The sequence below is a fragment of the Lineus longissimus genome, chromosome 1, assembly GCF_910592395.1.
Source record: "Lineus longissimus chromosome 1, tnLinLong1.2, whole genome shotgun sequence".
NCBI classification, from domain to species: Eukaryota; Metazoa; Nemertea; class Pilidiophora; order Heteronemertea; family Lineidae; genus Lineus; species Lineus longissimus.
The window spans coordinates 27,132,217-27,380,293 of record NC_088308.1 but is presented as its reverse complement, the minus strand read 5'-3'; the positions used below and the strand labels follow the sequence as shown (position 1 = coordinate 27,380,293).

The 248,077-nt window shown below is 40.7% G+C and overlaps 12 protein-coding genes and 2 long non-coding RNA genes across 23 annotated transcripts; 7 read left to right on the top strand and 7 right to left on the bottom strand.

Moving 5' to 3' along the window:
• Nucleotides 1-39,499: 39,499 nt before the first annotated feature.
• LOC135495238 (glutamate receptor ionotropic, NMDA 2B-like) lies at nucleotides 39,500-98,850 on the top strand. Of its 5 annotated transcripts, none has more exons than XM_064783706.1 (18): nucleotides 39,500-39,582; nucleotides 44,527-45,242; nucleotides 79,180-79,358; nucleotides 79,629-79,742; nucleotides 79,916-80,109; nucleotides 80,488-80,674; nucleotides 80,917-81,031; nucleotides 81,231-81,451; nucleotides 81,760-81,904; nucleotides 82,261-82,444; nucleotides 85,086-85,211; nucleotides 87,885-88,105; nucleotides 88,385-88,545; nucleotides 88,904-89,085; nucleotides 89,451-89,686; nucleotides 91,032-91,195; nucleotides 91,449-91,481; nucleotides 91,667-98,850. In XM_064783706.1, the coding sequence occupies exons 2-18, from the start codon at nucleotides 44,796-44,798 to the stop codon at nucleotides 92,181-92,183; spliced, it is 3,426 nt and encodes a 1,141-aa protein (XP_064639776.1). In that variant the 5' UTR covers nucleotides 39,500-39,582; nucleotides 44,527-44,795; the 3' UTR covers nucleotides 92,184-98,850. The 5 variants fall into 5 exon arrangements, with proteins under 5 accessions (XP_064639776.1, XP_064639770.1, XP_064639795.1 ...); XM_064783700.1 differs by having other exon boundaries at nucleotides 39,505-39,718; XM_064783712.1 differs by lacking the exon at nucleotides 39,500-39,582 and adding an exon at nucleotides 44,252-44,331.
• Nucleotides 98,851-99,394: 544 nt separating this feature from the next.
• Nucleotides 99,395-101,105, top strand: LOC135482607 (ankyrin-3-like). Its single transcript, XM_064762796.1, has 2 exons — nucleotides 99,395-99,533; nucleotides 99,672-101,105. Exons 1-2 carry the CDS (start codon nucleotides 99,465-99,467, stop codon nucleotides 101,085-101,087), a joined length of 1,485 nt encoding a protein of 494 aa, XP_064618866.1. The 5' UTR covers nucleotides 99,395-99,464; the 3' UTR covers nucleotides 101,088-101,105.
• A 6,067-nt stretch (nucleotides 101,106-107,172) lies between these two features.
• Nucleotides 107,173-124,841, bottom strand: LOC135495210 (G protein-activated inward rectifier potassium channel 3-like). 3 transcript variants are annotated; one of them, XM_064783683.1, is made up of 5 exons: nucleotides 124,742-124,841; nucleotides 122,949-123,003; nucleotides 122,554-122,614; nucleotides 109,746-111,269; nucleotides 107,173-109,246 (listed from the first exon to the last, which is right to left on the bottom strand). In XM_064783683.1, the coding sequence occupies exon 4, from the start codon at nucleotides 111,200-111,202 to the stop codon at nucleotides 109,754-109,756; it is 1,449 nt and encodes a 482-aa protein (XP_064639753.1). In that variant the 5' UTR covers nucleotides 111,203-111,269; nucleotides 122,554-122,614; nucleotides 122,949-123,003; nucleotides 124,742-124,841; the 3' UTR covers nucleotides 107,173-109,246; nucleotides 109,746-109,753. The 3 variants fall into 3 exon arrangements, with proteins under 3 accessions (XP_064639753.1, XP_064639756.1, XP_064639752.1); XM_064783686.1 differs by lacking the exons at nucleotides 122,554-122,614; nucleotides 122,949-123,003; nucleotides 124,742-124,841 and adding an exon at nucleotides 117,834-118,142; XM_064783682.1 differs by lacking the exons at nucleotides 122,554-122,614; nucleotides 122,949-123,003; nucleotides 124,742-124,841 and adding an exon at nucleotides 113,370-113,538.
• A 454-nt stretch (nucleotides 124,842-125,295) lies between these two features.
• On the top strand, nucleotides 125,296-130,295 carry LOC135482604 (uncharacterized). The gene is made up of 10 exons (XR_010446239.1): nucleotides 125,296-125,338; nucleotides 125,926-125,978; nucleotides 126,236-126,279; nucleotides 126,529-126,580; nucleotides 127,514-127,584; nucleotides 128,354-128,412; nucleotides 128,995-129,056; nucleotides 129,261-129,302; nucleotides 129,733-129,790; nucleotides 130,130-130,295. It is a non-coding gene; the product is annotated as an uncharacterized LOC135482604 (long non-coding RNA).
• A 7,732-nt stretch (nucleotides 130,296-138,027) lies between these two features.
• On the bottom strand, nucleotides 138,028-140,462 carry LOC135495194 (uncharacterized). Its single transcript, XM_064783681.1, has 2 exons — nucleotides 140,323-140,462; nucleotides 138,028-139,685 (listed from the first exon to the last, which is right to left on the bottom strand). The coding sequence occupies exon 2, from the start codon at nucleotides 139,653-139,655 to the stop codon at nucleotides 139,110-139,112; it is 546 nt and encodes a 181-aa protein (XP_064639751.1). The 5' UTR covers nucleotides 139,656-139,685; nucleotides 140,323-140,462; the 3' UTR covers nucleotides 138,028-139,109.
• A 36-nt stretch (nucleotides 140,463-140,498) lies between these two features.
• LOC135482596 (modulator of smoothened protein-like) lies at nucleotides 140,499-141,976 on the top strand. The gene is made up of 3 exons (XM_064762774.1): nucleotides 140,499-140,735; nucleotides 140,999-141,214; nucleotides 141,301-141,976. The coding sequence occupies exons 1-3, from the start codon at nucleotides 140,633-140,635 to the stop codon at nucleotides 141,486-141,488; spliced, it is 507 nt and encodes a 168-aa protein (XP_064618844.1). The 5' UTR covers nucleotides 140,499-140,632; the 3' UTR covers nucleotides 141,489-141,976.
• Nucleotides 141,977-143,148: 1,172 nt separating this feature from the next.
• LOC135495183 (aconitate hydratase, mitochondrial-like) lies at nucleotides 143,149-153,063 on the bottom strand. Of its 2 annotated transcripts, XM_064783665.1 has the most exons (18): nucleotides 153,003-153,063; nucleotides 152,177-152,260; nucleotides 151,648-151,686; nucleotides 150,462-150,541; nucleotides 149,718-149,856; nucleotides 149,493-149,612; nucleotides 149,153-149,245; nucleotides 148,680-148,749; nucleotides 148,149-148,493; nucleotides 147,721-147,921; nucleotides 147,205-147,436; nucleotides 146,720-146,904; nucleotides 146,296-146,501; nucleotides 145,863-145,960; nucleotides 145,513-145,606; nucleotides 145,056-145,188; nucleotides 144,767-144,888; nucleotides 143,149-144,574 (listed from the first exon to the last, which is right to left on the bottom strand). In XM_064783665.1, exons 1-18 carry the CDS (start codon nucleotides 153,033-153,035, stop codon nucleotides 144,440-144,442), a joined length of 2,409 nt encoding a protein of 802 aa, XP_064639735.1. In that variant the 5' UTR covers nucleotides 153,036-153,063; the 3' UTR covers nucleotides 143,149-144,439. The 2 variants fall into 2 exon arrangements, with proteins under 2 accessions (XP_064639735.1, XP_064639746.1); XM_064783676.1 differs by lacking the exon at nucleotides 151,648-151,686.
• Nucleotides 153,064-153,295: 232 nt separating this feature from the next.
• Nucleotides 153,296-168,117, bottom strand: LOC135495172 (TATA element modulatory factor-like). 2 transcript variants are annotated; one of them, XM_064783646.1, is made up of 22 exons: nucleotides 168,026-168,117; nucleotides 167,208-167,351; nucleotides 164,863-167,103; nucleotides 164,569-164,627; nucleotides 164,124-164,156; nucleotides 162,238-162,341; nucleotides 161,843-161,960; nucleotides 161,636-161,691; nucleotides 160,748-160,818; nucleotides 160,391-160,487; nucleotides 160,010-160,157; nucleotides 159,766-159,830; nucleotides 159,406-159,562; nucleotides 159,058-159,150; nucleotides 158,784-158,838; nucleotides 158,431-158,532; nucleotides 157,946-158,138; nucleotides 156,450-156,612; nucleotides 156,054-156,167; nucleotides 155,528-155,803; nucleotides 155,206-155,316; nucleotides 153,296-154,985 (listed from the first exon to the last, which is right to left on the bottom strand). In XM_064783646.1, exons 2-22 carry the CDS (start codon nucleotides 167,332-167,334, stop codon nucleotides 154,959-154,961), a joined length of 4,410 nt encoding a protein of 1,469 aa, XP_064639716.1. In that variant the 5' UTR covers nucleotides 167,335-167,351; nucleotides 168,026-168,117; the 3' UTR covers nucleotides 153,296-154,958. The 2 variants fall into 2 exon arrangements, with proteins under 2 accessions (XP_064639716.1, XP_064639723.1); XM_064783653.1 differs by lacking the exon at nucleotides 164,124-164,156.
• Nucleotides 168,118-168,681: 564 nt separating this feature from the next.
• LOC135495168 (transmembrane protein 72-like) lies at nucleotides 168,682-176,963 on the bottom strand. The gene is made up of 6 exons (XM_064783630.1): nucleotides 176,808-176,963; nucleotides 175,596-175,656; nucleotides 174,436-174,507; nucleotides 172,704-172,840; nucleotides 170,666-170,771; nucleotides 168,682-170,486 (listed from the first exon to the last, which is right to left on the bottom strand). The coding sequence occupies exons 1-6, from the start codon at nucleotides 176,890-176,892 to the stop codon at nucleotides 170,336-170,338; spliced, it is 612 nt and encodes a 203-aa protein (XP_064639700.1). The 5' UTR covers nucleotides 176,893-176,963; the 3' UTR covers nucleotides 168,682-170,335.
• Nucleotides 176,964-178,206: 1,243 nt separating this feature from the next.
• Nucleotides 178,207-181,103, top strand: LOC135482591 (trypsin-like). The gene is made up of 6 exons (XM_064762761.1): nucleotides 178,207-178,315; nucleotides 178,796-178,887; nucleotides 179,423-179,511; nucleotides 179,612-179,895; nucleotides 180,317-180,471; nucleotides 180,870-181,103. Exons 1-6 carry the CDS (start codon nucleotides 178,264-178,266, stop codon nucleotides 181,026-181,028), a joined length of 831 nt encoding a protein of 276 aa, XP_064618831.1. The 5' UTR covers nucleotides 178,207-178,263; the 3' UTR covers nucleotides 181,029-181,103.
• A 6,082-nt stretch (nucleotides 181,104-187,185) lies between these two features.
• LOC135495158 (rho GDP-dissociation inhibitor 1-like) lies at nucleotides 187,186-192,649 on the top strand. Its single transcript, XM_064783612.1, has 5 exons — nucleotides 187,186-187,289; nucleotides 188,145-188,331; nucleotides 188,493-188,576; nucleotides 189,136-189,273; nucleotides 189,374-192,649. The coding sequence occupies exons 2-5, from the start codon at nucleotides 188,151-188,153 to the stop codon at nucleotides 189,568-189,570; spliced, it is 600 nt and encodes a 199-aa protein (XP_064639682.1). The 5' UTR covers nucleotides 187,186-187,289; nucleotides 188,145-188,150; the 3' UTR covers nucleotides 189,571-192,649.
• Nucleotides 192,650-193,183: 534 nt separating this feature from the next.
• LOC135495163 (uncharacterized) lies at nucleotides 193,184-198,487 on the bottom strand. Its single transcript, XR_010448532.1, has 5 exons — nucleotides 198,304-198,487; nucleotides 197,756-198,051; nucleotides 195,740-197,183; nucleotides 195,055-195,353; nucleotides 193,184-194,509 (listed from the first exon to the last, which is right to left on the bottom strand). It is a non-coding gene; the product is annotated as an uncharacterized LOC135495163 (long non-coding RNA).
• A 1,767-nt stretch (nucleotides 198,488-200,254) lies between these two features.
• Nucleotides 200,255-234,135, top strand: LOC135495151 (xylosyltransferase oxt-like). Its single transcript, XM_064783598.1, has 12 exons — nucleotides 200,255-200,441; nucleotides 200,873-201,197; nucleotides 201,618-201,746; nucleotides 226,939-227,106; nucleotides 227,364-227,533; nucleotides 228,683-228,885; nucleotides 229,079-229,159; nucleotides 229,315-229,531; nucleotides 229,699-229,875; nucleotides 230,204-230,309; nucleotides 230,563-230,906; nucleotides 231,206-234,135. Exons 1-12 carry the CDS (start codon nucleotides 200,256-200,258, stop codon nucleotides 231,869-231,871), a joined length of 2,772 nt encoding a protein of 923 aa, XP_064639668.1. The 5' UTR covers nucleotide 200,255; the 3' UTR covers nucleotides 231,872-234,135.
• Nucleotides 234,136-235,019: 884 nt separating this feature from the next.
• Nucleotides 235,020-243,269, bottom strand: LOC135495138 (general vesicular transport factor p115-like). Of its 2 annotated transcripts, none has more exons than XM_064783578.1 (19): nucleotides 243,173-243,269; nucleotides 242,606-242,692; nucleotides 242,162-242,306; nucleotides 241,791-241,894; nucleotides 241,501-241,659; nucleotides 241,104-241,224; nucleotides 240,694-240,884; nucleotides 240,378-240,453; nucleotides 240,006-240,159; nucleotides 239,642-239,796; nucleotides 239,079-239,395; nucleotides 238,695-238,816; nucleotides 238,162-238,343; nucleotides 237,901-238,013; nucleotides 237,427-237,687; nucleotides 236,996-237,211; nucleotides 236,638-236,826; nucleotides 236,383-236,544; nucleotides 235,020-236,185 (listed from the first exon to the last, which is right to left on the bottom strand). In XM_064783578.1, the coding sequence occupies exons 1-19, from the start codon at nucleotides 243,236-243,238 to the stop codon at nucleotides 236,105-236,107; spliced, it is 2,901 nt and encodes a 966-aa protein (XP_064639648.1). In that variant the 5' UTR covers nucleotides 243,239-243,269; the 3' UTR covers nucleotides 235,020-236,104. The 2 variants fall into 2 exon arrangements, with proteins under 2 accessions (XP_064639648.1, XP_064639656.1); XM_064783586.1 differs by having other exon boundaries at nucleotides 241,791-241,891.
• Nucleotides 243,270-248,077: the final 4,808 nt, after the last annotated feature.

Below are 248,077 nucleotides of genomic sequence, written 5' to 3'. Positions count from 1 at the left end.
AGAGCCATACACCTAGAATTAAGTCACAGTTACTCATCTTTTAAGTAAAATGTGACTTTTTATCTAGTGCTTTTAATTTCATCATCGGTTCTCTCCAGCGGGACAAATGTGGCAGAAGCCTCCAGCCAACAAGCCCGAGCATTGAATTATGTCGCATGGTCACGAGGGAGAGCGAAGGCCAGGTTTAAAATCATAATATTGAAGTATGCCCAACAGTACACTGCCAGTAGCTATAAGGCTCATCCAGAAATCTGATTCGAATTCGAAGCTGAAATAGCGTGGGTGGTGAAACTGCAGGCAGCCATATCACCGTCAAAGTATTAGCAGCTTCTTTTCGCATTCTTAACTACGAAAGGATAAGAAACATGTTCTGTTGAGAAGCAGAACAACATGTATGGCCTTAGTTCAATGAAATTGATTCTTAGCAGTCTACTCGTGTTTTGTAGAAACAAACTAGATATCCATTTCTGCAGCTATGCCGATAGTTGTTGAATGAGATATCGAACGCTGCGTATAATTAACATCGAAATCCTTCCATCTTAGTGCGAGAGCGATTCTACTCTCAATATGATGAGTTTAGTAGAGATTTCCTTATGCAATCTGATCTGCAAGGAAGAAGATCAAAGGAAATCCCCAATGGTCGTGAAGGGCTTTATTCCCGAGCAGTTGTGCCCGACGCCTCCGGACATAAATTAGGACCGGGAAAGTTCCCCAATGCATAACCTCAATATCTTGCACGGTATCATGAGACGACCATCCCTTGATAACTGAGCTTCCTCAATTATCGTGCGACGCACATCACACGGTCGCAAGTGGTCTGACGGACACGGAATGGACTGCATTGGAATGGGCTTGGACGTCCTACTTATGGGTTGGTTGACGATGTGTGGTCGGTCTTACTGACATGCAGTAGATCTGCTTACGCCTATTTGTTGATGAACTGGCAATGCTATGGTTGATGTGTAACATGGTACCCTCATCACGTCAGGGTGACTTTTATGTACATTTCGGCTGTCCGGTCAAACCCGCGTTACAAGAACATTCATAATCTGACCTGGTCTCATTGGTCAAGGAAATTGCATCTTCTTAGTGGCACGAATTGGCCTCGCAGCCTTACCACGCTAATGTAACCGTTGCCTCCTCTACCATAAAACAACGCTTACCATACGGAAATGTAAAGCAATGTGATAAATTTCACAGCCATGCATTCAAATTAAGAATTAATGGCTGATCGTAAAGATTTGGATACGGGCGCGGAATCTTGCAGCCCGTTGCTAGCCGTCACCCCTTAGCAACGCGTCTGAAGACCCATCAATTTGTTCCGCGATGCCGGAGAGTGACTTTGGCGGTTTCGCCACGAGGGAACTATCTTATCGTAGCACAGTACTTTATTGTTACCATACTTGTGAAGCCCCGTATCTACTTTTACCGTTCCCTGGTCGGCCATATGTATTCTGATAGTAGATAGAAGTTTCTTGGGCAGACATCTTCCCACCAACTCTTCTCTAGAAGTCGTTCTCGGCGACATTGACTACTTGGAGTGGTTCCGAACATGGACTAGGAATACAAATTGTCATCTAATAGCTCTGGCCGAGGAATAATAGCTGGCACGGTTCCGTAGAGGTTTTTGGTCTCGTTGAAGCGAGGAATACACCGGATACGGTGGAGAAGAGGATTGGAGTGTCCATGCAAGATAAGAGGAGCGACCGGGATAACAACTAGATTGGTGCTCCGTCTAAGGTAGGTTTCTTTTTCTGCTATATTCACCAGGAAGATAATGATGATTGCTATCTATTACAGTTACGTCTCGTAACCAAGAAGAAAAAACAACACCCTACACAAAATGGCGGCATTTATATTTTTTTGATGAATGTTGCTGCTATCCCTTTTTACATGTCACCAGGGACTTAAAAAAGTTTGCATTTTTCCCCCGATTATCAATTTTTGCTTTGTTTTTAGTACGGATGCCGTGTTCCCACAGACGTTATGTGTTTCGAATATATATAGTTTATTATCTCGCAACATTACCGACGCCGAGACCAGCCACTTGGCCATATGTGGTTCTTTATTTGCCCCATTCGAATACATTATTAACTAGTGTTACGAATAGTCTGTCTGATGCATCCCTTGTGATGTGAGGGAAGACATTATAACATTATCATACACATTGAAAGTTTTGTAAAGAACACGTTTGAGTCACTCGTCGGATTTTTACACAAAAAGTATAACATTTCATGACCGTCCTATCACTTCTACAGTTTGTGTGCAGGGCCATCGAAGTGAACATTACCTGCTGATTTCCTAAGGATGATGTGTAATCACGCAAGTAGTGGGAATCGAACCCGCATTCGGCAGGTACTGCTGAAAACGGTTATCATAATCATCCTCAGTGACACACAAACCCAACTCCAATACCTTTTCATGCTCAATAGAGATTTAAACGGTTTAGGTAACTTCCTAACATGGCATTACATCACGACCCTACACTACTCGTTCTACCCATTTGTCACAACAGTATCAAGTCAATGGATTCAATTCAGAAGGAATTTCTACTTGCCTGAAGATATCAAACTTGATGCGTTGACTTAATTGCGAGATGTGGTTTCCGTGTGGTGTAAGATGCACGACAAGTTTTTCAATCGATTAAATGAATCTTCAGTGAGATTATTTACTCGTATATTTTATCGCTCTTGTGTTAAATTAGGAGATGGATGTTTAATTAGTTTTATTCTGCTCAGGGAAGTAATGGTGAATCTATTCTTTGGTTGAATCGTACACTTTGCTAATTCGAAGCCAACTGATCTAACCATAGCCTTCACACGAGAGGAGATCTAACTTTATTGCATCCACTGTTAAGTTGTGTTTGTAACGTCCGTCGAGCTTCTGCCAACAACTTATCCATGTAGGCCTACCATCTGCGCATGTACCCAAGCAGTCCAACAGACGCCGTACTAAGAACAATTTCACATGTACCATATTACATTCGTAGATGTAGGCCTACATGTATGCATACACACCTAATGTGCCACCATTTGATGTATAGACCAGCCATCAGCTACCCTGACCTTGGCACACGATCACCTCATGACTTCAATCCTGAATATCAATGTCAGAGGACTGTCACACCAAATGTTTGATGCACAGTTTCATCTGTCCTTCAACATAATAAACCATACCTATCAAAGAGCACTGAGAATCATCAAGATTCACCAGTGCAGCTGTGCAATGCAACATGTTCAATATATCACTAAGATTTACGAGGAAAATCCAACGTATCCAACATTTGACCACAGGATTCACCGAAGCAATCAACATTATTTACAAAATATATCATACTCCTTAACGGCCACGCCAAACCGTGCTCCATAAGAAGATCGAACCACAGTATTCAACATATCACAAGAAATTCGGAAAGTTATGCATGCACTTGAAAACTGTTTAGCCTGCTATGTATACACAGGAGCGACCACACGAAACGTGTGTTCGGCTTGCTCTCAAGCAGGGAACAGACTTTGAATACATACATTATACATATGTATGTATCTTACGTCATCACCTCTAGTGTGAACGGGTCGTTTTCTATTGTGAGTCAGAAGAAAAGATTTGCTAATTCGTGCTGAATGGCGTATTTTGGGTGCCTGAATTTGCACATTTCACGTATCATTGCACCTTCATAAATATCACTTGCCACTCGAAATAAACAAGGTGTGAAATCTGCTTTCCGGGCCTTGTCATTACTTCAAATCTCACGCCTCCGTAGCGCCCTGATTTTCTAATCAAAGCTATCACTTATTGTGTTTATTGATCCGTGATCGGCGATGAAATCGAAGAAGCGATGGAATAAGAATGCGGTTTGGTTGCGAGGCAGGCTCTATCAAAGGTCCATGAGATGTTTCTCCTTGTTCCTCTTAATAGTCATCAGTATTTGGTCAGATTTGAAATAAGAGGCAGTAGTGGCATTGACGTGGGGTGATTATTCATCAACTGTACTTTGCCTTCTCTGATGCATAACTGTGTCGTAAACCTAGGCCAACCTTAAATGGTGTAGAATATTTACACTTGACGTTGAGCAAGAGCAATCGAAAACGATCTCAGTTACCTAAGAAATCATAGTGCAGAGAAGATTTCTCTGCCGGGGAAATACTGTCGTCCATGTTATTGGGGCTACTCTAGGTGCTGTATAATGTATTCCTAGTTATCTTCCCTGTCAGTACACCCCATGGATCAGTTGGTGCGTCTCTGGAGGCTTTTAATATTCATTGGCTCATGATTAGTCCAGCGGAGTACGAGATCTGAGATGGGGTAGTGTACAGGCTGTATTTAGTAGCCCGCCTCACCGCATCACTGTCCCACTTCCTGACACTCACAGTGAGAAACCGGGTACATATAAAATACTAGAAACAGCAGTGGCCATGACAACGCCATCCCCCAGAGATTGGTACAACAATACAGACAAGTATTCAATGTTTTCATGCAATTTCGAATTGGAGTTAGTTCCTGTAGTGATATGAACTTTATGATATTGGAATATCTGATACAAGGCGTTCGTTTTACTCTTAAGCACCGCTGACCTTTTAGTTTGTGGTATCAAGTTGTGCATTTGTGATTTCATTTTACGACCTGCAAAAGGTCCGGATCACACTCTGCCTTCTGCTCTTTTCCTCCCGCAGGGTTGGGACCGCAACGAAATATGACGAGAACCCCCACCTGCCACAGTCCCTGGCACAAGCGACAGTCTTCCGCATGGATGATGATGATAAAAAGACGGGAAAAAGTCTGTCGAATTATCAATCATTTTATTTAGTTTTAGAATGTTCTTAGGTTTACAGTGAATCGGTTCTTGCTCGCTGTGTGCGGCATTGTGGTACCGGGAGAGTTGATTTGACCCCACTCGGACCACACCAGAAAGCCGCCATACATTTTTTGACAACTCTTTAAATGCATTGAATAGCAATGGTGGGATTATTGTACCTGTTACGTGTCGTGTTGTTTTCATGCATGACATCTAACCATGACAATGATGTGGTGCATGTGACGATCCGGAAAATGCATTATCCCTCAAGGGTGGTCAGAGAGCGATAATTGGGGTCACTAGAGCTAGGCAGCTAACATCCCATTTCCTTTCTCCATTTCCGAAGAGATATGACCCAAGCTTTGAAAGCGGCATGTCATGCATGCGGCTCAGCACGGGTGATTTTGTAACATCAAACGTGAAGTGGTCGATGGTCGATCGGGTTAACAATATGTGACCTAAAGTCACAAAAATACCAAAAGAACATTTGCGTTCCCAAAAATAAACTACGGAGAAAATCGTTAAAACCTTCTGATATTTTGTTACGACTGATTAAATGTGCCTCTTGTTGGTATTTCAACCTCAAAATATCACCCTCTAAAATCTACTTCGTCCGTGTATGGCAAACATTAAGCTTCTTTTCGCCATTTATCTCAATCTCCTCTGTCAGATCCCACTTTCTATTCTAGTCCGGGTTGTTCATTACCCCTAGAACGAAGCATTATAGCCAAGTAGCTTGATATTCCCTAATGACACCATAATTTCTACTGGCCTCATTAATATGTGATGTTCATCTTCGCTTGTATAATTCCACAGACAGTCGGAAGAGTGATTTTATTCCCGTCGTAAAGCATAGAAAATTTGGTTAATTTCCCTAGGCCATAATTCGAGGAACCCGTGCCAAAACAGAACATTAGAAAGAAAATCTATGGGGTCATGTGGGGAGAATTTTATCCAAGTTAGAAGATCAAGTGTCGCGTTTTATTCGTCTGGCCAATTTTCTTGAGGATTGAATAAAATGTTGTGTTGCATGTTCTTTCGTCGAGATGATGTGAAGCATGCTGCTCATTGCTTTCATTCAAAATCATATTCTAATCCAATCAATTTCACGGAGAATTCTTCTGTCAGACAACTAAAGATGACAGTCAAGGTATGAGATTTGGTGCACTCATTGCTCTTATTACGTATACGAGTAATCAAGCTGGAATGAGATAAACATTAATCCACAAATCCGTAGTTGCAGATCATTCGTACTAAACTGCTCGCTGTGACTTCGCATTCTTTACGTTATTATGTCCCTACAATACATGTATCTCGCGGTTATAAGAATTCATGCCTAGCCTAATACACGGTCTATTGTCTTCAAACAAAGCCCGCTCACACCTCGGCCTATTCCTATTGTTCTTCTGTCTAAACAGCTCACATGGGTTGTCGATAGGCTTGAAGCAGCAAAGGCACATACACGTAATGGTTGACGGAACACCATTCGCAATATATAAACTAACGAAGCCACTCACAGCCATAACTAGCCTCATGTTCTCGGCATGAAATCCAATACAAATCGTATGTAGATTTACAGAAAATGACATTATAAAGACACTATGTTGAAGCTATCTCCAAATTTCATTCGACCCCGTGCGTGATGTGGACTCCTTGTTTCTCACGAATTCCGTGTTTGATTTTAGAATGTGCTATTCTATTCATGTCTCCGCTGTTGACATACGTCCACTTTTTTCCGATGGGCCACTCTAGTTACCAGCGGTAATAAAGTCAGGAAATATTGGGTGAAAGTAATACGCTGCCAACCTTGATATTGATTCTTAACAGAAACACATTCCTATTCTTAGTGCATATTGTACGTACGAAGACACGAACATCACCATATCATATTTTCATATCGTACGCGTCTTGGTGTTGACTGCTACATTTTATAAGTGTTTGCTAACGGAACCAACGGGCCAATTACCTGCAAACATCTTTACATTTATGATGTACTGTACAGTTCTAAGTAGCATGCATGCCATTTACCACTGGCGTGCAAAAAGACAGTCTTAGTGAAATTGCTGCATCGTCGCGGGATCAATGTTGTCTCTCCATCAAACTTGTGACATCGAAATTTTCATTTAATATGTGACATTTAGAAATGGAAGATTATCTCTAAAATAGATGATCCAGCTTAAAACAACAGTCTTGATGGGTCGATGAGTTCAGTGATTTTCTTTGAGTCGAACAGAGTTACAGCTAAGTTTCGAGAGAGAGTGAAATGTTTTAAAGTGCATGTTACTGTTCCTTCAAAGCAGTTTGAGAGGGAGTCATTTTTACTCTTTTCCGATTAGCTCTACTTGAAAGTGGGTCTCAATGAAGCAGGTTTCTCAGTGGAGCAGGCTTCTCATAGGCAAGTTCGAAAGGAAGCTCAATGTTCTGTTGAATACGAAAATACTGAGAAATGTTGTGTTGTCTTTATGACTCTTTTGCTATGCGTTGCCAGTTGAAATAATTGTTTCTACATTTGAAGAACAATTATTAAATCTTAAGGTAAACGAAGAACACCTTGTACGCCCTAACCCGGAAATGATGTGCATGATACCTCTTTCTCTGCGGAAGTCATCCGGTGGCCGTGCTCAACTTCACCATCACAGAAGAAGTACTATCGTACAGTTACAGTCGTATTTGTGTTGCCATGGACTATTTCGGTCACGGATCTATCTCCTCGTTAACAGGTTCCCTTTGCAATAGAACATCGGCTAATGGCCATCACTTCCTGACTGGAATTTATGTGAGAAACAATTTACTTTAAAATCACTCTTAAGAGGTCAGTGATAAGGCCTACGACTCACATGGCCTTGTCAATGACCACTTATTTACACTACATCTTTCTTTAGAATATTTTTGAAAGTACTTTTTTCGACATATTCTATGTCTGCAAGATGTACCGTACTAGAAGACTTAGACACACATGGATGACTGTGTATCTATGTCCACCCACGATCTCCATGAATTAGCTGTGTCATAGGCAATGGAACCCACACTGTATTCCCAACGGATGCACAGGTGATAGCATGAATAACTATGTTCGCACTTCTGTAGCCATTAATAGATTTGTATTACCATGAAGACGGCAGTGAGAAGACCAAGGTCCCCTCATCTAATGTTTATACAGAGAAGCTGAATGTCTCAGCAGGACCAAGTATACCCGGTCATCTAGCCGAAGCATTCGTTCCGATATAGCCCTTCACCATCTTCGTCTCTATTTTGGGCAATAAAGGCCATCGATTATTTCACATCTAATTGATTTGGTGTGACATCATATCTCAAATTCGCCAACCACGAATATAAAAACTGTACTAGTGTCAGAAAAAAACGTCTTGCGTTGAATAGATGGGTACTCTGGAGTCTTATCGGATCAGATCGGATTGCCATCACTGTCAGAGCGATGGAGGCAAGACACTGATATCGGAAAAATGAATTTTACTTATTTTGCTGACCTTACAAAATAGATTCTAAGGGAAAACATACATGATGACGTGCTTGGTCTAACTGAAAGTGGACATCATCTGAATCATTCCCTCTGACAAAGTAAACTCGTTCGTCATCACACAGATCAGCGATGAAGGTGACGCTATAAGTCTATGACGGTAAACATGGTAAAGCGAAAACAAAACGAGATGACTTCTTTGGTCAATCGCGTCGCTGCAGGCCTATATGCTTTTTTTGCAGCAATCCTGATGTGCACTCCACAAGTTGTCAAAGTAGCCATAGCCTTCCTACACATAATCTTTTGGGATGCGCATATATAAATGGAAATACCAATAGAATTATATGATATCTTTCGGCCACAACAGTCACGTACATGTACTTGGTCAAGTAGCCAGCTAAGTCGTTTAGCTCCGTATCGACCTAATAGGATGGGCTAAGCAGCGTTGGTTGTACACCACCATTGACACTATTGTCGCGAATAGTGGTCTGGATAGAATGTCAAGCATCAGAGTGCCCGAGCATATGGCTCTTCTTGGCTCATTCCCCACACCGTATTGTTGATAACCCCGCGTCTTCACATGGCATAACTACACAACAAGATCCTTATGAAATGTCCTTCCCAAGTGTCCATTAGCTGTGTGATATACGCTTTATGGCTTCGTGCTCAGGTTCTTGACAATAGCGATAAATCTCTGGTAAGACGAGGTAGGGAACATCCATAATGGTCATAACGTCTACCAGTGAAGAGATGGAGAGTTGTGTGTCTAATTCTAGTGCAAGGGCTACAGTGTACGTTAATGGCTTTGTAATTTCGAGCTGCAGCCGGAATCGCCTTAATCGCATGAAGATTTCCGTATCAGCCTCAGAGAGTAGGTTACGGTTTATCGAGAAAAACGAGATTTCCGTGGTTCCTTTGTTGCAAAAACACGTCTTGACATCCAGGCAAGGCTACAGATATTGGTCGGATCGACTTATCAATGCATCTGAGTAATCCTGGATCTTTATTGCTAACCCGCTTTCAGGAGAGTCAATGTATGGAAAGACCTGGCCTCAAAGAAAATTGTGTTTGCTGGAGTGGTGATTGCTGTCCTGGCCACATCATTCAAATATACAACCGTTTAAAGTACCAACTGGCGCGTTTCTGATTTATTTCGACTGGGAACCAAACTCAAACAACACCTGTTTGATTGCCGGATGCTACGGAGCAAATGTATAGCTGTCCTCTTATTGGGAGATTTTAACGTACCATTATGTCTCTTGAGGTGCACTTTTTCATGTCTGGGCTGGTCGCCGCTAGTCCTTACATAGCAAATGTACAACCATGCTAAACTCGATGTGTATCCTTGACTGTGACAAATTGTATTCACAGCGCACTCACACATCCCTTTACTATTCTTACCCAATTGGCATGCACACTAAATACACCAATGTAGATGGTTCCCTGGGAATTGGAAATCAAATTAATTCTGAGAAAGGCTTCCAATTCTTCAGCGGCAATGTTTCAAACCTATCGCGCTCATGATTAATGTTAGATAGCACTGCGTAATGTGTTACAGGATAGAACCTACTCAAGAACATTTATCAAAATTTATGTTGAGAATACACAGTGAAATCCTCTTATATTTTACAGAATTGTCTACTGGAATGCTCGGCACTGAGGGAAAGTACTGAATCCTTTAAGTAATACATTTACTAATTGGCAACTGAATCAGATGGAAGCGTCATAATACTAGTAATCGCCTGGATTCGTTCACCAACTGCGTGGAGGGAATTTGTTTGCATGAGTTCTCAATGAATGTCTTGAACGGTTGCTTAAGTACGTTACGCCATTTTAGTTTAAGGAAGAAGTATGTATTGGTGTGCACAGAAAGCTTTTTAGAAATACGAGCTCATTCTCAGAACTCCGTGCTGTGCGTTTTGTGAGCCCCATATATGTGGATACAACTTTCAATTTGGAAAACTGCTCTCCTCTATTCTGTGACTGTGTTGACTAGCCACGCTACGCTACGCTAGATGTAACCTCTATCTCCTGGTGTTTTAAATTGATTCGTTAACATGGCGTTTTCAAAACGTTCTCTGTCGATAAGAATGCAATTTGTTTCGTTCAGTGCGGAATTTCATGCTGCCTCTTCATGGCAAGATTCTTACCCCATGATGCGACAAAGATGATGATGCAATCAAGTCTTTCAAAAATGAAAGCGAAGCGGCTTTCGTTATTGCGTTAAACTGGAACGGCAGGAGTGTTTTCTTTGTGAGATGTGAACATTAAGCTAATGAAGTAGAGATATCCAAACAGGAACAGCCATGCCACAACCATCAATAAGAAAGCACGAAGTTACGACATCCCTCGTATTAACCGGTTTCAGCGCCAATTCTCCATTTTTAGGTAGAATTGAATAGCAGCAGCTTTTTGTCGATATGGATATAAAAAAGAAAATCCTCTCAACGTTGAGTAATAACATGCTATTAAAACATCACAACTCCAGTTTGCTGCTGTATTATTTTCGACCAAAAGCACTCTTGGCTTCCGGTACCATATCATCCATGGTAAGGAGAACTAGACAACAACCCTAATTGTCGTCTTAGGTGCCATTACAACATAACAATTATTACCTTGCCGGCATATCTTTCGACCAAAAGCACTCCGGTTTTGTTCCGTATCCAAGCAATATCATGGTTGATTTATTATGCATAGAACTCCAGGTACTACCAGTCACATTCTTGAGGACAAAAACCCCTGATCACGTATATTTCCCAAACAAGTATATTCATCAGTTGTCAGAATCATGTGCCAATCGTATCGTGCCCACAGCATTATCTCTGATGTGGTGTTGTTGTTTGATTGCAGTACGTCGTTTACCTGATGAATGCCGATATAGTTATTGTTCTTGATTACAGTCCACTTTGATGTCATCACCCAAACGGCATTTTCTGGCCAGTAATGATGCTCACAGTAAAAGTCCTGCTGATCAGGGAATATAGATTCTCTTTACTTTGCTCAACTGTGATTGTAACCAGTAATGGATATTCCAGGTGATTGGCACGATCTCGCCCACGCCTGTCAGTTGTTCATCGGACTCTGGTGCACAAACAGAATCTATTACGAATCAATCTGGCCTTACATACCCTCCATGACATTTGTTACCATCATATTTGATTTATAAGTGACATGTTGTTGGCAGGTGTTACAAGAGATCCTCTTCTGAAAGGTATCATACTCATGCGTTAGAAGTTTAGAAAGACATGTTAAACGAAGATTGCTCCATGACATGAGCACCTGCTAATCTTTCCCCGTAACCCGTCTAACCTTTGTTTGCCATTTCCTTTATCAACCTTCACGAAGAAACAATATGATTCTCATGATGTGGGGAAATGGGTGGTGGATGAGATGACTTAACCCGTGCCGAGGGAGGTTTACTTTGATGGATCGTTGCAATCCATTTCAAGTAATGAAGGCTTACAGATATCTAGTACGAATAAGACATCAGCCCTTATACCGAATCTCAGGCTCAAAATCAAGATTGATCTTTGATTCTGTCAGTACAATTGGGATTGAGAAGGCCGAAACCTTAATCTCGTTTTTTAAGGATCTCATTCGTTTCGAAGTCTCTATTTTCCAAACCCTCTCTTCATCATGGCCACTTTCATTTCCTCGATCACTGAGCCCCTGCACAATCAACCGCATACTACCGCCATGAAACCCCAAGGAACGTTATTGACATGAATTCAACCTCGTAGATATCGGTTAATGTAAGGTTTACCTCACGGCGGGTGTTTCTGTTACCAAAGCAATCGAGTCAATGACCCTCACAGTAGTGGTCTATGGACATTCTCCGGTTGTCAAATAGATTTCGTTGACTGAAGAACGATTGTAATTACGGTGTGGACTATTGGAGTGTGTGATAAAACGGGAGAGGTCGAAGTGAGTTATCCTCATTCAGTCACTTCTTGGTTTGATATTCATCAGAAGATTGGTGCTCTAATCGAGTACTTTCAGGTGCAACTCCTCACGAAGGGTACACATCCATTTAGACCCCTTTTTGTGGCCCTTCCCAATTAAACGTATCCGAGACACACATGCGAAGTCTAGTTCGGTATGGATTTAAAATTGCTGGGTACGGCATTCCATAATTGCATCCCCAAAACTGACCCACTCCCTATTGGATAAGACCCTGGGCAAGCCAAAACAGTAGGGTCTAAAAGCTGCAAAATAGGATCGCCGATAGTTCAACTTTTACATCAATCCTCCAAGGTGGCTCTGTCTTTATTTAGTGTGTATAAACCGAAGGCCGCATCCATGCTTTATATTGAGCCTTTGCCTTTGTCATTTCTTACCTCTACGTCAGAGGCAGATCAGAAAAGTGTAGGGGGACGTCATGTCAACCTATACGAACCACTTCACTTCACCATCTCAAGCACACTCAATTGCCTCTCTTTACAAAACGGGTTGGTCGCCAGCCATATGAGTTAATTGGCCCAATAACTGAACCAGGATGTATCTGAAGCGATCATTCTCTCTGGTCGATTTGTACCGTGAAAACAGTGAAGCCATTTAAAGGCAAGCCATTTCCAATTGATTTCAACTCGAGAATTTAATGAAGGGTATCGTAGTTTGAAAGAAGACACGCGTACCTAACACGCGATACTATAATGGATAGTAAGATAGGAGCACTTTCGTGGATACTGAATTGTTACTAAGCTCTCTCTTGTGCTCTCATGGTGTGGCTCATACAAGAAGTGTTTAGATGCAGAAATGAACATATGAGTGCTTCCCCGTCAGTCAGTGTCCCGTCTTCCTGAAGCTTTCCGGTTTAATGTTTTTCCATCCTTCATCAACCACGGCTTTAAGTGATTATTTCATCGTCAGATAACTTAATGACTATAGCTGACTTGTAACACATACCGGCAGTACTCTCCGTGTTGCCCATCCCAACCATTGCTACGCCTGATACTCATGACATCAGTAGTCAGTACACTCCTGCATGTGTCTAGAGTTCCTGTGATAAACTGTCCCGTGCCTCCATCAATAGTCTGTGACACGACAGGTGGTGTGCATTTGAATCTTGGGCCAGATCAGTTACAGGGAACCTGCGAGTATCATTGATCTTTGGCTTTGTCGGTTGTGCATGACGAGGAAACCGATAGCGCAGACAAGTGCCGAGGCAAACACATTGTGACGTTTAATAATGAGGGCATTGATAACAGCTGAACCCTTTGCTGCTGAGACAGTGTTGGTGAGAAGTGTGTTAAGTCCATTTCAGGAGTCGTTAGTTGAATTTGGACTAAGAGATAGTTTGAATATAACATGAGCAGTCATGCTTTAAATCACTCATTCATAGTCATGCGTTTCCCGATTCTGACAAAGTGGGTGACTTTACACAATCTGCTCGAGACTTTGGAAAGGTAACAGTCTAGACCTCGTGCCTTGCACCAGTTATTGATGAGGCTGATTCTCGATAAAAGCTTTCATGAACGTCATCCTTTCTTTGAAATGATTTAGGTTAAAATGTTTCATGTGCCCAATAAAGTGAGGAACTCGTCGCCGTCATTTTGACATCTCTCTCTTCTGATTATCGAAGAGACCAAACACACATGTATAACCTGTGAGTGTAAGGTATTTAGGAGTACATTAGTGGTCTTCCTCAAGAATTAAGGATTTTTTACCGATGACTCGAGAGATTGCTAATCTTAGAATCCAGCTTTCATTTGCAAGTGACCTTAACCTTTTATCTTGAAAAGACAAGTACAACAACCACTAATGTGAAGGTAGCTGCCTTAACTCTAACGTGTTAGTTTCAAACACTCGAAATGTGAGGTGGTGTTGTCGAGATGAGCAAATCCTCGCGGGATACAGGCAACGGGAATTTACAAGTTGCAAATAAACAACATTCACAGTTTTCGTAATAACTTGAGAAGTACACTGTACTCTCAAGTTTTGTCTGGTATTTCAATAGCGGTTGACGTCAATGTCCTTGACCTTTCCATTTGACCTTGACTTGGCTCCATTCCTGTACGTTTGCTTTCATCAGATTCTGCACACTTTAAAGAAATAATACACATGCGGCCACTGCACAACCTTTTCCAAAGAGGAGTGATTCAATTTTGCTGTCCAAGAAGAAAATTTGGCAATAAATAGGAGATTGCTTTCCCGATGGGTATTTTCATGCCAAGACCACATTAGTCTCCAATAGGATGTGGTAGACCACCCACGAACGAACTACACCCACGAACTATAAAAGGTAATGATTTCATCTTTTCTTCAACGTCTTTTGGTGTGACAACAATTTATTCATTGCTTCGCGGAACTTGAATCTTTCGAACCTTGTTCAAATATTAGTTCAACGTTGAAGCGTATAAAATTGATTTCCAATGTAATGTAGCAGTCCTTGACTTTTATTGATCGAGTGTTTCATAGCCGGAACCAAATTCAGCCAAGCTGTTCTTGACATCTCGCTGTTTTTTAAATATGCACTATACAATATTGCATTCATAAAAGTACACTTATAACATGAGGAATAATGCTATTTACGGAAAAACAACTCTCACAGAGTCCATTTACGACTGTATTATAAGAGTGTGCGGACAGCAATGGGACTCAAATGACACTCATTCTTAAGTTCCTATCTCAAACCATGAATAATAAAGATCATTTAATTCAGTTTTTGGTGCAAATCGATCTTAATTGCGATACTGAATACGCTTGCTAAGAACACCCCATTTAGCGGACATCAAATGAGTTAGTTCCAAAAGGAAACGTTCTATTTGCTCTAGTATAGCAGGAAAGATTGCCCCCTTGTGCCATAACAATGCTGACTACATGCACATGTATAACAGCTTTTAATTATCGGTACATTTAAAATCTCCTTTGGTATCGTACCAGCCGTTAGCGCAATATCCCATGGTAATGAAATCCCGGATTGGTAGGATATCTCGCCGATATAAGAAATTGATCAGCTCTAATCAGCTCAGGCAAGATTGGAGAAATACATCAGAATGCAAACAAAAAACACTGCTACAGAATCCATTGAATTAACTGCATCAAAAAAAAGATGCGATTACTTATTTGAAAAGCATATGACGAGACTGGATTGTCTGGGTTTTTGCTGTGTAACGTCTCATGAAATGTCTAAACGGCGTATGTATTAGATACAAATCTTTACTGATGGCCATGGATAATTTCTAAAGTGATGAATTGTGTTGTATTGTTAAGTATTAACTTGAGAGATACGAGTAGATCTACCTGCCAAGAAGTTTTTAAGAACCACATAAAATCTGTCACCATTAGAAAATAAAATCCAGCACTATGACAAACCATGAATATTTCCACCATCTGGCCAGTTTAGAGCTCGCATCGTGAATAATCACATCAAATCCGCATTATACCACCGATTTATCCCATCAACTAAACCTATTTTATTGGGATGAAAATGAAGATCCAATTTGAATCGACTAATACCTTCAGGGTATTGATTTGGCTAGCCTATATAGAATTAGAAAGACAAATTTGTAATAGTTGCCACTTGGCGATAATGCAGTCAGTTGTGGCTGCCTCTGGGCCCAAGCAACGGATCCGCTATCCAAAGATGATCTCCGGCCATTTCCCTTGGTGTAATTCTATTTCTCTTGTCGTTGTTGCTGGTCAATGGTAACCAGGATGCTGCCAGTGAACGCATGCTGTCTAAGGGTAATCGCTGACGATGCACTCCATTTCTCATAAAATGTATTCGTTTGCTCGTTTGAAAATTCATAGATCGGCTGTACTATGCTGTCATCGGCAGTTTGCACTTTATGTTTGATGTTCTTAAGTTGCTTGCTCATCTTTCAAGATGACCAATCGAGTGGTCTACTAAGAGATGCTTTTCATGTTCATCCAAGCACAATGAGGAGTTGAGTGTAATCGATAGACTGATCTGGCAAGCGGAATTGAATTTCCTTTACTGATTCACACATACATAACATTGATAAAAGCTGGTCAGTCGGCATCATTGGTTATTGGATGGGTTTGCCATCGCAGAAACGGGTAATCGTTAGTATTGGTCATAAGGTTGCGCGACACAACGATGGATAAAGGTATCGTGATAGACTTTTTGAAGACAATATAGTGATACAGGGACTCTCGTATTGTAGTCATGGCGGTAAAGTGGTTCCGGGCCATTCAGCGCCCGTCAAAAGTTAGTAGGGTTTTGTCAGTCTACTGCGTGGTCCATTTCTTACGATGGAGCATTCCCATGTTGAGGGGAAACCAATACTTGTATCCGTCATGGTATCTGATGATCTGCAAATTATTTACTAATGTTATGATCTTTGCCATGATTTTGAACATCTTATAAGAAAACGGAAAGTTGTATTACTAGAAGATCATAAACACATTCCTTCCTCGATTAAAATATCTTATTCTTAATATCCACCACCGAGGCTACCATAGGCAACGTATGCAAAGATTTGAAATCCGATGTTCGTTATTGCCATGTCTCTCAATAGCCCAAGGTTGTCCAATATCAATATACAACAACAACAATCATTCTTTGAATTGTTCCTGTACTACACTTTAGGACGTACGACATCACCATATTGTATATTGGAGAAATACTCGATGGACTCTTGAACTATACCTGTTCAGTCTGATCACAACAGTCTGAGTTGCACTCATTTCTGATCAATCATGAAGACAGATCACAAAAATACCAAAAAATACTTTTAGGGATGCTCCTGTTTTACGTCTGTAGTTTGAAAGGATGAAATGTTAAGATTTTATAAGGCATTGATCGTTTCTTATGTACGATTACATACCGAGCTGAGCTTGGACAAGGATTGGGAATTTGGTGGATTTGATGAGTGTGTTTCCAGTGTAGTCGTCTGCATTCCAATAAATGGCATAATCCACTCCGTCTGTAGCCCATGAAATGATCATCAAAAACATGATCCACTAATTTCAAGATGAAATTACTTTCGCAACTTAAATTACATCTGGATATCTTAATCTCCGACGGGTGAAATGATATCCTGACATTATAACACAGCGGGTCGATTAAAGCCGTTACTCTCGGGCATGACTTGGTATCGCTGTTGCCCCAAGGCTGACTTCGCACTGTTCTAACAGATCATAGCAACAACAACATCCCGGTGTTAACATCGCTTTGACGCGATCGTTATCAATCAGAGGTGTTAAATATTTAATCACTCCAGTCAGGATCAAGGATTGTAGGATATGTCATGATAATAAGTGTCTTGAAGTCGCATATGACACAGGGCATTCTCTCATCAAAACGAATAATCCGATACTCACATGGCGTGTCCTTGAATACTAGGACTGCGATTCGATTGTACAGACGGCGCTATACATGTACCCCTGCGGCTGTGAGAACATAGAATGTACCATTCTGATAATGTAGGTCACTGTAAAGATCTTTTAAAAAGACCGAGTGATTGCCAAACTGTGGGCTTTACAACGCATTATCCGTTGGCGCTAGCCTGGTGTTTGATGTGATGGAGCCAATGCATGAAAGCTCTCTGATGGCTCTTAGTGATGCTGTGGAAGTTAGTTCGTCCTACTTAGAAAAGCAGACTTCAATGTGTGATTTGTACTTCTATTTGTTGACTAGGTGCAACATTTGAATGAAGAAACATCGCCATCATTTATGACGTCACAATCACCATGACTACAACCAAAGCACTGGTTGCTTTCGAAACGATCAACATTCAGTCATTTTCATTTCATCTGATTCAAGATTCATACATTGCTTTGGATCACGTCTGATAGATGAATTAATTACAGAATGAAATCCACCATGGAACACATGAGGTAGACTAGACGAAACGACCCAGACTCAGACTTAGAAGTAGGTCAATTTATCACCCAATAAGGGTGTATGGAAGCACATCAGTAACCCTTTGGCGTGAATTCATGGAGGTATGTTGCCAATCCATTGTTTAATACCCCCATTAATTTCCCAATCCCAAGTTTCTTCCATCCAGTCCCTTGATAAACCTGGCCATCAATATTAAACACCCCATTTCCTCTCATGAATGAAGAGATTGCGGTGTACACAAAGAGCAGTCAGGAAATATCGATACCCTTCCTTTGAACGAGGTAGATACAAGATAAGATCGTCTATAAGAACCTGGATTATCGGAAACCATTAGGTAGGATGTGAGACCATGTGTTCGTTCGACCTTTTAACCAGTATCACTCGATGTAATCTGGATGGAAATGCCAAGTACTTGGCCATCAGAGTTAGAGGTTATAGCTTTACTCCTAAGATCATAAGTCAGCCGCCTCATCATATTAGGCACTTGTCAGAAAGCAACCTCACAGACGCTGGTCCTGATTTTGAACACTGCTCTACTCTGGTAACGGAAGAAAAACAATCCGAGGAACATAGCTTTCGGTTATTGCTCTTAAAAGAGCTAAAAATACTGGGAACATTTTTTCTGTATGTATTCTTATCACCCTACTCCCGTTGGTGGACACAAGTAAGTATCAAGCACGACAACGGGGAGGACCAAAAAGCAAGCACGTCGTAAGTCAATACGTTACATCACTGTAAAAGAAGCATAATATTTCTGTATTAAATCTCATCGCATGGCTTCCTACCATCGTTATGTTCTGTCTTAACATCCATACTAATGTCAATCTCAGGTTGTTAATGTTGAAGGCTTTGGGAGGCGGTTGAAACCTTACACTAGTATAATGGGCTTTTTTCTGTCACCTTTGCCTAGCTTTGTAACATAACACGTTTTGTATTCAGCGGAGAGGTGAGATGGAGAAATAAAATGTATTTCGTCTGCTACGCCGATGGCGTTTGCTAATGTGGCTCCTGGGATCCCAAAGCTGTTTTCTTAATGATAAATGTTTTAACTGAGGCAACCATATCGCTGTAACTTGCACCTCATTTACCAATAGATTGCTTTGCCCACAACCTATCAGGAGCGGTATCGTCCATTAGACAACGATTTCCCTACCGTACATTAAAGCATTGCTTCGAGCACACCCGGTCAACACAGGTCTTTTACCCATGCTTCCTCAACGGTCAATGTTAGTTGCTTGAACAGCAAAGGAAAGCTCTCTTCTACACGAAATAATTGGCATCCCTAAATATCTCTATAAAGTCATCACCTATTACCAATAAGATGCTTTGGCGTTGATTATTAGTCATTACCGATACCAATGCCACTTTGAACACTGCGGGACGTCTTTGACCCCAATAATAAACTTGGTCAGCAAAGCTTTACCTCACACTTGCAAGGGCCGCTACAGCCAACAAAGCACGTTTTAAGTTAAAGGACGACAAGCGACATAATATTTTGTTTGTTTGTTGCTACAAAGTATAGAAATTGGAGCAGTTATCTTCATTTTCCTGAAACGCGTTTCTTTGTCAAAATCAGATCTTTGCCGTTTTCTTGTGGTTCCATATCTCAAGGAGGAATTCTGGCATTGTGCCTAAAGAGTCACAAACTTGATAACTACGAAAATAGAGAGTGGAAATATGGATTTGGGCGAGGAGATTTGTCTATTAGTAAATGGCTTCTATAGTTCAAGATAACACGCCACCAGAAAATTGGAGTGCCCAGTATTTGTTGCAGTTTCTGATGTGTTTGTTTGCAGGTCATCTCCCGAAAAAACAACAACATTTATGTAGTCAAGATGGTGAATGTTTAATCTTATTATTATTCTCAAAAAGCCCGGAAGGCAATATATGGGCAGAGATATGGGACACTAAATCAATTCAACCTGCTCCGACCTTTTATCTACGCGGTAAGAGCTTTTCTTCTCTCTCTCTGTGGATTAATCAATAGCAAAACTATCTTCCAAGTCTACCATTACAAAATCACCATCACCATATCACCGGAGGCTGAGTTGAGATGTGGCACAATCCCTTGATTGATTAACACGTATTGAGCCATTATGAATATTCTATCAGAATAGGCAGGTGTTAGTTCATCATGTAATTTATTTCCCCGTGTTATATAGTCTGATCTCATTCATCTTGTATATAGATGTTAACTTGCAAGTTTTATAGACATAGGACTTCTAATCTATCAGAGTGTTTTTTTTAAATAGTGTAAATTAGTTCAAAGCGGTATAAGTTTGCCTGAAAGAGGTCACTCGTGTCGCTGGCCCACTGTCCCTGAATGATGTTGTCAATGGTGACAACGAAATTTCGTCTGATTAGCATTAACAACAAGATTCCAGCATCGGCGTCAACACGAAATTACTCGTGCCAACAAATGACACAAAAAACTGTCCTAAATGCATTCCAATGATCGGCGGAACCAAAGAATTTCTTGTCAGCAAGCAAGACAAATCGATTTAACCCGAGAAAAACTGTTAGTTGCTGATGGCTACCAGAGGAATTTAGTCTGGTATTCTTTTATTGAAATGTTAGAGCATGCTATTTGCGAGTTGGGATTACGAAATCAGGATGAAATCTTTAGTAGTTGTACCTTTGTGGCTGTGGTATCGCCAATGCTTTTATATTCAGCCATTATCGTTACCAAGGGAGAGATTTACCACCGTGAAATATCATGCCGGACTCGCGAGACTCTATTTTTAGGTCGCAGTCCAATCTCCTCAGATGTAAGGCGCAGTAACGTGAATCGTCCGCCAACAAAATTCGTAAACAACACCGCAGGTTCTTGGTCAAGCAACCCGTCTTGATATAAGAACTGAAGGCTTTTCATGACTATTAAATGTCTATACTTCCTTTTCGGGAAACTCCTGAGCCGATTTCGTCAAGAGGTTTTTTTCTCGTAATAAATCAGATTTCGGGACCTACCAGGACTTTTATATGTCGGTAACCATGGTTACAAAAACAAAAGTTTCAAAAAATTGGCAAAGAAGTTTTTGCGAGGCGGCCCGAAAAGACGGGGACATTATAGCCTACTTCAGCAAAAGCCTAAGGACACTTAGGCAAAAGGGAATCATGAGAGCACGTTCCCTTTCCGTTGATGACGTCGTTCACGCGAAATCTAGACAACAAAGTGCTTAAGGGCGTCCCAGGGGAAATGGCCGAGTTGGGGCAATATGGCCGCTGGGATACCTCTACTACACATGATAATTAAAAATGTATTGTTTTCGGTATTAGCGTCTTAGGAGATATTGATGTTCGTAGACTAATTACGTTCTTACTTCTTATTCATTGGTTTGGCAGGCTGAGAGCGCATACTAACGGTGTAGCCAATGGTCCAATGATGGCCGAGGAACAAGCATTGCAGTGAAGTACCGTCCGTCATTGCAAGGAAGATATCGGAAATGTGTGTTATTCGTCATGTTGCTTGTCTAATAGACTGAGTTCATTGCACCAGTGGTGTTTATTGGATATTTTTGAATTTGTTTGATAGATCATTATTATCAATGACATTTTTGATCTTGAAAAGCCCTGAGCCCGAACTTTACAAACTCAAGTACACACTGATTTCAGACTGCAACGAAGATCTCACTAAAACTGAATGTACATGTAATAACAATGTTAAAAAAATATACACACTAACTGAAACATGCATCATCATTACGATTTTCCAGTTAACGCGGATCGTTACCATAGGTCGTTATAAATCCATTTGGTAGAAAGAAGACTAATGTGGTCATAACGCCCTTTACCCCTTGGCTTATAGTCACCTTGTTATATAGCCAGACACTGGAACTCCCTGAGCGAGAAAAACAATAAGGGGAGGGATGGTAAAAGCTAATGGATTCTGACATGATATACCACAACCTGGCGCTTTCGGAAGATTCCTTCGTCAAGCGCAACCGATAAGCACAGTAAATGAAAGGATCAATGGTAGTAAAACAATGGTGATACTAGACAGGATGGCATTATTGGTGGGGCCTAGGCCCGATGAGGCGCATTCATGGCCCTCCTGGTTAATAGCTGCCAATAACCAATCTGACTTAGTATTTTACATTTTAAGGTAGCTCTGGAGAAGATAAAGGGGTTACATGTGCGATTACTCACTTCCACCATCTGCAACCTTGTCATGGTGTCAAATCATCTGGACATGATCACAGCAAGAACTAGACACTTTTGTGTAATGGGCTCCAAAATATTGATGTGCAGAAATAAACTCCATTCTAGACCCCTGACCAAGTGTATGAATTTGGCAAACAGTTGAAATGTAAAAGTCAGTTTATACAAACAGTTTTTGGATTCATGGAGTAAACTATCATTATAAAAAACGATTACCGCTTGGCTAGCACCTTTAATGCAGCCAAGTACGTGTAACCAACCTTGTATGCACACTGTCGCCATGGACACATTGAGGCCTTTCGGCTTCACTCGATTCACTCAGCATCACCAAGCGCCTAGAATGGTCGTTGATCGGCAGTCGTGATGGGGTACTGTAACAAATACCATGACTGATACGTTACCTTTTCCCAGTTGCCTTAGTTACGTATACCTTACATTTTGACCAAAGAAGTAACATGATAATAATTGCCTTCCATTTACTATGTGGATATGGGTATACATGTAACTGCTATATGAAACCATTAGTTTCCGATAAAACTTAACCTTACTGCGCTCCGCTGCTGTGCATGTTTTCATTATTACATTAGATATGATATTAGTAAGGACCTGAAGGTTAATATCTGTGCAGCCTTAATTAAACACCTCCTTTCGTTCCAATCATTGGTATTGCAAGGCTTAAACGCAACCTGATCATTTATGAACAGATATTCAATCACAGGAATATGGATCATTTTCTAAAGATGCGCAACCCGGGGAAAAACTATCTCTCATTACATTTATGTTGGGAGCGTCAATCATTTAGCCTCTGGCATGTGGTGCGGTATTTACGTTGATTAGTGGTTGCAGGATACATTGTTTTTTTTGCTTTTAGTTTATTACAGTACAGTTACATTTATTTCTGTATGCCTTCTATGAATTGCAAGCTCGTTGTCGTTTAGGAGTATTAATTATTTGAGTTTGATGGTTAATTTTATATTCTAAATGATTCAATCAGGAAATAATGTTCAAAAGAGGCAGTTTCACGCAAGTGCTCGGAACCGATATCCATCGGATATACGATTTATATGATAACTACAATCAGTAAAGGTGCAGATCACCTAAAAAAATTCATTCAAGATCATCAGGACTTGTCGGAAAAATATCTCGTTGGACTCTAAACACACATACATAAAAAGTTAGAATATGACCATCTCAGATTAGTTTGCTCGAAGTGTGGTATCAAAAGGAGACCTACTTACCATTTTAGTCGTTATCTCTTGGAGTACCATACTCCGTAATGTTTCGCCACTTCATCATTACAACTTCTTGACTGGTCTCTCCAGGGCAGTTTAAGATCACAGACAAAATATGTCACCAAATGTCATAGTGCATCCATCAATTCACATTGCTTCAAGGTAGATTCGATACAGTTTTATATATGGTTGTTCGTTTCACCTCCTTGCTTCAGGACCAACGATTACTCTTTGATGGTTCTACAACATGATGTACTAAAAGCGGCCATCATATTGCCTGAGACAACTGTTTTCAGTGTGTACGGTTACCCTTAACAAAAAAAACTTGACTCTACAAGTATTTGGTACGAGCTGCCATAGACATTTCTTGGGTCATTACACTTCGTCACCCTCATGAAATAAAAGCCCAGGTAGTCTATTTGCCGAATTGATTTACCATGGGCATAAGAGTCACCTGTAAAAGTGCTTAACTCAATGTCTCATCTCCTGGTGTTGAGGAAGGTCAATGGAATAACTGCCTAAGTCAAGCTTGGGACTTTGAAAATCTAAATAGTTAGGAAATGAATAAGTTTTTTCCATTTTTCTTAAAAGTTGAAAACATGACTTGGGCAATTATTTCACGAGGGTGACCATTTGCTACTACAATGTATAGTATAGTATATATTTTATTCAAGTGTCATCTGTTTCACGAGACAGCCAGCCTTATTTAGGCTTATAAGACACATGTATATTGAAGGGTTACGCTTTGTTGTAGTCGACCTGAGGCAAATTCATCTTTCTATAAAAGTACTAGGATTCTCTCTCGATCAACCAGTGTAGTAGTTACGGCGTAGACAGCCAATTCCTAACCAAAATGCAATCAGGTTAGCCAGACAATTACAAAGCGGTTGTCTTCCGTTGTAATCCATTCCTTGTCTCCAGCGAAAGAAAAAAATGGAAAAGTGGAAAATCGATTTTTAACATGTTTCGGTTTGGCTAATGTCGTTTCCCTGCTGTTTAGATGAACTAGTTTTCAGCTAACAACAATTGAAAATGCATTATTTAACCGTTAGGAGATAAGCTTTGCATTACATGGAACATTGAAATGCACTTTTGTCGGAAAGATATCGGGACAAGATATTGTAATAAAAGGAAAGTTGCAATACAGAGTTGTTGAAATCCAAAATTATATCGCTTTAAAAGCTGTTGTCTGTGATGAGAGTTTCTGCAACTGATTGTACTCAACTATGAATTAAGTGACTTGATTGGAATCATGGTGATAAGGGAATAACAGGACCTCAGTGATAAGAAGTTAGATATGGCCTCCTTCATTGGTCGTATATTGTACCTTTAGACTGTTTTTCTTCGTTACAAACTAGATCTTCAGAATTGACCTACTACATGTCGTTGATATTGGTTATCGTGGCTTGAAGCTGAGCCAACGTATTTCACAACATTGGGCGTTCAAACTGCTGTACTGTCATCCTATCATGGGCTGATTAATGGATTGGTATCTTGATTAACAATCTCAGTGGGTAAGCTGAGAGCAATGCATTGGTTCAACTTATTTAAACTGCTGCATTGGAAATCCAGCCATTGTTCTGGAGGTGGCTATAGAGTTCCGCCGGGACGACCAATCAATTTCACACGATTAGGACGAACTAACTTCCCCCTCTGGCTCATTCCGAGTCCAACAATCCCTCCTGGTCCTTTGGGGTCTGTGGCTCAACTGGTGGCTTGATTACTGTGATGTATAGCTCCCTGAAGAGACAAGTTGCCATACCATTTGCTTTTATATGTGTCTGCGCCATTTCTATAGATTTCAGAAACGATACCTTGGTGGTTACTGATCTAGCCTTAGAAAGATGAACAAAGCTTTGAATGCGATAATGAAGCTTCGCGTGACTTTGAAGATGCTTGCATGGTTTCAAATACAGAGATGGCCTTGGGGTTATGATATTGTCCAGCTTGATTATATACTTCTTTGCGAGATGTATTGCTTATTGTCTTAATGGCAAATAGCACCCACTCATAACATAAAGATGTTCTGGATATACGGCCCAGTACCCCAAAGCTTGATGATGGTACCAAGGATTAGTGCCTGGTCATCACCTGTGGCATTCCAAACCACAAGAAATATGTTGCTAAAGAAGCATTTGCCTGACGCAAGAAAAGCTATTCTGATCTCTGGTCCGGCTCTCTTCTAATTACTCCGTCTTCTTTAAATGTCTTCATTTTCGTCCACAAATTGCAGGTTGAATTTGTTCCAGAAGAACTAGGATCCGAATCCGAAATGGTTTATCCTCGGCTGTCACAACCAACCAACACTTCTCATAAAATCCCTCACGGAATAGACAAATCAGATAAAAATCTCAGCCTAACAAGTCATTTTTCTTCCGTGAAAAACTCAGAGATGCCTCAGTCGATTCGCCATCTGAATTAATGAAGACGTGTTACCTGTCTCAGTGGAGGCTTCTGATGGCAGCTGCCACCATTTAAAGAGATCAATTCATTTCAGACAACAACTTAATTTGTGTGGCCGGACGTTTTTGCATTCCGTAAACGCAACTTATGATATTAGCCTTAAAGTTGAGAGCAGGATATTTGTGTGAATTACATTCGCACCAATCAGCTGCAGGTCACACTGGAGATTGGTCAGATTAAGGGTTGGTCCAGGTTTGATGCACGAGGCAAGAATGAAATGGGAGACGGCGGGAGGACTGTCTTTCTTTATCCCACATATGAAAAACTGGTGAGCCTTGCTGACAGTGACTTTAGGATCCAGGGCTAAGAGTCCTACAAATGAGACTCATTGTATTTTTAAAGCCATCACGGAATTTTACTTATTTACCAGAGGAGATTAATCTCCCGGTGGACATAAGGGAATGAGAAGAAGAAATCCCCGCATCACCTTATTCCGCTTCTCATAAATAAGATATGGTGTCGGGTGTTTTTAGGTGACTCGAAGTAACAGAATTGATGTGATTGTGGATGATAAAAGTTCCAGACAGTAGCAGCGAATGTGAATGTGCTAAAAGAGAGAGCGAGACTGTCTGATTATGTTTTGGCCGTGTGGGAGCTACTCTCGTGTCATTTTAAGTCTCCTCAGACTTAAAGAGCTTTTACAACCCGCCTCCTGACTGTTTCCTGCTTCAAGGTACCAAACAGGTCTTCCTCTCCGTCCTCGCCGTTATGACCTCAAGTCAGGCTACGTAATTGCCCCCATTAAACCAGGATACTAGAATTCCATAATACTACTGGTTACTAACGGTTGGGGCATTCATATTTTCAGAGTTACTTCACTAATGAATTATCAAGTGAATTCCGGGATGATGATGTGAGGAGTTCAAGCAACCAGACAAGCTGTGAGTACATAGTCTTTTATTTCGAAGAAATACCGCACATACACCTTCCTTACATATCTACCCGTAGGTCCTATGAGTCCTTATAGCTACACCTTGATTGTAGTGAATACATTCTGCTCTTTATGCAGTCCCAGCAACACACCGGTACTGTAGATATGACGGTTCAATGTCACATAAAGTAAATATCAACATCATCAAATAATTCACATGGACGTCAACATATGGGATTTTTTTATTTATTTCTGAAGCAATAACGTATCCGAGTCGAACCCAATGATCACCTGGCGAATGAATAAACACGCATGCAACATGTTCAGCAAATACAGACTGTTTGCTTTCAACCTGAAATGCCAAAGAAAGAACAAAATGCAACGTATAAGGTAACGTTCCGTCAATTGATTATTTGTGACTCATTACTTAACCATATTGTCTCAACCTTACATGTAGTTCATGCAGGAATCGTCAGAGTGATGCGCGCTTTCTGCCACGTAAAGAACATTTCAATATGAACTGCTATTTAAATGACATGTAGGGAAATGTATTTAACGGGATGCATTTTTTTATTTTTTTTGTTATTATCAATTTTAATGTCATCGTAATCATCAAGTGAAACAAACTATTGTACTTAAAGACGAGGAGCAGATGTTGCCAAAATTAAAACATGAACATTATTTTAATTTTTTTAAATTCATTAAAATGTCTAATAATATTGATATGCGGCAGTTCCACTGAACGACACATGTCCCCCAATAGATCAACGCAAAGTGATTTACATGGATTTAGATGCCGTCTTAAACGATGCGAATGCCTGCGTCAGAGGAGAGAAATGATAAACGCCGCTGTCACAACCTTATATCCGGTCACGAAATACCATGGACAGAATATAGTCTCGTAAATCATCGTCATCCGAGTTCTTAACTGGCCTAGCAGACACATTGCTGCGTGTTCCTATTCTCAACAGACGGCATTGGATATTTTTTCAGAAAGAATCATTTTGTAAATAACAGGCTGTTGATTTCAAAGCCTTGTCTGGTGTAGAGTAACACGAAGCCACATTCCATCCGTGTAATCATAGATTTACAAAGAACATGCTCATATATTCTGGTTTCTTCATCCCGATACAAGATAGTCAGTATGAGAGATATCTTCAAGTATGAGGATGTTTTGCAAATGACGCTATCTAAATATCAGAGTCTGGTCTTGGCAGGATGGTACGCGAAGCCAAATCTATGATCTGGTGGCACTGTTATCTTAATTCGCGACGTAATAGACAAACGTGTTACGCTTCTGATCGTTCTGTTCCTATTACTCGATAGTCTGTGTAGGATATTATCATCATGTGGGATGTTTTTAGATAGCTCGATAGTATCGGAGACCAGGTAAAAAGCTCGTTGCTCCCTGTTACACGAAACCAAATCCTGACCTTTTCTCAGTCATATGCGGGTTGGCGATTCCTTCATATCATTCTATATTGCTGTAACTTCAGCCCACTTCCCCTGCGTTGTAGTCGGGATAAAGCCGACTTTCCGCTAGGGGGATACAAATGGCTTTATACACGAAGTAATCCTCGTATAATTAGATTCATTACTTTCAGTATTTAAAAGCATTCTTCCTGTTTCATCTATAACCAAATGTCACTGAGATGTTTCCATAAATTCATTGAAGAATTCAACGGGACCGATGATGGTTCCTGACTGGAATGTTGAACACATTCAGGCGAACATTCGATTGCTGTGCTCTGGTCCATCGTTTGAAGTAGCTGTTGTCTGAAACGGAATAGGTCTTTAAGCCAAAAACAATGATATCATCGAGAACGCAAAGTTCACCAGCGTAAGTGTAAAGTTCACTTTTATCTGACCTCCAATCATCACTCGCTTGATATCAGAAATCTCAACTGAAATAGACGACAGTAAAAGAACACAACGAATGCATCTCGTCTTTGCAGGAGGGCATGGGGTCAAAGACAACTGCTATGGCACGTATGCTGTGTCCTAAACCATGGCCAGGTCTACCTCATCGCTGTTTCTCTGACCTTTGTCAGAGGAGAGCGGCAACGGTCCAAACTGATGAGGTCCAATGGGACCACTGTGGTCTGATTATATTTTCTAGACAAAATGAAGTTTCGGCTAATCTTCTGTGCGGTCGTTAACTATGCTGAACTATTATTGGCGGGCGAGTTCCGAGGTGGCAACCTCTCAGAAATGCCTCCCACGGGGCTCCTTGGCCTGATGGCAATTCCGCTGTTAACCATCCAACGGTTCGATCAATGACCAACAGGACGGCGATGACGTTGTTAATCTTTGGAGCCAAATTACAGCAACACGGGGAATTAGGTTAGAGTATACGCGTGGAATATAAAAACCATTTAATCGAAGCCACGAGAGGATTCAAGCCATGGTTCGAGTCTGCGAAATGTTAACAAAGACCGGCCCCTGCTCTGGGAGTTATTTCCGTGATAAAATGATGTATGATAATTCTTAGTCGCGGAGGTGACATGGCATTGATCCAATGGATACCTTTAATGTCCCCTAGCGGCCATCTTGTCATGGTATGATGACTGGAGGTGGAATAGTGCCCGGAACGCGGTATGAGTATGGATAAGTCTATTCTGTTTGTGAATTGCATTCGTATTTAAAACGATTTGACGCCAACAAAACTAACTGGTCGTCGCTGGAGTTGGTACCCATTCTTTCATTCACATATTCTAACTTGGTGTGGAACCTTTCTCCCAGTATTCTGAGGGATATCCCCGAAATAGTTTCCCCTGAAGCACTGCCACTTATATACTATTTTGTCAATTTGCCAGACCACTTTGTACATCACACTGAAGGTATACTCTCCCCAGCAGTATCGCTGGAAACCTCCAAAAGCTAACAGTCTTATACAGTCTGGTTTTGTGCTACAAGCCAACCAGCCATGATTTGATATCACCCTGCCTCACATCTTCACCTCCCGTTTCTTGCCTAAGCTACATATTACCGCACAAGTAAGCACATTCCAAAACTAATTGCCACAATAAATCTAACCAAAGCTGATCGCTTATGAGATAAGCTTTGCTCGTGTCGCCTACACCCGGTGGATCTCTTCGTAACATCTGCAGTACAAACCGCTGTCTTCCAACGTGGTTGAGGCATCTCTAAATACCACCTTGTTGATTCTAAGTCCACAAGGTAGTATTTAGAGATGCATCAACCACGATTATAGCACTATAATCAATAGGATTTTATGATGAGGCTCTACGTCCACATCGATAAAAAAACGCGATCCCCATTCTGCAATAATTTGTCATAGATCGCTTTTCCGATTGTAATCGACCCATCGTATCTGTCATAGGGTTATCTAGGGCAGGATCGTCCATATTTAAGAGGACTTGTATATATATATATACCGTTAAGTGGTCATCTCTGACGGGAGCGCTTGGTCGTTTGGAAGAGGTTGTTTGTGGCTCACTGGTGAAATAACCATAGGGCTTTGAACCGTTTGTTAACAGTGGAGAAAATGGTAAAACCCGTTAGTACAGTCGTCGTATATCCTCAAATCCTGATAGTGTGCTTTAACTTGTTAGTGAAATGCTCACCGATCAGTGTTGTTGTCCTACAGATAAGCGTTCAGCTGCTGCCACGTCATCAGAAAAAATCACTCTTGAGCTGCCGGGTCTTTTAAAACGTTCCAGTTTTCAACCACGGATTCTTGAACAAGGTTCATCAATTCAGTATTCTCTTGCCGTATCCATGTTATCAACTATATAGAAGTAGTTGGTTTAGGCTGTATTCTGAGCGCCAAGAGAGTGATTTAGATACAGCTGATATCATCTATAAGTTCCTCTTGAACAGAGTCTATAGAGCATTGCACATTATTCTCGGACAAGCCACGCACACATCATCCTTTCTGAGAGGGTTCCGCAGCCAATAACATCATAAAGCTCACTAGACAGCAGACTTAGCCATCCGGACTTGATGGCGACTCTGTGAGACAGCATTGAACTTGGCTTTGCGGGATCAAAATGAAGAACAGTAGTCATAGCAGGGCATGATACCAAGGATACACGACTCGTACCCAGATTAGTTAGCAAACCATTAATCAATATCTCTTCAAAAAGCATTCCGAAGAAATATGAAACTTGCAAGACTGTCACTTTTCCCAAACCTATTAATGATAACGACAGCGTTTTCCATTACGTTTTCCAACTATCTGGACATCTTTAGTAAACCCGAGAAACCTGCTCCTCGCTTTCCACAAACACTTTCCGACTCAGATCAAAAGCAGAATCATTAAAGTAACAGCCAATAGTAGATAACCATAAACGTATGAAATATGACTCCCTTCGCACCTTGTTTAGAATGAAGATTAAATGAATGGATCTTCAGAAGAAATTTGTGGAAGCTTTTAAAGTGTCGACGCATCTTGGGGGTTTCCTATATGTGACGAACTGAAGTTTTGAGTTCAAAGATATCAGATTTATAAAAATAATTTACTGCCTTAGCTTGGTTTCTCCCTCAAAGCTGCTTTTCAATGGTGTCACAATGATAAAATGTATCCGTGTTGGTATGCAGTAACGGATCTCGCGACTGGACACACATTTTTGTATAGCGATTGGGTTAATGACATCTTTGGAAATACATTTGAATATTTATTTACCACTCAAATCAATTTATTTTCTAGAACTGCTAAACCTCAGTTCTATTTCTTGAATATATTATTATTTTTCCTTCTCTGAAAACTAATTAAAACATGACTTTGAGTGATATCGTGTTTACGATAATGATAAAGAATTCAGTAGTTATGTGGCAGTGATCTTTTTATTCTTTATAAAATTGGTGAGTCATTCCAGGTCCTTGAGTCGTGTTCAGTATCAATTTCAAGTGGATGATTCAGAACCAGTGCAAATCCCAAATTGCATGGATGTGTTTGCCTCTGGGAAAGATATACTAGTGCTAACTCTCGCCTTTATCTACCGAACCAATGTATCTTCATTATTCCAAAGCAAAAATGTGATATCAGTGTATCACATACAAAGTGTAAAGAGCGGAAACGAAGTAACAGTGGAAGCATATGATCGTGAGCGTGCATGGATGTAATCAAGGACGGGGATGAACTCCGCCAATAACATGCCAGTAAGTAGGCTTGTTATCTCATTGCATTCAGGACCAAACATGTGCTGGGAAGTCAATCACTCCGAATCATGTTACCAAATACATAATGCTCTCTTGTAATTGGGTTTATATCCAGAAGACATGACAGGGATGATTTACACACTGCTGGTAAAATATACTAGGATTTGTGGGTTGATCGAGTATGATTCCATCATCCATTTATGAGAGTTATCATGTATTTGCGCAAGTCCAGTCGAACTGCCCAGTCAGAATCACTGAGTTATGCGCTCGTGCAGCCAAAGTAGCGAATCAAACAGGAGACCAATAACTGTGTGAGGTTTCCTGTTTTATTCGGGAAAAACCGCTGCGCGTGGTGGTGAGCTGTTGGCCGAGTATTGCGTGTATTTCCACTAGCATGAAATATGGCTTTTAGGTTACAACTTTGTTCAACTAGAAATCGTGGGAAAACAAAAATTACCTAATTAGATGGTGTATTTGCTTTCTCAAAGTCAAAAGATGCCCCTTCGGGATTATAAACCAAGGACGAACCAGGATACTAGCCCGTCTCAAGGGAATATCGTTCCGATTTCCGACCCTCATTTCCCCTGTCAAAAGGAAGTGATCTTTCTCTTGTTGTTTACAAGAACAAACACGTCTGGCGAATTTTCAACCCACATCTTTCCGGCCTTGGTTCCTGTATCTGTTCGTTACTTTGTTAGATCTACCACTATGGTATCAAACACACAGAACGAAGAGATGGAAAGGAATCGCCATGGTGGGGGCTACTGCAAATACAATTCAAGTGTTCTTTCTTTAGAGTCAGGGTATATAGGTTGTAAGGCAGGAAATGCTGACCTTTGACAACAACATTTTGTTGAGCAATGAAACTTTCCTGCAAGAAACCATCATTGTTCCTGCGTTCTCAAGAGGCTCGACCTGGTAATTAAACGAGAAGACGGTATGAAAGAGTGTGGGTAAGAGGACAGAATGTCCCTACCTTTTACGATCAGTGATAAAGCTTCCTTTAGTCTTGAGTTAGAATGTCCCCCAGAGATGGGGTACGAGATATGAGCATGGTGATAAAAACGTCCTTTCTGTCGGAACATTACAGATCTGAATTTTAAAGTGGGTGAGGGGAAAACGAGATTTGCATATCTTATTGAATCAAAAAACATATCAACCCTTATTTAATACAAGTACATGTAGTTTCTTCTGTTATAACAAAAGTATTCCCTTGCAAATTGAGTAAAACAGAAAGGCTTCCGATAAAAGGCATAATCGCCTGTGTTTTGGCCAATGACTCGGCCCATGGTATAACCTAGATTAAGCAACATGCACACTCTCCAATAGGAAATTCTTTTAAAACTTCCATTATGAAACACGATAGATGTAAAGCTTGGGAAATTGCATTCTCTAGTTTCAGTTGAATGCCCTTTTAGATGATTTCTTTGGTTACAGTGCGTATGAACTACATGAAGTGACCTGGTAAGACTTTGCAGGTCTATAAAAAAAGTTGACTTCTTTGCTTACTTTCAAGATTAATGTGTGTTTTAGACCTTTCCGTTCTGTCCGCGCCGTACAAATGTACATAAAAGCTTGTAAATGCTCACTGCCCATACGTTTATCAAGGAAAATGCATTCCAATAACAAACTTTCATTCATCCAAGCCGATTCACATTCCATTCCATATCATAAAAACCCAACCCACTTCACGACATAACTCTTCCCTTAATACTTCCAGTATGTCTGTTATTTATCATCTCATATCGCAAATTGATTTTATGTCACGGCCCTAACTACCATCAGATTGATCTCCCCTGAGCAAAATCCTAGTGAAAGTGTTCAAATTTATCACATGATGTTTTATTGTCACTCCCTAAATGAGTTATGTACGTGCGGGTCGGGGATGAAGCGATCAGCACGTAATTATCTATCAGTGCGCTTAAACTAATTGGTGGATTCAAGTTGTCATAATTCACTGGATCGTTACTAGAATATGCAACAGTCTGTGACAAGGAATGTTTGGAATAAAATATTGAACTATCATATGAACATGAAAGAAGGTACAGCGGGAAACACAAAATGATTAGCTTATTAGAAAGAATCACACGGTAAAACCTGTTTCATCACAGAGCCGTGCTCTATTACCCTAAACACGCTGTGGATGAACCTTTTTTTTAAAACTTGGACACCAGACGATGTTTCCAGTATTTTTCACAATCCAGTCAGCATGGTTAAACCCGATTCCAACGATGTGTACTTTTACGTTTGATTTAATTTAACGGCGGATTTGATCAATACAGTTCGTTTAGAAATAGATAGGGATCTTGAGAGAATTATTCTGAACCGGGTATTCTATTCAGCGACGTTTTAAGAATACATCTGCAATTCTAGTGAACACTGCAACTCTTGTTCAAAGCAATGCCAAACCGTAATCTGCTGCGGTTTTGCCTTACTGGTTCGATATTCAGTGCATTGTACATTTAATTTACTTGCTTGTCGCGATGAAGAATAAACAAACTGGTATATTATTTTGAACTAAGAATTTCGCTATGAATTATCACTTTGCTATTCATTTATATCACGAGAATCCGAAATGAACACTTCATCAACTCAGGATCGATGCCCCATCAGTGCACAATGTTCCAAAAGTGGTCGTCTTTGAAATCAAACCATCAGAAAATACTGGTGGAAAAAAGTTGTGGCGTCAATTTCATCTGCCATTACATGTACATGTTCGTAAATGCATTCATTCTAGCTCGACTTTATTAAGGTATCTTTGATCTGGCTACTTCTTATGTTGTTTTACACTTCAAAGTCATTACAGTCTCTAACAAAGGTAACATCAAGACTTTCATTTTATTCCTTTCGTTATTTTATGAAGTCGAAGCCATCCCATTACAATAGAGTTAAAAGTGTTAAGAAGAGCCAGTTAGCAGCATCCTCATGGATGTCGGTTCTCGACAACCGCTCGGGCGACCGAGCGTAAATACAGTTAGAGAGTTCCCTTCTACCATTAACTACAAAGTTCAGTCAATTAGAAATAAGCATTCAGTTACTTGGAAAAAACTTTTCTACTGCTATATAGTGTGTTACCTCATGTCAATGCAGTTTTTTTCGGGGTGACGGACGTCATTTTTGGATTTGATGAATGTCGCTGAATTTCAAGAATGTCACAGCAAATCCTATTAAAAAAAAATCCTCCTCCATCATTGTCGCCCAAGTGATCGATCACCCTGCTTTATCCAATTGATTTAGCCCATTTAACTATGCTCTCTCCTATTAATAGTAGTCTCCTGATCGCTTTCAACCAAATCAGATATCAAAATTATTTACATCTGGCTCCTGTGACGTTTCACGAAAAACAGACAGGGTGCTTTAAGGGTTTGTCGATTCTTCCGTGAAAATATTGTAATTGTAAATTGCAGTTTTAATTTTGTTTGTCAGATGTCTCTGGGCTTCCGAGATTGATAGCTTTGAACTGGATAGCGCGATCTTACGTAAAGCATGAAGCTTAAGCTGGCATGACTGGCGACCTGTAAAAGTAACCATTAGCCAGGTCGTCAAGCCGACAACCTGAAGCAGATCCGGGTTATTGGGCGATACGAATAAAGACTAGCAAATGCTTTTATCTAAAACTCCATGTATAATTACACTAGGCCTTTCTGTACAAAATTGAAGTAAAAGCATTTCCTAGACTTTATTCATATTAGCCACTCTCTCGACTGATTCGGTGTATACTTGAGCAAGAGAATAAACCCCTGTGTCTTCAAGGCTTCAAGGATTGTGTATTAGTGCAAAGAGCGTAACAACACGATGTAAAACATCGTAAACTGCCTTACTTGGTGACTGTTCTTAGTCCTCATCAATGCGACATTGGTTGGATGGCCAGACAGCCGTTCTTGCCACCTTATCCTGATGAGATTTAAAAACTGTTGACTTTTATATCGTTGCGAAGCCTAGCAACCATTGTTGCCAAATCGGTAAAGAATCCAGTTACCATAGCCACATGTTGCATTTGAATACCATCACCAAGGAAAAAGCCAATTGCACGTCATGTCGTAGGCCTTAGTGTCTTCAGCTTACTGCTAAGCTCAATACTAACATAACACGGTCGTTGACGTATCACACTAGCGGGAGGATTTTCCGAGTTCTTAACGCTTTCAATTACTTTTCCTGATTTATCCGACACTGTCCGACCTTTCCATCAAATGTCGGATTTCTAAAAAAAAAACGGTGAAAAATACCAGGGATTCCAGTAATAGGGAAATAAAGATCAAAAGCCTATGTTGAATGTGGTTTTTGCGATTTTTTCGTGAATCGAGGTCTTTTGCTTAATCCACGAAAAACTTCCTGAAATATTTGATGGTTTACCAGTATACATGTATATATATTGCTTTGTGTTTCACCAACAACCCTTCGTATCTTTACATACCATCCCAATAACCATGTTTTTCAGCCATCATCCAACACATCATGGTCTGTCTTCCCAACTTAACCCTGATGTGATTTATAGCCCTTGCTGGACGATTTTTGATTGGACCCAACACGCATTCGCCGCCTCACTCACCAAAACTGTTGTGATTTACTTTCTTCTCCGCCTTTTTTCGAAGTTTTCGTAATCGATGGCCGTACTTTAGGAAATCTTACCATAAACTTCGATTACCGCTTGGATTGATTCAGCCCCAAACTGGATAAAGCTATTAGTGCCGGTCCGGAGTCAGAGACAAATTAGACTGGGTCAGGTTAACACAATCTGGCGATAGCAAAGTAGTGAATATTCAAAAGGTCATGAGTGTACATGTAGGCTTACGGGACACGTAAGCTTACGAAGAATCGAGAAGCAAGAGCAGCGTCAAACCAATATTTTGTGATTCATTATCGCCCAAAACCATGTGGATAGTGATTTTCACTGGTTATAAATGGCACTTCGAGGTGTCAGGTCTCCACAACCCCTTCTAGCTTCACTGCAAGGCCAGATAAGGCTTATGGGGTTAAACAACTTAATCGACATTATTACCTTGTCTATATATTGTTTACTACAGATGATCTCTTCAGCATATACTGACGCTATATGATTGAAAAGTGCTGGTTCGCAACATCGTCAAGTGTATTTTATACGAAACCCGTACATTTTTACCTTGGCTTAGATAGTGTGTTTCACAATCGTTCTTAAACGAAGACGTATTTAAAGTCATGAGATGTTTCTCAAACATGACCCTTTCAATTTCACTGCTCATCAATTACCATCGGTAATAAATCTTTGATTGATATTGAAGATATTGTAAAGTATAAGGCATTTGCTATTTAAGTGCATATAACCGGATCATAGATCAGATACTGATTAAACTTGCAAACTTCGCAGTCAAACTAGCAATAAGATAGATAGGCTGTGTCTCTCGTTCAAACAGTTCATATAAATAAAACCTATAACATGGGTTCGGCGTAATAAAACTAGTGATTTGAATGCTGTGCTGATCCTTATATGACCACCATGATTAGAGATACCAGAAGTGAACGCGAGAACAAATTTGTAGATTGATAAATGGAGGAATAGCACGTGTGGTTGCGCAATAAAATATGGTACGACAGCTTTTGTGTAATCCAAGCGACAACAAATTTGTATATACTGTTAAGTTGCATGCTGTGTATACATTCACGTATGGTCGGCAAACATTTATAGTGATATTGGTCGTATTGAAGATCGTTTGCACCCGAAAGCAAACAAATCTCATTCTCCTGACGAATCCATGATCAGTTGCTTTCTTTCCCACTTGCCTTTGTCCCACATTGAAGACGTGTAAACATCGGCCGTCAGCAACTCCTACGATTTCTCCAGTGAGACACAGATCTTACCAATCACGGTAATAGCTGCTGATTAAATCATGGCAGTTTATAGCATAAAGAATCACATCTGAAGCTATCATTACCATGGCTTCGTGGTCTATACCTCTGTTGAAATTGATTCCTAGCTATTCAACAGATTACCTTTTTTCGGGAGTTCTCGGTTCCGGCACTCACGGTGATGGGTGAATCAAACCATATTTTTGGCAGAGACATGGGGTTTTAATTCTAATGAATGATTGATTAACGTGGGAATACTTAAAATTTCCGTATGATTTCGGTTTTAATGGAAGAAATCATGAACTCTTGAGATGATTACAACGGCGTATTACGATGAAATTGCAGAAAATTACGTCCTCTACAAAAGCGGCACGCGGACTCAAGTGCTACGCGAGATATTAGAGTGTCATGACTCCGCCACTGTTTTCGAAATCTGGATTACATTGATGATAACATAATTCCTTAGTCGTGTGGAGAGTAATGGCAGGCGGTGAATGTTGTATGTGTGGGCGTACGTCGTTCAGTAAGCTCCCAGTGTTTGAAGGTTACGGGGTGGATCATGGTGGAATCGGGCAACTTTCATTAAAACGTTTGGATGGGTGTCCAAAAGAAGCTATAGTAGGATCAGGCGATTTGGCCCTAATTACTCAAGACCCAACATGGATGCTGCATTGACCATTTAGAGTACATGCGTTTGGTCAAACAATTATTTCAAACCTTAGATATACAGCTTCTCTTCAGATTACCTGCTGATAGTTTTTAAAACCGAGATAAATGTGAATCATTGATGTCACGAGCCGCTGTAATGAAAACTCGCCAGCATCCCTTCGTACGGTTCGAGATATTAATCAGTGTTGAAACGACCCGACAGGAAAGTAAAAGTGAGCTTGATGAACACATCAAATTAAGGAATTGAACGACCGTGGATCAAAGCAGTGATTAGCGTGTGGGCTAAAAGGACTTAAAGGTGAAGACGGATTTGGGAGCCGCCAGTGCCGGCAATTTGGCGGCTGATCATTCTTCCTGAGGCAAACCTGCAACAACCACAGTCTTTGAGCATTCATCCGGCGATACACCGCAAATAAATAGTGCGGATGTGCAAAGCTGAACAAAAAGTCAAGAAAAGACGTTCATTAAGGCAATTTTTCAAGCATTCGCTGTCAACAACAATTTACTCAAAGCTTCCTATGAATGTAAACATAATGTAAAAATACGTTTGAAAATAGAAGTCCACCAGGTGAACTCTTCAGTGAAATCGATAACTCAAAGTAAAATGATGATAGATAAGAACCGAAAACAAATTACAACATGATATGAGATTCTTGGTACAGTCTTGTTCTGCCAGATTCCTAAACACATGCCTTCGCAAACCAAACACACCTCCGATATAAACCTTGACAGTGCTGATAAAGGTACAAGACTGTAACCAAATCCGCTTTATATAGGGGTCATCCATGGCAACCATCCATGTAAAGCGTTTCCTATTGTTAATCTTATAGGCATAGATGAATCACGGAACATTAGACCACGCCATAGAGAAGAGACTTGTTGTGACAATGGTTCTGTAACAATACCCGGCTTCTTGCTTGCCAAAGCGATAGCGACAAAGCGCGATGAGAATCAGCACGCTCAGACTAGCGGATCTACTGCTGCTCACCCAGCATCTGTTCTGGTTCAAAGCATCATCTGTGGCGGCGCTGCAGCATATTATTCTTTAGCAAATGGTAAAGGCTGTGCCCAGCCAGCAGTGAGTCGCTCCGTGGATCAGACGGGTTATACGTGTGATGTCAAACCACGGATAGTTCTAGTGTTATGGGTTAGGTTTAGGACGAGGTACGATTCTTTGGAATAGATTAGTCGTTTTCGGACAGTTTTTTTCACTTTTGATTGGAAGTTGTACAGGAAGGATAATTTGGATGATAAAATTGGATTTTGATGTTAGATAAGTTTGCGGATATCCCGTCAAGAGGTTGGTATATATATGAAATGTCTGTGTCTGTGAAATGTCTCTACCTGGCTATTCGATCCATTACATTATACCGTTATTCACGTTTGGAAATGTTAATTTGGTACCTTTCGATGTATCTCAGGAATAAAGAGACTGGATATTTAGTTTTTCTGATTACAAAGGTTCCTGTAAATACCGGTAGGCTTTTTACCAAGTGTACCTTTTTTCAGTACTTTTGCTCACTATCCGCGACTGTTAATTCTACCCTATTCATTACGTCGTGCTTTTTGCCCGGATTTTTTCGTATTTTTGCTGTTGTGTCTGGGCTTAACATTATAAACCTAAACCCATAAGAATGGGATAATTTCGTGTGGTCTATAGATCTTTTAACTTTTTCCAGATTTATCCGGACTCGGACTGTTGTCGGATAAATCAGGAAAAGTTAGAGAAACCATTAAGAAGTCGGAAAAAGCCTCCTCCTAGTGATATCAAATTGGAAGATGGCGTCAGTTTGTATAATATGGATATAGAAAAACACATTTCTGTCCCGTAAAAAGTACAGTCAAAGATTTTCGAGAGCACATTGTAGGTTCAGATGGTTCGGATTCACTAACCAAACAGTATAGAAATTTCACCGCTTGCCTGTAGAACATCGCAAAACAATCATTTTTCTACCTGTTTGCTCTTAGATTGTCTTTTCGGTTCACTTGTTCAATAATTCTCTGAGTACACGTTTGATATGTGAAATAGCAAAAAGGTGAAATATTCTAATCTTGAAAGCGTTTATTTTTCATTCAGTAGGGAATGAAAAGTAGCTATGAATACAATGATTTTCATCATTAGTGTACGATGCACGACCAGACATTACTATGTTGATTGCCCATCATTTGAAGCATCAGCTCTGCTATAACTATCATGATAAATGCATATTCCTATTCATGGAGTACTGAGTGAACTGAAGCAGCTGCATCATCATGCTACATAATAATGTTAGTCGCATTTACAATCAACCATTATTTTCGTCCGAAATCACTTGGTCTTGCGGAGGACAACATGTAGAAATGCGGTCAGGTTATTCACGGTCACCAAGTAAACTTCAATTAACAATGGATACAGAATGGCCGTAAATTTTCCTTCCATCTACATCAATATATAATTCAGCTCAATTGGTGAGGTTAAATTTGAATTATACACCAATTCAGCTATTATAGATATCGCTATTTTTTCAAAATTACCAATAAGCACGAAGCCTCTTTATACTATTCAATTACGTGTAAACACGTCTGCCTCTCGATTACCCTCAATTGGAGGTTCCTTATTGGGGAATGTCCATTATAGTACCATTAATCCATTTGATGCTGTTTGATAGTGTTATATTATTGATCAAATCATAATCTTCAAATGAACCAAATAATACGCTGATTTGCTTCATTCCTGATGTGATACCTTGATAACTATGTAATTTGGTTGCATCAGTAATTCATCATATTTTCGGCGTTTATCTTCTTCACCACATCTATTACCAGTAAATCCTTTTTATCATTTTTATCTGTGATAGTGATTCCGCCTAACCGATGATCACCTATATCCAAAATCAAATTCCAATGAAATAAGCGTTGGTTTTTATCTCTACTCTTGAACAATGTAGCCGATGGTTATTTTGCGACGTCTCGATATATATTGGTATCGTACATATGATGCCTTTATCGCCAATTTCATCCGATAAAGCCAACGTAATTCTGAGCTGAGGTTAAACCCTAGTCATACATAAAGATTGAGTTTAAAATGCTATCAGAATGGCTTAATTCAAATAATTTCTCTGCTGAAAGAGCACAGTTGGTGTTGGGCGTGACCATAATCAGGCCTAGTTATCCAGATTCAATCGGTAGCAGGTTGTTTATGTACTAACCTCATTTAGGTGAACTTGACAAAAACCTCATCATGTGTGTATTGTTGATTTGATTCTGGTTGATCATACGCACTCTGTGTCCGATATATCCCTTAGTAATGAAATAATAAAACTCTCGCAAAAGAGGAAGCTGCTGCTGTGAAATATAACAGTGTTTTGTTTGAATTGTCCGATTTGAGAGCACGTGTTCATGATCTCAATGCCACAGAATCGCTTTGTTTCATAGACACTGATAATATACACACATCTGGGTTTATTGAACCAATGGCATATTGACGGCAGCAACAGTTGTTCAGTAACAGCATCGTCTGAAGTGGCGAAAAAATCAATGAGTTATACTTTAATACGTTAAATTTCCCAAATCAATAAGTTATACTTTAGTACATAATCAGTTATACATACATGCGTGGTACACCAACGATGAACTGAACGCGCTTAACTTCTTCATATTATTTACATGTAAGCAAAACATAATCTGTCAATGCGTTTGTAATTTGAATTCTACACCTTTTAGGCGACAAAACTGGATCGAAATGATATACGGTGAGGGAAAACCTGCTGCCGCCTCAGAAATAGCTGATTATAATCACGTTCAGAAAAAAAGATCAATTTCCTAAGACATGGCATCTCTGATTACCTAATAGAAGGGAGGTTCCTGCCAAACATGACAGTGACACTGACGGCGGAGAGTAACAAGTTTCTTCGCTCTATTTATTTAGTCGTCCAACACAATTTGCTGAGAGCTCTCATGAAATTACAATTAAAGCATACGGACCAACTGTTGGATGAATCAGCGTGAAGAAAGTTTCTTTGCTTTCTATGTGGAGCAACTTCTATATGTACATTTTTGTACAAACGAGTTCGAAGGCGGAGTGGGGATTTATTATCTTAACGATATCTCACAAAAAGATCGAGGCATAAAAATGCTTATCGGCATTAAGTTCATCTCTTCATAAGAAATTCTCATTAACTGCAGGTTTTCTTTCTTTAGGATGTGGTATTTGTAAAGGTCTTTGTGATTGGTAGATTTTGTGCATCATTCATGACATTGGTCAGTCAGAGTTCTCTTCACATTTACTTTGGTCAGCTCCGGCCGTTTTTGAGTTTTTTCATCTCAGACTGTTTCCCCGCATTGTTTGATATTGCTAAAAGCAAGATTGACACGTCTTTCTCTGTTATCCCCCATCGAAAAGGTATGGTCTCTCTTGCTGTCTATTTCACCGAATTACTGAAATACTGGGAACAACCGAAAACGTTACATGTAGACTGAATTTTCACAACGTCGTTTTACTGTATTCATTTGATCTCATACAGCAGTACTCATCCCGCAAGCGCCCTAATACCATTTGGTGATGTTCTTTAAGGTATTCGTGTATATAATGTACGTATCCTGGTGTACATTGTTTCTATGATGTATGATGATTTCATTTCTGCCAGAAACATCTGCCTGCGTTGAAACAAAATGCTAATAATTTTCCCCAGTTTCATTGCAAGCGATTAAGCACTTATACGTGATGCATGTTTGCGGTAATTCATTCAAGTGTATTCAGTTTCAACATGCAACGTTCAAGAATACTTCTCTTTGCCTACATATCATGTAAATTAGACGACATAATCTCATTAAGGATGCTAGAAAAAACATTGGCTGAAGTGTACCCTGCATCACCGTGCATCACCGTGTATTCGTGTTTCCATCGACTTCATTGCAAGTCGCTTTCGCTTAAAAATCAAGGGCGGAAATGGAATAGAGAAATTTCTATTGAAAAAGGAAAGTAAATATTGACTGGACTGATTTTATTGGAAGTAGCTCTCAAGCGAACGGAATATACATAAATTAATCAACCAAAAAGCAAACAGATTTGCAAGGGATATTTCCCGTTTAAGTTTTATAAAGCTCTTTCGATTTGCTCAGCCATTTATCATCAGTGGTAAGGGCGGCTCGCTTCCTGTGTCGAGAAACAATCTGATTTCATAAAACAGACATACATGTATTTGTCCAAACTGCAAACTACTCACGGAGGACCAGTTTCCTTCACAGAACGACTTCAAATTTATTATTTCCACAGTGTAAATGGAATGGTAACATTTCTCAGTGTTCAGCCATATTCGGTGCAACTGCTAAGGACTAAATTAGCACCAGTCTTACATTTTGCCTTATATTTCCAAAGTCTCCTTAAAATCATATATTTTACGACAAATTACGATACGATACGATATGTTACAATCATAAAAAAAACTATCCCTCAAATCTATTTGATTTAAACTCTCGAATACCAGCTGGTCAAAGTTGCACTGTCATTTCTTGAGTTCGAGCGTATAAGTCTTTTGGGCACAAAGTGTCAAATGATGTATTTTTCGGAGCCGTTAGTTAACAACTCAACCTTACTTCCTGAAATTCGCCGAGATAAAAAAGGAATAAATAACCATTTTGCTATGGCATTGCCAAGTGCAAAGGGGAATTATAGCACTAATGTACATGTATATGCACACGAACTGTTGTAGACCATTCTGTATACGAAACACCTGTGAATATGCTAATTGTCCGACTTCGCTAGTTCGCTTTATAAAATGATATCTATTTTATAGACCATTAAGACCAGATGTCACGATAAATTTGCACAGCCGCAGAATACCGCGGGGATGCAGAATTACAGTGGATTATTTTTCTGTTTAAATCATATCATGAGAATCTTTTTTTTGATATGCCAACCTTTGTTTAATAAAGGTACTGAACGTATTTGAAACTCGACTTCATTCAGATAAGTGCTCAGTTACTGCCCACTGTATGCATATTTTCGTTATTTTATGCATTTCCGTTATTTTCCGGCTGCGAGCGACTGCGATGCATGACGGTCGCTTTACTGGATAAGCCTAGTGAACTTGTCTTTCAACTAACTCTCTTTCTATCCATTTATTCCAGAAAGCAGGCCGTGATAGAGAGACTCGGGGTATAAGACACAGCATCGGCCAACAAACAGATTGTATCCAGATGAGGATTAACCACACAACACGTTTCCTTAGATGACAAACACGGTGACACTTAACATGAAGCTCTGCCGACCACATCTGCCTGTGACTTCTGAGATCATATTCGAATAGTATAAGTATGAGCTCATGTAAGTTCACGACGGCTATTCTTGAGAGAGCTGTTGCTCGCGGACTTGTAGCCGAATCACCCATGCTTCCAAAATGAAGAAAAGTTTCACGTTTTTATGCCTGAATGCCTGCCTTTTTCTTCTCTGCCTCCCAATGATCGCAGACTCAGGATGGCCTGACGAGGATTACGATGAACCCACACAGAAGCCTATGAAAATCTTAATGGGTCTCGAAAAAAATCAGTTTGAAAACCGGGATTACATTAGGAAACTAAACAAAGGCCTCAAATCCTACTACAATAGATACTATGAATTTAAACAGGTGAATCCGCCCATCGCTTTCCGTAAGTACAGCCCCGACGAGATACAGGGTGGCCTTTGTAGAGCTCTGAACGAAAAGGTGGCCGCGATGCTTTATATCAGCAGGGATGACTTCAAGGGAGAAAAGATTGCAGCTGGAAAATATTTTGCGCAGGTGGCGACTTCTCTTGGAATACCGGTTCTCATGTGGACACCCGACAACCCAGGATTGGGAGCACCGGTAAGTTATCATTGACTCTCTTTACCTTCGTGAAAGCAGGTTGATGTTAAGACGAATTATGCTTACTCTACGATATGAAAAAGAATATGAATTTGTGCTTATTCTAATGTATATGAATACGAATATGTATTTGTGCGGCATGTATTCTACGATAAGAATATGAATATGAAGTTATGCTTAAGAACTGAATACGAATATGAATGTGTGCTTATTCTTCTATGAGAATATGGATATAGATTTGTGATTATTATACGATTAGAAAAGGTATGAAAGAATATGTGCTTCTCTATGATCACGTTTGTCTAAATCACCATCTTGTAAATGAGCCTCCAAACGGGATGACGACATGGCAAACACAGCTTCATACTTCGAGAAAAGATCTTAAAGTTAAGGCTCTTACCATGCTTACATCACATGTCAACTCAACAGATACCCTGTACTACTTATGAATCCATCATTTTTTCTCTTGGTATCTGTATTATAAGCAATCATTTTTCACTAGTTAGCTATTATTTATAATATGCCTACTCTATAAGCTGTCGCCATTTCCATGATAAATCGGCATGAATCTAAAAAAAGGTTATTTCAAAATAAATGAAATCAAGTTGCAGCAGTCGGCTGATGTCGTATGAAAGTATTCCGTTTCATATGAAGTTGTTCCATTTCAGTGATATTATATATTACATACAAACTAACCATGGATTGTATGCCGCAACGTTCATCTTCTGCCTATTTCTCGAGCTGACAGATGTTTCTACACAATTGTCCATGAAATGCATACGTACAGTATGTGCAGTTCTATTCAAATGCATATTCCATATAGATGTGCACTTTTTTGTGTGTATTGCGATTGATGTTCACAGCAATGAACAGGATGCAATGAAATAAAAAAGTGGCAAAGAAAATCCTGGAAACAAATGGTTTCCAGTTGTAGGGGCCTACAGTTATGTACAACAGTGTTTGATAGAAATGTTGTGGACGATATTTAAAGCCCCCAACCTCGAAGTATCAGCAAATCGCTGATTTGCTAAAAATCACACACGTTTCTTATTGAACTCCTCGCCCTGTAGCTTGAACGATACCTGTTCTACGGTAACCTTTTCCTTTTCATGTAATGCTTTTCTTGTAGGCTGTCAAATCAGAAAACATTGAGTGGGCATTTACCTTGAACGGTGTCATTTCCCTATCCATCATTTTTAAAAGTTAGTTCTTGCTTCCACACCACACAATCTTCATTTGATTCAAATATCCGCCACATGAAGAAAGAATTGGTTTGGCGTGATTCGAGATGTCAGATAGTTAAGCCGGCCGTCACAGCGGCATACTAACTTGACGAAGACACGTAGCCGAGATTATTGTATTTTGGTCCAATCTGCCGGTTGATAACGACCAAACTTGTTTGTGGCTGTCAACGACACTGGCACCACATCGCAGAACCCCATCAATTTGGATTCAAAGTAAATGACAGATCGGCCTCCACGGGGTCAACTTTAGTTAGAAAGAGACAATTTGATTGCTGCGCAACTTCTGTGATGCGAGTGGCATTTTCCTGTTCCCTTGCGAATCCAACGCAAAACACAGCAGTATCAAACCAGGTTGGTTACATTTAAGACAGATTGTCAGGAAAGACCACCAAGCGATGTGACGGGGGACCTTTTTATGAGAAAATCTTAGGGTCAGTATTTATTGAATTGTGCCTTTGAGGCCAACCAAACTGATGAGAGAACAAGCTTTTTCCGACTTCTTAATGGTTTCTCAAACTATTTCCCGATTTATCCCTATAAAAATCCGACATTGTCCGACTTTTCCCTGAATGGTCCGATATCTAAAATAACCCGTGTAAAAACCAGGGTTCCCCAAAATAGGGCAATAAATAGCAGATCAAAGACTTATGTTGAATGGAGTCAACGAGGTGTGAACCAAACACTCATATCCACCCCAAATGTGAATACTAATCAACTCACTCGATTACACACCACCTACTGGTCATAATGTACACTAGTGTAGGAGACCCATTGGCGTCGAAAGAAAGTTCATTGCGGTCAAAATATTAGAATTCCAGTGCGAGAAGGCGACTGCGTGACCGGTGTGGGGATTTGGACTGCGTCTTCAAATGCAAATCTGTATAATTCGGCAGTCTCATGGGTATCAGCGTATTCGTCGCCCGGTTGTTTAAACAAAGGGAGTGTTATCTAAAATATCACTCACTGTACATGTGCCATGAAATGCATTGTGGATGAATTATGATGGATGTAATGTTTCGTTTTTGCAGACTCACGCGGGGACTGCCTTATTAAATTATTCAAAACGTTATCATAGAGCATTTGAATCCAAACACAGTATCGTACTGGTATACATATGAGGGTAATTTTTGTCTCCAGATCTGACTCATGGCTCCAAAAGAAGGTTACCATGCAGTGTCTGTATCATATAGTATCATTGCGATATGGTTTCGCGTACTCTAGTGAGAAATAAGCGTTTAACACTCACTTCGCCGACATCATGACTAGTGTATTACTAGTGTATGGTACATGACACTGTTCAACTATCGACATGAACTAGACGTGGAATGGACCATTTTTTTCTGCGTGAGTTGAGATATTAAAATGATACTTTACATTGAATCCAATACGTTTTACTAAACAGACATCATATACACATTTGTGTAACCTTCATGTTCAGATGAAATATTTACATTCTTATTCCCAACAGTCCAATTAAACAAATAAGTTTCATTTTTACGTGGTTAGAAGTTTTATTAGCACAAGAAAGCATTTTAGTACACTCTGTACGAATGAGTCTTGTATGCCTTTCTTTCCTTAGCCATGTCTGTCTAGACCTTGACTAGCTTTCTCAGTAGACAGGCTAGCCCTTAGTGCAGCCATTTAATGTCACTGAACACGTTTACGTCATAACCTCTCCTGTCTCTTTCATCATAGAGTTTGAGTTCCTGTTCAATTTAAAGCTTTTTTCAGTAGGTAGTCTGTTTCGTAACATGAACCTTGCATTTGTGATTTATGTAAAAGGTGTTTGTTTATATGATGAGCCTAGCTTCCTGACAATATCATTAACTAGCAAAACGAACCTTGTGTGCAGACAAACGGAAAATTGGGTGCTCTAAATAGACATGATATCACACGGTGTGTCAATTCTCAAGTTGTTTGTGCACAGTATAAGGAGGTATGAAATATGGAAAAGGTATGAAAAAATACGAAAAATAGAAATGATAAAAAATTATCCAGGGCCGTCTCATAGCCGAGTGATTAACATGTTTGCCTCCCCACGATACGGCCCGGATATGTTGTGCTAATAAAAATTACATCACAGACAATTCTGCATTTCTGGAGGGGAAAATGGGCGCTGGGATATTGAAATATTTTATGTCGAACAAGCATTGTTATCTCTGTTATCGTAAATAATAGTTTTTACCCTTGATTGCTTCACGTTTTCTGCTTTTGCTAATAAGAGCGATTTTGTGGTGGTTTTCAAGAGATTACTACCCGGTATATAGAAGAAGCCAGCAAGGTGCGGTGCTTTCCGTACGACGATGAACCTGTGCTATTCAAGGCCATCAAAGAAATGAAAGACACGGTAAAAATTTGAGACATGCGAAAGGAATTCGATGTATGAAATCAGCTTGTGGTAAAAACTTTTAACAAGGTTATGTTGAAAGGCTTCCTTCTTCTCGTCTTCATGTTCGATGTTTTTGAAGAGGGGATTGGTCTATTGGATTCTCACGTTGGAAGAAGAAAGCAACATCTGCAATGGACGTGATCTTGACTCGGTCAACTGCTATTACTACTCTTGGCATTCATTTACCACAAGGAGGATAATGTGCCTATTCTCCTCCATGTGCCTCCTCCTGTAGCAACAGATTAAATGCTGATCACTAATAATGATTTTTGCAAGAGTTTTGAAGTGGTTTTGTTCACGTTTTTCAAATGTTAGATAGGCCAACAGCTACATTCAGTTTTGGTGAGATATTCATTGCAGTCTGAAATCACTGTGTGCACGGATGTAGAACAAAGGGAGTGTGGAAAGTGTACGTGTACATCACTGTACGTTTTCTCAACGTCCTCTCATGACACATTAACACACTCATCGTACACACGTACATGTATGCTTCAGCGTTGGTCCCAGTCACCAACCGTGTTAGCTAAAGAAGTGTGATCAATAGCTGCTGACACAGGGATGCCTCATGGTGAGGCAACAATCCTCTTATGGCACCGCCGACCTTGCTATTGTTGCCAATACACGAACATCAAGACTCGTGTCTCGTACCACAGAGCGGGTACATTATTGACACTAGCATATCGGAGGAGAATGATTGGTTGATGCTGCCTCTCTCAGAGGTAACATCTCGACTGTAGGGTCCTGAGAGCCGTGACGATGTGGCTGTAATTAGGCTTGGTTATGCCTATACCGAATAACCAACACTTTGGTGTCTTCTCCGGTCGTTTTACAGCACAATATATGTGGCTTAGTACTGTTTTTTCAACAGGAATTTACCAATAAACAACGCTCACATTATTTGACACCTCAATTGCTTCCTTAAGGCGCGAGTGTCTCCGCTTATTTCCCCCGAGTTTGGGGATGAAGAATTGATTGCGATACTGCGCATAGGTTTCTTGGCATCGGATCGTATTCAAAGCATAGGGCTGTCTTCATATCGATGTTAACTCCCGAATGTTGACATCTTGGAGATCCGTATCATAGTGGTGCTATGTCTCATGGTATTTCATAACATCTTAACGACATTCTTCCCCTTTTTTGTTTCCTCGTTTATCAGGGAATGGTCAGAACCTAGTCTGCCATCAGACATATAAAAAACGATGAAATTAATCCTAGAGCAATTTCAGCGCGGTAACCAAGGACATAACGGCTAATGAAAATATGGCAAGTCGGTGGATTCTGTGGCCAGTTGCATGTTCTGTATTGGGCCTAAAATTCAGAATGCAGCGAAAGCGTACTAGGCACAAAACCCAGAGATCCGTAAATTGAAACTACGCTCTGCTACCATATAACAGTCGAATATACTGGATGCCGTTATATTTTGCCATGCCCAATGTCGATGGCATCTATGGGCCAGCACGCCATGTGATGAGAGCTTTAAAGGTATAAGTAGAAGTAACGATTATAACGCAAGAGTTCCTTTGATAAAGCCTATATTCAAAACTGTTGTATGGCGTGGAACCTTTTCTTTGCTACGCATTTCTCACGATCACGTGAAATGTACTTTATTCGCTGCTGCAGATGATGTTACAGCATGTAAACTACTAGTCAAGCCCTGTTACCTACGATTGATCCGGCGTTATCTTCCTTCTACGTTTTAGTGTTGACGTGAATCGCGATACGACTCACATGGGACTATTCGAGGTGAATGACCTCTGCTTGTGGTGCAGCCAAGAAGGCAGTTCGTCGATGTCTAGTTAGACTATCTAGTTGTCTTGCTTTTACCTTCGACCCCATACCAATTTCATCCTAGCATCATGTAACAGGGATGCCTGGCATACCAACACACAGACGTGACATCGCATAAATAAGTACTGACAGGCCAATGCATACGAAATTAGTTTGCTCTACAACAGCGATGCTATATCTTTAGCCTTGCCAGGGAACTGCTGTTCATCTTTACCGGCCAGCGAACACTGCCAACTTCCCTTCAGGCAGTAGCACTACTGCTGCTTCAAGGTAACTAACTGTGAAGTCGTCCGAGACACGTATGGTTTTGTTGTGTAACAAATCCTATATTTGGCCAGGTATCATAATTCAACAGGCACTGCAAGACTTCCCTGCATGACATACACACCGGACTTCAGTTACTTAGTATCATTTAAAAGCGGTTTTCATATTTTCAAGGAAGTCCATCCGCTCAACTCCCTGTCACCCATTCAATGCGTGTCGTATCCCAGTCGGTCGCAATTAACAACATCTACCTTCTACAGAACCGCCAGACCGTGCCAAACAATAGGATCACACTTGTGAAACTAATCCCCCCTAACACCTTAAGACTCTTCACAGCCCACCAGTATCGGCTATTGCTTGCCTTTCGACGTAGACGCCGTGCGAGAAATATTAGGCTCCGGAGGCGCAAACTTCCAAAATATCTGTGTTTCTATAGCAACCTGTTTTGTTCTACTCGGGATCGTTGGAGGTGCTTTTTCCTACTGTAACAGCATCCTATCGTAATTTCTATATTGTAGTTTCAAGGCCCGACAATTGGCCGGGGAAATCACTTGGGCCATGCATTCGGGACGTTTGTACTAGTATTTGTTATCGATAAACAAGGCGAAAATATTGAAATCCCAACGGTGGTATAAGTTGAGTTCTATAAATTCATTCAAAAGCATGTTTTTTCTTCTCTATCTCTGGCTCTCTGACTGCGCCAACGGGTTTTATCACAAGGATGGCTATTTTCAGTTTTGTTACCATACTTTACATCATAATCTTCTAAATGTGACGATTACCCGTAGGTCAACCAAAACATCGGCATAAAAGCCTTACCAAAAGACCTATCTGACCATTTGACGTCACGCAGTAACCATCCATCTTCGCAGAAGGTCCGCCAGTACGACATTCGTGCTCTTCCCTTGCCTCCGCCTATATGACAAAACACTGGACGGCCATAGAACTTATAGAGACTCATCTCGGACACTATGTATTACACATGATAAATAAGACATGGCCGTTAACGTCTCGTTCATCAGTTATTTAGCCATGCTGGGTACATACAGAGTTAGTTAGAGATATACTAATCTATATTTCAGACAAGGTGGCAGAGATCTTTCGATGTTCAATGTCGAATTAATGTGCGGATTCTTTTATTGGAAGTAGCAATGTAACATCGAACGTACGACAAGTTTTAACACGGTTCAAGTATACACTTATCCCCAGGCCTACTAACTGCAGAAAGGATTCAATAAAATCCTCAGCCTGTTTCATACCATGCCAGTAGTTCACAACCCATCTTGTTCTAGTGATGTCGTCCATAAGTGGATTCCTCTGCCCTACCATGCTATACACACTCGCCTGAACCGTCCAGCACAATCGCAAATTCGATCACCAATATGAGACGGCCGCATCATTTCGATAATATACAGTCTAATTTCCTGCGTATCAACATGGGCTGCACGGCCAGCTTTGCTCAATTCGCACCGTCATTACTGCGATAAAGTGCCATCGTTGAGTATGCGGTGGTATTCAGATGGAATACCAGAGAGTTTCTGGTCCATCTCCGGTGTTTTAGGAAAGAGTGGGCCATGCAGGCTGCGGTATTCATTCACGGTTCGGAGGGTCGGCTAATTTGATGTGAAGGGATGATAGTGTTGCCCGAACATGTCTTAGTACACGCGCTGATGGTGACACAGAATACAATTCAGACACCACTCTTGAAGGGGCGATGAGAAGGTTAATTCAGAACAAAAAAGTACAAATAATATCATAGCTGCCCTTACTTGGCTTTCGTGCCATACATGTAGGTCGTATCACCCAAATTGTTATATTGTTTTGTATTCCAATTGTCTGCAGCAATTATCACTGATAGCAATCATACAATTGTGTAGTTACAATCATATGACAGTATTAATCATCATATTGGAAATAATCGCCGGGACATTAGGGCCATTTAGACGGCAGGCGAAAAAAACACATTCGGATCGCATCCGGATGCGATTCGATCGAACCACATTCAGTTCACAAAAATTACGCGCATTTAGACTATCAGCGCAATCCGGTCTCATGCGGACGCATTTCTGTAGATGTGGAACTCTCCAATACCTGTTGCTTGTGGAGGTGTATTGTGTTATAACAATATCTTTTCTCAGTGCATGCATGGATTGAAAATAATTAGAATTTTTGGAATATTCTCTACTCTTTTCCCACGACTTTCTGTCTTCAACATTGGACGGTAATCTTAAACCAAGAGCCAAACACAACTTCAAGCAAATATCAAGAACATCAGGTTGACATCCATGTTAAAGTTCATGTCATAGAAATTTATATCATGTGAAATGATTGCACTGCACAGAATCCAATCTGATTAAATGCAACAACATCTGTCATTTCAATCTCTAGCCTCTACAGACGTAGGCTAAGCCATGGATCAATATCAAAAGATTGTTGGGAGCGTAACATGGCTAGTACACTTTGGAGTGCCAATGGATTCGACCAGTACTTTCCACCAAGGTACCGTGTACGCCATACAGTGTCTTCAGTGTCAATGTCGTTGTTGTTGCAAAAAATGTAACTGTAGCAAAGCTTCATCGAGTTACCAATATAAAGCCATGGAAACATTGGTAACCATGGCTTCCCCCATATACGAAAGCAACATAAAGCTAGAGATTGATACCATTCTGACAATTTGCCTTTTATTCGTCTTGTTATTTGTCTTTCGCCAAGCTTTGTTTTCAAGGAACTGCCATGACTGCAGGCCTAGTCTTCTTTTCACTTCAGATCATACATATAGATTCAGCCACTATGATATTATGATTTCTGTAACGAGGAAAGTTAATTTGAATAAAGTCATGTAGATTGTTTCGAGTTGGAGTCTACGAAACTCAGGTTCCTTTAGGATACCCATTTGCACTGCTAGCGATACACATGGTGAATTTGGCTCCGAGCCAGATAATGCCTTGTCCTGTAAATGACGCCCTGGTCATCCCAAACTCGTTACGTTGACTCGTCCTCGCCATGGCACATACTAGTCTATCGTATAATCGACAAGTCGATCACTGGCGATGTCCTTCCCATCCTCATTGTCAATTCCCGCTCCAGAGCATCTGCAACACCCCTAGTGGTACCGACAAATTAGCTCACGAATACCTTTTGATATGCGCCAGTCTAGCACGAAAAGCCATTAAGCTAGTAAAAAGCCCCGTCCGGTGCGATGATGCCGGCTGATTGAGCATATTGTGCATAAGCCATGGGCAGTCAGATAGACTTGCAGCTAAGAAGAGTCGGCCAGGTCTACGGCTTCCAGTATTCAAAGGTCAGACCATCCCCCACAGGATACAAATGCTGCGGACACTGCTGGGTCACTTGTCTTATCGTTCTCAGCAGAAAATTATCAGAACCTGGAAAGATGATGCGTTGTCAAATTAATAACCATATTCAGCACTGTATTTCTGCTGTGTTACTTTGCACTAGGCAAGTTTGAATAGCTATTGATGGTGTGACATGTCAGGGAATGCCTTGGATTCTTCTTGACTTATAGTGAAAGTAGTCATCTGATCGGCTACATTGGCACACTATGAGCTAATTTGGGTACCCGTTCTTTGATAATCACACACGTCCTTATATCGAGCCCAGACAATCAGGATTACCTATCAAGGGAGAACGAATTGGGGCAATCCAACGAGTTTCCGAAAGTCCTCAATTAAATGCTCCAGGGAGTCATAATGCCAACGTAGTATCGTATAAGGAAGGATCCCAAAATTGAAACAATTACAAGCACGATATATACAACATCGTCGACGGATAGTCGTTTAATTAAAGTAAACCAGCGTTCGATACCATCCGATATTCCCTATCACACCCCGCCGTCAAATTACTCTAGAATTGACCTTCGGGCAAAGTGATTGGGAGAATAGATAAACCATTTGCATCCAGTCAGGATATCATTGTGTCATTAAAGGAAATTGTCCTGGCAATCCTATCTGTTCGACTTATTGATCAATAGATTGACATGGGATGGGATTGACCAGGGACAGGGGCCGCATAACCTGATAAGGTGGTGGATCGCCTGGGTTTAGTTTAGAAGTAACACTGAAACAATTTCTTTCGATCGTACCGACCAAACTGTATTAAGAAAATCGAATTGTTTTGCCTTGATTCCTAACTGAACTTGGTTTGACCTTGGTGGCCGTGTGCGAACAATTGATTTGCATTAACATGGAGAAGGGGATTGCTTTGGTGTCATACTGATGGGTTTGAGCTCTCATTCTTGCCAGGTTCTTGAAATTCCATTTGCTGAAACGTATTCTTGAAACCGAATATTATCTTAGTGCACAACACATTGAGATCCATCCAATCAGAATGTTCGCATTGGCACTGAAGCAACTTGTATCCTATGTTGTCGTCTAATTTGATATGTTTGTACAACCTGTTTCAATTCTGCTGTTGATGACTACCAGGGTCAACCTGTGTTTAAAAGGGCAATCAAATTCAATGAACATAATAATTCATTACATAATTTGAATTGCAGATTGATTGCTGCTGTCCCGCGGTGATGAAGCCCTGGGGTCGTTAGAATTGACTTCTAAGTAGGGCTTATTACACTCTCACTGAATTTTATGCCTTTTACATTTGTATGCTGCATCACGAACTATATATATGCGCATAACTGTACGAATCAGTAACACTAGTTGGCGCGACATCAAGATTGGCTGAGCCGCCAGTGCGCGACATCAATATGATTGACTTCATTTAGTAATATCGTTGAGGTTTGTGTAACTATGAATAGTTGGAAAGCAAAGATATCAATGTACACAGATGAATGACCAAGTCAGATTTCAATGGATCGAAAATGCAGTTGTAGGTAAATGACCTTTCTTAAAAATATAGAACATACTAAATTCCTAATCATTTGAAAACTCCACTTTACAGGCAATTCATTGTGAATCCGCACCGGAAAGGCCACTGGGGTGTTTCTAATTCAAAGTTATCAGCCTACGTTTACTCGCAACTTCGTTTTATATTTTCCCATTCACCGTACATATTTGAAGCTCGTCTGCGTGGTTGGTCAGTTCTTACTTATCTTGTTCATCAGAAAGTCGATGGTAAGATATTAACACCGTCCATGCGTAGTTCCGTATGGTACTTGACATTTCGACTTTGGCGTCAACGCTATAGAAATGTCGGTCTTGATATTTGAAGTGTTATGTTGTTGGTGTACGAAGGATATTGCTATATTTTAGGACACGTCGATCATTTCATCAAGGTTTTGTTAGTTAAGATTAAGATAGACACTGGCATGACTGACAAATGACATATTTTCATCAAGATTATTGTTCAATGAATACTATCAGGGACCACCTTCAGACGTCAGAGTCAACTGTCAACCCATAACATGGTAGATCATGACCAAAGATCATGTTACTAACTGATGGAGCACTTCTCCTCAAAGCTAACATCAGCTGACAGCAGTGAGAACTAGTGCCATAGTAAATGTGTCAAAGTGATGGCACCAGTAATATGGGATCCGTCGTGACCAGTGTACAAGCTGATGGATTATTACTACGATCAACAGTATATTCAATGACATTTGAGTGTGAGTGAAATGTCATGAATGATAAAATACGAAAACACGAGAGATCACGCTTTCATGCTCAGTTACCGTCCGTGATTCTGTCAGTTAAGGTCGGGCCGATGGAGTACTCACTCCGATCAACAGTAACGTTGAATGACACTGCATGTGAAATTGTGATTGGTCTGGTATGATTCAACACTACATTAGCGCACTGTAGCCTACATCTTTCAATGCATGACACTGTGTACACAGCATCCACTGAATAATCGTCACATCTTTCATTTAATCGGACCAACGAAAGGGTAATCAACGCCACAGCAATTGCAGTGCAAATCGATTTATGGATAATGGAAAAAATGCGGTGGCTTTGAAGATGCACTGGAGGAATGGGCAAATTGTTTAAAAGACTTATCAACATTGTTATCATTGTGCCATGTGTTTCATTTATTCCAGTGAAATGATATGTTTGTATCTATATGGCTCTGGGTGATAAATTGCTCATACTAACTTATTTGTCTCTATAAAACGTTGCTCTGCGGTGATAAACGCAATGTATTTCATGTTCATCTTGGTACGTTATAATGCCATATGAGAGAAGTGCATCATAAAGTACATTTTATAGACAGTATATCATCATCTCTCTTTTAGCAAGCCAGGTCTATTCCGTGCGTCCATTTATCCTAACTGAAAACTCTGTCAACATACTAAAAGTATTCGCTGGCCAGCTTTCAGTTTTACTAGAATCCTTGTCCTTTGTCAGTCGTTCACTGGTACAGTTTTGATGAAATACGTCGCGTTGTTCGCAAACGACCGTTATAAAAGCCAGAGCTGCCCCTGACTGTTTTATATTCCATCATCATGCCTTAGGCAATAAGTTCTGCTTCACCTCCCGCCAGAAGAGGCGATGTTGCAGGCCGCTCTGGTCATGATGTATGCATATTCAATCTGTAGCGAAAGTTAAATGTGATGAAGCATATATACCTCAACATGTAGCTAACCTTAACAGTTGAAACATCGGACAAATCGCATCTTTTCATAATATTGACAGAAATACCTGAGCTATTTGACCAACTGAGATTACGATACCGGCTACAAATCCGTTTTTTCAACATCTTGTCTCATGTTTTCACTTTCACTGTCACTATCAGGCAGTAAATGCATCTACAATGTATTTAGGAAGCTGTCGAGATTGACGAAGATATAGCATGGCCTCCCCTTACGATCGCCAGAGCCATTTATTTGAATGGCAGAATGGCATATAAAGCTAATCATGCTATAACATTCTATGGCGATTGCTTTCTGAGGATTATTCTAGAGAGTTTTCGATTTGTTGTTAACCATGATGTTAGCGTTATTGATCAAGAGTCCATGCTGTCGAGCGATTTTAATGGACTATCTGACGACTCAGTCTCTCAAAGTGAACTTTAAACAACCATTTTAAAAACTTTTAATGGGCTAATCACTGACAGATAACTATACGCCAATTTCTATCATGCCCCGTCATAGCGACCTCCCCAAACGCGTTAGGAAGATCCCGGGACACGAGACCATAACTTGGAATAGCTCCCAAATCACAAATAATATACTAAATGAATAGTTTAGCATACCTGTCATGGCTCCATGTCCCATCGACAGAAGACAGATCAGCCCTTGGAGACGACTTCGCATTTCAAATTAAGGTTTAAAGGTTAAGAGAGAATTGCAAATCCGGCGGTGCACACGAGGGTTATGGGTCGAATGATTATCTAGCCTAATACGTCATATGTAATGATTACTAAGTACTGGTTTGTTGGTGGTATATCTTCTGGTGGTTTATCTTCGTCACCCGTATGAATAATGAATAACCAATATGATGGATACTTCCTTTTCGAATGTTTGAAGTAGGAAAAGCAAAAAGAGAAATAACGCAGAAAATCATGAACTATCAGCATTTTATACAACGATTAAACCAATTTAGGTAATATTGCCTCTTGGGAGATGATCAACAAGAATACCATTTTTCTTACTAAATTACCTCTGGTACATATCTAATGGCATCCAATGATTGATTATTTATCAGCAGCCGTGGGTTGCAAATTTATATCAGTAGTAAATAAATAAGTAAATAGTGTTAGTTCAGTTCTAAAATCGATAGTAAAATAAGTAGTGAGTAGTAAAATAACGTAAGTCAAGAAGTAGTAAAATTTGGTAAAGATATTGAGGCAACTTCAATATTACGATGAGCATCAACTGTCATCACATGTTAAAATTAATTGCGATGTTATGAGAGAAACGAAGAAAGGTTGAATAACTCCCGGCCAGATCTAATTTGTGCCTTCTCATTGCCTCGTTTTTCTCTCAGTCATGAAGGCTTTGATTTCCTGTGAGGATTGCCAAGAAGATTGAAATCCTGTGTGATTTTAAGATTCTAAGGGGATGACTGATGTTTCGCCTTGATACCGATTGGAGCAATCAGGCCATGATCACGTCTACATTTATCCGAGTGCCTTGCGTCAAGGAGTCAGAGATCCAAACTGTTTAATTGGTTTGAAATGAAACTTTAATTCCACTTATAGGAGCGGATTGATTTTACTCGCAAGGAAATTGTTTGAGATGTTTTCACGTAATTTCAAATGAGGGTGTGAAGATCTTTGTTATAGCTTGGGGAGCAATAACAGCCATCAATGTTGCCTCTCACAATAGTCAGTGGGCATCCAAGACTCAATTTCCAAGATCTAGTATTCAGAGTTCCCGTTCTCATTGACATAGTCTTACAACCGCACTGCTGTTACATATCTTTTTCTGATAAATCTTTCGTGTTTCTCTCTGGACCATGTCTCAAAGACAAAAGCCTTCATGTAATAAATCCTGATACTATCTACCATAATCAATTACTAAAGTACAGAATTGACGTGTAACACATTGTGGCTATTATGTTCTTCATATCTCATAGTTCATCTGTCCATAATCCGCAAGCATGCCTTGAGACTGGCATATTAATTTCGAACATTATCCGTTTTTAATCAATTACACACAACGTGAGCTTATTATCGGGAGGGAGACAAATCAGTTGAATGTACGGAATACGGTGATGTTTGATGTTAAACATGGTTGTGTTGGAGATGTATGATCTTTTTTATGTGTTGTACACAATTGTGTTTTGTTGCTTAATGTTATATCTAGTTATAACAGGAGGGGCGATTTGTTTAGCTTTAATAATACTAGCCTACTTTGTAGACTTCAAAACTCCAATATCCAATACCAGGTAGCTTCGAGTAAATTCAAAACTCTAAAAGAAAATTTCCCGAGATATGACATAACAAAACAATTATTTAGACACAAAATCCGATTCAACTACATGTATGTAGAATTATTTGGTTTTGTGGCAAATTGCTCAAGCTTTTCATACTCTGGTGCAGTAGCCAGTTAAAAACATTGATGAAATTGTGATGCTCAACTCGCACTCCAGAACTACATGTACATGGTCATATGATTTTGCCTGAGGGGCCAGATGCACACTTTGGAAGCCATTTAAAATAATATCGAAATTGATTTTCTTAAAATTCCAAAACAAGTTATTGCCATTGCCATAAATACCTCAACAATCCACGATTTTTTTCTGTACAACAGTCGAATGCACTGTGTGATATAACAGTTGACATTGCATAAAAATCAGAAAAAGCCCACAGCCACATGTCATGCTCAATTGTGTAGTCTACTGATTTTTCTAATGTCTAGCCTTCAGTGTGTAGAAACCATGCAGCGTAGTTATGAAACTCCATCCGCTTTTCGTCAGCTGCCCGCGACAGCATTATTGAACACCTCCTGGGCATGTGTAATTGTCAACAAGTTCGGTACTTTCAGGCACACTCTGAGATTTAAAATGCGACGTTAACCATATTTACTCCACGGCTGTTGCTAGTTTGGTTGAAGTGGTGTAGGTCTTTAATTTCGGAGGCAGATATACCGTTAAAATATATCTTATATTTTACCCAATCAGTTCGCTAGCAGAAGCCCTACGCGTCCCTGGTGAGAGCCACTACATCAAACTGAATTGCTTCAGAATCGTATCTCTCTGATAGTTGGGCAATTCTTGGTTCTCCAGGGCGTTATGAAGATCGTAGTCTTTTGTGATTATCCTGGAAGCAATCAATTGCAATAGAATATCGCTCCCTAAGTCGTTTGTTGGACATCTAAATGAAGTTTATCTTGAACTCCAACACAAATTATATTGATGTGAGTGGTTGGTGGTGTTGGAGAAATTGTCCTGGGAGTGATGAATTGGTATTCCAAGGGGTAACGACCCGTACGGTTGAGTGCAGACACTGCAAGTTAGAATGTATACTTGGCAATTCAACTATCGAATTATATGTGCTGTCGTATTTTCTGACATGAACGAATTAGTTTTGGTCAGCGCATCAATATCAAAGTGTTCTTAACAATAATTCAGTGGGAATAATATTGTACATGGTAATTCGAAAGCGGGATGTTCTGTAACTTTTTGGTATTTGCTCGTCATGGTATTCATCCTAAGCCCACGTGAAATAAGTCAGGTGTAGAAAGCAACAACACCGATTTTGGACCATGTGATTTCTGCAGATGTTGGCCGAATATGTTGGATTGAAACTTCGCATTTGGGATTTTCCAATAAGAACCCAAGGCTGATTCATTCCATGTCTCCTATATGAATAAACACCATCTATCGTGCACGTTGGAAGCGACATAACGCACATGGCTTGATTTGTTGACGGATCTAGTATATTTGAAGAGAGTAGGTTTTTATCCAAGTATTCAGTGTATACAGCGGCAGAACTACTTAGAACAGATGATGATCACCACTTGAATGACATTATTTCACCATAGCCTTCGTGGTCGACGTCAATGTGAATAGAATGCATATTCATGTGTTTACTATTACCAAGGTTTCATATCAGTATTTGCATAATCGAAAGGAAGCGACTTATAGACAGGAAATTAGTGTGAATCCGAAACCCGAGAAACCTTCCAAATTCAGATTTAACTCTTGAATAGCCCGCTTCGTCATCATTTATTTTTTGTCTACTCGGTAAAGCAGCGTCAAAGTCAGACTTTTATTTGCTCCTTGTGGCAAAGACAATTCGACTCGATCCATTCTTAGGAAGCAACTACTAGACTGCGACATGGCTTCATTTCGAGATGATCGAAGGTCTAAGCGAGTACCTATTGTAAATTGTCAAGGCATGATTTCAACGGATTTGACTGCTGATAGCAGCATGAACCTGGTGAAGAATGTCTTAAGTGGAGCCTTCCCTTCGAGCAGCTAGTGATTGACACAAGCCCAAAATGCGGAATAATCTTTATTAAAGCATCATGCTCGATCAGACATCACCTAATACCTTTTGAGTTTACCTTTCCACGTATCAGCGAGTAGCTCAAGGGCGCGCTCTTCACTAATTGGCTCTTCTAATTTCCAGTGTCTTGCCTTTGAGATTGAACGTGGATTCCATTCAAGGTGTTATTGATAAATTGTTGCCTCCGGATATTGTGCAGGTTTCACGTATCAAGAGGAATCGTTACAAGCTCGCTTTTGAAAACAAGATTACGTTCATCGTAATTGATTGTGGTGTATTTTTTAGAAGAATAATGTTCAAAACCTAAAAAACATTTAAAAGCTGCTGCATACCATTTTGGCACTGACTCCCAGTAGAGTATACGAAAACGGACTTTAACATTCTTTTATAAAAAGGAAAAAATCTATGTCTTATCACATGTATAGCAAGCAAATATTAAATCAATCACCTCGTGCAATTTTGCCCAAGTTCGCTGGCTGTCTAGACGATGTTGATGATTGATTAATCGATTGACGTCGAGGTTGCCGATTCCATGGCTTGGGTACTTCAATGAAGTGAAAAACACTTGAGTGAAAGTGATCAATGACTTGATTGATAGAAACATTACCCTAATGAATCCAGAGGTTGACTATATTTATCTATTCAAAAGAATATCTTTTTTTCAAGAGAACATCTTTTTAGTATTAAAATTCTCGTCTTGTTGAAAACGATCAGATATTATTTCTCGATTTCTTTTTACATTTCCTTTCGTATCTCATATAGGATTAGATGAGTTCTTCGCCTTCTTCACGATCTGTGGCTGTAACCTTCTGATATAAAACACAAAACAAGATCAACAGAATTCTGGTTACTTGAGGGATTCAATGAATTTGACAGACATCTGAACGCGTTTTCAGCGTATTCAGCGAATATACTACACAATAGGTGAGGTCACAGCCAGTATTACACCCAATGTTGGGTGTCAGTGTTGGGGGTTACTCCTAATCCGACCCCTCTAATCCTGGGGTCAGTTTGGTGTTAGGTGTTGGGTGTTCCGTGTTAGGTGTCAGACATGGTGTTGGTGTTGAGGTTGAGGTGCTGAGTGTCACACCAACTATAGTTGTCAACTATCGACTGGCAGGGTAACACTTACTGCTGCCGATCGTTCATGTCTTGGACCTTTTTCTTGTTGCATATTCGCCACAAATTGAACATTTGGGATGAAAAACATCTTGAGTGTGTAAATGACAACATAGGCAAAGATGGCTACCACTGATCTGAAGTTGTGACCTCTGGCTCTCACTAATCCCTAAGAGGTTTAGTGTTACACCGCATGTAAAATGTACAGGCAATTCCTGATCTTCAACACCAAGCTGGGTTTACGGTGTGACACCTGGTGTGATCCTAAAGACCAACACGGGTTGTGACCTAGGATTACACCAAGATCAAGTGTTATCTAGAGGATCACACTTGATCCTGTCGATAGGTCACAACTTGGGTGATAGGTGTTACGATCAGGCGTTGATGTGATCCTAACACTGGCTGTGACCTCACCTATTGTGAGCTTACAGCGTTTTCTTTTGTTCACTAATGCGAGGCTACATTGTATATGTTGGCATTGTCAGCTGGTTTATATTCTTTTGACTCTGATACACCTACTGCCGACTGTCGGCTGTTGTTATTTGTAACGACTGAAGCGAGATGTCTACTGATTGCTTGGTCAGGGGATCAAACACAAAGAGTGACCTAATTTAGTGGGCTAATTAGTGATCACATTTGTGGTAACTCTGAGTGTTAGGTTTATACCTCATTAACCCCATTCAACATAGGGCTTTGATCTTCACTGTCCTATTTTGACAGTGCTCTATAATTTTTCACAGGTTTTCTAGAAATCCGATCTTTCAGGGAAAAGTCGGACTTTTGTGGGATAAATTAGGAAAATGTTAGAGAACCGTTAAGAAGCCGGAAAAACCTCGATCCTACTTGTGCTGGGAATCAACTGTTGAGAGTCATTTCTACTAACATTAGGTCTTCCTCTCGTTAGTAATCTACACTCCAACATGTTCAAAGCTTTCCGGCGCCAATCATTCATGAGCCCTGCGCCTAAATCCCTCCAAACATGTCTTCCGGCTCCTTGGCCCCAATAAAAGGTTGACACTAATCACAGTGCACGCATCGTGTGAGCTGCCAAACCCATCTATATCGCTTCCTCAAAGAGAAACGAACTAGATGTAATCTGGAGTTAATTGCGATTCTTGAAGTAGGTTTTGTCTACGTCATGGAGAGGTCCGATACACACAGTAATGGATATCATTCAACTTCTAAAGGTTCATTTTGATCGTCATCGTATTGATCGAAGTAAAATTTGAAACCATTTCTTGACTAAAGTGCATGATATCACTGCAGTAATAGTGTTTGTATAGTGAAGTACATGTATTTCCAAAAATGAGTACTCTCAATCTGTAATTGTGGTTCTTTCACTAGAATAGATCATATCATTCAACAGCACTGACATCATTTCGACTCCAAGTGCTGTGTACAACTTCACTTTCTTTCGCTGGTGCCTGGTTTATCACATCTTTTTTGTCTATTTTCTGCTCTTCGTTTCGAGTTTGTTGTTATGCTTGCTGCTGTAGTGTAGTATCGAATTCGTGTGTACAGCTGCAAAGTATGATTGTATTACCAAGGAACGAGAAATGAAATCATTCTCCTTAGACTGCAGTGTTTATGTTAAGAGCCCCGTGATATACACTGCCTTAAAAATAAAGGTGATTGAAAAACCTCTGGGGTTGCTCAGCAAACAAATGTGCACCCTATGACGTTTTTAGATGTCGAGTGAAAAACCCCTAAAGGCGATACACAGACTAAGTTGAGGATAATACTCAATACATGTATTATAGGACCTGTACTTCGACTTACATATGATTACCGCCTCACTGACTCATCTCATGTCGTAGATTAATGGATCATTTTGAAATGTTGCTTGATATTGAATTTGATTCAGGGCGTAGAAGCATCTTTCCAGATTGAATATTTCATGTCATGCCATGGAATAAAGAAAAAACCTGTCATGTAAAAATATCATTTTGCGAGGGAATAATGTCCGTTTGTGGTAGAATTTGAAGTGTGTATGGAATGGTTCACCGAGTATCTCTTTTGACTAATATTATCATCATCGCTTTCATGTCATCCAGACATTCTCGTCATTTTGACCGAGATCATGCCCTAATTTCCAGACTCGAAACCGGTTTTCTAATAAAGGCTGTATGTGTGTTCGCCGACGGGGCTAAATCTATACGAAACAGGCCAGGCTGCATTGCCAGCTAATAAAATTCTCACCACTTGACAGCGTTAATATTAGCAGTTAGATACGGTGAGCAAGCAACCTGGGTAAATATGAGCCGTCTTTAGCCGTCTAAGTGTAAATAGAGCCAATTCAATATTGAAGATAAACGAGGGCGAAAATGTCCTTGTATTTGTAAAGGGGAGGAGAGGAGCGGTCATGATAAGAGGAAGCTGTTGATATTTTTCTTGAAGGCGAGGCAGTTGACAAGTCGTGTTTTTGGTTCTGTTGCGCTCAGGTGATATCCACTGCTCCAGGTAGCATACGAAAGAATGTGGTGAAGACCAATGCACACATCGTATGGCGGACATGCCGCTGAATAGACCCATAAATCACATCGTCGCCGCAACCGCCGGGTCCTACGAGTACCCCGATGGCAAATGCAATAAATCATCATGAATATTAATAGTGTTTATACCGCAGTCTCTTCCTTTCTGTCTAGCAGGAATGGACTAACTAACATCGTGTCCAGCAACAACCTACAATTACCATTACCAAGATTAAAACGGTGAAATATATGTCATTTATATTCGTTCCGTTACCATATCGCCAATATCAAAAGCTTTATACATGTTTGCCAATTACACGGCAATAACTGACAGAAATCAACGTGGAAGAAAGATGTTTCAAAGAGTCCTCTAAGGTTCCAGCATGTCCAATATTTATTCTATCTTTATGAAAACCGATGCCGAGTTGCAGCAAGATCTTTTCAAGCATAAACTATTGAAAAGCTTGTTGAACGCTGTCACGTACAGTGTACCTCTACATGAGTCGAGAAAGAAAACGATTTTAAAAATGCACGAAGCATCAAGTGCGGCTCTTGCTATAATAGGCACCTGCGATGTTTGCCTCAACCCCTCCCTGTTGTAATTGATGCCCTGCAGTGTTTGCTCTCGGGGCCATAATCATAGACTCACCTGCATGATTTGATCGGGCTTCCTCTTAATCATCCCACCGCCAGCATCTTAATGCTTACCTTAGCTTTTTATGAACGTGGTAGATGTTGGTGCCATGTAGAAGGTGAATGGCCAGTTATGTACCCAATTTCATCAAAAAAACGAGTTCAGCAGGTCAGTATGCAAGAAAGCGCTGCTGCATATCCGTCCTGTATGCATTGAGGGCTTACATTATAATACACTAGTAGGAGGCTCTCTCCACCTTCATAACGTTTTCCGTAACCATTTCCTGATTTATCCGACAAAAGTCCGACATCGTCCGACTTTTCCCTGAAAGGTCGGATTTCTAGAAAACATGTGAAAAAAACCAGGGTTTCCCAAAATAGGGCAATAAAGATCAAAATCCTGTGTTGAATGGGGTTAATGAGGTGTGAACCAAACACTGAGAACCTTCAACCGAACTACCAGTTACCTTCTGAAAACCAACTTGAGTTGTTTCCCGTTGTAACTGAGTTCACCTACTGATACAGTGTGCAGGTGAATGTTGTCGTGTATCTTCTCCTCCACAGATAATTCATCTTTTGCCGACAAGCAACGTAAGGCATGCCAAAATACTTGCACATCCTGAGTCGTGTATTTACAGTTTAGCAAGGCTAATCGGTATTACATGCTAAGTTATATGTCTGGGCCTACACAGCACATCACAACACCTGTTAGGTTATTGGCCTGTACTTTGCTTTGCTATTTGATAGCGTTGATCATGTTTCTAGTCATGGGTTCACAATGAAAGCCAGGTACCGTTCACCCAACAAACAGAACACGTAGATTTCGGGTCATTTAAGATTTCTCTCACATTATGAATGCTCAACAATGTAAATTATCTTCTGCTTGTTAGGCATTTGTTCAATTTCTGCATGAAATCTATCATCTGGGTTAACACTCCAAACACCTGTCGTGACATTCACGCTGGTATTTATCAACTGCTTCTTGGAACAACCGATGTACACAGAATGCATTCCTGGAACAACCGATGTACACAGAATGCATTCCTGGAACAACCGATGTACACAGAATGCATTCCTGGAACAACCGATGTACACAGAATGCATTCCTGGAACAACCGATGTACACAGAATGCATTCCTGGAACAACCGATGTACACAGAATGCATTCCAACGTCTTTTTGCATAACATCGATAATGCATTAGGAGTAGACCATGTTCGTGCGATGCCACACTGCGGTGTGTAGTGGCCTACGTGTGGCATTACGGTGAAGAACCTCTCCATTGACACATCCCTTTACTTCATCCATCGACCTTGTCTGTTGTATCCGTCAACTCGATCACCAACCATTAACGGAAACCATCCCTAACCTACACACGGCAAACAGAAGGCAATGATATGGACCAGCAAAGGTGATTCATCATTTAGCCTTTCTTATTGACGTATGGACGACATCATATTTATTCTACAATCACCGCGTCAAGATCCCATTCCTTTATCATGCGTTCCAGTTTGAACTTGACAGAAAGAGATTGAGCAGATCCAATTGGAAGGAGAAAGGTTTCAGGCTTATCTGTGATACATCTGTCAGTTCATTTATACTTCACTTTGAGGTTGATGGTGTAAGCTTGTAATGATTTGGGTGAGTGCTAAAGAACTAAGTGATCCCTTTTAGAATGATGAAGATTTTGGGGCGAGTTAAGGCTATTGTTAAGGCTATGGTAGAATGGTGCATCCATGGAAACGAAGTTGTGGGGATCAAGGGAGGAACCTGAAACGACGACCAGGGTTATGAGGGACATAGTCATGTCTGAATGAGCTGCAAAGAACATGTAGGAGGAATGTTAAAAGGACATAACGGATTCAGCTGTGGTCTCCAGACAACTTCTGAGTAAAGCTCGGTCTAGTTTTACTCGATATTCATCGTGCAAGCGTGAATAGTGCCGGCGTTCCAGATATATATCGTCAGCGACTCCGTGACACTCGATAATCTAAAACCCAACTGCCTCCTGCCCATTGCCTCTGTATGACATGCAGTAATATTGGCTATAACAATGTTAGATTTTGATAATATATATGTGTATGACATCTTTGCTTTAAAATTTTCATGTCCTCTCCTGCATCAACATTAACTATAATGGTTCGAACTTATAAATCATCATGACTTGTTGTATAAGGACGGGTGCCATCGAGAGTTGTTTGCCAGTTCTTGTTCGAGGATGCTTTACTAGTAGCTCAGGAATGCAGGTGATGAAAAAGAGGTAATTGGTCCATACATCACATCTAACTGATGTCCTCATCATTCAGCACAGAGGCTAAAACAATAATGTACACACACGTATGTGTGAAGTATTGCTTGCAGAATCTGGCCTAATCAGCGGGAGAACGAGGGGAAGGTCTGGTAGGAAATTGGTGAAATTACCTCTGTGTTCCTGTTAGTAGCCTGATGCTTTTTTACGGCTCAAATCAGTGAACCTCTTGAAATAATCTAAACGTACTTGATTACATTTATGCCGTTGGAGCAAAACTCGAAAGAGTATTTGTTGTGAATAAAATGTCCGAAAAAATGGCCAATAAGGACATTATGTGCTTTGGGGATGATAGGAGTAAAGACAATTTCCTGCGTATATATATTGTTGAATTGGCGATTTGTGATTCCTTCTACATTGTTAGTGTTTGAGATGAATTTTCGGGCGAACGTGATTCAGAAACAACTTCGCATTATCAAATCGAACTGGAGAATTCGAATTCGAGAAATCAACCTAAATTCTCTGAGAACGAACTAGGATTGCTTTGTGGTTGAGTAGTAAAAGTGAGAGTAACAGCAGTCTTACTGCCGACAAAAACATGGGTAGTCAAGTGATAACATTACTTTTTCATAAAAGGTGCGTTGCTGTCGCTGTAGAATCGTTGGCAAAACACATTTTCATCATGGATTCCTACACGAAATTTCCTCCAAGCTAATAAGGTGAGCACAAGTTAGTATCCATGGTAATATGGTGGTACAGCAGTAACAAACGATTAAAGACTGGCCAACCTTTTGTAGATATGCATGTAAGATAAATTGGTGTATTTGCCGTCACTGTTTCATTGCTAAGCAACACTTGCTATTCCAAAGCTATAACTTGATGTCTCACATCCTCTCGAACATCTTTACCTTAAGGCGGTTGGTTTTACTAAATGGTTGGTTTTCAAGAAATACCGACCCAAGGACTGGTATTCTTTGTCTTGACATACTGTTGTCCACGAAGCTTCAACCCGAAACTCTCCTGTTGGGGTGAACTATTACTTCTCGTTCTCATTTCCTTAAGGGTTCTTGTGCTGTCTCCTTTTTACAGAAATGTGTAAAACGATATCGCATCTCATCATATATTGACCTACATATAAGTGTCTTGGGTCACTTGCCAACTGAGTTGCCTAAGTATCATTGCTGGCCTGAACGTCGTTAAAAAACTTAGATTGTTGAGGGTGATAATCTATTATTTTGAATTTTCGGCCAATCAATATGCACCTTTTCAAATATTTTGTCACCGGAGTATGATATAAAGTGGTCTATGTTTTGAAGTGATGCCATAATTGGACGTCTTCAGCTTCCCCGTTGCACTGCTTATTATGTGATAACATAAGTCTCATTGGAATACTTTGAGAAGACATACTGAGAAGCACTTAACCCGATATCAACTAGTTTACAGCAACTTGAACTGACGTTTATCCTATGCCGAATATTTCCTTTCGGTGTGATGGTCCTCAAAACTTCGTATCGCCTTGTTGATGTCGTGTAGAAGAATTGTTGGGGTCTCTACAACGCCGCAAACACATCTTAATCTTGGTTGCAGTCTCCTGAAGTTTAATTCTCCGAAATTTGTTGAACTACATGTAGATGCTATGTAACAAGTTTGTTTCTTCTCTCACGGGTGTTGGCCATGTAAATTTAGCTTTTAAACCGGCACTAAACTAATTACTAATTCGATATGTTTAGTAATTACTGCTCATATTTATGACATATGTTGGCGTCCATTCGACCGTCAGCAAGAATATTGCCAAGGAGCTCTTATGTTTACTGGTCGCCAACCTATAAGTGCAAAACTATTTGCTCAGTTTCAGATATGGCCATAATGATATACCATGTATGGTATGCCATGGTTTATTCGCATGATTTGGCCATTATGTTGGTACAGTCATGACCGCTAAGTAACATATCAGCAAACAAACATCAGATCAGAGTTGTCCGTCACAATGAGAATAATGTATAGTTGCACGCGAACTGCCAGTAATCTGTGTTACTGATGTGTCACTAATGCCTTGAATAATGCCATTGGTGTATTTATAGACTAAAACACCAATCTGTCTAATTCTGGGTACATGATGATGTGTCTAGACATGCTTTTGTACCTCCAAATGGATCCTGGATAAAATATCATCTCATTGGAAGCAATGTAACTTAGTAAGCCGTTGAAAGGACACATGAGACCGAAGTCAAATAACTCGACGGTGCACTTAGAGATGGTATTCAGATACACCAGCGGTAATACATCGTTCCACAGCACAAACGGCTCTGGGGTGTCAACTTATTAAAACCATATTCCCATTTGTCACGCTTTACTTTAATCTGAAACTGTTGTGCTATCATTTCATTTAGCAATTATGTCATGAACAAAAACACAAGGCTAACGGCTGACTCTGACTTTTCACCTATTGGCGATATTACCTCTTTTTTCACTGGTAATCCGCTCTCGCCACTCCATGCTACCACTATCGACTAGTTACTTTATAATGCTGTTCAATTCCCACCAGACACTTTGCCAGAAAGACACCTGATATCTCTACAAAGGACAAACATCAAGTGCGACGTTTTTCAATCACGTCTTCGGTATATCATGCCTTTGCCTTAAAAAATAAAGGCATGGAGACAATATATATCAATGTACATGAACCTGATATACCCACAAGAAACACACGACATTGATAACCCCAGAGGGGGTGAGTTGCTACACTGAAGAGGCGTGTGATGGTATTTTCAAACAAGCAGAGCAAAGTTTTTTAATAAGTAAAGCTGTTTTAAAGCCAACAGCAGATGGTTCAGACATTCTGGTTCGGTTTGGGTGTAAAAATATTACATCGTGTCGACTTGACTTACCTTCCAATCGGGGTTTGCGCTGATGATGAATAGAATTTTCTTGTCAAAATACGAAAATTTACGTTAAGTGAGACATTTTCCGACTTTTCCCTGAAAGGTCAGATTTCTAAAAACCCTGTGAAAAACACTAGGGCTTCCTAAAAAAGGCAAAAAAAATCAAAGGCTGGATGGGTTTAATGATGTTTGAACCAACCACTCAGAGTGACCCTTTTGTGAATACTACATTTAGTTCACTAATTAAATAGAGTTCACTCACTGAAGTATATACATGTACATGTATCACATTTTACTTCTCATGAAATATATACATGTACCAGAAAATCACCCTGATGAAAATATGACAGTGATGCTGCGATTTTTGATCAGGGTGATTGCACATTCGACAACGCACTTTACAGCTGGTTTGGAGATATTTCTTGGTAATTCAACCATGTGGATGCACATCTCTGAAGACGAACATGCCGTAATATGTGGTTGTCAAACTCGGTTCATGGCATTTTGATAGACGTGGCATTTTCATCTTTTCTTTTTTTTCAACTGCAAATCTGAAGAGTCTTGCCTAATTCCATTACGTTTGTTATTGCGTCTACTTGCTGGTGGGAGTTCAGGAAAAGGACCCAAAAAATGAGAAAAATGTCGCTACTACATAACCGTATATCGTCTCATAGAATGAGTTTTTTGCGAGTGATCGACACTCCAAGTGCTAACATGGTGCGTACTTAGCATGTGGGGTTTATTTTTCCACAATTACTTTACGGTCATAGCCGCGAGTTGCAGTTATCTTCAGCTTAATGGTGGTGAAATGAGTGCTTCGTGATTTAATCTGCATTAATCATCGCTGATTCTGCTAATTACATCTGAGTAAGAGAGGCGGTTGTACTGCGTTCATGGCAGGGATAGTGAGACTCTGTAGGGGAAACAAGATAAGTAAATGCAAACACATCGTGATATGCATTTTGTGATAACTTATGATTCTATAAGTTACAAAGACGACGATAAACACAGTGACGGAATACGCGAAAACATATTTTAGTTTGTTTACCTTGTCTTCGCGTGATGTATACACTGCCATCAGGAAAAATAGCGATAAATGAAAGTTTTGGCTCATTTCTTATTGAGAAGTCGCTTAAAGTCAGCAATGTTTGCTGAACCCTCAGACTTCATCACCACAGCGCAGTATTGGAGGCGACGGGTTCTGACAACCAAGTCGCCTCGGAAGCCTCTAACCTGATTATGCCGGTAATGACGTGTTGTCTAATGAACTAACGTGGAGTTAATCTCACCCACAGCCGGTAGCTTGTGGCGTTAGGGAATAGACAGACTTGCACGTCCCATCAGCGTAGTCCAGCTGCAATGATCAGAGACAATGTTTGTGTGATTGATGATTAGCACAGGTCGGTGGATAGGCCTACTGATATGCAATGTCTTTGTTACCTGACCATGTTGGGCTAGCCGTTATTTTATTTTGATGCAGAATTCAAATGATCTTCACCTCGTCCTGACCACTATTAGAATGTCAAAAGGAACTTTCCTCGTCCTGAACACTACAAGAACATCAGGAGGAGCCAAGTGGCCCTCACTCATTCATTGGCTTTATGACATTGAACAGTGATCAGATAAGACGCTGGCCTACATAGCATCCATCAGTCCTCGGCTATCGTCCTGATTAGAATATTGGTCTCTTAGAGCCTTCTCACAAATGGCCCGTCGATAACATGGGAATAATCTTGCTGATTTCCACTGATTGCAGTATGCTGATCGTACCAGATTGCCCTGGGCGGGAACTAGCCGTCCGTGCTAGTGATTGCCCAGTCCGGCAAGTTCTATCAAGGGATGGATTCGGTTCTATTGCCAAGCTTCTTCGACACTAAACATAGCCTGTTATTACACTACTATGGCTTCTATTTACTTCAATCGCCAAGGGCGTAGACACATTCATTATACCTGGCTTGTTACTTTGCTCTAGCATCACATTTCCCTGCCTAGACTTGACTGCTTGTGGGTTCCTTTTTTTCCTTATCGGTCGGAAATCAACTGAGCAGGTATGCTTTTTAAGGTAATAAACGGCATACATTGCAGATGCAGTATATTTAATTCATACACATAATATACTTTTTCCACAATCTTCTTTCTTGTCATTCTCAGAAAGTACCATTACCTCGATGCTGGTACGTTCGTAGTAATCATCTAAATACTAAATGAACATTGAGTTGGGAAAGCAATTACCCAAATTACTTTCACTGCTTCTTCTCCATGTTAATTCGTGTATAAATAACAAGAGGACAATGCAGCTGCCAAGCCATATCGTGAGCACAAATTGAACAATTGAACTTCAGGCTAAGGAAGACGATTATTCGTGTAACAAGCTGCTGTGGTGTACCCTTCATAAGACACTGTATATTTCACCAGAAAAAGGCATTCGAACTATTCAGGCTTTCTCACAGCAAACGCAGCAGTTGAACGAAATGTTTTCATCGAAGTCCAAAATTATCTTCAATTAATACTTGCTTTGCATGATTCGGAAAATACATCGCAGATCCATTTGAAGTGAAATAGTGACACGTTTTCGCCTTCCACCAGTGATATGTAAGCTATATCGTACCATAGCAATTCCCCAGGTTACTGGGTGCTTTTAAAGTAACTGTAACAGAAAATCATTCGATTAGGGTCGAAGATAAAAGGAGCAACGTTAAACGTAAATCGATAACCGCTTATTCAAACCCATCAGAAAACGATCTCTTTCATAGATACCAGATAAATATTCGGCATCTCTCGAGGACAAATCAATAAGACGTCGCTATTGACATCTGATTAATTTGTTCTTTCGTATGCCATTCAATTTGGGACGGTTGATCAGATGGTCTTGGACAAGGCAGCATTTGGTGTCGGTCAAGTTTCGATTTTGCCAAGTCGTAGTGATGATCATAGTCTGCCGTAAGCGCCCAAGTGTCATGAACAATAACAACGTGTAATATTCCGAATCGCTTCCGGGGGCATTTTGCACCCGGTTCCACAATATTTATCGAGAAGTTTGTTTTTTTATACATGGGCTGAACTGTTTTCGATCATCCTGCTACGATAAGTTTATCGTTGCCAAGTATAGGGGATGTGAAGCCCCCCGTTCAGCCTGGCACTTTCTCAAAAGAAAATATGCCGAGGTGAACAAAAGGATACCTTCTCATTCGTTCTAATAGCAAGTGTTGTTACAGGTGGATGTTAGACAGATACATTTCAATAGAAATCAAGGTCTAATTAAATTTTGATAACTGTAAGATGAACTGCACTTATCTGGTAACCAGGTGGTGCAGGGATCGTTATCTTCTCCTTTGGAACATTGTTAGATATGTTCCCTGCATCCACAGACAGGCAAGAACATTGCGATGAACATGCTGTATGGCTGTATACATAGCCGAAAGGCCATCAGTTATGCCAGTCATGTCAGTGCCAACTCGGATCACAAGAAACCGATAATGCTGTCGTCGTTCGGTGATCCAGCAAGTTGAAAGGATAAAGGTTTCGGTTCTTTTTACACTGCAACCTTCGACACAAAATCCTGCCAAATAACCATAGCCTACACCTACTGCACCTACAGCATCGCTCATGAATGGCATCTGGCGTGTCCCCAGTGTTATCGACAACCTCATAAACTTCATTCACAGTTCAGATGATTGCAAGGGGCAACCATCCGCGAAGAAATGTTATCCGTCAATGAGTGGCTGGCTCACAACCATCACGGTCAGTCGATCCGTTCGGAGTTTCTTCACTCGGCCTCGTTCATAGCGTCGCCAGCAATTTCCATACAACATGACCTACAGGGTATCTGATAACTGAGATGGATGGGAACACAACTCGCATTTTTATTTTGTGTACGTCTACCTGTGATGCCAAAAAACCTAATCGTTTTATTTGGTTTCCAGTTTAATACATTTGCCCCGACTCTTGCCTTGGGCATGACCTTTATGCTAACGGTCTCGTGTCATTTCGATTGCGTATTTTTTTAAGACGAGCATTCCAAAAAAGGAGACTCAAGAAAAACGGGATTACGCATGCATAATGTACTTTAACGGGTGATTTTGAGAGAAATCGCCATTGCGTTTCTTGCGGGAAGTACATGACTACTTGGTACACATCTCGACAAAAAGTCATGATATGTGATTACATCCAGCATTTTTTTACACTTGCTGAACCTGCACGCACCGATAACTCAAATCGTGTTACACTTTGGAGATGTGACATTTTGAGTTGGGAATTGAATAAAAGTATCTCAAGCGAATGACTTGCGAATTCCCAATCGGGAAGCGATACTGTTTTGGAATTGCAGGGAAAATGAGAAATCCTGTTCAGATTTCTGATACAGCAATCAGGTCTCCCCAAGGACATGAGTAGTAGCGGAAAGACGGTCTTCATCAGGCTGAAAATCAGATTAATTTCGCGGGCTTAAGTTGATAAGATTATACAGTTTTTACTTCAAAGAAATTGGTAAATTTTCTGTAAAACGAACAGGAATAGCTGATTTATTGGGTATAAAATGTGCTTAAGTGGTCAGGATTTGTGTTAAACCGTATGGATTGAGTTTCCATGCGAATACAATCTGTTATGATGAAATGCTATTTATTCTGTGCTGGGTGAGCTTTCCTTTTGTTGACACTGCGGTCACCCGTGTCTTTCCCATTTCACATAATCCTGGCTCATTCTAGAGATTTCCCAGAATCACGATCTCTAATTGATTCTTCGCGTGTTTTGATGACGAGTTTTATCAACTATCTGCTGAAGCATCATGTAAGGGTATAATCACAGTATAATTATTGTGTAGTCTCCCACTTAGGAGTAGATTATTTTACGCTCGATTATTTTCTTGCAGTCTGATATTATCTGTGATACCACTCAATTCGTCCTTCGAGGAAACTTCTGGAGAAAACCTGTGAGAAATACTAGGGCTTCCCAAAATAGGGTAGGCTTCAGTTGATTAGGTAAAATGAGGTGTGAGTCAAACACTTAGGAGCCTTAATTGAGTGAGCTAATTAGGATTCACACTTAGAGTCACTCTGAGTGTTTGGTTCACACCTGATTGATCTTTATTGCCCTATTTTGGGAAGCCCTGGTATTTTTCACAGGTTTTTTAGAAATCCGACCTTTCCGGGAAAAGTCGAACAATGTCGGACTTCTGTCGGATTAATCAGGGAAAGGTTAGATAAAAACGTTAAGAAGTTGGAAAAAGCTTTCTCCTAGTGTGTGTTACACGCTGAAACTTAACGCAAATGCCTTCAGTCATTTACAAAGATTCACCGGCTAATCGGATCAAGGACGTGGTTCTTCTCAAGGCGGAGGATCATGACATGTAACGGTTAAGGTCTTAATAAGAAAATAAAGATGACCTTGCGGCCAAGTCTTAAAAGTTCTTCATATCTATATTGTAATGTTTGGATCACAGGTGGCTATCCTTTTTTTCCAAGCCAGGCAGTTGACAGGCTTTGCATAATTTGATAGAAGTTCATCTTCCTGGGTGAGCGAACTTACCAAGCGAATGCATTCGCTGTGAAGTGCCTCTTATCAAGACGGGTCAGGTTTTAAGCATTCAATGTTTTTAAAGCTGGAGATGCCACCTCGAAAATATTAAGTTCAGGCCCAGCTCAGTATTTGGTAATGCAGATTACCCGCCAGCGCGGTTGGTTGCAAGCCACCGCGTCATCAAAAGTCACCAACTGCTGCAGTGGGTAATTTTGAATAATTTAACTTAATATTGCATGATAAAACCATGACTCTTCCTCAGGCAAATTGAGAAATGGTGATTAAGGTCATTGCTTCGATATTTCAAACTGTTGTCCGATTTGTAAATGCAAAACTTGATTATATCGATTTCAGAAGCTGAAATTATCTTTAAAACGTTAAACTTCAAAGGCTGAGTTGAGTTTTATTTTGTAATCTTTCAGAGAGTCGAGGATGCTTCTAATTCAACGTTAAAACGACATAATGCAACTAGTCAGATCTCATTAGGCTTAACCAAGGTTATGTTTGAGATGTCAATGAAATTTTCATTCATGTCTCAAGCGGTACTTCACATTGAATTTGTCACAATTAATCATATTTCTGGATTGGAATGGGGAACGACAGTGAAAGTCGGTATTTGATTGGCGATGGAATGGCTCGATCGATGCGTATGGGTGCTTTGAAATTGGCAACGAATTAAAGGGAGATTTTAGGGTAGAGCGTGGGGAAGTTGGCAAGAGTAACTCGAAGTATAAGACAACTATCCACGCTTGTACGAAGAATATTTCTATCACTCACAAGGCCAACTTTCTTGATTGTGCATGCCTACCGACCACCGATTGGATCACCAGCTACCTGACCAAAGTCCTCCTGGCTGTTTAACGAAACGCTGTCTGTCTTTTCTGGATTTGGATTTCGTCTTCTTCTGTAGACATCTATGCCCTGGCATTACTGGCCCGTTTGGAAAATTTGTTACAAAAGTGCTTGATGACATCTATGCCATTGGCTCCTTGCGAGTTGTTGGTTCTGAACAGGAAAGCTGTACAACTCAAGCCAATACTTCTGTTCTGTACTCACAAACTACGTGGTCTTGGTGTGGAAGCTTCAAAATATCACATGCTCTTCGAGATGCAAATACTTTAAGGTAGATAAACCATCTGTTATCACAGGAGAAAGTATGTTTTAAGCATACGCTGCTTATCGCCACAAAGATACCGGTGACGAATTTCTGAACTGCAACTACTCGTACCTCTTACATGCAGTGTTGTGTCCAAGTCAGCCCGTCTTAACATGACTTGCTCATGATGCGAGCTATGTCTAGTCTAAAGAATATGGAACCATAGGTAGGTCAACAGATCGTGAAGCAGTAGTAGCATTTCCTTTGACTTCAAGACGTGATATGCCATATATTGTCAGTGCGTTACACTCTCAGGAGAAATTCATACCCACAGTTGACCAAATGGAATCACCAAAACGTGCTAATGATGTCTTAATTTGCAGACAGCCTAAAACAAGTGGCCGATGACCGAACAACTCGAGGTGTCATCAAGTATAAACTGGAGAACAACGTGGAAGCCTAATTAATAATTCAGTGATTCTGTCAATTCTTGGGCGAAAATCCTGACTTTGACCGCTTATAACCCCTTCATCGGGGTTTGGGGGACAGCTTCTTTTAGGAAAGTTGTAGTTTCCTGATGACAACCGAACTTTTACACTCCTCGGTTAAGTCTCAACTTATCATGGTAAAACCTTGACATCTTCGAGAACATCATCATGTCCTGAATGGTCTGTACTAGGGTATTCTGGCGTCTGGAAACGACTGAGAACAATCCTGCCGTAACCCACGATTTCAAAACAGCAACAAATCTGTAGCTAATTTCAAACAATGACTTTTAACATCTTGTTGAAGAGTGTTAATAATAGGTACCTGCGCTTGGTGCATTCCTTCTTGATTGATCATTCACCTATGCTCAGACTCCCAGCGTTCTTCTTTCCAGTAAGTTAGCGGTGATTTACCACCAAGTGACAGGTATGGCTTCATTGGTGAGACATGCAGCGTCGCCATTGCTAAAACTCCTAAACCATTGCTCTGCATTCTCAGCAGAAGAAATAGAGCATCAGCTACGATATGGGCAGCTTTACAGAATTGTATCCGTTGGTCTCCCTTCAACGAATGAGGCTTTGGTGGCGTTTGTTGGCTTTAGTAGTCAAGGACTTGTGTACTATGAACGTCTTTTACGCCAATTTATTATATATTTTCGGGGCCATTTCAATTCCCTGCATGGCGTCACAGAGCATTCGTGCATTCCGGATTCTGTACATACGTAGTACGCTGGTGATGGGCGCCATGTCTTCTACAAGTTCGTGAGATTTTCTAGATGAGGGAAAAGGATCATGGCACTATTTTCTTGGTGATTAAGGCAATATTTCGATGGTATGATACATAAGTTCTTCTCCATTCTTATTTAAGCATGAAAAATGGTCTCTTACTCTCATTTGACACAATAATTAACGCCAAAATCCCCTCTGTATTTGCAGGATGATGAGGATTCCTTGGTAGTCGAGATCTCTCCGTCCATGAGTCATCAAGCGCTGGCTATGCTGAGTATTTTCCAACGATACAAATGGAAGGCCTTCTCTATCATTGTAACCAACCGCGTCGGCCACGACCAATTCATCAACACCATGCGGACAAGGGTAGAGGACTCCACAGACATGTAAGCAGGATTCTAATGATACAGATATATACATTCGAACCTCGTTAAAGGCACTGAATTTCGTCAGGGATTCAATCAAAATGCTTGGATATGGGTGGGATACACCTACAGAAAGTATCCTTATGATTTACGTGTAGATGTCACTCTCCAGATTCCGTCACCCTTCGTTTTAGGTCTTCCGCTTTCTCTCGTTCTCTTACTGCAAGCCCTACCCATGCAACTCAAGCATCGTTTACTTGTAGTAACCATATTCCACCGTCTTTGTTGCAGAAACGAAATCCTAGAAGTGGTCACGCTGATGAATACAGACCCCTCGAACATAAAAAAAAACCTCATGAAGATAAAAGCTAGTGATACAAGAATCATATCTATGTTTGCGTCGCAGTAAGTCGTGCACTTCGCAATTTCGTCTTTCTATATATCTTTGGCAATTAATCAATATTTGTAAATTCAGTGCTGTTGTAGACTTCCAGCTCGTTCGGCACTTGAAATAAGTAGAATCGTCTCGCTTACATTAAGTGTTAGAACCAAACAGTGCAATTGATTGCTTATTCCAGTGATGAAGCCGACAAAATCTTCGTGGTGGCGACTGAATTAGGCCTGACAACCAAGGAATACATGTGGATTGTAACTAAATCCGTGGTGGCTGTGACTGCAGACAAGGAGACTGACGAGGATTGCAGTGCGGGTGACACGACTGATATCAAGGAATACCAAGGCCAACAGACGCACTACCCTCTAGGCATTTTAGGTGAGTCACGATGCTCAAATATAGACCTAAGTCTTGTGATTCTCTCAGTTAACTAATTACATGTATGGTCATAAGCAGTTGGCACCGCACGGTTTCAATGATAATCGATTACCTAGATGTAAAGCTCTAGTGCTCTCCTCCTTTGTGTTATAAAGAACGTCGTCATCAACGTTATTGCCATCATCGTTCGAATCATCGCCTTTTTCATCGTCGTCATTATCACCGTCGTAATCGTCAGCATAAACATCGTCACGATCGACATCTGCTGCTTCATCGTCATCATCATCATCAACATTATCATCGTTATCAGCAGTAGTATCTGGAAACAGCTGTTAGTTCGCCAGGAACGCTATATTAGTCTGTATTCATTTATTCCAGGCATCAGTTTTGGCACGAGTTTATGCGTTGGGATGAAGATGGCTGAATTGGCTGGCGAAGTCTTCACGAGGGGTGTCGCTCTCTACACTAAGGACTTCGACTTCGATCCGAGTGCTGAGTTCGGTCCAAATATCACATGTAACATGACAGCTATAAAACCTTGGCAAAATGGACGAGTGCTCTATGAGTACGTATCAAAGTCTCATTTTTCTAGATTTGATATATAAAAGTATTAGAAAGTAACAGTAAAAGAACCATGACTTTGTATTCCTACGTTTCTACATACAAATGGACGGAAAAAGAAATAATTCTCCGGAAATGACTTCAGATACCTACGTGCAAATCGATGAAACACATTTCATAATTCTGTGAAGAGATTTCACAAAACAAAGTCCTTTCGGTAATAGATATCGATGTTGGTATTTTCAGAAATATGATGAATGCGACCACCCCGGGAACACAAACACCATTCTTTAAAGATGGCATGTTACGCAACGTCAAGTTAGATATTGTCAACCTTAAGTCGGGACACAATTGGGGGCTAGTAAGTGATGCGATACTGATACGTATACCTTCAAAGTTCTCGTCCCAGCTGTGTCGGATGCTACACAGTTCGAAGTAAAAACGCCCCAGACACGCGCATTGACATATACGATAAAAAACGTGAACAATATACATGAATTTGCCGGACACTTATGTGAGGTTATGGTTTTGCTTAGAAATATTACGTCTACCGTTTGCAGGTTGGTCACTGGTCGGAGGATGATGGTCTCGATATGCAAGATGTGACGTGGCCAGGTCAGTTGACCAAGCCCCCTGACTGGATGCCCGCCAAATATCATCTGAAGGTGTTGACGCTAGAAGAAACACCGTACGTTGTTTATGATAATCCTGACAACGTGACGGGGAAGTGTGCCCTAAGAGCTAAACTGTGTAGAGTAGCACCACAAAATGCCACAATAGGGTAGGTATCCATCTCATTTTCTTTCCTTGGCGTAAAGTTCAGTTTACATAGCCATTCCCGTATGTCTTCGGCAGATCATGGTGTAAAGGCACAGTCACACATTCAATGCAGACCTCAGAGTTAATAGAAAAAAGAAAGAGGTTGAGTATTTCGCTTTTATGGCTTGGTCTTGGTCATGCTTCGTCCAAAGTAACCATTTTGAGATGCTTCGGAATCTCAAGTTTAAATACAAGAAAAGCTCTGTCGTTAAACGTTGGCAGATGAAAAAAATGTTCTCAAATAATGAAACTGTTGACTGTTTTTTGCAGTGTTGCCAACGCCACATCCAATTCTTCCTTATACAAATGTTGCTCCGGTTTCTGTATCGATCTACTGAGACACCTAAGTGAGGAGATGGGCTTCGAGTATCAGCTGTCGGAGGTCGAGGACGAGATATGGGGTGCCCCTGACAAGGTGAGAAAAGAAACTCCACACACTAGTAGGAGGCTTTTTCCGACTTCTTTACGGTTTCTCTAACTTAATTTATCCGACAAAAGTCCGACATTGTCCGACTTCCCTGAAAGATCGGATTTCTAGAAAACTTATGAAAAATACCAGGGCTTCCCAAAATAGGGCAATAAAGATCAAAGGCCTATGTTGAATGGGGTTAATGAGGTGGCCGAATTGATTGAGCTAATTAGTATTGACACTCAGAGTCACTCTGAGTGTTTTGTTCACGTCTCATTATTAACACCATTCAACAAAGGCTTTTGACTTTGATTCAAACGGACAATGCATTTTTTACGACACCATTCCTTCATTTTATCCAGGACGGTAATTGGAATGGTCTTCCCAGAGCCTTGATGGATGGGAAGGGTGACATGGTGATGACGTCACTCAAAATCAACCCGGAGAGGAGCGAAGTGGTCGATTTTAGCGTCCCCTTTCTTGAAACTGGTATAACTATTATAGTAGCAATAAGAGATGGTGCTATATCACCGACAGCTTTCCTAGGTAGGTTGAATATCTCATGTTTTGGTTTTTTAGGGGTCCGCTTCTTCCGGATTTAGATACTAGAGGAAAACAGGGTGATAACTGTCAAAAATGGTCACTAATTGTAAGCTTGAAATGTGCTTGATAGAGCATCATTTACAACAAAGAGACTTTGCTGCCATTTTGCACTGATTTGTCCCGTAGTTAGATGTGTTTAAAGGGACACATTGTTTATTCAGCCTGGCTAGTCGTAGTAAATACTATTAGTTCAGTGATAACCTTATTCTCAACTCATTGATATAGTGGAAATGTGCCGTAATCTGGCCTGGACGCCAGCTTACATGCAAAGCAATTTCAAGGATCCCACCGATGGTATATGATTTATCAAGAAGAGGTATTCCACCGGCTTATTTAAAACTGCCTATAAGCATTCCTGGATTGTTTCCTTCAGAAAGGGCAACAGTTGCACAGTCGACAGTGCCTCCTTGTGAAATCCAGCTATTTTGACAAATAGATTTCTTAAATGGTCTTGATTTGCTCAACCCGACATAGAATGGTTTTGATACACTCAGGCAGCGGGGTAGTTCGGGAAGTTAGCAATTCTTAGTAGGTGTTGTAACCTTCGATTACAGAGAGATCTATTTTAATCACTGGAGAGAACTGAAGGGCCCAGGCAGAGTGGAGATGAATCTCAGCTTTTGTTTAGTTCATCCTGTGCCCTCTAATTTCAGAGCCATTTGATTTAGGAACTTGGCTTTTAATCTTGGTGATGTATATGTGTGTAATGTCCGCAGCAGTGTATATATCAGAACTGATCAGTGCCAGTTGGGCCACTCAGGCCGAGGTTAGAATTAGGGAAAATAAAGGTAACCAGACACAATGACTGTGCGATTTCGTATACAGCTTTTGCAAAGAAAGATGTGACGTCATGCATATTTGGATAGTCTGTCATCAGCTCTGATGAATGACGTCACTATGACTGTGACAGAGCTACGTATTGCCTTCACTTTGGCAAATATGTCAACCCTTTATAATGAAAATTGAATCACCAGTGAGTTTGAACTGATTCATAAACTATTTCCATTTCCAATGCACAATGTACCAGTAGTTTTCGATAAAAAGTGCGATTTACTTAATTCGTAATTTGTACCGAATAAAGTAAATGGTAGCAAATAGTTTTAAATTGAAATTTATAGGAATACGTAGCTCACTACATTTTCTTTGAGTTCGGCATGACCTTGACCTCGAGGGCAAGTGCATCTTTGCACGTTTCTGTATACGATCACTGCACCATGTGTATGTAGGACTAGTTGTACGTGTCTGCCTGGGTGTTTTGCCATTTTTTGCTGAGCGACGAACAGTCGTTTTGACTTGGAGGTCATGGTGTCATCAACGTGTCGGTCGAAACCGGAGAAAAGGATAATACATAGAGATGCATTTGGGTCGAGGAAATTACATTCTACGAAAGTTTAGTTCGAAATCCTAGTTACGTGACGTAGAAGAGTCTTCCCGATACTATATATATACGTCTAACTGTTTGGCTAAGGCACGATCAAATCTGTTAACATTCTTTAACTATATTCACTTTCCTGATTTTTACCGATTTTCCTATCAATTTTTACTGAAGCGCCACCATACTGCCACTGATTAAAGCATAGACGTTGTAATTTATACTTAACATACTTAGCATCCTCATTTCGCACCGTCTTCTTTTCCTGTCGCCTTAATGCACTGAAATAATCATTCTATAATCTTCGTCTTCAAACTTAAGCTTTGCCCAAGTATATCAAGTGAAAAACCAAGAATGTATATACACTGTACTAACACCAAACTATCGGAAGATTACCACTTACATGTAGTATTAGTCGCGTTTCATGTCGACGTAAAATTTCGGATCAATTTGTTGCCGGAAAATATTCCACTCATTTGTGTATTCTTTTTTTCGAAAAGGTTGATACCATTGGCAATGTTGATGACATCATGCCTCATGGGGTTTATTTGCACGTATTTCGTAGCAGGTAACGCCATCCTGCCTTATTCATTATTATCAGTATATATTATGCCTAATCCGTGGCCAACACGGGAGCAGCCAAACGTTTGAATCACAGCATTCCAGAAGTGGTTTCAATGTGCTTATTTATACAAAGTTTGGGAAATGTAGCCGTGCACTAACCGGGGCATTACCTCAGAATGTGGCAACTGTTTAATGTTTTTTGCTTGCAATGGCACGCATCTTACACGGTAATGCATTCTTCATGTTCATGTGTGTCCTGCACCGAGCACTATCCAACCATTCGAGAGAATATGACGTCAGCTGTCATGTTTCTCAGTGTAAACCGAGATATTGTATTGTATCTGACAATGCTCATGTCCAGTAACGACTGTCCACATCTGCTATGCAAGTGTACATACGTGACAGCTAGCAGGCGAATGTGATGTCCTGATAGAACATGCTGGTGGCAAATCTTCTGTTTGCCTAAATCCGACAATCGAAATCTTTCGAAATGTTTCCGGACAAGACTTTATCTTAATCCGACAATCGATTGAATCTGAATTCGGACGGCTCTGGTCAAACGTCTAGTTGTTCCGCGGCCACAATTACATTTTCGGTCATGCAGAACTTCGATTTATTTCCTCTATCTGGCTGCTTCCTATCTTTCAGAGCCTTACGATTACCCGTCATGGTGTTTAATTCTTGTGTTTAGTGTGCATGCTACCGGAGCGGCCATCTTCATCTTTGACTGGCTGAGTCCAGATGCCATGGACCAGGGCAGAACCCCTATTAGAGGTAAAAAGAGGTAAATTTTTCGTGTTCAGAAATAGAAAAGGAAGGATAATGTAAAACTGCAAATGGAAATTTAAAAGTTGAAATTACCCGATTTCGGAATCCAAATCAAAAAATTTGCTATGCTTTTTGATACTATTTTGAAAATTCAATGCCACTAATGTCAATTAAATAACTGTTTGAAATAATAAGGAACGAATCAGGACTTAATAGTTTTAAAAGCGGCAGAATATCGTTAGTATTTTTCTAACATTCTCGAGCAAAGCAAAGCTTAGAGAAACACCATTATTGTCATGAACTCTTTCTGAACAAATTAAATACATTTTGTAATACGGGAAACCTTTGGTGTTGGTAACGTTTGAAATGTACTCATGGTGAAGGGCACATTGATATTTTGGGTCCAGTTGAGGAATACCGTTAACCTGATGATGGACTAATCACTCAAGACTATGACCGATTCATGGGCGCGGGGTTGTCCTTTTTACAAAATGGCTGCCGCATCAGAATGTGTGCCTTTCTGTGTCTGCGTCATACGTCTATGTTTCGCATGCCGAGATGGATAAAAATAGTAAATTATGGATTCTTTTGCCTGTTAACAACTAATGTGATTCACTGTTTCATAGCATACGTGATAACATGACATAAAATTGGGTTGAAGGCATATACATTACAAAATATATAAAGATTCCGGTAACATATCAGAACAACAGAAATTCAATGATTTTCTCTATCCAAATTAAGAATTAAATTTTTACTTACTTTAGACCATAATTCAAATAATGTTGAACAATGAACGGCATTTAACTGTAGACTGTTAAAAAATTGAAGTGGTCGCAGAGACTGGTGCATACACACATGTAGTAGCATATATGGATTTTAAAATTAGTCAAATGCGATTAATCTTTTCTAATTTTACTTTTAAATTTAAATATCGCCTTATATGTCATCTTTGGTAAATATTTATTTCAAAACAGATGCACTCTGGGTATATTTATTTTGCGGTGTAATGCATGAAGAAATCTATATTATAATGTGATATATTTGCATGCATTATGAATATATTCCAAAATTTAAATTATCTTTTTTCTCTTTGAGTATGATATTTAGCCTTCAGGTAAAATACCATAATGACGGCAATGTTTGAAACAGGGTTTAAGTACATTTTAGTGGCAACCAAAATTACATCTGGTGCTCCTTCCTTGCATGGGGAATAGGGTGGATTTACTGGGTATCTCGTGAATAAGGTGCAAGAATTACTAAAATCCGTACATTTTGTGATAGTTGTGCAAACACAGTTTTTGTGCCTTATTTGCCCTTATTCGCATGAATCCCCAGTATTTTAATCCTTAATTGGTGATGGTCAAGTTGTTTACTGTTATTCAATATGCTACAAGGAGAGTATTTCATGGGATTTTATCGCCGCATAACATTACAATCACATACGGTATGTTATGTGATTTTGAATTTGAAATTTACCATTCCCGACTTTTAGACATGATCTATGAAATGACACTGGCGTTTCATAACCACGAAGATAATTCATCGCCCTGCCTAAGGAATACTCTCCTTTTTGTTCTGGTAAGACAGGTTGGATAATTTACACTAAAAACCGATAGCATTCAAATGGAGTCTGTAAAAGCGTACTTGTAATTACAAAAATGGCTGCCGTGGTTGTTTGTACACTCATTCAACGGGCCCCTCGAAAGTCCACATTTGTATGTTGTGATCGCTGACAAAATCATGATGGATCGTATCACTGCGTTAATTTCGTAAGTAATACATGAATATTTCTTTCTGTGGTGACTTTCCGCTGGAATATAGGCCAATTATTAGGGCACTTGTCGCACTGACACAGACTTCCATCTTGGTCACAAAAAATAAAACAGGAGCTACGACTGCAATAAGGGCGACGGCCTGAGCGACAGGAAAAATAATTTCTCCAAGTAGGCAGATGATCGTATTGCTGATGTCGCCATCAATTGTGTTGTTCGCGTGTGTCGTCCGTCAGATATGATTTTAGATTATGGATAATATGTTATTCAACATGATAAGTTGCCAGCCGGGCTTACCAGGAACTGTTGCATTCGGCAGCAGCGTGTGTACCATGTTGAACAGAAACATTGTGTACAATGTTTTTCGTGATCATCCCCGACACTTAACACTGACTTGAACTTGAAAACGTTCAATGTTAATCCTTTGATGAATGCCGCCAACAACCTCTTTACCTGTCTAAGTTCTATTGCATCTTATAGTGGCGAAATGTGACACCTTACCTCAAAGGTGCCAACAATTGATCAATAAAAAACTAATCTTTTGCAATCTCCCTGTATATCACGTAATGTTTGAAATTTGTTCATTTCTCTGCTTACAACGTTAACTATGAAGTGGCTTAGAAGCTAGAAACTAGTTCACATTAAGTTCAACCTTGGTATATTTTTTCTTAATGTCAAGATACAAAATCACTTGAGGTCAAGCTTCACGTAATCAAAGTAGACTCAGTTTTAACTGAGTCTTACGTGCAGTGACCAGTATCCTGTCCAGAGGAGTGATACTCCTGGTCACTTACAGCTACAGAAACTAGGACTTGTTGTAACATTGTGTCACAGAGACAATGCAGAGAAATGATCAAATTCGATGTCTTCCTTCGGAAAAAGCGTTATGCGTTTCTTGCTTCAGACCATCGGTTCTCCTTATTCCGAGCCTTCTGGTTGATTTGGGCGATGCTGTTTGCCGCGTCGGTGAATACGGATAACCCTCGTGGAGTGTCCGGCCGGTTCATGGCCAGCGTCTGGGCCTTGTTTGCAGTAGTCTTTCTCGCCAGCTACACGGCTAACCTAGCAGCATTCATGATAGCCAAAGAGGTATATTATGACCTTAGTGGTATTCAGGACATTAGGGTGAGTGCAATCAGCAAAAAATATGAAAGACTATCTCCAATATGTCGGTTTATTTGAAGTGGAGATTCAACACGTATCATGATATCTTTATGTTCGGTCACCGTATAGCAAATAATGTGCCAATGTGCAGATTTTCCAAACCGAAATGCAGCTATATGCCAAAGTGTATTCTTAAAATCGCTGTGGAAGGCCTGTCAACAGAGGATATGTACAGTAAGAGTGTTTGTTTTTTAACGTCAAGGACACACCATTAGCCATAATTTTACAATTATGTTTCAGCTCAAAAATCCATATTCTTTCAAACCTCCATTCAAATTTGCCACAGTTCCAAATGGTAGCACAGAAATCAACCTCAAGAAAAATTACCCTGATATGTACAGTTATATGAAGCAGTATAATAAGTCAAAAGTAGATGAAGGGATCCTGGCGACAAAAAGAGGGTAAGTGTCAAAGAGGATTTTGCCATTTGTTTCAAAGCTTAGCGTCAACTATGCCATTGACTCCATTATCAAACAATATTCGGCAGTACCGGGATTTCATATTTGCGGTTTATCAAATATTGAGAGATCGTGTCATATTCATGTCATTAATGTCATGTGTTACGATTTTGAAAAAGTTCCTTTATTTGCTTTCGGTTTACAGTACGATGCCTAAATCTGTTGCGCATGCTCTCCATCACAATATCGTAGCTACATATAAGTATGTTAATACTTAACTACGATACTTTCCAGTGAACAAAACCTTCAGTTTATCATACCTTCCAGTAAGATAGCTAAATCTGTCGATCATACTTTCCAGTACGATAGATGCCTTTATATACGATGCCAGCGTGCTCCAATACAAGGCTTCCCACGACGAGAAATGCAAACTTCGAACTGTTGGCAAATGGTATGCAATGACGGGTTACGGTGTAGCATTCCCAAAGGGCTCAAAATGGATAAACAAAGTCAATTCTATACTTACGAAATTACAACACGACGGTAAGTAGAGTTTACATGTATCTTAACCAATAAAACATAACACGGACAGTTGATGAGATTCGTTTGGCACTGATTACTGTTAAAAAAACCTGAGAGGTGGATATTAGTTTGATCAAACCTAATGTGTTCTTATCATTGTCATGTGAGACAGGTTTTATGCCAATGCCTCAACACTTGACACTCTGAAGTGGTTGCGTGCATCTGCTGAAGTCCCTCACGTACGATGCACACAAGTGATTAAATAGAGGGCGACTGGTAGTCACTCACTCTTATTGACAAACCAGCAATGCTTTTTTGTCACTCTGACTGTGGCTTTCAAATTCGTTGCTCATTCTTTATGCTTAACCAGCTTGCCTCTCTTCCAGGGACGTTAGAACGATTGCGGAAGTTCTGGTTGCGAGGAGCGTGCAAGGGAAATGATGAAAAGGGTGACAAATCTCATCCGCTGGAAATAAAAAACTTTACCAGTGCATTCATATTGTTGGCTGGAGGAATGTTACTCGGTGTCTTGTTATTGTTACTCGAACACTTATATTTCAAATTTGTCCGACCACGATTAAGAAAGTGGGACAAAGGCGGGTACTGCGGATTAATTAGTTTGGTAAGTTTTCTTGAATTGTGTGAACAGAATCAAAGCTTAATTTTGTAATTTCTTGCAAGTAGTATACAGGCATACTTATGTAATTTCGCTAGGTAGGATAGATGCTTGGTTCAGAAGTAGCCATTCGCTGATAAGGAGGAACCATACGCATGTAGAACTGCTCTATAGTAACCATAGCTTTTCTCATCGTTGCTTTTAGGTTCCTAGTTGCAAATTGCATACCGATATGGTTTTTCACCTTTTCTTTAGCCTTGAGCATTACATTTCAGGGTTGTTGCGGAAGCCCAGATAATGATAATCATGATAATAGAGAGGTGACTCAAGAACAGCGTTCAAAACCTGTCGTGAAGCTCTGTCGATATTGGTGAAGAGAATCACATATTCAAACTTGCATGCAATAAGGTATTCTGTTGCAGAATACCTTATCAACATGCAAATGACATACAAGTTGTGTAGTAGATATTGACATTTGATTTGTCCTCTATTACTGTAACCAATTGACACAGAGCTTCTTGAATACTAATGATTTGCCTGTTATTTAAAGCTTGGTGCAAAGGTTCCATTTTTCCTTGTATTTATCTGCATTATATAAAGTTAGAATTCGGTGGGTTTAGAGCTAGTGTCATAGGTAGAACAGGTTTGGAACAAAATATACATCTTCCAAGGCTTTTATATGGTACCCTTACATTCTCTTCCCAATCTCTGACCCTTGCTCGCCATTTTGTTCACCACCGTAAATGGTACACCTTTTTTCATGTGATTCCTCCGATAATAATTCTCTGACAAGTTTTTGATTGTCGTGGTTATCCTCTATTTTTCATCTTGAGCGATTTTCTCGACTAAGATGGCACTGTTTGGGTCCATCCGAAATCTGTACCTTATGATTGCCACGTCCTTTTCCATACATGTCCCCCTCTTTTCGTTCATCTCTCAAACAGAATGCTAACATAAAGAGTATAACCTTTCAGTTGGCTAGTCGTACACTTGCGTAAAAGAAAGAATTGGTTTGAGATCGTGCTGAATAGCTTCACTCTGATGTTGCGCCAGCTTGCGTAGTGATGAGAATCATGGTGACTGAGTGGCTAGGTTGCAAAAACTGGATACAAGTCGAAAAGATCAGAAGACAGAATCACTGAAATGTACAACTGGTTGCTATTGTTCTCTATCCTTTTACGGGTTTCGTCTACAGTAAAGACGCCCAGACCGCCTGTTACACTGAAGTCAGTGCAATAGCCAATGTTACATGTACGTCTACTACTTCTTTTGATCGAACAGTACACCTGGTAAACAAATATAGGAAGGATTCTGTTGCTGTAATTATCAAATTACTTCCTTCTCTTTTCAGAGTATGGGGAAATCTCTGACGTTCCAGGAGTCAGTCCTGGAGACGACGGAGTTGATACGACACCACAGGTGTAAAAACCCTATTTGTGAAACACAGCTTTGGAAGGCAAAGCACGAGTTAGATTTAGCACTTATGAAGATTGACAAGTTGAAGGACGCATTAGTGTAAGTTACCAACATTTGATAACGTCCGGACTTCATGAGGCTGACCTTTTTCATCAAGCTTTACACGGGCACATTCGCTTGAAACATGTTAAATTCACTTTGCACAATCATCACGAGATTATGTCTGCATGATCATCATTCGATGTCCACCAATTGTGTCACATTGTTGCGAGGCTAGACCCAGAGAAATGACTAGCACCAACTTAATCTAGATTTTTGTGTAGTGCTGAATATAATTTACCTCTTTCTTCAGAATGGGGAAGCCTGGTAAAGGCCTACGCCGGATGTAAGTTTGATGTCGGCCATTTTATGTTTTTCCCATTGGTTCCGGTTATGGTGTTGGTGAATGGACAGCACCATTGGCGATCTGGCTGCTGGGTTGGGTATATGGTTTAACATGTCTCGTTCCTAGGGATACCTCCAAGTAATGCATAACTAAGAATAACTAAAATGTTCTCCTTTCTCTTGCAGCGATCATGGAGTAGAACCGCCAGCGATAACGTGGTCAGAACAAGACTCCAAAAGTAAAGATAAGAGGGGCAAACCTCCAGAACCAGGTTTCAATGTTGGCGGAGAGACTAGCATACCTCCGTACCCTTTAACCGACCCTCTACCCTTGCCCGAGCCACCGGATAGCTGGCTACGGGCCCGGCTTCCAGACACTGATGGGGGGAGAAGGTCGGCCGACGTTATAGTATCAGAACCGTCTGTAGATATTGATATTGTTCCAGATTCTGTTTATAATAAAAAACAAAAAATGCATACTTCGCCTAAGAAGCCGCCATCGTCTATGCCAGCGTGGAAGGGTGAACAGTCCGATGACCTTTTGATTCAGAGGAGCAATAGCTTGAAAAATACGGCCGCATCATCCAGGGACTCGAGTGAGGATCCTCTCGGGTCAAAAAAGCTCACCAAAAGACACAAAGGCAATTTATATATGGGTATAAAAGACGATAGTTTTTCTCTGGAAAAGGAGACAGTATTATGAAACTAGATGGTCATAGTAAAAGGTCAGAAAACCCTTTTTGAAACATCCTGTGACATCTTCTCAAATATTCACATTGTTTACCTACCAGGGATGTTCTTGAAATTAAACAGAGAACGTGGAGTATAATATACTGCAGTGGCTAAAGTGCAGGAATTCCGTCATCAATCCTTATATCACGTCACCTATATTCTGAGACCTGAAAACACGTGCTCTCCTCAATTAACATGATATACCATAAAATACATACCATTGTAATACGTTATATATATGCAAATGTCACTTCATTGGAATGTGTTTCAAAGCACGTGGATTCCTCTTATAATTCCACTTTATTAACTGGTGTTTAAAGAAAATAGTGCTCGCTCAGGTAGTTTTAACCACAAAATCATAATATTACTGGTAGGACGCTCTGTAGTTGGATAGATGAGGTTCAGCTGCACTTATTAAGAATTCAAATGAAATGTAATGAATAACTCTTGATTCAGACCAGCTGACCATTGATGCTCAGCTCCTCGTGCGCTGAGGAATGAACGAAGAAATTCTAGTAGCTCTTAGTAGGCATTTCGCATGAGGTTCAGCTAGGCAGTATGAATTTTACTGATAGTTCTACTAAACAGCAAGGCCTTTCGTGGAGGTTGTTGAGCTGCTCAGTAAAACAGCTCCAGTGAAAAGAATTTCATTATATGTACATTTTCGATAAATCCGACATATAAAAATGTACAAAAATTGAATGGGAGTGCATGTGGATGAGGTTGATATGCATTTTGTGATTCGGGAACTTTCATAATAAGCGGTCTCCTTTATTTTTGGTACATGGAAATGTTTAATTGACTCTGTTCTGTCTGAGGATTTATGTGCATGGCTAGATCGCGGAAGCCACTTTTGTTTCAGAATGCAACGACGCCAGTCCAGAAAGGATACTTACTGCTATTAGGTTCGCTTCTACTAAAGAGGAGTCTTCAACGAACCTCTGCCTACTCATATTTTGTGATCCAAGCAACATCCGGAGGGTTTCTTCTCCCAGTTCGGTGATCGTCGTAGCTGAGCTAGATTCATCATTGTTTTAGATCCTGAGTAATTCGCGCAGTGGACAACTCAAGTGAAACAACAGACTTAATGAAAGTGATAAAATTTGGATGCTCTCTCAGTGGTTCCCAATATTGCCCATGGGGATCACTGGAGGCTAGCCAAATTTGGCCAGATTGCACAGCTGATTAGAAACAAAAGAAAAGGATCATCATAGTCTTCAGTGTGGCTTATTATTCCCGAGTGGCCGCGTGTGATGCGCTGGTCATGCTCTCATCTTGCTTGTTGTGAGCCGTTCAAAGCATCTCAAGACCGAAAATACGGATATGATACTTTGGTCACGTGTTACAGCCAAGGAATATTGTGATCATGCCTCGTTCATTTTCTTTCATCACATTATGCAGTAAACTAGCGTAAATATCAATTGAAACTAATACGATCTTTCAGCTTTATGGGGATAACACTTTGATACGTGTTGGACAAACATCGAATGCTGTCTGAAGTTGTCTGAATAGAAACCGATTATCTTTAGTTAGAAATGCAGTATCATTGATATCGAAAAGATTCAATGTTAAAAATTCTGGATTACACATCCTCATCCTTGACAACGCATTATAAGGTTTATATAGGAGGTTTGTATGAGATAAAACATCCTTCGTCCGATTCTTGTTGAACTGGATGCATTTTGGACATTTTAGTGAAACCTTCTGTTGCATTGCCCCATCAGAGGGCTTCAGTTCTGCTCCGCCAATCATGATATTTTTATTGCTTTCGGCTTTTTCTTAGGAAGGTAGCGTTCCATTTGAAATTCAGTGCGAAATGCAGAAATCGTGGTGACTTCAGGACCACTTGGTTGTCGCATTGGTTTTGAGTCGGATGCGCCGGTCTGATGGTTGCCAACCTATTCATATTTTGGTGTAAGATGAGAAATGTCTCTGGGGGTTACAGAGGATACATATAGTAGCCAAATGATTCAAGCAGTAGTTCAGCCGAAGCCTTTTACTTTTCTTCTGTGGCGAAGATAGTGCCTTTAGTAGATAACGGCTATACAGCCCATGTCGTAGCTTTCAAAAGGTCGATAGATTAAATTACCAGGTTAAAGTGACATGGAAGTTAATTATGGCGAATGTTTCATTCGATAGTGCATGTGATTTTAAACCATTCTTTCAGCATGCGCACTTATAATGTGTGGCAAGCATATGACTACGCGTGAATGCAATGACTGCTGAAACTGTATTATATGATACCATATGTACATAACCCCGCCACATACTCTACTTTAGATATACACTGTGGGGATTCGGACAATATCAGCAAGGCACTGTCCACTATGGTTACCACAGCGCTAGCACACGACAGTAACAAATTTGAAAACTCGGGCAGATTCAACAGCGAAAACTTCTGTTTTGTGGTACTCGACGTGGATTTGCTTTTAGTTATTTCTAGATGATAACTTGGACACATCCGTTAGTCGGTTGATATTGGTGTAGGTGTCCTGAATAAATAGAGAAAGCAGTGTTTTTGTAGCCCTATGTGTAACCATAGTGGACAGTGCCTTGCCGACACTGTCCGAATCCCTACAATGATATAGTTACATTAGACTCAACATGTCATGCATGTTCGTTTGTATAGTTCATGTCATTTGATTGTAGAGTTTGTCACTTTGTCATTTTTCTATAATGGCGTCCCATGACCTTCCTCCGCAGTGCGTCTATTCCAGAGGTTGCTGCTAGTGCTATCAACAACACACATCAGCAAAAAACGGTGCCGTGAAACCATTTTGGATGATCAAAGCATCAAACATTTTCTGAACATTTTAGCACATAACTTATGACACGCGGGTGTGAATCGTCTTTAATAGCCCGAGACTTAACTCGCACAATGAAATCTCCTGTAGTTTCTTCGGAACGACCCAAAACGTTACACAGCGACGAACCCCCAAAATATTGTCTCCTGATTGGCCCATTTCTGTTAGGCACGCCGATAACGCCAAATTAGATATCTTTGATTGGATACTTTGTACATGTGGTACGACAGGAATGCTCCCTAAACTTTCCCTTCGGAAAATCCTGAATGGGATGCAAGAGCATATACTTAGGAACAGACATTTGTTTTTCATATGTGGAAGAGGGTGATGGGCGCCGTACAGATCAGTTCCATCATCTTGAAGAAGACTGCTCAATGTCTGTTTCCAGGCAGACGACTCCATGTAACCAGACACACTACTAAAATGACTTGTGAGAAACTATCCTATATTTCCGTACTGCTGTCAGTGCCTCCGAAATCGAGGAGAAAGACTGAAAAAAGTACGTCTTACAATGTTTGGAGACATTGTCTCTACTTTTTTGTTAATGCTCAGAATGGATGAAAAGTTTCGTTCGTCTAGTCGGTAAACTCCATTTTCAAAAGGAGCCAGCTACACCGCGGAAAACATGTAGAAGTCCATTCTACCATCTGGTTACCTTTCCTATGGTGTTGGGCGTGGAATATTTGGATTCTCATCGACATCGGGCGTACTTTCCTGCTTTCCTGGACATGCAATAAAGCCCGAAATGCAGGTCCCCGAAAGCGGTTATGCAGCAACAAATGGGGCGAGAAAATTATCATCATCTTTACCTTTTGGAAGTAAAAAATCCCTTTAATCGATTATACATGTAATTCAAAATAAGAGTTGCTAATGGATTCGTAGTCTGCGGTGTATAAGCTGATTTCACAAGCCGTTTTGGCATTTTTTTAACGAATCATACGAGGAAGAGAATTCTCAATTGGAAACATTTTTCTATTCAGGTAAAAACTTCGAAGCATTTTGTGGCGAGCCTTTCAACACTGATGCCGCCACTTGTGTTCTCATTCATTTCAAGAAGCACAACTCAGTTTGCCTTGTATTGATATTGAAGTTGCTCATAATAAGTCTGGGATATCATCCGCTCTTTGACCCGGATTAGCCCGATATCTGGATCAGGGTTGGTGCTTCTAAAAGGTGACGTTTATACCTTACTGTCTTTAACATTGTCCTTCGATTTTTTTTCGCTCACACCACTTATAGAGTTTCGAACTTTCCAGTCTTTTTTGTCGCCCATGGAATACCGGCTGGACGATTTGCCCGATCGAGCTGGCATCCATGGCGTATTTTCAAATGTGGGGCGGAAATGTTGAAAAGCTCAATCCTCATTTGCTTCTGTACATAAACTGTAGATACAAGTGAACAATATTGAAAGATTAGGATGAGTAGATTGAAATAGTAATTAATAGATCCTTTCATTTTTTCACTATTGGTAACCTTGTGGTCATTTGATTGCTGTAAACTATCAATTCCGTTACTTAGTATTATTGAATTAGGCTTACTGCTTCATATGCTAATCATCTTGTATTGTTTCTCTTTTAAAGTGAGGCTATAGGCAGGAGCTAGGTGGACGTATACTACCTCACAGTGCATAAGAACTATTCTTGCTTTTACCACAAAGGTTTTGATCACAAAGTCAAAACACAGTTGAACCAGTTTCTGTACATGTTGGTGACCTGGAGACCCTAATCAGATACTCTAATTCTGCCTATGGTCTCCTTTAAGACTATTTTTGTATGCTTTTCGTTGGTATACATAGCAGCTGCACCTTAATGCAGTTTCCTTTGGCGCGGGGTTAGGTTCAAAAGAGCGTAATAAACTTCATATTGCATCGCCTTTTAAAATCATTACATACATTTCTCATCATCCATCCATCATATTCAGTCAGTCCATTCGTATGCACGTTTATTGTTCATTTTCGTCGATCATCACTCACCGTGCATCACTCTCACTACCTAGACTCGTTTCAGTCTTACGCTGAATGGTCTCGTGGTGGTGGCGAGATAGCGAGCGTATCGAAGATGTAGGTAGGACCAGGCTTCTCCTCGGCGTTTCCGAGCTAACTATTTCATTCTGGGGGCACAGAACATGTACCATCTTCGAGATTGTTGCGGAATATGATTTAGTAGGTTTCTACATTACACGAGATAAAAACGTCAGATTATCAGCTCTCGGCGTTGGCTAATATAACCAATACAATGCAAGTGTTGCCCGGCACTGATGATTTGGTTAAACTGACAAGCCGTATATACCTCTTATAAAGTCGAAAAACCACGCCTTCGAATAGAAATATGCCCGACAAACACGTGTTAAGTATGCAACTTCGATGTGAGAAGTTTCCTATTGGGGACTTTGAGATAGTTGCTTTCCTCATTGTCTTGTCATCATCTTTCGTTCATGCATTTTTTCATCTCATTGTAACTCATTTCCATTTCCATTTATCCATAGTCCAGTCAAAATAAGAAAAAGCCAAGGTTGCTTTGTGGTTTCTTGTATTTTGGGCGTGTGAGAAACAAGGGCGTCCTTCAATGTTCTGCTGTCAGTTTTATACATAATGAAGAACTTTTCTTGCAATATGAACACATTTTCCCTGGCTCAGGTTGACGTTAGCCAGCTCGGTAAGTTGGGAGGCTGCCTGAATACACTTCATCATTCTCGTCAAGTTGGGAAACTGATTCTATATCAGCACTACTATCCCCACTATGGTTATCATTACCATGACAACGTTTCATCATCAACCCTCAATAGCCCTTTTTGTCATTCTCGTTAACGCCAATATCATTTTATCATCATTTTCTTCACAGCGCTATTACTATCGTGAGCATTATCATTCATCATCGTCACTGTTTCATAGTTAGGCATACCATTACCGTTACCATTCCCTTTACCATTATCAATACCATTACCACTTCCATCCTCATCATTTTCATGGAAATCACTGCCCGATCATCAAACTTGATCATTGGTCCTTCTTACACTTTCGAATGAAGTCCATTGCCCAATCATTCCCCGTAACATATTACTGGTAATTCAAAAATTACTTTGCAAACGCTCAAGCTGTTCTTCGTACTTTTGTTTACTTTACAGCAATATTGCACCACTTCATTGTATAAATCCTCTTCCAGGATGAAATGATGTTGGTACAGCATCATAGAAAATGAGTTCATTCTATTCTGGCCCTGGGGTGTTCTTTTACGGTAACACTTCCTTTTAGTATTTCTTATTGAGTAATTAAGACTTATTCGTAAGAATTTATCGAATGATTATTGGAAGGTGATGATGCTCGGATTGGTTAAGGGTAAAGGATACAGCCTTTGAACAGAAAAATATAGTTTAAATTCGACCGGAGTTTTCCTAAGACCCCGAAACGCCAACAATAACGCCCGTCCCAGTGTTTCACATCGGGACCTGGATGTCAGGTTGTCCAACAATGAGATGAGCTTTCGCGTTGGCTCCCTAGTTTCTTTATCAATTCTTGCTAGAATGAACTTTCCTTCTCGTTTTCCCCTTCATGAATACGTACTACCCTGCGTGTAATTCAGAAATGTGACAAGTAATGAGAAGCAAATTATCAGTAGATGAACCCACTCATTACTTTTTGTTATTAGTTCAACCCATGCTACCAACTTAAGTCCTTATTAATTCCATTTATCATCTTTTGTCTCAATGTGCTTCCATTGATGATGGTTCTTTCGATTTATATTCAATTCACCTACTGTTCATACCATTGTTTATATGAGACGAACGAATGCTGAATAAACGTAACTTTTGCAATAAAATTGTTGCGGTTGAGAGAAATTGTGTTCATTTTGTTTCATCAATCACTTTAGTTTATGAATACCAAAAAGAATATTGAAGTAGAACCGGGCGTTCGGGGGGGAGGCATTGGGGTATCAGTTCCGGCTTCTCTGACACCTGCCTGATATGCCGTATTATCTGATCGATAATTGAACAATTGACATTGTGACCAGTAAGATTGACCTCGAGCTCGATTGACTAACGCCAGTACTTGTGTTAGGGGTTAAATGAAAGATTGATGTCCCCTATCATGATACCTCTGGGTGGGGGATAATTTGGCCTGATTCAGAATGAGGATCGATACAGCATTTGTGCTATTTATAAAGAATGACACTGATAAGAACTGCGTATTTTCCATGATGTCAAACAGAACACTCCAAATAAAGAAGTCCATTTTTCTCCGATATCAAAAATCGATTGAAAAAACTTGAAAATTGGGACTCTATTGGCTGGAGCGTATTATTATAGATAAAACAAAAATGCAACTTTTAGACGTCCAAAGTCCTGAATTCTTTATACGCCCGATGCAAAACAGGAAGAAAGACAGTCGCAGATCTCGGGTCTGCTAATACTGGGGAGTTTTCTAGTGGTACATATACGTTGGCCTGTGGGCGATGACTTCGACCAGTGACAATCGCGTCAGCAGATTGGGAATGGCAAGAGATGCAGGAAGCCTCGAAGAGGTAAGATTCCATCACCTACACACTCGCTCCCGTGGCTAATTGTTGCCCGGCATACATGTGGATGACATTGAGTGTCGACTATCAAACCACTATCAATTTTACACATAAGTATGTAGAATAACTCGGAATATCTTTCAGGTAAAGAGTTACATGTACGCTGATGCTGTCCATTCTCTGGACTTGTTCCGCGACGAAGGAACGAAGTATTCCTCAACGGCCCTCTCGGTGGCGATTGACAAGAACCGACCGGATATGGTGCGGATCTTATTAGAAAAGGGAACTTCACCGGAAACGTACCACGACGAAGTATACGGGAAACCAATCCTTGCTGCTGCACGAGTCCGGAGTGCTGTGATAACTCGGTTGCTTCTGGATGCAGGAGCGAACGTGGACGTCACCGACAAATATGGCTTCACGCCATTGATCGTTGCGACGAGGAATGGAGATCTCGGACTCGTCAAGTTGCTCCTTGAGCGAGGTGCCAATCTAGAGCATGTGACTCGTACGGAACCTCTACCTGAGCGCCAGAATATCGAGACCAACTCATCACCAAGTGATTGGTTTGAGAAGGAGATGGAATCATGGGATTCAAGTAACCCCCTCATCGAAGCATGCCGGTACAGACACTTGGATGTCGTCAGGGAATTGTTAAAACGAGGTGCGGATATTTCGAAGATGACATCCTTGGCCAACACTGCTTTGCATGTCGCCGCCGTGGGCGAGAGGAAGGAAAGGTATATTCCAAGCGAACATGCTCAAGCAGTGGGTAATCTAGAGCAGACGTCACTGCCACCATGTCCAGAGATTGTTTACATTTTGCTGCAACATGGCGCCGATGTTGGTGCGAGGAATCGGTTTCAGGAAACTCCTGTCATTGCGCTTCTTGCCGAAATTGACAGGATTACAGGTAAAAAAGTGACAGAGACTTCAAAAGAGTGTCTTGATTTCTATTACCTTACTTTCTGCCTGCTGGTTCAGGCAGGTTCGCTTATCAGTTCAGATTGCCTGACAAACATCCCGGCTACCTACAAACCTAGAGTTAGGGAGCGAAGTAGTAATAGGCCTACACCAGATGTGAGCTCGAAGCTCAGCCTGTCTATTCTCACAAGAGCTCACGCCACGTTTAAGTACCTCAAAGATCGGACTTGTCTGCTAAAGAAACCATCAAGTGCAACATACACTCGCATTGGTAACTCAAATAACGAACCTCAATTACAAAGTGAAGATCAGTCTGGTCCTGAAAGAACACAGTTGAACGATCCTTTTACTAAAGCAGTGGAACTCACGGTTGTCTCTGGACTCGATTTGCCGGTCGCGGAATTGGATGGCGTATCGAAGATATTGGGATATGCCATCTCGAGGCCCTCTTGTCTTCGTCAGTTATGTCAAATCAAAGTCAGGGAAGAAATCATGAAACCACAAGTGGGTAACATAATCTCAAAGGTGTCAAAGGAACGCAGCCTACCCTTGTACTTGAAACAGTGCATTATGCTGGAACGCGATGTACCAGTAGTTAGTTTGGTGGACCCAGATGATGCGCATTGTGCTCCATGAATAATTGACTAAACCTTTTATTCGAACTTCTTCTGAACCACCAGAATGTCGTTGCTGAGTGTTGCTATGAAGAAGGTCGTGCATCAGTTGATTGATCAACCACCTCCCGGAGTAGATCACCTGGCGCTTAGCCCTCTCTCGAGTCTAAACACGTGTAGCCCTATGTTCTCGAGGCTTTGTCTTGCTATTTGGGCATCTTCCAAACGTTGACTGGTAAAGTGCCGGTGTAACATCTGTGGTTGTTCCCCATGTGTCAGTGTTTCCACACAATAGGCAGCTAGAGAGACCACGACTTTTCAATAGGGGGGATACACAGAAAAACTTGTCAATCTATTTTTGAGCGTTCCCAAACAATGAGGGGAAACACTCAAAAACAGAAACACTCAAAAACATTACACCGGTCATTACGGGAGGCGTCAGAATACCAGCACTGTCAAAAATAAGTTTACAGTATTTCGATGTAGATAGTTGTATTGTTTGAGTAACTTGTTACTGCAATGATAATGTAAATGAGCTTAGAATAATGAAAAGACTAACATGTATTGAGATCGATACGCCTTTGAAAGTACCCATTGCCACCTTCGAACAAACACTGTTTTCAAGGTCTAAGGACAATGCAATATATCAATTGGATTTCACTTTTTTGTGTTCGTGTGATGCTAAAAAAATCGAAACACCTCGCTCACAAGCACGGTGTTCACTGACTACTAAGCGAGGACTCTAAAAGACAAGTTTAAAACATATTGCGTGCATCAAAGTTGGAATTTCGGACTCCGGCAAGATGACGAAGCAAGGCAACAGAGAAACGGTTTGATAAGCACACTTCTGTACTATGGTGTTTCCAAACTCCCTCACTCACACCTTTAATGGGGTGTCTTTCTAATGGACGCCAGTCCACGCAGGTCAACTGATGATCAACGCAGACTTCCAGAAGTACGTATATAGTCCATAAACAATAGGCCTAAACTGGTCTCACCACAAGGCCGAGCCGCGGCGGTGCGGGACAGGGTCTGGTACGAAACTCTTTGCTCTAGCCTCCACCGTCCAATGAATTTGGGAGAGTATCGGATGACGTAGGAGACGTTACACAGGTGCATCTGGTCAGTGTAGTGTCCCGGCGTCACTCGAAGCTCAGAGGGGCAGGAGCGAGTCCTTTGCCCAGGCAGTGTGAATAGGATATTGTGAGACGAGAAAAACGTGTCCGGGAAACAAAATATGCTGTTGCAATATTTTACTCGACAGTCATTGGTTTCTGTCGCCATGCAGGTATTATATTCCTTCATCGAACAAAAGATAGGATTGTCCTCTGTCTCATACTGGTGCAGACGCATCCCAGTTTCATGTCAGGACAAGAGAATGCCCAGTACACCTGTATCTCTACTTGTGTAACCTTCCCCGTCAATCTCTTAACAATTTGGGAAGTACAAACAGCGGTAACGACAACCCGTCACGATGAAGACGTGTTGATCACGTGTTAAAAGTGTCGTACAACAGAAACAAGTCTTGCCTGTATATGTTCAATATTAACCTCCGAGGGCGTATTTGCTGAAGTGAATGTTGTACGACACTTCATTTAAAGGTTGGTTGCGAGAGTTCAAAAAGGAAATGCAATGCTGCCTTTAAAAGGAGTTTGGTACACTTGATACATTTGCATTTGCTGTTTTCCGACTCAAACGAAGTCGCAGCCATGGTGAGACAGGTTCTTTTCTGTCTGCTTCAATGTCCCATTCGGCATGCAGGTTTTGATTTTCACATGGTTGTGACTGAGCAGTGGATATTGGTGTGCGTCATCTCAGCGATTTAGGACGATGTGTTGCTTTGGCAAAATATGATGGGTGTTGTCGAATATTCACCATACGCCCTTTCAAAATGAGGATCCGTGAAGAGAACACGTACATATCGTAGTCTAGTCCTGACCAATCCTTAACTCGCTCATCACCTACGTGTCCGATAGCCTCAATATGTTTGCCAAAAAAAAGTCTTCATTTGATAGCTTAGTTGCGACGATTGCCCTTGAATTGCATACGAAGAGGTTCTAAATAAAGATTATTTGCCTCTCACTCTGTAATCACCGCTATGTTTCACCACGTAGATAGTATGATGCGAAGACCGGATATCTATTTCGAAAAACTGATAATTGACAAATCTTTCGCGGAGCAGACTGATTTATGGAGTGCGCACTGCACGTCCTTCGTGGGCTGTACCATTCTCTGTATCCTCTGTCAGGGGTGTACAACAATAAGCCTGTCCAAGGAGAGCAGTGATAAGTATCTTTGTCAAATGAGTAAAAGAGAGGCGACCTGCATGGAACGCGATGAATTCCAGTATAAAAGGGGAGAATACGTCTTTCAAAAGGTAAAATTGATAATCGAAATATATAACGCCAGCATCTAGACAATGCTCCTTGGCTTTGATCGAAAATGGGTAACAAAAATGACTTCATTACCTTGGGACTTCTCAGCATGTTACATTCCTTTGCAGAGAGACGACACCTGTCTGGAGAACTTAGAACTAAACGTCTAAAGACATCTGATTGTACTTGTCTTTACTACCATATTCAAAACCTTCCATATAGGCGGTGGGGACAATTGAAACTATCATCGTATGTTCAATGACTATAAACTCATATTATTTGGTGCCCGTACTTTTATATGCAAGATGCAAGGAGACACATATCCAGTTGCCAACCAATGTTCTGTGTTTTTAAAGTTTGTGGACTCCGGCATTTCGACCCCAACTTAACGCCCCATGGCTTCAAATCTGCCGTGAAAGTGGACGTATTGTTTTGTCGCAAGAAAGTGAAAATCCCTTTCAATGGTTGTTGTTCTCTTTCTCTTTATTAGCGACACTTTCGGCACAGATACAGGTACCGATTATCCCTGCAAGCCACCTTCATTCCTCCCGTCAAGCTCGGACGCCGCGATCATTGGATGCATGATAAAGATGGTGGTAAAATCTTGGTGTTTAAGGTTCCTTCGGTCTCTCGAGAAACGACACTCTTAGTCTACGAGCTACACAAGACAGACCATGTCTACCGGGCCAAGATGCTTAAATACAATTTGTACGAAATGGGGTGCTTCAAGGTGGTAGGAACGGGTAGGTTGTACATGAAACAATTGTTGATATTTTATTGTGAGCACTCTGGAAAACTGCAAATGTCTCTTTTCGACATATCAAGCGGAGAAATAGTTGGCAGAATCTTGCTTCCATCCGACATTGGCAACAATACAGACACGTCCATGGAAAATTATATGGGAAAGTTCATTTTGTGGTTTACTCATTTAGGTAAGATTTCGACAACGGCAAAAATATGTGATGGTATCTTACTGCCACAAAACCGACCTTTACTAGTTGAACTAAATTGTACAGAAATATATCTATGGGTCAGTCCAAAATTAGGCATACATTTCGGTGTTGACGGTGATTTCTATCAGTATAAACAGACAAGAGAGGGATTCGTGTTGTTCCATTATCGCAGACGACAGCGGTACGAAGCCTCGCGAGAATCCACACGCGTGCCATCATCAATTATCTCCATGAGTATCCGGGCTTGTTTTCACCACGTCCTGCTTGTGTTCCTCTTCTACCCAGGGCCGCAGTTGATGGGTTATAGAATGCACTGCAAGCCCAGCAGACCACTTGTTCGTAATAAACCCGTAACCGCGAAACTTATCAAGTCTAATATCAACACGTTAGAAATCCGCATGGAGGAGAAACAATACCTTCGAATTATCGATGACGGCACGTTGATCTACTTCATGACGACCGCTAGATACTCATACGAGTCGGTTGAATGGAAAAAAGCGTATATCTATAGCATAGTTGCCAATTAATTTCGACAATAAAGAACCAACATAGATTTGGCTCATTCTCAAAATTTCCTGAACAGTGAGGAAACTGAGTTAACGCTTCCGTATGTTGGCCACAGACAATGTCACAAGGCCAATAAACGGTTTTGACGCCCAGTCAAGGCATGGCACACAAAGACTCTCTGATGCTGTGATACCCCTTGAAGAATAAATCCTCCATACAAGCAAACACACGGATGAAGAATAAGAACATGATACGATGGCGAATGCCTCAATGCAAACTTGGTCTTCATATTGCCATGTGATTGTGACAATGTCCACTGCACGGAACCGCCCAGAGAATCTCTCTTTGACTCGGCAGTAATTATATCTTTTAATGACGCTGTCCTCCTCCAGATGTTGGAAAGACTTGCTTAATTTTCAGTGGTGAGTAATCTTATTTCTTCAATGAAATGACAGAGACAGGGGTTGTTTTTATCACATTATCACTTGAAATATAACTGATTTACGCGTACGAAGACAAGGAAAATAAGGACCTTTATCGCTGTGTCTCCTGTCTCCAAGTACAATGGCAAATGGCGTAATAACGATTTTTGATTCCCTCTGGTCCTCGGCGGCAATCGAACAAAATGTACTTTTCAGAAGAAATGATGGTTTACACTTACAATCTTGGGCCTTCCGACAGTCGGCATAAACCCTTTAGTGATTATTACTCCGCCTTGGTCGACATTGCCAACGAATGTATCCCCAGATTGAGACCGTACTCAAGCTGAAAATGGCCTCATCAACAATGGAATAATGCTGACAGTTTGATAACTGGTTGAAAATGCTCCCGAGGTCAGTATGTAATTTCAGATTTTGACATAGCACTTTCCCTGCCCCATGCTCAGTACAGGGACGTTGTGCCATTGTCTCTTGTCGGCGACACGGTGGAGCTGACCGGCCAGATTCGGTCTGATCTCTGTTTCACCTTGTCAACGGAGGTGCTGCCAGACCCATATCTCTCTCGTTCTGATTGTCTCCCCTTGCCAGCAACACTTTGGAGCTGGAAGGCCGGATTCGGTCTAGTAGTTACTGTCTCATCTCTGTCCCACCTTGTCGGTGACAGGATGAAGCAGCTAGTTCCTGTTTGGTCTGCTTGTGACTGTCTCCTCTCTCAAACCATGTCGACGTGCGGTAGAGCTGCCAGGTCCGATTCGGTCTGGTTGTAACTGGCCAGATTCTGTTTGTTGTGACGGTCTCATCTGTCTAACACTGACGGCGACACAGTGGCGCTGGTAGGCCCAATTTGGTCTGGCAGCGATTGTCTCGCTTTGTCAGCGATACAGTGGATGCAGGCTCGATTCGGTCTGGTTCTGACAGTCACATCTGTCTCACCTTGTCGGTGACACGGTGGAGCTGCCTGACCCAGTTCGGACTGGCTGTGACCGTCTCCTGTCTTTTACCCCTTTGGCAATGATGGGGCTGCCAGGCCTGATGTGGTCTGATTGTGTCTGTCTCACCTCTTTCACCTTGTCGCGAGACCGTTGGCAGAAACCTTTAAAGTGAATGTTACTGCGTCGTAATCGTTGGTACAGTCCCTACTTTGCCGATGAATGTGTACCAAGATTGAGGTATAACTGACATGGATGTTGTTGTGAATGCTGCAGTTGTCAGTATGTAATAGAAGAGTGTGAACAGTCACCTCTACAGCTTTGTGGGATGATGGTGCCTGGACGACTGCAATCAGTACGGACACATTTTGTCATTGTCTCTTGTCGGCGACCGGGTGGAGCCAACAGGCCTAATTCGGTCTGGTTGTGACCGTCTCACCTCTGTCAGTTTCGCCTTGCAGCTGCAAGGCTGATTTCTGTCTCATCGTGACTGTCCTGGTGCAATCAGGTGCAGCCAGTTCCGATCGATCTGCTTGTGATTGACTCATCTCTCTCATTATTTTGTCAATTAACTTGATGGAGCTACCAGGCCAAATGTGGTCTTGCTGTGTCCTTGCCCATTTGACAACACGGTGGAGACACCAGGCCCATTTCAGTCTGGTTGTGACTGGTAGGCCAGATTCTCTTTTGTTGTGACTGTCTCTGTCTCTCATACACTAACAGCGACACAGTGGGGCTGTCTGGCCCGATGTGATATTCTTGTGTCTGTCTCAACCTTTTGGCAACAAGGTGACGCTGCCAGCTAGGCCCCATTGGTCTGGTTGTGACCGCCTCACCATGTGGCAAAACGATGGAGCTGGGTGTCTCCATTATATAGTGTACAAAGCAACTCAGAACAACACATCTTTTTAGAAATGAAAACTTTATTTACATATTTTATCATTCCCTATTATTTACATACATGTTTACAATACCTTATACACTTAAGATGATGAAAGAAAGACACAGCCTTCAATGTTCTACCACTACACAGTAGACCATATTGCAGATGTGTAAAATATCATTTTTGTTAATAAAATTCAAAGTCTCTGATTCATTCAAAAAATACTAGAAAACTTCTCAACCACATGGCATCATGATAAAAGAATAATTATCCAGAAACCTGCTAATCAGTAATGTAATGCATGATTTGATTGGCGTGTACAGATAACCAAGAAACCAAGTAAATTTACACCTTGGCATGCAGAAATAGAAATCCTACCAGATTTTCAAAGTTTAAATAACCGTTTGTCTTCCTGTTGATACATTGCGATAAAACATCTAGTGTTTTGTTGAACTGCCAAGACCATGATATAAAATCAGTATTTCAACAAGACAAAACTGCAAATGATACCATGATCAATCATAAAACTCATTAAAACATTTTATTTTAAATAATCGCGAGTGCTCCTATTGCACAGTGATTTAGGGATACAAGAACTCTCTTTCCATTCATCTAGACATCAACTTCTGACTTTCTGTCTGAGTTGCCTTAAAAAAACTAAAGGACTGATGGGGACTACATGTAGATGAGCAAACAGCCGAGAGTGAAATCACCCTTTCAAGGCTGAGAAAATTACATTGAAAATGTCACCTCGAAATGTATCTGTCGTATTGAGGGGTCAAGCATATCTATAGCTAACAGCAATACAAACTTTCCCTGGCCAATATGGGCAGAATACTGTGATATTCTATGGAATGGTTGGACAATTAGAAGAAAACCAATGGTGCATAGATATAACTTTATACATCCTTCCGAAATGTGCACAAATTTCATACAATCAAATAAGTGAAGTATTGTATTGTAAAGGCACACAAAGAAATGAGATCAAATGCTATTGACCTGACCATAGAATGGAAATCTCTCACAATGATTAGGAAAACATCATGCCTATTCTAAAACCTCTGACCAGAAACCTTGAGGCACTGATCCGAAATAAAACATGTATTAGGCATTTACATAGAGGGTCAAACAGGGCCGAGGCACCCTCACAAGAAAAGTCTTAATGCGATATAATGAACACTTCTGTGAAATTGAAAAAATACTGATGGTTATTAAACAGTGTGCATAATGTTTTATTGTACAACAATCACAGACAACTTACAGAATCACAAGTATGAGTGAAAATGGAAGTAAATGAAATATTTGTGGGTTGCTGTCCCAATCTGGGTGAAATGGTTGCAGTGCTATATTACGGGTAAACAGGAAAAGGACATTTATGTTGAACACTCATGAGTTATAGAGTTGACAACAAATATGGTGCTCAACTAATAGGTCTTTCCAGCAGCTAAGCTCCTGCAGATCAACTTTTATCAGGGCAGACCTTGTCCCAAATATTGATATCTGAACAAAACTACAGCAGGTTCAATACAAAGAGGTGAAAAGTGTCCTAACAGCCACATGTATATCTGCCAGGTCTCCCAGAAGAAACCGAATAGCTGCAAGAAGGTTCAGTTAGTCTTTTGTCTGATAGATGACACCACTTGCGTGTAGGCATCCCAAGGTTCTATCCCAATGCCATCTTGAATCTTTTTCAAAATAATTTCAGAATATCCATGATTAAAGCATTTCTATACCTTGAGGATTATAGAATAAACATTAAAATATTAATCAATAAAATAACTGCAATATTATTGTTTAAAAGGCAGTTAATTGTCGTCAATCATTCCCAATGGATTTTATCAGTGTTTTCAACTTTATTATCTTGTTATGTGACCTACGCAAGTGAACACTGTAGACATGAGAAAAAATGCAAGTCCAATACATTCCCAATGTACGAAACTGCAGTGATCCGCAAGCAATCCAAGGTCTGGCAGTTAGTCCTAGCGCTGATCATAGGTGGCACCACTTGTTTGACCGAAATCCTGAGCATTGTCATATCTCCTTGATTTTGGTTTGTTGAGCAAATCTGGTGCTGAAGAATCCGCCTAGACCATTCTGAAAGGAAGACAATGCAATATATGTTACGGTATACTGTTACTCTTTAGATTAGATATATTTTATCCTTGTGTACGGCACTTGACCTTCTTGATTTATTAACAGGTATCAATGACTCACTTGTTCAAGCACACGTCAGATTTGGTTATCTACCTTGCATTATGATACATGTAACTGTGATGGGTCGGTTCTTAACGCGAGGTGAAAAGTTACTTCAAAGAAAAGAGGATTACATCTTGGTTACACTTGCACTTCACCATAGATTAACAATAACAAAACAACAGAGAAATCCATCAGAACCTATCTGGATTCCTTGGGGTGCAGCGCTATATCGAGTAACACTTTCTGACTTCAGGTAGAACCTTGTAAAGTGGTTTCCCCAACTGTTTGTTTCGGCACAACACTGTTTTTTTGTTCGGGGATGAAAACAAGTGAAATGGAAAAGCAATGAAGTGGCTTCTTTTCACCTAAATTTACGTGTGTACAGGGCGATACCTACCACGTGTGTCATGTGACCTGCTTAGCATCTTTCTCCTTCTCTTCCTCATTGTCAGCATCGCCCTTAGCGCCCATCTTCCTCTGCTGCACACGATCGGAGTCGTTGATACCAATATTGGCCTGAGTGGCGCCGTTACGCTTCAACACATACGGACTCTTCTGCCCTGGTCGAGAAGCTATCGATGACGAATCATCATCCATCACGACCGTTTCACCCTCCACAAAATGATCGCCCTCGAGTTCCAGCTCTTTTGCCGAACACTGTGGCATATCCACTTGCTTTGCTGAGTGAAATCGGGAATAGTCTATTTGATACTCGCCATTTTCTTTCTGGAATGTGACCAATCGTTCAAAGCGATGACCCCAGAGGATCTCCCCAGGGAGATACGAGCTTCTAGCCTGGGTGGTCATCCCAGTCGACTCTACAATACCCTCTAGAATTACGATCACCTCAAATTGTTCCCTTTGGAAGTCCTCCATGGACATCTCATAGAAGGGACTCTCGTCTGTAATTCTGTGCTCCACAATAACAGGCCAAACCAAGAACAGGCGGTCACGCCCCTCGTTGAACCCGAAGTCGACATCTACCTGTTCCAAAGGTAGGACCTCACCTTCTCGTGTGATTTTCTTCCGTATCAATACCCCTCTGGTGTGAGCCTCAATGATATGAGACTTCCTCATGTCACCGACACGGAATAAAAGGCACATGACACCGTCACGTTTACATACGACGGCATTCTTGCTAAACATCAAGGTCTCGGCACGTTTCTTTGGTCGTGAAAGCTTTGCAAAGACGAGGCCAGTCATCAAGGCTTGGATGATGACACCACAGCACGACTGCATCATCATGACCAGGATTGCCTCCGGGCAGTTCGGCGTTGTATGACGTGAGCCGTAACCAATCGTATGTTGCGTCTCAATAGAGAATAACAATGCAGTCGTAAAATCAAATACGTCATTTACGCACGGTTCCCAGTTCGGTTTGCCAGCGTTCTCAAAGTCTCCATGTGAGAAACATATAAGCCACCAGATCATAGCAAAGATCAGCCAGCTCAGAATGAAAGCTGCAATAAACAGTAACAAGTTCCATCTCCACTTGATATCAACAAGAGTCGTGAAGATATCCGCGAGGTATCGTCTCTTACGTTTTTTAATGTTTGAATGTGAGATATTCACCTCACCATTCTTGTAAACTAAGCGCCTACGCATTCGTTTCGAATACTGTCGATCACGGTGATGAAGTGGTCCGTTTGGAGACATAACAGGGTAGTTGGCAAACTCGTTGAAAGAGTCCTCTGACCCGAACCCTTGGGTAGACCCCTGTGACATGAGTTCAAGTTTGGAGCCCTGACTCGACTTGAGGGTCCCTGACATCAGATTGGGGGTACCGGTGCTGGCACGGGCAGTTCTGCAGTCGCCAACTCTAATGGGATGGTGAAAGACTGGGAACCATGGCATGCGCCCGGAGATAGACTCGTACTTGCTTTTGGAAGTAATGGTGGCGGCTCAGTCTTAACGGGGTAATCTGCAAGTAAAGAAGGTAAGGAAACAGGAATGAAAATGACCTCAATCACTGTCAAAATCAACTGACTTAGATGTCGAAGATGCTAGCATAGACCTTGCACTTGGAACACAAACATCTTCTTCTGCATAAGTTCTTGTCTGGAAGAGCGATTCTCAATGACATTGTCAGGACCTGAGCTGTTGTTGCATGCTACTGAGCTGGACCCCAAATTCAGTTCATTCAATTCAAACAGGTCTTGTGACTCCATCCTGAGCCATCTGAAACGCAAATACATGAAAAAGAAGTTTTGGATCTCAATTATGAAAGTTGCTCCAAGCAAGATGTATCCTGGGTTGAGTAGTCACTGATTAGAAAGGCAATCAAAAGATGAAGAGCAGGTCTGGCACTACTAATCAGTGATTCATTAGCTCTGACGTTGGTTAGGTGCAATCATGAGCATATGTTTCCACAGGAATGTAACCATATTGAAGATAATATCAATAAATCGTAAGGTAAAGTGTGAAAGTTATCACTAGACCAAGTTTCAGCTTGGCATACCTGGAAATATTTGCGGTCATCTCTTCCAGGGTTTCATGAAATTTCAACTATTGCGTACATTAACTAGTGTTTGGCAACACAGTAACAGTAATGAGATGATTTTTTGGCCATCAATTTTCGCTATTACATATATGTGTAACTTGTTTTGCCAAATCATTTTACTCATTTCAATACACCACGAACCCACCAAAGAATTAGGTCGAAATCTGACAAGTACTGGAATGATATCTGGAGAATAATATCCAAGCATATTGAAATGAAGTTTATGTCACATAATTGCCTCAAAATGTCAGGGTTTATGGACGTGCCTTTAATTGATTATTTCATTTTTTTGTAGGAAATGTCATCAACCACACCCAACTGCATGGTGACAGGTCTGACAGATCTGATGACCAGGAAAATAATGACAAATCACAGAAAAACTGTATTTGAGCACCTAGAATGATGATTATCTTCTTTGTGTCTTCAGTCAATCCTGATATATTGGAATTGAGATGAAGATCTATGACTCGTACAACACCAATAAGCGAATCTAATTTCATGCATGTGAAGCCCATTTTACATTTGTAGGCAACTTGTGAATCTCATCCTCACTAACAAGACAGAAATGACACCTTAGGAAACCTCCAAGACCATGTTGAGAGCTTTGACTTCACCCCAGAATAAAAATTTTGATTTTCACTGCCTACTTTCCAATGATAGATCGACCCTATGCACGTCCTGATATGAATATTCCATGTACGACTATGCCGGCTGACCTGGCGGATTGTAAAGTTCAGTCTGTCCTGGGTATTATCTGCCAGGCCAGGGGTTAAATCCCTTGGTTTGAAGACCCAGATGGCCTTAGCATGAACCCCCATACTATTCCTTTGGCTTGATGAACGACTCCGGGCTTGTGGGAACAGACAATGACTGGCATTGAAAAGTTTGTGTTCTGTTTTTCTACCAGTACCAGAACATGCAATTCTACCACCAAATCTAATGAAAGTGCTCTTTAAAGTGACCCACAACCCATCAGTGTCATATCAAACCCACCTGTCTGTCACTGAATGCATCCAAAATCACATCCACTAAAAAATTTCCTGGACACTTTTGTAGTTGAGGAGAAGCATGCACTGTTGGAAATGTCCTGTGTCAGTGTGAAGTCAAGAGGCGTTTGGTAAATGTCTTTAAAAACTTTACACAGTCAAGTTCACATGAATAAGCAGATTATGCCTTCAAGTTGTTTGCAATATGTTTACGGCTATGTCCCCCTGTACACACATAGTCTTAGGCCTATCTAAGTAAAAATACCATGCCCAAGTTTCAACAGCCTATCGAAACAGTTCAGGTTTTTGGTCAGCTGAGGGTGTCATGGTGCTACAGGTTCATCACAATTCCCCCATACAACTGTGCCGTAGAAAGGCACTACTCGGCCAGCTTTGAGCTCAGCAGTTTGGAACAGGTCTAAACCAATGGTACCTTAGTTAGCATGTTGGAACCAGTGATTCAAAGTAGGCCTTAAAACAAATGGTACCTTGGTGGTAGGTCTAAAAAAGATTGTATTTCTGACAATCTGCTTACCCAAGTTTCCATTTCAGCTTCTCTCTTGATAAAATCCCCACAATCGCCACAATCCTACAGGACACAAATTCTCCGCAGATGAACTAAGCATTTAAGAGATCATGCCTGGTGATCATATGATACAAAGTGGCTTTTATGACCTCTCAAGTATAGGCCTGCATGCATATGAACGTAAATCAATGCCTTCATGAACTGAAGTAGGCCTATTATAATCATTTCATGAAAGTAGGCCAGCAGGATTATTGTTGTCAAATCATGACAGGGAAATGCAAACCTGTCTTTCCTGTCAAAGGCCGATCTGGCCTGGATACTTCAATTTTCAATGGAAGATACTGTGATGAGGTCCTTGTTTAAAACAAGCCAATTCAAAGATTGCATGCATATGGTTGAGTATTTTTTCTGACCGCCCTGTATGTAGAGCACCGACATTCCAGTTTGCATGAAGCTCTTTGAGGATTAGATGAAATGATTTATTAGTAACCTATCTTACTTGGATAACCAATTTGTAATGTAACACATAGCTGCGAGACTGTTATGTTCTGTTTTCAACAGTCGAGCTCAAGCACCTTTTTTTAAGAGAACTGGATGGTAAATACGAGGGGAAAGCAACTGGCTTTCTTTGGAAGGGAACATAAACACCAGTGACGACTGCCTCCCCTCTTCTGCTGATTACGACCATGAGCTAATCGTCATGTTGGAGAAGCTTGTCAATAAAATAACAGCAATATCCCTGATCATGTTTGAATGAAACTCAACTCAAAGGTCTACACAAGTATCATGCAATCCCCCGACCCCCCACTCCACGACTAAGGTGAGCAAACAGGAATGACCCAATCATCTAGTTGATATCATCATCATCTTTTTACTGGTAGCATTGATTTTTGTCTCAATCCCCATTTGTCTCAATCCTGTAGGGCTCGATGGACATAATGAGAATGACAGAGGTCAAGCAGATGTTACAGCACGCAAATGAAGAACACAAAATCATTACCTAATAGGTACAAAGGAGCAGATAAACACAAAATGGTATATATAGGACAGTGTCAATAGCAACTACAGGTTCACATTTCCTGGACACTAGAGACAATCAATAATCACTTTTTTCATGAAGAGTCCCTTTGATAGGATAGGAGCAACTAGAGAAGGGCGGGTCCTGATTACCAGAAAATTGAAAGGTATTCTAGAACAGGAGCAAATTGGCCAACTTTTGACATAGCAAACATTTCCTGCAAATCATCAGACTTCTTCTGATGAAATGGCTTCAGAAGCCATGAAACGTCAAGATTGGTTAAAAGATACTGCTTTCTGCAAAGATTAATCAAATACTTCACATTGATTGTTGAACAGATGGACATCAGAAAACCAAAAATAACATGACAAGTCCAAGGATGGGCAGAGCATAATAATAGATGGTCATAACTGACACCACCAGGCTATAACTTACCGGGTAGCCTAATTTGGGCATCCTAGCTACCAAACATGACAGCCACTCTCTATATCAGCAATATCAATGTCCCTGCGTAGCAATAAATCACCGACCCTGATTTGATTGAGCGTGACGTAAGAGGGTCATATTTGATAGGAAATCGAATAATCAAATGAAAAGTGTGGCACCTTCCCAGGGGTATAATACAACGAGAAATAATGTGATTACTTTAATACTTGTGTACTTCCAATTCATCATGAGTTGATGTCTCACTTGGGAACCATGCAGTTAACTGGCAGTAGGACCCCCTGTATGTGGCTACAAAATGTCACTGAAAATATGTTTTCATGCTAAATTTTTCCTCAAAGAATGGCAAATAAGACTAAGAGAGACTTTAAAACATGTTTTGGACAACTAGCGAGAAGAGTTATAATGTTTTTAAAAGTGCACCTCACTTTATCAACTTTTCAAATTGGTAATATTATAAATAGAAACCTAATCATAATTGGCTCATTATTTGACTACATGTAATAGGTTTTCTGACACAAGAATAGCTGACAATATTTGTTTCAGAAAACATATTATCGAAGTCAATGAATGCATAATTCAGAATAATAAAACATCTAATGACCAGAATAGAAAACTACCCGTTGACAAATAACCAAACAACATAAGTTATGCAATTATATCCACACTGTATAGAATATCATGATTAATAAGTAAAATAATAAGTCGGTTTTGTGTGGCAGTTATGTCAGAATGTCTATTATGAGAATAAGAGAATTCATCTGTTGCAAACGCTATTTTCTAACCTCTGTAGGGTTTTTTTTCTCGATTAGAGTAAAGTTGTCCTATATCTCACGTGTGCACAGTTTCTGCATTGTCTTCATCCTGGGTGAGAGTGAAATTGACATCATGGTGAGGTGGTCCAACCTCAGACATGTCAACCTTAGATAGCATCTATATCAGGACATTTCCAACTGTTATTTCAACACATTACAGAACAATGTGATATCAGACGATAGGGTGTGATTAATGCAAGTATCAATTCGTTTCTTGTACCCCCCCCCCCCCCCTCCTCAAGGGTAGTTAAGCTATCACCACTAATCTTTGCCGATGCTTGAGTAGTATTTATTTTTCCTTTAGTGAAAATTTGGCGAAGCTGGAAAGAATAAGGATGCTAATGTGTCGATGTCTTGTCGAACATACAGCCTTACCCAGTAAAATTAGTCCGGTTACTTTATATGATGGTGATAACTGATATATTGTTGATGGTGATGTCTTGACGAAAGAAAAAGTAGCATTGGTGAAAAAAGGGTGATGCTTGAGCCTTAAGATGTCGTTGAAGGGTGATAAGGTGTCGTACCCTTGAGGAGGGGGGGTACAAGACACGAATTGATACTTGCATAAGTGAATCTGAAATTAATTGTCTCAAGTCTGATTGTCACTGATTTGCAATCTTCTATGTCATTACTGCCACTGATCAGCTTGACATTTGAAAACTGACTGGTTCATCCATTCTTGTTTTGTCATGTAAGCAGGAAATAAGGGTGTGACTTTCGTTTCACAACTGTACTGATCCCTAATAGTCATACCGGACAGCAGAAGTTATTTGGAAATGTTATATACTTATGCACTAGAGAACACAAGTTCAAACAAAACAGTGGACAGAAAAGAATAATCGCATATGTTGACATGGCAGTGACATGGCTGAAGCACAGATGAATAGGCTGTTTTGAATAGGCTGAAGTATCGAATTCTTGATTGTGATTTATCAGCAAAGTGTCGCCTTTTGCTTGATGTTTCAAAGGTACATTATATCATTAATACAAAGTTACAGATGGCACCAGCACCTTTGTTGTGGAGTGACCTACTGATTTGATAGGATCATGCACTCACTATTCAAGCAGAATTGATCTGCTCTTGTTGTCAGCGTCGAGTTCAAAGAAGAAATAGGCTGAGAAAATCTCCATTCTTAACTGACCTGACTGAAGGATTCAGTGCCATTGTTTACTGAAATGATAAATGCCTCTTTATTTCCTCCATTACACGGCCAAGGAGGGACTGGCAGTGAATTGTCAAGTCAAGGAAAACATCAATTGAAACAGCACATATTGACGCCCAGAGTGATATCAACCACACCATTCGTGAGCAGATCAATTTGATATGTTGAGGCCATTGACAAATAAAGACTGATTGGGAAAATATTGCAAGTGGAATATGGATCTAGAAATGATGTTTTCTTTTCACAAGATTTGATATGCAGACAGATTTAATATTTCCTGCGGTATTGGGAACTTGTTTCTCTCAAATAGATATGAGGCATCATATCGTCCCTATTCCTGAGATTCATCACAGCTGTTGTCAATGTCATGACTGAGAAGCGATAGCCAATGTAGAGAATATCAAGCCACAGAAGATACATGTAGTATACATGTATTGCCAAGTATCAAGAGCCTTGATATTGGCTATTACATAGTGTTTTCATAGCAAGTGGAAAATAAAGCCATAGATAATGGAAGATATAAGTAGCACATTGCCAAGTATTACACTACAGTCTTGATATTGCCTATACAAACCTGGCAAGCCTAATTATACCTAAACCTGAGTGAAGAAATCAAACCACAGGCCTACGTACATATTACCAAAGTATAAGAACTACATAGACTTTCTCCTGGACCTGGTTTTCTAATAGACCCAGGCCAAAACACAGGAAATCGCTATCGGGTGGCAACATGTCTCACCCAGATTAGCCATCCCGAACCTCATGGTCTACATGTATACTCCCTTTAAACGTTGCCGGGTAAATCTTAAATTTTGATGAGATGCTAAAACCTTGGTGGTCGGGATTTGGATACATGTAGCAGGTTAAGCTTACCAATGCATAAGGCTGGTGCACTATGAGGATCTTCACCTGTCCCTAGGTCAGGGGTGGAAAAAAGCCGGCCGAGAAACATGCAGATCCTCATTCTGATGTAAATGAGCACACTAAAGTTTGTAAATTTCAAAGAGGAGAAGTAGAGAATAAAAATACATACTTGCGTCATGATATCAACTATCCTCTTGAGTTTAAATACAAATGTATGTTAGAATGTTGCAATAGGAATCCATAAAAATATATCACAATCCTTACGACAACACTATACTTCCCACTTAATACTAAGAGGGTATCCCATATTGTGTATTTTGTCTCTATTAACTAAGAAAACCTCTATTTCCTCGAACTGTTTGACTAAGGTAGCAGATCCGCTACTGATACACACAGCGAAGCATCCTCGTCGAGCGCCGATTCATCACTGAGTCAGAGATCGTAATGTGAGTGTATCTAACCCAACGGGACCAGCACCGTCTGGGTACTTTGTCAAGGAAAGCAGGCCGTGGGTTACACACAATAGACAAGTCCGATTATGAGGATGTGTGTCATAAAGGTTTCTCACGGTTCTGTTCCATTCAATAGATACAACTTCACTCGTCAACATTTCTTAAATTTCCATTACTGATTTTATTCCGCTGGTTACATTTGATAGTTGAAACATCAATAAGAGATTTCTTTCATCCATTTGATTGATTTACAATGATTCCCTGACATCTGGTAATTGGTTTCATGGCGTTAAGCTTTAATAATTGATTCAATTTACAGCTGTCAAGTGTTTTATCATGGGTGCAAAAGAGCACCAGCATAACTGATCTGGGGTGCCTCTTTAACGAGAACTCAGAGCTACATACATAGTTCTTATAACTGCATATATCCATGTGATGCAGACTTTATGGGTACAATACAAGAGGGTCATTTGGTCACCCTGTTGCAGACATCATCAGATGCAAACAAATCCAGATTCATGACACTTGACCTAGTTTACCAAAAGTGGGACAAATTGACCTAGTTTTAGCCTGCAACTTTTTACTGAAAGCTCTATCAAAATGGTCAGGTAACAACAGACAAGCTTCAAAGCCTTTGTTATATACAACAGACTGTGGTTCAACTCAGTAAAAGATGCAGCAGGGAAGGTCAAGTTACCGCAAGTATCACTGAAAAGCTCAGCAATTCAGCTGTCTGGTCTCTACAGAATTTTCTGAGTTCATATGACCTTAAATTAGACTCTCGCTCAAACCTACTTCTAACAAAGCAAGACTCTCAATGTTTCATTTTCATATCAACAACAGTATTGACTCCGTCCCCTCGGCACTCCGAAAATCAACAAACATTGTATTCATGACTTTTATTGATCAGTGTGGAAAGAAGGCGTCCTCAAGGACCATTTGACTCTGACGGATTATAAATCACAAGGACATACAATCAAACTTGAGCAGCAAACCATGTACTATTTCAGCAGCATAAGACCTTCTGGGAGTCTTTTAGGGCTGTTGGTTGGTGACACAGGACTTCCATTTACATCTTGCTTTTCTTGGTTCAGTTCCAAAGATAGCCGTGGCAGGCATCTTAGCAATCGTCTGGAACAGTTACAGATGAACTGTAAGAATAATACTCTGTGCATTATAGAGCCAGAACTGATTTGAGAGAAATTTCGTTACACTTTTGGTCATACTGTTAACTCTGTTAACCACACTGGTGCTTTTCCTTTGCGCAGGTGTTAGCCTTGGTTAATGGTACATCGGCTGCTCTGGGATGCAGATCAACGCACTAGCAGCCCCTGCTAACTTGTAGGCTTCGTTCTATCCATAGTTAACCAAGCCCCTGCTAACTTGTAGGCTTTGTTCTATCCATAGTTAACCAAGCCCCTGCTAACTTGTAGGCTTTGTTCTATCCATAGTTAACCAAGCCCCTGCTAACTTGTAGGCTTTGTTCTACCCATAGTTAACCAAGCCCCTGCTAACTTGTAGGCTTTGTTCTATCCATAGTTAACCTTATAATAAGGAAAGCCGAAATTCGCGAAAGACCTTGCGCTGTCTCTTTAAACCTGAATGTGAGGGGATATGCCTCGAGACACAAAGTCTGCAGAATGGATGCACTATTCCTTCTGACGAGAACATTCAGTCAGACCCCCTTCAATATTAGTCTTAGAGTATAACCGGCCTAAAAGTTGGTTACTCTAAGATTTAGTGTACGACAACAGACTTTCTTTCAGCAAGATATGATAGTCTAGCTGTTCTACCACAGGGACGCTATATTTATTGATAGAAAGCTCATGATCAATTTAGATTATTTGAACATTTCTGTCTGCTTCCCTCAGTAAATACACTCAATGTAAAAGCAATATTTCGTAGGAAATGATGTGATGGGCACATGAAAGTCCATTAGTATACATTAGCTGTGAGTGTGATCACACTGAAGCATAACTCCAGCACTTTGAAACAATGACTAATAATTTATTGCACAGAAATTGAGAAGCCAAAAAAAGGAGAAATATGAAGGTTATTTATTCTCTAGTACTCTAGTCTCAATTTCATGTGCTTTATTGTAGATGTATATTCACCCAACAAAAACCTGCTCAGCAGCCTGTCTGTGCAGTATTCACAAGAGGAGATGGAGTTTACAGTTTTTCATGCATGCCCAGAGCTGGGAGGAATGAGTGTCCCAAGACATCTAATGAGCTCTTTAGCACAATTGTGCCTCAAGCAGCCCACCACCCAGGAGACCAAAGCAAGCTGTCAGATTTTGATAGAAAAGACACTGAGACCTTTTCGAACCGAGGCAGTTTACAAGTACAACCTCAAATTTTAATCATCAGACGCCACCTGTGGCGAACAGAAAAACAGTTTGAATAGAGGGCAATATCAAAAAGTGATCGATTGATCAGCAGGATGCCTTTGAGGCTCGACATTTCAAAAGGCCGACTCTGTCCAGTCCTTTCTTTCTCTGACTTTTAGGTCTAAGGAATTAACACTGCACTGGCAGGTCTCAGCACTACAGTTGAAGCTACAACGGGTCTCAACCTCCTCAGGCATTATGTAACAATCCACCAAATTTTATTTCGAGACCTAAAAATGTCATTTAAGTTGACGCTCAGCTCCCAACTCAATATCAATACTTTTTTTCTATGAGCAGAAACGGATCAGATCACTTGTTTCACTAAAATCATGCGAGCATAAACAACAGTGACACAGGAATTGAAAGAGAATCGATAAATGCAATATATTCACCAATATTCCCCGGGAATCACAAGCGAGACAACAAAATTATTACATTTCACAATAAATCAGAAGTTGAACATGAAAGTAATACATATTGATATTACAAACAGCTGAGACCCAACAACCCTAAAAAGGACCCAAATAGACGACAAGATACTTCGATCATTTGGCTCTAACGATGAGAATGGGTGTGGGCGTGAATCGGAGACGAATTAGATATTTGATGTCCGGGTAGGAGTGAGGCACCTGTGATAACCAGAAAATTACAGGCCGTGCAATCTATCAAGAGTCTTTTGTTTGTAAATGATTGAATGACTTCCAGTTCAGCGGATAATACCCCGAGGATGAACTTCATTTAGATCAAATCAATGTTGATAATCGTTTTTCTGTAAAGACTGTAAAGAAATTTCCGTCGCAAAGCGACAGAAAAGTACTGTCACGTCGTCATGTTCTATTCTAATCAACAAGGGCTCAATATGCCATCAGTGGATATTTGATATCAACGATTTTAGACGACTGTCATAGACCGGTTAACGCCCGTATAATATGAATTCACTAACTTACCAAACATGCAACAGGGCTCAATATGAAATCCTGATCAGCGTTTTTGCATCCTTTTCAAAAGAATATGTCATTTTTGATTTATGCAACCTGCAACAGGGCTCAATATGAAATCTTGTTCAGTGTTTTTGCATCCTTTCCAAAAGAATACGTCATTTTTGATTTACGCAACCAAGTACAAATGGTACAAAAAGCACAACAGAATAACGAGGGAGGAGTAGTGAAGATCTTCATAAAGTACAACTGACAGCATCATGCATCTCATAAATTCTGTAAGAAAACAGCTGACATCCTGCACGGAAATTCAGCTAATTAACTCAACATGAATGATTTCGTCTTTCCAGCCGAGTTAATATTCAGTTCATAAAAGTCAATCGAGAAGAAGAAGCAAGGTGTTTATCGGCATAAAGTGATAAACTGACTTTAAATTCTGGCTTCATTTGCAGCTGCAAAGTCTTATTCACGCGTTGAGAATTCCACTGCGCATATCCAGTGATAAAATATCTCTATTTGATCCAGACTGACGTATATTGCAATAAATCTTTTATATAGACAGTCCAATTTAAAGGATATTATTCTTTGCCTACTTTTCCATTCCTGACATCACCTGAGCACAAAAGTTACAGGGGAAGTCATCTTGACATGATCATCGTTGATCACCTACACTTATTCAGTGAAATTTTCCTTTCAAATTATTTGAAGGTTGATACAAACCCCTCTGCCTTGCCTTTAAAAAATGCCACTGAGTTCCGTGTTTACGTTTGTGTGACCTTGAATCAGTTGGAAATGGCAATTACCTATGATACTGTGTGATGAGAATTTATCAGAACTATTTGCATTCACAAAATTCATAATGAACAAGAAAACCTAATGGAAAATTCTGATTCTTCTAAGGTTTATATCATGGAATTGAAAGTTAGCACGGCATAATTTGATCGGCAGATCTATGTACAAGAGTTAGAAACATAACACATATTTCAAATAGGAATTGTGCTGTATGGTAGCAACAACCATGACAAAAGAAACACAATCATATTCAATCACAGAAAGGTAACATTTTTCATACCTTAATTGGAAAGGACAATATAAAAGATTTAAACTTACCAGAGAAAGGTCAACCTTTTTGGTTGAAAAACAGCACAATCACCAATGCTATGCTAGTAAACTGAAGTAAAAGAAGAGAAAATTATAAAACTGTATGCATTTCAATGCAGCAATAAAACTAAGCATCTTTCTGAGCTAGCCAAATTGTTACACCAATCCTAATATGCAAGGTAAATAAAGGAGGACAACAAAAGTAAATGAGAATATCCTATATCCAAAAAGCGGAAATATTTCCATACAATGTCAACGTGATACTGTAAATGGCAAAGCAGTATTAGTCGCAGTATCACCATACACATGATTTCATAAACAGCTGTGCAAAAATGTATTATGAATATTTAATGGTATGCATTCATCCCAGTCTTACAATACAAATTACAATCAACAATGCTTACCAAGTGAGATACTTGTTGGGCCAGGCTTGCAGTGCTCCAGGGAAACACTTCAAAGCTGAAGTAACAAGGATATTGATTCAGTACAAGTATCATTTCACAATGAATACAACTGGGTTCCTGCACGAATTGTATTGTACCATCTGGGAAACATACAAGTGTAGTAGAGTACAGTGAAACCTCAGTACAGCCAAAATTAATTATAGACCTAAACCAATACACAAGAGTAAATTCCTAAAATTTTATAGTTGAACTAGAAAGATTATTACAATGAGATGACAATACATTATACAATTACAACCCCTAAAGTGGGTGACCCATAAGAGAATGGATAATTTTCCACATTTCTTCAAAAAGGTTATCTTCAGGATTAATAGTTACTTAATCTTCTGTTTCGAAAACAACAATAGTTTTAATAGTAGATTTAGAAGAAGAAAAAAAACTGTTTCAAAGGCAATTTTCAATTAAATGAACTGAACATATGTTTTGCTTTTTCTTGCACAACTTCAAAGACTGCTAAACTTAGAAGTTTGATGTCTTACATAGTGTTATCAGGATGTAAAGATCATCCTTAAAAATGAATGGGTTGAAACAACCCAATATCAAACAAAGTGAAAACATTGAGAATGAGATGCAAAAAAGACCGAGGCAAATCCAAATATATGTAAGATGGTAACCCACTTACCACAAAATTAACCAACACACGCACACTAGGATTGTGCAAATAGGAGCTGGTATATCAAGGGAAATGGGATTCTGACTTTAAACAGTTTGTTATATCACCATGTGTGTATTCACAAGTACATTTAAACGTTCCGATACTGACGCACAATACACACTTCAAGACCCATGGCATGTTGCAACACAGACAACTCGCTATCTAAAATTTGGCAACAAAAAATCAATAGATGTGTGGGAAACTAGGCTGACAAGTGTTAAATAATTGGGCAAGGCTGTGAATAATGCAAAACTCATCACATGCATGAACATCTGCATTTTTTCGTGTCTGTCATGTACATTTATCGTGCACCTCAAGTACATCTGAAGTAGTATCTATTATCATCTGGAACCAGCAATATACAGTAGACTCATGTAATATCTGGCAATAGGCTTTGTGTTTGTGCTTGTGAGGATGCATGGGGCTGTAGCAGAAGGTACAGATGAATACCCCCTCTAATTTACAACTGCTAAAATGACTACTGATGATAATCATCATCTAATATTGATAATACTCCAAAAAGTAAATAACTAAACTTGATTATCAGAAGAAGCTTGGAAGTCAGTCAGATGGCAGAATCCAGCAACTAAGATTAGATGATTGATATTAATTTTGTCAAGTAGGCCCAACATTAGATGGTGTAGCCTATGCCGCTATGCGACTCTTGAAAACTTCATATATTGATTTTTTAATGTTAAAACAAAATATTTATATATCCTGTAATTGTAAACCCGATGTCATGATGTCAGTGATTTGCCTCTTGACTCAGTCATGAGCTTTGTCCGAGCTAACTCCACAAAACACTTTTATAAACAGCACAGCCACAAGTGACATCTCTTGGCAAAGTCATGAGGCAAATAACTGATATCGGGCTTACAATTACAGGCAATGGCATTATAGCAGGTGACGACGAATGCGCCAATTGAAGGGTAGAGCTAATTTCTAGGGATTTTTTTGTGAAACACCCTGTGCTGTGGTGGTCAGTTTTCCAGATTTTCCCATTTCCTTTCTTTTTTCATGTCAAATAACAAAAAGCAAACGTACTAAAACCAGCAAAACTAGTAAAGGATATAAATACCTTCCTTCAGCCATGAAAACTAGTAGAATAGCGCTTTAGTTTAGCAGAAAAATAACTTTTATTCACTACAAAAAAGTTTTCTCAACACTTTCCTTTGGGGTCAGAGGTCATGGAGAGTGATTTCTTTCATCCTCGATGTACACATTGAGGGATGTCGGAGTTCTTCTCGTTACAATAGGTGACGCCATCATTAGCTCATGAGTTCCCTTTTCGCCAGAAATTCGAATGCGCATGTGTGGACTTGGTTAGTTTATTGTTGGTGTAAGCGGATCGTGGCTAATTCGCATGTCCCACGATATGAACTTCTTGCACAACTCCGACATCCCTCGAAGGTAACAAAATGCGGTCAGACATGTCAGAGGTCACCAAAAAGTGACCTTGACCCAATCATTTTTCTAAGTTTTTTTCAAGCAATTTTTAAATATGCAAAATCATGAGCACAAGAATATATGATAAATATTACGGAGGCTACGTGTCATCTATCTAAAAATTTCCGCTATTTTACATTTCATTCGAAAATCAAATTCGACCTTGACACTTGGCACGTGGGTGGAAGAGACGGCATTTGCGGCTGCGGCACGGTTCATGGCGGTTGTGGTGGGTGTTCTCTGATTTTTCAGTATTTTATCCCAACATTCCGACGTTCTTTTTATGTAATTTGTTAAATAAAACAGTTAGTTATGACTATGGCATTGCTGAATTTAATTCGAATGTCCATCGTGAAGGAATTTTCAAGTTCTTTGACTGGCCACGTGGGAATTTGTGTAGCCTACTGTATTATGTCCATGCCCGCGCTCGTGCACTGCATGCACTGATTGAGATCGGCAATGCATGCAGCCGTTTGAAACCATGTGCGTAAAATTAGCCGACTCCATTAACTCGGACAATTCCTTGCCCAAACAACCTTCTTCAAAAAAAAAGTCTATTATAGAAAGTCCAGGCAATGTCTTTGACATGACAATATTGAAATTAGCCTCCCATCTCCCCCTCCTAGTTTCGGCAAGCTAATGATTAAATCCTGCAATGCTTAATCTACAAATGTAGATAAAATCACCTAGAATATGACTGCTTGCCTTGTTGCATCTAAGAAAAAGACCCGCAGGTAAACCTGTATGGAAATGCTGGGCCAACTCGTGGACGATCTTCAGGTAACATTTTTCCCTACATTTTGCATTTTCTTTCAGAAAATCAAAAGTCGCAAAGATGATAAACTCTGGACTGTATTCCCTAGAAATCGGTAAGCTATTGCAGTACTATAATATTAAAGTATTGTTTTCCTTGCAGAATACTTGACTCTGGCAAAGTCATGAAAGTAGACATGCTGCAGCACTGCACAGCCACATGGGGTATAGTGATGAAAAGATAACATTAAGTGGACTGACTTCGGTCAGGATGAATCTGGATCAACCACCTGAATGCCCCAGTATTTCTCTGTTGACGTATTGAGCATTTGTTAACTTCAGGATCTTCTAATGCTCCTCTTTCATGTTTCAGGGAACGGGCAGTCTTGTAGTTGTAAGATGGTCAATAGTTGACAGGTAAGATTCATTAGGAGATACTTGAACATGCTGTGGTCTTGAATGTCTAGAACTTTATTCCCTAGCTGATCGCATCTGTCTTTGATGCTGAATTGTTTGAACTGGTCAATGATTATTACCCTTACCTACACTGTAGTCCAATGATGATAACCCCCGCTAATATGAGACCAGTGCATCAATTATGAAAGAGACCGCTCCTGTCACTTCTGGCTGCAATTTGGCCTTTCATCTCTGTACTTGCGGTTTCAGGTATCTGGTGGTGTTATGGTCCAACTCGACCCTCCTTGACAAGATGCTTAAGGTGAGTAAAACATGCAAATTGGAAGTGTTGAAGAAATGAGTTAGTGTAGTATTTCTGATATTTGTGCACAAGGCGGAGCAAGCTTGTGCAGAGGATGATTACCGTATTTTCCGGCGTATGACCCGCGGCTTTTTGCCCTCAAACAGGCCCAAAAAGTGGGGGTGCGGGTAATACAAAGGTGCGGGTCTTGCGTGGATTCTGAGAGGGATAAGCCCCAACCCCAAAGAAAAAAAAGGGGACCAAACTGGTTACTTGATAAGGATTTATGTCCATCGTTTTCGCATTGTTTTCAACCAATATTTCCGCCATGATCGCATAGTTTGTGATGTCTCCGCTAGGGAAAATAGTTACGGCCATGCTGGAATTGATCCACTTTGGTTAACAATTAAAAAAAACATGGCGGTTCTAGGATGTCAACATCAATGAATGGCTTACTATTTTTGGAGAATGCGGGTCTTGGAGCAGTGCGGGTCATAATCAGGTGCGGGTCTTGCGTGGCTTTAGGTAATGGTCAAAGGGGGTGCGGGTCATAGGGCAGTGCGGGGGATAATCCGGAAAATACGGTAATTCTGGTCCTGATTTTGAGTAAGAGTTTGTCATGAGATGGCCAGAGCAAAACAAGCATTGGCCAAGATCCTCTGGATATCACCATTTCGAGCTTTCTGAAGGCTGCCATGTCTTTTCTGGTTACATACAAGTTCGAATGAAATGTGGGATGATGATGAACAAGGATTGGTTTCGCGACTAAACCTGAATACTCCATGTAGTTACATCCTTGGCTGTCTGACCTCATGATATCATCTGTGATACTGTGGGTATTAGCCTTTTGCTGGCTTAAAATGAGTACCCATGCAGTTTATTCTCGAGTGCTCTCTTCTCAACATATCCTGAGGATTTGTAAATCTTTACTTTACCCATGCAACTTTTTTTCAGGTCCTGTTCAATAGCTGGCGAATTGAACTCTGATTCGTGACATCTTTGCAAAAATGCAAGGCACATAGTCGGTAAGCATTTACCATTATAATGAGGGTAGAAAACGATTGATCCAAGCTTATCTGTCCTTTTCCTTTACAACGCTACTGCTATGAATGGTATAACGGTATTCAATTAAAGGAGATATAAACGGCATCCGTTTTAAAACCCTTGGTTGTGATAAATACATTGCCATGGGCCTGTCGACGGACATGATTCTTTCTCATCTGAAATAATTTCTTATAACTCTAACCCTCATCAACGCTACTGCCCTAAATAACTATATTTGGGTAGTATTTCATAATGAGGGCAGATAAATAATCCATTTTAAAACCCATTGTTATGATGAAACCATTGCTATGGGCCTGTCGATGGATACAAAAGTAAATTTTGTACGTGCCACTTGACTATTGTCATTTACAATATGAATAACAGAAACTAGTGCAAAATGGTGTTTAATTTGATGCGAGTCTAGAGTCACCGTTGTGTCTTCATCATAACACATTGGTGCTAATAGGCTCGGACAGTAAATTCCAACTCTATGCTCAGATTATCTTTATCATAGGATACTCTGTTACCGAAGTCTGGAACATTAGCTTATCTTGTGAATTGAATAGTTATTTAAAATGGACATATTGTATATTTGACCTGCTGTGATGAATAAAAGGTAAATCGGACTAGAGTCTCTGAGAATTCTTGACTGAGATATGCCTTATTTTCTGAGCAAGGACTAATCTATTGTATTATGTCAATTTTGTCATCTCTGATTCATGAAATTGACTTCTTCCTTTGTATTGGCAGGTCCTCGGACTGAACTGTGAATTCTGCCTATACAGTGGTTGCCAAGTACAGGAGTATTGGTAAGTGAAAATACACAGATCTTGGAAGTTCAAAAAGCGAGTCTAGAGTCACCGTTGTGTCTTCATCATAACACATTGGTGCTAATAGGCTCGGACAGTATATTTCTGACCCTATGCTCAGGTGGTCTTTATTGTAGGATACCCTGTTACCGAAGTCAGGAACATGTGCTTATTGCTTGTCTTTATCTATTCATGAAAGGCTTTCAAATTGTTGCAGCTAGAACTGTTCTCTGAAAGTTAGTGATACAGTTATGGATGTAGTCAATTTAGTTGTTGTGGTTGTCTGTACTAGTAGTGTGTATGCTGATGATGACACCGATGACGAGCCTGATGTGGATTTGTACCTTGCCCAGTTGTAGTCTTGTTCTGGTGTGTTTTATGCCGTAACTTGATGTCTGGGTGATGCTACTCTCCAATACTGTGATGCGACTCGAGGCATTTGTCTGAGGCAAACTGTACACTACTATTTCTTAGTTTGAACTGACAAACATGAAATTCAAATGTCAGACGTTTGAATAACTGTACCTGTGAACCTGATAGAGTATTATCTGTATAAGTACATATTTTGTTCACATGTTTCAGGCTCAACATTTCCTTCACGCGACGGAGAGATTAGGCAGTTGGCTTGTTCGGTTCTGCCTCATGTGAGTAGTTAAACCTTTCTTGTTCAAAATGATGTACATGTAGTTCATGTGGTGCAAGGATGACAACATATACTTCTGGACCAACATTTATGTTGGAATGACTCTGGATCAACCAACTGAGTACCGCTTGAACTTGTTATTTCAAGTCCTGTGATGTTGTGCAAGTCATCTCAAGATTTACTGAGTTGTGTTTGTTACTTTTAGGTCTCTGCACCCAGTTGATCCTTCAATGAAGCTGTCTCGTTGGTAAGTTACCTCTTCATAGTTGAAAATTTCAAGGCCTAAATACAACGAGATATTACAGAGTTGTGATGGTTTGTAACTTGTCAACATAACCTGTTGCTTCTGTGGTCACAAATCACTTCGGACGAGTTGAGAGTGTCGTCTCTAATGTTCCATTTCACATGTCCCTGCTGATGATGATTTTGATGACGAGTCTGAGGTGAAACAGAGCTTGTAGCAGCAACCTCCTGTGGTGTGTTTTATGCCTGGGAAATGTTGTCTTCTGCTTGTTTCTGTCTGTACCTGCCATGAAGCACATGGAACGAGGCATTTGTCTGAGGCAGTAAGACTATCATTCACACTGTGTTGAGAGATTGGGTCATAGGTACTTGGTTTCAGTAGCTAATGTGTGCTGTTCAGTCATTCAATTCATTACAAGTCTTCTTTATTTCAGCCAGTTTAAAGACTGGAGCAGGACTCGTTAGCTGTGATGAAAGAGCCCAGAACATGCTGTAAGTGATGTGTTTCTTTCTTATTGCTGTTCATAATGGATTGCACTAGTGTTGCTACATGGAGGCAAGGAATCCAAAATCATTTATCAATGTAGGGTGTTAAAACCTGTCTGCCAAGATGTGATGATTCTAATGGTCCGTGTTTATGAAATTGATGATTTTGAACCTTACCAACTCTGATCTTGGCAGTAACAGAAAACACTAAGAGAAAATGCCTTCTTGTTGCTTTCATGCTGGTGTAGTATTGAGCCTTTGTGCTTTGGTATGATTAGTACATGTTTGAGGTTTCGGTTCTATTTTTGTCCTTTGTGTCTCATCAATGTTGTTGTTTCATTCCAGATGTCCAAGGAACAGAGATGGGTTCACATCATGAAGGAATTATTTCAAGTCGAATTCAGTCTGCAAGGCAGTTTTGTAAGATTCGAATACGTTTAAACGATATAAAGGAATTTTGTGCAGTTGTAAAGTTCTGTTAATATGCTTTCAATAAAATATGGGTTTTGTATATCTGTAGTTCATTTGATATTTGCTGTTCCATCTTAACCGATAAGGGGTTAACATTCACCAATTGATTCCATCAGAATCTTGTGATTATTAACCTTTTAAGCTTGAGGTGTACTGTCCCGAATATAAGGCAGAGGGAGGTATATCGGGGATCGAGAAAAACCTTGAGATGCCCAAATAACCAGTCCATCTTGTCCTGTTGGAGGCAGCAAACTGCCTTATGGGACAAATGTACATCTTGGCCTCGGGAGTCTCCAACAAGGAATAACCTACATGTATTTGTCTTCAGAGACACCCAATGGGGTGTTCCGGTACATCATGCCCTTGTAAGAGAACGATCTGTTGCCTGTTGATACCTTGAATAGGGAGCAGCTTGTCCTTGGAGGACACCTTATTAACACTGTTGAGGCCCCTATATTACAAAGCTGTAGGGGCGTCCTCGGGCTGCACCATTTCACAGCAATAAAATAAAGTCGAAATCGGGCCAGCTCCAGATGTATCCTGTAGCTGCAACTGACATCAGTCAGGTTGTCCTTCCACAAGAGGTCAAGATATTTTGGAGCCTCCCAATATAAATGCAAAAGCTACCCCAGACACTTGACTGGCAGTGTCTTCGTTAATCTTTCCTTATTGTTGGGATAAAGGACATATGGACACAACTACAGACGGTGTAAAAGTATCTGGTGTGGATGTTACAATCCCCCAGCCACACTGGACCGACTACACTTGGTTCTCCACATGAATAATGGTCTTTGCTTGTTGTCAGGATGCCTAAAGGATATCTGGACATAACTGCAGATTTATCTGATTTTGTTGTAACAATCACCCAGCGACACTGGACTGGTTGTGCCTTGGTTCTCTGCCTGAAAGCTTTTGCTTTTTGTCAGGATGTCAAGGCTGCCAACTGCACCTGTATATGGTTTTGATTTGACAATCACCCAGCGACACTGGCCGGCCTTGGACTGGTTGTGACTTTGTTTTTCTACCTTAATGGCCTTTGTATAATGTCAGGCAGGATGCCAAGGACACCTAGACATGGCTTCAGACTATACATGTATTTGGTTTGGTCGTGACACTGGACTGGTTGTGCCTTTCTTTTCGACCTGAATGGTCTTCCCTATTCTCAGAATCTGGACAAGAATGCAGACTGTACATGAATCTGGTTTGGTTGTGACAATCACGACACTGGACTGGTTGTGCTTTGGTTATCTGCCTAAAAGCTCTTGCTTATTGTCAAGGCTGCCAACTGCACCTGATGGTTTTGTTTTGACAATCACCCAGCGACACAGGCCGGCCTTGGACTGGTTGTGCCTTGGTTCTCGACCTGAATGGTCTTGTCTATTCTCAGGATCTGGACAAGGCTGCAGGTTGTGAACGTGTCTTGTTTGGTTGTGACAATCACCCAGTAACAGTTAGTACTCGACTTGAATGGTCTTGCCTATTCTCAGGATCTGGACAAGGCTGCAGGTTGTGAACGTATCTTCTTTGGTTGTGACAATCACCCAGTAACAATTTGTTCTCGACCTGAATGGTCTTGCCTATTCTCAGGATCTGGACAAGGCTGCAGGTCGTGAACGTGTCTTCTTTGGTTGTGACAATCACCCAGTAACAATTTGTTCTCGACCTGAATGGTCTTGCCTATTCTCAGGATCTGGACAAGAATGCAGACTGTCCATGGATCTGGTTTGGGTGTGACAATCACGACACTGGACTGGTTGTGCCTTTGTTCTTGACCTGAATGGTTTTGCCTATTCTCAGGATCTGGACAAGAATGCAGACTGTCCATGTATCTGGTTTGGGTGTGACAATCACAACACTGGACTGGTTGTGCCTTTGTTCTTGACCTGAATGGTTTTGCCTATTCTCAGGATCACGACACTAGACTGGTTAGGCCTTTGTTCTTGACCTGAATGGTTTTGCCTATTCTCAGGATCACGACACTAGACTGGTTAGGCCTTTGTTCTTGACCTGAATGGTTTTGCCTATTCTCAGGATCTGGACAAGAATGCAGACTGTATGTATCTGGTTTGGGTGTGACAATCACAACACTGGACTGGTTGTGCCTTTGTTCTTGACCTGAATGGTTTTGCCTATTCTTAGGATCTGGACAAGAATGCAGACTGTCCATGGATCTGGTTTGGGTGTGACAATCACAGCACTGGACTGGTTGTGCCTTTGTTCTTGACCTGAATGGTTTTGCCTATTCTCAGGATCTGGACAAGAATGCAGACTGTCCATGTATCTGGTTTGGGTGTGACAATCACAACACTGGACTGGTTGTGCCTTTGTTCTTGACCTGAATGGTTTTGCCTATTCTGAGGATCACGACACTAGACTGGTTAGGCCTTTGTTCTTGACCTGAATGGTTTTGCCTATTCTCAGGATCTGGACAAGAATGCAGACTGTATGTATCTGGTTTGGTTGTGACAATCACGACACTGGACTGGTTGTGCTTTGGTTATCTGCCTAAAAGCTCTTGCTTATTGTCAAGGCTGCCAACTGCACCTGATGGTTTTGTTTTGACAATCACCCAGCGACACAGGCCGGCCTTGGACTGGTTGTGCCTTTGTTCTTGACCTGAATGGTTTTGCCTATTCTGAGGATCACGACACTAGACTGGTTAGGCCTTTGTTCTTGACCTGAATGGTTTTGCCTATTCTCAGGATCTGGACAAGAATGCAGACTGTATGTATCTGGTTTGGTTGTGACAATCAGGACACTGGACTGGTTGTGCTTTGGTTATCTGCCTAAAAGCTCTTGCTTATTGTCAAGGCTGCCAACTGCACCTGATGGTTTTGTTTTGACAATCACCCAGCGACACAGGCCGGCCTTGGACTGGTTGTGCCTTGGTTCTCGACCTGAATGGTCTTGTCTATTCTCAGGATCTGGACAAGGCTGCAGGTTGTGAACGTGTCTTGTTTGGTTGTGACAATCACCCAGTAACAGTTAGTACTCGACTTGAATGGTCTTGCCTATTCTCAGGATCTGGACAAGGCTGCAGGTTGTGAACGTATCTTCTTTGGTTGTGACAATCACCCAGTAACAATTTGTTCTCGACCTGAATGGTCTTGCCTATTCTCAGGATCTGGACAAGGCTGCAGGTCGTGAACGTGTCTTCTTTGGTTGTGACAATCACCCAGTAACAATTTGTTCTCGACCTGAATGGTCTTGCCTATTCTCAGGATCTGGACAAGAATGCAGACTGTCCATGGATCTGGTTTGGGTGTGACAATCACGACACTGGACTGGTTGTGCCTTTGTTCTTGACCTGAATGGTTTTGCCTATTCTCAGGATCTGGACAAGAATGCAGACTGTCCATGTATCTGGTTTGGGTGTGACAATCACAACACTGGACTGGTTGTGCCTTTGTTCTTGACCTGAATGGTTTTGCCTATTCTCAGGATCACGACACTAGACTGGTTAGGCCTTTGTTCTTGACCTGAATGGTTTTGCCTATTCTCAGGATCACGACACTAGACTGGTTAGGCCTTTGTTCTTGACCTGAATGGTTTTGCCTATTCTCAGGATCTGGACAAGAATGCAGACTGTATGTATCTGGTTTGGGTGTGACAATCACAACACTGGACTGGTTGTGCCTTTGTTCTTGACCTGAATGGTTTTGCCTATTCTTAGGATCTGGACAAGAATGCAGACTGTCCATGGATCTGGTTTGGGTGTGACAATCACAGCACTGGACTGGTTGTGCCTTTGTTCTTGACCTGAATGGTTTTGCCTATTCTCAGGATCTGGACAAGAATGCAGACTGTCCATGTATCTGGTTTGGGTGTGACAATCACAACACTGGACTGGTTGTGCCTTTGTTCTTGACCTGAATGGTTTTGCCTATTCTGAGGATCACGACACTAGACTGGTTAGGCCTTTGTTCTTGACCTGAATGGTTTTGCCTATTCTCAGGATCTGGACAAGAATGCAGACTGTATGTATCTGGTTTGGGTGTGACAATCACAACACTGGACTGGTTGTGCCTTTGTTCTTGACCTGAATGGTCTTGCCTATTCTCAGAATCTGGACAAGAATGCAGACTGTACATGTATCTGGATTGGGTGTGACAATCACCCAGCGACACTGGACTGGTTATACCTTGGTTTTCTGCCTAAAAGCTCTTGCTTATTGTCAAGGCTGCCAACTGCACATGATGGTTTTGTTTTGACAATCACCCAGCAACACAGGCCGGCCTTGGACTGGTTGTGCCTTGGTTCTCGACCTGAATGGTCTTGCCTATTCTCAGAATCTTGACAAGGCTGCAGGTTGTGAATGTTTCTTCTTCGGTTGTGACAATCACCCAGTAACAGTTAGTACTCGACTTGAATGGTCTTGCCTATTCTCAGGATCTGGACAAGGCTGCAGGTTGTGAACGTGTCTTCTTCGGTTGTGACAATCACCCAGTAACAGTTAGTACTCGACTTGAATGGTCTTGCCTATTGTCAGGATCTGGACAAGGCTGCAGGTTGTGAACGTGTCTTCTTTGGTTGTGACAATCACCCAGTAACAGTTAGTACTCGACCTGAATGGTCTTGCCTATTCTCAGGATCTGGACAAGGCTGCAGGTTGTGAACGTGTCTTCTTTGGTTGTGACAATCACCCAGTAACAGTTAGTACTCGACTTGAATGGTCTTGCCTATTCTCAGGATCTGGACAAGGCTGCAGGTTGTGAACGTGTCTTCTTTGGTTGTGACAGTCACCCAGTAACAGTTAGTACTCGACTTGAATGGTCTTGCCTATTCTCAGGATCTGGACAAGGCTGCAGGTTGTGAACGTGTCTTCTTTGGTTGTGACAATCACCCAGTAACAGTTAGTACTCGACTTGAATGGTCTTGCCTATTCTCAGGATCTGGACAAGGCTGCAGGTTGTGAACGTGTCTTCTTTGGTTGTGACAATCACCCAGTAACAGTTAGTACTCGACTTGAATGGTCTTGCCTATTCTCAGGATCTGGACAAGGCTGCAGGTTGTGAACGTGTCTTCTTTGGTTGTGACAGTCACCCAGTAACAGTTAGTACTCGACTTGAATGGTCTTGCCTATTCTCAGGATCTGGACAAGGCTGCAGGTTGTGAACGTGTCTTCTTTGGTTGTGACAATCACCCAGTAACAGTTAGCACTCGACTTGAATGGTCTTGCCTATTCTCAGGATCTGGACAAGGCTGCAGGTTGTGAACGTGTCTTCTTTGGTTGTGACAATCACCCAGTAACAGTTAGTACTCGACTTGAATGGTCTTGCCTATTCTCAGGATCTGGACAAGGCTGCAGGTTGTGAACGTGTCTTCTTTGGTTGTGACAATCACCCAGTAACAGTTAGTACTCGACTTGAATGGTCTTGCCTATTCTCAGGATCTGGACAAGGCTGCAGGTTGTGAACGTGTCTTCTTTGGTTGTGACAGTCACCCAGTAACAGTTAGTACTCGACTTGAATGGTCTTGCCTATTCTCAGGATCTGGACAAGGCTGCAGGTTGTGAACGTGTCTTCTTTGGTTGTGACAATCACCCAGTAACAGTTAGTACTCGACTTGAATGGTCTTGCCTATTCTCAGGATCTGGACAAGGCTGCAGGTTGTGAACGTGTCTTCTTTGGTTGTGACAATCACCCAGTAACAGTTAGTACTCGACTTGAATGGTCTTGCCTATTCTCAGGATCTGGACAAGGCTGCAGGTTGTGAACGTGTCTTCTTTGGTTGTGACAGTCACCCAGTAACAGTTAGTACTCGACTTGAATGGTCTTGCCTATTCTCAGGATCTGGACAAGGCTGCAGGTTGTGAACGTGTCCTCTTTGGTTGTGACAATCACCCAGTAACAATTTGTTCTCGACCTGAATGGTCTTGCCTATTCTCAGGATCTGGACAAGAATGCAGACTGTCCATGGATCTGGTTTGGGTGTGACAATCACGACACTGGACTGGTTGTGCCTTTGTTCTTGACCTGAATGGTCTTGCCTATTCTCAGGATCTGGACAAGAATGCAGACTGTCCATGGATCTGGTTTGGGTGTGACAATCACGACACTGGACTGGTTGTGCCTTTGTTCTTGACCTGAATGGTTTTGCCTATTCTCAGGATCTGGACAAGAATGCAGACTGTCCATGTATCTGGTTTGGGTGTGACAATCACAGCACTGGACTGGTTGTGCCTTTGTTCTTGACCTGAATGGTTTTGCCTATTCTTAGGATCTGGACAAGAATGCAGACTGTCCATGGATCTGGTTTGGGTGTGACAATCACAGCACTGGACTGGTTGTGCCTTTGTTCTTGACCTGAATGGTTTTGCCTATTCTCAGGATCTGGACAAGAATGCAGACTGTCCATGTATCTGGTTTGGGTGTGACAATCACAACACTGGACTGGTTGTGCCTTTGTTCTTGACCTAAATGGTTTTGCCTATTCTCAGGATCTGGACAAGAATGCAGACTGTCCATGGATCTGGTTTGGGTGTGACAATCACAGCACTGGACTGGTTGTGCCTTTGTTCTTGACCTGAATGGTTTTGCCTATTCTCAGGATCTGGACAAGAATGCAGACTGTCCATGTATCTGGTTTGGGTGTGACAATCACAACACTGGACTGGTTGTGCCTTTGTTCTTGACCTGAATGGTTTTGCCTATTCTCAGGATCACGACACTGGACTGGTTAGGCCTTTGTTCTTGACCTGAATGGTTTTGCCTATTCTCAGGATCTGGACAAGAATGCAGACTGTCCATGTATCTGGTTTGGGTGTGACAATCACAACACTGGACTGGTTGTGCCTTTGTTCTTGACCTGAATGGTTTTGCCTATTCTCAGGATCACGACACTGGACTGGTTGTGCCTTTGTTCTTGACCTGAATGGTTTTGCCTATTCTCAGGATCTGGACAAGAATGCAGACTGTATGTATCTGGTTTGGGTGTGACAATCACGACACTGGACTGGTTGTGCCTTTGTTCTTGACCTGAATGGTTTTGCCTATTCTCAGGATCTGGACAAGAATGCAGACTGTCCATGTATCTGGTTTGGGTGTGACAATCACAACACTGGACTGGTTGTGCCTTTGTTCTTGACCTGAATGGTTTTGCCTATTCTCAGGATCACGACACTAGACTGGTTAGGCCTTTGTTCTTGACCTGAATGGTTTTGCCTATTCTCAGGATCTGGACAAGAATGCAGACTGTACATGGATCTGATTTGGGTGTGACAATCACAACACTGGACTGGTTGTGCCTTTGTTCTTGACCTGAATGGTCTTGCCTATTCTCAGAATCTGGACAAGAATGCAGACTGTACATGGATCTGGTTTGGGTGTGACAATCACGACACTGGACTGGTTGTGCCTTGGTTCTCGACCTGAATGGCCTTGCCTATTCTAAGAATCTTGACAAGGCTGCAGACTGGAAATGTGCCCTGTTTGGTTGTGACAATCACCTAACAACACTGGACTGTTTGTGACTTTGTTCTGTTAAATAAAATGGTCTTGCTGCATAAATACATGTAGCTGGCTTGGGTGTGATCATCACCCAACCACACTAGAGTGATTGTGACTTTGTAATGTTGGTAGATGGCCGGCATTTTCGTCTTTGTTGATAGAATGTCCAACCTCAGCTTCTCCTGGTTGTGAACATGTAACCTATGTGGGTTCAATGTTCTGAGAATCCCTCAGTCGGCATATCTTCTTTTCAAACAGGAATGAAGATAAACACTAGCAGAGAAAGGGACCCTTGTGCCGCAGTAAAAATGAAAGAAACAAAGATTACTGTGAAATCTAAATCATTTATCAACAAATCATTTAAAATTTTAGTTTTGTGCACGCCACACTCTAAATATCTAAAGACATTTTCAGTCAAATCATGATGTATATTCAACCAGAGTAAAACTAGGACTGTCTGCCCATGCAGTGAAAGCTCAGCATTCTAGGTAATATCATGGAGGTGGCCGAATATTTATGTATTGGAGTTGAACCCTCAACTTGTCAAATAAAAAACAAGATAATTTCTGTCACGGTTTCTGTTGTGAACTTCTGGACTGATGATATTAGTCCTCATCGATATGGTTGTTTGGCGCAAACCTCATTTCATGAATACCTTCTGGTTCTTTAAGCTTAGCAATATCCTACATAAGTACAAAACAGCTGGTATATAAATATCAATATCTTATAAGAAAATAGATTCTTTCTCACGCTTATCACAAATATTTACAAAAATTATTACAGTTTTAAGTTATAAAATGATGATTAACAATCTGCTGAGATGCAGGGATTTCCCTAAATTTGTTTTTCCAGTACTCACAGGATAAAGGAAGGTATTTTTCAGTACAACCATAGCCGCTTCAGTGTAGAATACAGTGGGCAGTGCAGTAAAGCATTGCATCAGGACTATGATTGTACAATTTTACCTTAGTGCCAGTACTTGGAAGAGTTAAAACATCATACATGTATGACAAAGCTTACAGTTACAAATATCACATATTATAATACATAGAAAGAACTGGTAGATAGATGTACTAAATACTAGGTACCAGTACTTGGAAGATTTAAAACATAGACTACATGGAATGTGGCTCATCACCAGACTTACATTTTGAATAGAACATAGGTCACATGAAAAAAACATGAGTCTTTTATGCTCAATCTCGAAAATCATGTCAGACAAACAAATTAGATATGTGTCGGATAGTTTTTCTAAGCTGGACACACATGTAATTGTGTCAAATTTTACCCGAGGCAAAGCTTGGCAGAGCACTGTCACTAAAAACAATGGTATCTGCCAATGAATAATGCCAAAGCAATCACTATATAACAGGTGCTGGTCTACTAAAATCAGAAAGGAAAAAAAATCACTTTCTCTTCAGTGTTTTTGAGAGCCAATCTAGTCCTTCATAAAGCCCATCACCAGTGGTGGCACAAGAGCCTTGAATGTACCAGACATGTTTCGAGATGGAATGTAAGTTGAGTTTATCAGTGACTTCAGCTGTATTCATGGCGTTAGGTAGATCCTGCTTGTTGGCGAAAACCAGCACCACAGCGTCGCGTAAATCGTCCTCTTGGAGAATGTTGTGAAGTTCTTGACGCGATTCCTCGATTCGTTCATGATCGCTAGTATCAACTACAAATATCAGCGCTAGAGTCCCTGGATAATAATGCCTCCATAGGGGACGGATCTTATCCTGACCGCCGACATCCCAAACAGTGAAACTTAAATTTTTGTATTTAACTGTCTCTACGTTGAATCCAATAGTTGGGATTGTAGTAACTATTTCACCTAGTTTTAGTTTGTACAGAATGGTCGTTTTTCCAGCTGCGTCTAGTCCAACCATCAATGTACGCATTTCTTTCTTGGCTCCACCGAGCCTCTTCAATATTTTGCTGCCAAACGAGCCCATGGTGAACTTGGAACAATGTGGCTGTCAAGTCTGAAATATAGAAACAGTTGGAAATTATTCTTGCTGTACTAACTGACAATACCCAGTCCAAACCATTTGCTGTGGTATTGAATCGAAAGATAGGCTATATACATAGGCCGCAGCTATTCTTACAACGATCCCTAATGCATTTTACATACAAACTACTGGTTATTCTTACGACGATCATTTTCACCTTTTTGGGCCTTAATCCTAACCCTGACGCTCACCCTGACCCTAACACTTACTCCTAGCGCCAACCCTAACCCTAACCCTTCCTTTACACTAGTCTTATCTCCCGAGATCCTCAGTTTAATCTCTGAAATCGCATAAATCCTAAGTTACGACTAGTCGTAAGAATAGCCACTTTGTAACATGTATTCCAGTTCCTGGTTAAATCATTTCTTCCAACGTGTCACATTACACTGAACACCATGTTGCAACAACTCAACAGGTCAATCAGTTCAATTTCAAGCATTGGCTATCTGTATCATGTACTTTGTGTACAGAGATAGTGTATGTGTATGTACTCGACAGTGTATCTGTACAGGCTTGCACGTACATGTACATGAATTTGAAAACAAGGTCCCAAAGTAGGACACGCAAAAAACAACGTTAATACACCTAAAACATCAGAAACAATTTATACCGTTTAAAAGAGAAATATCAAGAAGATGTCATGAGAGGAAAATCGGCGCCAAATACATCATAATTGTGTAGAAAACAGCAATTTAAAACTTCCAAAAGTCATGAAAGTTCACACAACTTCCGCATCCACCTGTTGCTGGCTTTAGCTATTTGCCGATATACGTCGCCACTGTCGTTTCCAAAATGGTGTCTTTAGAAAAAAATTCCAAAAAATCTCACTAAATTTTGTCGTTTTCTCCCATTCTCCGTTAACGAAAAACATTGATATTTGGTCCGTATGTGTTGCGGTTGTTGGGGAATCAATTGAAACTATGGACAAGCTGAGCATTATATCCGGGGCGCTGTTTTTCGCAGCTGATGTCTTTGCTATTGCAAGTCTTGCAATGCCATTTTGGATTGTCTCAAACATTGGCGGTTTGTTTCACCTTATTTGTACTATTTTCTTTACTAACCAATATTTTGTATCTATGTGTGTTTCAGGTGATGGTTCACATATAGATTCATACTTACAACAGTAGGAAGCTTGTTCTTTGCCATTAAAACAATACCTGTCACATCATGTCACAACCAAGTCTCAATCTTGAATCACAACAATTAAGAATTGTAGCATTCCTCCACACCCACTGACACCCGTTGTCATTTTGGCTCAGGCTAAATCAAACCATGTATAATTTCAGGTGTTACGAATATTGGCCTCCTGAAGACATGTCTCACAATCCACCATCGGTCAGAAGTATGCTACACACCAGAACCCATCCGGGCAGAATGGATGTTCACATTCATCTGCATTCTTTTTGGGATATTTCTAGTTACAATCACAATAGTGCTTCTTGCGATATCTTACTGGAAATATACTGTCATGAAGTATGCAAGGTGGCTGGGTTTCGTAGCAAGTAAGTATGATTTTAACCTATTTAAAGTGTATTCGATGTCAACTCTGTGTCGTCTTAACACATCTCTGTTATTATCATCTTTTCAGTGGTGCTCTTCTGCTTGGCGGCAGTCATCTTCCCCATTGGCTTCAACATGGACCAGATTGGTGGCGAACCTTATCAGCTTCCGAATAACTTCCAAGTAGGAATATCGTACATATTCTTTGTTCTGGCTTTATGGATCACTGTGGTATCAGAACTCTTTGCTGGCAAAGTGTGTTTACCTCATTTCTAAGACTGTGTTTGATGTGTAGGACTTCATGCTAAAAGTTGAGATCAGATCTTCATTTCAAGACTTTGGAATCGAGATGGACTTTATCATCAAGGAAACTGTAAGGAAGAAAAGATGTCTGGATTCATGTCTCCATTTTTCAGCGGGCATGAATCAAATGGTTATATTGCTGCAAATCATGAGAATTGTAAAATAGAAGTTGGAATGCACTTGTCCCTCTTGGGAAGCGGAAAAACGTTGTCCAGTTTTGTGGTTGCAAATGTAACAAATCTTACAGGTCTTATCCTGTATTAGCTAGTCATGTCCTTGTGTAACGATATTATTATTGGATGCTAAAGACAATTTCTTTGTAATTGTTGTGGATAGATTTTGCGTGGTTTATTCCGAGGAGTACTGTAAATATTTTGTAAATGGTGGGCACTGCAGTCATCTAATCTTCTACATGTATGTGCTTTGTGAATTAACTTTGTAATAAAGCTGTTTTTTGTGAATTGAATCTCGGTTTTCTTTTGCATTGCAACAAGAAATGTGAAGGGTTTTAACATAGAATAGGACAATTTCTTCACCTGAACTAAGTCCATTCTCCAACCACCCTAAGGAACCAGGCAAGGTCCCCTGAAACTTGATAAGAGGTGAAAATGACCAGACATCTCTGTGTCCCCCCCCCCCCCCAGCCCCTTTGTATTGTGCACAGAAAATGTCATGAATGTTGGCACATCCTACTTGACACAACCACATGGTGTTGTCTTTTCAGCGTGTCCTTGAGACGTCCTGATTACCGTATTTTCCGGATTATCCCCCGCACTGCCCTATGACCCGCACCCCCTTTGACCATTACCTAAAGCCATGCAAGACCCGCACCTGATTATGACCCGCACTGCTCCAAGACCCGCATTCTCCAAAAATAGTAAGCCATTCATTGATGTTGACATCCTAGAACCGCCATGTTTTTTTTAATTGTTAACCAAAGTGGATCAATTCCAGCATGGCCGTAACTTGTTTTGAAGTGAAGGGCCGTCTCAAAACTCAATATTATGCATTGGTAGAATGGTAGAAATGTTATTAGAGTGATCTGTTGTAACATTACTTGACCCAATATTAGCACACAAATTGTCTTAAGCATATAGTCATTGTCCTAAATGAGCATATCATTCACATTCATCACTTTCGAAACCTTCGAAATCTTCATCTTCGGTATCATCATGGAAGAGGTCCCGGAACAGTTCATCGAAGTCCGTCTTCGACATCGTATCCATCAACGTATCCTCGGAATCGGAATCGTCTGCCGAGTCCTCAGTTGGCTGAACCTCAGGTAGGGTGGGGCACAGTTCAGACTTGCGGAAGCCAAAACATCGCTTATGAGATGCCCCCAATAAGACTATTTTCCCTAGCGGAGACATCACAAACTATGCGATCATGGCGGAAATATTGGTTGAAAACAATGTGAAAACGATGGACATAAATCCTTATCAACTAACCAGTTTGGTCCCCTTTTTTTTCTTTGGGGTTGGGGCTTATCCCTCTCAGAATCCACGCAAGACCCGCACCTTTGTATTACCCGCACCCCCACTTTTTGGGCCTGTTTGAGGGCAAAAAGCCGCGGGTCATACGCCGGAAAATACGGTACAAGTATCTCGGAGAGAAAACCAGAATAACAAAGCCATTTTCATGAAGTCAACTAATTTATTGCCCATTCAGAGATAAGTCATCACAAGCAAACAAATACCTGAAAAACCTGTGCTAGTACATGGTTTAGAAATGGTTTTGACACTGTTTCATTTTCGAAGCATGGTTTACATTAGGAGCTTAAGTTTGCAGATCAAAATCAACTAGTCTGTTTAATCAGCATAATTATCGCACATGTGATAGAGACCTAATAACTATTCTACGTATTTCTCTTCCATTCATCACTGAAAAAAACCAAAACCATCACTTCACAGTTAACATTTCTGAATAATATTTCATTACAAATTTGTTGCTGAACATGCATGAACTGTCGACATGTACATGTACATGTAACTGCATTTTAACAATTACATGCACTGGGCATAAACACCGTCTACTCTTCATTTTTGATTTTTTGAAAATACAATAATGTAGTACATAACGATTAGATCTATATACATTTCTAAGAATAACTAATTACTTAAATTTCAGCACACATAACATAAGCACACATGGTAACAGAGACCATTGGAAGAAAAGAAAAATCCTTAAGAATGAGAACGTACTTATGACAAAATCAACAGCCCTATATCATATGGTTAGAAAGACAACCTCAAAGGCAAATACACAGCAAAACTACGCTCCTGAATTTTAGGTTCAGAAGTTTTGATTTTCGTCAAATTATGTCCTTTTTGAGGTTAAAGAATAAACACATGTATCTGTTTGATTTTGTCACACTATTCAACAAAGATAGCCACTCAAGTTTCATTTGAAAAGTAAATAACGCAGGCTGAATCCTAACAAGGTACTATTCATATTACATGTACATGTCATTCATGTAAACAGCTGTCCAGGTAAGAAGGAAGGCAATTAACATTCATTGTTTCTATACAGCTCAGCTTAAGTTACCAGAAAAGTGTATCCAAAATGTTTCAATCTTTACACAGTTATAACTGGCCTATTTCGTTGACAAAACCCAAATGAATAAAGAAGTTAATTTTCAGGTAGAATAAATCCTTTTACACGACTCATATTATCGAGATGTGAATTGATGGCCCGAGCACAAGACCCTATAAAACATGCAGATCATGGAGCAGAGACTTTCAGGATTCACAGCAAAAAAATCACGAAGGACTTTTCCTTAGGATTTGTAAACGAAGATAACTGGAAGCTGTCCACCGCAATCTGATAAGGTTCTAGTGGGGCATATTCATTATTCACTGATCAAGTAGTCTATCACACCACTTCAAGTACAAAAACAAAATCACATTTCCTAATCGACCGTCTCACTATTTCATAAGCTCCTTCATTCGGTTGAGCGCACTGCCTGCACAGAACCATTCAATCTGTTGAGAGTTCATGGAGTGTTTGAGTTCGAACTCATCGGTACTTCCATCCTCGTGCTTTAGCCTACATGTCAAAGGCTGCAAAGACAAAGACATAACTTAATTGGACAACAGCTTAACATGGTAATGGACAACAAAGAGAGACCCTGCAGTAAACACTAACAGTATTTACCCTGATACAGAACTACGTGTACTATGTATCACACCAATGATGGCAGAGGTCACTGTTTCAATGGAAGCTGGGTGTGGCTCAAATTACAATCCACCTACCTTTCCTGGTGATAAATCTTTTAATCCTAAGATCGATACTCTATCTGTTGGTTTTACTTTGTCATAGTCTGCAGGATTGGAGAAGGTGAGGGGCAGCATACCCTGCTTCTTCAAATTCGTTTCTGAAAATATCAAGACATACGTATATATCAATATCTGTGTGTTGTGTTAAGTAGTTCCTAAGGCAGCCTCAGGGTGCCAAAGTCTTTGTAATTGCTGCATAAACCTGCGACTTTGGCTTCCAACAAGACATGAATATATCACTGCTATGACCACACTGCTGACTTACCGTGAATCCGAGCAAAACTCTTTACAATGATTGCTCTACCCCCAAGATGTCGTGGTTCTAACGCAGCATGTTCCCTACTGCTGCCCTCACCGTAATTCTCATCACCGATTACCACCCAGTTAACTCCATTGGCCTGAAACGATCAGCAATTACAATGTACATGTATGAATTAGGACTGAAGTAGACCAGCTACCACTAAAGATCAGTGCCCAGTCTGAATCTTTCATTGAACAATATGCAGCATTTCACATCAAACTGTGCAAATTTATTTTCTATTCTGACTTCTGCATCCCAGGTGCTTTACGACTGGACCAAAGTTGTCTTATATTTTGTTGCAAATAAAATTCAGTCTAGCTGACATGCTGTAACAGATCAAGAACCACTTCTTCAGGAGGATGTTACACTCGTGCATGCACCATCCCCAATGATGTGGTCTTCAGCATATTTGATCACCTACCTTGTAATGTCGACCAGTGTCCGGGACGGCTCCATATTCTCCAGTTAGACGATTCATCACTTTATTCATCTCACCATTCTCTTCATTCACAGCACTGAAAATCAGCACAATAAAGTGAATTGAAAATACAGTATTTCTGAGTACTGAGAAAACAATTCATAATAGGAACTCAAAACCTGACAGATCCTAATCACAACAGACTGGCCTGCAAAACCAACAACCCATGGATTGAGAGTCATACGTCTAACCAGTACGCCACTCAGAAATTCAGGGTAGTCAGAGTAGGAAGAATTCCTGCACTTATGTTGTGTGAACCTGTTGTATGAACCTGAGGAAAGAATTTCGCTTACCCAATGAGCAAATTGTTTGATATGTTGTCAAGATGGCCCCTGAATTTCAACCATGGTCCGGCAGCACTGATATGATCAGTTGTGCATTTACCCTTGGCCTAAAACAAACAAATTGAAAAACACATTTAGAGTCTCGAGCGCGGAGCATCAACTGGCACATTCCCACTCTATAAACTTCAATTGGCATAGCCGTTTTAAGGTATGTACATGTAGGACATAAACTATGTTGTGGAAGAGAGTTTGACTTTCCCAAGACAAAGATGCCTGCTCTAACACTAGGGGTCTGAACCCACGAAATCTTACAAGTGGACTGCACCAACATCAATTAATCAGAGACAGTAAAGCAGCCTAAAGAAGACTTCCATTCATTGCAAATGCCATTTATGACAAAATGCCTGACAACAGTGACCAAGTATAAAACATTGTCAAATACCTTGATTAGAATCAACATATCTTCTAAATCCTTGCCATCCCATTTGTCGAAAGGTGATAGCAGCTGTAGGCGTTTACTCTTTGGACTAACGTCAACATTAACATTGGAGCCGTCGGTGGGCGGGTGCTGGTAGGTGTCCTTACCAGGGTCGAAACCGTCCGATGGAAGTTCATCACCAAAGGGACTTTCAAGTTTGAATTTCGAACCTGAAGAAGAGTCGTTGAAAGATTTGACTTCCCCTATACCTTGGCATGGTTTTTGCTATGTCACTCTCATTCCAACACTCCACACTTTTGGAATGGGTTCTTACATGTACTTGTCACCTTCTTTCAAACACTCTAAACTTTGGGATGGGTTCTTACTTTGTCACTTTCATGATTACGAGTACAGGTATGACACAAAGAAACCCAATGAAAACACAAACCATCAGCTGCAGTGAGTTCATCGGTGAGAGGATTGAAGTCAAGTGTTCCAGCAATCGAAAGAGCGGTCACCATCTCTGGTGATGTGACGAAACTATGGGTGGCAGGGTTGGCATCATTACGTCCAGTGAAGTTTCGGTTGTATGAGGTCACAATGGTGTTCTTTTCACCCATTTTCACATCTTTTCTGAAAACATATATTTCACTTTCAATACCACAGATGAAACCAGAACTAACATTTCTGCCAGGAGAATAGCATGTCTCCACTAGTAGTCACCTTCATTATCATAAAATAGTCAGCCTAAGGCTATCCTCACTGAGCATGATGGATATAAAAGGGAAGATTGTGTAGGCTGAATGGTAATGTGCAGACAGACATCTCTACATGTGTAACTAAATGAGAGAACACTCATGGCACTCATACAAGTGCTGACACAATTCCATCAGTTGAAACAAGAGCAACATTTTTCACAGTTTCGCGACCTACCTATCCCATTGTCCAATGCAAGGCCCACAGGCATTTGCCAAGACCACTCCACCAAAGTTGTCAAACACTTTAGAAAGTCCATCCCTTTCAATGGTTGCACGGATCTGTTCTGACCCAGGTGTTACAGTGAACGAAGACTTTGCTTTGAGACCCTTTGCTAAGGCCTGCTTGGCAATACTTGCTGATCTACCCATATCTTCATAACTGCTGTTGGTGCAACTTCCAATCAAACCTAAAGATAAAACATACAGAAACAACTCTGATGAAAATATTTCCATTGTCACACGAAATCATTACAAAAATGTTCTAAACAAAATCCACAAATTCCTTGTCTAACATTCAGAATCTGAACATAAATCAGAATTTATTTTCCTATAGTATGAGCATCTGTGCAACCGTACTTGGGGCAGTTCATCTGCAATCACACTTCACATGTTTGATCAAGGCCAGCAATGACCATAAAGTAGCACAACAACCAAGGGTAACACTAATGTCAGGAGATCTTCTTCAACTTACCCACTTTGATCTCCTCAGGCCAACCCTTTCCTCTGGCAGTCTGACCAAGCTTGGAGATGGGAGTGGCAAGATCAGGCGTGAATGGTCCATTGACGTGAGGCTCCAACTCACTCAGGTTGATCTCGACAACCTGGTCATATTTACAACTTGGGTCCGCGGAGAGTAACACATTCTTGTAACGGTCGGCAAGATCCGCGATACCTGGAAAAAAGGTATGATCATGACAAAATACTGGAAAAGATTTCGAAGATAATAATCTTATGTTAGAGAAGCACCCTATCACATAATGACAGGCACTGATGTTAATTTGGAACAATGGTCTTACCACTGCACAATTCTAACAGCCCTAAATAACCAATCCTTGTATCTTATGTTAATTTGACCGTAATTGGAGAATACTGAAGTGGACACAAGTATGTGGTACCTACCTTGTCTATGTGTGGCATTGAGATAATCTGCCATCCTACTATTGAAGGGGAAGACTGAGGTTGTTGCTCCAATCTCAGCTCCCATGTTGCAAATAGTAGCCATCCCAGTGCAGGAAATGGAGTCCACTCCTGGCCCAAAATACTCCACGATGGCTCCAGTGCCACCCTTGACAGTCAGGATTCCAGCCAGCTTCAGAATGATATCCTTTGGGGATGTCCAACCGGAAAGTTCACCTGTCAAATTAACGCCAATCACTTTGGGGCACTTGAGTTCCCAGGGGATATTGGCCATGACATCAACAGCATCAGCTCCTCCGACACCAATACAAAGACCACCGAGGCCACCTGAAACAAACAGAAAGCTTCAAACTTCACATGATCATTGTTTAGTGAGGTATTGTACTTCTATGGAAATTCTATCATCATTATGCCAGTCAATGAGACCTCAGCAATTTGATATAATGTCAAGTGAGATCCATCGCTACTGTAACAATCCTCTAGCTAACAGGGTAGTACTTGCAACAAACTAACCTCCATTTGGCGTGTGACTGTCTGTGCCAATGATCAGAAGGCCAGGGAATGCATAATTCTCCAAGATAATCTGAAAATGAACGGAATTCGAAATCAGCTAGACCGTGACTGTATCTGATGAAACTGACACATTTCAGTACAACTGTTACCAGCAACAGAAAGAGCAAATAATGTCTGCACCACAATACATAGGCAGTTATATCTTACAACCTGCCTACACCTGAAGGTACTGAGAATTTATCTAGGTCCATTCAGTTATCAAATCTGTGCCAATGAAGGCAAGAATCAGTGGCACTGTAATGATGGACAGTGAACTGACTCTGTGGACCACACAGGACATATTCAAAGAGGTTTTCATGAAAAACACAATCATTGATCCCATCATAATACTACACTACAAACCATTTCAACTTCAAGCAAATAAATAGGGGTTGGGATTATGTAGTATACCAAGGTTATGAGATCTTTCTCACCTGATGGATGATTCCACTGCCTGGCTTCCAGAATCCCACTCCATACTTGGATCCAGCAGTCGCAAGGAAGTCATATACTTCCTTGTTGATATCCTGAAAGAGATAGAAATAATGTTAATCCTGTCAATACTTCCGCACCAAGGGTTTACTGTAGATGCTTAAAAGCTTTCAGTATTGGCTCACCAAACAAAATCTCTTTGCAGGGCAGGGGATGACACTTTGGACAGTTGGTTCAGAGCAGGTTCTACACTACAGCTGAGCATTACCGGTACCCTTTTTTACCATGACTACTGCAGCGTCTGGACTGTGCTATTAAGGACGAGGAAGGAGCAATGCATACCTTAGCCCGAGCTAAATCCTTGTCTCCTCCAAGCTGTGCCTCAATCAAATGATCACAGTGAATGGTCGATGGTACGGCTACCTTTGGTAACCCGCTTGAAATGAACTGCAACATGGCCATCTGGAAGGAATAGATGCGATTAGAGTTTGCCATTTGACACCATTTGTAGTTGTAGCTCAACAAGGATTATCTGATATAGTGATATGTCTGGCAAATGTTACGCACCTGAGCAGTAGCATCTTGCATAGCCACTCTATCTGGCCGGAGACGGAGATAGGATTCTCCCCTCTTGATATCCTGCGTATTCGGCTCATCTAAATGGCTGTACAGGATTTTTTCCGAAAGGGTCAGAGGTCGGTTCAACCTGAAATGTACACAGAATTGAATGGTTAGCAAAACCTAAAAATATTTTCAAAATCTATCTCAGCTATCATACACTATACAGTAATCTTTCCTCTGGTTACAAGTCAAAGAATCACCAAGCGGATATTGATTATCCAAAGATTTTTAGAATCTTATGATTCAATGTCAGGTATTGATTAGGAACCTCTATGTCGCATTGTGACATTTCATTATAGAAAATTCTCAATAACTCAATAAGAATGATGAGTATTTCAAACCTTATCTCCAAGATGTCAAAAGGGATTACATGTACAACTTTCAATTATGTCTTTAATCATGAGATGCCATCATTTTGGCAACACACAAGATTTATGGCGGCTTAATACAACCCGATAATAATCCAGTCAAAGCTCCTCAGCCACGGATCAATTCTTGGGTGCTAATGGAAATGAAAACATGTACCCTATGTATTGTATTTGCTACAGCAGCAAAGCAGAGTATTTCTTCAGTAAAGGAAACCCTACAGCATAGTGATACTATTAGCAGACGTGAATGTAGGAGTTGACCTTTTGTGACTAAGACTACATTGAGTACAGGAGATGGACTGGAGGATGGTGCAGAACTCACCTCTTTTTGACAATATTCAGGTTGTTCTCCAAGTCATCATATCGAATAAAGCTATCTGATTCAAACTTGCTCACAGGCACCTGAAGGGGGAATAGTCTAAATAAAGTGGCGAAATGATCGAAAGTGATGACAAAGTTTTTAAAAAGGACATGGACCAAACAGGACCTACTGTATGTATTTTGACTGGACCGAACTGACGTCACCTAAGCCAAGTTCATTAGCCGAGTTCACTGTCTGAGCATTTGCTTTTCTAATCACAGCAGTTTATTATAGTCACTGCTTAATCATTTAAAATCAATCAGTCAGTAAGTGCATGAAACATCTGACAGAGAGGAGAGGATTTCTTGATAAATAAACTTGGAACAAAAAACGAATCCGTTCAGAATACAAAGTAGGAAACACTGACAAGCTTTTTTATCAATTTCCCACACCAGTATCGAAACCTGCTTTGCTCTTGTAAGTTGTACATTAGTCGTACAATCAATACTGAACTGCCCTTAGTATAGGATCAGCAATCAGGAGGGCCGGGCTGTCCGCTCAATAGAATTCAATCCAGGGAATGGCTGTTTGCTTGCATATGTGATGAGTACCTGGCATTCAGCCATTGTGTCTGATCATAGCAGAAGAGGACTGAATGATGTGAGGGAAGTGGGAAGTGTGTTGCACTGCTGAGTGAATGTCAGTTAGTAGAGTCTAACAGATGGCAAGCCAATTGGTTAGCCCTCTTGAGAGGGTGGACTAAGCCCATAAGTAATCATTTACAATAATTTATCTCATCAAGAATTCATAAAGACTAGTAGCAAACTCACACAGTGCCTGTATGGACTCATTCAGTTACTCATTCAGTTTTGTTAGTTGTTAGTTTTTTAGATTGTTTGCAGTTGTATTGTTGTTGCAGATCCCTATACAAAATGCAACTATTTTGTTAGTGCCAAACAGTTAACAGTCAGTACTAGTAATGCTGGCACATCTGGTAAGATTACAATTTAGTCTGTTAACTTTTCCAAACCTGACGCATTAGGATGCAAAGCTTCAGCAACTACAACAACAGTACTGACCATGTCAGGGAGGAAGCTACGCAGAAAGCTATTATGTCTATTATGTCCATTCTGGTTGTAAAATTTGTCAGCCAGGGGTTTGTTCTAGCTGGATTATGCTTAAATTTTGACTGATACATTACAAGCACCTGTTTATTTCTTTCGACTGCTGAATGCAACTTTGCACGCTAAGAAAAAAATATTGGTTGTAAAAGAAAGCAATAACGTACGGGGAAAAAGACCGTTACCAGACAAGTCAAACAGTACCATACAAGAATAAAACTTTAATTGTTATGCAATAGTATGTGGAAACAGGAAAATATAAATACATTTAAGAGATAAGGCACAGAGTGACTGACAGCTGGCAATGGACATGGAATCATTGAACACTAACAATAACATTAACAGCCACAACTTCTCATTCAATGTTTATTGAGACAGTGGTATAGGTAGGGGAGGGTATCAGAAAGTACACTGTTCCTAATTCTACTCCTTTATAGCAACACGCAAACTCTAAAAGCAGAAATATCCTAACAACATTTTGTATCCTTAGTGGCTTGTGTTGACAACAGCACACAGTCTGCCATTTGAGCTTATTTCATTTTCCCAAGACTCAAGACTGCCGATCTTATGCTGTTGTTTCCCCAATCAACCATGGCATCTAACTAGATATCTTACCTGCTGTACCTTGGCCTCGCATGCTGTCACTCGACTCACGTGCAGGAAGCTAACTTGCGTCGCTTGATTGAACTGGGTAAGTCCCTGAAAAATAAAATTCAATCCAGCTCAAGCTATTACTAACTAGGCCAACAGATGTGCATGTGCCGGCATCCCTAAAGACACATTTGAAAGCTGGCCAGTGGATGATTACATGTTACACCTGTTACAGGAATAGAGCGTTTGTGTCTTATTATCGGTGGCCGTCTTTCCAATCCGGTCCAATCCGTTTGATGACAGAAGAAGAAGTTACATCAGTCATGTCAGTGCAACACTGACGCTCGATCAATATTTGACAACATCATGCAGCAGTCGTCATTAAAGACAGTAGTTTATTTCCTTAGGCAACTGTTTTTTAGATGGAACACTGGCAGGGCCCGGGCCAGCCCAGAACGGAGAAGAAATCACCTTCGGACCTTGTCTTTTGCTTGCATGCTTTCTAGTTTCTTCTTGAAATCATGAACTGTCTTCATCTTTGAATTTGAAATACCTTATGAAGATGGTCATTCTGCTGTGCCTTTCAGGAGTAGTATCAATGTTATTATCAATGTATGATTTTGGTCTGTGGTTATATGTGCACGTCAACTGCTGTGCATTTGTACACACTGTGTACAGAGCGTCGAAAAAGTTGAACAAGGTCAATTTGTCCTACAAATTAGGGAAGTATTTTCTTGAAAACCACAGCAAATATAACAGCGGAAATGTCACTAACCAGGTGTCTGTACCTTAATGAACATCTGTTGACCCCAAATACACTTAAATTAATCTATAAACATCTATAATTTACCTTTTTCAACGCTCTTTGAATTGCGTACGCCATCACGATCGTTCAATATGGAGAGCCCGGCAATACAGCCTCGTCGGAAGGTGTGGATTGAATGTACAGCACAATGTACAACTGGAGTGCGCGCTGTTCGTGGAGTCGAGGTTAGTCCCCCAATGCACTGGCTAAAACATGTCAGGACGGGGGGGTTTGTGGGACCCATGTAAAGCCGTCTCCTGGCTGGGGAGGTGAAGTGAACTCCCCTTCAAGATCAAAAACAGAACAAATCAATTATGTTCTAATAAATAGTTATTTTATTTATAATTTACAATAATGCTACACTACAGCGCTCTCACCATAAAGGTTTCTCTTTGAACCTAACTTCAAGGACTGGAATTGAACTTTAGCTGCATAATTATTATCGTAAACTATGCAATCTCAATTGTCTTTCTAGATCGTGCCTCTCAATCTTAGAACACAAATTTGCAAAGTCTGTCAGACTACATTTATATCAACGAGCCTTATTCAAAATATATTCCTACTCTGGAAGAATTGGACATAATACTGAAAGACACTACAAGTAATCAAGACAAGGCAGATTCACTGGCTGAATAAACAGTCCTGCAACAGGCTTACAAGAGGCAGTGATTACTATAAATTGGTCAGGAGCTGTTGGGACCTTCTAGTTACAAACCCAAGGCTGACACCTTGAAAGTTATGATGGCTCCTGAATGAGTTTACAGTACTTGATTGGAGCAAACACCATTAATCACATGTTTAATTCCCCTTTTTGCTAAAGGGAGACTATCATCATCCTATACACAGGAGCGCTGTAAAACTGCACCAGTACGGGGCCAGCCTTATCTCGAGACACTCTCCATTAAAACACATGGTCTGGACAAGAAGAGTGAATATGATCAAAATACCCTCAGCCTTAATCTATCACCCACGGGATACATTATTAGGTAAATGTACGTCAACCTCAACCTTCCGTAGTCTATTCCAAACAATTTATCAAGTTTACATGGTTTACTTTTTTAAAGAACTAGACCATAAGTGCAAATGGTCAAAATGAAGTTGAACTGTCACCAGCATGAAAAGGATACTAGACCAGTTAAACTGGTACTGAATACCCAAACTTGATCCACCTTGATCACGGAGTGACCTAGTCTCGTTACATAATTTCAATTTTGAAAACAAATAAATTATTTCTAAGCTGGTCTGTGTACACAGAGCCTACAATTCTAGTACATCACAATCATCCATGGCACCACTTGATATCACTACCTCCTTTTATGACCTGTGTGTAAATTTCGACTAAAAGAGTTAGGTATTATAAAGATGATAACCTCCACCTCTCTTTATATCAAACAATAAACCGCAAATTTTAACTTGCGCCTGCTGTTTAGACACAACACTGGCACTAGCGTGAAGGAGAATACATGTTTGTACTTCCATGGAAAAAGTGTCCTGGCATAAAGCGATGAAGATGACCATTGATAGTGACAGGAATGGGACCAGTACATATAGCAACAAGAATAGCATCCCGCGAAGTTACTATTTATAGCTCACAAGGTCATTTGCATAAGATATTGATGACGTTTAGTCACGTGACAGTCGGACATCGACACTTATTTCTACGCATTTGAGCTTATTTCAAAGTCAATTATCTTTGACCCTGCATTGTTTTTAGCATGAATGATACCATAGAGTCAGAGAGAGAAATATTCAGAACAACTATGTAGTATTTCCAACACTCGGACATGTGCCAGATTGAATCTAACTGCCCTAGTTAGAAAGCCTGAATCCATTACGAAACCGCATGTTTGTCCGACATTGCCTGTAATTCAGCGATGGGGAAATAGAGGGCAGCAGCTGCAGTGACGACATCTTCGCGGAATGCTATTGCCAAGGAATGTCAAACATTACTAAGACCAAAAACCAAATGCATCTGAGCTTTCCCTTGGTGAGCCTCCTTTGTTATCTTGATGATAGAAGTTCCTGAATCTGAAAAATACAAAGAAACCATTCAAATAGATTGCACTTCATTAAAGATGTCAAGTACAACCATCCACAGGGTTGCAGACTTCGCGAAATATTTCAGATTTATTACCAGAACTGTAGTTTTCCCATTGCTGGCATACATAGTTTTAAGTCAAACAGCACACTTGTCTTGCTCAAGTATATACACTCTTCGACACATCATTGGGTGGATTTCACTACTTACTTGAGTTTTGTACAGCTCCTTTACATCTCGTAAGTCTAATCTCAACTCCTGGACCTCTTCATCTTTCTCTCCATACATTTGTAACAGGGCATCATTCCTTTTGTCTAAGGCCTGAAAACGCAGAAAGATTCACAGAAGATTGATCAATAAAGCACATTTCAAGGACAGGTGATCTAGTAGAATGTAATTTACATTGTACTGTTAGGTTTTGAGTGCCGGTCTTTTCCCAAGCGCCTTTGAAATCATTCCAGAAGCATATTTGGTTCTACCTTTAACCAACACACCACAGAACGATAAGATCATAATTATTCATTGTATATACCTTATAATCTTCAGTTAACTTGTCAAACTCCGCTGTTTTCTCTTCTAAATCTTGGTTCTTATTGGTTAGATTGACTAGTTCCCGTGCCATCGACTCCCTTGTGCGCTCCAGGTCACCGATTTCACTCTGTAGCTGGACTATTTCACCCTCCTTTAGTTTGAGCTGTGACTGCAAGTTCTCCAATAAATTGGCTGCACCACTCTGGCGAAGGGTTTCATAGAGATTCATTTTGCTCCCATTGGCAGTGGACAACATCAGTGTTCGCTCTACATCATCCTGTGAACAAAAAATCAGACAGATAAATGCTTTTGTCAAATTGGTCCAGAAAAAGGGTCTCAATATCAGTTTATCAAAACTAACTGGCACCATCATCCTGGTACTTTAATAGTGGCTTTGGATCATACATGTAGATATTCTTTAAGCACTTTTTTCAAACTTCAAGCTGAGAAACCAACAACACACCAGAAAAAATACAAAAAATATCTTTTTCTCAGGTTGAGAAATTTTATGAATTTGCTCAACCTACCTGTGCGACTGGTGGAAAAAAGACATTGGATTGATCACTACTCTGACTACTGGACCTAGTCATCTGTGGGACTGGTGAAGGGGAGGACTTTGCTGCAAGGGCACTCTGACGATCCTGAAACAGACAATACACAAATCATTGACATGTAAAAGGAAATCTTAACATGCAGAGTCCGTCCATCAGAAGAACCAATGTGCACAAGTGGCATCTTAAATATATCAAGTTTGTCTCTTCCATTTCACTCCCCACACTGGTGTGCTGCATGCGGATCACCTCATGGTTGACACCACCATAATGCACTTCACCGAAAAAGTATGCCACATGGGTCAATGATGGAATTTGACCGGAAGATTTTTCTGTTGTGACGTCATCTGCACTGCTCTATATCGTGCATACCTTCTCCTTGATCTGATCCTGAGCCAATGCCAGCTTCTTCTTCTCCGTCTCAATCTTCATCTTCTCCATTTCCAGTTGATTTTCTAAAAGAATCTTCTCTTTCTTCAACTCGGAGATCTGCCTGGACATGGTTTGCTTCATGATCTCAACCTGAACACCATCCCTGTAGAAAGACAATCCATTTGACAACAGAAAGACAAAAGTTGAAACTGGAGCAAGAGGTTAAATCAGTGCCACAGTGACTAGTTACATGTACAGTGGAACCCCGGTCGGCGACCACCTCAGTAACGCGACCACCCCGCGAACACGACCAAAATTCTCCGGTCCCGAATGGTTTTCTCTCTAATTCTCATTAACTGGCCCTCGCTAACACGACCACCCCGGTACCCAGACCGCGACCACCAGCTTGGTCGGTCCCAAACTGCAAATTAACCCCGCTAACGCGACCATGAGGCCTAATTGCCGTAATCAACCATGACCGCATCGTATCAATTGGCACCTTCTCGCAAATCCGTGTTGATAGTTAGCACCTCGAACACAATGACCATGGGAATCCATATGAAAATAAATGATGTGTAAGTGAGTTTGATCAAATGTAAGCGCAAATAAAATGAAGAATAAACTTTCTTTTCGACTCACGGTTTGTTTTTCATCATTTAGTATTAAATGATGTCAAGAGGCATGCACACGTAGTTTTTAGGACAAATAAATTATGTTGATTAGTAAGAGTACCGATACTCAAAGTAAAGAATGCTTACTACGTCGTAATATTGATAAAATACGTTTTTAAAAAGATGATTTAATCAGTACCAGTTCAAATTGGCTGAAGTTAAAGCAGGAAGACATCAGGAATAATTCTCAACATCTTCTCACATCACCTCTCTCAATGTTAGCGGGAATATTAGCTTGACATCAAGAAGGGCAGCTGCCGATGGTGTGAATGACATGCTTGCTCTAATTAGCATGCTCAAGTTTTAATGTAATGTTTGGTCTAATTAGCTCTCGTCAGTTTATTTACTCATTTACATAAGTTGTAAATTAAACGCAAAACACTCAAGAAAATGATTTTTTATTCGTGATATACACACAAATTATCGAATCACCCGGTGGCGTAGTCATTAATGCATGTCAATGTACACACAGCATATCTGCTAGGACGATGTTTTGGCGGGAAAACCTACTTATGATTCTTAAATTCACTAACGCGACCACCCCGGTAACACGACCACTTCGGCTTAGTCCCTTGGGAGGTCGTGTTACCGGGGTTCCACTGTACATCATTTTACCAACCCATTCTTCAATTGGCTGCATTAAACTGCCAAGCATTCGTTTCTCCAGCTCAATCAAGTCAAATGAGATGTTCTTCACATGCGGGTCAAGGAAGTTGATATCATCAGATCATGCATGTTTTGGATTGAATTGAATACTGTGAGACACTCCCTGTAACATCACTTGAACATGTGACTGAACATGCCACAGCAGACGTCACTGCTTACTTGTGTTGTGTGTCCTCTAACACCTCCAGTTTGGCACGTTCTATCTCCAGACTTGCAACGAGCTGTGACTTCTCCTGCCTCAATGTCCCAACCTGGGTTTCCAGAGCTGATACTCGTGATGAAAGCTCAATCACTTTCTCATTCTTAAGACGCTCCCGCTCACCGAGGTCTGCCACCTGCGTCTGAGCCTCTCCTGAAAAAACGTTCATCGTGAGGAGGATACATTCAGACATAAAATCAAATTTTTTTTAAAATTTTGATTCTAGATAGCCACACATGCTGTCTGATGAGGCTGGTGACCTTTTTAGTTTGTCCTTGTGACTATACTGATGGTCTATTGATTCAAGGCTTAGTGGAGAGGACACCTATACATGTAAGTTTACAAACAACTATAACCTGGAAATCTAGCTGTCAAAGATATTTCAGTGTAGAAATTGTCACTTCTTGAAACAATTTTTCATATTTCTTTATCGCTCACATCTCACCTAATCTTTCAGTAAGATTCCTTTCAATCTTTTCCCAAGATCGCGACTGAGCACCACAAGTTGATTGTAAGTTTTCAATCTGGCGTAGAAGAGGTCTCGTGGCTGAAAAAGTCATTGCAAAGTAGTAGAAAGATTGTGGCTCAATAATGACAATCATGATTCATGTTTCCAAATCAAATCAAATTGCCTATTTGTGGAACATTTTGTCATGAAATCCATAGTAGAACACAGAGATGAGGAGATTTTAGCACATGGAAGACACATGTTCATGCTGCCATCTATGTTGTAGCAAAACATTAAATTGATTCTTATACATGTACATGTAGTGTAAGCAAAGAGCCACAAAATCTTACCTGCAGATACACTCTGTGACAGTTCCTCATTTCTACTGTCTGCCTCCTGCAGCCGCTGTAATCAGGACAGAAGAGCAACATTAGAAACAAGGTCATTGGAATACACTTGAATTGTTAGCAAGAACATTCATCAATACATGGCAACATCCATTTTCAAATTGATTTTCTAGCTGATTTCTTGTACCTCCTCTCCCACTGCCGATCCACAGAAATCGATTACAGATAACAGACCGACTTGAGTACGCTGGGGCAGAATATTACACTGAGAACCTACCATATGTAGATCTGATATCTCTTGCCTCAAGATATCCTCCCGGCGACCACATTCCTTCTCCATTCGAGTCAAACTCAGCTGAAGATCTTCAATCTGACAAATGAAAATATCATTATTACAATATCTAACTATCGAAACTGATCAGATGAAAAGTAAATAGACAGGACTCAAGAAGTAATACTGATAAGACATTACCAGAGAATTTTCCTTAAGGAAAGAACACCTTTCAACTCATGGACTAAGATGCCTGTCAGGAATCTACCTTTTACGAAGGTACCCAAAACTTCTTTCTGAAATATTCCAATTGAGAGTCCCAACATTTCAGTTGGTGACACTATGATTCGTTACCTGGTGTACCAAAGTCACGCTTTCATGTTTGGTCCTGTGTATCTGGCGATCAAGCTCCAGTTTCAACTCCTCTCTGGCTTGTCTTTCAACACTCAAGGCTTTCTCTTGCGCTTTAATGTCACGGGCAGCATTCACTTTGTTCAGTTCACCAATTTCTCTGAAAAACGTTTGGGAGAAGTGAAGAATCGGGTTCAGAGGTACAAGGATTGATAATCAGAAAGTTGTTCCCTCCCAATTTCGACCAGTCGTTTTCATTGGTATGCTAACTGTCTTATTCTGCTTTCTTCAGATACATCTACCAACAACTGGATGTACTTTGTAGCAATAAGCATGAGGGGGAAAACAAACGGTATCCCTTACTTGTATGCATTGTCAAGTGTTGTCTGCAGAGCTCTGTTCTTTTCAGTGGTGTCTTCCAATTCACTCTGAAAAACAGATTCATGAGAAGTTATCATTCCTGAAGAGCAGCTCTGATAGTAGAGTTGCCCAACTTCAAAACATATGTGGCCAGCCTTTACTGAGAACGACATGACTTATATTGCCCAATAGCTGTGGCCAGCCATCTCGCTGAAGCAACCACATTCCCAGCGTTAAGATGGCTTACCTTAAATTTCTCAATTTCCTTATCTTGATACTTGACAGCACTTGTGAGCTGGTTGATCGCTATTGTCTGATTGGCTTCTGTTTCATCACGAGAATCTAATACTTTCCTCAAGTGCTCCAGTTCGATTTCCTGGCTCTCAAGTTTTTGTCTAGAAAGAATAACACATACCATCAGGTCAGGGCCCGTTTGTTTTTAAGTTATCACAGCTTACTGATGACATGCAGTGCCGCGCCGTTGGATGGGTAATGTCAAGCAATGAGATCACGTCACTGCTTACCTCTAACTCTGCACGTCGCCTATTAAAATCTCAGCGACTTATCTATATTCAGTTGGATCTAAAAAAGCTAGTGTGAATTTTACTATAGTGCTGGTTATGCTTACTTCTGTGTCTTGATAATAGCATCAGTGTCCTTCTCTTTTGCTCTAAGTTTCTTTACAGCATTATTGCTTTGTAACTGTTGTTTGGACAACTTTTCGCCTGAAATTGTTGATCAAGAAACATGAATAAAACAACAAAGCCATTCGTTGAATTTGATACTGGATGTGGCAGGCAGAGAAAGGGTTAATCAAGTCTGTACACTCTATACAATATCAAGTTCAGTCCTGTGCACTTAACATTCTTGTCGATTGTCACAGATGTGAAAGATCAGATTTATGAATCCCACAACAATGGCAGATGGATTACAGCTACTGTATTGTGTGGCAATGAAACCAATGGAAATTTATGCATGGGCCTACCTTCCATCAGCAGTTCATTTATTTGTTCATCCCTTTCCTCCAAGAGCTTTTGTGCCTTCTTGTCTTCAGCCCTGTCGGAACGAGTGGAAATAAGACATTTAAAACAAAGCTTTTTATACACAACAACTAAGAGTCAATCAATGATGCAGAAAACAAACTTCAGTTGCACATTGCGGACTTTACCATAGAATACCCAAGCCCATATGTTTTCCAGATGAGAGGCTGTTGCGGTGGCCAAACTTCGCAGAGTTACTAGGTCAGCCTCTGTTGATTTTGACACCACAGCTGATGATATGTCATGTTCAAGGGATCAAAAGCGGAACATATCAGTTCGTAATTTTGTTAGGATTCTAAGAATTGTTAGTCAAACAAAGGAACAGCAAACTAATGTTAAGTGTAGATTCCCCATGAGAAGTCTTGTAACAGAAAATATTATAAAAAGCATTGTAGGAACTGCAGCTAAGGCAAACAGAAAACTAAATCAGTAAGTTAATATTTGCACAAGTGAAAAGCTACTTGGAATCAGCTTAATTTCACTTACCAAATGGCAGAACTTAAATTTGAAACAAAATTATGTTAGTTCTCCATCCAATTTTGATGACATGTATGTTTTTAGAGAAAATTGTGCTGATTAAACGTTGAAATGTTTGAAAAACTGGGAGAGTTGATGATGTGTACAGATCGATAAAGTTTTGAATTACAAAAAAGTGGCTAAAATTGGTGATGTAGACAAATATTTTGGCTAGGGATTGTCATTTAATTTATGATGAAGTCTCTTAATGGACTACCACTTAGTGTACAATGACCATCAGTTAAGCCAGAAAATCACTGAAGAAACTTGTTCAACTTGAGCACTTTTCATGTGTGAATCGGTAAATGTTCACTCACTTTCTTAGTAGTTCTTCTTGGGCAGTTGTCAGCTGTTTTTTCATGTTGTCTCGTTCCTGGAAAAAACCAATCAAAGACAATTCAAGACAACGTAGCAATGCTTATTTTCAACCTTTAATCAAACTGACTATGAAACTGCTTTGACAAAAGCTTAAGACTTAGAGCGAGAACTAACAAAATTTGAGATTGAACAAGTCAAATTCTTACTTTGAATGCTGCTTGCAGTTTCTTTTCTTGTTCACTTAGCCTGATGGTGAATTCCTCAGTCAGGCTACTGAGATCGGTCATCTCAGCCTCCCTGGCCTCTTCTGACTGGAGCAATTGTCTGAAAGTGAAAAAGAGGAGGATAACTTGGTTGTACTAACAATGACACACCGGATTGGCTCACTTTCTTGCCCTTCAAAGAAAAGATGGCTGAGCACGACTGAAAGTGTACTGAGACACAAATCCCTTCCCCTACCGTCAGAGTACCCCCTGTCTGTTGGGAAAAATGTGTTGATTGAAGAAACCCTAAAACTACTTCTGCATTTGCACCAAAATGTTAGTTTGTTGCACTCGAGTTCTAGTTCTGTGCACAGTCTGACCCTTCAATGAAAACTTACTGCCTCAGAATATTGTTTGCTTCACGCATGTCCATCACTTCTCGACTAAGCTCTAAAACCTTCTTCTCTCTCACCTCGAGGACTTCAGCTGTCTCAGCAAGTTTCTGAAACGTGCGAGAATCCATAGAATAATTCAATCAAGTCAATTTCTATCAAGTGCCTCGATTGCAGTGGTCCTTTGTCTTTACACTCTCACAGCCAAATTCTCAAAACTAACAAAGAGATATAGTGGCAATATCATTTGAGACTCAACCTGACATCAATCCACATGTTTGATGCGCTATGCACACAGTTTTTCAAGGCCATGTTAACTTGAAAACAAATATGCTGACATGTGCCGAGAATTTGAAATACAGTTTTGATTAAACAGTTCCCATCAATGAGGTAAAAAGATTGTGAAGTAACAGCTGAGTTGGGATTTTACAGTACAGTATAATGATGAATCAACACATGGTGGTGGTGGTAACAAAAGCCATCTAAACAGCAACTATGAACAAGAAAGAACACAAAATATCTCAGTCAATGAATTCACTTTGTATTTCTAACAAAAACTGTTTGATACCTGTGGCCTGGAACAATCATTTGAAATATGTACACTGTGCATTCAGACTTTTTAAGCCTTTTGGTAGCTTCCTACAGCTTTCATTCACAGTGGATTAAATGTAATGAATTGTCTCTGGCCACCCCAAGGTTACAGATAGTTTTTGTGTTGGTTAAATCTTCGTGTAACAGTGATTATCTCTTTAAAAACATTTGTAGCTGAGTTAAAAGTGCAACATTGAAGAGTGTTCATCCAGATGTTATGCATATCATGGCAACATGTGGAAAACACTGAGCGACAGAACAATCTAAAAGACACACACAACCCCGAGACGCTTCATCGTCATATAACATAAAATAGCAAAGTTATCATCAATGAATTTTCTCTCCCGCCAATTTAGTATTTAAGGTATGGAATTACAAAGTCTGATCTACATGTTTGAAAATGTTTCAAATTTCATTTTCTTCAAAATTCAGATTTTGATGGGTTTTTTGTAGTCTCCAGAGCATATGGAAGAATTCCCTCACCACCGATAATCACCAACTGATATACTGATGCTTTTTTTCTAGACACAAGATGAATATACTTCAAGAGGAATTGATTTGCTTCTCCCAGCTTAAGGGTAGGAGAAGAAGGAAAGCATGATTAAAACAGGCCTAAACTAAACAAGGCCAATACCTGCACTATCAACCCTCCTAATCCTATGTAGGAAGGTAACACCCCCCCCCCCCCAAAAAAAAAACACAATTTTTTTGATAGATAGGAAAGATCAAAGGAATTTTGTAATCCCCAAAAATAAAAATTATGATTTTATGAAGTTTACAACGTGGCACAAAACTTTAGCACTTTACAATTAATGAAGTGCATGTCAAGTGAATGCGTGATTTGTGTGATGAGGAAGGAAAAAGCATGATTTCAAATAGTTCAAACAAATTTCATCTTCTTTGCAGCGAGGAGTACACTCTCATTTATAGCACCAAAACCTTGATTTTGAGACGGATCAAGCCAAATGTGAGGCACAGCTTTAAAGGCCTCACAATTCGCTTTTAAAAGGGCACAGCAGGTTTTGCCGAATAGAAGGCACTTTTGCTAGATTGGCAAAAAAGGGCATACTTCCGTCTTTAAACAATGTTGAATGAAAAAATGCCTTCGTGATGGAAGAAATGTACAGGACTTCAAGGCAAGAAGGGAGGACATCGGAGGCAATTGCCTCGATCCCTGGCTTTAACACTTCATCATCTTTAGTTACCCCACTTTGCTCCAGAGTCCAGATCTGTTAGCCATAGGGAGCTACCAGACACAAAACCAACAGGAATTTTCCTGTTGCAAAACTTAAACGACCTACCTCATTGAGTACATCCTCATATACAGTGCTTTTCTGTATAGAATATAGTGTTTTTGTTAGAGCAAGCAACATGCAGCACTCAATCTTGTTGGTCGAACCAAGCAAAGTTATAAAGCAATATGATAAGTTTCGAATTTGCTCACAAACCGCAACCACTTTGAATGCATCAAAAAACGCTTTTTCCCCATGACCCAAAGCATGAATGCTGATATTATCAGTCGTTTATTAAGGCCAGTATCTCAGATTATTAGAGTCATCTCGGAATGTACAATCACTTTTTTTACAGGTGTCCATGCACAGCGGACTGTGACCATGGGTTTCATAATCACAGCACAACTTGTAATAATACAATGTAGATACAGAATTGTACAAAAACGAAATGCTATTTCTACAAAAAGAGACTAGACTGGTTCATGCAATGACTGAAGAACATTAAATAGCTCACCTTTAGTAGTCTGTCACTTTGCAGGGGGTTACTTTCAGCCTCAGATTCATCTAGATCACCTAAAAAGGAGAATTTTACAAACTTTACAGATAGATTATCTGATTCTGAATCAAAATTCAGAAAGACACAGTATAAAACCACTTGACCATGTCACCCCTCTCTCCGAGGTTTGATTCTGATCTTGGTATGCACCTTCCAAGCAGAGGACTTCATTCTGACACAACAGGCTAGGATCCATCTTCTTGGGGCATTCTTGAGACTTTGCTTACAAAAGAATAACAAACTATTTCTTACCCACTTCAGGTCCCATCGATCTCTGTAAACGTCTGTGGTCACCTCCAGACTTGGTGCGCTCCCTCCCCTTGGCCGCATACTCCCGTCCTGGACTCAACTGCTCAAGATCACTCTCCTTACTATGGCCGCTTGAACTTGAATTACTATCAGTGCGTTTGTGGGTCTGGCCATGCGGAGGGCTCACCCGCCTGACAGTCCTGCTTAAAGCATGGCGCAAAGGCGACAGATCGAAAGGCCTATCAATCCTATCCCCATTAGAAGTTGGCGTTGAAATAATTTCAATATCAGACGATGTAGTTGTGTCTATTTCGTCGCCAGATGTGTGCCCACTGTCTATTTTCACCATATCCGATGACTTATCACTACTGGTGGAATGTGACTCCACATCCTCATGTTTCGCTTCTGGTTCCGCCATTGCCTCTTCAAGCATACACTTGACAAAGGAAGCAGATGACACGCTCGATGTCATGGAAATCGTACTCTCCTCCATTTTACCTTCCACCTTGGTGTCCTCCTCTTGATCACATGATTCATCCGACGCCGCACACTCCCCATCTTTTAACGTTTCCGTAGACACATCAGTCTCTGTATCCCGACTTGTGTTCATATCTAGGGACAGTTTCCCTGAAGACGATGTTGCACTGTCACTACTATTGACTAACTCTTTCGAGTCTGATTTCACACTTTCTTCCACATCACAGCCAGCTGTACGATCACTCAAGACTTGTCCTTCATCTGGTACCGTTTCCTCAATATTCTGTGTATCTGGCGGCAATTCAACACTTTCAGTCACATCACCGATGGCACTATCCTCCACTTCCTTAGGGTACACACTAGCTGGTAGTGGTGCGTTCTCAAGTTCAATAGTATCCTTATCAAGATCTACCCTGCTGGTACTTGATTCTTCAGGAAGATTTATCTCTGAATCAGATACTTCCCATCCAGGACCTTCAACACTCATTACTGCCTTCACTTCGACAGCACTAGAACTAAACTCTGGCACCATACTCCCACCATCAGTTTCAGTCAACTCCTCGCTACCATTCACCTCACTAGGTTCATCCACACTCACTAACATATCTGCTGGAACTTCTAAATCAGCATCTTCCCAGAGTCCTGTGCTCTCCATCTGAGCCAAGGCAACTGCACCAAATCCTGCTGCAGGAACAACCACACTCTCCTCCATTTCAGGAACAACAACCTGGTCAATTTCTGTCACCACCGTTTCTGCCACTACTAACTTGTCAGTATCATCTGGCTTTGTTTCCACCACCCCATATTTATCATCAGCAAGAACGACCAATGGTTGTTGCAATCTCTCTGGGACATTTTCAATGACACCATCGATATTATCACGTGTTCGGTTATCACAGCCATCATAAGAATCTGCTATTTCTACAGCAAGACCATCTTCTGGCAATATGCCCCGAACATTAGGCAAGGTTACTACAGTTTCTTCCGACTGACTTGTCAAGTCTATAGAATATTCTGATGAACTTGCAAAAGTTTTACTGTCCATTGACATTGTGTCTCCAGACTCCGAAGTAGACTTCAAATCACTTTGACGTAAAGTCTGTTTTGTAACATTGGCTTCAGACAGTTCTTTTGGGGTAAGGTTGTCAGCTACATCTCGTGATGGAAGAACATCAACAACCTCATCACCAGTGACATGACTAACCAATATTTTATCAGATGTAACTTCTCCTGTATCAAATTCATGTCCCTTTTCTGCATCATCAGGCGACTTCCCAGAGTCGTGTGAATCGACCCACTTCTGCACATCCACTTCTTTCTCTGAACCAGATTTAGTTAAAGACGGCCTTGAACTTCTCTTTGACCTCTCCTTCTGGGAACTTTTCTTGGGTTCAACATCCTTTCTTTCAGTTTTCTTATCCTCTGCTTCTTTCTCTTGGCTCTTGGTTTCACTGGCATTTGCTTCACCAGAAACTGGCTCTGACCCAAAAGAGAACCCAGAGAAACTCCAAGTGCCCCATCCTGCACCACTCATGCCGGATGCACCCATTGCCAAAGAAGCCTCATCTTTTTTAGTGCTCTTTTTACTAGTAGATGTTTCACCAGATGTTTTCTCAACAACTTTAGACTCCTTCTTTTCTGACTTGGTGTTTTCAGTTGTACTCGTCTGGTTAGCACTTGCTGACGAATCAGTCTCGAGGTAGGCATTCCAGAATTCATCTCCTGTGCCCAATTTCTTCATGGCCTTCTTGCCAGAGCTGGAAGCTCCTAAAACAAAGAATATTTCATTCAGTACCTTTAGGAGAAGAGAAATAAAAAGGGAAGAGACGCTTCTTCGTAAGGCTTAGAACAAGTATTCTGGAGTGGCTCACCTTTGCTGGAGGATCTTGCGCCCAGTTCGTCATCTTTGATGTCCAGAACATTATCAATTTTCTTCTGAGCTGACTTGATGGCACTGCTGGCCATGCTGGTAAATTGACTTGTGTCCCACCAACTCATCTTGGCTTAGACTAGAGCTGTAATGCATGAGAGACGAAGAAATAAGACTACATGGTGCGATTGATGGTGGTTATTGGTGACTGGTGTTACAAGAGGGAGCCGAGATACAGATGTAGCGAGATGGTGTTATGTTAGTGTTACATTACTGAACTGTGTTCTCAGCTAGGGATTTCACGACAGCCTGGCCCTTCGCTGATTCTGTGATTGGGAGACCGAGTCTGAGACTGGCAGCAGCGAGACTGTCAAACTGAGGGATCGACTGATAGTCAGTGACGGAGTGATGAGAATGACTGGCAAACATATGCCGATATGGGCCAACCAATAGTAGTTATTCAGTAGGCCTAGTCGTGTGGAAAGAGAGAGGGATTAATATATAGGCCTAGGGAGTTTACAGTTACAGTACTACACTAGTCACTACAGGGCTGGGGTACCGTGGACTCATTTAGTCAGTTGGATGCATTGGATCATGAGTACTATAACCAAGCACTCATCAGTGTAAATCAGGCCTAAATCAGAATGTACAATTCATGTACATCTCAGTTTTTTGTCATGTTTGTTTACATCATCGTCATCGGATCGAGAAATCTATCTTGACAGCTTTTACTTTCATCATTTTCCGGCAAATGTTCAATAATTTGGGTTAAAACGACCAGTCCTAACAGTCACTAAATACTATTCACTCTATATTTACCAAGCCGACTCAATATTTTTGCAGATTTACAGTGAAATGGTTGATTGTTTACACGTCAAAAAAGAATTAGAAAACTTCCAACTCGACAGAATCCATTTTGGAATAATGACGTCACTTCCTGGCACAGGGTGTTCCCAAAAAAGGACACCGGTGTGGCAGGAACGTCCTTCGAGTTATCACATGACCAATCATTACAATTGTGACTGATCTGGGTCGACAATTTCGATGAAAAAACAGGCTTCAACTGTCCTGGTAGGCACTTGGTCCAACATCATGGTTATGGACATTATTATGAATGGTTGTGACAATAAGTAGGCTGTGACTGTCACTCAGGCTGGCCAAAAGTCAAGACTGGTAAACACGTGCTCCATGATTGCAAAACGAGGACATCATCAGTACAGCATCACTCTCCCAAATTAAGACGAAGGTCGCCTCCCTGGTGACATTGGAGGACTGTTAGGCTCATCCTCATGATGACTGTCTTCGTGTATTGATACCATTCTTCTGTCTGTGGAAAGTCTCACTCACCATAACTCTCGTTTATCGTATTGATATAGCTCACTGTGTTTAAGAGTGAGAATTTGGGTGTGGGATTTAGGTGACCAGGAGGAAAATGCACTCCTCGAATTAACAGAAATAAACACAAAAAGTTTTTGAAAAAAGTTTTATAAATTACAATAGATAAGTTAGTAGAAACAGGCAGAGTAGCAATAATGGAACCTAACAATAATGACACCTGGTGATAAGAAGGGAATTCAAAGCTACATGTACAGGCAGTAATCAATATTTCAGGATATCCCTCATTTTCAGGTAGAATTTCAAAGTGTCTTGCTTAAGGATACAAAGAAAAACAGTATTGTGCTCACCTGGGAATCATTTTATAGTTGCAGATGAAATGACATATGGAGGTTAAATTGACTTTTAGATATGACAAACTGTGGCACTGTCAATGACACTTTTAGAGTTTGACCTCCGTGAACTTGATAAACTAGGTCACAATTGACCTAAATTGGGTCAACTTGTACAGATGCCCAATAGGTGTATGATACGCCACTATGATAAAGCACATGGTCACACCACAAGGAGAGTATAGCACAAAGATGAATACATCATTAGACTGTAACAACATAACAAGATAAGTTCAAGTCAAGACAAGTAACCTTAAAGCTGCCTTCTGGTGAGAATCAAATAGTTGACTTGATGTTGGTAAGGGGGACTATGGACAGGCAACGGGGGGACAAATTAGGAGACTGGTAAACACAGTTCCCAGAACTTACATGTAGTTCGGCTTTAACTTAGTGATTACAATATTCCTTGTACAAGCATAATTTGTACTAATGCACCGTCACATGTAAGATAGTAGAGACACCTATTGGCCACTTCGTGTAACTTCTTTCATGCCCATAGTCTCCCTTTAAATGATCTTTATCTTAGTGTATCCTGATTGTCAAAATTGTTGTGACTACTTTACAACAGGGAGCTGTCAGAGCAAAACAGGCAGTCAATATATTGATACGAAGACAGATTTTCCTTCACAACCATAACATGAGGTGTACATAATATGACATCTCTAGTTGTAGAAGTATTTACAGTATAAAAATTGACCACAACCATCATTTTGATATAGGGGCACCAGCTGCTTCAAGAATCAACAAACAACGCAGTGCAGTTAGTAACTGAGATGCAATTACAATCCTTTATACAAAAAGCTGCATACAAAAATAGCCATCCAAACAGCTGATTTGGAACTTACCACAAAACTAAAGACAGTTTACTTTTAAAGCATCTAAAAAGCTGTACTGATTGAGAGGAACTTGCAAATCAGAGTTTAAACTTGGACAACAATACAGAGTTGGCTGGAGTCAGGTGTGTACCCGGGAATGACCGTTACAACAACTAGCGCCTAGCGGTCAGTTGTCGAACATCTGAAGAAGAATGGTGGAACCATTTAAACTTTTGATCCCGTGAAAACTAACTTTATATTGTCGCCCATCAATCACAAAAAAGCGATACATGTTAAACATTGTATAACGTGAAAACATTTCTGTCAAATCTCTGCAGAAAGCAAAACTTGGAGTGCCAAGACCAAAACCAGACCAGATCTGAAACAAAAGCAGCTGTCTACATGATATAAATGACCACAGATATAAATCACAACATGGCACTGCCAGCCTCAGTCACAATGTCCTTTGAGACAACTTGTATGATGCAATCCATGCCGTGCCAAACTGCAGCCCTAACTATACAATGTTATTCTTCAAGGAAGCTGTACAGAGTTCGTAAGTTGAGATTCTGTGGCTGATCTATATGCTACACCTCCAAGATTTCATCCTGTGAAGCCAGACCTCCCTCCTCACTGCTTGAATCACTGTCTATGTCCTCCTGAGGAATAGGAATCGGTTGGTGGACGTTATGTTCCCGTGCAAAATTGTCTTCTATGTCTTGCGTAACATCATCAAATCTGAAAAAAATTAGGTTGAATGTAATAAATACAGTCCAATTTTCCACTTATCGTCTGATTGAAAATCTGCACACTTCGTGGATCTCCCTTATCACCATCAGATATCAATATCCTTTTGAGATCAAGGAATACGTAGTGAAAAGGAACAAGTCCAACACAACAATCACCCAAAAACTTACTTGTCATATGTTTGCCTAGAATCCGCTAACTGCCTTAATTTTTCGTCTTGTCTTGTCTTATACGTTTTTATACAATATAATACACCACTAATAACCAGCATTACTCCTGAAAAGAGAAGGAAATATTCATAAACATTCAATTTCATGTGTGGAGCCACTGAAATATCACTACATGATATCACTATGGTGCAGGTGACTTCTGCACTAAAAGCAAAAGCAAATCTACATGTGGAGGGAATGCATTGCATGAGTGGTATTGGGAACCTTGTCCTATACATTGTACACATGCACATGGCTCACAGGACTCTGCTAAATTTTTCCCATGGCTTATGATAAAGTTATATAGCATCCAGACTTCATCCACATATCCCCCCCCCCCCTTACAATCCTGACAATTTTTAAAGAAGCACCTCAGAAGATGGTCCCTGAGACTAAGCTGAAACCCGGCAGGTGATAACTGCCTCAACTGATGAATAAGTGATGTGAGTTTGGCGGTGTACAGCATCTGAGGCGATCTATCTACACCAGGATATGAACTCCACAGTATATTGGGTCAGTGAAGTTTCTAATATCTGGGCTTGTGCCAATGCCTCAACTAACATTTGCACAAGCTAATAGTGATGCACTGATATGGATTGGAATTGACATAATTGAACCGTGAATTGAAGGTGATGTTTTACAAATATCAAAAAGGCAAGTCGACTCATCTCATCACATGTGCAGAAACGAATCAGCCAAGTCCTCAGTCCTGAATTTCCACCATAATACCTCTTGAATTAGTTTCAGTGAGAATCAAGTTCCCCATTCTGGCAGCAGAGTATCAGATTTTCTCTAATCAAATTTCATCAAGTTCATTCCCCAAGAGGCAGACTGGAATGCAGGAACTGAATTCAAATGAGAGATTTGTGTTGTTTGCACTGTAGTCTACACCGAAACATGACAGTCGAGAAATTATGGTGGTTACTTTGGAACTATCAGATTCAGACCCTAAAGCATGGGTCTGAAATGTTACATGCTTTAGGGTCTGAATCTGAAAAAGTTAGCAACTCTGACGGATATGTTCCAACGATGTATAGTGAGCTGGCTTTGTAAAGCATTAATCAATAAAGACGTTACCAACTCAATATCAGGCGGACATTTCTTAAAATTGGAGAGAGTCACCGTTGGTGGCTGTGAGTGTTATTGACAATCCTGTTGTTTGAGATTGATATCAAGGGAACATTTGGAGCTAGTGGACCCTGAGGTAGATTGAGATAAAGCTGCCACAGCATGCGATGATGGAACCTCAAAGTATGATATCGTAAGAGAAGAAGTTGGTGTTGGTGAGTCTATTAATGGCATTATACAAGGCTTGTTCCCATGGCAGGAGTGTGGAATCAGAACATCCTCTTTCCAGTGATCATAACTAACTGAAGCAGACAAACCTTATTGATTGGATCAGCAATGATGTTTGCACTGCCAGTTAGGAACACACGGTAATAATTTCACCTTCTGATCTCCTGAATTGTTGCAACATGCCATTGTTGTCTTTCAATTTTGTAAGAAAGCATGGTTAGACTCATTGGGGAGAGAGACTGTGGTTGAGTTTTCACTTTTTCTACTGATCAGTTTTATCCTGTTGATGCTCATCTGAATTTGAACTAACCAGCAACAAGAGTATTCTGTTCAAAGTGATTGTAATGTACATTTTGTATCACATGTCAGGATCATCAAACACACCTGACTGCACCTAAGTCACTGTATAATTTGATCTGTTGATTCAGTGGATTGACAATAGACTATTGAATTTGAATGAGTTTCATCAATAGGCCCTGCATTATATGTACTTTTATACTATAATGGTATGTTGCACCACTATTACTCCATTCGACTGATTCAGTTTATACACAGATGTTCAATTCAACCTGGAACCCAGGGTTTAATAATGAACAGTGAGGTGTTTTTGTCCAATTTGTCCAATTACTCTCTTTTACACATTAAGAGGTCAGTCCTAGGTAATACCACCCACTATTAAATGACAATTTTATTAAATACGTACCTGATATCAAAGGCATCCATAATTTAACTTGTGGCACAAAACATCCTCCCGATAAAAGAAAGTAGAAGATTCCCTTTTTATAATCGTCCAACCATAAAACTCTTTTCCAGCAACTTATAAGAGTTATTCTTTCATCGCTGAAAAGATGAAAGGAAATTTTATGAAATATTGATAAAACAATCAACCAATCTTTTCAAAGTTCCATGAATAGGATCTGAAAGATGGATTCGCAATGGTTATTGTCTCCAGAAGTTCTCGATCCTAACCTTAATTTACAGAAAATGATATCTGGGGAGGCTGCAGGAGAAGTTGCCTGAGAATCGCCCCCATACTGATTTCCTGATCACTGATTGTTCATTAGCTTTATCATCGTCATTGCTTATTACGACGACAGAGCATCAATTACCAACTCACTGGTTTGTCAAATCGACAGGAACATGCAATGACAATGTTGATCGATGATCTTATTTGATATTCTTTTATCAGGCATCCTGTCAGAGTATTTTAAAGCCACACTGATGTCAGGGTGTGATGGATGGGGTCAATAATCTTGTTTTTTTATTGATTGCTCATAGTTATTAGTACCAATAGTAGTAACTCATTTTGGACAATGAATTGAAAAATTGGCATTTAAAAGCATGTAGTAGCTTTCCCTAAAAGACCTTGTGGTCTATAATCATTCCATAGGACAGTGTGACTAAGTACGTTTTGGCTGTATGTGCAGGTCTACTTAGTAAACCATATAACATAACATAGTGAGTGGCCTGAGCTGTGGTAAACCAAGCATGTAAGCACAATCACATGTTGAATTCAGCATTAAAACACAGCACACAAGATCAATTAAATTGATAATTGGTTATATGTGTGAAACATTTATACACTCATGGTCAGGCATTTGACATTGATTTCTGTATCAAAATGTTACACAGAAAATCATGACAGCTTGCATTTCCAGAACATTTTTCAAGCGTTCAATGTAGGTTCAATCACATCAAGGTCAATAAGTATCCAAACCAAGCCACTCAAAGCCTGCCGTCTTCTTTGAAGCTATACGCTCAAATGAGTCAAAGCTTTGTTCAATCATACTCCTCTTACTGATCGATTAACTGCAGAGAGACCCAAAAGATGGGTTTGAATTGGGAGTATTGCACTTTATTGGCTTGGTGGGCTTAGATAGAAGTATGCTATTGCTACATGTAACACTCTCAGCCCTGACAAGATATAAAATCTCGTTTTGTAAACATAACAGGCAACGGATGACACACAAGATCGCCCTGGTGAATGAGAGCCGTTAGCCGACTTCAACTGAATCTGCCGAACAGAGACTCTCAAATAAGCCATCTTTGTTGAGGCATCCAGTTACAGATATATCAATAACCGAGGAGAGACCCTGAGTCTGGCTGGAGTGCTACTGCTAGTGCAGAGTAGAGGCTAGTGGTCTTCAGGCTAATCATCTTATTATTAGGACTTTTTAGAAATGAGACAAGTCTAGTGTAACTTTGTAAGTAAAAATATGGATGTATGTCTTTGATCATGAATGGGATAATTTCTGTCGGTTTTTTCTACCACTCAAAATCAGTTGAGAAACGATGTCTTGACGAGTGAACAAGGATGGTGACAGACAATGTTTGTGCATTGTATCAGGTGTTGTACTAAGCACTGGGCACCACAACAGCCTGTCTGCGCTTAACAAAGAAATGAAAATGATTTATACCTAATGTAGCCTACTCACCTGACACAAAGGACGACACAAATACTTATTACAAAGACTATTTCTAGAAAAGACATAATGGCAGCAACAAATCTGAAAAGAGACAAGATTTCAAACAAACTCAACAAGATTCCATTGATTAGCATCAAGTTTATGGATGCACAATTTACCCCAATTGCGTTTCTTATTTTTCCTCCCCTAAGTCTAAGTGTCCCATATCACAGTCTGATCAAGCAAATTCTTGCCCAAAAAGGCATAATGCCACTTGGACAATAACTGTCACCACACATCATGGCTTACATGTACAACCCGCCATAATTATAATCTCTATCTCGTCATCTGCTCTCTCTTGTCTTTGGTATATGCAGCGCAAACCAATTCTAACATTCCTTCATTCGACATTCACAAACTTGTGTTGAATAACAGGGCCACAGCAATCATGCAGCCATCGTCGACATCAATATTTCTGGAAGTGTCGCCCAGGAATTCTCATGTCCTCTAAATTGATCAATTGATTTTCTCCATAACCACACAGGATGGGTGTCAAGTCACTGGAGCAAGCTGATCACATTCATGTTGGTAATCTTTGGACCAAGAAATGGTACCCGAGAATTCTCCTATGTGACGTCACCACTTCCCCATTTCATCACATTCGTTGAGCAGCAGATAATTTGTTGACAAGACTCAAACATTAAGATACAGTGTACCGGTACTTTGGTGTTCTTTAGTTCAACTTGCTCATTAATTTGCAAGAATGAAGAACAAAATTTCATTTTTGCGGCCACAAATAATTCAAATGGCTGCCGCTATAACTGAATAACATGTTTATAAAGGGTTAATCATTGTTTAAAGGGAGTTGAGACAATGAGGTTCAGGATGGATACCGACATGACTGAAGAGTTGAGGTTATATTTTACATATTACAATATAGAGTGATTTCATGTAACAACTGCTCAGAGTCCATGACAGGAATGTGATTAATCAAATCTCTTCAGTGATCTGTGCAATTCATAAGCTAAGATAAGATTATTCAAGTGCAAGCACGCATGCAAAAATCAATACTTTTCGAAAGAAAAATCTTCCTCAGTATGCTCAAGTAAGTCTGCATGCAGCATATTTCTTGGCAACCTTTTCATCTTGAAATGTTCAAAATAATCAAAACTAGAATAAAGTGGACTTACAACAAATAAATTCCAAGGAGATATCGATGGTAACATGTTTCGGCACCTATACCCCATAAACCTGGAATGACAAAGAACAAACAATGTGATTGCGATGCCCAACCCTAAAGTGGTGACAATGGATTGGAGGTTGTAATACGTCAATGTCATAATCAAAGGATAGGTTTTCAGTTTTACTATGGCTGAATGTCACTGACACCATTGACACATAAGATTGTTCACTGGTACATGTAAGTGGTGGGTAGCATTTCATTTAGCATTCAACACTGATCATCCTGAAACAAACATGTTAATTGCTGCCGACATGGCTGATAACTCGCAGAGCGCGAGGAGATCCCCTGGTTCCTTACTAACGCCAAAGTAATTGAGTAATCTATAGATCCATGCACTTGATTGGGACCAACGTTTACGAAGACGTCGCGTCATGTTACAGTAATGTAAAAATGCATGGTGACGTGATGACGGCCAACAGTAACACAACATTACGTAAACGTTGTTCCCAATCAAGTGCATGGATATATAGTCAATATGTCATAATGGCATTGACTGGTAGGACAACAATTAAAAGTCCTCATCATTATCATACACAAATTCGAAAAAGTTTCTTTTGGTGCTGAATAGTCATGCGTTTCACCTTGAACAAAGGATCGCCATGTCTCTAGGCATTGTCTGAACTCGGCTTAGGCCTCCTGATGTGTTCCAAGTGTGCGCATTTGATTTGTTTTGGCGTTCTTCAAATTCATCAATTGCAGCGTCCTGGTCCAGACCTCATTACCCGAGATAGCCTAAAGGTTTTTGATACTCCTACATCGTATGAAATATCGAGAGGGGCTACGTTAAACCACTGATTACGTCACGATGAGACTATTAGTGACTACTAGAGTCAGGACCTCGTTGTCATGGACTGGACATTTGCCCTGGCCTTAGTTAGTCAAAGCCTTTGATCTGGACATGGACTTGTCCATAAATGTATGTAGGGCCTACATAACATTGTTACAAAAAACATGGAATTGTTAAATACAGCTCTGTTCACCAACAAATTAGTGGCGTGTTCAGGTGTTGGCACTTCGCCAAGAACGTGGCGTGAGCCTCCATTCATGGATACTGCATTGTTGTACATGTGTGTTGCATTCTCATTCTGTACATAAAATTGTAAACAAAACGATTAGCCTACGATGTCACTTATTTGACTTGGAAAAGTACGATACTCACCAGTTGCAGTGAGAATACCCCATGCTCTACACATCCAGGGGTAATATGTCCAAAACATATGGCATTTTAAAGGCCTATAAGCCATGATTCGAGTAGTTTATCACTATATTTGGCGCCACGAAACGGGCCACGAAAATCGGTCAGGTTCTCATGCACTGTCGCCATCTAGCGTGCAGGTACTCCACGATGAAAACTGGTGTAACGGAAATAGCTGTCTTCAAGTCCAAGGTCCCTGGTATTCGAGGATGGGGAAAGGGTGTACAAGGGGAATTTAACCGTGATTTGGTATCTTCATATGGTGATCATACACCGGGGAACGAACATTGAGTCCAAATATTAAGACGGCTACTGGCTGATTTTCATCAAATACCGTTGTCCTTGCCCCACGTCCCTGATTACATAATTGTCCTGTAAGGCACTCAGAGACACCGAGCACTGACGTCTTAAATTGGTGAGACCACACAGCAACGTCAAATTGGTGGAAGGACCATGCCCATCAAAAAGATCCCTTGGTTCTCTGATGAGGGCTGTTAGGCCTGTAGGCCTACTCTTATCACACTCTGTCCTCGGAAGTCTTTCACCCTGGTGCAGCCTTAGAAATAGAATGTGCATTGAACGAAATGGGTTGGAATACCGAGTTAATTCTGTTATACTGAGATCAGTAATCTGTTATATTCAGTTTCATTGCATGATATGCCACTTTAAAAGTTGCTGTTGGTTGTAGTAGGCCTAGTTTTCTGTTAAAATACTGTCTCAGTATTACAAATGCAGCTTTATCACCGTTTGATTCATCTGCTCGATTGTCTATTCGCCAGAAGACACGGTCAGTGCGATCGCCAAGAGAGAGTGAAGACATGAAGACAGTCGGTCTCGGCACAACCTGTCCTCAGTTGTGTGGTAGGCTACTATACTGCTGAGGTGGACGGGTCAAGGGCTAACTACGAACAACATGGCCAAGCCAAAACTGAAGGCTCGTGATTGAAGACTTCGGTCTTCCAACCTAAAACTGGGTTGCTGATGAGATCTAAGGATTAGGCCTACTAATGGCACTGAACGACAATGGTGTTGGGGACAGTTTGCACCTTCAAAATAGAGACTCTGGATGTGTAAGATCTTTCTGAACTTAGGTTTTGACTAAAATTGCCACGTCAAGAATCATGCTTTCAAGGTAGGAAGTATAAAGACCATCATTATAGCGCTTTTAACAGTGCATTTAACCCTGAGAAACAGGTTTTTAATACTCCTACATCCGAGAGGCAGAGTATATTTAAAACCACTGATTAAGTCAGGATGTATAGGACAAGGACGCTTATCAATTAGTATAGTGTCCAGTTGAAGAGTGTGACCGTTACAGGTGGCGATAGTGCCATCGCAATGACGACAGCGAAGACAATATAAACCTAGGTTGTGAGAGAGGTGCCAGTATTACTCGGACAGTCATAAAGGAGCGGACACAATGAACCCGATCGTTATCCTTCTGAGCATCGCGCTCGCCTACAGTGCTGATGGTAAGTGCATGATATGTATAAATAAATATTTCTCAATTTGATTTCGATTTGAACAGTTTGCTCTGTTTATACCATCCTGGGGATGGGGTGTGTTTCTGTGCTGGTCAAGAGAAGCGATTTCTGATTTCCTCAGGATGTTTCCTTACCCGCTGCATATTGTGTTCAAGACAAGGCAGCCCAGCTCGAATTTGAGATTCTACGTCGTCCTCTCAGTGGCTCCTCACTTCTATTGGGACGTATGGTCAGAGCGCCCATTATTTAATCATGGGGGGGGGGGGAGGGGTCAGTACCGTGTTATTGTGACATGTACGCATAATTTTAGGTCTATGTTATTGAGTGAAACAGAATAGCAATTGCTTTGTACGAATCTGTATCACGAGAAAAAACGTCAAATTTAATGATTGGAAGGATGCTCTGCAAACAGAGCCAATCAAACCAATTTTGACATTCCCTCTCTCTCTTCCCCGTTCTTGTACGCAGCTTGCAGCAAACAAGCAGTCAAACCCTTTATCCCGGATGCAAACAGAATTGTGGGAGGGATAGTAGCAACGGCACACAGCTGGCCATGGATGGTAAGCCAATCCTATCAAACCGACCAGACACGAACCAATCTTACTAGTCTTTGACGAACCAAATTGGTCAATCGGACCAACTTGTCAGAGTCCTGCCGAGCGCATCCTGAGATACTGGTTTTTTGATACTCCTACCTCGTATACAAAAATGAAATATCGAGAAGCGGAGTAATCTGAAAATCACTGGTTATGTCAGGATGTGCCGAGTGAAGCATTTAGCATTAACCTACGGTTAGTGCCGCCTAGAGAGTAAAGTAAAGATTCAACCAGCTAAAAAGAGCGTTTTTTCCTGCTCCAGTCGTAGCGGAAACAAATGTATGTTCGGCTCCACTAGTTAGTAAAATACAGGTTGTCTGCTTGCATGGTTGGTTGGTCAAATCATGTCAATAAAATTCATTTTTAACTGGTTTAGGCACGAATTCAGCGCCTCTTGTGGCGTCAAGATTGTTAACAAATGTACACTCAATAGGACCTACTCGGGATTCTAAACCTATAATGAATAATCCAACTGCCTGTGGTCCTCTTTCTTCAACAGATTTCGCTGAAGGAATACGGCTTCCACATGTGCGGCGGAAGCTTGATCAACAACAACTACATCATCAGCGCTGCTCATTGTTTTGAAGGGTAAGAGAATTCCGTCTGAAATGATTGTCGATTTAAATGAAAGAAATTCTGTCATTGCAATTGATAGTTCTTTATGTTGTTTGTTTTCCTTTTTCTTCAGGGCGTCTGCTCGTGCTAGCAACTGGCAGGCTGTCCTTGGAAGCCACAGGCAATCCAGGACCGAAGCGTCACAGCAGAATATAGGGATCTCACGTATCATCGTGCATCCCAAATACAACTCCTTCACCAGCAAGCATGACATAGCTTTGTTGAAACTCTCAAGACCAGTCGCTTTCAGTAATGAAATCCAGCCTGTCTGCTTACCCGATGCGAATGATGCCAGTGTGGAATGGAAGACGGGATTGGATCTAAAATGCACCGCAACTGGATGGGGAAACACCAAAGGTAAGTCTAGTCTGTGTGCAAGGACTCGGAGTGGATCGCCATTCAGCCACGGGACACGCTCACTGGCACAACCATTACCTATAGCGGTGACCCCAGGATTGTTTGCCATGTCACTCGAGCAAGGTGTTCACCGAAACGTACAAATCGCGCCTCCACTCTCCCTGCCAATTCAATATGTCGCGATTCTTGTCCTCCTTCGTCCAAATATCGTTTTCCCTCTCGGGTCGCTGTCTTTACCTTGACAAAGTAAAGCTATCTTCGACCCCAGACAGCGCATGGACAGCTGACAAAGCTGATACTTGCGCCTCTTTTCATCTGAACTAGTGGGTTACATATTTATGAATTTACTTAACGCGGACAGTGCAGTCTACTGCGGAAAAACTCGTGGAATCAGGCCTTTTAGTCAGTTTGTTTGTTATAGGCACAGGAAGCAATGATCCTCTCCGTCAAGTGACTGTGCCAATGATCGCAAGACAAACATGCGCCGAAAGTGCCTACTACGGCTCCCAGTTTGATTATAGGGGCAAATCCATGGTGTGTGCTGGTTACAGAGATGGTGGCAAGGACTCATGCCAGGTAAAGAACATTAATCTAATCAAGCCATAGTGTCGATCATATCACTGACAGTAAATACATAAAACATACCAGTGCCCATGAGTTACTCAATGGGAGAAAGAGACGCCACACCAGCGGTGACCTCAACTATAAAATCCTTGCCTTCTTCTGTAAATTTCACTTAGAATCGTAGTGGTAGGATTGTTTGACCAGCGACCGTTCCCAGGACATTTAAAACTCTTCCACCAGCTACAGAGGCACTGTGTTTTGAAAGGGATCTCCATACAAACAAAATACCAAACCAGACCAGACCAAATCACATCGCTCATGACGTCATCTGGACCGATCCGGATGGATCTAGATCGGTTTGTTCCCGTGTAAACGGCCCCATCATGATCAGTCTTTTTTCTTTTGCACAGGGTGACAGCGGTGGACCACTAGTTTGCAAGAAGAACAACGTATGGAAACTTGCTGGGGTGACTAGCTGGGGCTACGGTTGTGCCATGAGGTACAAACCAGGTGTTTACGCGAATGTGGCAAAATACATCGACTGGATCGCTGCAAATTCAAGATACTGAAGGCTTGGTTCAGTTTGATGTCTCATACCTGTAGTCATGGTAGTGATGTTTGAAAATAAAGTACTTAAATAAGAACACTGGTTTTATTTGGTTGTCCACATAAGCACTCCAAAATTCCCGTAAAAGTTGGTGGATACGGTGAAACGAATAGGGTTTAGTCATGTATGACGATTTGAGTTTCCCCTCTGAGACAATTAAAATTCATACGGATGACCATACAAGGTACACCAAGAGAGTTTACGTGGAGCCACGAAACGCCAACGCGAACGCCTATCCCGGTCGAGATTATGATCTATACGGGATAGGCGTTGGTGTTGGCGTTTCTGGGGCTCCACATACATGTACATGCATTAGGGTGTTTAAGCAAAGCTGCCGAAACGTCAACGTGAAAGCCTATCCCATAGTTCAACATTTTTCTCATGAGGTCGAACAATGCTATTGGCGTTCACGCTGGCGTTTCGGGGATTTGCAAAAAAAACCTCCCTACTATCAATGACACACCCTTGAAATAAACCCCTGTTTCTTGTTATGTGAATAACCGTAAGAAAATCCCGCTGAGCCGTGCGTATCAAAACAAATAATGCAAGCCCCGTGGCAAAAGAATCACAGCGCCCCTGACTTCACTGAGCGTGCAGCCGTCCTCGACAGCTGGTTGGTCGCCGCCTTTCCCAGGCCGATCATTAGCGGGTTTTGCGTCACCATCCTAGGCTCGTCACCTTCCCGAGACTGCATTGTCTACAAGTCTCAATACTCGACATCTGGTGGGTCTTCATCTTCCCCAGGCTGATCACCATTATCCACAGATGGTTGGCCTTTATCTTCCCTAAGCTGATCACCGTTCTCCACAGCTGGTTCGTCTTCGTCTTTCCCAGGCTGATCACCATCCTCTATTGCTGGTTGGTCTTCATCTTTCACGTCTTTCACAGCTGGCTGGTGTTTGCCTTCCACACGTTGATCACCGCCCTCCACAACTGGTTGGTCTTCATCTTCAACAGGCTGATCACCGTCTACCACAGCTGGTTGGTCTTCATCTTCCCCAGGATAATCATCGTCCACCACAGCTGGTTGGTCTTCATCTTCCCCAGGATAATCACCGTCTTCCACAGCTGGTTGGTCTTTACCTTCAACAGGCTGATCAACATCCTCCACAGCTAGTTGGTCTTCATCTTCCCCAGGCTGATCACCATCTTCCACAGCGGGTTGGTGTTCACCTTTCACAGGCTGAACACCGTCTTCCACGGCTGGTTGTTGGTCTTCACCTTCCCCGGGCTGTTCACCGTCCTCAACAGCTGGCTGGTCTTCATCTTCCCCAGGATAATCACCGTCTTCCACAGCTGGTTGGTCTTTACCTTCAACAGGCTGATCACCATCCTCCACAGCTGGTTGGTCTTCATCTTCCCCAGGCTGATCACCATCTTCCACAGCTGGTCGATGTTCACCTTTCACAGGCTGAACACCGTCTTCCACGGCTGGTTGTTGGTCTTCACCTTCCCCGGGCTGTTCACCGTCCTCAACAGCCGGTTGGCCTTCATCTTCCCTGGGCTGATCACCGTCCACCACAACTGGCTGGTCTTCACCTTTCCCAGGCTGATCACCATCTTCCACTGCTTGTTGGTCTTCACCTTTGCCAGGCTGATCACCATCTTCCATAGCTCGTTGGTCTTCACCTTTCCAAGGTTGATCACCGTCCTCCACAGCTCGTTGGTCTTCATCTTCCCAAGACTGATCACCGTCTTTCACAGCACGTTGGTGTTCGCCTTCCACTCGCTGAACACCGTCTTCCACAGCTGGTTGTTGGTGTTCGCCTTCGCCTGGCTGATCACCGTCTTCCACAGCTTGTGGGTCTTCATCTTCCCCAGGCTGATCACCGTCTTCCACAGCTGATTTGCCTTCATCTTCCCCAGGCTGATCAGCATCCTCAAGAGCTGGTTGGTCTTCATCTTCCCCGGGCTTATTAACGTCCTCCACAGCTGGTTGATTTTCACCTTCTAAAGACTGACCACCGTCCTCAACAGTCGATTGGTGTTTATCCTCCCCGGGCTGATTACCACCTTGCACACCCGGCTGATCTTTGCTTTTGCCAAGCTGATTTCCGTCATCCACAATTGGTTGATCATCGTTTTCTTTTTGATGATCACCATTATCTATTTTTTCTCCGTCTGCGTTATGTTTGAGCAGGAAGTCAACAGTCTCTGTCGGCTCCACCCCCAGCACCTTCTCTCGGAACATCTGTTTCAAGTCCCTTGTAACACGATGGGGTTTAATCTTCATCATGTCACAATCTCTCTTCGTTAACTTAAACCCTTCATTCCAGTTTGTCCCTGGAATGGTGGCCATGGTAAGAGACGGATTTGCACCGGGATTGATCGGTCTGCTACAAAGTTCATTGATCATTTTACTGGCGCGTTTGAACGCCTTCAGTTCATCCCAGAAGGATTGTCCTTCAGCTTCGATATGACGGTAAAACTTATCGTAGAAAAACTCATAGAGAATATAATCCGCTGCGCTCCATTCCCGATGACGGTCTGCATACTCGCCAGATATTTGTCCAGGAAGGCTCTGATTCTCATAATGTTGAGTGTTGATCTTTCGGTACATAATATCCCTAAACTCCCAGCACATCAACCTCCGAAGAAGTACCAAAGATTCATCATATAATTCTGTAATCATAACCAGGTCTATCTCATTGTCAAGTTTTAAAACATGGTCTTTTATCCGAGCTGTATTTGCGAAATCTTCCTCTTTAAGACCCATGTCAGTTGACATGAAATTTCTCGTCACAGATTTAAAACCGAAAAACTCCCCATCAAAAGTGAAATTCAGTTTCTTTTCGTATCGATGGGGATCTTTTAAAAATTGTATTGCTCTGTCAGTACTGGATATGTTCATTTGCTGCTTTACGGCACTAAAGAAATTCATGCTGGAAACAAACTGAGCAAGAGGTTCCCTGAGAATCGCGACCCTGAGAGCTTTCTTTGGCATGATACGCGTGAGTGCTTGGTCGTTGTACACAACGTGATGTGCCAACATATTGATTGGTAAACCTTTGCTTTTAATTTCCGGATATTTCCAGATATGACTTTCTTCAAGCGGCAGCGGCCATCCAATGTGTCCAGAATCTCGTTTGGGTAACGCCAAATTCAAATGGTGTTGCATGGCGTAACGTATCAAAATAGCGGACATTGTATCTGAGCCACACTTGTGGACTTTGATCAAACTCACATTGGTCTTTGGGAAAATGCAATACTTGAGAATGGCTTTAGTCTTTTTAGAGTCGTCTATGAAGAGGTCGTTCGCGTTTTCATCTTCTATTTGCAGATCACTTTGAACTGGTTGAGAGGTCTCGAAATCGTCGTCAATTGCACCAACTGTCTTCTTCAAGATGAGGTGGTCGATATGGCGAGTTATCTCCTGGTCAACAGCCTGCGCATACCTCTCATACTCCGTCGGCGGGCTGGAATAACAGAGAGAGAGAGTTAAGTCGTGAGAATTAGAGATCTGCTCTAGCAACTACCCGGGTTGTCATCTTTTCCAAGTCTAAAGTGGGTTGGCCAACGTCGACACCGTTTTAATGCTTTTAAAGGGGGGTTATTAACAAGCAGAGCCTGGTATAGGGCGCCTGTTAATTGTTCCCCTTTAACAGAAATTAATGTCACCAAACAACAGCCGCCGCTGTCTCTGCTATCTCACAGTAAGCCAACATCGAAACTGCTAACTGCTATACGCCTGACATGCCGATCCACCGTCGTTGTACGTATTTCCATCCTTCAAAGGAGAAAGGATGAGACTTTAGGACTGATATTCACCGCCGATAAGTCGGCATGTACGCCTGAATATTGAGGAATATAAAATTCACAGAATTAAACACTTAAATGTGCATACTAGTCACATGAAGACTATCAACTTGATCCCAGGGCTCCTGCCTACAGCCCCCCTTTAATAATCGTATACTTACGATTTTGTTGATGGTATGAAAATGAGTATTCCAGTCAACAACAAGAGACAGACGATGATGACCTTCCGCCGTCTGCAGTGGCGCATCAAAAAGGTGGCCATCTTTCCAATAGGTACCCTAAAGAAAAAGAAGACGATATATACATGTTATTATACAGTGTGTCCCCCAGACACGGTTTGAGCACGCCCAGTCAGATTGAGGACAGAATCCATGCCAATATAAATTTAGAAGAGACAACTGCTTGCATGCTATTGATAGATAGTCACCGGTAGGCAGAACATGACTATACGTATACTCACCAGTTCCGAACATTACTGTTAAGATGAACAGCATCATTGAATTTACCAAAACTCATATCGAACAGAATTTGCTATGTCTCGGCCAAAGACTTATAATTTGGAATCATGTGCAGGCTAACTGGCTAATAGGCCTCGTCGGTTAGCCAACTATTCCCACTGAATCCGTCGCTACTGAGCAATATAGTGCAGTCTAGGGCCTATGGTGCCTAATGCTTGTGTTCTGCTAATCCGTTAAGACCACTGATATTAATAGCCAGCGCTGATCTCGAACTCAAGGAGAACTGAGGGATTTGTGTACGCATTCCGCGACGGACAGCAGGGTCCCTTTGTTTAGCTTCAGCTAGATCTTACAATTTCAATAACATGTCTCGGCATACCTCCGTCGTTGTAGCAGTTCGGTGTAGTCCGTGAAAAAGAGTCCTTTCTTATTGTAGACTATATGCATGCAGTATTTGCCTCACTGATCAGGGTCAAGAAGCTGGCGAATTCTCGACCAGTGGTCACGAGGTCTCTGGTTCGAATCCCACATCACAGTCAGCCCGAGACTCTTGACAGGTCGTCTCTTTGACTACCTTTATACGTCCTCTAGGTGTAGAACATGATAAATGGCATATGTATCCTTTTTGACATCATTGCCATAGTCAATTTTGAAGGTTTTCAATCTACTCAGCCTCTCGATATGACGAAAGAGTATAAAAAGCCTGAATCTCAGGGTGCCCTTTAACTAATTCTGAGTTGAGAAGACACGGTCTGACAGAAAAACTTTTCCAAACCAATGTAGCCTCGAGAAATCTTGCTGCTGATACGAATCATCCTCGGAAGTACTCGAACGCCCGGAAAGTTTGAAAAGGTTTGTTTCGGTGGTTTTCTTCAAAATATAATAGTGATAATGATGTTAACGAAAATAATAACATGAACATGAATGAATAGATAACAAGATAATCAAGAAAAAGCGGAAAAAAAGTTCCAGATTCAACGGGAATCGAACCCGTGACCAGCCGAACCACAGTCTAACACTCAAAGCGCTGTACCTTCAAGGCTTTCATGGTGAAGAGCGGATTTTATTTGTGTTTTATCAACAAGCTAGGTGATGCATGACTGACATCCCTCTAATACCATTCAGGTTGTCGCCATATTGAAAACGCGACGCAATTGCGACTAGGTCGCGCAGGTGGCAGAGTGATTGGCCGAAATAGATCCAAGTAATCTTATATTTCGACAGCTGTACAATGTTTTCTCAATATATCGTATTTAGATACCTTAGTGATATAAAAGATAATGCTTGCAATTGATTTCACGTTTGAACGACCTTTCTGAAAAAGTTTTTAGAATCGAGGTCAACAGGGTCAAAAGAAATAGTTTTGGGCACCAATATGATGTCAGCAACATGGCGGATTTGTTTTAAAGTTCGAGTCGATTCTCTTGGAATCCATTCTGCCGATGCTCACTGTGCCGTCTGTGATTTGAAGGGACAAATTAGGTTTGGGATCTAGGTAACCAATATGACTAAATGTTAAATTCATTTTTTCCTGGGCTGCTAGGATACAATATATATGCAGTCCTATCAGCTGCCGCAATCTGGTTTAAGTTTATATGGCGTGATTTTGAAATCTTGGCAGATCTATCCAGCCCCACTTCCCGCAGATAACTTCAATGACCATGTTAAAGGCATAAGCGTAAGCGTAGATGTTTAAAAAAGCGTTCGAAACCTTGCTATTTTCTAACGATTCATCCGCATTGTAAATTGTGAACGAAAAGCTTAAAGTTACGTCATCCTATCAAAACGATATTCAATTACTGTGTTTGTTTATACACTGACAAAGCCATTTCCATTTGGAAATAACGAAATGATAATTTGTAGAATGGATTTATACGAAAAATTTGAAGAACTATGAACTAGCTCGTAGGGATAAATTGTTGCACGCCAAACCCGGAAGTAATACCACGCCTCGTCGCTGCTTCGATTTAGTGTGATTATTACTTCTTCTAATTAGTACAAATTACCCGGTAAGAGTGCCTTGAATATGCTAACTTTGCATTCCGTGATATCTTATATGTATTGTGTTCCAATAAACATGAAATATTATCCATCACAGAGTTTCTTTTTCTCTGACTTTAGAAGGATGTCCGACCGGTTTTTTGTCTCTGACCGATTGTCGGCCATCCGATATATCGAACACGGCGACCTGTGTACATCGGCTGTACATTATGTATGCTTGTTGTCGGTCTTCTTCCTGGGCCAGTACATCTATTTTCGGACAGTCTTTTGGATGTCTGCAAATTATAACTGTTTTTATCAATATGGCTATGTTATCAATATCAGTTGTATCAGTGTAGGTATTTTAGCAAATCTATAGCTATAGTCTACATTCAAAAGAAGGTTGGCGTGTAAGATGGTACGCTTATGCGCAATACACGTACATAATGCACTGACCTCAAGTAAGATGTATACAAAAGTGTCGGTTGTTTCTCTCAGGCCGACTTTTGAATGTGGTCTCTTGCGGGTTGTCGGTATGTCACCAGTCACTTTATAGTAGCATGGGCCGTTTGGACAAAGATTCATGAACTTGAGCCATTCGCACCGTCTAAGATTTTATCCCCTGCACATGTGCAAACTTAGTTATGGTTAATTATGTTCATCAATGCACCCAACCATTGGTTGATGATGATGATGAGAGCCAAAACAAAACAAATGGGCACACTTGGAACAGCTCAGAAGGCTGAAGCAAACTTCGGACAATGTCATAAGCCACTGTGACCCTTTGTTCCTAACGCATGACTGGTCACCGCCCAATGAAACTTCTACAAGAAGGTCGATAATTGATTGGTTGCATTTAATCATGATTTGCACTGAACTTTCAGTTGACTATGGCTGAACAACCAGATGTAGAGATCCCAGTAGAGGATTCAAATGATGATGAACTTGAAACACCAGGCTACAAACCACCAGCTAAAAAGACATTAGAAGAGATTCAACAACAGGATGCTGATGATGAAAGTCTTGTTCGCTACAAAAAGACACTTCTTGGTCAAGTGGAAAAGTTGAAAGGTAATTTTTAATTTCTTCTGATATTTGGTTTTGCTGCTGTTCTTACATGTATGTCTGCCACAACATCTCTCTGACAAAATTGATGTTTTCTCTTTAAACATTTAAAAGTGTATACGCATGATGTTTCACCCTGTAAATAATTTCAATTTTCATGTTTTCAGATGATGGTGGCCCAAATGTGATTGTCCAGAAACTTAATATCAATATGTCGGGTGGACCAGCGATGGAGTTGGACCTAACTGGGGGTAAGGTTCTGTATTATTTGGTTATTTCCATCCGGAGGAACATAGAGTAGGGACATGCATCATTTGTGCAGTGCACAAAAACAACCTAGATTTTGAAGCTGATTGTAAAGAAAGCAAAGAGCACTGTGACTAGTGGGAGCAGTTAATTTCCGTCGGATTGAGCTGTCAACATTTTAGGTTTCAGAGTGAATTTGAAATAAAAGACACTTGCAAAAAGTTCACAGTCTACCGATGCAGTGCTAGTGTGGATCGGTGGCTGGAACCAAGATAACATACATGATGTTCCATTTTCTTCAGGGCATCAGATACACAGTCCCCATTTAAGCAAAAAATTTATTTCATATGTATGCAATAACGTTCATGTATAACTAATTGCAATTGGTGTATTCGCAGTTAATTTTTATTGGGTAAATGAAGGGGGGTGATAAGGCATCGGCATAATAAGCCGTCTGCCCTTCTGTTTTGCTGTATACAGCTGCATACCTAGTCAGTTGGAGTAAAATTATTTTATAGGAAAATGGATTTGTCGTGCTATTTCCCACTTTTTTATAAATTTCAGAGTTGAGCCAGTTGAAGAAAAAACCTTTCATATTCAAGGAGAAGGCACCTTATAAAGTGCAAATCACGTTTAGGGTTCAACGAGAAATAGTAGCCGGTTTAAGGTACTCACAGAAAACATACAGAAAAGGAATTAAAGGTAAGAGAAGTACTGGTACATGTGGTCTCTTACTGTTAGTCTTGGCTGTGTTCCTCTCCGTATTACTTATCATTATTCTTCAACTTTTTCTCCCTTCCAGTTGATTCAGCTGCTTGTATGGTAGGGAGCTATGGTCCTAAGGTTGAGTCGTATGAATATCTCACTCCAGAAGAAGAGACCCCATCTGGTTTGGTGGCAAGGGGCCATTACAACGTGAAAAGCCAGTTCTTGGACGATGACAAGAATGTTATTCTGGAATGGGAGTGGGCGTTTGAAATCAAGAAAGACTTTGCCTGATCCTGATAAACATTATAAAAAAAGATTAGGCGTAATATAGGATATGCTTAAGACCAGGCTTGTAAATTTTTGTGGGTTTTCGAGGATCAGGAAGGAGTGGACTATGTTCTGTAAGAAAGTCTTTCGCAAGTCATGAGCTTCAAAGTTTGTATGATTGACTCATTTGCCAGGCTTTTTGTATGACGGGTTGTCAGTGTTGCTCGTGTTCTTACAATTTGGGTTTCTTGCTCAACATATATTCTGCCCGCAGTCCCCACAATTGAGAGAAAAACTCAGACTTGGCATTACCACAAGTTCCTTTTCAATGCAAGACCTTACATTTGACCTGGAATAATTTCATAATCATTCACATTATCATTTGGGTCCTTTTCCAAAGCCCTGACAGAATCCAAAATGACTGAATGAATATTGTCTACCATATTCATATGATGAGAGCTGTCAAATGCTTCAGTTGTTTAATCCAAAAACCTCATATGGGAATCAAATATTATTTTCTCATGTACTTGAACTGCATATGTTTAGAGTTTCAAGTATGTGTTCACATACCCAGGAATATTGTTTATTTATATATTTTTAGTTAAGAATCGAATGTTCATGGCTTGCCTAATCTCAATTGATGAAATGCCAATGAGACCTCCTGCTCAGTTGTGGGATACTTCAATACCAGTGATCAGATCACATGATTGTACTATAGATTTTTCAAGCAAGTTTTTCGAACACTTGGGAATCTTAGCTATTTGTGGAACAAGATTTTAATATCAAAATTGTGGGTTGTTTTGGTATGACAATGAAATGTGCATGTATCGAAGTGTGCTATTATAATTTTGAGGAAAATTCTGTGCTTTTGTCACCATCTATTGATTCCATGTCAAGATCTAAACATGTATGTAATTCAGGTTGACAGAATTAGTAGATTTGCTCATTTCCGCACTGGTGGTCCTCTTTCATTGTCCATGTTAATTGATATTGTGTAACATTTTACAGAGACCTTTACATGTATTAAACATTGCGTGAACGTATATTGTGCACTGTCTACTTTGCAAAAAAACAAAACCTGTTTATTGCTTTTCATCAGTCTTATAGTCTTATACTGTGGTTATCATGATAAGAACTAGGGTCTCAATCTCAGGCAACAGAGATGTGTAGACGTCACACTGTGTTTGTGTTTGTAATGGCTTGCACATGTAGATGAAGTGTGTACAATTTTTTGATGCATTGGTTGGTAGAACTTTTGTAATCTGGCAAGGGTCATTGGGCATTACAACCCAATCCTGTATTTGTATGCAATTTTCCTGAAAGATAACTTGAATGAGCTCAGTTCAATCCAGGCTGACAGTCATAAGTTTTAGTAAGAATTGATTGGGTTTTCTGAAAAGGTTATGGCCATTCCTGATGGTGGATCAAATTCAAGAGACTGTAAATACAGAGATTGTCATTGGTACACTTAAACCAACGGCTACACACTTGATAATGCACATATCAGCTTTATTACTTCATGACAGGTTTCAAATCAACACTTAACTTATCATCAGGTGCGTATCTAACACGATTGCAATTGCGGAAAAACTTGTACCGGTATAGACCTGTGTGGTGCTGCTATCTGTTGGCTCAACTGAGTAGTTCTCAGACATTGCCATTCAGGTAATTATGTCCTTGACATAATATCAGGCTGATAAGTGTCCTGAAGTAGGTCACTTCCTGCTGTTAACCTCATATGTCTGTGATTGTCAGCTTGGATTGAAACTGAATGTGATCAATAACATGACCATCGGTTGCCAGCGAATCCTTTTCAATGTATAATCTTGGAGATGGCAATTTGTATAAATTTGCAATGTTTGTTGTAAATTCTGTTCTTGTATTCATATCTTGTGTTGTACTTCATGTACCTACATCTACACACTTTCTCATAACTATGGCAATATGTTCTCCTGCATCTTTGAACCCTTGACATTTTTCTGAGATACAAGTGAAACGACATCACATTTCAAGTTTCTTACCTTCTTTTTGTATGGTTTACAATGATTTTACAAAGTTATGTGATACCACTTTCCATCAATAAGGTGCATAGTTATGTGTTTGAATCCTAGAGGAATTGGCTAGTCTGTACATGTGCATATATTTGGCATCAGGAAATAGCGAAACCTTATAAAATTGTCCCTTTCCTGTTAGATAAAGGCCAGGTTGTCAGTATATAGAAATATTAAATAATTTTAAATCCTGTAACATACATGTACATTGTATCCCTCAGCAAGTGGATTATATATGCTTTCATTGTGTGCTTCGCGCACTACGGCTGAAAATGGCAAGTTATATTGTGTTTCTAGTAAAATCCTGGACTCCTGAAAGTTAGCGAGGTGTGTTCATCTCAACACCAATGGCGAGTCCTGCTCCCTAGTGCAGAGGTTGCCCCTAGGAAAACAATGTGAAGAACTGCCCTTGAATCCAAGGACCTCCTATTGTGCTGCCAGATTTTACTAGAAGTACCTCATAAAGCTGCCATGTGTGCCATGTGTGCCATGTTATCACTGTTGCTTCCTTTGTGTGCCAAAAGATCAATGTTGAAATCTCTTGAATGAAAATCTGTGTAAATTCTCCAGTAGATCCAGATCCAGTGATCCCAATAGGGTGTTTCCACTCCATTACTCTTCTGTAATCAGGACACCTCTCTATTCAGAACAACATTCGTCGTTCAAAGGGTACAGAGATGTTACTGTATATCCCATATCTCACTAATTTTATTAGGAAAATGAGAATACATTGTTTAGCAGTCAATTGTCCGTAAATGGTATCTTTTGGTGAAAGAACTACAAATGTTCCTGTGGTCCAGTGTACATCATGTCTATATTAAACTATTATACAACTTGCAGGCCTGAAAATAACATTTGGTATCATATGCGGCACCACAATCAAGAGCTTTGCACATGACATGAATTCTATTTCCAGGTTTGCTGAATGGTGATTTTACTCTGCAGTGGTGTAGTGCTGTGCACGACTGAAGTTAAGACCAGCCAAATTCCAGCCCTGCTGTCATTGCACTGTTATTGAAATATAATGAGTTGCTCATTGCACATTGAAGTGATTGCACTTGTCAGTTTTTTCATTTCATACTTTACTTTAAAGGGAGACTTCATGTCTGGGCAGGAGGGTCTTCTGTTGCCATATGCACCACAACAGGTCTCAGGCGGTTCTCCACAGCTGGTCTTAGAAAGACCTTGATATTGACCTGGAGGACGAACTTAGCTAATTTTGGACTTTTTAGGATTTTTGAAACAATGGATTTTGTTACCATTTCTTTGTTCAAGGTAATTGGGGTCTTGGTCTTGTGCCTTTCACACATGTCAAGGCTGGATGGACAAAAACTGTCTTATTTTTCTTCAAGGGACAGTCCTGTAGAATGCGACCTGGTGTTCAGACGCCAAGTCAATGTCACTGGAGGAATGTCTGATTGGTGATTTCCTGTGAGATAGTAGAGCCATCTATTAGCTTATGTGCAAATCCTATTCTGGCCCACATGGCTCCTGTCTATAGTCTCCCTTTAACCTCTTCTGGGACAGTTATTGTCCAGCTTCTGTTTCAAGCTTGTGGTGTGCTTCAGGGAAACTTTTTACTGTGTTTTGATAAAAGCATTCTATGATTGACATTGTAAGGCCTTGTACGTATGCTAACGAAATTTGTGCTAGAAAGAAAAATCGAAGAGTTTCAATGTAAAATGCTATTTGTGTGAATCATTGGAAAATGCATTGGAAATTTTGACTGTTCATACACATTTAAACTATAGTGCTGACACCTAGCGGTAGTAGCTAGTTTCCTTGAAGGATGTCCCAACCAGTCTTCTTCAGTACCATTCTTCCAATGTACTGTTTAGTCTGTAACACATTTTCATACTGCTGGGTAATAAATCACCAAATTGATTATAAAAAACGCTTCTTCTTCATCTGTAGATATAATACCTGCTGTCCTCTGCGCACATATGCCCCCTCTTCCTTGGGAGTGTGGCAGGCTGAGCAAGGACAGTGGGGTCTGTGTCCACGGGAGAGTTGTCTGGCAAAGTGAAGTTTGACAGGAGATGCACATTGGAATGAATGAGCAAATCGGGTGCAGATCATTCCACATTGCTCTGCACCATTATCTCAGTTGGCGTTCCATTTGTTTTCAATCATACAGTGAGTTTCTCACGTCATGCAACCTGCTGGAGATGACAGATTGTTCGCCTTTCTCCCGCAGGCGACAGCAATGACCAACTTCGTCCTTAACACGCATATCCAAACCACAACATCCTCATCATCTGAAACACTACACAGTCCGTTCGGATAGGTTACATCGATGGATACATCGATGGAGTCTACATCGATGGATATACCGTTGTGGCAGTAGCAACTGCTCGCCTCCCTCCTGGAGAAAGTGCCCGGAAATTTATGTATATCACCAACACTTTGGTCAAACCCTGATAAAATGATACAATCTTAGACTTCTCAGAAACTATCCCAAAATAACACGGAGGACAATCTTACCGAAATAATCCGAAGTTGCGATACTCATACTGGAGGAATTGTTGACATGATCACTCGGGGGTCTAAGCCCACGACGACGCGACCCGGATGACACTTCGCCGTGATGGAAGTAGATGTACCAGCAAGCTAGCAACAAAGTAACAAATAAATGCTTGGACAGGCACATCTCTCAAGCCGGCAGCCCCGGACTGAGAAGTAACAAACGTATTACAGTTGCTTCCTTGACAGCAACGAACCTCTCCATCAAAAACGACGTCCCATGGTTGTCCTTGTCCGCGACCCGTATCATTTCCCGTAAATGTTGAATTACAGAATGATGCATTCTTGGTCGAGTCCGTACATCCTCGAATGTAACCTGTATGATTGTGAATGGTCGTGGTCGCTGAGGTTTCATTCTCGACATGCACAGTTGCAGCGTAAACCACTGTCTGAAAAGGTAAAACGAAAAGAGGGCATTAATAGTGAGAACACCTTGACGACCGTCCTGCTCAGAGCCGTGCTAGGTATATGATACTGAATTGCGGGAGCCCCCAGACGTCATTAAAAACTCATAACCGAAAGATTTTTCATGTAGTTTTGGTTGGTTGCAAAAATAATAAGGTGTTTCCAAGTGCCGCCTGAAATCGATCGACTCGTGGTGGCAATTTATAGGACTAACCATAGGGCACAACCGTTTCAGGCTGCAATCGGAGGGTTGGATTCGCCGCTTTCGGCTGCCTTTGTGTGGCTGGGGTTTGCACAAGATGTCTGCCTTGCTAGCACCCTATAGTGTAACCATTGGTTTTCAATGTCCTCCGCCTCTCGATATTTCATTGACGAAAAACCCCAATCTCAGGATGCGTCGCCAGCGACCAATCGCGCAGCGAAAGATGTGGATGCCCCTGAAATAGAACTTTTAATAGTACTCACTGACCTATCAAGTCTAAAAGATGAGTTGAGACCGGTGATGGAGGAGAGTTGGTATTGTACTTACGTAACACTGGTCGTGCTCGTTGTCGCATTTCCAGGCGAACCATTTCTGCCGATCCCAACCGTCTTCATCATATTCGAACTTATTTATGCAGTAGCCAATATAAGGGAGGGTATTGGTTCCGAACTCTGAATTCAGGTAACCACTTGTTGATACTTGTTTGTAGAATGCAGCTTCAGATAGCACATCGTCATAGACGTGTTGCCTCCCCTCAAACCCTACCACTGCGGAATCTTCACTCACAGGCAGTGGCAGGGAAACCGCATGGCAAGTGTAACAGAATAAAGGCGCTTTTGGCGGCGCTGAAAATGGAAATAAACGTAGAGACTATCACACGGTTGGTGCCCACGCTCTTTTCAATTGGAGGATTCGTCCTATCTGTTTAAAGCCCCAGCTAGGTGTAATCCTAACCCTACCAAAATCTAATCATTTACCCTTGTTGTATCCTAACACACAATTCTTCGAGATCGCAAGGTCCCTTCACCGACTGCGGTTGTTCCGCTAGGCACATTTCGGGAGACGGGCGTCGTGTCAACCTGTTGTGTCCTGGTGGTTACCCAGCCCTGATGACCACAACCTCGTTGTCTCTCCAAGGCTGACAGAATAAGGCTTTTTATCCGGTTGCTTGCTGTAGTAGTTAGTGGAAGGATGAAAAACTACAGGTAAAATTGAAAGATGTTTTCCTTACCTTTTGTCGTTTCGACGAGGTTCGCATCGCTGGTTGAATACGGAGGGAAAAGAACAAAAACGGCTGAAAAACATACGATTTTCAATCCACTCATTTCGTTATCATAATATACTGAGCTCCTCCGCTTTCCTGAGACAACACTCTTATGATACAATGTTGGTGATATCCAACATACGTCTCAAGAAAACAGTAAGAACCGCACGCCAACCGGAGTCAGACATTTCTTGCCCGGAAAGGCATCCGTTACGGCTTTGGGGTAACCTTGGCAACATTAAAAACATTGACACCTTGTTAATACAGGATGGTAAATCTTTGCTGCGCACGAAAGAATTATAGTGGTGGATGACTCTTCCTGTCGCGCCAACTGGCGTGAATTTTATATCCTGCAGATGACAGTCATGCAAAGGCGTCGTCATATCTGCCGCTTGTCCAATACCAACGCAGGTTGACTGTTTCATTGGTCCAATGCCGAGCAACTGTTGCAAATGGATTCTCTCTCTGCCACCGGTCCAACGGCAGGTTTTTCAATGGACAGATTCCAATTGGACGGATTCTGAACATTTGAGTGTCTCGATTGAATAAAGGTTACTGCGTTCAGGTATGGAGGCCGGATCTTGTATATACATGTATCAGGAAATGCTGGCAATCATTCTATGGACTGTTTGTTCACAATTCTGGATGTTTATCTGCATTGCCCCCTACACGTGAACTCTGTAATTATTAAATAGCTGATGAGGTATACAATGTGTATCGTATCCACCCTGGCTGACTAATCAGCTTCTCCAATCCCCGCGGACATACCCGAATGAACCGAAGCGGTAGCAATGACAATTCGACCCGAGTGGTGTCTGGTGAGACAACCAATACCGACAGTGAGGTACATATTACTTTCTCCTTTAAAACAACTACACCTGCTTCGATACATTTCACACCTGCCCAAGAGGTTATGGTAGTCTCACCAAAAACCCCTCTGGCCACGTGAACGAGGCTAATACATAATCCATTATAGAAATGAAACATTGTAACCAAGATGTTTTTGCATAAAAACATTTTACACCGTCTAGATCGCCACCACAACCCGGTCGCCTTGCCACGAGAGAAGATGTACTCCTGCCAGCAAGCTAACAAAGTAACAAATAAATGCTTGGACAGGCACATATCTCAAGCCGGCAGCCCCGGACTGAGAAGTAACAAACGTATTACAGTTGCTTCCTTGACAGCAACGAACCTCTCCATCAAAAACGACGTCCCATGGTTGTCCTTGTCCGCGGCCCGTATCATTTCCCGTAAATGTTGAATTGCAAAATGATGCGTTCTTGGTCGAGTCCACACATCCTCGAATGTAACCATTGTACTTATCGATTTTCGATTTCGCGACGGTCGTGTTGCTGTTGGCTATCACTTCTGAGTACGTCGTGTTGACAGTTGCGGTGTAAACTACTGTCTGTAAAAGCAAAAGACGTCATATATGTACAGTTGCTTTCTTACTAGACTCACTTCCCAGATGCTAGAGCTTTAGTCTATTACTGATGCCCACTTTTTGGACAGATGAGTGCATGCAGGGACCTTAGAAAAGGCGTTAGAATTGTTGTTACCAAACAAAGTGGTTATTACCACGACCTATTCATGAACGCAAGCCCGAAAGTGATGACTTAGTTCATCCTATCAAGTCGATCCAAAGACTATAATTCTCCTGTCAATTGCTCAGGTGGCTGCTCATGAACGCATTCGTTCGAATTTGTCCAACTATATGATATCAATCAAGGCGGCGACTCCATTTACCATGATCACTAAGAACGATTTTCGCAAGTGTTGCGAGGTGGTTTTGGACATGTCTTGCAAATTTTAGATAGGCCAACAGTTACATTTAGTTTTGGTGAGATATTCATTGCAGTCTGAAATCAGCGTAATGTTTATGACCCATGTCAGCGATAAATTGAAGATGAGAGATCGATGATGTGTTATATGGGGGTTATCGATGATGTGTTATATGGGGTTACATACTAGATTACTTACGTAACACTGATCGTGCTCCTTGTCGCATTTCCAGGCGAACCATTTCTGCCGATCCCAACCGTCTTCATCATATTGAAACTTATTCATGCAGAAGCCAACATATGGGAGGGTATTGGTCCCGAACTCTGAATTCAGGTAACCATTCGTGGACACAACTGTGTAGAATTTAGCTTCTGAAAATCTACTTCTAAGGTTTGACCTCCCCAGGAATCCTGCTCTCGCTGGATCGACTTTAATAGAGAGTGGGAGGGAAATCGAATGGCATGCGTAACAGAATGAAGGAATTTTCAGTAGCACTGAAAAGGGAAGAGGAAACCAACATAATCAGTGTGGGGATTCGGACAGTGTCAGCATGGGTTACACCAGCGCTAGCAGACGACAATAACAAATTTGAAAACTCGGGTATACGCGGCGCTTACTGACGTCTGTCACAACCTGTCGCTCAGTTACAAACCTATACCCGTCCCGGGTGGTTGTGCACATGAAACGAGGCCATGCAAGAATGTAAAATTTAATGATCGGACAGTTTGAAAAAATGTCTAGCCTACCTTCTGTCGATGCCACAGGGCTCTCATTGCCGGATATATACGGAAGAGAAATGACAAAAATGACCAAAAATGATTCGATTTTCAATCCAATCATTTTGATATTGTGACGTGTCTTTTCTGATCACCTCTGATCCCTAGTCGAGTGACCGCTTACTTATGATAGATTTGACATCTTATCTTTCTCATTCAAGGGAACACCGGGATCCGCACGCGAACCGCATTCAGGAGATTGTTGACCGGAAAAGTTCACGAGCCTCCCCAGTACGGCTTATAATTGGAAACCTTGGTAACATTAAAACATAAAACCATTTGTTTTATGTTTTTACAATAAAGGTTGATGCAGGATGAGGAATGTTTGCTTTGCACGAAACAATAATGGTCTTGGGTGATTCCCCCTTAATACATTTACTGGTGGCCCAGAAAAAAAGACTACACGATGTCGTGCAGTTATTATGCATGCAATGTCGCTGAAACTTGGTATTTGCAGTATTAGTATATCTGTCAACACTATTGAATATATATGGTGGATTATTACCGCGATCTGAAAGTTTAATCCATAATGACCAACGAGAACCCAAATAAGCCTGCTTGGGTGCAGGTATATCGGAAAATGAAAATACATACATGTATTGCGTCAAAACTAACGCATGAACTAACGCATGAGAGCAGAAGAATTGGAAAACAAGGAAAGTATAGACCTCAGCTTCATATGGCCGCAGTTTGGTAGATTTATGTTTGATATCAAGGGACTTATTCAAAATTATAAGTACCAGTATACTAATCTTTTTTGTGTCACCCAGTATGTATATCTAGTCTGTTGCTGTAGTGACGTTTATGGACCTCATAACAATTGTAAAATAAACATATCATGTAGAAAACTAATAAAGTCTTTATGAGCTCTTTATTAAATCGAAATAGGAGTATCTGATGCTGGCCGCAGACACATACAAAAAAACGACCTTAAAAAGCCTGGACTATAACACGTACATGGCACTGTCGCAATCAACTGATGGCCGGCTTATCTCTCACATCGTGTCGGCAAGACAGGTCCCATTCGGCCTGTGGTTCTGACTCTCTCGTATCTCTTACCGTGTCGGCAAGACGGTGGAGCTGCTGCATATGGCCGATGGATTTATAGTCTTGTTGTGACTGTCTCAATACGTTCACTGAGTCGGCAAGACGGCGAAGCTGCCATGGCCGATTTGAGTCTTGCTGTGACTTTCTCATTTCCCTTACCCTCTTTGAAAGACGGAGAAGCTGCCAGGTCCAATCCGTGGCTGTTCCATCCCTCCCACAATTTGTGCGACAATATGGCACAGCAAGGGCAGGTCTGGTTGTGACATCGTCCCACATCTCTCCTTGAATTGCAAAGAACGAGTCGTCGCATCGCACTGAACCTTTGCAATCGTGCCATTTTTGTTTACAAGGATCCCTGTTTTGCCGGCGTTCGCAAGTTTCACCTTTCACACCAGCAGAAACAACTGCGCCCCTCTTGTCCAAGTCATTAGCTAGCACTAATACGTCTTCAAACTGGTTGTTCCCCCAACACATCATTGCTTGCAGTACGTGCCCTTATCTGTCTTTCAGAAGGATTGTTCCCTCTGCACACCTGCATCGCCCAGAGCTATCACTGATTTGTCTTCACGGTAGATTGTTCCCCGGTTCACTATCACCTGGAGCTCCCACTATGCCTTCAAGACGGATCGTTTTCCCAATACATCATTGTCTATCATGCCAGAGTTATTAGCTGACACTAATCTGATCTTTCACCGCTTTGGCAGGACGGTGGCCAACTAGGTTCAGGGCTGTCCGAGTGTGCCCACGCTGACCGTATGGTGCTGCCACCTCGTGCTAAAATTCACACTGACCGTATGGTGCTGCCATCTCGTGAAAGAGAAAGGTGAACAAAACAAAACTCTGATCTCCATTCGTGAAGGCGAAAAGCAGCAGTCATGGCTGCCTCCAGGATGATCTCAACTCAGCGACTTTGTGGTCGATATAAGTGCTTTTTCTACGTTGCTCTTGCCATAATTAGCGTTCAGTTATTTGTAGGATACAACTTTTATAACATTAATTCATCGGACGGGCATAGGTTTGACCAACATCACATGCTTCCCGAAGAAAACTCGTTGAAAAAGGTAAACTTTTTGTCTGCACTTCGTTGTGTACGTCGATCGATGTACTGTCAAACTGTGTGTATACTGTTCTGTCATGTACAGAAACAGCGTATACTGCTTAGAGGACATAGGTGATGACAGCTTGAGTATTTGTGATTGCACAGGCCTTCATGGGTCTGCAAAAGGCATGCCAGGGACAGATAGCCTTCTGGCTAATCATTCACTTGTTCATTGTCCTCAAGTTTTGGATAAAGTGTCATAAATTGTTTTGTCACAGAAAGAAGTTAGAAGGGTTGATGCTGACAAGGACAAGGTCACCTCCTAAAGGCATAATCGGGCATATTCAGATGGCGATGCTGTCCCTTGTCAGTAAAAACGTTTATCTTTGATTGGATTAGGCCTACTTGGTGAACTGCAGAATTGTATTAATTTTTTTTCTCATACCTTTTCAGGTACGATCCAAGAAGCATGTCAGTGATGTTGGTCATTTCGATAGGATTAAAATTGCAACCTATGGCTATGAGAACTTACCCAAACTACAAGTGAAGTCCATACCAAACAGTTCTCTTCTTAAGAACACTGTTGTAAATCATGTGCCGCCGACACCAGAAGTGACAGAATATTTGCCAAGGTGTAACATTCGGTCGAAAGATGCTATATCTGCGATGACTCGAGCAAAGACTCTAAAATGCAAACAGCAGATTGCTGATGTAGCTTGCGATGATCAGGCTGGGATATTATATGCTAAGACGTTACCAAATTATTGCCCAAGGAGAGGTAAGGGATTAGAATAATTGAAAGTCTTTCTTCGGCAAGTCAAAATATGGTGAACCCTACAAAAGTGTTTTTCGGATATATCTGGCTAAATGTACTTGGCTGACCTCTTGTCAATAAACTGTAATAGTTTGATCACAAATAGAAATGGTAACACAGCCCGGAGCAGCTGGTGTCATAGTTGACTGGCTTTAGCTGACACTGTTCAAGAGCTATTACTCTGTTTCTTCAGCGTTAGTTAGACCTACCCTAAGGATAATCTAGTGTTGTACAACACCACTATCATTAGGAACTCCATTGTTTCACAGTTTTGTTCTGTCAGTGTCAAATAGACATTTCCTCCTGGGTCAATTGCTGTAGTCTTTCCTAATGACTCGGTCTTTGTGTTACATGTTGTGACCTAATTCTCATTCACTATTTTAGGTCTTGAGACTGGCAAATACCTTGGCTGTTTCAAAGATCATCATACTAAACGTGACCTTACAGGCTACCATACTATGTTTGCTGACGACAACACTCCAGAGCGATGTATAAACTTCTGTTTTCTATCAGGTAGGAAAGTATTTTCAAATAAAATATGCAAGTTGAAGATTTGAAGTTTGCAGGACCTACACTGTATTTGGATTGTGATTTTAAATTTCATCTGCTGTAATAACAGACCTGGGCTAAAATTTGTAAACTGCTAAAAATTAGCAAATTATTACTTCAGGAATTGTAATTGGACATATTGTATTGACTCGCTTACCCTGAACATGCTGAACCCAGTATTGCCAATTTTGATAAAATTTCCGAAAGTATTTTGCCTTCGGTGTCAGTTTCAGAACGACAGTCTTTGTCAGTCTTCTCATCCAAATGCTCTGGCATTGTCTGGAACCTAAATTAATAATGCGAGGTGCAAAACTCAAGAGGTAGCTAAGACACATCATTGGGCCATGCCATTAGTGGGCTCACGTTAAAGACACTCTTACCTTTCCCCCATGGGGCACATTTACTTTGTACTAATGGATGCTTTCATGAAAGAAGAGTACTTCAGGGGTTTTGAAATCTGGAAGGAGAGTTGATGACAGTTTTGTGATGAGACTCGTGCTAAAGATGCTTCATTTACAGTGAAAATCACCAGTATTGAGATTCTTGTTGGCAAAATATGACTGGTTTGATATGGTGTGTCCATCCTTTTGACAATCGCAGTTCCGAAGCATAGCTGTTGCATGTCACACTCACAGGCGATTTTGGTGCCAAGTGTGCGCCCAACTTTAGTCTCAAGACTAATGCTAAGAATACCATTACTGACTTATTTCCTGGTTTCTCTTCATCCTCTTTCCATTAGCTTCTTCATTATAAGTAAATTGGATCAACAGACTCTGATTCAAATAACATCTATTAGTTGGGCTTGGCGACTTTCAATATGTGTTGACATAATTGGGTGTGGAATACTGGATGTACGTATGTATCTATACTACAGTGAATCATATTTTTAGATTCTCTGTATTTTGGTTTTGTTCAGTATGATACCGAGGGTATATTTGGTTGTATTTAATTTAGTTAAATTGTCATTTATTAATTGGGTTGTTAGCCCTATGTTAGAACCATTGCTAGGCTTATATTTCTATAACAAGGAACTGGATTAGGCATTCCATGTTGGTATTAGGTATGGTGATCATCGACATAACCACGTTGATACCACAACACGGGTGACCAAAGTCTTGCCAAAACTTTTCAAGTATGAATGGAGTGGGGGGTTGTGATTTTTTACCTGCAAGTGAAGCCACAGATGTTAGTTCTCTCGATGGCAACAGGTGTTGGAGTAGTGATAAATCTATTTCCTCCACCTGTCCTTTACCAACATTACTCTCATGTTCTAAAGGAAAAACATTGTTTTTATATCCTCACCATTGAAAAATTTTTGAAAAATTGCTTTTTGCCGGAGTGGCTAATGTTGCCACTCAATGTTCGAAATGTTCAAGCTTCCAAAATATCAGCTTGAAACTACGTAAACCGTCGTCAGGCAACACATTGGAATGCGGGGATTCTAATTCTATTTGACGAGCTTTAAAAAATCTTTGCTTGGCAACACGTCAGAATGTGTGAATCATATCCTCTTCACTACTACAACTTCTTTATTCTCTGTTGAACAAAACAAACGAGAATCTGTTTTGACAAGACAATATAATCAGGTAATCGATGTGTAGTTGGTGTCTTGAAAAATCATCCGATTGTTGAACAAAAGGATGATGGATCAAATATTGGCGCCTGCCGATATTGACATTTTTGAAAATCCTGCATGATATATCTTCCGGGCTTCACCGTCTCTGGAGATAGCTAATAACTAGAAAGCCATTATCAAACTACCTTTTCTGTATTACGTGTATGGAAATGATGGATGTCAGCTACTGCTTTCATTGTTCAAAACACTGTGGTCATGATGAATAATGTATAGAGGAGATACGTTATTGGTAATGAAGTGTCTTCAGCAGAACCGATGAAATGGCTGAATCGTACATGTGATGGCCTCCAAGCTGATAAAAGATGCATTTAATGGAACCTTTGGGGTATTCAAGCACCATTTAAGACCTCTCAGTGTGGTACATGTGTTCATCAATATGGATAGGGCCCACATAACCCTGGTTACAGAGAACCGGTGTGCATCATACTCGAAAGATTCAACGTAATACTGATAATAATTTCTGCTGCACAAAAGCCCAATTACTTGAATGGTGTCACTTTCATTCCCCTGCTGCTCTCAGCAAAATGCATGCAGCAATGTGTTACCTTGGTAGGTCACTAATTTGTTATAATGCTGTACTCATGAAGAGCCAATTATATTTGAATGTCATGGAATGATGTTAGGAAGCATAGGACAGGTCTATCATTGAGGAGTCCACCTTGGGACACTACAGATTTTGTCTCTTGATGAACTATCACAGGGCACTCTTAAGATCCAACATTTAGTAGTGGGGCGGCAGTGGCCTCGATAGTCAGGTGCTCCTTTCCATCTCATCACCAATACTGGTGCCTAATAATGGGATGATACATGTATATATAAAGCCTACGCCACTGTAAAACAAAGTCACGCAGAAACAATCCAATTTGTACAACCTAATATGTGTAGTATTTCATGACATGACATGACAAGTTCAGGACATAGAGTGTCGCAGGAAATGAAGCTAATTACAATTTAAATTTGATTGACATTTTTTATCACTTTTTTTTCAGATGACATTACAATTAAAAAATTTTAATGAGAGAAATAGTTGAAATAGTTATTCTTTCATGATTATGCCGTGACATATTTGAAATTAAAGACCGCTTAATGCATTTTGAAGTGCCTTATTGCAGATCAATGTTCTACGATTATTATGGTGCTGAAGCATGCATGGCATGTCAAGTGCCAAATGCAGAAACAGGGTTTTTCACTCAATGCAAATTTATGACACTATAGATATTGGTATTTTTCTCTCGGATTGTAAAAAATTTCCAATAGCACCAGCAGTCTAATAATGTAAGTGCAACATCTATGCAATTACTCTGGGTTACAACTTCTCAATCTTAATTGCTCATGGTAGCCTTGGTCATTCGAATCACACTCACAGCACAACAGATAAGTTTGCTCCAATCAGAGTGGCCACCACATCCTCAATTAATTAGGTGTATACCATTTGTTGAAACATAGGATGATCAATGGTGCTGTTGGCATGGCTGGTGTTCAGTTCATGATATGAAATATTCTTAACTTAATTTGATTCTCCCCAGCTACTGGATTAGTGACATGCTGCCTCAGCCAATCATCATCTCAGGCAGGAAATTTAGTAGGAAATTGTAACTTTTGGGAATCACTCTGATGGTAGACTGATGCTGACTGTTTGTTTCCACGTTTAACTGAATTATCAACGATCGCTACTAATGGGCTTGGAAAAAGGAACATAACATAAGCAACCATGGAGACTATAGACTGCGTATAAGCCATGCACCTGTATCATTTTGATTGTTCTATCCAACATTTTGTCAAAGTTCAAAATTCTGTACTGTCAGTTTCCTTCAATGATTTTTGAGAGGGATCTTCACAGGTTGCATGAATTCATTAGCATTCATCATAAATTTGAAAGGTTTGTCAGAATTTGTCGAAATTTTTCCATTTCTTGCTTTCCCTTGTGTTGAAAATGTCAAAATGACTTCAAATGCAGAAATGGATCAAAGACATTTCATATCTCTAACAGTTGTCCTTTATACATTAGTAGCAACATGTATAGATTAGACTAGAGGAAACCCCACCTATAGTAATTGGTCAATTTTCTCAAAAACACAAAATTTATGTTTGGTGTTTCTAAAAAGGCTCGAATTATCTCCTTTGTTGTCTTGACACCACTTTAGTGTGCAAATTAATGTGATTGCCCAAAGGTATACTACATATATTTGTCACATAATTCACTGAAATATATCTTGTGTTGTAGTTGATCAATACCTGATATGTTTGCACTCAATTGATGATAGGGAATCTGCTTTGAGGAGAATGGAGATTCAACAAGTTCAACCGAGTCTGACAAATTTAGGTGCATTCAAAACGATTTTTATCATCATTGCAGTTCATTGAAAGAGATGTGGGCAATAATAGTGGGCCAGCATTATTGATATTTAGAGGGTTCTTGAAATGAGGTACCACATAATTAGCATCTGTAATTGTGCATAAAGAGTTTTGGAATGTTTATGTACAATTTCTGTTCAATCCCCGAGATATTTTAAAGAGAAGTTAGATGCTAGGTTCCAGTTGTTTGTAACCTTTGTCAAGCTGTGCATCTAAAGAGCGAGATCTTTAAAGCATTGGTGGCTCAGTTATAAGAACTGATAACAGCCTTCATTGATCTAATACCAGGGTAGAATTTGACCAGAAAAAAACGTTGACTTCAAGTTTATGTTGCGAAAATTGAGTGCAGAAAGCTTTGAGATTTGTTTGATGTGGAGCAGACACATTCTTACTCAAGGTATTTTATCAAAGATATTTTACCTTTGAAAAGAATCAATGCTTTGCAGTCGGTATTGAAGACAGGTGTTTCTGAAATGAAAGTGTTTTTTTAGTGGAACAATTACTAAAGTTTCTGACAACAGCTTTTGTTTTTTTAAAGCTGTCAGTTGGATTCCTGGCTGGTTCAACGGAGAGGCTCACACTCCAACTGCGGTGGACTCGGTTTTAATACAGATTTTGTTGTAGATTGTTAACCATCCCCCTTCAAAAAGGTGAATTCTAGCTGTACCTCACTCTGTGTTTGAGTCTGTATTTGTTTGATGAAAGCTTTATATAACCACTCTGAACTCCGCAATGTAATCCTTGAAAAGTTTTGGCGAACCAACGATTTTGAAAAGATCTAACAAATGCATTATAATCTGTGTCTTGAAGTTAGATCTTTGATGATGGTGCTCAGGAAATCACCTCACCATTTGCCGCGAGCTTTCTGGTGAAGTTTCTGCTGATGTTATGATGTACAGCACCCAATAGTCTGCAACTATCAAAGACTTTGAGTTGGGTGCCAGCAAAACTACCACCGCCGTTACTCGAAGCTTACTGTACGTCACTCAGGTAATGATTGTTTTGTCTGGTGATATCTTATGGCCTCTGGTCTACTTTGTGGCTAGGGGGACCTGTTGTCATTAAGAATGAAGTCGGCTTTGAAAAGAAAGTTGTTTCATTTCCACTTCCACGACCCAGTGGATTTCAGAATTTCTGTCTTATGGAATCTGAACCTTTCATTCCATTAACTTTCACCACCATGGGAAACCTTCAAAGAAAACCTTAACCAGGTCTTCCAGCGCTAGGTTTTGGTTGCATATTTATTCATTGGAAATGTAATCTTGTCGCCTATTGGGATGTCAAACCCCACAACCATTAACTCTGCTCAGTCTTGTGAAAATCTTTTGGATTAACTTTGTGGCTTCAAAGAAAATCTATCCAACATTCTAATTCCTTGCTCTTTGTTGGGGCAGTGTCAACTTATGATGTCCATATAGATTCGACAAGGTTTGAATTTCTCGGAGATTTAAAAGCTTGCCTGTGCTTTCCAACAAAGTTCCCTCAACCATAATCCTTGCATGTTTCTTTTTGAGTCTGATCCGCATTCAGCTGGCTGGTCAGTGGGCTTGTTGTATTGTAAAGGCTTCCTTCAATCTTCTATAATGAGCTTTATGTTTTCCTTCTATGACAGGCTTGACCAGTAGGATCAAAAAGACAGTAAACCATCCAATGGACTTGTCTTGCTTCTGGTTATGTTTTATCTCACTTGTTATCGGCACCTTGGCCCTTTTATCTCTGGTATAGTAAAAACAATGCCTTGAGTTATTTTGCCACATGATATGTCCTGCTTTGTCTTCAACTGTTGAGCTTCAAGGAATATCCAGTCACTTCACAGATCTCTGACAGGTTGTATGGTACTTGCTGAATTACCTGTCAAGGAAGGTGCAGGGTGGAAACCAGATCAATCCATAAGAGCTATGAGACTGGCTATTTTCTTTGTCATCCTCATCCCAGCTCCTATGACAAATCCGTCATGCCTCTCTGCTTTCTACCTGATGTGAATAAACCCTTATCATATCTGATCTAATCCAAAATCTCATCTTGTATCTCACTGTATCTTATGAATGGATTACTATGTGAAGCCAAGGAGCTTGATGTTGTGATATCGTCCATGATGTCTTAGCCACGCCTTCAGTGATGGCTGATTGGGGATAGATTGGAAATATAATCGTAGCTACTTGATATATCTGTCTTGATCTTTCTTACTCGTTACAGAGAAACATTAAAAAACAGGCTGGCTTAAAAAGTGATCATCTTGCTCATTCTTTTGCTGCCCACTTGTTTTGCTCTTTTTTTTCCTCAAAAATGTATTCAATGATGATTGCTTTTTTGCCACTTGGTGATAGAAAAGGATGTGTATGTAATCTCTTGGCACGATCTGCTGGTACTCTCTTTAGAAAAAGATAATCTCACTACAGGTTGTCATGTTCCGATTGGCAGCACTTCAGCATCAGATTACTGTCAAAAGCACCTCTCCGACTAGGTTGCTCCATCTTCAAAAAAATCAGAAATAAGATCAACGAAGATGTTGCTCTTGATGTTTGGAAGCTCAGGATGGTAAAGTGCCTGCATGGTTTCCTTAGAAACAACTGTAAAAAGTGTAGCTTTCCTAGTCCACTTGTTTGCATCATGCGTTCGCTGCATTCCTGCCATGTCAAGCACATACCAGATTGATGAGTTCACGTGCAGTTTTGCTGTAGTGTAAACCACAGCATTTTTCCTCCTCAAACTGCAAAAATTTCTAAAAAAAACAACCTTTCATGCTTTGATTTTGGTGGATTATAAATCTCCTTCGATTTTCTAAACCAAAAAATCATTCATTTTTGCAAAATTTGGTGGTCTGCATTCCTTTTAGTGCTCTTTTATTGTTTCTTATAGACAACTTGGCAAAAAGGATTCTGCCAATACCAAGTTGTTACCCCATACTACTGTCAGTGTCATCCATAACCTTGCTAATGGTGACCGATGTCTGGCTTCTCTTTGAAAAAAGGGTGCTATAAATTTGCTGGCAGCTTAGTCTAAAAAAGTTATCATCCAATATTGGGGTTGTTGCACATTCTATATCGGGTGCCACTTTCACTTTAAAGTGACTGTTCCTGAAATAAGTCTTGTCTTGGTTTCTGGTATTGTCTTTGTCCCATTGGAAGAAAACAGGAAAACTCCAAAATTTGATCTATAGTCCAAGGACGCATGACATCTCTCAATTGCAACTCAGAGCTTTTGCCCAATAAATCGTTCTACTTCAATAAATTTAGGGATTATGTGTAAAGCCACATCATAATAGAGTTCTGGCAGGGAATGTGAGGCAACCAAAGCGATGGAACAACTGTCATCATGATTTTTGTGAATCCTGTGCAGATGTATGTGGCAGAGACTGTCTATATATGTGTGTCTGAGGTATATTCATGTCACAATTGCCAATTTGATGCCACGTATGTCAAATACACCTATTTCAATAACACGTGGAGATTTTATCGGCTGTTGCATTATTTGGCAGTCGTATATTGATTAGAAAAGTAGACACATGTGTAGTGTTCTTGCATTGGCTTTAGCCCTTAGGTTGTAATATGTCTGGCTTGCCACTATCAATATCACATCATGTCAAACCGATCTCTTCAATAACAATTACAATGCCTGCACTGAGAGTAGAATTGGTTATTTGCCACTGCAGAAACATGATAAATATATAACAGAAACATGGGATTTGCCTCATCTAGTTCAAATCAATATGTTCATCCTTACTTGAAGTTGATTGAGGTACCCACATGATTGCCACTAGAAGTCTTAACTCTGACATATTTCAGTTTCAATAACCCTTCTCTTGTGGTCGTATTGGGACTTATTTTTAAAACAACTCAGTTTGAATACCCCACTTGCTTTGATTGGAGTCGAATAGAGATCATTTTGATTCTAGGTCTGACTTGCTGCTTGGCTTTTGGAAATCATGCTCAAAATAATGAACTGCCATAGAACCTTTGATTTAAGAAAAGCCCAGTACTTATTGCAGTACAAAAAGAATTTTTCAAGTACTACAAGTCTTCAGTTTTTGGATCTGTGGGTATGGAAAGCCTGAGTATAATGATTGCCAATCTTTCTTTGACCAATCTAGGTGTATCATCCATCAGGTTTGGTAGAGTTGGCAGCATCACATGAAATGACTGGCTGGACGATTGTCTCATACTCCCTGGTGAGCCAATACTGTACTAATGTGCATGATCGCCAGCAGCTAGAAAATAGATTTGGGGTATAGGAGTCGATTGCCAATCATATATTTGGTTGGCTGGATTGCTTTGAAAGGGATCAGGAAGACCACGTCTCTCTTGGTTGAATGGTCTGGGCAGTCTCTGCGGTGTCATCTCAAAAGACATGGTAGAATGAGAGCCTGTGTCTAATCTCATGGTTGGTTTTGATGCCGATCATTCCTCTTCTTCTTTGGGTCTTTGGCTCTGAAAGATCTATAGAAAGATGTGTTGGCCATGACAATCACTGTTGGCAATACTGGTGTACATTTTTCATGTTGTAAAAAACAAAACGGAAAGGGCCTTGTAGCTATCTTTGATATTTGGTTCATTTTCACATTGTTTGTTCTTGCTTTGTTGGATTTGTATTGATGTATGTTTTATTCATTGAGTCAATAAACATGATGTCAATTTTAAAGGGATTACACAGAGTATAGATCATACAGTTGGGTAGTTTTGAAAGAAATAGTCAAAGGAATCTGGTGACGTCATCCAATATCAAAGTTGATTGCATGAAACTTCCAGGGACGTTGTTGGAATAAAAGTTCAAATTGGCTTTCTTATCACAAGCCGATATTTTGTTATCAGGTTCTATGCTCCACCAAATGTCTAAATTACTCTGTGTAAGATATAAAGGAAAATAAAAAGTGACATAAAAGTCTAGAATGACTTTGCTACCTTGACTTTGAGTTGATATTCCTTGGATGAGCATTATTTTGATACAACAAACTTGGAATTGTGTAACAAATGTTGTGGTGTTGCTGCACAGTTTTGGTGTGACCCCTTGCCAGCTCTTTGCCAGGTCATTTTGGATGGACTGACTGCAGATAGTCTACAACTACCTGGATAACATCCAGTTGTCGGTTTACCCTGGCTATATGGTTGACCAATAAATTGAGCATTCTGACCATTGTACGCCATAGAAACAGATGATTAGGACTGAAATATTGATGTTATGGGTCATTTGGGAGGAGGATAGCCGATGTCATAGTCCACTGTTGATGGTTTTGACTGATGAAAATGCCATCCATGTTGTCGATGCCAGTCATTTGGGATGTGAATTGAGGGCATTTCCCCAAGTTTGAGCTGGTTTCCTCTCCTTAGATTCAAAATGAGAGCACTTTGCGATTGGGGACTGCAAATTAAGCCATCTGATTCTGACCTCCTAATGTTACTGAGTATCCTAGGGGAGCTGAATGCCATTTGTGGCCATGCATAACTTGTTGATGACGAATATGGCTATGCTGAACATGAGAGTTCTGTTGTTGTGCCAGAAACAAGGCTGATCATTGGCAGGGGGCATGGCTAATTGGAGCCAATCAGTGGATTGTTAAGAACTGGCCAGGATTTATATTAGCCCACAGGTTCCATGTTGAACTCGATGAATGCATGTATACCTTCATAGTATGATATCGTGAATATGATACATTTTCCAATTATAATTCTTCATTATCTTCTGCACTTTGCGTGACACCACAGACATGAATGAGTGGAATGCATTACGATAATGTGAATCGTACACAGAACATTATCCTATTTTCCCTAACAAGATATGAGGGAACAAAGTTAGAGATAATCTCTCTCATTCTCCTCCTAACACACGCAGGAAATTACTGAAGTTACTCATCTATGGTTATGTGTCTACTTAGGTGGTGACGACTACCAATTTGATTATGTGTATCAAAACGGTGAATGAGGTGTGGCGCTCCATTTGGCTTGCTCCCAGTCACATGGTAATTGTGTGCTATTCGTCCATTAGCAGCCGATACAGTTATCACCACTCCGTAAATTCATAACACTAATTGTACTTTACCGCTGTCTAACTAGAAGATATGAGCCAAATGCCGCCATTAGCATTATAAAAAAGTGCTAAGCTTGTTTGAAATAATAAGCAATCTGTAATTCTGCTAAGAGCTCTCACACACCAGTTACACATTGATGAGATTTGTCAACAGGTTGTAGCTTATCCATGTTTCGTTTGCACGTGATACTGACAGAGTGTTTTTTTGGGTCACGATTATAAAAAACACTAAATTGAATTTCACATATATCATCATAATGGGTTGTTCTTATCAGGAATCACACCTAACCCTTTCGCTGCCATGAGAATGCTGAAGGTTTCCTGGCATTCGAACTGGTACCTTGTACCTTGAACTTTTGACATGGTGCTCATGTTGAAATAGTTTCCACGCTTTTGAGTCGAGTTGTTCTTCCGTTTGGTTTTATCAATCAGTTGCTGTGTATTGTATTATGATCGAGTGATTCAGACTTGTTGGAACCTGCATGATCTGTTTGTCATCCAACTCCTAGCGCTCCCTCTCATGCTAACACGTTGGTTGCTAGTGATGCGTGACCGTGCTACAAAGAAAGATATCCAGATTGCTACTCACTCACGTTTGTACTTGTAATCATGCTTGTTTAGCGGCAATACCACTATCGATATGAACAGGCCAATCAAATGCATGATTTGTTTCTGTTCTCATGACAGGCCATGCTCTACTCTTTGGGTTAACTCTCTTGTAGTTTCAGGAAGTGACTACGAATAGATCAAGAGAAGAGGCTTACATGTTTCTGAGAAGCTTTGATTCTTTTAGTGTTGAATTTTGCTGAATTTGTTTTGTAGGTAAGGAAAGATGTGCAAAGCAGCCTCAGTCGAATCAACCTTAGTCCTGAGAAGGAACATGGCTGCAAATCAAAATTCTGGCCAATTTATGCATGCAATCATGTTTGTCTTGCTTTACCCGTGTTTGTGTTTCTTTTCCATTTGCTCATATCGCATATGGAAATATGCCTGTGAGATATTCTCATCAGACTCCTTTGGAATCACATCAACTGCTTCAGAGATCATTATTTGCCTTGTTCAGCCACTTGTACCTCACAATCAATACGGCAGAAATACTTGTAGAGCATCCCCCTCGGTTCATCTGCCCACACTGGTAATTGAGGATTAATGTGGTTAGTTGTTACTGCTGGCGAATGTGGTCAAAATAATGATGGTCCATGGTTCATCTTTGGGTGCCTCTGGTCTCCAATACTCAAATTATGTAGTGTAGCATCATTCGTCAATATAGAAAGGTGATCGACTGGCTCTGAAATCCTTGGATCCATGTCCATCACAACAATTACCTTTACCTTGTTTACTTTGAATTCAAATCATTGTCTCAACAATTGATGGAGCACTGTTTGCATCATTCTATGACCAAGATGTCCCTCCTCAGATGTGATATTGGCTTCTGCTGTCCCCATTCCTTGTCATGTCAACTACCTTTCCTACTCATGGACTGAAGGAACACTGAAAATACATTTTCCCCAGACACTGGTATCTGTCTTGCCGAAAAGAACTGAAGAGTCATCTGACAAGTTAGCCAACGCTCTTTTAGGTTGTTAGTAATGCTTGATGTTGTTGGCTTCCTATGTCCACCTTATGCAGGTTTTTACCATTGGTTGGTTTTGATATTGGTGTCTGGAAAGGTGAGAGATTCATAGAGTGCAAGATATTTGCTGGTCTGTATTATCAAGAAACTTTCATGAATAAAAGTGGGTGTGTCTGAAGTGTTTACACATCTCCATGGAGGTTAAAGGAACAGATCCACCTGATTTGAGTTCCCTTTTATTCCTTCTCAGTCCTGCTTACTTTGTTCTACCAGTAACTCATCTCCGTTCATTCCCCTGAAGCTTCTGTGAATGTAGATGACAAGGTTTGTGATGTTACCTGAACTTTTTCATTGCCAATGATTCATGGGGTGCCTCATCCTAAAACCTGCCCAGCCATAATCAATCAAATTCACTCCCTCTGGCTAGTCTCTCCATCACTGGGGGAGGAGTAGTGAAAATGCTGGTGCATCTGTGAGGTGGAGCTTCCTTACTTCTCAATGTTCACATGGCTTTGATTTGTTGGGTAAACTATTCCAACCAAGCGCTTGCATTCAGAGTAATTCAAAGCAGGTTAGAGAGATTTTGAGTGGACTTGCTGAGTACTGGTATTTCTTCATTGTTAATCTGCTTGGCCTAACATTTCTTATCATATTTGAAGTGAGATATCAGTCCATCTGCTGTATTCACATTGTCTCATATTACACTGCCTTATACTAGAAATTACTTGACCAATTTTATATTGGCAGCAATGGCACTGTCACTTAGAGAGCTTTCCTGGTTGTGGCTCTGTGGCCTTGTCCACCACAAGTCATTGGTTCTATCCCTATGCTAACCTGATGTTGAACTATTGGCAAATCTAATCAAAGATACACATACTTTTCAAAGATTCTCCAGATTGACTCAACCTTTGCACGCTGTCTGCACAATATAAGGCCGGATGGACTTGGGTAGACGTAAATTTGATGATGGCAATGGAAAGCGCTCAGCAACCATCTTGTGATGAGATTTCCCAGTCTGCAAATGACGTTTTGTGAAAAATGAAACCAGCATATTGGCCAGTTTCCTCTTGAGGGTCTGCTCTGTAATGCAGTCGTGCAAAGCTTTAGTTGGCTTAGCTGTGCATCCTCTTACAAGTTGCTTGTAGAGCCATTACTAATGGCATTAGTACAAGGTTTAGTGATACATTGCTGAAAAATGATTGTCGGAAAGGTTCACATAGGTGTTCCTTCGAGCAGAAGTTGTTACGAAATATATCAGTGCTGTCTTGTTGTAATCTTGTTCATCTTCACCAAAAACCAAAAGAAACCTCCCAGAAACATCAGCTTTATCACCCTATAATCACAGCGGATACAACTTTTCTACATGGATTAGGAGATGGAAAGAAAAACTTGGCTCTAATAGGATGTTTGTTATTCAACACTCCAGCGCAGTGATGATGAAGAAGTTGTAATCCGATGTCTGTTCTTATGGTGTTGCTGACTTTCCAAAGCGATGGCACAATGTCTGATTCAACATTGCAGCACAACGGAAAAAAGCCTGCCCATGTTCTTCTCTTTTGATATTTGTGCTACTGTTGATAGGTTAGCTTTTTTCAGAAAAGGCAATGCCAAGCTCGTTATTGAGTAAGATACAAAAGGTGTCCAAACTTCTTTCCTTTCTTTATGGTGTCGATGCTAATTTGGCTTTTTGAGCAAACTAAAGAATGCCTATCTTAGGCTAGATTGCAAGAACAGCTAGAGAAACTCTTTTACCAAGATTGTCCAGTATCATTGCTGGCATTTCATCAAGTTTTATGCTTTACCTGCTCTGGTGATTGGTGTATTACAGTGCTGAGTTGCCAAACCCGGGTGTGCGGTCTATAGCTTTCAAAAGCAAGTTGTGAGAGTTGAAAACAAATATCAAAACATCTCCTTCAACAATCAAAGCAATCGCAGAAAAGGTTTTGGCGGCCTGGCAAATTGCAAGCCACAACATAGCATGGGAACCTTTTCGCCAGCATTCCAAGGATCTAACTTGGAACAAGATGTATGAGGATACCATTGCTGACAACATTCATACCCTGACACTGGTTTGTAAGCTGTTTGCTATATGGCCCGTGTCAGTGCCATTGATATTCAGCACCAGTTCCCTGGCTGGAGCTGGAATCAGATTGGCTGCCACTGGTTACAAGATTTTTTCAAATTTGTTTGACTTATTCGTTTTTATCCTGCCATGTTGTGCTGCATTCTAAACAGTGTTTCCTGATTTATGAGGTAAGAATGCGAAAGAATGCTTCCTAGTTGTTAGGTTAAGGCTTGTCGGAAATTGCTTATGTTGCTGCAAGAAACATTTAATGTTGAAAAATCTGTGCAGGTAATAAGCATGTGATTTGATCCGAGAAAATTCGGCAGGTGTATATGATGCAATCTGACTCTACAGCATGCATTGGTGTGACACTGTTCTATGTGATGTTGTGGAAACATCTGATGACTTAGACTTCATGTGACGTCGCGAGTGATTTCAAAGTATGTTTCTTGTGTTCCGTCCATAGAAGTTACTTGTTATGCTGTACAGGCATAAATGATTTCAGGATTGCTATTGGCAAAGTAGTTTGGCTTCATTGGTGGTCGGGTGATCAATCGATACAGACTAGCTGCCTATAAGTCACTGCAATCTGCAATGTAATCTATACAAAGCATTTGTTGCTGAATGAAGGTCTTATTTCTACACAACTTGTGTTCTCTTAGCCATATCCAGTATCAAATCAGCTGACTGTATTTCTACACTTACGTGACATGTTTCCATTCTATTCTGCAATATTAGGTTCTTTCACTAAGGCACCAAAAGATTCACGGCGGACGTGTTGTAGTTGTTCTCTCAGCAGCAACATGTTTACAAGTTGCAATAGATCAGAATTTTCGACGTTCTGAGAGACACTTTTGGCCTTGGATGATGACCCAAGACTCAGTCTTGAGAGTCCTGGCCCTCATGGCCAGGGGGAGGCTGGTATGAGATATAAACCATGTTATCACATCCGTCCCTGGTGCCACCGCTAATCAAAGATCAAGGCAGAAATGTGATATCAAAGGAATAGTTTTCATATTTCCCAAGAATAGATGTCATGATCTTGACACGGAGTCACCTTTGGTCAGAGGGCAGATCAATATGTTATAAGGCCACACATGTGTGATTATGTGTGTAATCCATCAACTGATTTCAGTTGCCTGCAGAATGCACCAGTTACACACCAGTCTGCTATCGACATTTTAAAATTGTCTCAAAAACTTGCCGTAGAAGACGGATGTCTTCTTTTGTCCATATCCTACTCCTTACCTTTGATAACTTGAGAATTTCCCATTAAAAACGTAAAGTTTTTCTATCCGGCCATCATCTTTTTCAAACATGAGCGCAGCCTCTGCGGCTATCTCAAAATGATTTCCGAATTCCTTGTTGAAGAAGTCCATGTTTGAATTACTTCGCAGAAGTTGAAGAAGGATTTAAAATCGCTTTGAATGCAAATGGATTTTGTCCTTGATAAAGATACCACGTATAAGTTGTGGCCAATAATGGATTCAGTTAATTTCCTCTCTGTCAGGAGTCGTGGAGCCATGATAAGATAGATCGTGGTAAGTTTCTGCCCAGGGCGACTTGTGGCCAATAAACCTGAGAGACCTTAAGACAGGGCTTCTAATTGATAGAAAGTGATGATGTCTGCTAGCTGAGGGCAACACTAGAGTGGGCTCATGCCTGGTATTTCAGAAAAATTGTAACATGCATTATTGATCATGTATTTCAAAATTTTGAAGAATTTTTGAAATTGCTGTAGAGTTACTCTAGTCGGTCCTCTAAGAGAGGTTTCTCACAACATTATTGGTCCACAGCCACAAATTCCACAATTGCTCCCTAATGACGGCACGGTGAAAAATAGACTAAGGAAATTCCATCAGCGCTATGTCCCAGAGCAATCTTACTTTATTGAAGTAGTAATTACTTCACCAAGAAAGAAATGGACCTCATTATCCTGATGGGCCACCTGCTTCTGTGGGCACAGGTTGGCTAATTGAAAATGCTGAAGGACAACCTTGTCCCCCGAGAGGAACAGTTTTCTTTGAAACGTATTGGACTATTTTATATCTGGGAGGGTTTTTGTTAAGGTTTTTATTGAAAATTATGCGTGTGGGCCGAGAATGTTGAAATTATCACTTGAAGATTGTGTCTCTGAACTAATTTGGATAATGTACTGTACTCGCTGTATCAGCACTAAGTTCAGGCTTTTGCTCTGCTGTCGATGGATGCATACCAGATTGTAAAGATGATTTACATCAACTTTGTTTAGTCTTGCAGCGAGGGTTGGGTTGGTCTATGGTGCTAGGTAAATCATAGAGAGCAATTGCTTTGGCTGGGCTCACAGCCAGATAGTCGCTGAACACTGCATATGCTCAAAATAAGAAACAAGTTTTCTATAAATCTACCCGAATGTCTCCCTTCCTTTGATGTAAGGTGCAGCCACCTCTTTGAACTAAATCGCAATAAAGTGTTAGAGTTATTGATGATTTTCAAACAGAAATAGAGGTTAATGGCAAGTTGCATGCCATCGTTGTGGAAAGGTGACCATATATCTGAAGGAATTGCAATTGGAAACCTGTCAACCTCTTCAGCAGAGGTGATCTTTCATTTGGTATTTACCCTGTCAAAAGCTTAAACGAGGTTTTGACGAAGGTCACGCCTGTAGCTCTTCCAGTCACAATCATAAACCCCTCATAATGCTCTTTTACTTAGTTCTTCATGTGAAGTTTGTTTGCTAATGTCAACTTGAAATGCTTTCGAATTCTCTATTGAATTTGATGCAGTTAAAAGATTTCTGGGCTTGGTGAAATGGGATACAGAATGGCTGTAGTCAAAGATGGCCTCTTTGACCTAAAAAACCCATTTGTGCCAGGCCATTGCGTGTCCAACAAACACAAAAGAAATTGTCAAATTGGAACCAGAAAGTTTGTTACCGATCAGCAGGCATACCTAATAATGTCCTTGTCAGCCTCACTAATGATCCAATACCTTTGGTCACTTCCCTATCATTGGATCACAAATCTACTTTCGTCCGATCTGTATTCTGCTTTTGAAGCAAATTAATTGGGAGAGAGAAGGGATTGACCATGGCAGTACTAATCCTGGCATCATTAGATAAGGGAGTTAATAAGGTAGGCAAGTGCTTGTCACGTGCCGCTTGATTAGGTCACTTTGAGCTCCGCATTGGCTTCCTATCTTATTGGAGCCAATCACCATCGATCAGTGGATTGGAGCTGCCAATAGCTTGATGAGGGAGTTGCGATCGTTGTGACTCCTTGCTGGTCTGCTGAGTGGGTGCAAGTTCGTGATTATTGATGTTATGCCACAAATTTAAAAAAAGATACATTGTGTGACAAAGTGCTGTCATGGTAGTATTTCTATTCATCCCAATTTGGTTTTGGCTCAACTTCTTCAGTGATGTCTTGACACATTGATATCAAATACACACATGCTTTACCATGGTCTGCCAAAGGAAGGAGCTACTGTGACTGATGGCTACTGTGAAATGTATGTATCTTGGTGCTCCCCACGAAAACAATGAGATGATTTGTTGTTCACGTGTTACCATGATTGCTGGACCCAATCACCATTAGCCCTAGGGTAGATGAGTAATCAAGACCGGCTTTATTGCTTCCTCAGGAAATGCTCATGTGTCTAAGGTCTCCAGTCATTTCTAATTAGAGGAGGAAAGATCCTGACTCCCATGGTTTTCTACCATCTCATCTTCTTCCCTCCGTGAATCAGGACCTGAAAGGTCAAGATGAGGAGAAATTCTCATTCAGTTGCAATGTGTTGCCACTACTCTACATGGTTTTCCAGCTGGTTCAAGCCAACCCAAGGTGATTTGACCTGGGTGGCTGATTTGATGTGGTTTCTCCAGTCAGTTCTGGATGTCCAAAGCAGTGATCGATGGCCAGTCTTGTATAAACCTAAGGCAATCACGAAGTTAATTACAGTTCCTGTATTTGACAGAAGGGACGTTGTCAGTGATGACTGGCTTGGGGTAAATGAGATAAAGCATGGATGAATTGAGTTAGTGGAGGACACCCGAGTGATTTCAATCATGTCGGCAACAACAAATTAGGAAGGTGTTTGTCTGATGAGTCTTGAATGGTATACTTGTTTGTTCTCATGTCTGTTACTCTCACTCTGAAGTGAGCAGCGTAACATGGTCGCAAAGAGGAAACCTGCAGTCTATCACGTCCATTTATGCTCGTCATCAGCTTGTTTTCACAAAATCAGTGTCTTTTTGTGAGAGTCGTTTATTACTTACAGAAGCTGCACATTCACTCGGTTGTTTTACCAGCTGTATGAACTCTGTTGTTACGCATGGTTGGTATCCTCCTTGAGTGGTCGATCAATTGGGTTGTGGACTATATGTTCATATCAAACCTCTCTTGGGAATGGCTGGTCACTAAAGGCATTCGGGCTTCTAATCGAATCTCCACGCCATACTTGCAATTACGGCAGTGTTCCTGCTCTGGGGAAGGCAGAAGAACTCATTTGCATCTGTCGGGTAGACCCTGTTGTTGTTAGTGTCCCTCAGTTATGAAGTGGGTCAGACATGGTGATGATTTGTATAAAGCTGGATCAGAATGGACAGGAACATTATCAAGCTGAGGTGGGCCAGCAGACGGTGTCACTGTTACATCAGCAGGAATCATAGTGTCTTCTTCTCCTCCCCGAGCTTTTCTGACACATTCTCATTGTGACAACTCCATCTCATATCAATTCCCACTGCGTTCAATCGTTTGTTGAATATCATGGCTCCTGGTGTGCCAGTCAATGTCTTTATTGCATTCTAAGACCTAACCTTCATCAAACAGTTTACTTCAAAGCTTTGAGTTGGCTTTGTTCTCTTTTAATATCCAGATTTATATGAACAGGGGCAGATGCAGAATTGTTGCAAGGCTTAGTCAAATAACTGGCGAGCAATATTAGAGGGATCAGAATGATTTTTTATCCTTTCTTTGAAGTCGTTACGCTGTAAATACATGTAATAAGTGTATCAAAGCAGGTTGTGGGTTCCCCATGTCTATGAGTTCACTTGGGGCTGATAAGTTTCAGACTAAAAGCATATGCTATTGGAAGTTTAATCATAGTAATACTCTGGGGAGAGGATAGGTGATATTCAGAAACATAAGAATCCTTTCCTTGCGCAACGAGGGCACATAAGTGCTGGGATACAGTGAAGGTCTGAAAGAATCATTCGCATCAAATCAAAATATAAAGAGTAATTTACTTCCAGTTATCCTTCATGTTTTTAAAACAGATAGCCCATTAATACCATATCAAAACTCATGGCAAACTTCCAACTGAAGAAACTTATTACCAGAAATGTATTCAATAGTCACTTTCGTAGAAACCACTTCAAGCCATAGTGATTACATGGCCACTCTCTTCATCTTTCATCTGTATGTGGTGAGTATTATTAGAAATATAATCACATACCATTATTCCACCGGTGTTACTAATGGACTCGAAATGGACTACTAAATTACAGCCTTTGCCTTATTGTTCCTGGGCTATATTTGGTTGGTCTTTTAAAAGATTTCAAGTTACATCTGTTTATCTGTTTACTTGTAAGATTTGTCAAGGGATTGCTAATCTAAAATAAAGAACAGTTTTATGTGTGAAATATGTATTTTTAAAAGTGGTGGTTGTAATTGATATGCCCTGGGGAAAGTACCATCACTGTATCATCAGTATAATAATAATAACATGTTGAAGCTATATTTGCATGGTGACGTTTTCCCCATTAGCTTTTTTTGCCGATGAATTGTCACAGTAATCAGCCCCGGCAGGTGTTTGAGAACAACAGGATGATGTTATAGAAACTGTGGACAGCGGTACAGTTGATATATCACAGGAGAGACAAGTCCATTGACCATCTTCTTCCATCTAAGGTGGTCAGTTCGAATTGGCCAGGAAAATGCTCAACCTCTCACTATGGTTCTCTTGTGGCATTAGTATATGCACCTGTTATCATCATCATCATCATCATCATCATCATCATCATCATCATCATCATCATCATCATCATCATCATCATCATCATCATCTCGTAATGGTTTCACATGTAGTTGTCCCTGCTGTACACATCAATGTTGTACCTGCTCTTCTAGTACACTTCCAAGTTTCATGTTACTATCTACTATAAATATCATATCTCAATCTGGCTTTGGGGTCTAATATCCTAACAGACAGCACATTAGTTATGCTTGCTTGACTTTCATTTGAACATTACTCCCTGCAGACTCAATCAGTTCATCTTCTCGTTTAATCAAGCACCTGCCTGAGAGCTACTGATATCGCTTACACTTCATCATCCTTGTCAACAAAGTTTTTCACCATGGAAAATGTCAACTATTTTTTGCTTCTATGATTCAGTCTAGTAGAGGATGCCTTGGGGTTCTATTACTGTTACTCCTACAGGCTGTTTCAGGTTATTTATACTATTCTGTTCTGTGATCGGGAACTCTTAAGTTCATGTAAAGCAAACTTGGTGTGGAGAGTCTTCTTATCGCGAGACAACGTATATATCCATCTAGGCCATTTTGAGAATAATGACTTCAAATGGCATTTAAAGGGAACTGGAACCGCCGAGCGATTTATTCAACTTTTCGACTTTCACCGCCCGAGAAAGTCAAACTTCCAACTTCCTATTCGAGTTCAGATTTGTAGCTCCGCCCCCAGTGCCCGAGCATGCGCAGTTCAATTTGTTATTATTGAGAATCATGTGAGAATCACGTGAGTCATGCGATCTTTCATTCATGAGTTTTCGTAGTAAATTCCATAGTAGTGACGTCACTCAATGATTGACAGCTAGGCGCCATGTTTCATTCATGCCTCATTCTGATCACCCGATACGCGGGAAATGAAAACGAGGTCATACGAACTGGCTTGGCGGTTTCAGTTCGTTTTAACTGCATCTGAAGCAATCATATAAAACTTGGGATAGAGTCCCACAGGTTGGTGTATTTTCCCCAATCCTATGTCTCATTTTCATTGCATGGCCTACGCCTGGTTCAGATTCAAAGGGGACTAGCTGCTATTCATGCTCCATCTATCCTGTTTCTGAGTTAGCTTACTCATCTTGCTATAAATGTCATGATGGGCTGCTATCAGATGCATTAGCTTCCTGTAACCAGGAAAAAAGGCGGCATGTCTAGATGTATGGAGCTGAATATAGTTGGCTCATAATAGATTCATTAAAGATGCATGATATTCGTAATTTATAGAAGAATGTCACAGTTTTCACCTACAGTAGTTGTATCAGCGTCAAAGAGGCCCTGGGCTTATATCATTTAGTCCTGGGTGGAGAGAAGCAAGAGATTCAAACCCACGACCACCTGATTATGAGCCCAGTGCTCTCACACTATGCCATGATCTCCCCATGGGATGTGATCATACTCTACTTCACACCATGGGATAACAAAACATCCTCCAATGTGATATATTCAACAGCAGGCCATAAAATATGAGCTCAATACTAAAAAACGTAACTTCCTTAATCAAAACCTGACATAACATCATCAGTGATATATCTAATTGCAATCCGTATTTCATAACATGAGCTCAAGGCGAGTACTGAAAATCAACTTCCTGAATTAAAAGTATTCCGAAGTTGCTGGAAAAAAACCCAGTTACTGCACAGTTAATTTCCTGTCTGGAAGACATGGTGTACAAATGATGAGATGAAGATACTCTTAAGGTGCCTCTATTATCTGTGATTAATGAAGTGAAGATTCAATCAAATATGTATCTATAATAAATAGACGCATGCTGCAACGCTCCATGCGTGAAAGCTTTCTTTTTTTATTGGCTCGGTCGCCAGAGAGTTTTGCTCTAAAAAAGCACACCTTACTCAGTATGTGATTAATGAAGTGTACGAGATCTCAGTGAGGTGAAAAACTAATTAATCAGTTCTGTGTTTGTCTGATGAGTCTCGGTCAAGATGCAGTCTATCACGGGAATATCTCGATTTTGAATAAGATAGGAAAGACCCAGACGTTTTTCGTTTTTCAAAGCTATGAGTTCAGTACCGTAGAAACGGTTTGTGGTGTACATGTACTGGAAATAATCTATGCTGGGACTCTGTGGCACTACCTTTCCATGTTATTGCCTCTACCTGATTGTTCTTGAGAACACCCAAGTGCTTGCATGGACCGTACACCAACAGATTGACTTGGAACAACGTTTCCTCAATTTGCCCACAGCAGAGACTGCTTGAAACATGAGGCCAGACAGGCAAGAGACCATTATCGTTTAATATTCATACCAAATTAACTGAGCAAGAAAATCGAAACCACAAAGTACATGTTCAATAACAAATGTATGAGATGTTCCGCTCAACTAAGTATGGTGTGATCATGATCTCTCCCTCTGGCTAGAGAAGTTCTGGTCAAGTATCAAATAAAAAGATAAAAGCTATTTCCCACCTGCCTTTCCGTTAATCTCACCATCTATTCCACCTTGGAGTTCAGGATGAGTAGCTCACCTGGAGTTGTGATCCATCATTGTTTGATACCTTGGCTGTCAATTGGTCTTCAAGGCAATATTGAGTCTGTTCTGCTTGAGCTCACAGACTGATCGAGCAAATTCCAATCTGTGTTTTACAACAACAGTTGCTTTGAGGAATTTTTAAAAATATGCCTTCAACTTCAACAGAGTTACCTTTGACTATCATGATTTCGTTACGATCTCGTAAGAACTTTTTTCGTGATCGTACAAACTTTGCTTGCTCCTCAAACTCAATGAAGGCTCAAGAAGAACAATATTGATGTTATCGTGGGATGATCTAAAAACTCAAATGAAGATGAAAATGCTCTTTATAACGAATCCCCAAAACTCAGACCAGCCACCATATTGGATTGATATTGGTAATGATAAAATAATTGCACACTCCTCTGTGGAGGAATCCTATTTTGAAAAAGTGGCTCCATTGTGCAACTTTTGATAAAGTACCACAGGATAAATCAAGAGTGATATTATAATCTGCATCCCATCATTTTCCAGAGTAAAAATGACACTTTGACGGGAGATGCTACGGATACAAGATGACAAAAGTGTCATTATTATCATTTTGTAGATTGCTGTAATGGAGAGTGTTGCGCGATCGCAGCGTTAGATATGCTACTCAAATCCGCTGCGGTGTAGTAGGAGCAACTACGAGGGTTTTAGATATGGATTTCAGATGGAAGGAAGTGCCTTTTCTGCCTCCAGTGATGAGTTTACTTCATGCACATTAAGAAATTATCTTATATCAGCGCTATGATTACTTTCTGCACAGGAAACTACCAGATCAGACCAAATGGCATTTGCCCCAGGCTTGGCAATTTCCTTGGCTAATGTGACAAGTTTTCTGGAAAAGAATAGTTGATATGGTAAATGCTTGCAAATGGCATCTCCCAGTGCAACTTCTGGAACTTGTTTGTGACAATGGAAATGATTATCTTGGAAGTATGGAAGCATATATCTAAAGGCATGCTCTTTTCTTTCTATAATTTGGCTGATTTCCAGTCCTATCTCAAATTTAAGAAACTGGCGGACAGGTTTGACCCTAGATCAATTCCGTCCTCATTTCTAATTGATTCCCAGTGTTATTACCACGGTTGCTCCTTTTGTGCTTCCTCCTGATATGACTGACAAGTCATATTAACATTGATCTGTTGATGAGATTGACATGGGTATCGATATATCGCTGTCTGGAATCCATAGGGGTCAGTTCACATGGTCCAATAACAGTTCATATCAGCCGTTACCACATCAGAATGACAGAAACCTTTGCCATCAGATCATTGGTAATCATTGTATTTGACAGGCCTGATATGATGTTCAATTCAAGTGATAGACTTGGTGATTGCAATGTTAAGTAGTAAGCTGGTCAGAGACATCGTGATGACTTGGAGATGGCACTGCTGCAATATTTCTTAACTCTTTCTCCACTGACCCGTTACCAATACCTCATGGTGTCTGTGTGGTCACAGTCACCCTGGGTTACCAGTGTGCCATAAGACGCCAATAACCTCAAAGTCTACATTATATTATCTTCTCATCTTGCCCTTTGATGTGCCTGTTATTGGCAAAGTGAATGGATGTCAGGTCCAATGCCAGAGTACTGTCTAAGCTGACTTACAATCACCTTTGAAATGGGTATCTGTCGTAAAGTGCTCATATCTATTGCCTCAGCAGACTGAGAATGGGATCTCCCTATTCCATGATATGCCAGTTATTGGCAAAGCGACTGGATGTCATAGGGATACAGAAGAACTGGGCACCTCTTGGCCAGGGCAAATATCTGTTGACATCTCAGCTGCCTTCTCTCTTTGAAATGGTGACCTGTAGTGGCCGATGCTCAAGTCTTAGCTGCCTTCAGGTTGTTGCCTCACTACACTCTCTCATCCATCTTGAACTCCCAGCATGACTTTGACATTTCTCAGCCATTGGAGCAGTGAAATATGATGTGGTACTCTTGGGAGTTGAAAAGCTCTCATTATATTTCCATCAGCAATGATCAGCATGAATTGATAAAGATTCTTGCTATTAGGTCATGTCTCATCTGACTTGAAGAAACCCTTGCTCACTGTGGTACCTCAAGCCAAATGAATGCATGTCACAACTCGTGTCACCAACCACAGTTTTTCTGGTCACCAGTTGCCCAGTGCTACAGCGTAATGTGAAATCACGCCTCAGCTGACTTGGAACCACGACCTCACTCTTTTGATGTCTCTCCCTGCAGAAAACATCCAATATGATTATTGATTACACCCGGCTCACGTAACTAATAACTACTCCATCACTTCTTGACTCTTTTCAAATCTCGGAGATGCAACGTCAGATAGGAACATCTGTAGCGCTGCGATAAAAACCATCTTGTCAAATAAGGCGAGGTTTAACCTTCCTCAAAAGCTTTCGCTTCTATGGATCTAGAGTTCGGACTTTTGAATTGGTTGCGATTTGTTTAGTGTGACTGCTTGGAGATGTCACAGAACGGACAAAATAGAGTGATTACAAAATTGCTATGATCTATGAAGTTCGCATTTAGCTTAGGACCAAATTATTTTTCATTGCTCTGGCAGTAGGAAATATTGTATTTTAAAGTTGTTTCTTTCCAAGCCAGCAGATCATTCTAGGATGCATGGCTGTTCATTTGTGTGGGTGGAAATAACTGTGTGGGTGTCAGGTAGCTTGTTCTTGGCAGTTGTAAGAAGATGCCATCATCTACCTGATATTCTATGGTACCTGAGATTACCTTCACCTTTATCTCATGTTTCCCTTCTCTCTCTAATGTCAATCACATGTTGGTTGTTCTGACGACAACTTTTCTCCATCAATGTGGAAGAGAAGTCTCTCTGATAGATCGATACAGCCACAATTTCAAAATATTTTTGATCCTTAAGACTTATTTTTTCATTTTCATTCATCTTTTAGCAAAATATTTTCTCTAGATCTGTCTTTTTTTAATGTTTAATATTTCTTCAAACACCTATTGCTAAAGGGCTGTCTTTTTCGTATTTTGCAGGTTTAAAGTATGCTGGGGTCCAGTATGGCAAGGAGTGCTGGTGTGGAAACACATTTGGTAAAGTCGGCAAGGTCATGGACACAGCGTGTGACAGCAAGTGTCCTGGTGATGAGAAGTCATTCTGTGGAGGATACCTTGCTCAGAATATCTATGCGACTGGAGTGCATGGTGAGTCTGTGAGCACCATCAGCCTTGTTCAGTGCACAGTACCATGTAGTATTGGTCTTACATGGGCAAGTTTTGTCATTTTGGCCCTTTTGATCCCCTGTTGTTGACAGTCCTTGTATATAAATTAACCCTTTTGACAAGGGAGAGGAACACCATTTCCACAGCTACATGTACACAGACAGGCTACTCAAATTTCCATTGGCCTTTCCTTTAGACTGGCCCACCTTACACTCAATCAAATACTCTTTCTTCTTCAGCTAAAGTTCACAATCCGGCCGGCCTAGTTGCGCCATCTATGATAGAAGAGCACAACCGTCTGAGAATCGCATACATCTTGTCTGTGAATGGCCGAGCGGTACGCCAGATCCATCGGCTTTTCAAAGCAATATACCATGTCAATCATTACTTCTATATACATGTAGACTCGGTAAGTAACGTTAAAGTGGATGTCAAAGCAATATACCATGTCAATCATTACTTCTATATACATGTAGACTCAGTAAGTAACGTTAAAGTGGGTGTCAACGCAATGTACCATGTCAATCATTACTTCTATATACATGTAGACTCAGTAAGTAACGTTAAAGTGGGTGTCAACGCAATGTACCATGTCAATCATTACTTCTATATACATGTGGACTCAGTAAGTAGCGTTAAAGTGGATGTCACTTTCAAGTTTACTTCTTTAAATCTGAACCAAGAATGAAAACCCTCGTTGTTAGGGAGAGGAGTCCATCTGGAGCTGTTGTCCAGTCCAGTTTGCTGTGGTCTATTGTTTTGATGGCATAGGCATGAGGCGCAACGATCCTTACATTGCCAGCCCGCATGAGGCGCAAAGATCCTTAAATTGCCAGCCCGTTAGAAGGATGGAGTCACATGGCAATTCCCTGTCCTTAATATAAGAACCAGTATTCACTCTAAAAAGTTACGAAGCCTTCCTGTGCGTGGTCAGAATCAGAATTTTCTAATTTGTTATTCGCGTCACGGGATGATGGTGAATCAGGAGCTTTTATCTGTTGAATATATGAATATAACGATGGATATAATGAGTTGGTCATCAAAAGCCATTTTTAGTTATTCGGTTGAATATTTTGATATCGTCTGCTTCAAAATTATGGTTTTCTCAGTGTTTTAGTCATCCTGAAACCAAACTCTTCCAAAATATAAGATTCATCTAGGTTCCCTGGGGATTCTATCATTTCCATATACAATTCGTGAGTTGGAGGAACAATCTTGTCATGTGAAACAATTCGTGGACTTCCTAAATGAAGTATTTGCATGGCCCCAGTTCTAATGAATATGTTATATACTTGAGGGTTAAATAGAATGAACCAGTACGTGTGACATCTGTTCATTTTCTGTGAGATAGAACTTGTGTTAGTGTGGGAAAGATCTTGAGGTGTGCGGTTCCGAGGTTTTGATTATCTTATTGATCTTTTGAAGGATAACAGGACAATGACATGGTCAGACTTGTGCCTGGATTGTGTACCATGGGTTCAGATTGTGACTCACGATTTCACCCCTCAATCTAAAAGGAATCAATTGAGTTTTATGAAATGTTTTCCCTCCCTTTCAGCGTCAAGACTACCTTCATACAGAATTATCAAAACTAGCCAAGAAATATCACAATGTTCGTCTAGTCAAGACTAGGATGTCGACGATCTGGGGCGGGGCTAGTCTGCTGCAGATGTTGTTGATGTGTATGAAAGATCTGCTGGAGATGGAAGACTGGTCGTGGGACTTCGTCGTCAATCTCAGCGAGTCAGATTTTCCTGTCAAGTAAGTGTTTTATCACAGGAATGAATATTATTGTATTGGGTTGAGCAGGAAATGTTTAGGAAAAGCAATATTTTGGTTGGATGCACTTTGGATGTGGAACATGTAGTTAGCTTTGAGAAGGGTGCTCAGATCTGAAATGATGACTTTCATGTTGTGATTGCTTTTGAACACGAGCCTACTGATTTTCTTTCAGACACAACGATAAGCTGGCAGTATTCCTCACAGCAAATAGACACAGGAATTTTGTCAAGTCATTTGGGACTAAAACTCCTCAGTAAGTACACACAAGGAACTTCTCAGCCAAGTTCGCTACAAGGCTTGTCGAATTAAAGTACTCCAGTGATCATCGCCAATGAATTTTAGTTGCATGGCTCATCAAATTTTCAGCAGAGGCATGACATTGATGACATATGTCTAATCCTTTTCTAGGTTCATGAGGAAGCAAGGTCTAGGCAAGACATTCATTGAATGTGACACACACATGTGGCGTCTCAGTGATCGGACGTTACCCGGAGGAATCCTATTGGACGGTGGCAGTGACTGGATCGCACTCAATAGAAAGTTTATCCAGTACATCTTAAGTGATGGAAACCCGCTGATCCTCGGCCTGAAGCAAGTTTTCAAGTATACACTGCTGCCTGCTGAGGTAAGTGATGCTATTGGAGTTGGGTTTTATTCTTTCATTACCCGTTCTTGACTGATACTTTCATTTCTAAGTGTCAAGTCATTCATGTTAACAAATTTCTGACTAACTTAGGCAGCAGATTGGTGAATAAGGTAGCAGCCCTTTCATGGTGTTTTCTTCTCTTTCAGGCATTCTTTCATACCCTCCTTCACAATAGTGAATTCTGTGATACTGTCGTCGATAACAACTTGCACCTGACCAACTGGAGGCGGAAACAGGGCTGCAAGTGTCAGTACAAACATGTGGTGGATTGGTGCGGATGCTCACCAAACGATTTCAAGTCGGAGGATTTCTCAAGGTTCCTTGTAAGTAGGGCAGTCCATGGAAGTCAGAGTCTAAAAAGAAGCTCTCTGTGTTAATGGCTTTTTGCTAGTGCTCTTTCCAAGTGTTTACCTGCTCTCATGTGCTTGGGAATCATTTACCGATCTCTCCAGAGGCTCTTGGCCCGCCAAGGTACCTCAACCAAGAGCGAGTGGTAGCTACTCAAGCCTTGAGGGCCTGGACAACCTGTTCATTGGGAGGCTGGACCGGCTGGTTCCATACTGATGTTGCTTCTAGAAATAATGACCATCAGCTTGGTTGAATCCCAACCCATCTCAGCTGGTAATTTGTACTATTTTCATCATATTTCAGAGTTTAGAACAAAAGCCTATCTTCTTCGCCAGGAAGTTTGAAGCCATCATCAACCAGGATATCATCAATAACATTGACACTGTTTTGTATGGACCTTATCCAAAAGGTAAACACTGATTACATTTCTCCCAAGAATGGCACTTGAAGTCTATTCGCATCAGTCAAACATTAAATCGTGCCTGCTAGGACATAAATAAACTCAATAGATCATCTAAAAGGTATTGGTTATGTAATTGATCTATGCAATCCACACTGTCACGAGAATGTCAGAAAGAGTCTGGTAGGGAAACACATCAAGAATTCTTCTACTGTCAAACACCACATGGGTATCTAACACATGTTGATTTCTTCATTTTCAGGAACTGCTGGCTTGGATTCCTATTGGCAGAACGACTGGCACCACCGTGAGAAGAACGCCCTCTCTAAAGACATACCATACACTTTCTATAGCGTCTTCTCCCGTATCATCAGCTCCGAGCTACAGCAATCATTCCCGAGTCGAGGGTGCTATTTCAAGCCATTACTGCCCCTGGAGGCTACTTTATACAGCAAAGACAATAATCTTGTTGGCTTATTGGTGCTATTTGAAGCGAGACATTCAGTCGATGGGAGGAAGTATCGATTGGAGGGCCTGGTGCAACCGCAGAGTGTATATAACATACTGAACTCCCTGGGACCAACCAGTCGACTCAAAAATGTGGAGGTAAATATTCAAACTGTACAATCCGTGAAAAAGTCAAATGTTATAATATTTTCACCTGCAGCCGACTTCTGTCTTCAAATTGCAATTTGTGAAAAGGTTCTTTTGCTGCAGCCTTGACAAGACACAAATGTTGATTTGATTCATGAGTCAAAGATGTCAATATACAAGAGAAATGGTTAAGGCTTGACCCCACAACCCTAAATTGAGCTAGGCTTCTTGATTGTGTGTTGTTTGGCTTTTATGAAATGTAGTCAGGGGACCGCTGGGTAATCATGCCTCTCATTTCCAATCCATTTCAGGTCAGCACTGACTTTGATCCAAAAGAAGAGGTGTTCCGGAACTATGTACGGTTACTCGGTCCGTACCATAACGTCTCGGTGCTTCACTCCTGGGGGAAGGGAGAAAAGTTCACTGCAACGTTTGCTTGGATTGATCCTGCTGGGAAGTATGCTGGGATTTATGAGATACCCATCTCGGAAGACGAGCACATCGCTAGCCACAAACCAGGCTTTCGAATGCCACTTCAACCTGGTATTTGGACCGTAAAACTTTTACACAAATGGCAGATAAAGGCAGAGACAAAATTTCTAGTTGCTCCGTTAGCATATCGTAATGGGGTGTTAATAGACAAAACAGAAGTTCTGAAATATAACTCGGGGCCGTCACAGAGTTATACTGATCATAGTTTCAAGAATCTAAGACGTTATCTCCATATTGAGGATCCAGAATCTCTCAGGATATATGCAGAGGAGCGGAGCAAACTTTACGGCGATGAACTTCTGACATGGATTGAGACTCTGACAAAACCATTTTGGAGGGTTAGTGATATATGCTATGCAAAAGATAAGCAGAGTCCGCCATGTCCACGACTTCAGGTCTGTCAGTCAACGACATGGAGTTCACTTTCACCTGATCCCAAATCAGAACTTGGCCCGATACATCCACACACTGGCAGAATCAGATAGCAGACACCTTACCTCAGCCAATTACATTTATTTTTATATGATTACAGATTAAAAGGATGTCTCGCTGCAATATTCATTTCAATGGTCTACCTTCAGGTTTGTTTTTAAAGAACGTTGACTGTCTTAGAATATGATTTTTTTCAACCCAACCTTTAAATTTGAATTTCAATGTAAAGCTAGAATAGAACTTAAAAGCCATCCTCACGATGGCTATGGGATCCTGCACGTGTTTGAGGAAACATTTAAAGCTATTACTTGTTTGCTGAATCATATATGGTGCCAGACAATAACTTAGTCTATCTCCTGGTCATTCAGTAAATATTGTAGCAAGATAACAAAGTGTCCACCAGTCATAGATGAAATCCCAACCAAAAAGATTTTGTGTAATATATTTTTGGTAAAATAGATATATATATATTTGTACAAATACTTTTTAGTATTAAACCGATATGGACACTACTTATTTGCTACTGTCAATGTTTTTGTTGCATTATGGATCATGTAGACTTTTGTACTACATGTAAGTGCAGAGAAAAAGCACGGTGTCTTTTTCACTTATGATGTAGATACACGTGTATTTGATCTGACTGTTATCATGAAATTAAGTCCATGTAAGAATATCCATGACAAGCTGAAGGTATAAACAACAGAATATATTATGTCCTGGATGAGATAAATGGAGTTTGCTGTCTCATGTTTTATTACATACATGTAGACCATGTAGACTGCACTCCTTTTGACTTGGTCATTTGTGGTTAAAACTACGTACTTATGTTTGTTACTGAAGCTCTTCAGCTTATCACTTATGTACAATCAGTTCTTAAATGATATGCTTCTGTCAATCATGTGAGGAATTATTTGCTCAGAGTTGTTATTTTCAAGGTTCAAAATTTTACTTGAGAAGACACTATAAACTTGAAGACATTATCTTTGAATCAAAACTACATGACATGGTTGAGATTGATGTGGTATAAATGAATGTTTTTATTTGCCTGTTCACTTGAGCAGGGAATCACCATTGCGATTTTCTTACAATGGGATTACGATAGGATGTGGGCAGTGCTATCTGTGCTTGTCGTCCAGGAGCTGACCTTGTACAAACAGAATCTGCAGTAGGTCCTGTTAACGAAATATAGACCTGCAGTTTTTACAGTGGCAACTACATCATATCCCTATTACAAGTCTGTCCAAGTCCATCAAAAGCCAAAATTGCAATGGTGGCTTCCCTACTTGAGTTCTAGTCTAAACTGAAAGTCTTATAATCTTGTTACATACTCATTACTTGTTTTAACATGCATATATTGGTTATTTTCTAAAAGCTATGCAAATCAATTGGTTTAATCCTTGAAACAAATATACTGGTAGATCTTTTTGTTTGGCTCAGTACATGTATGTTTGGGTTGTATTGTTTTGTAGTCTGTTTATACATGTATGACATGTATGTAGTTTGACATGTAGCTGTTTAGTCAGAATTAATGTAGTTGTGAGATAACGCACTGCCCCTTAGCTTTGAGTTATGAGGCCAAAAGTACTAGAAATGTACTGGATCATGTTTGCCGAAATTGTCAGCTAAATAAGTAGATTGATTATCAACATCTTGGAATTGCCCTCTGTTATATTGGTGCTGCTTCTTCTAAATGTATAAATTGTTTTTCAAGAGGGCTTCCTTGATAGATGTTTTTCTGTGAGCATTAGAAATAGATTGTAAGTATAGGAAAGGGGAAGCACCACACATGTATCTTATGCTTCCACTGTCAGTCTTGCAGAAGGTTTGGCATTTGCAGTGACTTTCTGTCTTACCCAGAGGCCAGTGACTTTTTCACTGACATGCGTCATGCAATGCATGAACCAGTAAGCTTGCTTGTCATGTTAACCTAAAAACATTTATGAAACAGGTGCGTGTGCAATACCAGGAGGCTATATGTACCTGTATGATGTTGATTGAGATCTGGAACTATAATAATGTCTCTAAGATCTGAAAAAGGATTCTTTATCCATCCTATTGCCATAGATCTGTCATGAATTACATTTTTTGCTATTTCGGAGATTTATGAATTCCTGCGATATTTATTGTAAATTTCTAAGATACATGAACATACATGTATATTTTTGGTTTCATTTGAATTTCAGTAGTAATTTGTGAGATTATTTCAAGTCTTATTCTGTCAATCATAAGTTTGCCTCAATAAGAGGACTGATTGAATGCCCTGTTATGTAATTCTACCTTTTAATGTACATGTAAATACACCAAAGAAATCTTTGGGTAGATAATATCTTTTTCATAATAAAATGTATTTTGTAACAAAATACTTATGTTCGTCACGTGAACTGTCTCTTTGATGATTGCCTGGCATTCCAGACATAATAGGATTAGGAATACCAGTGAAACTCCGGCTTCCTGGATCTACGGTACACTGGTTGTCCCCAGTGTATGATGGATTTGTCGAGATATGTACACGCAAGTGAAAAGACTACGGATAAGGTCAAAAACTACATGTATGACGTCAATAGAATCACAGACGATTCATGAGGTGTTGGCCCTTTGTTACGTCACATGATGGTTCGGGCCTTACAATAGTATCAAAGCTAACACTCAAAGCCCATTGACTACCAGCACCATCTATGGATGCCAATGGGATGGGCTATAGACAAGTTGACCTTCACCCTATTCTGGAACTTGGTCTCTGCTCTGAAGTGAACTTGCCAGTTGCTGTTGATATCACCTGTCTCACTTGGATGTGCGTTTCAGTGTATGTGAGTTGTCTTTGGTTGTGATTCTACAAATGTGGGGTCTTTAGTTGCATGTTGCCTGATACAACCCTTGTACCTGGACAGCATCTGCCTTTATTGAAGATTCTGTCTCAATGTACTCTTGAAGACCAGCCCAAGAACCCTACTTGGTGGTCCATGAACCCTGCTTGGTAGCCTAACTCCATGTACACTTGTATTGGGCTACTAAAACAGCCTTGTTGAAGTACCTACTGAGGTAGCATCAGGAACACTCTATCTGGCATTGGATGAGAACACACCAGTTCATACATGTACATGGGCACCCAACATTGCAATACACCGTCTCATTACAGAACTTTCAAATGACATCACAATTCATTCCGGATGAGGAGTGAAAAACGAAAAAGACTGATTTAGATGATAAATAATTCTTTATTGGATGAAGTATCCTACGATGATTCTTTCTGTACTACAATTTAAAATACAGGTAGGCTAATCTAATTAATGCCTAGCATGGTCTAGAATGTAGAGACGAAAAAACGTGATGAAATCTGATGAAACCTTGGAACACTGAGGGCAACTTCTGTCACCAATGATGAGAAAATATCACAAAATTATCAACATTCCTCAACCCCAGATAAACTTTATTTGATAAACTTTTCTATTTCTGCAAAGTGATTCAGTATCATAAGAAATGGACCAAGGTACATACATAATTCTTATTCAACGGATCCAATCTAAATAAAGCTGTGACATATTAGATATGCAGTGAAGACTAGAAAGGCAAGCATGTGAGGAACATGTACTCCATCAATGTAGTTATCAAAAGCGCATTGCAAGCCTTTGTAAAATAGTGCTACATGTATTTCTAACTTGGACCTAAAATCCTTTAACATTTGACACATTGGATGTGGCTCTCATATTACACTGCGTACATAAAAACAAAATGTGACTAAAAGTTTATCTCAAACAGGGATTATGTATAAGGATGAGGATACAATGCCTTCCCTCAATAAAACAGTTCAAAGGACACCAATTATTTCTTTAATTCATTAACTGGCAGTAAATCTACATGGCGAGTTATAGAGAAGATTCATATAACACACATGGGGAGATTGGCCTCTTTAAACCCAGGCAGGCAGACAGTTGAGGGAAGAAAACTCCAACATCAAACAGGACCAAAGGAAGAAAACTCTGGCCATTAGTGATCTTACCAGGTGTACACGCCACAACAGCCAAATGGCCCCCACCCCTCCCATCTATATATGTTACACAAAATCTGTACACATACTCTTGCATAGCACTAAGTCCACACATATTCAACATGATTGTGAATATACATAACGACATCCTGCAGCCTGATGAAAACCTTGTGCCTGATGTTCAAAATATCTGTTCATCCACTTTGAGATCAATGTCCTGCTATGCAAAGATATTGAATACAATCAAGATTTTCATCAGCCGCAGATGATAATCTAGTTATCCATAACAATGTTCTTTTGTCTAGTCCTCCTCTAGTTCATCCTCCAGATCAACATCGATATCATCATCCTCCTCATCGTCGTCATCGTCATCATCATCAAACTGAAAGAGTAGACAATGCAATAACCTGATTATTAAGAGACTGGCAAATATGATCAGAGAGAGAGCAGGAAGGCAGGATCTATTGAGCATACGAAAAGAAACGACACATGGTAGGAAGCACACCGTAAAGACTGGTGGGGAATGGGCAGTTGGCACTTTAGTTGAAATGTTACCCAAGGGTTTGAGACCTAGCTCACCTTGTGACCGAGTTCCTTTAATTTGCTCCTGTACGACTTCATCTTGAGATCCTGATCAGCCAACAGCACCAATAAATCTTCCTGCTCCTTTTTCAGCGTATCTCGATCCTCTTCAATCTGTTTTTTCTCTTCTGAAAAACTTGACTGACTCTTTTCAGATTTCTGAAAATGTAATGATGGGTTGAGGTTATACATGTAGTTTTACATTGGGCTCTTCCCTGGTTGCACCAGCTAAACAAACTCATAAAAACTTACTTTCAGTGTTTCTCTAATGGCGTTACTTTCTTGCGTTGACTTCTGCAGTTGCACTTGTAAGCTATCCCTCTCTGAAGTAGTGGTCTTATTGCTTTCTTCTAGTGAGGAAAGCCTAGATTCCAACTCAGCTACTCTGGCTGCAGCTGCCTCTCCATCACTGCCAGTGGCTCTCTCTGGGGTAGCAGCACCCTGAAAGGTGGAGAATGAACAATGATAGGACAGCTGAAATGATCTTTATATCTTGTCAGAATCCCTGTGCATATCATAGTCAAATGTAAATTTGACAAATACTGAAACACTCCTAGAATGCATGGAGAGTATCCCAAGCAATACAATACAAGAAAATTGATAAACTTACCTCTTCAGTCAAAGACTTGTTGGTCTCTGCTAATTTCGTATTCAGCTGATTCACTTCTTCTTCTCTCAGCTTTAACTTTGCATTGACCTCTCCTAAATCTGACTGCAACCGATGAATGGTTGCCTGTAACATTGCACTTTCGTTTGGCTCGGGCTGTGACCCATCACTGCTGGAGTTGGCCAAGGCTTGGGCGGCCGCTATTGTCAACTCCTCTTTCTGTAAAGTTATAGACACAGGAATCCTAAAACATAATTTTTATCCACAGGGCACAAAGCAAATTGCATCCATGTTCTTCCAAACTTGCTTTTAGGCAGTAATGCTTACCACTAGAGTTTCAAGCAAAGTAGGCCCGCTGGCTCCAACCTTGATTTGGCGGACATCAGTGTATAAGTTTTAGGTTCTACAATTGTTAGACTACAAATGCCACTTACCAACTTTTCTACCGTTGCATTATTTTCTGTCACCAGTTTATTTTTATCTTCTAATTCTGTTTTTAGTTTGGCAATTTCCTCTCCTGCTTCCTTGGTTATCTCCACCTGGCTCTGTGTCCCACCAGACCTGACTTTTAGTAAAGAGTTCTGGTCTTTCAACTGCTGGACCTGTTCTGACATCTCATCAATCTTCTTCTGTGCCGTGTCATATTGTGATCGCAATATGTTCACCTCTCCTCTCACTTTGCACAGCTCAACATCCTGTAAGACACAATAAAAGAATACTTGAAAACACAAACAGGACAACAAAACAAATAGGAGCAATAACTTTTTAGTGACTTTTGGACTCAACACTAATACAAAGGGCACCTTCTCAAAAGCAAATGCTCAATAAAGAAAGTCAGCAGAATGAATCCTTCAACCCTCTTTACCCCGGTTAAGTGGGGCCTCCAGTAAGCAAAAACATGTTCCTACCTGATCTCTTATAAGTGACTTGTACTGCAATACAATGTTATCGTGCGCTTCAAAGTTTGTGTTTTTCACCGGCGACTCATCCTGGATTGACGAGACGGATTTTAAAATGTCATCTGAAATACAACATAAAAGCTTCAACATTTAACAGATTCTTCCAGGAGACAAGAGATGCACATAGCAGCAATTAAAATCACAGGTTACTGTGATTTAGAGCACCCATGTCGCACTTTGGTGAACCTCATTAGTCAAAACAATACTTACTTTCTAAATATTTGAATATCCGTGTGAACTCGTAATCAAATATAACTTCATTGGATTGTTTGTAATGGACATTAGGTCGTTTTGCCGCCTTCGTGTAACCTTCAAACTTTGGCACTTGGCCGAGTTTGTCTGTGAACATCTCTAGCCCGATTCGTTTCTCTATGACCTGACGGAGGGAGTCTCTGGAACATAACGAGGCAGAAGTTTTGAAAGGAATGATAAACTGGCATACAAATAATCTTCCATGTTCATGCCAGTATAATTTTCCCACCTAAACAATGATTTTACTTACATGTATGGGCGACACTAAATTAAAAATGGCTGGCATGAACAGGAGTCCCACGGCAAGCGATTTCAATGATGCATAGTTACATAGTTGATCCTGTGAAGAATGCGTGATGAATCCCTACAAGACCTATCTTTGGCATCTCATGACAACAAGGTCACAAACTAACAACACCAATCACACATCAGAAATCTGACTCTGAAGTGCAGGAGTGGCTCTCTGAATGAGCGAAGTGAAGAAGACTTACTTTGTGTATCCCTCCACGTCATCATTGTTGTAATGCACAGCAATCCCGAGTAAGAATGCACAGAGGCCCTGGACCAGCATCTCCTGTTCGTCACCATCTGAGGCCGAGATCTGGGAAATTAGCTGAACACGGGAGTCAAGAAGTAAACACAAGGACAGTGAGCTTGCCATTACTTAAACTCCAAAGTTTTTCATCCAATACATAGGACGGTTCAATAACACTCAAAATTTTGAGACCAAGGCTTTCCTTGGGCTGTCATGAGCACTTTTGTAGCTATGGCTAACAATCCACTAAGAACATTGAAGTACTGAAACTGGAAGACCTATCATTGCAATCGGCTCCTCTTCATCAGTGATCATTTGAAACTTTTCAGACAAAGGATACAAAAGGTACATTGGCCATGTTGGTCAGGAAGTGTGTGGTTGCTGCAGGACATCCAGCCGTCCATATCGACAACAGCATCAACAAGCCCACTCTCGTCTGGAATCTAGGACCCTGAGCCAGCAGGTTCATACACTGTTGTAAGAGTGAGACGGGAGGATTGCCAATACTTGTAGCTAACTGCACTCTCAGGAGCTGCTCCTTCTCTTTTGAGTTCTCCAGTATGGCATGCAGAAGGGCTACTGCTGCACACCAGTTGGACAATGGATCAGGGCTGAAGAGGCCGCCGCACAGGAGCTGACCAGCTGATATGGTGTTCACTGCAAGAGGAGAAACAAACTCATTTGAAACAACAAGCTACGAAGTAATGGTACACAGTGCCAGCTTAATTCTAACTTGTGGTCACAAAAAGTTAGACTACATGTAAGACCAGTAGTTTTTATTATGCCACAACCATCCAATGTGGAACAAAGCTATGGCAATGAAAGTCGTCATGTAGAAGTTGTCACCGGACAGGTGCGGGGATGTACTTCCACAGATTATATTCCTTGATTATCAATTCTTACCATCTGCTGTAGACGGCAGCAGCGTCTGCACAATCTGCGACTGGCCGAGCTCATTTTTGAAGAGGAATGATTGAAAACAATAGAGGACAGCACACCGTAGGACAAATGGTTGTTTTTCATTCACCATGGACATCAACAACACAACAATAGCTGGCCTGAAAATAAGAAATGTGTAAAGTTGTACATGCCGATTGTCTTAGTAATACAGGTACATGTAATACTACCATGGCTAAAAAGTACTGTGTGATTGTCCTTATACAGAAAGACCTCGAAAATACAAGCCACTTCATCTTTGCCATGTCACAATCGAACTAACTCCAGCTTGTCTTGAAGTAATTTGTAATTCCACTTGTTCATTGCATACCTGGGTGGAGTTGATGGGGCCATCACAGAAGCGAAGTATTCTTGATTTGATGAATTGCCTCGGATGACCTCGGAGACAGTGTTGATGGTCTCGGTGAGGACGTCGGCAGGGACACCACTTGCCATGAGGATGGAGCACAGTTGGTGTAGCAGACCTGAAAGCAAGGGGAAACAGCATCAAAACATGCTCTTCTAAAGTGTCCTATTACTAACAAGCGGTTTATGTTGTATGCAAAAAAAAATTGGAAATAATCACTGGGGCCTGTGACAAGCGATACAGTTCACCCAACTATTGGATGAGTTTTACTACAAGGATAACAAGAGAACTTATACATGGACATATTGGTCAAAACTCAATCGATATTCAACTTACGGCATTTATTCATGACATTTTGGCAGATAACAGTTTGTTGATGGGGATTGCTGGGAGCGACAAGTGTGCGGACAACCTGTAAGGTGTAGATGGAGTAAAACATACACATCACAACTTTAGTTTGAATAATTACCACATTGATGAATCTACAGATGACTGAAAGCTTAATAGTCTTTTCTGATTCCAAAACGAGCAATTTTTGCCACCATACTGAAGTTTTCAGAGTATGATCTTAGGTCTAACCCTTTTGAAGATAACCAGTCAGCCGACCTTACTTCTAACAAGTTGTTTTTAAAATGATTGTAAATGCACTAACCTGAAGCATCAGGTGTAAATTGGTTACTTTCTGCGCAGACCAACCACCTTGTGGACTCTGCTCAACTGGTTGAAGCTCAAAGAAAGGTGTCAACTTATGAATGAAGCTGCCTTCTTTGAAGAATGTCTGGTTGGATGAGTTGTTTTTCAGCAGATTTAGAAGTAGGAGCAGACAGTCTTCCACCACAATACCTGAAATGACCAGAAATAGCCATCATATTCATGTAACATAACCTTGCACAAAAAGACACCACCTCACACCAAATATGGCTAGACTTATCATCTTGTCCATAACTTTACTACATTACTATTACTCATACATTGCAGCTCATGGGTAATTGACATCTTATACAAAATGACCATAAATAGAATTTGGTATTGTGTTAAAAGAGTATAATTTCTTGCCCATACCTCCGTCGCTATTGTCCTCCATGCTGATGATATCGAGGAGTCTCTCAAAAGCATTTTCAAATGCCACAATCTTCTGAATGTTGGCATTACCCTTGGTAAGGTGATTCAGTAGTAGCAAGCCCTAAAAGATAAATATAAACATTTCAGTATTTTCAGAGTGCAGGCAATTCAATTAACCGCCAGTAATATATATTCTTGTATATAAGAAGAACCCCAAAGAATTCAACTTGTCTTTTTTACTTTTGAGCCAGCCTGCAACATCTAAATAAACGTCCACTCTGAAACATGTATGAACTTGGCTGCTGAAACCTACCAGAATCTATTTTCTTTTCATCTTCTCAAGATCCTGAACAGTTCATTTCTTAGTTCTATCATCAGCGGACATGTTCCAACTTACATCATTTCTAATGATTTCTCTGCTATCTGAGAGGAGGTCCATCATTTTCGAGACACCCATCGGGCTGACCAGGATGGCTTCTTGGAGATCCTTACTGCGGTTGGTCAGCAGGATGATCAGGAGTTTGACAGTGGGCCACCGAATGTGGAAATCATATTCCTGAAAAGTGTAGGAGCATTTGATTGACGGACAACAACAGCAACGCACTAATTTTGACAACTCGAGTTTTCTCTTTGGATTTAGCTCATAGTCTTTTGTCTATTGCCAAGACAATACAATACACAACTTACCTCCAGCAAAGACAAAAGTAGATGTGTGTTATCCATGTTCTTTATGAATATTTCTGTGAACTGGCCACCAAGGTCCTCAGGGTAGTGCTCTGGAATGCTCTCTTCTGAAATCAAGAAGACTTTTGAAGTACTACGTGCATATGTAGCCAAATAAACGAAGTAAACGTTGATAGGCTATTTCTAGTAAATTGTTCGAATGGTATTTCTGTAGATTCCAATTATACTCGCTGCACAAAAGTCAAAACAGAATGGGCAACCTTAATACTGTCAATAAGGTGGCACTCTCTAGATGAAAGTGGCAGGTCCTCTGGATTCTTTTAAGTAAACATTTCAAGTCAATTCATGCTCCAAAGCTTTTTACTTCAGCTTACCTCCGTCTTCAGGGAACATTTCATTTGACATCACATTGCACAAGGTATCGAGAGCATAGCCCATGATTTCAGGATCAGCACGGTCTGTCTGTAACACTTGGATCAGGGTCTCCATAGACTGTGTGCCAACCTCCAAGCGATATTTCTGAAATAAAAATAAAACAACTATGTGACATTACTGAAACTCTCACCAGGTCCAGATTAAAATCATCAAGTTCTTGTATTTGGAGATTGTTTTTAAAATATGCCACACATATGCATACCAAATATGCTTACTTGGCTTTCGACAGACTGAAAACTGCTCATGCACACAGGCAGTGCAGATGATGCTGTGTCAAAGGGATCTTTTGTTCACAACTCTAGGCATGAAAGATTTACATCAAACTGTGATAGAAACTAAGCAGAAACGTTCACTTTGCCTTGTGTTATATTATTAGAACCAACCTTTGAAAGTGATTTGAGCGCCCTGACAGCATCCCTCCTGTCATCCAACAGAGTTGATGATTGAACACGATCATTTAACTTCTCCACCTGCAATACACACTGATGTTAAACACGCTGTCAACTGTGAATGTTGAATGTACAGGCATGACATGGACCTGCTGCACTCATCACCATCGGACCTTTGTATCACTTCAGGGACGGATGCCCAGGTTGAGAGTGAGACACTGCTCGACTCTCGAGGATATGATGATGGGTTTTCAGAGTTGCTCCTGATCTAGAGGAGTAACAGTGGAGACCGCATGTTGGGCTAAGCCGCTACCATTCATTTTGATTCCTGTGTGACCATGGTAATTGCGGATTCATGACACTTTTTATGTCAGCTGAATATGCAATGCATACGGTCACGGTGGCCTATGCACATGATGTGGTGCATTGCATGCAAGCCTGCAGTGCATTGGATTTCACCACCGGCTTAAATACGGACTGGATATTAGGATTTGTACGGCGCCTGAAAAAGGTCAATGAGGGTACTCATAATCAATAGATAATGATGTATTCATTCATTACCGTATCAGCACCACTGGGCTGCCCAGCACCGGGGGTAGTGCCTAAATATTTGCGAAAATAATCCATGGTCTGCTAAAATTTGCCAACTCAATTCTGCTTCCGGTCTTTGCGCATGCGCACGCGACGTGGCACGCACTCTCCAATACCAAAATCAGCTCTGGAGAGTGCCCCTCCCATCTGCGCACTGCCGGTATACCTTGATCAGAATCTAGTTTATATTTTAACTCACAAAACAGGTGCGGTTTTCTTCAAGATATTATGAGGAACGCTCAGGCCTTGATAGGGAGCTCTTCCTTGATAGGGCTGGTGAGCGACGACTCGGGTGGTGGTGGTAGTGGTGGTGGCCATGGTGCCATTGGTGGTGGTGGTGGTGGTGGTGGTGGTGGGGGGGGGGGGGGGGGGGTTATAGTAAGGAATAATGCCATCATGGCAGTTCACCGAAGAAGCAGTTGGCTAGCACACAATGGCAATGGTGGCGAGTATATGGTGGTTGGGAGAGGGGGGGGGGGGGGTATAGTAACTCACAAAACAGGTGCGGTTTTCTTTAAGATATAATAGTGATAATGATTATAATGAAATAGTAACATGAACATGAATGAATAGATAACAAGATAATGTAGAAAAAGCGGAAAAAAGGGGCAGATTCGACGGGCGTCGAACCCGTGACCACCCGAACTACACTCTAACACTCTAAGCACTGTACCGTCAAGGCTTTCATGTTCACGTCGGGATTTTATACAACTTGTCGCCATATTGAAAACGCGCCGGAATTGTGACTAGGTCGCGCAGGTGGCAGAGTGATTGTCCGAAATAGATCCAAGTAATCTTATATTTCGATAGCTGTACAGATTTTTCTCAATATATCGCATTTATATACCACAGTGATATAAAAGATGATGCTTGCAGTTGATTTTACGTTTGAATGGCCTTTCGAAAAAGTTGTTAGAATCGAGGTCAACAGGGTCAAAAGAAATATTTTTGGCGCCAATATGATGCGGGCAACGTGGCAGATTTGTTCTAAAGTTCGAGTCGATTCTCTTGGAATCCATTCTGCCGATGCTCACTGTGCCGGTGTAGAAGTTAAAAAATGTCCTAGGTTAAAATGTCCGGGAACAAAGGATTCTATTATGCGCTTCAATCTCTGAGCTGTTGACGGTCAGGGTCTCTTATAGAACCATATTGCAGAATACAATAGGGCCGGACACTTTTTCCAGGGGGGACACTTTTTACTTTTACACCGGTTGTGATTTGAAGGGACAAATTAGGTTTGGGATCTAGGTAACCAAGATGACAATGTTCGTATTCCGTTCCGTGCACCTCCTCATCCTGCAACATACTTACTCTCGCTAATAATGATTTTGCAAGTTATCTGAGGTTTTTTGTATATGTCTTTCAAATCTAAGGCCAACGGTTACATTCTGTTTTGGTGAGATCTTTATTGCAGTTGGTGATTTTTTTTTATAGGCTCACAGCGTCTGCCCGTTTACAGTGGTCGTCGCTTGAATAAAAATTACACACGCCACCGCCGTACCGGTACTCCAGTAAATATATGTGAACGAACGGCGATCCCCTTTAAACATCCTGGCAGCAGTGGTTTTCAATCTACTCCGCCACTCGATATAACGAAGGAGTATAAAAAGCCTGAATCGCAGAATGCCCTTTAACTAATTCTGATTGGAGAAGTCACGCTCAGACAGAAATACTTTTCCAACCCAATGTTGCCTCGAGAAATCTTGCTGCTGATACGAATCATCCTCGGAAGTACTCGAACGCCCGAAAAGTTTGGAAATGTTTGTTTCGGTGCTTTTCTTCAAGATATAATAGTGATAATGATGATAACGAAACTAATAACATGATTATGAATGAATAGATAACGAGATAATGAAGAAAAATGCAGAAAAAAAGTGGCAGATTCAACGGGAGTCGAACCCGTGACCAGCCGAACCACGGTCAAACACTCTAGGCGCTGTAGCGTCAACGCTTTCACATTCACGTCGGGATTTTACACCATACAACTTGTCGCCATATTGAAAACGCGCCGGAATTGTGACTAGGTCGCGCAGGTGGCAGAGTGATTGTCCGAAATAGATCCAAGTAATCTTATATTTCGATAGCTGTACAGATTTTTCTCAATATATCGCATTTATATACCACAGTGATATAAAAGATGATGCTTGCAGTTGATTTTACGTTTGAATGGCCTTTCGAAAAAGTTGTTAGAATCGAGGTCAACAGGGTCAAAAGAAATAGTTTTGGCGCCAATATGATGCGGGCAACGTGGCGGATATGTTCTAAAGTTCGAGTCGATTCTCTTGGAATCCATTCTGCCGATGCTCACTGTGCCGGCTGTGATTTGAAGGGACAAATTAGGTTTGGGATCTAGGTAACCAAGATGACAATGTTCGTATTCCGTTCCGTGCACCTCCTCATCCTGCAACATACTTACTCTCGCTAATAATGATTTTGCAAGTTATCTGAGGTTTTTTGTATATGTCTTTCAAATCTAAGGCCAACGGTTACATTCTGTTTTGGTGAGATCTTTATTGCAGTTGGTGATTTTTTAAAGGCTCACAGCGTCTGCCCGTTTACAGTGGTCGTCGCTTGAATGAAAATTACACACGCCACCGCCGTAACGGTACTCCAGTAAATATATGTGAACGAACGGCGATCCCCTTTAAACATCCTGGCAGCAGTGGTTTTCAATCTACGCCGCCACCCGATATGACGAAGGAGTATGAAAAGCCTGAATCGCAGGATGCCCTTTAACTAATTCTGATTGGAGAAGTCACGGCCAGACAGAAATACTTTTCCATCCCAATGTTGCCTCGAGAAATCTTGCTGCTGATACGAATTATCCTCGGAAGTACTCGAACGCCCGAAAAGTTTGGAAATGTTTGTTTCGGTGCTTTTCTTCAAGATATAATAGTGATAATGATGATAACGAAAATAATAACATGATTATGAATGAATAGATAACGAGATAATGAAGAAAAATGCAGAAAAAAAGTGGCAGATTCAACGGGAGTCGAACCCGTGACCAGCCGAACCACGGCCAAACACTCTAGGCGCTGTAGCGTCAAGGCTCTCATGTTCATGTCGGGATTTTATACCATACAACTTGTCGCCATATTGAAAACGCGCCGGAATTGTGACTAGGTCGCGCAGGTGGCAGAGTGATTGTCCGAAATAGATCCAAGTAATCTTATATTTCGATAGCTGTACAGATTTTTCTCAATATATCGCATTTATATACCACAGTGATATAAAAGATGATGCTTGCAGTTGATTTTACGTTTGACTGGCCTTTCGAAAAAGTTGTTAGAATCGAGGTCAACAGGGTCAAAAGAAATAGTTTTGGCGCCAATATGATGCGGGCAACGTGGCGGATATGTTCTAAAGTTCGAGTCGATTCTCTTGGAATCCATTCTGCCGATGCTCACTGTGCCGGCTGTGATTTGAAGGGACAAATTAGGTTTGGGATCTAGGTAACCAAGATGACAATGTTCGTATTCCGTTCCGTGCACCTCCTCATCCTGCAACATACTTACTCTCGCTAATAATGATTTTGCAAGTTATCTGAGGTTTTTTGTATATGTCTTTCAAATCTAAGGCCAACGGTTACATTCTGTTTTGGTGAGATCTTTATTGCAGTTGGTGATTTTTTAAAGGCTCACAGCGTCTGCCCGTTTACAGTGGTCGTCGCTTGAATGAAAATTACACACGCCACCGCCGTAACGGTACTCCAGTAAATATATGTGAACGAACGGCGATCCCCTTTAAACATCCTGGCAGCAGTGGTTTTCAATCTACGCCGCCACTCGATATGACGAAGGAGTATGAAAAGCCTGAATCGCAGGATGCCCTTTAACTAATTCTGATTGGAGAAGTCACGGCCAGACAGAAATACTTTTCCATCCCAATGTTGCCTCGAGAAATCTTGCTGCTGATACGAATTATCCTCGGAAGTACTCGAACGCCCGAAAAGTTTGGAAATGTTTGTTTCGGTGCTTTTCTTCAAGATATAATAGTGATAATGATGATAACGAAAATAATAACATGATTATGAATGAATAGATAACGAGATAATGAAGAAAAATGCAGAAAAAAAGTGGCAGATTCAACGGGAGTCGAACCCGTGACCAGCCGAACCACGGTCAAACACTCTAGGCGCTGTAGCGTCAACGCTTTCACATTCACGTCGGGATTTTACACCATACAACTTGTCGCCATATTGAAAACGCGCCGGAATTGTGACTAGGTCGCGCAGGTGGCAGAGTGATTGTCCGAAATAGATCCAAGTAATCTTATATTTCGATAGCTGTACAGATTTTTCTCAATATATCGCATTTATATACCACAGTGATATAAAAGATGATGCTTGCAGTTGATTTTACGTTTGACTGGCCTTTCGAAAAAGTTGTTAGAATCGAGGTCAACAGGGTCAAAAGAAATAGTTTTGGCGCCAATATGATGCGGGCAACGTGGCGGATATGTTCTAAAGTTCGTGTCGATTCTCTTGGAATCCATTCTGCCGATGCTCACTGTGCCGGCTGTGATTTGAAGGGACAAATTAGGTTTGGGATCTAGGTAACCAAGATGACAATGTTCGTATTCCGTTCCGTGCACCTCCTCATCCTGCAACATACTTACTCTCGCTAATAATGATTTTGCAAGTTATCTGAGGTTTTTTGTATATGTCTTTCAAATCTAAGGCCAACGGTTACATTCTGTTTTGGTGAGATCTTTATTGGAGTTGGTGATTTTTTAAAGGCTCACAGCGTCTGCCCGTTTACAGTGGTCGTCGCTTGAATGAAAATTACACACGCCACCGCCGTAACGGTACTCCAGTAAATATATGTGAACGAACGGCGATCCCCTTTAAACATCCTGGCAGCAGTGGTTTTC

What these genes read in the sequence shown, in the direction of transcription:
- LOC135495238 (XM_064783706.1), top strand. Translation starts at nt 44,796, where the DNA reads ATGAAGAAAAGTTTCACGTTTTTATGCCTGAATGCCTGCCTTTTTCTT. An exon ending in TATGGGGTGCCCCTGACAAG is followed by an intron (nt 81,905 to 82,260) that starts GTGAGAAAAGAA and finishes CATTTTATCCAG; the next exon opens with GACGGTAATTGGAATGGTCT. An exon ending in ATCACCGACAGCTTTCCTAG is followed by an intron (nt 82,445 to 85,085) that starts GTAGGTTGAATA and finishes CCTATCTTTCAG; the next exon opens with AGCCTTACGATTACCCGTCA.
- LOC135482607 (XM_064762796.1), top strand. Translation starts at nt 99,465, where the DNA reads ATGACTTCGACCAGTGACAATCGCGTCAGCAGATTGGGAATGGCAAGA. An exon ending in ATGCAGGAAGCCTCGAAGAG is followed by an intron (nt 99,534 to 99,671) that starts GTAAGATTCCAT and finishes AATATCTTTCAG; the next exon opens with GTAAAGAGTTACATGTACGC.
- LOC135495210 (XM_064783683.1), bottom strand. Translation starts at nt 111,202, where the DNA reads ATGCCATGGTTCCCAGTCTTTCACCATCCCATTAGAGTTGGCGACTGC.
- LOC135495194 (XM_064783681.1), bottom strand. Translation starts at nt 139,655, where the DNA reads ATGGGCTCGTTTGGCAGCAAAATATTGAAGAGGCTCGGTGGAGCCAAG.
- LOC135482596 (XM_064762774.1), top strand. Translation starts at nt 140,633, where the DNA reads ATGGACAAGCTGAGCATTATATCCGGGGCGCTGTTTTTCGCAGCTGAT. An exon ending in GATTGTCTCAAACATTGGCG is followed by an intron (nt 140,736 to 140,998) that starts GTTTGTTTCACC and finishes GTATAATTTCAG; the next exon opens with GTGTTACGAATATTGGCCTC. An exon ending in GTGGCTGGGTTTCGTAGCAA is followed by an intron (nt 141,215 to 141,300) that starts GTAAGTATGATT and finishes TCATCTTTTCAG; the next exon opens with TGGTGCTCTTCTGCTTGGCG.
- LOC135495183 (XM_064783665.1), bottom strand. Translation starts at nt 153,035, where the DNA reads ATGGCGTACGCAATTCAAAGAGCGTTGAAAAAG. An exon ending in GCCTGAGGAGATCAAAGTGG is followed by an intron (nt 147,437 to 147,720) that starts GTAAGTTGAAGA and finishes TTTTATCTTTAG; the next exon opens with GTTTGATTGGAAGTTGCACC. An exon ending in TGAACTCACTGCAGCTGATG is followed by an intron (nt 146,502 to 146,719) that starts GTTTGTGTTTTC and finishes ACTCTTCTTCAG; the next exon opens with GTTCGAAATTCAAACTTGAA.
- LOC135495172 (XM_064783646.1), bottom strand. Translation starts at nt 167,334, where the DNA reads ATGAGTTGGTGGGACACAAGTCAATTTACCAGCATGGCCAGCAGTGCC. An exon ending in CGCAAGATCCTCCAGCAAAG is followed by an intron (nt 167,104 to 167,207) that starts GTGAGCCACTCC and finishes TCTTTGTTTTAG; the next exon opens with GAGCTTCCAGCTCTGGCAAG. An exon ending in CAAGAAGAACTACTAAGAAA is followed by an intron (nt 160,819 to 161,635) that starts GTGAGTGAACAT and finishes TCGTTCCGACAG; the next exon opens with GGCTGAAGACAAGAAGGCAC.
- LOC135495168 (XM_064783630.1), bottom strand. Translation starts at nt 176,892, where the DNA reads ATGGCTTATAGGCCTTTAAAATGCCATATGTTTTGGACATATTACCCC. An exon ending in TGTGTCGTCCTTTGTGTCAG is followed by an intron (nt 172,841 to 174,435) that starts GTGAGTAGGCTA and finishes TCATCTTTTCAG; the next exon opens with CGATGAAAGAATAACTCTTA. An exon ending in TCTAGGCAAACATATGACAA is followed by an intron (nt 170,487 to 170,665) that starts GTAAGTTTTTGG and finishes AATTTTTTTCAG; the next exon opens with ATTTGATGATGTTACGCAAG.
- LOC135482591 (XM_064762761.1), top strand. Translation starts at nt 178,264, where the DNA reads ATGAACCCGATCGTTATCCTTCTGAGCATCGCGCTCGCCTACAGTGCT. An exon ending in CACACAGCTGGCCATGGATG is followed by an intron (nt 178,888 to 179,422) that starts GTAAGCCAATCC and finishes TTTCTTCAACAG; the next exon opens with ATTTCGCTGAAGGAATACGG. An exon ending in GCTGCTCATTGTTTTGAAGG is followed by an intron (nt 179,512 to 179,611) that starts GTAAGAGAATTC and finishes CTTTTTCTTCAG; the next exon opens with GGCGTCTGCTCGTGCTAGCA.
- LOC135495158 (XM_064783612.1), top strand. Translation starts at nt 188,151, where the DNA reads ATGGCTGAACAACCAGATGTAGAGATCCCAGTAGAGGATTCAAATGAT. An exon ending in TCAAGTGGAAAAGTTGAAAG is followed by an intron (nt 188,332 to 188,492) that starts GTAATTTTTAAT and finishes TCATGTTTTCAG; the next exon opens with ATGATGGTGGCCCAAATGTG. An exon ending in ATACAGAAAAGGAATTAAAG is followed by an intron (nt 189,274 to 189,373) that starts GTAAGAGAAGTA and finishes TCTCCCTTCCAG; the next exon opens with TTGATTCAGCTGCTTGTATG.
- LOC135495151 (XM_064783598.1), top strand. Translation starts at nt 200,256, where the DNA reads ATGGCTGCCTCCAGGATGATCTCAACTCAGCGACTTTGTGGTCGATAT. An exon ending in AAATTATTGCCCAAGGAGAG is followed by an intron (nt 201,198 to 201,617) that starts GTAAGGGATTAG and finishes TCACTATTTTAG; the next exon opens with GTCTTGAGACTGGCAAATAC. An exon ending in GTCGACTCAAAAATGTGGAG is followed by an intron (nt 230,907 to 231,205) that starts GTAAATATTCAA and finishes AATCCATTTCAG; the next exon opens with GTCAGCACTGACTTTGATCC.
- LOC135495138 (XM_064783578.1), bottom strand. Translation starts at nt 243,238, where the DNA reads ATGGATTATTTTCGCAAATATTTAGGCACTACCCCCGGTGCTGGGCAG. An exon ending in TACTTTTGTCTTTGCTGGAG is followed by an intron (nt 241,660 to 241,790) that starts GTAAGTTGTGTA and finishes TACACTTTTCAG; the next exon opens with GAATATGATTTCCACATTCG. An exon ending in GGAGGACAATAGCGACGGAG is followed by an intron (nt 240,885 to 241,103) that starts GTATGGGCAAGA and finishes TGGTCATTTCAG; the next exon opens with GTATTGTGGTGGAAGACTGT.